The sequence below is a fragment of the Oryctolagus cuniculus genome, chromosome 2 (genome assembly GCF_964237555.1).
Source record: "Oryctolagus cuniculus chromosome 2, mOryCun1.1, whole genome shotgun sequence".
NCBI classification, from domain to species: Eukaryota; Metazoa; Chordata; class Mammalia; order Lagomorpha; family Leporidae; genus Oryctolagus; species Oryctolagus cuniculus.
The window spans coordinates 4,862,881-5,124,249 of record NC_091433.1 but is presented as its reverse complement, the minus strand read 5'-3'; the positions used below and the strand labels follow the sequence as shown (position 1 = coordinate 5,124,249).

The window sequence follows — 261,369 nt, the reverse complement described above, 5'->3', positions numbered from 1 at the left end:
TGTGTGTCTGTGTGTGCATGTGCAAACTGAACAGGAGGATATACTGGCACTGAATCCTTGCTGGGAGGTTTTCATGTTTACCACTACCACTGCGTTAACATAATTGTATTGTTCCTGCAAACCAACCTGTTGTGCTCACACACCCATCTCGTCCTCCTGTATTTTACGGGATGCTCAGCCACGTGAGCACACTGACCTTGGAGGCATGGGGCTGAGGAGCACAGCCCCTGCTCACGCTGTGGTGGGCTCAGCTCTGAGGGAGAGGAGAGCTAGCTGACCTCCACATACATCAGATCCTGATGCACCTTCCTCACATCCTCCCGCTTGCTAAGCTGGGGCTGTTGGGGGCAGATCCGGGAATATAACTCTCCTGACTCCCCACTGTATCCTTGGCTCGCCAGGTGAGTTGTGGTTTTTTTTAATCTATCAGTTGCAAATGTTTCATCTGCATAAACCAAGATGTTCTCAACACTCAGCAACTAACACAAGGTGGAGAAATGTTTCGTCATTGAGATTGACATTAAGCTCCTGAGACCGACAGAAAACTGCAAATGCCGAAGTTTCTGTCCTAATCCGCGGGCTGCACACAGTTTATTTTGATTATGCATCTGAAAGCAAACTCTGTTAAAAAAGGCACAGAGTGCAGACAGAGCTGCTGCCTGATGGTTCACTCCTTCAAATTCTCATAATGGCTGAAGCTGGACAAGGCCAGAACTGGGATCCGGGACTCCAACCGGGATCTCCCACATGGGTTGCAGGGACCCACCAGTTGAGAATTGCAGTGTCTGCATTAGCAGGAAGCTGGGATAGGGAGCAGAGTCAGACCAGAATCCAGACACTGTCAGATGGGAAACAAGTGTACTTCCCTGTTTTTGACTAACAAAATTTGCTTAATACCTTTATAAATTGGGATTTTGTATAAAATTTTATTTGCAAGAATAATTTGAAAAAAAAAATTTTAATAGCTCCTGGATCAGGTCACACTTAAAAAGCAATATTTCTTACGTTTTATAGACTAAAAATAAATTTCACATTTGCCTATAATTAAGTGGGGCCAGAAAGTTTCCATGGAATTAAGTTTTAGTAATTTTTATTGTGTTTGAAAGGCAGAGAAAGATCTTCCATCCACTGGTTCACTCCCCAAAGGCCTGCAACAGCTGGAGTCGGACCAGGGCAAAGCCAGGAGTTCAGAAATCAATGTGTGTGTCCAACATGGGTGGCAGGAGAGTTCTTGAGCTGTCGTCCCTCGCCTCTCAGAGTGTGCATCAACAGGAAATTGGGTCGGAAGCAGAGAAAATGGAGCTCAGACCAGGCATCTTAACTGCTGTGCCAAATGCCTGCCCATCATTTCTTAAAGATCATTTATTTATGTATTTATTTATCTGACAAGAAGAAATAGAGACAGACAGCTCCTCTCTGCTAATTCACTCCACCACATGCCCACAACAGCCAGGACCAGACCAGGACCAAGCTAAAGGCAGAAGCCAGGAAACCGATTCATTTCTTTGATGTGGGTAGCAAGGACCCACAGACATAAGCCACACCTGCTGTCTCCCACAGTGCCTTTTAGGAGGAAGCTGGAATCAGGAGTGGAGCCAGGGCCCACTCAAGACGCTGCTATGGGATGCTGGAGTCTCCAGCAGTGTCTCTCTCTCTTTTTTTTTTTTACAGGCAGAGTTAGACAGTGAGAGAGAGACAGAAAGGTCTTCCTTCCATTGGTTCAGCCCCCAAGTGGCCACTATGTCCAGCACGTTTCAGCCCAAAGCCAGGAGCCAGGTGCTTCCTCCTGGTCTCCCATGCGGGTGCAGGGCCCAAGCACCTGGGCCATCTTCCACCGCCATTCCGGGCCACAGCAGAGAGCTGGACTGGAAGAGGAGTGACCAGGACAGAATCCGGCGCCCCTGCTGGGACTAGAACCCGGTGTGCTGGCGCCGCAGGCGGAGGATTAGCCTAGTGAGCCGCAGCACCGGCCTCCAGCAGTGTCTTAACTAGCCACCAAGTCAAACACCCTCTCAAATTTTTAACTTTAATGATATTTTTTAACTCTAGGTTTAAAAAAGTGCACAAAGAAAAGCAATGCCCCCCTTTTTTTTTTTTTGCTCTAGAACTTAGCTCTAAAGAGTCCATATAGTGCGGCTGTTGTAATTATTTTATTTAAAAATAAGAATATAGGCGCCAGTGCTATGGCATAGCGGGTAAGGCCGCCGCCTGCAGTGCCAGCATACCATATGGCACTGTTTTGAGACTTGGCTCCTCCACTTCTGATTCAGCTCTCTGCTATTGCCTAGGAAAGCAGTGGAAGTCTTTGGGCCCCTGCACCCATATGAGAGACTTGGAGAAGCCCCTGGCTCCTGGCTTCGGATTGGTGCAGCTCCAGCCGTTGTGGCCATCTGCAGAGTGAACGAGCAGATGGAAGACCTCTCTCTACCTCTGCCTCTGCCTCTCTATAACTCTGCCTTTCAAATAAACAAATAAATCTTAAATAAATAAATATATATATATAATTATTGGGCTGGGGGAAAAATAAAGACAGTTGCCAGTGGCTTTGAGAATCCACTCAAAGCCACACTACCTCTTTTTTTTTTTTTTAAGATTTATGTATTTATTTGAAAGAGTTACACAGAGAGAGGAGAGGCAGAGAGAGAGAGAGAGAGAGAGAGAGAGAGAGAGGTCTTCCATCCGATGGTTCACTCCCCAATTGGCCGCAATGGCTAGAGCTGTGCTGAAGCCAGGAGCCAGGAGCTTCTTCTGGGTCTACCACACGGGTGCAGGGGCCCAAGCATTTGAGCCATCTTCTACTGCTTTCCCAGGCCATAGCAGAGAGCTGGATAAGAAGAGGAGCAGCTGGGTCTCGAACAGGCGCCCATATGAGATGCTGGAGCTTCAGGCCAGGTGTTAACCCACTGTGCCACAGCGCCAGCTCCAACACTGCCTCTTTCTTCTGGAAATTTCCTACACTTTGTTCCTGGATTTGGAGGGAATGCTGGGCGAGAAATGAGACCTGAATTCCAGACTCCTTGCCACCTTTCTGCTGAGTGCCTCACTGCAGACCAATCATGCCTCTAGTGAGAAATGGAATGAGTGCCTCACTGCAGACCAATCACGCCTCTAGTTAGAAATGGAATGAGTGCCTCACTGCAGACCAATCACGCCTCTAGTTAGAAATGGAATTTAAAGATAAGTTTAGGGGCTGGCATTGGGGCATAACAGGTTAAATCGCTGCCTGCCTACAATGCCAGCATCCCACGTGGGCACCAATTCATGTCCCAGCTGCTCCACTTCTGATCTAGTTCCTTGCTAATGCACCTGGGAAAGCAGCAGATGATGACCCTGCTTGGGCCCCTGCACCCACGTGGGAGACTTGGAAGAAGCTCCCGACTCCTGACTTCCACCTGGCCTAGCCTTGGCTGCTGTGCCCATCTGGGGAGTGAACCAGGGGATGGAAGGTACTCTCTCTCCCTTTCTCCCTCTCTCTCTCTCTCTCTCTGGAACTCTTTCAAATAAACAAATCTTTTTAAAAATAATAAATTATAAGTTTATTTTGGCATTAAAAACTCGCAGTTCAGGGCTGGTGTTGTGGCACAGCAGGTTAAGCCGCTGCTTATGGTGCCAGGGTCCTATATTGGAGCACTGGTTTGAGCCCCGGCTTCTCTGTTTCCTATCCACATCCCTGCCCCTGTGCCTGGGAAAGAAGCAGAACATGGCTCAGGTGCTTAGGTCGCTGCATCCACATGAGATACCCAGATGCAGTGCCTGGCTCCTGGCTTCCGTTTGGCCCAGCCCCAGCCATTGTGGCCATTTGGGGAGTGAACCAGTGGATAGAAGATCTCTCCACGTCTTTCTCCCACTGTTGCTCTGCCTTCCAAGTAGGCAAATTACAAAATAAAAAATTAAATCCATACATTTTTCATTATTTAAAATTATTCATACATTTTTTCATGAATTTTTGTGACTCCTTGTATACATGTTGTACATAGAACATAATTTTTAGTACAAGTGTATCCCAAATCTTGCCCACACACTAAACACTTAAGAAATCATTGTTTAACTGAATTTCAAATGCACCAAGGCATCCTGTGCTACTTTTGATGCTAAATCTAGCAAGCCCACATACATTGTTACTTCACTTCATTCTCACAACAGTCCTAAGAGATGTGGGTGTTACTCCACTTGGAGCAGGTGCAGAAACAGAATTATCAGCAGGGTAATTTTGAGCAAATGATTGAGCTCCTGCAGGGAATGAAACAACACGGAATTCTCGGTGGGAGTTCCTTGTCGTGCAGAGGGCAGACTCGGGACCAGAGGGTGGAAATCAAGGGGAGAGACGTGCTCCCCAGGAGGATGGCTGCTGCGGGAAGGTGAGAGCCTGCCGCTGTTGGTGTGCAGAACACAGAGGGCAGCTCACAGGGTTAAACCGAAGATAATTGAATGGAGCGACCATTTGGCGAGGTCTGGCTAGGGTTAGAGAAACCAAGAAGGGGATGACAAAGCACCCAGAGGCAGCCCAGCAGGAAGCTGCTACCAACACTGGCCCTGCAGGTTGCCAAGGGAGGGACTTGGCTCAGCACCCAGCAAGAGCAGCAGCAAGAATGGGAGGCCGGGGGAGGCCGGGGGAGGCCGGGGGAGGCCACCGCCTGACAGGAAGCAGGGGCCTGGCTCACTGGGTGCCCCCAGCACCCATGGCTGCCCCCTCAGCAACTGCTGTCAGGTTCACAGCAGAGCAAGGTGACCGCAGTGTGGCTGCTGGTGGGGACTCTGCTGTGCACGGCCCCCACTAAGCTGTCGCCTTTAGTAGCCACATCTGTAAGCTGTGGGGAGCAACTCAGACTAGACTGTTACTGGAATTAAGACTTATTCTATACATCTGCTCTCCCACAATATGGCGCTGGGAGAGGAGGAAACAGCTTCTACGCAGCTGCCTCTCGCCAACTTGAGTGATGACCTGCAGGAGCTGATCCTGCTCCTGATTGGAGGAGAGCAGCGTACTCGGCGTGTGGGTAGCAGAGTTGGGATTGGTGGAAGAGGACTATAAAGGAGGAGAGAGACAACATGCACCAGGAACATCCGGATAACATCTGAGCAGCCCCCAAGAGAGCCGGCTGGCGGTGTGCCCCCCCGCAGAAGTGGGGAAAGTGGCAGGGGGAACTGCCCTTCCACAGAGGTGGAAGGGACGGTAGCCAACCCGGGAAAAACCAGCAGCAAACCCGGGGAGGGCCGAGCAGATAAAAGAACAGCGCAGGGTCCTGTGTCGTTCCTCCACGAAGAGGGGGAGCGACAGTAAGCTGCATCTGCATTCGCTGGCTGCTTCTCTTCCATCCCTTTGGCAGCTCTGCCTGCAACATTGTATCGCAGTTCAGGAAGGAAGCTAAAGAAGGGAGGGAGATGGAGGAGGGGGCGGTGCCCATGTCAGGGGAGCAGAACCTTCCGGAGTGACTGCTGACCTCTGCGTGGGTCTCTTTGTCTGGGGTCAGACCACTGAAGGGTGTTGAGGAAGTTTAGGGAACACAGTGTCCTAGCAGGACAAGCTACTGTGCTCCACAGAACTGGTAGAGCCAGGTGTGCTCACCCAACGTCGCTTAGTCCCCAGATGTCCCAGCCTCTCGCAATGCAGCTGGGACCATGAAGGGCAGCAAGCAGCGGAGGGGGACACTTCTGGACAACGGCACTTTTAACAGCAAGGTGGCTCCTCCATCTCCTGACCTCGGAGGACACGTGTCTGGGCATTGGGATGGAGGAAGGCCACTGGTCTCACAGCAGACTGTGGTGTGAGCGGGACAGAAGCCTCTGCTTCCTCAGCCCTCTGTGATTTCACTGTTTGTGCCCACAGCAGAGCCATCCTCCGCTGACTTACACAGAAAGAGCAAAGAACGGATGCACGCTGTAACCATGTGTGTCCATCTCTGTATTTGCAGAGGAAGAGTATCAAGGGTTCACGTCCCAGAGGGCTGTGGAAAGATTACAACAGGTGCCCCAGGGACAGCCCCGAATCAGTGCTTGGCCCCTGGCAGCCATGCATGTCGGACGTTACTGCTGTTGTTTCTACAGATGCAGAAGGCTCTCCCCACCATCTTTGACCTGGGAGGAGAGCTGCCTTTCTCACTGCCTGGGCCGGAGGCTGCAGCACAGGTCTGGGCTGGGCTGGCTTGTCCTATAGGAAAACACACCCATGTCTTTATGTCCTGCCACACACGTGGACCAATTCTTCTACTTTTGCTGATATGACTTGTAAAACCTTTCCTAAGGGGTTCTCGTTCGTTTCTTTTTTTTTTTTTAATTTTTATTATTTTTGACAGGCAGAGTGGACAGTGAGAGAGAGAGACAGAGAGAAAGGTCTTCCTTTTTGCCGTTGGTTCACCCTCCAATGGCAGCCGCAGCTGGCGCGCTGCCCCCGGCACACCGCACTGATCCGATGGCAGGAGCCAGGTGCTTCTCCTGGTCTCCGATGGGGTGCAGGGCCCAAGCACCTGGGCCATCCTCCACTGCACTCCCTGGCCACAGCAGAGAGCTGGCCTGGAAGAGGAGCAACTGGGACAGAATCCGGCGCCCAGACTGGGACTAGAACCCGGTGTGCCGGTGCCGTTAGGTGGAGGATTATCCTATTAAGCCCTCGTTCATTTCCATTTCTAAATCTGCACTTACCTGGAGCGAATTCTCAGTGGCAGAGTTTGCGGCTGCCAGTCTACAGCCAGCAATGTGGACAGCGGCCCTGTGAGCGCCACTTCTCTGCTGCCGGCTTCCCTGGGCCCCTGTACCGCTGACGTGGGGAGCAGGACGCGTGCTGGCTGCGGTACTGTCCCGGATGCTGCAGGCTGTGTAGCCGCATCCCAGGCCCTGCCCAATGGACACCAGCAGCGCCTGTCAGGTTCTGAGCTCGATTTGGCTCCCCAGACTCGTGCAGATGTTGAAACTCCAGAGTTTACCCTGGATGTTAACGAACGAATGAGGTGAGTGTGCACACTTGATCTGATTATGGCATCTGCCATGGGGGTCGGCGGAGGACTTTGGGTCATGGTAAGCAGCCCTGAGGAGAGGGTTGGACCTATGAGCCGAGCGAGCTTCCTGTGTTCACTGTGTGCCCGTTCCTTCCCACACACTCAGCCACTGCTGGCCTCCATCAGATGCCAGACTCACCCAACCATGGACTGAGGATCTCCCAACTGTGAGGCCAGAGAAACCTTCTTCCCTCCTCAGGGGCTCCTCTCAAGTATTTTCGTTGAAGTCGTGAAATAATAGCACACACTCCCTGCCCCAGCTGTGCCCGCCGCCAACATCTACAGACACTATGAGCTCCGAGAAGGATCCCTTTCTCTCTTCTAAGAGTCGGGGGTTGCTCATGTTGTTAGGTAGAAGAGTTTAGAACGTGGCGGTCCAGCTAGATGAATTTCCTTATTAAAATAATAGTAATAATAATAATAAAGGGCCAGCATTGTGGTGTAGTGGGTAAAACCGCTGCCTGTGATGCCGGCAGCCCTTGTGGGCACCTGTGCCTCTCACATGGGAGACCAGAAGACGCTCCTAGCTCCTGGCTTCAGCCTGGCCCTATCCTGGCCATTATGGTCATCTGGGGCGTGAACCAGCAGATGGAAGATTCATTCTCTCTTTCTCTCTCTCTCTCTCTCTCCTTGTCCCTCTGTAACTCTTTCAAAATAAATATATCTTTAAAATATATTTAATATACTTTATATATATATATTTATATATATAATATATATTATATATATATATATTTAATATACTTGATTGATTTACTGGAAGCTCAGTCAACCCTTGACTCACTCATCTATGCAACTGTAGGGTAGCAGAACCCCCAGCTCTCCTCTCAGGGTTCAGCTGTGATGAAACTGACTTAAAGCAGATCATCCAGCCACTGACTTTCAGCAAGGAGGTCTCTATGAACCCAGGGGAGCCCTGCAGAAGCACCCGGAGGTAGTCACTGAGGCTATGATAAGGAAGCAGCCACTCTCCAGGCCTAAGCGATAAAAGTCACTGTAACAAGATCTGCACCAACTTCTCCCGGTCCTTGAGGATAACCATGCTTCATGGTTCACTAGACAGGAAGATAGAAATTAGCTTATGTGTGTAAAAGGGGCCCACGGATAACAAAACAAAGGAATGTAGCAGGTAGCGGTCTCTGGCAGCCGTGGAAGCAGCGCAGTGTTTTACACTACCAAGTCCTGCCCAGACCCAGTGACTTTATAGGTGGTCCCAGCCATCCCCCCCAAGAAAAGCTCCCCAGACGAATCCTCTGTACCCGGGCCGAGTGCACTACCCGGTCTGATAACACTGATGATAAAATCTTGGGAGGAATGGCACCTGTTTCACACCCAGCAAGCCCTTTGTCCAGGAGAAGAGGGAAGGAGAAACAGGAGGGAAGACCTGGGCCCCTTCCCTTCTAAGCCCCAGGTCTAAGGGCAGACTGCTCTCTCAGCTCCCGGTGCTTTGCTGAGCCGCCCACCTGGCCTGTGAGGTGCGTTCTCCTTCCCACGTTGCCACCTTGCTTACCTGGCTGGGGACTGTTGGAACCATCTGGAGAGGGGCCCATGCGTTCTGACGGATGCCCCTACCCCATTAAACCTTGCTAGCTTGCTGACCACTCATCTCTGTCTCACATCTGAATTCTTTCTGGCTTGAAGACAAGAGCCTCCAGGGCAGCCATGTCTGCTACCACTTCCACCTTCTGCTGCTAAGGAGCCCAAGGGTCACCGCCACCTCTTGACCTCCTTTTCTAAGTTCCGTTAGCGTAAATCATCAAAAGGACAGAAAGGTGCACTTCAACCCCTTCCCCACTGGTCCTGGTGGATCCTCTCCTAGGTACCGGGTTCCTCACTTGCCTTTGGGGGCACACTCAGCTTTGACGTTGGGACCACATGGTGAGCTACAGGGGGCCTTGGACAGGGATTCTTGGCCAGCTGTGTCGTGGTTTAGTGGTACAGACTGCTCAGGGAGCTGTGAATCCCCCAGCAAGGACAAGAGACCCCGCCGGGGAGTGTGGATGGGAGACAGTCACCAGCGTGCATGTTTCAGAGATGCGGGATGTTAACTCGGAGTCTGGCCCAGAGCTGGTTTCATGAGCCCATTTCTCGCTGCCTTCCCGGTCCCATGGTGGGCGTCCCTCTGCCTGCATCCTCTCTGGCTTCTGAGGTCCCCAGATGCAGTGCCCAGCTAGGAACAGCAGAGAGCAGCTTCAGACCGTGTCTGGGCAGAGGGACTGAGACAGGGCAGGCCTTCCCGCCTGCCTCTGCCAACAGGCAGCCCCGTGCCTGGGCCTTCTGCCCTCATGGAAACCAGCCGGATCTGCTGGGAGGTGCCCACCACTGCGGAAAGGGACAGCTTCCCGTTACTGGCACGGGTGTGGAACCTGCAGAGCCTAGGAGGAGAGAGGCTGACCCTTTTGTCTCACCTGCTTTGTTAAGAGCAAGGGCTGGCAGGAAACCGCTTTGTAATTACTTGTTTAGGAGATAGTCGCTCCCTGCAGAGATAACCCAGACTCCCGATGGGTCTCTTCCTATCAGGACAGATGAGCACTGTCCACAGCAGGAGATGAGCCCTGTTCCAGCTCTCAGGCAGGGCCGGAGGGAGCTGGCTGATGTCTCTCAGGGTCCGGCTCCTCACCACGCCAATGCTATCAGAGCTCTCTGCAGGTTTTTTTTTTTTTTTTCCTGATCAAAAGAGACATATTGCAAGGATTTTTTTTTTCCAAAGAGATGCTAATGAATGATACCGAGTTCCTGTGTCATTCTCTCCTCTTCCTCAAATCACCTGCCTGGTATCTCAGTATTTCATTTCAAAAATTTATTTATTTTGAAAGAGTTACACAGAGAGAGGGACCACACATACATACATACACACATACATATATATAGAGAGAGAGACAGAGAGAAATCTTCCATCTGCTGGTTCACTCCCCAGATAGCCACAATGATCAGGGCTGGGCCAGGAGCCAGGAGCTTCATTTGGGTCTCCCATGTGGGTGGCAGGGGACCAGACACTTGGGACACCTTCTGCTGCTTTTCCCAGGCCATTAGCAGGACATTGGATTGGAAGTGGAGCAGCCGGGACATGAATCAGCACAACACTGGCTCCAGTATCTCAGTATTAGCAAGCTCTTCCCCACTTGTACCCCAGAAGCGTAAACTAAAGGAGACATGTTTGCCATCCTAACAGGCTTCTAACCAAGTGGTTTTCCATTGCCCAAGAGCACTCGCTTCAGAAACTCCTTGTAAAAATAGATCCCCATGGCTTGGTTTACTGTGAACCAAGAAATCCCAAACGAGGTTGCAATCCAAGCAAAGACGGCTTTTTGGGGCACAGAACAGATGTAGAAGTCAGGAACCAGGCTCAGAAGTAAGAGTGTTCTGCCGGGGGAACTTGAGGTTGGTTGTCCAAATAAGTTGGCCCTAGCGTATCTCAGCATTCCTTGAGGGTGATGCAGGCTTGAGGCAAATCCAGCATGAAGCAGGTGGGCTGTGTGTTTTGTGTGTCTACTGGAATGTCTGGGTCAGGAGGCAAACCGGTCACTCTGGTATTTCTTTCTTTCTTTTTTTTAAGATTTATTTATTTGAAAGTCAGAGTTACACAGAGAGAGAAAGAGAGGCAGAGAGAGAGAGAGAGAGAGAGAGAGATGTAGGTCTTCCATCTGCTGGTTCATTCCCCAAATGGCCACAATGTTCGGAGCTGCACCGATCCAAAGCCAGGAGCCAGGAGCTTCCTCCAGGTCTCCCATGCAGGTACAGGGGTCCGAGGACTTGAGTCTTCTTCCACTGCTTTCCCAGGCCATAGCAGAGAGCTGGATGGGAAGGGGAGCAGCCAGGACTCAACCGGCACCCACAGGAGACACTGGCGCTGCAGGCGGTGGCTGTATCCATTACGGATTGAGGCACAGCACCAGCCCTAATCATTGGCTTCTTGACCAAGGGCTTGGGCTGCTCCCACTGAGTAAAATGCATCCCTCTGTGGAATGCACAGTGCCTGTTCAGGGCAGTCATTCTCCTTGCTCACGTTTCTGGTGGGAAAACTCCGTTCTTGGCAGAAAGAAGATGATGGGTCACTAGTGGATCATTCAGACGTCTGCAGACTGCTGTCCTCTGGCTGCTGTACCCTTCCCCACTCAGTCTGCACCTCCGGGTCTCACAGCCCTCGCTGTCCCTTTCTTGGCCTCCTGTGCAACCAAGCAGAGGGAAACTCAGGCCCTGTGTTTGGAATGATTCATCTGGCTTTCAGTTGTTTTGTTTTTTAAGTTTTATTTATTTATTTGAGAGAGAGAGAGAAAGAGAGAGAGAGAGACATCTTTTCATTCACTGGCTCACTCCCCAGTTGGCCACAACGGCCAGAGCTGCGCCGATCCAAAGCCAGAGCCAGGAGCTTCTTCTGGGTCTCCCACGTGGGTGCAGGGGCCCAAGTACTCGGGCCATCATCCACTGCTTTCCCAGGCCATTAAAAGAGAGCTGGATCTGGATCAGAAGTGGAGCAGCTGGGACACAAATCGGTGCTTATATGGGATGCCGGCGCCACAGGTGGTGGCTTAACCCAGTACACCACAGTGCTGGCCCCTAGTTTTCAGTTTTATTGAGAAGTCTCAGTGTGTGTCTCACCAATATCCAGGGCCACTCTGTTGAGTTTTTGCCTTAGTGTAGGAAAGTGGACCATTCAGTGTTCCAGTGAGGAACAGGGCACCCAGAGGCTGAGACCCTTGCTATGGTGTGGCTATTTGTCCCCCAACATTCAAACGGAGGTTTATGCCCAAAGTCTATGACAGTGGTACTAAGAGGGTGGGAACTTAATCCAAGTACAGTATTTAAAGGTGGGCCCCGGGAAGTGATTGGATGGGGTTAGGGTGTTAGAGTGGAGCCCCCGTGATCAAATCCCGGATGCTTCAGAGGAGAAGGGAGAGCCCCCTAGGAACAGGCACACATTCGCCGCCTGTGGCCATGCGACACTCTGGTCTGCCCCAGGACTCTGGCAGCAAGAACACCCTTCCCAGACGAGGCCCTTGGGGCTCGCACCTGCAGAACCACGAGCCCAGATCAGCCTGTTCTGTGAAGTTAGGCTGCCTCAGGGATGCAAAGCTAGTGCTCATACACCCTCAAAGCAAGCAAAGATGCTCGGGGCTTCAGGTCCCCAGCACAGGGAAAGGCATGGTGGTAGCAGCTGGGCCCGCGATGCCATGAAGACGACCCTGGGCAGGTGCTGTGTCCTGGGTATGTTGGCTCCCTCTCACTCAAGTCCCTGCCCTCCCCTTTCTCCTCCCCTCCTTCTCTCCCTCCCTCTGCCCCACCTTCCCTCCTCCCCTGCTTTCTAAGTTGAGGCTTGATGTAGCAGCAGTGACGTGCCACTCTCACAGACCACGGCATCCCCCAGCATCCGTGATGGGTGGTTCCAGGGCCCTGAGGGCACCAGCATCTGAGCATGCCCAAGTGCCTTGTCGGAACCGGTGTGGCATTTGTGCCAGCCCTGAGCATGCCCTCCGGCGACGCTAAGCCATCTCCAGATCACTTATGATGCCCAGCACAAGGGAAAGCCAGAGTGACAGAGAGACAGGGAGAGAGAGCTTCCATCTGCTGGTCACTCCCCAAATGGACGCCACAGCCAGGGCTGGGCCAGGCTGAAACCAGGAGCCTGGGACTCCATCTGGATCTCCTGCCTGGGTTCAGGAGCCCAAGCACTTGGGTCTTCCACTGCTTTCCCAGGTGCATTAGCAGTAAAATGGATTGGAAGTGGAGCAGCTGGGAATCAAACCTGCGCACATAGTGGATGCCAGCATCGCGGGCAGTGGCTTTACTCCCTACACCACAACACCAGCCCCTAGAGGCAATTAAAAAAAAATAATCTTTGTTCCTGGTTGGTTGACTCTGTGAGTGCGGAACCCGCAGAGGCAGGAGGCTGACCGTCATGGGCTTTGAGGCAGCCACGGCACTGAGCCTGCTCTAGGATCCCTTCGGGCAAATCCTCACTCCCAGCTCGTGGGGTGGGTTCACTATTGTTCCCATTGTGCAGCTGCAGCAGCTGAGGAATGTTTTGGCTCAGTCGTGGCTCAGGACCCAGCAGCCAGGCGTGAGGCAGAGCCGGGAGACCTCATGTCACCCAGGAGCGGCAGATGCTTCTCCTGGCTAAGAGGGCAAAGGGCCTGGCTCAGAGCCAAGTCGGACAGGGCCCAGGGATCTTGATGACAAAGCAGAAAGGAGGGAGCCTGCGTGCCAGGGACAAGGGTTTGCACGCCAGCTCCCAGGGTTGCTGGGCCTTGGATCTCGGAAATCTGCACAGCGCAGCACTCAGCAGGGCGTGGGACCAAGACGTAAAAAGCAGAGAAGGCAAAAGAGCCTGCCCTGGTTGATTGCTGGCATCCAAGGCTGACTGTGCAGCCCTCGTCCAAGAGATCCCAAGTCCCTCTGGGTCAAAGGTCAGCAGCAGCTTTCAGTTTCTGGTTATGCATTCTGACGGCATAGCCAGGGACAAAGAAACACCTGCCAGCTCAGAGCCAGGGGCCTCCAATACACCCGGATGTCACCGCCTGTTCTTTCTGTGTGACCTCAGGCTGGTAGTTTCACCTCTCTGAGCCCCGAGTCCTCTGCCCATGACTGAGCTCCTGTGGGGCCAAATGCTGGCCTGGGTGCTGTGCACCTGCTGGTTCAGTCCTCACAACACTTTTGAGAGGTTCATGCCCTTGTTCTTACCCTGGTTCCAGCTGAGGAAATGGAAACCCCAAGCCACAGTGAGCAGGGCGTCCCTGGGTTCCTCCCCTATGGCCGAGCTCCAGCTGTCCCTGGGACAAAGATAAGGGTGTGAGGACGAAGGCACCTGCACTGACCAATGACCAGCTCTGGCTGAGCTCCCTCTGGTCACCATCAAAGGCAGCCCCTCCAGAGTCTCCCAGCTTAATCACTGGACACCAGAATCTCTGTGTGCCAGGCTGCGCCAGGCTGACCAAGCAGGAACCTGGCGCCGGCCAGGGCACTTTTGTTTGCGCGGCCTGGGAGTGTCCTTCAAAGGAGCGAAAGCATGAAACTCAACTGTATACTCAACTGACCCCAGGACTTTGGCTCTTCCTGTGAGTCTCCTTGTTTCATGTCATTCCCGAGGGAGTGAGAAAACCCACATAGAAGTCTAGGGTACAGGTCCACGGGGAGATGGGTCTCGGGGGAGAGAGTCGGTAAGAGAAGGAGTCCCTGGGGACAGTAGGAGAGAAGGCAGCAAGAAAAGGAGAATGGGACCAACCCCAAGAGGCCGGAGAGTCCTGTAGGGTGGCCGGGCCTGGGTGACTCGAGCCTCAGCGTGGAGGACAGGGTCTCTGTGCCTTGTCAAGGGGACGCCTCGGATGGATGCCACTCTGATTTCTGACCACCCCGTGTCCCCAGCCCCAGCCCAGGGTTGCCAGGTGTCTGTTGAGTGAGCCAGTGTTGGGTTGTGTAGAGCAGAGATCTTGCCAGTGGAAGTGGGGAATGGCATATCCCGGGGAAAAGATCTCGCCCACCATGGCTTTCACCAGAGGGCCAATCAGCCAACGCCAGCCAGGCTGGGGGTTTCCTGGTCGAGGCTTGCATTTGATGCCCTCTATCTCACTTCCTTTTCCACCCTTTCTGCTATCATCATGGACTCTCCTATGATGAAAAAAGCCAGTGCATAAGGGCTGAGCTTGCCAGTTTAAATCCCCCCGAGTCCCAGGACATCCAGGACTTGGTGCTGGCAGCCTAGGCGCAGGCTCCCAGGGCAGGATGGAGGAATTATTAGTTCTGCCTAAGACACAGTCGAGAAGGAGGCACTGTTTGGGTTAGGCCCAGGGACAGTTGGAGAAGGCAGAGGGAATGGGAGAGGCACTGAGGCTCCCAGGTGTGTGTGCACTTGCTTAGCAGAGAGTTCGAGCAGGTGACACCTGGCTCCCTGGCTCCCACTCCTTGCTTCTGATGCTGTGCTGAGAAAGATGTTGAGGCTGTATCTGGGCTGCATGATAACCGAGAATGTCCCCCATGCGTGTGGGAGAGGAGGGCAATGGTTTAAAAACTCCGACTTTGCTGCTTCTTGATGAATAAGAGCTACAGAGCGAGGCCCACACAAGAGGGATCCCGGTGTATATTCTGCCGAAGATTCTGGACTTGGTCACAGATGCCAAGGGCTTTAAGTGTAGTTCCTCCAGTTCCATCTACCATATCTAGAAGATCTCTTGGTGTGGAGTGGAGAATTCTTGCAAAAGGCAAGACCACAGTTAGGTTTGAAGGGTGGTGTGATCAGGTAAGCCAAGCGGAGGGAGGAGGATGGTCTAGTATTTGCACTGCCGAATAGAGGGGGCAAGCTATTATTATTATTATTTTTATTATTATTATCACCTTGCTGTGCTGGGAGGAAGGAAAGAGAGTGGGAAGATGGGTGAGTTTCTGGTAGAGACAGGGAGGTGGGAGCCCCGGGGTTGTAGAGGGGGGTCAAGGAGATGATGTAACTGACTTAGCAAGACCAGCGATTGTATCTCTTCCCAGTCACATGACCCCACGTGCTACACTCAAGTCAGTTATAATAAAGCCACCAAGAGCAGAAAGGTTGTTTTCATGGAGCCGGCAGGAAATGGAGCTAACAGCGTTGGACATTTGGAGAATCCGGCGTGCAGGGCGTGCAGGAGCAGCACGTGCTACCCAGGGGGGCAGGGAACCAGGGCTTAAGGAGCAGCTCCGCAGCTTGAGACTTTGCCCCCAGCCTGCAGAGAGAAGTTCAAGTTTCCCTTTACACAGAAAGCAACCGTGCCTCAGGTTACACACCTGGTCCTGGTCTAGGGTCAACGCTAAGTCATCAGAACTGGAACCCCGCAGTGTCTCTGAAGCCAAAGTCCACCACCCACTGCGCTAAGCAACCTTGCCTCAAGGCACTTTCGGGAACGTTTGGCCTGCGGTAACCGTTGCTTCTCCAGCTGCACAAGCTGGGTGATGACCAGGGCTAACGCGGGTCTCCAGGGCACCACAGACCAGGCACCACAGGCGCTGGGTTCTAGGCAGTAGTGACCTCTAGAGATTGCGGGAGCCACTGGCCTCAGCCTGGCCCCAGCCTCCATCAGCTCTTGCTTGGACCACGTCAGGCCCTCCTGCTTCCACTTCCTCCCAGCCTAATGAATGACCACGTGGCTGCCACAGCTTCCTCTGTAAGGAGCTGGCCTTACGGTCCTCCAGCCCCCTGCCCGAGTTTAGAAACCACGAAGCCTTCCCACTGCCCCTGGGATATACTCCCACGCAGCAGCCCTGGCCAGCTCTCCCGCTGGCCTCTCGCACCCTCAGACGAGAGCTCCCGGCCCTGGGCCCTTCCTGCTGGCTGCTCCTGCTCTCGTCCTCACACACTCCATGAATTCTCAGCCCTCAGAGCAGTCAGACTCTCCTGCCACCTGCCACCACCTTCTAGACTGTGCCGCTGGTGTCAGCTCAGGTCACGGTTGCTTAGTCTGTGCTGCCCACTGTGTGCGAGGCCAGGAGGGCGGGGACTTCTCCAGCCTTGTCAGCCTCCAGCCCACAGTGCCCAGAAGAAGGTGGACCTGACCCAGAACAGGTGCTCCCTATGCCCTGAGGAGGGAACTAAGGAATGAGTGACTAAACGAAAGCGTGAATGGGTGAGCCTCCTGTCCTGCACCTGTTTTGCCTCTGTTAGTGCAGACAAGAGCGCACCAGGAGGTTCTGCCCGTGTCTGCGACCCCATCACGGTGCATCCCTGGGGGCCGGGAGCTGAGCCCTGCTCTGTGTTCAGAGTGCAGGGCGGAGCCAGCTTCGGGGCACCAAGCCTGTTCCTCCTCTAGCTCCTCCCAGCAGCCACTTTAGCAGGAGTGAGTCCTGCATTGCGGCTTCTCTGGCATTCTAGAACGTCAGATTCAGACAACAGTCACTCTTTCTTTCTTTCTTTCTTTCTTTCTTTCTTTCTTTCTTTCTTTCTTTCTTTCTTTTTAAGATTTATTTTATTATTTGAAAGACAGTTACAGAGAGAGGTAGAGACAGAGAGAGAAATCTTCCATCTGCTAGTTCACTCCCCAGATGGCCAGATTGGCTGGAACTGCGCCGATCCAGAGCCAGGAGCTTCCTCTGGGTCTCCCACGTGGGTGCAGAGGCCCACGGGCTAGGGCCATCTTCTACTGCTTTCCCAGGCTATAGCAGAGAGCTGGATCGGAAGTGGAGCAGCCGGGACTAGAACCGGTGTCCATATGGGATGCCGGTGCTTCAGGCCAGGGCTTTAACCTGCTGTGCCACAGCACCAGCCCCTTGTTTTTTTCTTTAAAAATAAAATACTGTTCCGATACTCTGGCCCACATCTGAGGTTCAGTACCCAGCTGCTCCCGACTCTAGCGTCCTGGGAGGCAGCGGTGGTGGCTCAAGTGACTGGGTCCAGAAAAACTTGGACTGAGTTTCTGGCTCCCGGTTGCTGCCCTGGCCCAGCCCCTGCTGAGTTGGGCTTTGAAGCGTGAACCAGCGAATGGGAGCTCTCCTCTGTCTCCCTCTGTCTTTCTGTCTCTCACACTTAACAAATAATAATAAAATACATCGGGAGAATTTATCATCCTGCTGTGCTTTGAACCCACCTCAGAGTCAGCTTCTAAATACGGAGCTGTCCCCGGCTGCCCGGGAGCAGACCTCCTCGCTCACTCTGGAGAACACACAGTGCGTCTCATTGCCGGTCAGGAAATTTGAAGCCGACTGCACTGGGTCAATCAATAATGCAGCTTGGTTTTGCAAAGTGCTCAGAGCTCTCGTACAATTGGGCTTTGCCGAGAACGAAGGTCATAGGCTAGCCTATTAGCCCTGCAAACAACTGAATAATGAAAACCTGGTCTCCATAATGCTGATTAAAGCTTGGCTCTTCTGATCCTAGTGAGATTTGATGCCGTTTTTTATGATCCTGGGGGAAGCCAGAAGGAGTTTAGGACTGAGTGACAGTGATAAAACCAGGTCAGTTACAGGGTGATACACTCAAGCTTAGCACACTGGGTCCCTGTGGCCGCGCCTTTAGGAAGCCTCTTCTCTGCTGTTGCTAAAACCCAAGGCGCAATGCCCCTCGCCCCCCGCCCGGCTCCTCAATCCAACCCCACTGGAAGGCAGAGCAGCCCCGCTCCTGACCTGGTGGAGAAACACGAGGCTCGGAGCCCAGCCGCTAGGGTTGAGTTCTCTGCAATGAGCTTCCTGGTGTTAGAAAAGACAACCCTCGGAAGTCTGAGCCTCGGTTTCCAGATCTGTAAAAAGGGGATGGTAACGGCCCTGGTGGTGGGTCTTCTGGGGGACCAGGGGACACCCTGGCAAGTGGTCTGCGCGGTGGGTTCCTGGATGAGAGAGGCCTGTTTTCTCCTGGACTCAGACCACAAGGACTGGGAAGACATGCATCCAGCCCAGGCTTTCTCAAAGCATGGAAGCCGGAATGACTTTTGGTTGTTTGCAAATGAGCCATTTTTTTGCTTTTGTTTTTGTTTTTGTGCTTGTTTTTCGAGAAGTTTTAGGTCCACGACGAAGCTGAGAGAGGCAGAGAGAGTCCCCATTTGCTCTCTGCCCTTGCACATGGATGCTCCCTATTATCATTGCCCCCCACCCGAGTGGCACCCGTGTTACAGCAGGCACCCTGTGGGTGTGCACCGACACAGCCCAGTCACCCAGCCACCGTGGGTGTGCCAGAGCTCCCGCTTGGCTTCCCATGCAGCCTGGGAGTTTGGGCAAGTGCACACTGACAGGTGCTGTCATCATAGTGCCACCCAGAGTTTTGACATGTATTTATTTATTTTTGACAAGTAATGGTATGGATATGAAGGTATTTTCAAAAAGGTCATGGAAAATGGAATTTAAAAATCTATTTTTGTGCAAAAAATTTAAATCCATGCATATGAGGGAGTTTTTAAAAAGTTCATGAAAATGCATGTGACTGAAAAACAAGCAGAGGCTACAAATGTTTTGTACAAAATAAATATCTTTTAACTCTATTTCTCCACAAACATTTTTTTAAAGATTCATTTTTATTTGAAAGGCAGAGTACAAAGAGGCAGAGGCAGAGAGAGAGAAAGAGAGAGGTCTTCTATCCGCTGGTTCACTCCCCAGATGGCTTCAACGACTGGATTAAGGCCAATCTGAAGCCAGGAGCCAGGAGCTTTTTCCAGGTCTCCCATGAAGGTGCAGAGACCCACGGACTCGGGCCATCTTCTGCTGTTTTCCCAGGCCACAGCAGAGAGCTGGATCAGAAGTGAAGCAGCAGGGAACTTGAACTGGGGGCCATGTGGGATGCCAGCACTGCAGGCGGCAGCTTCACCTCCACAAACTGGGGCTCCAGCACTTAGAAAATCCTCAGGAAACCTTGGTTGAATGGATGATGGATGGATGGAAGGAAGGACGGATGGGTGGGTGGATGGATGGACAGACGGATGGACAGATGGGTGGATGGACAGATGGATGGACAGATGGGTGGATCGATGAATTTCTTTCCCAGGGGACATCTTGTTTGGCAAAACGCAGCAAGCAGGGGTCAGTTTGCAGTCTCGCCTGCGGCTATTCTTCAGAGGGTTGGAACCCCACACAGGCAGCTGTAACATTTGTGGCACCAGGGGCTCACTAGGGACTATCAGTGGAGCGAGGGGACCAGGTTAGCTGGCCTGGGCAAAGAGGGAGGGCAAGACTTCAGGGGCCACTGAGTCTGCCTCCTTCCCCAACCCCTGGAGGAGGTGCCTTTCTGGCCACCTGCACCTGCTCACTACTCCCAGAGCAGCTGCTCCTCAGGAAACAGGGCAGGAGAGCTCAGCAGCCCCCAGCGCTGGCCCACCCCCAACTCCCAGCCACTTCCTGGTCCCGCCATCCTGGGATTTGCTGCCTTGTTTTCTCTCCCCTGCCCCTTGTCCTGGCCAAGACTTAGCAGGCACGGACAAGCAGCTGCCCACGTTGGAAGGTGAGGGGATTTGGAGGTCTCTCCTCCAGACCCACTATGGATTTTCCACCCTTGGAGCAGCTGTCACTGAGCCACGGCAGTGGCAGCATGAACGAGGCAGTCCAGAGCCGGCAATGGGCAATGCTTGCTCTCGGGTGGTTTTGCTGTTTAGCAGGAAGCTCCTTCTTGCCAGAGAAGCCACTGGCAGGTGTCCCCATCCTGGTGCAGGGGTGGGGGCCCGGGGCTTCTGCCTGTGCAGGCAAAAGAAGGGTCTGCTGCACGGAGGCAGAGAGTATCCCAGACTTCCATGCACAGCCTCAGTGTGCAGCCAGGGAGGGGAGGGGGGGCAGCCACAGGGAGCCCCAAGGCCAAGGGGCCCTCAGAGACCCCGCTGGCCCTGCGAACTTAAGCCCCAAGGAGAGAGCAGGAGACAGGTGAGGACACAGAGCTCTGCCGAGCGTGTGACTTGATGGAGCCCATCACTTCCTCACATCTCCCCCGCTGACTGCCTCCGTGGAAGGGGCTCATGGACTGAAGCCCGTCTTGTCCTCAAACAAGCACAGCGGTCTGCTCCCTTCACTCATCTGTTCATTCCGTTAAGTGGCATATTGGTTTCCACCCCTCTTTCCTCCTGCTAATTAAATGATTTAACATCCAGGCTCTGTTCCAGGCGCTGGATGCAGCAGGGAGCACAGCTTGGCTGGGCTGGGGCTCCAGGAGGAGAGGTTGCACTCCAGATGGTCTGAAACTCGGGCTAGAGGGCTGGGTGGGGGTGAGGGAGCAGTCTAGGGGTAAGCAGAGCCCCAGAGACAGCAAGGGACCAGGACCCCAGCACCAAGGGGCAAAGAGCAGGCAGCGGTGGGAGCCGACTGGGGCTGCTGCTGAGGGCATGCAGCCCTTGCCCGAGCTGCTGAGACGGGACGCTGGGGATGCCCAGGGATGAGGGCAGAGGCAAGAGAGGTGGGGGCAGGGCCTGGGACAAGGGTCAGAGTTCAGAGCCATCAGAGGAGGTCTGGACATAACAGGGACCAGATCTCACACAACCAGGGGCTCGGCAGGTGCAGCTATGGACAACGGTGGTGCTGTTTCCCGGGGAGGGGCTGGCCCTGGACATAGTGAGTCTGAGTGCCTGTCACTCATCGGAACAGAATTGCTGAGCATTCAAAGGGGACGGCGCAGGCCCAACAGAAGACTGTCCTCAAGTCCTGGCTATGCCAGCCCGGCTGAGCCACCTCATCAGCTTCACTTGGTCCCATTAAGTCCGAACTTCCTGATTTAAGTGTCCTAGGGCCAGTGTCACGTGGGCTGGCCAGGAAGGTGGAATACAGGTCTGCGCCAAGATAGAAATGCGGGAGTTGTCAGCAAACGGAATGGGAACAGAGCCACAGACCAGGCAAGCTGCCCGGGCAGTGAGCCCAGAAAGGAGAGGGTGAGGAGGAGGAGGAGTCCCCTAAGGAGGAGGGGGAAGGCAGCCACTGAGGCAGGAGAACAAAGAAGGTTCATGTCCCAGGGGCCACTGCCTGGCAGAGGTGAGCAAGACAATCCTTGGCTTGGCTGGCTGGTGAGAGGGTGCTGGTGACCAATCCTGCCAAGGGGTGAGGGACAAGGAAATCAGACTGGGGACTTCCCAGAGCCTTGCAAGTGTCTGCCTCATCCTCCACCATTCCCATTGGCCAAACTGCCTCCGCCCCCTCCCCCGCAAATGGTAGGAATGCCCTTTCCCCTCCTCCACCAGGAAGCCTGCCTGGATCTGCTTCAGCAGACCCACGTCAAGCCCAGCTCATCACTCACTCATTGTGTGGTCTTGGACAAATTGCCAAGCTCCTTCAGCCTCGGCTCCTCTCCTGGAAGGGAGAGGGGAACAGCAAGGCTCCGAGAGTTGCCGTGGAGACTGGCAGAGGTCAACCCACAGGTGGCCCTGGAGGTGCTGGCTGGATCGGCATGGCCGCTGTCTGCTGACACCAGCACAGCCTGTTTCCCTCCGCAGACGTCACGCCCGACTCCTGCTGCCTGCTCTGCACCTGCTGGGGCCTGTTCAGAAGAGACTCTTCACCCCCGCACTGAACGCAGGTGGGTATCGGGCCCCACTGGGGGCCTGTCCGAGGTTCTTTCCCTACAGGGCTCCATTCCCTGGTTGCCCGGATGTGCCTGTCCAGGTTTCAGGAAAATCCAAGCTGGCCAGCGTCTGCTGCACAGCTGCCCCCTAAGACCCCTGAGCCCCGGGCTGCGTCTCCATGGGAACAGCGAAGTTGTTGAGACCAGCTCCGGCCACTGAAGGCTGCTGGGCTCCCATCAGGCAGACAGGCCTAAGAAAACTCTTGATGAAATGGCTAAGTTTAAATGTTTACCTTATACCCTCTGGATTCGATGAATGATTGACTTACAGCTGTCAAAAAAAGCTATGCCCTGGGAGTCTCTGCTAGGTGCTGGATGTTAAGTCCACATATGTCTACTTAGCCCTGCCCGGGGACAAGTTGTCGTCCTCGTGCTGTAGGTGAGGACACTGAGCTCAGAGAGGTTCATGGAGTTGCCTGAGGTCACACAGCGGCTTGGCAGCAGAGCCAGGGTTTGCAGCTGAGTCCCCATGGGTGCCAAAGCCTTGCCATTCCCACTCCAACCAAACTGAGGAGCAGGGAGGGGCTGAATCCCGGAACACTCAGCTTCACTTTTCAACGGAAAATGCTCGCGGAAGTCTCAGGTGCTGCCTGTGAGTTCGCTGAGTTTTCCCATCACAAAGGATTGGGTGCTTCTTCCTTCTTTCTCTTCCCACCCAAGTCGTCCGATCCCTCCCGGGTTCAAGTCGTGCTGCTATGGGAGGCTGAAAGGAAGAGAAGGCAGCTGAGACCACGGCCACAACAGCTCCCAGGACCACTGGGATCCTGATCAAAGCCACTGGGACCGAGCAGGCTGGGCTCCAGCAGAAAAGGAACCTGGGGCTTGGGTGGTAGGAGGCTCATCGCCAGCCAGGTGGGTCTCTCGTTCCAGGTTTCCAAGGGCAGGAGAGACTGCCTGGGCATTTTGACCTGGCAAGTCAGGCAGTTAGTTGATCAGTAACGAAATCCTCGTGAATTGTGTGCCAGACCCCATTCTGGGCACTGGGGAGGCAGCAGTGGGTACAAGAGACAAGGTCCCAGCCCCCATGGAGTTAAATCCTGTAGAACAGGGCCAGCATTGTGGTGCAGTGGGCTAAGCTCCCTCTTGCAACACTTGCAAGTGTCTGCCTCATCCTCCACCATTCCCATTGGCCAAACAGCCTCCGTCCCCTCCTCCACAAATGGTAGGAATGCCCTTTCCCCTCCTCCACCAGGAAGCCTGCCTGGATCTGCAAGAGGGAGCTTAACCCACTGCACCACCTGCATCCCACAACGAGCACCGATTTGAGCCCTGGCTGCTGTTTCTTATCCAGCTCCCTGCTAATATGCCCGTGAAGGCAGAAAAAGATGGCTCAACTACCAGGACCCCTGCCTCCCACATGGGAGACCCAGAGGCACTTCCAGGCTCCTGGCCTGGTTCTGGCCATTGTGGCCATTTGGGAAGTGAGCCAGTGAATAGAAAATTTCTCCCTCTTTCTCTGTGGAGGACGCGTGGTTGCCTGGGAGACTGCAGGAAGGCTGGGGAGGAGGCGTGGGGGCAAGGGAGAGTGCAGAGAGTGGAGAGGTGGAGTGGTGGATACAGCTCCTCACTGAGGCCTGGGTACCTGCTGTAGGCACACAGCTGGCCAGCACCAGAGCCAAAGTCTTGTTCTTGCGGCTTCTACCACACTGAGGCAGGAGGATGGCACGAACCTGGGCTGTGGCAATCAGACTGGAGTGAGTTCTGGGCCCACTGTCGGGGCTCTAAGCGCAGGGTCACATGGTCTGCCTTTGCTGTAGGGGTCACCCTGGAGACTGCTGGGTGGCGAGTCCTCTAGGGGGCAGTGGGAGTCACCCAGGTGAGAGAAGATGGGCGTGGTCTGCCCCAGGTATAATCGTGAACAGAACTTCTGAGAGCTGCGATGCTTTGGACGAGCAGCAGGAAGCCATGGGAACATAGGAGCCTTGGCTTTTCAGCCTGAGAAACTAGGGGGAGCCCGAGAGAGGAGGAGACTTGAGGAAGAAGGGATTGGGCAGGGACATGGGAAGTGCAGCCTGGGACCTGGTGTGTTTGAGAAGCTTGAAGCCCAGGGCAGGCACTGACCAGGCAGGTGCGCCTGTGGGTCTGGGTGTTGGGGCAAGCCTGAGCAGAGACAGAGTCGGGGCTCAGCAGCACATGGACGGGAGGATGGGGTCACCCTAGAGAGAGGAGGATGGGGTCACCCTAGAGAGAGTGGGCAAAGAGAAAGGGGCTTGGTGCCGAGCCCTGAGTGTTCCACCACGAGAGGTCTGGCAGGCGGGGCAGCAGAGGAACGCCAGCCAACCAGCGAGGCAGCTAGAAGCTGGGAGACAGAAGTTTCTAGAAGGAAGAGGCATGGCCTTTTGCATAGGGAGGTTGCAGGGAACTGACTGTGGATCCTGGCATGAAGGAGGTCACTGGCTTCCTCGGTCACTGTAGCTTCAGGGGTGTAGGGGTCTGGAACCCCACAGGCAGGAGCCAAGAGGAGAGTGGGAGTTGGCAAGTAGGGACAGTGAATTCTCTTGGGGGTCACTTTCCCATAACAGGAAGCTGTGGGTTCAAGGGAAGTTTGTGGTTTTTCTTTTAATCGCCGTGCAATCACATTGCATGGAATTAGCCCTGCTAAAGTGGAAAATTCAATGGCATTTACTGCAGTATCATGTAAACACTACCTCCATCTGGTTCCAGAATGTTCCCATCACCCCAGAGGGCAACTGCTTCTGTACTGAGCAGCTGCGTGATCCCCCCCAGCCCTGAGCACCCACTGATCTAATCTGTGTCTCTGATTCCAGGGATCAGATCACCTGCTGTAGCAGGTGCCAGGACATTATTCCTCTTCATGGCTGAATAATATTCCACTGTACAGGTGGACCACATTTTGTTTATCATCTCTCAGCAACATGGTGTGCATAAAGCAGCAACAATGACAATGGCCATGGCCCAGCATCTCTGGCGACATGGACGGAGCTCACCATCATCCTGTTCATCTAGACCTGGGACTCCACCCACCTACATTTCATCTGCCACTGCTTCAAAAACCTTCTCTACCACTCCACTTGGCCTTCCCCGGGGCCCAGGTGGGTTGGTTCTGTGCTGACCACAGCCTGGTGTTGGGAGGCAGAGCCAAGGTCAGTCCTTTAGTCAGCAGGAGCTTGGCAAAGCCACCTCTGCCCTGGGATTGCCCGTGGGTGTGTTTCTGATAAGCTGAGGCAGGCACGAATCGTGACCTTAATCATTTATCACGTATCAAGATGGGCAGCTGAAAGTGTTGACAGTAGCATCTGGATGCAGAGTAATGATTAACGCTGTTTTCTACCCCAGTTCCCCAGGTTCACATCGGACTCTAACGGGAAGCGATCTATCTGTAAAACGTATTCTGGCTACTCTTTAGGCTGGAGCAGGTGCGGGGAGCTGTGGAGTGCAGGTGAGTGACGTGCACAGGGCTGGGTCTGCTTCAGGGGGATTCAGGAGTGACCAGACTCACAGAGCAGCTGGAACGAGGGGCCTGGAATTCAGCGTTACAGGGTCTTGGTGCAGATGGAGTGAGAACGTGCATGGACATTGTGTAGTGGAGCGTGGGAAAACACCAGTCTAAAAACAGAATCAGCCACGAATGACTGTGGCCGAGACTTATTCCAGTGACAATCTGGGGATGGCTCTCTCTCTGTTCTTCCCTCTCACACCCGTCCTTCTATCCTCACTCTCTCCCCCTCTCCCTCTTCTTCCTCCTGTTCCTATTTCTCTCTCTCCTTCTCTCTCAAAGCTGATCTATTTTTCACATGCACTCACTTTTTTCTAGAGATTTACTTAATTTTTATTTGAAAGTCAGAATGACACACGCGCGTGTACACACACACACACACAGATCTCCCGTGTACTAGGTGACTTCCCAAAATGGCCACAACAGTGAGCCAGGCTGAAGCCGGGAGCCAGGAACTCCAGCTGGGTCTCGCACATGGGTGCAGGGGCCCAAGCACTTGGGCCATCTGCTGCTGCCTTCCCAGGTGCATTAGCAGGGAGATGGATTAGAAGGTGAGCAGCTGGGGCTCAAACCAGCACTCTGACAAGGATGCTGGGGTCGCAAGTGGTGGCTTACCTTGCGGTGGACAGCGCTGGCCCTCAGCTCACTTTCAATGCTGTGCTTTGGGGTTAGATTTAGCTGTCCCCCAACGTAAGATCAAAGAGTCACTGTGAGTCACTGGGGGCCCGGGGTTGTCTGCGGGGTTTCCTGCTCAGGGCTGTTGTTGGCTCCACACAGCCTTGCCTGAGAAGGCCACCCACTGGGGACAATGGTGCACATGCTGTGACTCCAGGCACTCCAAGGGGGGTGCTCTCCAGCTTGCGGGTGCCAGAGTCGGGGGGCCAGCCCTGCGTGCCCTGGGCCGGCCTGTGGTGGCGTGTGGGTGCTGGCCAGTGCCTCTGCTGCTCTGCCCTTCGGCTGGCTGACAAGCCTGCAGGCTGTGCGGGCTCGGATCCAACCTGCATGACAGGTCGGGGGCGGGGAGAGTCATTCTTCCAGCCTTGCCTGCTTTGTTTCTGAGAAGAACCCAGCACAGCTTCGGGCACTGAGTTTTGTTGTTATCACTAGCATCAGTAACGGCAGCAGAGACGCTTTTCTAAATATTCGACCCCAGGGACAGCCTTGGTGGCAGCCGTGCAGATTGTCCAGAGCAGAGTCCTGGTGCCCTGTGCTGCTAGGTGTTGACCTGGGCTGCTGGGTGGTGGGGGCCTCTGTGTGGCAGGGCGTAAGCTGCCCTGGTGGCAGGTGGGCTCTCAGGGGGCTCCGGCACTGGCTGCTCACCAATGGCCCAGCAGTGCTTGCATCCTGTAAGAGCTGGCACGGTCACGCCGGCAGGCGTGTTGGTCTCCGGCAGCACCGGAGCTACTGCAGGCTGGGAAGACGGGAGTTGGCCTTTCCCAGCCTTCACCACACACAGTGCCTGAGCTTATGTCTTATGCATTTTACCTGAGCGCTTACTCTGCTATTTAAGCCTGGGAGCTGTTCTGAGGACGTTAAGGATTCTCTGGACCAACACCTAGTGGGCGAGCGCGAGTTAATCGTCTGAGGCCGCTCTAAGACATCATCCACGCGACGAAGACCTCGCTGACAAGGGTGGCCTGGCGTGTGCTCCTCAAAGGCCTTCCCCGTGCTTGTGGCGACAACGCTGTGAGCTCATGCACGCTTAGTATTTGCTGTGGCATCACACACGTGAACTCATCTACAACTGTGTTACATACATGAACTCATCTATGTGTAACACACACATGACCTCATCTATATGTGTCACAAATGTGAACTCCCTGTGGGCATCACACATGTGAACTCATCCACTATTGTGTTACATACATGAACTCATCTATGTGTAACACACGCATGACCTCATCTATATGTGTCACAAATGTGAGCTCCCTGTGGGCATCACACACATGAACTCATCCACTATTGTGTTACATACATGAACTCATCTATGATTGCATCACACACATGAACTCTTCCATATGTGTTACATATGTGCACTCACTGTGGACATCACACACGTGAACTCATCCACTATTGTGTTGCATACATGAACTAATCTATGTGCACCACATGCATGGACTCATCCATATGTTACATACATGAACTCAGTGTGGGCATCACACATGTGAACTCATCCACGATTGTGTTACATACATGAACTCATCTACAATTGTGTTACACACACGAACTCTTCCATATGTGTTACATATGTGTACTCACTGTGGACATCACACACATGAACTCATCTACAACAGTGTTACATACATGAACTCATCTATGTGTAACACACACATAGCCTCATCTATATGTGTTACATATGTGAACTCACTGTGGACATCACACACATGAACTCATCTACAACAGTGTTACATACATGAACTCATCTTTGTGCATCACGCATCACACATGTGAACACATTGACCATGTGTGTCACACATGTGAGCTCATTTGCTCTGTGCATCAATACATGACCTTGGCTGTCACCGCAGCTCACTAGGCTAATCCTCTGCCTGCAGCGCTGGCACACCGGGTTCTAGTCCCGGTTGGGGCGCCGGATTCTGTTCCAGTTGCTCCTCTTCCAGGCCAGCTCTCTGCTGTGGCCTGGGAGTGCAGTGGAGGATGGCCCAGGTGCTTGGGCCCTGCACCCGCATGGGAGACCAGGAAGAAGCACCTGGCTCCCGGCTTTGGATTGGCACAGCGCACCGGCAGTAGCAGTCATTTGGGGGGTGAACCAACGGAAGGAAGACCTTTCAGTCTCTCTCTCTCTCACTGTCCACTCTGCCTGTCAAAAAAAAAATACATGACCTCATCTGTATGTGTTACATATGTGACCTCCTTGACCATATGTGTCACACAGAGGAACTCATTTACCCTCGCAGCAGCCTGTTGAGACAGCTCCTGCTATCCTCGTTTGAAACCTAAAGAACTGGAAGCACAGCGTAGCTAAGGAACTTCCTGTCACTTGGCCAGCAAACTGTAGAGCTGGGATTTGAAGCCAGGACTCCAGAGTCTGCTGCCTGGGGCCTTGCACTTGCATGGGCAGGCAGCTTCCCGCCTGGGCTGAGACTTCTCAGAGATGCTGGGGGCGTCCTTGGCTCTGCAGTGGTCTCTGCAAAGCTGAGGCCCACAGTCTCACTCCAACGGATTCAGCTTTCACAGGCAGTGGGTCCTTGGTGACTTAGCAACGCTCCCCCTTCTCCTCGCTTGCTAGGGAGTCGGAGATCAGAGTTGGCCTTGACTGAGAAAGAAACACAACCCACCACCCACATCCTCCGGTGCCAGCCACTTTCCCCATCCGCCGCGTGCTTTGCAGGTCCTTGGCTTGCACCTTATCATTTTGGGTCTGCTGAGCCCACTGTGCTCCCACCCCAGACCCACATGCCCTTGCCCTAATGCATGCTCTGATTCACTCATCCTGCCCACGTTCTACCCCCCGTTTCTGTGCCACTCCCTCCACATTCACGGTTGTTCGCCCGCGCTGGCCGTGATTTCTGGGTGTTCCAACTCTGACGAGACATCGTGTATCCCTACAAAAGCCATGCTCTGACTACAGCATGAGCAAACTTTCCTGATGACTCAATTCTAAGCCCACACTGCGAGTTTTGCACATGTACCAGCTTCCCGCCCCACTCCTGAGTCACTCGGGACCTCAGCTCCACCCAGCAACCTGACCAGCCTTGGTGTTGGGGCTTCTCTCTGGACTTCCCTGGAGATGCTGCCTGCCTTCTCTCCCCTCAGTTCATTGCTTCCCCTTATACTTCACGCAGACGCCACGGGACGGGTTCCAGACGTCAGAAGGAGCAGGGATGCTGTTGGAGTAAAGATGGCATTGCGCAGAGGGCCTTCCTTCCTGACTTCCAGATCTGCACTCTCCATCAGGCTTTTGCCCTTGTTGCTGTCTTTGGCCTTTGACCCCACACCTTGCCCCCTCTCCTCCTCCTTGCTCCTCCTCTGTGAGGACACAGGCTCCTCCCCAGACACTGCAATCCAATCACACTTATGAGAGTTACCAGCAGCCCCATGTGGCCACGCGCACGTGACCGCCGATCAGCGTTCCACACAGCGTCTTCTAGAGCGCCTGTCTGGCCATCCCTAACCCCCGCCCCTGTCTTCGCCGACTCAGTCTCCTTCACCCTTTGCCATCCCCATCTCCTCTTTCCAGGTCAGCGTCCCTTGGGAATCTTCTCTCTCCATTCTTCCTACACTTGCCTAATCCCAGGGGTCAGCTACCACTTACTTGGTCTGCAGTCCAGCCACGTCTGGAGCACCGTTCTTACTTCCAGATGTGCAGTCGACTTTTCTGCCTCGAGGCCTCATAAACTTCCTAGAACAGAAATTCTCGATTCCCCACCCACAAATCTGTTGCCTTCTGAGTCCCTCCCAGCTCAGTGAATGAGAGCAAGCAGTCATGAGAGCCCAAGGGTTTGCCAGGCAGCTCCAGAGCCTGGTATATGCAGTATCCCTCCTCCACCAATCGTGAGATGCAGGGATGATCACTCTTTTCAGTGGACTGTTTGCAAGGTAGACTCCCACGTTAAGTCACGTGCCCTGGGCTGTGACTGATTGCATTGGCCTTGCTCTCCCTCCTCAAGCCTTTTCAAGCTGTCTGGAGATCACGTTCACCCCTGGACCCCTGCACAGCCACTGTCTGGTGTGAATCCAGGGGGACATGGACAGTGTCATCCATGTGCATCCTGGAGCTGACATGGTGGCATCTGCTCATGAAAGCTAGGATGAGAATGAACCCCAGAAGGCAGGCTGGGTGGTGCCTATGGCTTCCTGGCCCCATTCCACCCTCTCTGATCCTGCCCTGTGTCATCTCCTCCCCCACTTCCAGCCCACCCCACCCAGTGTGCTTAGGGGGCACCTCTCTGGCCAGGCACCGTCAGACCATGGATGCAGGGAACAATCAGTTATGGACCCCGAGGGTGAGGCAGCTGGGAGGGAGGCAGCCAGGGTTCTCCAGGGAAACAGAACCAGCGGGAAGTGCATGAGGGTGCTTCAGACAATATGTGGAAAAGCGTAATCACTAGATGCTCATTTTGGTGCAAAAACCCCTAAAACCCACGCATAGTTTTTTCCTAATAGACATTGCCCCTGAACTTGTGTACACACACACACTCTATCATCAGCCTGTCCACCTGGACTTATAAGGAACTGGCTCTGCACTTTTGGGGGCCGGCAAGCTGGCCTTGCAGCCTTGGTGCTGGCTGGGAACTCGGGCAGAATTTCCACCCTGCAGTCTGGAGGCTGAATGCCTTCCTCTTCTGGGGACCCCCGCCTTTCTCTTGAGGTCTTTGATGGGCGAGGCCCACACACATCAAGGAGACTTCTCATTGCCGGTGCTTTCATATCCCCCAGACACCTTCACAGCGACCTGTAGACTGCGCTCCAGATGTCTCAGCACACAGCTGGGCACTTCAGACTAGACACGCTGAGAAATCAAAGGAAGGACCCAAGGTAGGTGAGCACAGAAACGAGAGGCAGCCTACGTTCTGATCCCTGCTGGCCTTGGGGGAGGTGCAGCGGCTGCACGGGAGAAGTGGCTCCGGTTCCCAGAGGGAGGAAGTAGACGAACAGGGGGAGCTGAGCCCTGATCTGGAGACACAGGGAGGAGGAGAGGCCCATACAGAGGCCGTGGCAGAGAGGACACAAGACGCGCACAGCTTTAAATGGAGGCCAGTGGACTGCAGTGTTCCTGAGGTGTGGGCTGGGATGAGAAGGGTGGCTGACCCCTCAGGGCAAGGCCCAGAATGTCCCAGGAAAGGTGGCCCATGGCAGCTCCCCAGCCAGCATTCTCACCAGGCCGGCTGAGAGCTACAGCAATGGCTCAGAGTCAGCATCCTATAAAAACCATGTGTTCTGGCTGGCGCCGCGGCTCACTAGGCTAATCCTCTGCCTGCGGCGCTGACACACTGGGTTCTAGTCCCGGTCGGGGCACCAGATCCTGTCCCGGTTGCCCCTCTTCCAGGCCAGCTCTCTGCTGTGGCCAGGGAGTGCAGTGGAGGATGGCCCAAGTGCTTGGGCCCTGCACCCCATGGGAGACCAGGAGAAGCACCTGGCTCCTGCCTTCGGATCAGCGTGGCGTGCTGGCCGCGGCAGCCATTGGAGGGTGAACCAACGGCAAAGGAAGACCTTTCTCTCTGTCTCTCTCTCTCACTGTCCACTCTGCCTGTAAAAAAAAAATGTGTTCTTCCAGAACGGTATTCTCTGCCTTCTCTGCCCTCGGAAGCAGCGCATCCAAACATTGTTCACACTCTACATGGCGACTTAAAGCTCAGGAGCTAAGTTTTTGAGAAAAAAAAATTAAGGAATTAAAAACCTTGTTTTTCTAGTTAAAGAAATAGTTCCTTTTCAGGGTAGAAACTTGGAAAACTATAGGAAAACCAAGAATGAGATACAAATGGGCTCCACTGGGAACGGCTGTTCATGGTGTGTCCTGCATCTCCCCGCTGTGCTCACAACTACGGGCCTGGCCCCGATGGACCCCCGCTGGGCCAGGCCACTCCCCTCAGACGCCCACCAGCGGCCTGTGACATTTCCACCATTGCCTCTCCTCAAACCTGACCCTCACAAGACAAGGCAGGTCCTCTTCCTCCTCTGTAGCCCAGGATACTAGGGGCTTCATAAACGTGTGAGTCAATCATGTCATGTGTCGTCACTGTATTTTAAATTTAAGTAAAAAAGTCCACACAGAGTATCCATACATATGCTTCCATACCGTGGCTCTGTTCATAACACATCTAGGGCCAGCATTGTGGAAAATGGAATTATAAGATATACTTATTTTGGTGCAAAAACATTTTGAAATCCATTCATACAAAATCTTCAAAAAGTTTATGTAAAGCAGATATTATGAAAAAACTATATATGGATTTCAAATTTTATGCCCAAGTAGACTCATCCATGAATTCCATTTTCTATATACTTTTAAGAGTTCTTTTGTATTTTTAATGCTGACAAATGTATATTCATTTATTTTCCTTTTTCAATCAAGAACTGATTTATTATGAGCAGTTACCCCAGCATCAAATGTTCTCATATAATGTAATTTTAAGGACTATATGAATTTTCATCAGATGGATGTACCATCATTTATTGAAACTTTCCCACTAGATGTTTTTCCTACCTATAAACACCATTTCCCTAACATGAAAAATGCTGCAGTGTTTATCTTGAACTTGAATCTTTGTGCAACCTTCCAATTCTGCTTTAGGGTAAGTTTTTGTAAATGGAGTAGCCAGAGTGTTTCCATGGCTCTAGAAACATATTTCCAAACTCCAGAAAAAGCTGTGCGATTTTCCATATCGGTCACGCCAGTGATTCTAAGAATGTTAGTAATCGTTTCCAGTTTGACAGGTGACATGGGCACTTCATTTTAATTTGCACTGATTTTATTTTTGCATCCTGGAAACAGATGGGCTAGTCGTTCCAAAATGTGCCCATCAGAAGAGTCCCCTTCTGAACGAGAATGCTCTGGAGAGCGGCCTGTGGAAGCCAACCCCACTTCTTATACATGGGGAAACTGAGGCCAGCAAAGGGCAGGGAGGTGCCCAGGTCTCCAGGGGCCCCAGGTCCTCGGGAGGCTGCTGCTCTGTGCCTTCCTGGTGCCTTCCCCTGGTGTGCTTCTCAGCAAACCTGAAGGCCACCTGCTCTGACCGCCTCGTCTGTGACAGCAAGCGTCTGATGGCGTCTTCCTTTTTCTCAGGAACAACAAAATCTGCAGATCTGAAAAACAAACCATGAAGTTCAAGGAAAAGGAAGCAGCTGAAAACAGAGACAGCCATGTGGCGAGAAAGAAAGCGGTCAGTCCTGGATTGTCTCTGTCCCCTCTGTGGGCATGCTGGTGGCCCGGGCTGTCCCTCCTCTGGGCAGCAGGGTTTGGGTGAATTGCAGTCTGGCGGGGTGACACTCAGGGACTGATGGTGTCCCTGTCCCTGATCCACGGGGGACTTTCTGGACTGGGGCAGGGGTCTCCACTCCCGAGCTCTCTTCTAACAGGGACATTGGTGTGGAAGATTACGTCATCCTCTATAATGATCACTGAAACCCAGCCCAGTCCACCTGCCCCTTCCTCCAGGAAGTCTCGGGCAGCTAGAAAGACTCTCTCCCTCTTTGGACCTCCACAGGCCCTCTGTTAGAACCAGATCCGTGAACCTTCATCCAGAGGACTCTGTGCTGAACCTACCCCTGTGCCTCCCATGTGGCTCTCCTGCTCATTCCAAGGCACTGTCCCCATTTCACAGATGACGAATGAGGCTCAGAGAAAGGTAAAGGCACTTCTCCAAGGCTATGCAGCTAGGACAAGGTGGCCCATGTGTGACCCATCTGTGATGGGTGTGAAGACCACCATGCCTCGGAAGTAAATGTGTCCACACTTGTCATAAGTCTGGTGGTAGAACAGTCCTGTTCACCACATATGAGCCTGGGGTGGGCTCATACATATGAGGGCTCCCACATATGAGCCTGGGGTGCACAGTCCCCACCCTCGCTGAGCTCCTGTACACAGGGGCAGGTGTGTGCGAGCCCAGAGGCAGGGTGGTGAGAGGCCTGGGGAGGCTTCTGGGAAGGAGTGGCAAGGATGAGCGAGGCCGGGGTAGTCAGGAGGAAGGGCCTGAGCGAGGGCCAGGAGAACTAGAAGGAGCAAGAGCTCAATAAATACTTGTGGGTGGACGTAAGTGAGGCAAAAGTGCGTGTCAGAGCAGCCTGGACATGCCCGGCCCTGCCACATGCAGGACAGGAGGTCGCTTTCTCGGGATCTGCCCGAGAGCACAGGGCCACGGGCCAGGTGGGATGTGAAGTGGTGCAGGATTTGGAGGCAGACTGCTTCACCCTCTCTCTGAACTTCACTTCTCCCTCGCCGTCTGGTCAGGCCCGGCAGCTCCTCTGAGGGCTGAGGGAGGCTGGGTGATCCCTGGGATGTGAGCACGCTTGGGAAAGCAGTGTAGACTATGAAATGGGATGGGGCTGGGGGGCTGGTCGCCCTCCGTCTGACCTGATGCCCAGCTGGGCTGCACGTTGCATTGGCCACCTGACTCCTGGTGCCTCTTGGGTTTCCATTGCTGATGGGGAACCATGGATTGAATGCCAGTGTGGGAGGGCTTACCTGATCCACTGAAACAGATGAGCACAGTCCCCACAGGATGGCACAGGAGGTGGGAGGGTCCTCCACGACCAAGGGTGTGGCTGTCCCCACCTCTCCTCTGGCCCCTCCTGAGCCTAGGCCCTGACCACACCCAACCATTTCACTCCCTGCCCCCACCCAGCACCCCTGCCTGCTGGCCTCGGTGCCATGCCCCCTCTGCCTGCATCCACTCCCAGGCTCACCCACCCTGTATGGGCTAGCCTGAGAACCACCTCCCCTAGGACATCTCCAGGATCCAACTGAGATCCTCTGGTGGCTCCTCCACACTGCCCCGTGCAGTGCCCCACGCCTGCCTGTCCTGTCGTAACTCAGTATCTCCGTGTTCCAATCCCACTCTGAGCCTGCAAGCTCAGCAGAAGCAGCAGAATAAGTAGCCGAAAACCAACTCAAGAAGCAGCCAAACCTCCCAGGGGCGTTCCCAACCGACGGCTCCGCAGAATGACTCCCGGGGGCTGGTTTTCCTCTCTGGACGCCTTGGCTGCCTGTTGGCCTGTGCAGCACCAGGCCGGGCATTTTCACTCCCATTTGTTGCATTTGGGCAAAAGTGGCAGCTCAGCGTTCAGTGCCTTGCCTAAGGACAGGTGGTTGCAAAGCAGGAGGCAGAGCCATGACCTGTCTGTCCTGCCCTGGTCGTTCAGGAGGAGCCTGGGCCAGTGCCAGGTGCCCCCGCCTGCACCCCAGGAGTGCAGACTTTATAGGTACGATAGAAACCTAAAACCTTGAAAATCGACACCTTGGTGGAGATCCTGGAGAGGAGTCCCGGGCCTCCTGATTGCTGTAATGACAGGGAGCGGAGAAAAAAAGTGTTGGCTAGTGTCCCATGTAGGCAGGTCCATCACCGCATTTCCTATTGGGTGCCCCCCCGCCCCGCCTCCCCGTGGACTTTGCCACCTCATTCCTGGAGATGCCCTGCAGAGGCCCCACCCAGGCCTCCGTCCCACCAGGGCCTGGCATCAGGGACAAGGCATGGACTCCAGGGAACTGAGCTTCGCTCCCCGGAGGCACCACAGGAGCCGCCTCGGGAGGAGGAGGAGGAGGAGCCAGGTGCCAGCTGGGCGGAGAGTGCAGGTAAAGAACACTGGGCCTCTGAGTGCTGTAGGCCAGCGGGGAGGCGGGTGGGGGAGGGGAGTGGCCTCCACTGGACAGCAGTCAGCTCAGCCTGGCAGCTGTTGGGGCTTTGAGGCAGGGAGCCATGTGCTTGGGTCATACATGCTGCACATGTGGCCTTAGCATGGCTCTCCAGCTCCCCCAGCCTCGGGTTGCTGGTGGTGCCCTCCTCCTCTCTCCCTGGGCATAGCTGTCACAGTGCCCCCTGCCCTGCCCTGCCCTGCCCAGGTGGGAGCTCAGGTCAGCAGGGGAGGTGGGAGGAGACGGTTCCCGCCTGCCCTCCTCGCTCCCCTCTGATGGGCACAGACAAGGGAGGAGTCCAGGTCCTTTAGGGTGGTCAGGCTGGGAGCCCGGGGCCCAGAAGGGGAGCCCAGGGACGCAGAGGAAGTGGCATCTGAGCTGAGACCCAGGGGGCGGGTTTAAAGGGACCCTTCCAGCAATGAACCCAGTCAGCTCCAGCACCTGGCACCGCAGTGACACATTCTGGCCGCACCTGTACCTGGCAGCAATGAACCTTCCCTCTGATCACAGGCACCCCCAGAGTGCCAGGGCAGAGAGCAAGAAGCAAGACCCTGGGGCCACAAAGAGTAGGGGCCCCACTACTGGGGCTGGCACTCGTGGCACCCCCCCACCCCACGGGCCGGGTCGGGCTACCTCCTGAGGACCGGACTGCTTTTCTCCTCTCTGAATAATCACCCATGGCAGGGGGGGGGGGGTCCTGTTACCACCCCACTCCACAGGTAAGGAGCCAGTTCCAGCAGCCACGTAGCTGGCCCAAGGTTACACACAGTCACAAGTGGCAGGGCTGAGGGTCAGACAAGCCAAAGAGATCCAGGTGAAAACGGGGAGGGGAGCCTTTGAAGGCGACTTGTCCGGGGAGGAGACGTTGGCCACAGGACGCAAGGATGAGCTTCCAGGTGCACGTCGTAGAAGGGACTTGGCGTGTTATCTGGGCCACAGCTGGAGCTGAGGGAGCCCTGGCGAACGCTCACCTTTCTGACTGCCCGCTGTGTGGAACCCTACACGGCTACCTCCGGCAACACACAGATGATGCAATGGACCTGTGCAGCAGGCCAGGATGCAAACCTCATTTCCTGGGGCGGGGGCTAGGGGGGCAAGCTGAGACCCAGGACGGTTGCAGCAACTTGCTCAGGCTCCCACAGCTGAAAGGTGGAGCGAGCCCAGCTATAGAAGAACAAGATGGGCGGAGCAGAGAATTGGCTATCAGGTATCTGCTTTCCTTTTCAAGCAGTATTTGGCCAATTTCAGGTCCCTGAACTGTGGACTTTGCCTTGTTCCCCTCTGTAATGCCAAAGCTTTGTCCTGGCATCTAGACCACACACACACACACACACACACACACACACAGGCGTGCAGTTACAGGGAAGGTACCTGCTGCTCTCCATCGTCCACCCCACAGTCTCCTAACCAGTCTAGGATGGCAGCACCATCTACTCCTGGCTCCAGCCAACTGGCCAGCCTGTGCCAAGGGGCGCAGGTGTTTCTGTTCCATGGCCCTGTGCTGGCCGTGGCCATTCTTGGATGGAGGTGCAGGGCAGGACTCTGGGGGGCAGCACCTTGTTCTCAGCACCCAGACCGGCATCCCCTTGTCTGCAGCTCCTCGTCCTGGGATGCTTGCACCAGCCTGTAGACTGATGTCTCAGCCAGGACCGTGTGTGGGTGCACATATGTATGTGTGTCTGTGGGGGCTGTGGGCAGCCTCAGGCCCTGCATGACCCAGTTGAAGGGTCAGTAGTGGAATGGCAGTGTGGTGTCGTGTGACCACCTGAGCTCCAGACCCCAGCCCAGACAGCACAGGGACAGCTTCCCACACCTGCAAACGGTACGATCCAGGGATTCTGCTTAGAGATACTGCTCGGAACAACACCCAGCTGGGCTTAACGAGCGCCAGCTGCTGCGGACACCAGGGCCTCGACTTGCTTTCTGCTCTGGCCAAATTCAGCTAAAACAGCAGCACGCAGCCGCTTGAGGGCACCTACTAAGGACGCAGGGCTGCGTTTCTGGGATCCTCCACGCAGCCTGCTGAAGCCGGCGGGCCCACGCTGCACGTGGCCTTGGAGGACGAGCCGGCTGCCCCGCAGAGTGCCGGGGGCCTTGGAGGGCACCCGCCTGCGCACCACTCTCCCTGCTGCGGGTTCCGCACCAACGTGCTGTCTCTTCCTTCGCAGAGATGGACCTGCTCGCTCGTGGGGGCCTCGCTCGTGGGTGCCTTCGGCTCCTCCTTCCTCTATGGCTACAACCTTTCGGTGGTCAACGCCCCCGCCCCGGTGAGTGCCCGCGCGCGGGGTCTGCCCGGCAGAGGGCGCTGCGGCCACGCGGAACAGCCGCGCGTCATCTGCCTGGGGGCCTTTGTAGGAGACCCCTGTCCACACTGGTACTGGACACCGTGGGCAGGCGGGACCAAGTGAGCGAGGCCAGCCTGTCCCCGGAGAGACGGGCGTGCTGGAACCAGACGGAGATGAAATGTGGTTGGTGCCTGGGGGTTGCAGTGTGGGTGTCCTGGGGGAATGTTGGGAGGGGACAGGGGGCTTCGGAGGTCCCTGGGACCCTCAGGGTTCCTGGTGCAAGAAAGGTGCGTGACGGGCCTTCGCATCAAGTCTCTGCTCCCGATTTGTCCTTTGTGTTGGCCCTGCTGGCAGGGGCCTGTTGAGGGTTTGCTGGGTAGGACCCGTCCTTGGCACTGCTTTTGGTCTGAAATCAGATCCACTTGCAGTTCTCCCAGGTGTCTTCACGCCGAGATGCTGGCGTGCAGGTGACGTTGGGGTCCCCCTACCTGGGCTGCTGGGTTTGGGACAGGGTGCAGGTGTGGGGGGGAGGTGGAGAGGTGTGCAGAGGCCTGAGGTCCAAGGAACCTTTGGAAAGTGCAGGTAGCTCCCGGCGGCGGAAGCCAGGCTAGGGCAGCTCTGGCGGCACAGGCGCCCCGGGTAGGAAATGCAGGGCAGCGGCGGTGGAAGGGGTCTTTTCCAAGAGTTCTCACGAGCTTTGGGTTCTGCACGGACAGGGCAGGGACTTGGACTGCATTTGTACCAGGGCAACTCTGTTTGTGGCTTGTTAGTTTTGCTTTTTAATTCTGTTAATTTGCTATTTGGGGGTTGTATACAAGTTGATGTGAAAAGTTGATTCTGATGTTAACAGCATGAAGACATGGGGGCCTGGATGGCTGCTCCAGGCGCTTATAGCAATCCATGGTCTTTGATTTTTTTTTTTAAATTTATTTATTTGAATGGCAGAGTGACTGGGTGGGACATGGGGGCAGAGATATCTTCCAACCACTAGTTTACTGCCCAAAATGGCCACAATGTCTGGGGTTAGCCCAGGTTGAAGCCAGGAGCCCAGAGCTCCATCCACGTCTCCCACATGGGTACAGGGGCCCAAGCACTTGGGCCATCTTCTGCTGCCTTCCCAGGTGCATTAGCAGGGAGCTGGATTGGAAGCGGAGCAGCAGGGACTCGAATCACACTCTGCTATGGCACACCCATACTGCAGGAGTTAGCATAAAGCTCACTGTGGCACAATGCCAGCCTCGGAGTCTTTGATCTAGTCATGTGATGTCATCCAGAGGTGGGGCACGGACACGTCCACCTTGGCCTCTGAAGAGGACAGGAATGTGGATTCTGCTTCATGTCGTAAGCTCAGCAGAACGTGCAGCCGAGCTGGGGGAGACCTTTGTACCCATAGCTGTGGAGCAGAGACAAGTGGAACTTGAACTTGGAGCGGAATGATGTGGGTGCTTGCAGTGGCTGCAGGAACACGAAGAAGGAACAGTTCAGCCGTTGACTTGGCACGGGGTTGTTGAGTGCCTACTATGTGTCCAACACTGGGAAGCGGGGAAGGCAGCCTGGAGGAGGCAGTGTTTGAGCTGAGTCTGGAAGGACGGGCAGCATATCCATAGGCTGGGGCAGAGCAGGCACTGGAGCACAGGGAAGGCCTGGCTGTGCCAGAGCTGTGGTGCGCTGGGAACAGGTGCTAGTGCCCGGGAGCGGGCGATGGGATGCAAGAAGAGGTGGAACAGCTGGGTGAAGGGCGAAGGAGACCTTGGACATTAAGGTGAGGAGCCAGGATGTAGCCTGAGGGCACCGGGGAGCCATGGCAGGTCTATGAGGTGGGCAGGGTGACACACTCATCATCTTCTAGAAAAACAACGTTGATGTCGGTGGGCAGGAGAGGAGGGCCAGAGCTAAGTGTTCCATCGGACAGATGATGAGCTGAAAAGAGTGTGTAACCTGCCAGGCGTCCATTTGTGGAGAGGGGGGATTTCTGAGGACCTGCGTGGCCAGGGGGCCCTTTAGACTCCTTACTGTGAGTTCCACCTGTTCGGCAGCGACACACGTGGAAAGAGCACGTGTTAGGTGCCAGCCCTTCCTGCAGGCACTTTCCATGAGGTCCCCATTATACAGATGGAAAAACTGAGGCACTCACCCACTCTCACACCATGAGTGCCAGCCAGGGTATGACCCAGACAGGTTCTGGTTTCCTGGTCATCAGACTCCGTTCCAGTCATTGTTAATGAAGTTGTAGAGGCTGGGAGGATAGCGTGCTCCAGTACCACCCAGGCTGGGGCTGAGCTCACCCTGGGAAGCCCTCCCAGGGCGGGGGCTCAGGCTGGGGCTGCCTGGGAATCCCAGCTTCCTCATGTGCAGTGCAGCCCTCGCTAACCCGTGTTTCGACAGTGAAATGACAGGAGCTGAGGTGCTGGGGGAGAGCAGCCTGGGTGCAGTTGTCGCTCTGATTCTGCTGTGGGACTTGGGGGGCAGGGCCACCCCGGCGTCAGGGAGGCCAGGGACAGAGCAGAGACTCCGAGGGATGGACTCTGGTGCCCGGTGGGAGCCAGGCTGCACCTGGGCTCTCCAGAAGGAGAGGCCCTGGAACAGAGGAGGTGTAGATATTGGGGTGTCCACCTGCAGAGGTGACTGCGGGGGCACTGTTGAAGCTCCGGCAAAGTCACTGGCTGCCAGTGGTGGCCTGGCACAGGGGCCAGGGGAGGCCAGGCCATGGCTGGACAGCGACAGGGCAGGGAGTCCTTCACTGCGGGGGCAGCCCACGCCCAGCTGACCCGGCCCTGGCTGCCACCCAGCCACACCCCCCTTTCTTTTTAGGATATGTTTATTGACTTGAAAGAGAGACACAGGGAGATGTCTTCTATCCGCTGGTTCACTCCCCAAATGGCCACAACAGCCAGGGCTGGGCCAGGCTGAAGCCAGGAGCCTGGGTCTCCCATGTGGCTGGCAGGGGCCTAGGCTCTCCCAGGCACATTAGCAGGGAGCTTGATCGGAAGTGGAGTAGCTGGGACACAAATCGGCACCCATATGGGATGTCGGTGTCACAGGCAGTAGCTTTTCCTGCTACGCCCGACACCAACCCCTGTGCTTCTGTTTAAAACCTGCCATGGCCGTTGGCAGTGACCCAGAGCAAGGCCTCAGCCAACCTGGGCAGTGTGCCAAGCAAGAGATTAAAGATGCAGTACGCTACGGGGCTGCTGCTTAAGTTCCAGATCTGTGTTTCCTGAAGGTATAGGCGGGTGTTTGAGGAGTACATGTGGGCTATTAGCCAGCGGTACCCAGACAGCCGAATTGAAGGAGAGAATTACCTCCCTCAACCAATATATAGACACATAGCATCTTTCCTGTCAGTCTTCAAACTATTAATAGGCTGAATAATTGTTGGCAAAGATCCTTTTGCTTTCTTTGGCATGCAAGCTCCTAGCATCTGGTTTGGGGCCAGGAAAATAAGGTCTATGCATGTGTGATGGTTTTCTTGAGCAACATGATTGAGAACCAGTGTATGTCGACAGGTGCACTTGAGAGAACTTTAAATGATGTACCTGTGTGGTCTAAACTGGAATCTGGTCACCTTCCATCCATGCAACAACTTGTTCACATTCTTGACAGTGAAATGAAACTCAGTGTGCATATGGATTCAATCCCACACCGTCAGTCATCGCCCCACCTATCAGCCCTTTACATTAAGGGATTTTGCAGGAGCAGCATGACTGGCATTATGAAGGCCTGCACTGAAGACAGCAAGCTGTTAGTACAGACCAGACGCTTTTTTGGCAAGCTCTTTGTACCTCTTGGAAAACCTCAATGCATGATGGTTTTCAGTGCTGGCACATTTTGGAATTCTGCACATTTTGTGGAGTGCAATAACACCGTATAGTTTTCCTCCCCCTCCCAAATTCACCCAGTTAATAGTTTTTTTTTTTTAATGTAGACATTACTTGCAACTTTCTTAGACATATTTGAAAAAGTAGAAAATTGAGTTACAATTTGATTTATTTTAAAGATGTCTGTTAAATCTGTTATGCTTTTATATGAATTTTCATTTTTTATGGTTTAAAATCAGTCTTCTTGGGAATGTAGCCAAAGTTACCAAATACTTTATAAGAGTTCAATCAGACATCTCTAATTTGGCCATGTCCAATTTGTGTAGTTTTCAAGACACTGCAAGTTGTGAACAGTGCATTATACAAGATTGTAGGGGGAAATCTAACATCCAGAGTACTCTACCAAATTGTGTGTGTGTGTGTGTGTGTGCGTATGTGTGTGTGGTTATCAGAGAACTACTGTAACACCAACTGCTTTTTAAGTCCTATTATGTAGTTCCAGTGTCTTGCCTTGACCAGTCTGATGAGTTAATTTAACTGGGCCTTTATACTTAACTACATAAACAACTAAGCAGGTGTCAGTTAAATAAGAAAGTTTCAATTTATTGTTCAGTTAAAAAAAAAAAAAAAACACCTGCCATGGCTCCCTGTGCACCTAGAAGACAGTGTAGCCATCTGTGGCCTGAGTGCCCAGGGCTCCTGGTGACCCCTGTTCTCATCACTCAGCACCTCTCCCCCCTCCCTTTTCTCTATCCACCTGGCCCTTCTCCAACTGCCACCCCTCAAACATGCTGCATGCTGGCACCACAGGGCCTTTGCACTTGCCGCTCCCACTGGCTGAAATGCTCTTCCCAATATTCTGTGCTCCTTCCTCTGGTGACTTCTGCTCAAGGGCCCCTGCTCAGGGATGTCCTCCCTGGCCAGCCCATCCAAAAGTGCCCCTCTGCAACCCCCAGGCCCTCACCCCATTTGTTTTTTTAAAGATTTATTTATTTATTTATTTGAAAGTCAGAGTTACACAGAGAGGGAGAAGGAGAGGCAGAAAGAGAGAGGTCTTTCATCCACTGGTTCACTCCCCAGTTGGCTGCAATGGCTGGAGCTGTGCCAATCTGAAGCCAGGAGCCAGGAGCTTCTTCTGGGTCTCCCATGTAGATGCAGGGGCCCAAGGACCTGGGCCATCTTCTACTGCTTTCCCAGGCCATAGCAGAGAGCTGGATCAGAAGTGAGCAGCCGGGACTTGAACCGGTGCCCATATGGGATGCCGGCACCGCAGGCTTCACCCACTATGCCACAGCGCAAGCCCCCCCATTTGTTTTCCCTTGTGGTGCTTCACCCCACCCTGTCTCCATGTCCACCCTCCCCATTGTAGAACCAAAGGTTCATGGAGACACAGGCCTTCTGCTTCTCCTGCTTCTACAGGGCGAGGTCTAGGCCAGGTCTTGCACAGAGTTAGCATTTAGAGTAAATATTTGCTAAGTGAGTAAACGGCTAAATTTAATGTTTTCTTAAAAAGTTTCTTTGTTCTTTCCCAAGGCAAGTTTCCAAGACCTCCTCACTCTACCTCCCACTGCCAGCTCTGAGTCTGTCCCGGGTGAGACTGCTGGCGCTGGGGCGGCCACGTCCCACACTGCAGTGCCTCGGTGCGATACTGGCCTCTGGCTCCTGACTCCAGCTTCCTGCTAACACAGCAGCGCTGGCTCCTGCCACTCACACAGGAGACCTGGACTGAGTTTCCGTGTCCTTGACCCAGCCCTAGCTGCTGCAGGACTTTAGGGAGGGAAGCAGCTGAGTATACTGCTCTTGCTGTTGTGTGCACGTGCACTCGCTGTCTCTCCCGCAGCCCCCAGATACGTAAGTTAAACTTTCAAAAACGTGCTGGCGCCGCCTCAGCCACATCCAGACAGGAGGGGATCTGGACCCAGGTCCGGCGTCTTCTCGAGTGGCCCTTCCTTCCGTCCCCCTGAGGGGATTTGGACAGCAGGGATGTCCAGCCTTTTCTGCAGAGGTTCAAATGCGGTTTTTCACTTTGCTGCTGTGTGGTCTTTGCTGCAACTCCTCAACTCCATCTTTGCAGTGAAACAGCAGCTGCCAATGATATGCCAGTGATGGGAGAGGCCGCGTGCCCCGAAAACTTCAGCAGCAGCGGGCTGGGGGTTATCGGCCAACTGCTGTGCTCCAGGTTCTAGGAAAGCAGGGAGCTCCTGGAGGTGCCCTGTGCAGCAGACCTCCGGGCAGAAGCCTGGCTGGCTGATGGTGCCGGCCGTGCCTTCCTGCAGGTGGATTCTCCCAGTGTCTTCCTCTTCTGTCTATTACTGGTTGTCTCGCCTTTGACTTCTGATGAGGACTAATTCAAACTGGTGTGGTCCTACCTAGCTACCCCTATCGTCCATCCGCCCAGCTGTCTGTCTTTGCCTTATCTGTCTCTCACATCTATCTCTACTAGCTCCATCGTGTCTATACCATCATCTGTCCAGCCCTGTTATCTCCCTAACATCTATCTATCTCTATTATCTATCTCTGTCTATGCCTATCATTCATCTTTCTATCTATCCCTGCGGTCCATTTATCTCTATATCTATCTCCTACCTGTCTATCTTTGTCATCTGTCTACCTATCCATCTATATATTTACACATCTGTCTAAAGCACTTTTTATGCCCTCGTAAAACACTTTGCAAAGTCTGTGGCTAATGTGCACATCAACCAAATCAAACATGATCATTGCCTGCATCTTCAAGCAATCATGCATGCAGGCTCAAGATGCTAATCCAAAACCTGGCAAGTTGCCTCTGATTTGTGCCATTTATAGACGTGACCTTCAGTAGGAGAATGTTGCTCTGCCCTGGACCTGCTTTGTTATTGCTGCTATGGTAAACGGGGATTATCAGAGTTGCCGTGGGAGACGTCCCCCTGAACCCTGTGGGCCCCCAGAGGTCATTGAAGGGTGAAGGATGGCGTTACAGCTGGACTGGGGGCATCTGAGCTCCAAGCCTTTCTCTGGGAGAGGAGGTGGGTTCCTATCCTTGGATGGGCAGGGCTGACGCAGGCCTGGGTGGGGTGATGGTGACCAGGCAGAGCATGAGCCGGGACTCCTCTCGCTCATCAGCATCATCCTACAGCAAGGTGCTGGGAGCAGGAAGAAACGCAAGGTCTACACCAAGTGGGCAATGTGGAGCTCAGACTGCGGCCCAAGGGGGCCAGATAAAGATGAGAACCAAGCCAAGGGGGCGGGGGTCCATGGGTAGCCCACCCATGGAGTGGTGGACCTGCAGTGGGGATCCTGCCCTGGGCCCCGGGTGGTCCCATGGCTGTAGATGGGGTCGGTCACAGTGCCAGGAGCTGGAGAGCTTGGGCAGCAGGTGCACTGCAGGTAGCCATCAGGCAGAGGCACCAGAAGGGAACTGAGCCCAGTGGGTTGAACAGGAAGCGTGAGCAAAACCAGGACCTCAGGAGTGAATGGGGGTTGAAGAGCAGACAGGAAGTTGGGGAGGGCGCGGCGCAGGCGTGCCGTTTGGGAAGTGCCAGCTGACTCGGCAAACAGAGGCAGACGGAATTCTGCAGATGCAGGCTTTCCTCCTGCCATGCTTGTCATCTCTGGCTCCCTGATGTCTCAGCGTGCACAGGAGGCTCGCTCTGGGGCCAGGCGCTCACTTCACAGGCTTCCAAGAATCAGCCCTCCATCAGATCCCTACTCCGACTTTGGGGCTTCCCAAGGCCACCTGCACTTCTGAACATCTGGTTTCCAGCTTCAGGACTCCCACTACAACCCAGCTCTGGCCAATTTGCAATAACAACTCACAGAACTCAAGAAAGTGCTGTTTTTGCAGGTTTGTTTTTTTTTTTAAATAGAGTTGGTTTTTCTTGACATCCAAATCTTTTTTTTTTTTTTTTAAGATTTATTTATTTGAAAGGCAGAGTTGTAGACAGGGAGAGACAGACAGAGGGATCTTCCGTCCTCTGGTTAACTCCCCAAATGGTTTCAACAGCCAGAACTGGGCTGGTCCTAAGCCAGGAGCTCTTCCAGGTCTTGCACATGGATGCAGGGGTCCAAGCACTGGGGCCATCTTCCACTGCTTTCCCAGGTGCATTTGCAGTGAGCTGGAGCAGAAGAGGTGGAGCCAGGACTTGAACTAGCACCCATGTGGGATGTGGGTGCCACAGGAGGAGGCTTAGTCTACGCCACAGCACCTGCCCTGTATTTAGTTTTATTGCAGCACAGGGATGCCCATCAGAATGGACCAAAAGAAGAGCTGCATGGTGAGGTCTGAGAGGGGTGCGGAGGTGGGGCCTGGGCCACATGTCCTGGTGGGACTCTACCAGGAGACCCTCCTGGGCTTCACGGTCCAGAGATTTTATTGAGCAGCTCCGTCTGTGTCTTCTGCAGCAACCAAATGCTGCCGAGTAGGTGATTTATAAGAACAGAGGTTTGCTTGGCCCATAGTTCTGGGGTCTGGGCCATCCAAGAGTGAGGCGCTGACACCTGCTGAGGGCGTCCCACGCCAAGACAGAGCCTGCTCAGGTCTCTCCTGTTGTTCTGAAGTCACCGATGCCATCATGGGGCCCCACCTCTTGATCTCATCCCATCTTACCTCCCAGCACCACTACACCCGACTCGGGTTAAGTGCCTGACGCAGGGACTGTGGAGACACAGTCAGGTCATGGCATTGTGGCTTCATTGTAGGTGGCCACCAGGTTGGACTCAGCCTCCAGTCCCCCTGTCCTCCCTGGAAGGAGGGCTGGCGTCACCGGCAAAGTCCCCGACTCTGCGTTCTCATGGTGAGTCTTCCTGGCATGGCCAGCCCCATCCTGAGTTATCAGGTGGGATCCCAGAGGCCCCTGTGCAGAGCAAAGACACTCTTGTCACTCAAGAAATCCCCAGGATTGAGAGGCAGCCTTTTAAGAACCAGAGTGGAGGGCAGTGCCGTGACGCAGCAGAGTTAAGCCACCACCTGTGACGCCGGCATCCCATATGGGCGCCTCTTTGTGTCCGAGATGATCCACTTCCATTCTGCCTCCCTGTTGATGAGCCTAGGAAAGCAGTGGAAGACGCCCCAAGTGCTTGGCCCCTGCACCACATGGAAGACCTGGATGAAGCCCCTGGCTTTGGCCAGTCCTAGTTGCTGAGGCCATTTGGAGAGTGAACCAGCAGATGGAAGCGTGCGCTCTCTCTCTCCCTCTCACTCTCTCACTTCCTCACTGGAGCCTGTGAGTCGGGATGGAAATGCTCTCCCTCCCCCTCTCCCCTCCTCCCCCCTCAATCTCCCTCTCTCCCCCTCTCTCCCCCCCCCTCCTCCCCGCTTCTCTCCCCCTTCTCTCCTCCTCTCCCCCTCACTTCCTCACCGGAACCTGTCAGTCGTGTTTGGTTTGGTTTGCTCTGAATCAGAGCCTGCAGAACCACTGCCTGCCGGGAGGACAGGGCCTTCCCAGACCTGGGCCCTGGTGTCTGGGTGTCCAGGCAGTGGGTGTCAACCCCCTGCTGCAGCCCCGGGAGGCCCCAGGCCATTAGACCTGGACACCTTGCTCTTAGACTCGGAATATTCTTGTTTCATAAAGTTCCTCTGTGGAAACTGCCTTTGTGGGGAAGAACCACAGGCCCGTCAGGGGCTGAGGGAGGCTCCCCTTATGGGGGTGGGGGCAGGGGTGCTGCGGCAGACCCAGCAAGGGAGGAGGTGCAGAGAGAGTGGGACTGTGGGTGTGAACACACGCATTCGAACAAAACTAGAAGCATCCTGATTCTGACTCGGGAGAAAAGCACTAAGATTGGTTGAGCCCCTGTTCCACGTGGATGTCAGGCTGGGGCCTCCACGAACCCTGTTGCCACCTCCCAGCAGCCCCAGCGACACACTGCACGTGAGTCAGTCCCCACCAAGGCTCGGAACCGCCCCCTGCGCTTGTGTTAGATCAGGTGCCCCTGAGAGTGGAGGCTGAAAGCCCCCACTCCTGGAGCCTGATTTTCAGCAGCTTCGAGCAATTTGCGCAGTGATGAGCACTCGCCTTTGTCATTGCACCAACCAGAGGGCGCGGAAAGGAGGCGGAAGTGGCAGCTTCCATCTGCTAGAACAGGAAAGCAGGCTGTGCCCTGCAAACAGCGGGTGCAGCCTCTCAACGTTCCAGCGGCAGAGGCTCGGGACTCAGTGGGGGTTCAGTGAGGAGGATGTCGGGAGCTCAGTGAGCCCTCTGCTCCTGCCTGGGGCCAAAGAGAAAGCAAAGCTTTCGTCCAGTTCTGTCTCAGGCTGCCCCCCTCCCCTGCAGGGGCCTTGAGGGGGAACTGGGGAGGCTCCGGAGGCTGCATGCAATGCTGTGCCCTCTCTCGTCATGTCCAGTTTGCATTCTGTTGGCGCTTGTGGGAGCAGAATATTTCCCGGTGTCTAGAAGTACAGGGGCTTCTTCCCACCTGGTCAGCCAGCCAGACTCCCCGGGGAATGGCACCCAGGGGAGAGGACCAAGCACCCACACACCTGCACACTGATTATCATGCCAAGTCCCTCAGGGGCATGAGCATGGCCTTAGGATGGGGAGAGGCGGCTTGCTGATTCACCGGGAGGACCCACAGGCCTCGGTGCGGGCACATGGCTGTGTGCCCAGCTGTGATTTATCCCAGGGCAGGGACACAGTGCACACCCCGCATGAGAAAGCGCACAGGAGCCAAGTCCCTGTCCCAGAGTCCTCTCCCTGTCACACAGGAGGCACCTAATGGCCCCCATCCCACAACAGCTTGGTGACAACGCACGTGAAACTTACCTACCAGGGGAACTCATCCCTCAAAACCCAGGGTTTCTACTGGGGGCCAGTCAAAGAGCAGCCTCCAGTTGACGCATAGGACGGTCCCGACTCCCAGACAGCGAGCAGCTGCAAACCACACGGAGCCAGCATACGCCACTCATTCACATGAGCACTCAGGTGCAGTGAAACACTCTGATTCTGGGAGCGGTGGCCACCTCCTGATGTCCAAGTTCCCTGATACCTGCCCAGGGCCGGCCCTGGAAGGGGGCGTTTCTGAGACAGCAGCCTCAGGCCTGCTGTGGGAGCTCCTCCCTGCATGGGAGGCCTTGGTGTGGGCACCAGGTGCCATTCAGGGGCACTGCTGGGCTTGGGGAACTATGACCGTGGATGCCTGGACGTCAGAGTGTGCCTGGTTGGGCTGTGGGCACTCCGGTCAGGACTTCTGTACCGTGGTGCTGTCTACAAATGCCGCAAGCAGGTGCTTGGTCTCACCTTGCTCCATTAGGCAACACCGTGCGTACTCTGCACCCAGTCCCCAGAACGTTCTATCTGTGTGTGCGTTATAGCACCTCGGAGACATCTTAGAGGAATTCACATCAGGCTTTTGGGGGGCCAGTGGGGGACATGAATATCGTACAAGCGGGCTCCCAAGCAATCTGCCTGTGATGTCTGCAATTTCTTGTCATCTCAGGGATGCGAACTGCAGGTTCAATTTGCCACCGGAAGGTTGGCCCTTGAGTTCCGTGTGCTGGGAGATAATGGCAAATGATTCACGGGTTCTCAGGCCTGGGAACCAAATGAGTGTCAGCCCCTTATTTTACAAACACAGAAATAGTGATGCCAGCACCCACCCTCCCTCCCAGGCCCCTGCTGCGTTATCTCTAGTGCACCCTTCTCAGAGCCCAGCTCTGCACTCACGGTCACCCAGCTGCACAGCGGAGGCACCTGTGGCTCGGAGACTCAGGAACACCCAGCAGAGAAGTAGCAGAGCTGAGGGTGAAACAAAGCAGACTGTGGGGCCCCGACGGTTGGGAACACCGCCCAGACGGGCAGAGCCACTTGCTGGAGGTGACAGATAGCCACAGAAGGACTCCAGGGTGTGAGCTGCTCTTGAGCCCCACTCTGTCCAGCCTCCTTCCTGTAACCATACAGCACATCACCACACTGCGTAGGCTCCCCTTAGTGCTGCCCATAGTGGGAATACGCCTTGAACTCACTGGAAAGCTCTGTCTGGCAGCTCACCTTGTCCCAACTGCGGGAGGCTTCTGGCTGGCCCAGTGCTTTCCTCTGTGAAACTGCTTGCCTACTTCACCGACCATGAACGTTCTAAATCCATTGGAACTGCCAGCTGTGTGCTCAGACCCGCTGGCCGCTCCCTCACGGGGTACGTGTGGACCGCCCTGGCTGGCAGGCACAGCCGGGCATCCCCAGCCCTCGCCTCAGTCTCCAGCCTTCCTCCTGCTGCCCGGCCACCTCCCTGAGTCAGTGCTCTGAGCGGTCTGTTCCCTCTGCCTGCTGCCGTGTAGCCCCAGCCTGCTCACCTGCCCTTCTGCCCACCTGATCAGGTTACGTGGCTGGGGTCCCGTGGGCTTTCTCAGGTTCCGCTAAGGCAGTGCGTTGCACCTCGTGCTCCCGCTGGGTGTTTACTCAGGGCAGTCCCGACCAGACGGTGCGCTCCTTGAAGGCAGCGACAGTGGAACCTGTATCTGCAAGGCGGGTGGGATCCTGAGCCCCTTGCACAGAGCCTGAGTCAGGTAGAAAGGCACAAGCATGGGTGTCTTGGGTGTAGACTCCATGAAAACACAAAAATGGAATCCATGAACGAGGTGGTCCAGAGTGGGTCATGCTGGTCTTCAAACGTGCTTTTATTGAAGAATATTTCTTTCAGCTGGAGTTGTGAGTGGAGATGGGTGGGGTAGGTTCTTGTCTTTGTGCAAGAAAGAATTCAGATGTGAGTCAGGAGCGGTAAGCAAGGCAGTGAGGTTTTTGGGCTAGGGCATCATCCATCACAATGAACGGGCACCTCTCCAGACAGAATCCGAAAGAGAGTGCCCAGCCAGAAGACTGGGAAAAGTTACGTGACTTAATGGAGAGAATACACCAGGCAGGCCAGGCGGGCGGCTCAGGAGGGAGCTGAGAGCTGAGCACGCAGCCTGTGTTCAGACTGGGGCTTACAAGGGAACGGGGTCCCGTTTCTCCTGCTGTTTCTCCCCCCTCCCCTAGGACAAAGGGTTTGCTGAGTGTGAATTGGGTGAAATTCCTCCCCAGGTTTCACCTCTCAGGGCTGTCATACTGGGGGGCCCACCAGCACCGGGCAGAGGAGCTGCCCCTGGGGAAAGCCAGGGAAGGTTTTATCGCTCAGTGGCATCGGGCCAGGCAGTCCACTGGGTGCTGAGCAGAGAGGGCTCTCCTGGGCAGCTTCCCTTGGGGGAGGGCTGAGACCACCAGTGAAGTCAATGGGGTCTGGGCAGGACTTTGTGGTGTAAAACGCTGAGCTGAGCTGTTTGCAAGGTGTGCTTTGGTGGCTGTTGCATTCTTCTCAGAAGAAGCTTCTCTTTTGCTAGCCCCACCCACCCGAGCTGATTTTCCTCCAAACACAAAAGGAAAGCTCTGGGTAAGCGCCTTCTACCAGGCTGTCCAGCATTCACGATTTGGCCTCCCTCCATCTCCCCTCCTTCCTGGGGACCTGTGCCACTGGGCTGTTGCCACTGTGTGGACACTGGAGTCCAGTTCACTATGTCAGGGTCCACTAGCTGCTATGAGAGGCAAGCTCCGTCTCAGTGACTTAATTCAATGACAGTTCCTCTCTCGGGTCACCTCCACAGCAGGCGAGCCGGGGTGCACTGCTCCCTGTTCCATTCAGGGACCCAGGCTGCTCCTGTGGACTGAGCCCTCTGCTGGGCCCTCTGTGCATGGACAGGAACAGGAAGTGAGCATGAGGAAGGCATGCGAACTCGTCATGCCCCAGTGAAGGTGAACCGTGTGTCCCTTCTGCCCACAGTCCTTGAGTGAAAAGTCCTGTGGCCACACCTCGATGCCAGGGTCTGGGTAATGTGGCCTGTAGTGTGGGCAGGGAGAGGAGAAAAGCACAAATTCTGTGAGGTCTTACGGGCTCTGTGGGTCCCAGGACCCATGTGGCTAAGGGGGTGGGCTCCCCAGCCCCAGGGGTCTCTGCGGTGAGTGACATTGCCCGGGATGACCACAGGGTTGCATGGGGTGAGACCTGCAGGTGCCCCACACTCACTCAGCAGTTAACCAAGATGCAGGCACTTTTCTAGAAGTGGATTAGCTGGACTGTAGGCCATGGGCATCCTCAGCTTGCCCAGAGGCTGTCGGATGGTTTTCCAAGTGGGCTGCACGGATCAGTCTTCCACCAGCAGAGAACTGTGCAGCTCATCACTACGTGGTCTTGGGAGACTTTTTCATTTCCAGCCTGTGCAGGGGTTGTGAAAACTGCACCCTGCTCTAGGTTCTCATGTGGCTCTCACAACTGCTCTAAGGGCCAGTGACCAGTTCCCAGCTTTTAGAGGAAAAAACAAGGTCCACTGGATTTAAATCATTAGCAAGTGACAGTGCTGGGATTTAAGGCCAGCTCTGCATGACATCATATCCCGGCTCTGCTGAGATTCACGGGCCCATTTCATATAGCAGCAGACACCTGTGAGTCTCTTGAGGACTGAACCCTTTTGGGGGAGCCAACTGTCATGACCTCAGTCTTTGGTGCCTCTCAGAATCACCCAGATTCCATCTAAAACCTCCTGGGCCGGAGCTGAGAGCCATGGGAACCGAGTGGGTGTGAGGCAGTATCTCACTGTGGATTTGATGTACATTTCCCTAGTGACTGATGACGCTGGGTGTCCTGTCGTTACCTCATTGGTGGTTTATATTTTCTTTAGCATCTGTTCAAGTGATTTGCTCACTTATATTGTCTTCCTATTGAATCCGCTGGAGTTCTTCATGTATTGTGGATACAAGTTCTTTGTAGCTGTTTGTGTTGCGCTTAGGTTATCTCAGTGTAGTGCTGTCTTTTCCTGTTTGATGGTACCTGGAAGAACGGAAGAGTTTGATTTTGATGAAGTCTGAATGAGAACTTCCTTTCTTTTATGGTTGGTGTTTTCTTCTGTCTTGTATCTTTGCTCAAGGTAACTCTTTGGTGCGGTGTGTACACTTTCAACACACTAGCAGGGTGGTGCTGCTATGGATTCAAGTTGGAGAAGCCTGGGTACAAAGGTTATCTTTGGGGTCAGGCTTGCAGTCAGATCTGAGTTCAGCTCTCTGGTTTTCCACTTGTAGAGGAAATCACTGTCTCTCTGATCCTTGGTTTTCTTATGTGGAAAATGAGGTAAAAAGGAAAGGGGCCGTTCCCCACATTTGTTAACAGAATCCAGTGCGTAGAGCCTCAGAGCCTTGTGCGGGACCCAGAGGAAGCACTGTGGATAGGGGCTTGTTGCAGGCAGCGGGATGGAATGGAAGAAATAATGTGCCTTGTTGTTTGCTTTCAGTACATCAAGGCCTTTTACAATGCCTCGTGGCAGAGAAGACACGGACAGCCAATAGGCGCGGACACGCTGACGCTGCTCTGGTCTCTGACTGTGTCCATATTCGCCATCGGAGGACTTGTGGGGACGTTCGTGGTGAAGGGGATCGGAAAGTTCCTTGGGAGGTCAGTAAGGGGCCGTCTAAGTATTGTGCCTCATAGCTCTGGTCATGTTCAGGGCCCCCACAGTGGGCAATGGGATTCCACCCAGACAGCTCTGCTGGGGACATTTTAATGCTAGAGAGGTGGGGCGGGGGGGGGGGGGGTGGGAATGGTGCCATAGCCCAAGGAGAGCGGAAGCTCTGGATGGCGACTGGTGCCGGGAGGCGGGGCTGTGGAGGGCGTGGGCTGTGTCAGGATGACAGCACCCAGAGAGGCAGGAGCCGGGGAGAGATACCCGGACCTCCCCTTTCCTCCCTGCCCCCAAGTCTGCTCAAGCACTTCTCACTGGCCACACCAAAGCAGAAGCCAGAACCCAGGGAGCGTGTTGATGCCGTCCAGGAGGGCCAGCTGCCAGGGCACAGCGCAGCGTGGATGTCCGGGGTGTCAGGGCGGATGGAGAGCACACAGCATGCTCACTCACCGGCTGTTCCGCCTACATGCACACAGGTTGGCTTCTTAATGAAATCAACAGCTTACACAGTGTCCCCGTATATGACTGGCCGGTCACTTCTGTCCCCACTCCCTGGTTCATAGCTACTCAGGCTATGTCGAGTCTTTTATGTTACAAATAAGGCTGCAGGGACTATCAAAAACCCCATATTGAAATTTCCCACAGAGGCCCTTTCCCTTCCACTTTGGCTTGTGAAGCTTAATCCTCAGTTATCGTCAACAGAAAAGATTAAGATATCAATACGTTTCTCCCAAATAAAATTTCCGTGTTTCCTTGCTCGTAACAACAGCTTCCTGAGAGCTACTGGGGAGTGCATGCCACGAAAATAGAGTGTCTGGTGCATTCGTGTCTGATCATGACCTGTGTCTTCTACTTCCTAGCTCTGCGGCCTTGGCCATGTCATTTAATTGACTTGAGCCTCCATTTTCTCATCTGTGAAATGGGGACGATAGGTCTTGTTTTCAAGAGTTGTCACAAGAAAATGAGTGGAGGGTGGATGCCATTAGCAGCTGCTCACCGAGCAGAAGCTGCTGTAGAAGCTGCTATTACCGTCACGTTCAGCCTCGCCGCTCTGTGGCCGTCTCGCCTGGATGCGACTTGGAGAGGAGATTCATCAGAGCCCAGGAATCTCCGCAGACCCGGGGGTGCAGAAGCACTGTTGGGAAGAGGCTGGCCAGTTCTCTGAGACTCAGCCTCCCTTCCCTAACAAGGAGCGTGTGAGAGCTGATGGTACTGCAGAGGCGGCTTTGCCAAGGCTGGGGCAGGAGGCCCCTTGAAAGCATCCACGTGGTCTCACCAGGGTCTGCTCCTTCCCAAGGCCACGTCCAAGGTGGTAGCTAACAGGACTCGGTGCTGGAGAAGAACGGCCATCACGTAAGGTAGTGGGGGGCGCCACGTTGGAGGACCCCCACATTCCAGGCACTCATGTGCACTCGTGTTTAATAGCTGGGCTCTGTGGGGTCTGTAGATGGGGACTGGGAGGTCAGAGAGGGTCTGGCATCTATTTCCAGCTTAGCTGGGTCACATAGTACAGCCAGCACCTGATAGCCCCCAGTCCTGTGAACTTTCTGCTGAGCCAAGTGGGTCTTATTAGGGTCCTGCTGGCAATGGTACCAACAACTGGCAACTGGCCGGCTAGGATCTCTGAGGTGTGGTTGCCAATCCTCTGGCGAGGGTCCTCTTGCCCATCCCAGTTAGATTGGGCGACCCTGCCCCTACCCAGGCTCTGGGACCTGTGCTGGCCACCTGCCTTGTACCTGGCCATAGCATTTATTCCCCAGTATTGCAGCTCCAGGAGTCTCTGAATCCTAGCAGGTGCAATAGGAGAAAGAACACTGAATCAGAGGCAGGGTGCTGTGGCCCACCTCATCCTGACTCCTTCGTGTCCCAGTGAGTGATGGGAGAAGTTGCCACCTCTCCTCTCGGCCAGCAGTTTTCTCCTCTGCAGAACAAGGGCAGCTTTCCTGCCCTGAACCGTGTGACAGCAAGAGGAAAACAAAAGAGAGTTGAAAACACACCTTAGATCTCTAAGTGATGGAAGGATTTTCCCATCAACCCAGCGGGGCTGGGGGAAGGGAGAGAGAAGATCAAACAATGTTGACTGTTACATCCCAAGCAGCTGCCAGCCCTGTCCATCCTCACTGTAGGAATTGGGCTGAAGTTTCAGATTAAATTCTCACAGTGCTGCGAGGGAAAGGAGCAAACACAGACAAAGGCGGCTACCGTTTATTTATATCGTGCTGCGTGTCAGTGCTTGTCACCCAACAGATCTGCTAGTTCCTGAAACTCTGCTTGCGTCTTTGCTTTACCAGTGGCCAATCTGACACCGGGAAGGTAGAGAAACTTGCCCAAGCTTACAAAGAATGGTGTTTGGCTGAATTCCAACCCAGTGTGCTTGAGCCCAGGCCAACACTGTCCCTGCGGGTGCTGCTATTGGAGAGGCCTGAGGAGTCTGTTTCTCTCCCATGGTGACTGTCAGGGAGGCGGAGGAGGCTGGGGAACCTGCAGTGGCAGCCTGGAAGGTTCTTTGGGAGATGTTCAGCCCTGTGCTGAGAGCAAAGATCCGGTGGAACTGGAGTCCTCAGGGCTCAGAGGGGCCTGGCTGCTGCACTCGTCCTAGCAAAGGTGCATTGAGCTCACCTGTGATTTGGGAGCAAAACGAGGAAAGGCAAACACCAGGGCTGGAGCCCAGCCTCTGAAGACCAAGGCACTTGGGGCTACCTGGGTCTCGGGGGGCCTGTGGAGGGAGCCCTCTGGGCGAACCTCAGGCCTTCTTTTGGGGTCTCCCACCCACTGCTTGTGTGGCTATAGACAGAGCCCTCTTCCCTCGTGAGCACAGACAGTGACTATGTGAGATGCCTGGACATTGGCCATGAGCCAGCTGCAAACCTGGCCTCTGAGGCGCAAAACCCAGAGACCCGTACACGAGCGTCTTGAATTCTCTGAGCTTCAGTTAGTTCATGGTGACAGGCAAATACAGTAAGGGCTGTGTCTGGAGGGGGGTGTTGTGAGCAGGAAGTGACAGGTGCATATGAAGTGTGCATCCCTGCCCCTGCAGTGGACACGCGGGCAGCACCTGGCTCGTGCCTGCCAGTGCCACCACCACCATCGGCTCTGCCCAAGAGGGCTCCTCCATCACGTGTCAGAGGTGACTGTGAACACACTCCTCAAAGTGCACTGAAATCGTTGTCCTCATGCGGTCCATTGGATCTAGCTCTTGACTGTGCAGCAAAGCAGAGAACACGTGTAAGAACCATAAGAAAACTCACTTGGGCTTTGACATCAGGTCCTGGTCTTGGACAAGTCAGGAGACACACCACAGCTGCGGCCTGGGGCTGATGCTGGGCTGGGGGAGGCAGGCCCTGAGCCGTGCATTATGCAAGCCGTTAGGGTGCCAGAAGGGGCGATGTATGGGTAAGAGAGATACAAGAGGATGCTGCTCACATGCTCCTAAATTTTCAATCTGCAAAGTGCAGATAAGCAATTCCTTGGTGAGGAGCAGCCAGGAGTTAGAATTTACAGAGCATCTCCTGTCACTCAGGAAGCTTTCGGAACACTTGCGACAGGAGCCCAAGTCAAGCTGGTGTAAGCTCCAGAGGGAATCAGTTGGCCCCCACAAGTGAAGTATGACTTGGTTGAACCTGGTAGCTCATAAAGACCAAGCTGCCTCTTTCCTCTGTGTCTGGCTTAGCCTTTCTCTGTGCTGGCCTCACTCCCCTCCACAGGCAGACCCCACTGTGGGCAGGCAGGATGGCCCCAGTGCTATGAAACTCCTCAGAGCCATAGTTGTGGAGGAAGTCCCAGGCATGAATTTCATTGACCTGATGAGGTCACATGTCTCCAAAAGTTCTCAATGGGGTGGGAGACATGTGACAGCATTGGAGACATTTCTGGTTGTCACAACCAAGGCATGCTACTGGCATTTAGGGTATGCAATGCCCTGCAATGCACAGGACCGCTCCACACAACAAAGAATTCTCCAGCCCCGAAGGCTACTAGTGCCAAAGTTGAGAAATCCTGGCATATCACCTTCTACTGCACTGGATCCAAAACCTTAAAAGAAAAATGTCCTGTGTTTCAAAAAGATCGACAATTGTGCTGTTGGCTGGCCAGCCCTGTACTGTGCACCCATTCCTGGAGCCACAGTGGGCTGCAGATGTGAGCGATGGCAGCCCAAGGCTGAGAGTGTGGGCAGCAACTTTCTTTGGCGGAAGCTTGAGGGACTCCTCCCAGAAGGGTGGTTCTTGGGCCAGCACTGACAGCGGCCCCCATACATCACCTCCAGCAAGCAGTGGCTCTCAGAAGTGCTCTTTCTCTTGTCATCTTTTCCTACTTCAGCCTTGCAAGATGCGTCTTCATTGTATACTAGAAAATAGCTTCAGCTCTCTAGATGCCTGCTGGAGGAGCCTGCAATGCGTGTGGCAAGTATGTGCAGTTTGCTGGGGCTGCCATACTGGAAAGCCATAGACCAGGTGCCTGAAACAGCTGAAGTCCAAGATCAAGGTCCCGGCAGGTCTGGTTCTCTGTGCCTCTCTCCTTGGTTCGCAGATGGCTGCGAACACACTGTGTCCACGCGTGGTCTTTCCTCTGGTGCATATCCATGGTGTCTCGTCCTCTTGTCATAAGGCCATCAGTCCTGTTGGATTATGGCCCATCCTTGGGACCTCAGTCTACCTTAATTACCTCCTTGAAGATCTGGTCTCTAGATAGAGTCACCCTGGTGTTAGGGCTTCAGTGTGGGCAAACACGGTTTGGTGTGCAGGAGAGCACACGTGCCATGCTGCTGGCTATTTCTTCTCTCAAGCTGGCGTCATCCCAGGAAAACAGTTCCCCAGGAGCAGAGCCTGATCTGGGATACTGGGGTTGGGATGCACATGTTCTCTAGAGGGAGGGCTCTTTTTTTTTTTTTTTTTTTTTTTTTTTTTTTTTGACAGAGTGGACAGTGAGAGAGAGAGAGGCAGAGAGAAAGGTCTTCCTTTGCCGTTGGTTCACCCTCCAATGGCCGCCGCAGCCAGTGCACTGCGGTCGGTGCACTGCGCTGATCTGAAGGCAGGAGCCAGGTGCTCCTCCTGGTCTCCCATGGGGTGCAGGGCCCAAGCACTTGGGCCATCCTCCACTGCACTCCCGGGCCACAGCAGAGAGCTGGCCTGGAAGAGGGGCAACCGGGACAAAATCCGGCGCCCCGACTGGAACTAGAACCCGGTGTGCTGGCGCCTCAAGGCAGAGGATTAGCCTAGTGAGCCGCGGCACCAGCCTGAGGGAGAGCTCTTGAGAAGTAACCTTTACTGTGAGGGAAGCAGAACAGACCAGGGAAGGAGGCAAGCAAGGCTGCATTCTCAGGTCAAGTTCGGCTCTACCTGACCCACGTGGGTTCCAGAGCATAAGTCGCACCACAGAGTTATCCCACTCACAGCAAGGGGGTGGTACCTACCCCACCACTAGTCTGTCTTGACCACAGACTGTCCTGGTAGAAGAGGATCCATCTTCTGAGCCAATGTCAGCCTTCCAGAGAAGGGTCGACTACAAGACTTTAGCAGCCATCACTCACCAAGCTTGGGATGGGAACAGAGATTTGAGCAGGTGCAGAGATACCAGCGAGGGAACCTGGCACTTGGCCCCTGAGCCTATCAGCCTTGGGAAGCTTGCTCGGCATAATGAGCATGGCGAGAACTCTGCAAGAGAAAACCATCTTGGGCTCACCATGGATCATAAGGAGAAAGCCTGGGTGTATCAGATAAGAACCGAGGAGCCCAGGAAGACAGGGCTCCAAAGCTGAACACAGAGAGAGCCAGCAAACCCCAAACGTGAAGCTTCTTTGGAACAAGTTGTCACTGCATCGCTGATCTGTTTTATTATGGCCATGGCCCACGTGGTGGTGTAGATTTCTAACTGCTGAAAAGGCAGAAGTTGCCCTCAGTCTTTACCCCTGCTGTGATTTGGCTGGGGTTTGAGTGTCCTGCCGAGGTTCACCTGTTGGAGACTGGGTCCCCACGGTGGTGGTGTGGAAAGGTGGTGGGACATCGCAGAGGTGCACAGGTAATTAGGTCCTCAGGGGCCCTGCCCTCAGAAGGGATCAATGCAGTTGTCATGGAGCTCTGGCTAGTTCCCGAGAGAGTCTGGCCCATGAGTCTCTTCACACATACTCTGTGCTGATGCTATTGGCCACGGGGCCCTCACCAGAGGCTGAGTCAGTGGGACCACTCCATCTTGGACTTTCAGCCTCCAAAACTGGGAGCTAAACAAACCCTTTTTCAAAAATAAAGTGCTCAACATCAGCAACAGAAAATTGATCATTGTAGATTGACTGATTTAATTATTTTGAAATTAAAAGGCAGAATTAATGTGACCCCTGTCTCCCACTGCCTACCCCATAACTATCAGAACCTTCTCTGAGCTTGCTAGGGTGTGCCATTTCTCTGTCTCATCACTTAGGATTTTATGTTGTTACTAGTTTGCTACATTTGTATCACTTCCCTGAGAAGGGAGCTGCTCCCCCTAAGAACCATGTCTGCACAGGTCCCCGCGTGTAACACAGCAGCACTGAGCGTTTGCTGGATGAATCAAAGGGTAGGTGGAAGGACTCTTGGAGCTTTTCCACCCCAACTCCCCAAAGTGGCCACCTGTCCTAGTCTGTTCTCTGCAGCTGTAACAACATCCCAGACTGGGTGACTGATAAACAACAGAGTTTATTGGGCTCACGGTTCTGGAGGTTGGGATGTCTGGGGTCAAGTGGCTGCCTCTGGGAAGGGTCTTCCTGTTGCATCATAATGTGGCCGAGGCGTCACCTGCTGCGAGACTGTGTGCACGAGAGCAAGAGCCGGCAGGAGCCAGCCAGAGAGACAGGGGGCCAAGCTCTCCCTTTTATCAGTAACCCGCTCCAGAACGACTGCATACATCCATGAAGCATGGACTTTAGGACTAAACGCCTCCCATTACTGTTGCACTGGGGCTGAGGGTTGCAGCCACTCAGTTTTGGAAGAGGGCACTGCCCCGCAGCACCAGCCTTGCAGCTCAGCTTCCTCTCATACCCTTCACTCCCCGGCACAACGATTCACTCAACAAACACCGAAAACCTTCTATGTGAAGAGAATGAGGAAAAAGGGTTTGAAGGGAGAAGTAGCAAGTTGTCCTCTAAAAGAGCCAGGCACTGAATGGACCGGAAACTTTAGGGTCATTACTGGGGAAGCCCTGAGAGCACTTGAGGTCTGGCGATGAATTTCAGGCAAGATCCGTCCACAAGCTGAGCTTTGTGGGTGCTTGACCAGTTGGAGTTTTGCCAGGGACATATATTGAAAGGGGGTGGATCTGAGGTTACAGATGTTACGGATGTTTAAAATGCTAGACTGTGGAGTTCAGCTGAGTGAACAGCAATGGGTGGACGTGAGGAGGGGGAAGGATGTGGAAGCAAGGTATTGTCTTGGCTTGTCGGCTTCGTGAGTCTAAAGACTTCTCGGAAGGTAAAGTGGCCACGGCCAGTGCTGTGTCTCCAGCTAAGACTTGATGAGAAGCTTTTTTTTTGTTTATTTAAGATTTTTTTTTTATTTGAAAGAGTTAGAAGGAGAGGGAGAGAGAGAGGGGTCTTCCATCTGCTGGTTCATTCCCCAGTTGGCCACAATGGCTGGAGTGGCACTGATGTGAAGCCAGGAGCTTCTTCTGGGTCTTCCCACACAGGTGCAGGGGCCCAAGCACTTGAGCCATCTTCTACTGCTTTCCCAGGCCATAGCAGAGAGCTGGACCAGAAGTGGAGCAGCCGGGACTAGAACCAGCACCCATATGGGATGCCGGCACTGCAGACAGTGGCTTTACCCACTATGCCACAGCACTTTTCAAATATACTCTGAAACGGTGTTCCCTGGGCCTGCCCCTGCATATCCACTGAAGATAAGACCTACATGGACGACGCCACTCATGCTTCCTCTGACCTCCTGTCCAGGCCAAATATCCCCAGCCCCTTTGGGCGGTTCTCAGGGGACAGGGCCCCAGCTCCTCATCACTCTATCATGGTTCCCTTCCACCTGGTGGCTGTTGACCTGGTTTGCACAGGGAGGATCCTACCCGGTTGGAAAAGCTGGAAACAGTGAATCAGGTACCCTGAGTGGAATTCCAGGGGGAGCTGGATTTCTGCTCTCAGAATCCAGCTCCCTCGCTTCTTTTGCTGTGTTCATCCCTGGTGGTGGGGGGGGGGGGGGGATGGAAATACAGTGATTAAAGTCCCCGTATCTGAAACCCAGTGAGTCAACTTTGTGCGCTATTTGCAAATAAGGTTTCCATTCTCTCTGGGATGCTGTCAGGCCGGGAGTTATTTCGGGAAGGAATATATTAAAATGAGGAATTTGGTTAAAGGTGTGCAGTCCTATTTGCAAACGTTTCAAGTAAGAATTTAATGTGATTTTAACATTCATTGCATAGCACAAAATGCACTGCTGTGTTTCATGCAAGAGTTGGGCCAAAGATGTGGGCGGCATCCTTGGCTGCTCCATCTCCCCACCTCTGTCCAGCCCATCAGCAAATTCCACCAACCTTTTTCTGAATTATACCAGGATCAGAGAATAGGAGAAACTTTTTCTAAAAGATTTATTTATTTGATAGGCAAATGGAGAGACAGACAGAGAGAGAGAGAGAGACCTTCCATTTGCTGGCTCACTCCCCAAATGACTGCAATGGCTGGAGCTGGGCTGGTCTGAAGCCAGGAGCCAGGAGCTCCATCCAGGGGCCCAAGCACTTGGGCCATCTTCCACTGCTTTCCCAGGCCATAACAGAGAGCTGGATTGGAAGAGGAGCAGCAGGGACACAAACTAGTGCCCATATGGGATGCTGGTGCTACAGGTGGAGGCTTAACCTACTACACCACAACACTGGCCCCAGAAGAAACTTTCCCGGGGGCCTGTGTTGTGGCCTAGTGGGCTAAGCTGCACCTGCATGGTTGGCATCCCACATGAACATTAGTTGAGTCCCAGTTGCTCTGTTTCTGATCCTGCTCCCTGCTAATGTGCCTGGGAAAGCAGCAGATGATGGCTCCTTACCAGGGTCTCACGTGGTGTCTGGGCACCCCTGTATCTGTCAGAGCTGTTGTTCATCACTGGTGTCTTCTAGTACCCCGTAGCCCCTGCACCTGCACAGGGCACTGGAGAGGGTGTCAGGAGCAAGAGTTGAGTTTGGGTTTCTGCGGCTGCCTGGTTCTCTGTGTCCACAGAGAGCGCTGAACCCCATGGGATCAGCCTTTCTCAAGCTTATCTTAAACATTACACAGCAGGGATTTGTCCCACAAGGCACAGAGAGGGTATGGTTTGCTCCCCAAGCATCAACACAAGGTGGGAAGCTGGAGTAAGGAGCTGGACCTGGAACTGCATCCAGGCCCTCTGCTGTGGGATGCAGGTGTCTTTAACTGCTAGGTTAATGCCCTCTGCCAACTTTTTTTCTTTAAGTAGTCAAACTGCTTCTGCCCCGGGGTGAAAGGTCAGAGGAAGAGATGCATTGCTGAGGTCTAAAAGCCAGGGCCTTGTGGTGGAGGAGGGCAGGCTGTTTCCCACGCAAACAGAAGGGGCCCCCAGAGGAGACTCCTGCCGCTGTGAGGGCAGAGGAGAGATGGCCAGGGCCTGCTGCTGCTGCCCGGTGGTCACAGGGCACCAGAGGGCCCAGAGCATGCGGTTCCTGATGAAATGGGTCAGAACAGAGAAAGGAGAGGGCCAAGGGACAGGCAGCTTCCCAGGGACCCGCAGCAGCCCTGCTTATCCCTGGACTCACTTTACTTTTTTTTTTTTTTTAAGATTTATTTATTTGCTTGGAAGTCAGAGTGACAGCAATAGAGGGAGAGACAGAGACGGAGAGAGAGCTCTTCCATCTGCTGGTTCCCTCCCTAGATGGCTGCAATGGCCAGCACTGGGCCAGGCCAAATCCAGGAGCTTCTTCCAGGTCTCCCTTGTGGGTGCCTCCAGGCGGACCCCTGTTGCCCGGAACCTGGGACCTGCCTTGTCAGAATCAGGGAGCTGGGTCTGGAGTGGATCCTTTGTTTTAAGCATTTGCTCAGTCCTCACAGTTTTTTCTGTCATGAGGTCCATTTGGATCAATTTCTCAGAAATGAAATCACATTTTTCCTGAGTGATAAACAGTCATGTGGCTTTACTATGAAAAGGATCAGATGGATATAAAGGGAAGAGTCTCCCTTTCCGCTCTACCCTCAGGCACTCTGGTCCCTCCCTGGAGGGAAACAGTTATCAGTGTTACCTGTTTTGGGTGTCTTTTCCAAGGTTTGTGACACACACACAGATGCACACACATATACACACACATTTCTTTTTCACACAGGTTGTTAAAGGTCCTGAGCCTTATCCTTTAAACTTATTATCTTGGAGATTTTTCCTATAGAATATAGACAACTGACCTCTGTTTTAACATCTGTAGCCTATTCCACTATGTGGATGTGCCATAATCTATCTAGGTAGTGCCTTGTTCGTGGTCTCCTGGATTGTTTCAACCACCTGCTATCATGGAGAATGTTGTACTGAGCAACTTTCGTACCATGTCATTGAGCAAAGCCCCTGACCACAGGAATCTCCAGAAAGATGCAGAAAGGAGAGAGAACTGAATGCTAAGTTTGAGACAAGTCAGAAATAGCATGTACGGCTCTGGCTTGGAAGTCAAGAGATTAAACTCCTACAAGTAATACCAAAGTCCCCTTTCAAATCCCTAACTCCTTGAAATTTGTGCAAAACAATTTAATATCTCAACTAGCTGATTTTTTTAGGTGCAAAAAGGAAGCTGTGAGGGGCCAAGGTGTTTCCTCAACCCTTCAACTCACCAACTGTCTGACCCCAAACAAGATTCGGATTTGCTGTCCTAGCTCACTTGTCCCAAAGCTGGGGATGGCAAGGGAACAGACCCCATCGTGTTGTCTTGAGGGTTAAAGGGACGACTCACATAAAGGGTTTACAACAGGGTCTCACATAGTAAGAGATAAAAGACTGTGTGCTGAGGGAGTCTGTTTGCAAGCGAGAGGATGAAGTGCAAAGTTTCCGGCCGCTGGGGGCTGGAGCAGGAGTCCGGGTCCCAGGACTCCCAACCTGAGGGTGGAGGGAAAGCCTGACATGCAGATATTAGTGATGGTGATGGCCATGGGACTTTGGCTGGCCTGTCGGAGTGGATTCGTCCAGCCTTGCACCGGCTACAGCAGTTTAGCAAACCCAAGATGCCTTTGGGTGTAAGAAGTATTGTAATTTTATGGGTCACCTAGATGGGAAAGAAGGAAGGCAGAGAGGTGGGGCGGGGGAAGGGAAGAAAACTACCCCCTGCCATTGCAGGAAGCTGGGCAGGTGGTTGAACTGTCATTCACCCCACCCACCCACACCCTTCTTTGTTCTGCGCATGTGCACACATGGACACACTGGGGTAGGAAGGAGAGGGGATTTGCTCTTTGTTCATTTGCCTGAACTTCCTGCCAATCCCAGTGATGACCTTGGCAGTTGATTCCAGCTTCTGGCTTTCCTCCACTCCCATTTCCCCTCAGAGGAAGCAGTGCCAGCAGGCAGTGTCCCCCCGCCAAGTTCCGAGCCAGCTCTTCAGCACCCCTTCCCAAGCCCCAGAGGTATTGGCACCTGGCCAGCAACACCCTGCCTTTACAGGTCCCCTTTTTTTGACATCTCTGTCCTCTGATGCCTGCTTAGCCAAGTCCCTGTATTAAATCCTCTCCATTAAAGCAACTAGACCAGGGGCTGGTGCTGTGGCATAGAATGCTAAGCTTCTGTTTGCAGGGCTGGTATTCCACATGGACATCAGTTTAAGTCCCGGCAGCTCCACTTCCGATCCAGCTCCCTGCTGATGTGCCTGGGAAAGCAGTGCTTGGGCCCATGCACCCATGTGGGAGACCTGGAAGAAGCTCCTGGCTCCTGGCTCCTGGCTCCTGGCTTTGTATTGGCCCAGCTCCAGCCATTGTGGCCATTTGGGGAGTGAACCAGCAGGTGAAAGAGTCTCCTCTCTCCTCTCTCCTCTCTCCTCTCTCCTCTCTCCCTCTCTCTCTCTCTCTCTGTACCTTCTTCTCTCTGTGTAACTCAGACTTTCAAATAAATAATAAATCTTTAAAAAAAAATAAAGTAACTAGACTATTTCCCTACCTGCACCTGACTTGTGGATTAAATCGCACCTTCAGAAATATTCAGTGAGCATCTCTGAGTCTACAAAACCAAACATTGCAACATGGGAGTCATAGATGCCAGGGCCCTGGTGCTTCTGGAAGTGACCGAGCTGACTAATGGTGAGCCCGGTGGGAAGAAGAGGCCCAAGGCCACACAGCTCCTGACCACTGTCCAGAGCTCTGTCCTCTGTGTCTCATTGTTGCTCTGCTCAAGGGCCTGGGAGGGACAGGGCAGGGAGCTTCCTCATGAGGTAGGGGTCCTCACCAAGACCCTCTCTTCCTTCCAGGAAGTCCACTTTGCTGGTCAACAATGGGTTTGCTGTCGCCGCGGCATTGCTGATGGCCTGCGCTCTGCAGGCAGGAGCCTTCGAGATGATGATTGTGGGCCGCTTCATCATGGGTGTGGATGGAGGTGAGACCCGTTGTGATGGGGGCAGGGGCATTAACCCGTTCCCCAGGGGTGTTTCAGACATGAGAGGCATTTGGGGCTGTCGCATAGCAGCCTGGGTTGGCAGGGCCCGTGGACTGAACAGTTCCAAGCAGGATGCTCTAGCTCCCAAACTGACAACCACCACGCAGGGGAGACCCACGCCAGCCCCAACAGACCTGGGTGGCCGTCTGCTTGTCATTGCCACCCTTCAGGTCTTCCCAGGGTTGTCTGGTTTCCTGGGAGCTTTCGTGAGGATGATGTTTTCAGTCTGGGCTCCGGCTCCTTCATTCTTTCATATGTACACCCAGCATTTACAATGCACCTGCCGTGCTGTCTGGGGATGTAACAGTTGCTAAGACCCTACCCCTCTGCCGCATACGTTCTACGAGGGCCAACTGAGATACGTTAGGTGGGGAACAGCAGGTCCCAGGAGAAAAATGAGGCCTGGCAGGGGGACAGTGAGGGCTGTTTTAGAAAAACAGTCAGGGAAGACTGCCTGGAAGAGGCAACAAGAGGAGAGATGAGATTGAACCAAAGATGAGAACTTGGGGAATCTCTGGGGAGCTGGGTTCCCAGCAGAGAGGAGCGTGCAATGATGCTGAGGCAAAAGGGCACTGGGTGTGTCCAGGGAAGAGTGAGGAGCGGAGTGTCCCTGGAGCCCGGTGAGCGAGGGGGAGCTGGGGCCAGATGATGTGGGTCCCTGTGGGCCATGGTGAGGACTGTGGGGTTGTGCTGAGGGTGAAGGAAGCCCTGGGTGGGTTGAGGGGAGTGGTCTCTGTTTCAGTACCTTTCCTCCTGCTCGTGTGTAGAGAGGAGTGGAAAGGCAGGCCAGGAGTGGAGCCAAGGGCACGTAGGGGGTGGAGCCAGGTGTCCCCGGCACCTGGGTGGTGGCTGGGACAGCAGGGGAGGAGGGGAGGAGACACAGACACTGGCTGTGGGTGTGTGAGTGGAAGACTCAAAGTGTCTTGTCAAGATAAATTCAGCTTCCTCCCTCGATATGCGAATCTGGGAAGGATGGCTCTCAGGCATTTGTGGAGAGATGCTGTTACTGAAAACTCCTCAAGAAAAACTCATGCAGATGAGGTGTGAGAATAAAGAAAAGAGGAAATTTAAGGTAGCAAGAGAGGAGGGGTGGCAGCCTTGGGTCTCCAGACTGGGGGTGCTTGGGAGTTTGTAAGGAGGCTGCGAGGAGGGAGAGTGGAGAATGAGGGGGAAATGCATAGGGACAGGTGCTGCGGGGCTGGCTGGAGTCAGGGGTCACAGGTTCAGCTGTGTCCAGGATCCTGACTGTCTTCGCGGAATTGTTTTGATGGGCACGTGAGCCTCCGTACCTTCTGCCTTGGGCCTGCAATTCCCCTAAACCAAGCCCCTCGGGTCAGTGCTGGTCATCAAGATGCTATTGTTGGGGAAGCGAATGACCTCCTGGGTCCAGTGGTTACAACTTCAGTGAGTTGGGTTTTGTGCAGTTGAAAGGCGGGGCAAGGGCACTTTAAGCCGGAAGGGGAAGGCTGGGAGGCTGGGGCCCGAGGGCGTCCAGCTCTGCACTGGGGGCGCTGTCAGTGACAGCATTAGGCTGGGAAATCCCTGTGTTCCCATACCAGTTCTGTCGCTCTCCAATTCCTGGCTCTTGGTGCTGGCTTCGTGGCTCTGAGCCTTGGTTTCACCATTTGTGTGGCTGCAGTAACGGCCTCACACTGCCTGGAACCTGGCATGGGCTCGGGAAGGTTCGTTCCCTTCTCTGTTGAGGATTTGTGCGTGAGCCGAACAACAGACGTGCATCTCTGGGGCTGAGCAGAGGGGTGAGGGACCTGACGGAGCCTGGGGCACTGCTCCCTCTCCTCCATTGCCCTGCTCAGGGACAGTGAGCCAGGACTTTGGAAGAATCCTGTCTCAGGATGAGATTACCCCATGGGGTGCATGCTTTTGGCCTAGAGGTTAAGACCCTGGTAAGACACCTGTATCCCATATCAGAGCGCCTGGGTTTGAGTCCTGCCTCTGGCTCCTGACCCCAGACTCCCACCAACGCAGCCCCTGGGAGGTTAACGGAGGTGATTGGGTTCCTGGCACCCAGGCTGGATTGAGGCCCCAACTCCCAGCTTCTGCATGGCTATTGTGGCATTTGGGGGGGGGGGGAGGGTAAATCAGGAGGTGGGAGCACTATCTCTCTTTCTCTGTCTTTCAAGTAAGTAACCTTTTTTATGCTGAAGAACAGAGAGATTACTCGTGGACCTTCTGCATAAACAGGAGAGAGATGGCTATAGAATGCATGAGAAGAATAATGGCTGGAGTGTCTGTAGTGTTTTACAATCGACCACTTGTGCCATGTGTTCCATCTCCATTGATCTCCTAGTGACCCTAAAAGGGGGGTTTTTTCATTTTCATTTTATGTTGAGGACCCTGAGGCTCAGAAAGGTAGGGTGGGGAGGTGGTTAGGGGTGAAGGCTGTGTGTTCAGACTGCTGGATCCGCCACGTACCTGTGGCAGCTTCAGCAACTACAATGGTCTCTCAGTATCTGTGGGACATTGGTTCTAGAATTCTCCATGGATACCAAAATCCCACAGGTGCTCACATCCCTTTTAGAAAGTGATGTGTTATTTGCATATAGGCTACATACATTCTCTTTCTATATTTTAAATCTCCGGGTTACTTATGAATGGAAATGCTACATAAATAGTTGTTACATTGTTTGTAAAGAAAAAGAAGTCTGTGGTGCTCAGTACAGATGCAATTTGTTCAGCGATTTATTTATTTGAAAGGAAGAGCAGGAGGGAGGGAGGGAGGGAGGGATAGAGAGAGAGAGAGATCCATTTTCCATCTGGTGGTTTACTCCCCAAATGGCCACAACAGTGAGGTCTAGACCGGGCTGAAGCCAGGAGCCTGGAGCTTCATCCTGGTCTCCCATGTTGGGGACAGAGACCCAAGCACTTGGGCCATCTCCTGTTGCCTTCCCAGGTGCATTAGCAGGGAGCTGGATCAGAAGCAGAGCCACTGGGACTTGAGCCGCACTCCAGTATGGGATGCCGCCGTCAGAGGTGGTAGCTTGACATGCAGCACCACAACGCCTGCCCCAGATGTATTTTTTGGGAGTATTTTTGGTTCACACTTGGTGGAATTGGTGGATGAAGAACCTGTGGAAACAGAGGGCTGGGCATTCCTGCATCAGATTTTGTGACATTAAAAGGCAATCATCGGAGCCCTGATGGGCACATTGTTCTTTTCCTGGCAACAAGCATAATAAGCCCGGGGTGGGGGTGGAGTGCTGGGGGCAAAATTCACGCAGATCCTGAGGTCAAAATAGGTGATGGCTGGGGCTGTGGCTCACTAGGCTAATCCTCCGCCTGCAGCTCTGGCACCCTGGGTTCTAGTCCTAGTTGGGGCACCGGGTTCTGTCCCAGTTGCTCCTCTTCCAGTCCAGCTCTCTGCTGTGCCCCGGGAGTACAGTGGAGGATGGCCCAGGTGCTTTGGCCCTGCACCTGCATGGGAGACCAGGAGAAGCACCTGGCTCCTGGCTTCGGATCAGCGCAGTGTGCTGGCCGCAACGCGCCGGCCATGGAGGCCATTTTGGGGGTGAACCAACAGAAAAGGACGATCTTTCTCTCTGTCTCTCTCTCTCTCTCTCTCTCTCACTGTCTAACTCTGCCTGTCAAAAAAAATAAATAGGTGATGGCAGAGGTATCCTGTCCTGCTGGAGGATCCTGCCGTAACCTTCCCAGGCTCCCTTATCTCGAAGGTCACGCGTGTCCCCACCTACTGTGTGTGTGTGTGTGTCCATGTCCATCCGTCCATCCCTATCCATCCCTGCCATGGCACAGCCATTCCAGGGTCTCACCTCTTACCTGCGCTGACCTGGGAAGTGGTGGGTGCCTACCCCACCACTTGCCTGGCTGCATGGCTGAGGGGAGGTGGGAGAGGAGGTGGATTGGGCGCCCTGGGCCTCAGACACGTGTTCTGCACCTGATTCGGGATGCATCTATTTCCCTATTTGTTACTTTTCTTTAAATGTACTCATTTTTCAAAAGTTCCATATTTACAAAGGTACTATGTGGAAATGGAATGAAAAGTTAAGTTTACTTTGCTCACAAAACTTTGAAATCCACACATAGTTTTTTTTTATAATACATATTTTCCACATAATTTGTGAAGACCCGGGTGTATATGTACATGAATAAAACTGTGTTTACGCACACACACATATAACCACGTTGAAACTAATGATGTCTGTTCATCTGAAAAAAACCATTGTTAATGAGAAGGCAAAACGCACAGAACAAGAAAACATTTGCAGGAAATGAAATTGACCAAGAGCTCATATTCTGAATACGTTAAGAACTCTCATAAGACCATGAGAAAAGGACAGAAAACCTATCACAGAAATGACCAAGAGTGTGCAGGCCTCCTCATGGCATGGCCAGTAGACGGGTAAAATCCCCTGAGTACTTGCGGAGAGGCACATTTGCAGCACGGTGGCTGACAGCGCCAGACACTGGGGAGCACGTGCGTCCCTCCTGAAGCCGTAAGTTGATGGGATTCCTGGGGGCGTTGGCCCGTTCTGCTGATGCTGAAGATAGATGCCTGCTGAGCCAGCATCATGTATGTGCATCTACTGCATGTATGTTCCCAGAGATGTGCACGGGACTGCCTTCTGTAGCTGTGAAAATGAGTAAAGTGCAGCTACACAGGTGCCCGTCACACACAACCCCATACAGGAGAAGAGCTTCAGAGAGAGGGGGAGAGACAGAAGACGCCTGTCTTCCATCTGCTGGTTCACTCCCTAGATGGCCACAATGGCCAGCCCTGGGCCAAGTCGAAGCTAGGGAGCCAGGAGCTTCATCCGGGTCTCTCATATGGGTGACAGGAACCCAAACACCTGGACCATCCTCTGCTGCCCTTACCAGGCCACCAGCAGGGAGCTGGATTTGTGCAGGACGTGAATGGGTGCTGGTATGGGATGCCGGTGCTGCAGGAGGCAGGTTTACCCACTACACCACAGTGCTGGCCCCTGTGCTATAATTTTCACAGGTTAAATTTATAGTCAGTAAAATGCTGGATTCAGATAAGAGACAAAGCAGGAGGCTTTCTGCTCACTTCTCAAAGTCTGCAGCCCTGTGAGCCCCCCCCCCCCCGCTGGGCTCTAGGCCCCTCCAGCAAACCACAGTCCTACCTGAGTCCCAGTCTGCTGGGGTCTGAACTGCCCATCACTGCCCAACCCGTGTGCACCTGTCTGTCTGGCGGTAGAGCAATCGTGCTTCAGGGAATCCCTCCACAGAGGTGAGGTGGACGCCTGCTCTGGGCCTGGGGCCGGGCTCTCATGGAGCTTTGTTGTGGGTGGAAGTGGGGTGTAGACGCTGCACAGGTGAGTAACGAGCAGGATGCTTCCAAATAGCTAAGAGCTACAGGGCTCTCGAGAAGGAACGGAGTGCAGGAGTGAGGCTCGGGGGCTGGCTTGGATGCAGCCCCAGGGCAGGGCCTCCGTGAGGCCCTGGTGGCTGCAGGTGTCCTGGGCTTTCACAGCTTGTCGCGACATCGCTCCAGTCTCTGCCTCCTCCCCACAGAGCCATCTCCTCCTGGGCCCGCGGGTCTGAGCCCACGCACGGCCCCTTTATAAGGAAGCCGGGTACTGGATTTAGCGCTGGGGGCAGAGTGCCGCGCCCCGGGGGCAGACGGCGCTCTCACTGCTGCCCTGCTTGCTCCACAGGCATTGCCCTCAGCGCGCTCCCCATGTACCTGAGCGAGATCTCGCCCAAGGAGAAGCGCGGCTCCCTGGGGCAGGTGACTGCCGTCTTCATCTGCATCGGCGTGCTCACTGGGCAGCTGCTGGGCCTGCCGCAGCTCCTGGGGAAGGTAAGCAGGCTCCCGGGCTCGCCACGCCCAGCCACGCCCGGCCACGCCCAGCCACGCTCGCCACGCCCAACCACACCCGGCCACGCCCGCCACGCCCGGCCACGCCTGGCCACACCCAGTCACACCTAGCCACACCCAGCCACGCCCGGCCACACCCGGCCACACCCAGCCACACCCAGCCACGCCCAGCCACAACCGGTCACGCCCAGCCACACTCGGCCATGCCTAGCCACACCTGGCCATGCCCAGTCACACCCGGCCACGCCCAGCCACACCCAGCCACACCCAGGCACGCCCGGCCACACTCGCTGTTACCACTTTCGGGCTGTGTGGGGGGAGCCCTTTCTCTAAAACGTGTCCTTTGGTGTGGAGGTCCCAGTTCTGTTCTTCCGTGGTGTTGGAGAAGAGTTGCTGGATCCATTTGATCGGCTTTGATGCGCTTTTTAAGGGCAGGCAGCATATGTCACAGGTTCAAACCTTCCAGTGCTGTTAACAGCTTGGCTCCTCTCCATGCAGCCTTGATTCCGCACGGTAAGCCCTGCATAAGCACAGATGGTTTGTTGTGTGTTTTCCTTCCTGAGCAGTCATACCATCACGTTGTGCTGCAACTCGCTATGTCATCTAGCATTCGTGGGCACCTTTCCAAGTTGTTCACTCAATTCAACCTCACCCTGGAGTATTTTTTTTTCCTAAACAAACACATAATTACATAACCTTCTATTTTCGGCCTTTTGTTGTGGGAACAGGAAGACCTGGGTTTGAACCCCCGCTCAACAGTTTGCTTGCTGGATGGCTTTGGCAAAGAGGAGTGTCTTCTTCAGGGTGGAATGGGGTGGGATGCAATCAAGGCAGGCTTCCAAGAAGAGGCGGCCTCTAAAGTAAGCAACGCAAGGTGAGCAGGTGTTAGGCAGGTGATGATGGGGGTTGGGAGAGAGAATATTCTGGCGAAAGGGAACAGGTAGAGGAAAGCCCTGAGCGAGGCACAGCCTCGGAAGCTGAGGAACGTGAGGCAGAGTGCATGGGTGGGTGAGAGCAAGGCCCCTGTTCACTGAGCTGCAGCAGACCGTCGTGGGGAATGGGGAGCCCTGGGCGGTACCAGAGCAGGGGAGTAACTCATCCACAGCAGAAGGGGCTCTGCAGTGAAGGGGTGGGGGAGACAGGGCTGGGGAGGGTGACAAGCAGGGAGAGGCCAGGCAGGGGGCTGCTGTTGATGGTGTGCGCGACGGCCGGGGGTGAGGCCAGGACTGAGCCCGTGGCCATGGTGGTGGAGAGGAGCAGGTGGATTCAGGACCAGCGAGGAAACGCAGGCCACAGGACCTGCTGCCCGAGTATCCAGTGAGGATGAGGGACGTGGCTGGCCAGGATGCTGCCCAGGGCTGCAGGGGGAGGTGGGAGATGACCCCACTGGTGGCGGGTGACATCCCAGGCTCGTGCTGCGCATAGCTCCTGCAGGGAACAGCGGGAGGGGCACACCTGGGGAGCACGTGAAACACTCTGTTGGCCTTCAAACCCTCACAGCGGCTCCAGGAGCAGGTCAGACGCCAGATGTCGAGGGGTCAGCACAGAACTGAGGACCAACCCATCCTGGGGCTGATACCAGAACCCGGCCTGTGTGCTCTCAGACCCACATGGGGTGCGGCCCCCTGGGCCTGGGGGCATGCAGATGAGCAGGGCTGAGCCGGCACACAGGCCTTCCTCACTCAGCGTAGGCCCCCTCACCAAGTGGTCAAGTGCAGGGAGCCACGGGACGGTGGGCGCTCACCCCATTTTGAAGGTCTTTTTGAAGGTGTCAGTGGCTTTCTGTTGTGGTAAAGCGCATCCAGAATGAACCTCAGCATCGCGGCCGCTTTTCAGAATGTGGTTTTGTGACGCTGTGCATAAAGCCCCCGGCCCCCTCAGAGGCTCCGGCTTCTCATCTTTCTCTAGGGGCCCCTGTGGGTTCTGAGGGCTGATTTGGTTTTCCTTTTGCAACATGGGAAGAGCACCCTCCCTGCTTTGCATGGCAGGTGCCGCGGGCCTGATGGCGTCTGAGTCGCAGGGGCCAAGGTGGTGTTTCACGCTGCAGACTGTCCTGTCTTCCCCTTTGAAAGACATTTTTAAACATAAAACACGAGCATCTCGTGTGTGACAAGAAAAACTGTAGTGCTTACAGACTCGGCTCTCGAAACAGAATGCGTTTTAAAACCACCCAACAAGTTCAGGTGTCCTCTGGGAACCAAAAAATGGAGGCATTTCTGCCTCAAAAGTGGCTCAGCCTCCCCGGGCGAAGATGGTTTCTCAATTCCCTGGCATTCTTCAGACCGTGATGCTGTCAATCAACACCAGGTTCTTTCTTCTGCTCAGGTACCCAAGGCTTCCATGACCTCTCTTCTCGTCATTCATTCACTTACCACATTGTTAAGCATCAGTTTGCAAGCAGGTGGCGCTGTAGCTTTGAGCATGACACCTACAGGCTGTATCTTTAGGATGCTCAGAGCTGGCACCCCACCTCTCTGAGCTGGTGTGCTAGTAGTGGCCACAAGTCCCAAACCTCCAAGCCCAGGAAAAATGTTGCTGGAATATCCGTTCAAGGTGTTCTCAGCACACCCTGCCCACATGCCTCTTTCTCCCATACCGTGATCTTTCCTCCCCAAACAGATAACGCCTCACTGCTGTGTGTGTTTACTGGTCCAGCGGTGTCCAGTTCACCTGCTCATCAGAAAGCCTCCACTAGGTGCCACGTGTTGGGCTGGCGCTGATGATGGAGCAGGGACCGACTCAGAAAAGTGCCCCAGTGGTGCCCAAGACTATTAACCAAGGTCGCCAGGTGATGGAGGGAGGGCTTGGGGTGGTTTTCCTGCTGAAGGGGCCGGGACACACGTTTGCACTTGAGGAGGATTTGTCTGGGGCAGGACTGGAGAGAGGGGCGGAAGGGGCAGGGGTGTTCCAGGTTAGGGAGCTGCCCTGGGGAGGTAGGCGGGGCCAGCTCCCTGGGGTGGGGGGCCCTACCCCCGCGTTGTGAAGGAGTCCAGGGAAGAAGTGTGGGCGAGATGAGGGGTTCTGGGACCCGTGGCCACTGGGAGACAAGGATACTGCCCGCTGAGGGCTGCACAGACTTTGTCCTGATTGCCTGATTTTCTAAGAAAGTCATAAATTCAGATTTAGCGTCATATTTCATGATTTTACTATTGACCTTTAGAAAACTAAAAAGCTTCCTGACTGCAGGTTGGTTCCAGCCAGGGATCCTGGGTGGGTTTATCTGGATTCAGGAGCAGAGAGAAAGCATTGAAGGGTTGAGGTGGACAGTGACAGGACAAAAATGGCACTTCCTTTAGGCTTTGTGCGGACAAACAGCCTGGTGCATGTCCCTGGGGTATAGCACGGTACTTTGACGTGGGTGTATAATGGGTAATGGTTGTCTCAAATATGTCTCTTCTCTGTGTGTTATGTCCAGAAGCTTCAGACCCTTCTGGTTATTTTGTTAAACATATGTCACATTGGTTTTATTTATTTATTTTTATTTATCTATTTGAGAGGTAGAGTTACAGACAGTGAGAGAGAGAGACAGAGAGAAAGGTCTTCCTTCCATTGGTTCACTCCCCAAATGGCCACAACGGCCAGTGCTGCGCTGATCTGAAGCCAGGAGCCAGGAGCTTCCTCCTGTTTTCCCATGTGGGTGCAGGGGCCCAAGCACTTGGGCCATCCTCCACTGCCCTCCCAGGCCACAGCAGAGAGCTGGACTGGAAGAGGAGCAACCAGGACTAGAACTGACGTGTCAAATTTTTACAGACTGTAGTTACTCTGCTGTGCTATGAAACATTAAAACGAACTCCTCTTATGTAAGAAGATATTTTGGTGAGCAATTATTAAAAATCATTATGCATATATTTTATATATATATAATGTGTTCAGCCCAAAGTTTTGATTAGAGCTATACATAGTAAAATGTTTAATTAAGCAGATTAACATATCCATCTCACATACTTACCCCCTTCTTCTTGTATGTGGCATAGGCATCTGAAAATCTACTCTTTCAGCAAAAATCCCATATGCTAAACGTCTTGTGTTGTACATCAGATCCTTAGGCATCTTCTGGGTTACATCTCTGTTTTCTTTCCTCCACCATTTTATTGTCTATCTCTGTGTATTTGCCTTTTGTTTTTTAAGAAAAAGATTTTCCATATCAGTGAGACCATGAAGCATTTGTCTTCCTGTGACTGTCTTGTTTCACTGGGCCTCATGACCTCTAGAGCCGTCCATGTTGTATCAGATGGCAGGGTCTCCTCTTTAAAGGCTGGGTACTATTCCATTATATAGAGCTAGATGCAGATTCAGATATAGACATAGGCATTGATATGGATATAGGACTAGATATGGAGGTGGCTGTATGTATAGACATAGCTCTATATAGATAGAGGTATAGACACAGATACGGAGCTAGATGTGGGTATAGATGTAGGTATGAATATAGGCTAGATGGAAATACAGAACTAGGTTTGGATGGATATAGACACCTTGCAGTTCGTTATCCGTTATTCCAGCAGTGGCACCTGTATGGTTTCCACATCTTGGCCATTGTGAGCAGTGCTGTGGAGAACGTGGCTGTCTTTAGGGAGACCCGGATGTGCCCTCATGTCCTCTGAGGGTACAGTCAGAAGGGGACTTTCTGGGTTGCAAGGTAGTTCCCTTTTTCATTTCTTTAGAAACTCCTGTGTGGGGAGCAGCCCGGACTGGACTGAGTTACTGGAATTAAGACTTATTCTATGCATCTGCTCTCCCACAATATGGCGCTGGGAGAGAAGTAAACAGCTTCCGCACAGCTGCCTCCAGTTCAGCTAATAAACTGTAGGACTTGCTCCTGATTGGAGGAGAGCAGCGTACTCGGCGTGTGGGCAGCCGAGTTGGGATTGGCAGAGGAGGACTATAAAGGAGGAGAGAGACGGCATGCACCGGGAACATCTATGGGGAACATCTAAGGGGAACATCTAGCTGAAGGAACACCTGTGCAGCCCCCGAGAGAGCCGGCCGGCGGTGTGCCGCTCCCCTGCGGAAGTGGGGAATGTGGCCAGGGGGAACTGCCCTTCCACGGAGGTGGAAGGGATAGTAGCCAACCCGGGAAGAACCAGCAGCAAACCCGGGGAGGGCCGAGCAGACGAAAGAACAGCGCAGGGTCCTGTGTCGTTCCTCCACGAAGAGGGGGAGCGACACTCCTGTACTGTTTTTGTTCTCCGCAGTGGCCAGCTTGCGTTACACCAACAGTGTACAAAGTTCCTTTTATGCACACCTCCCCGGTCCTTCTGGTAGTAGCCATCCTGGTTGTCTCATAATGCTTGCGATTGGCGTTTCCCTGGTGGTCACTTGAACACTTTTTCATGTACTTGTTGCTGTGTTTATGTCTTCTTTGGAGAAATATCTGTTCAAGTCCTCTTCAATTTAAAAATCAGATTGTTTGTATTTCTGACACTGACTTGAGTGAGCGCTCTCTCTGTTTGGGATGTAAGCCCCTTACTGGATATATGTTTTGCAAATACACTTTTGACAGGCAGAGTTAGACAGTGAGAGAGAGAGAGAGAGAGAAAGGTCTTCCTTCCGTTGGTTCACCCTCCAATGGCCGCTGCGGCAGGTGCACTGCGCTGATCCGAAGCCAGGAGCCAGGTGCTTCTCCTGGTCTCCCATGTGGGTGCAGGGCCTAAGCACTTGGGCCATCCTCCACTGCACTCCCAGGCCACAACAGAGAACTGGACTGGAAGAGGAGCAACTGGGACAGAATCTGGCGCCCCGACCGGGACTAGAACCTGGTGTGCCGGCGCCACAGGCTGAAGATTAGCCAAGTGAGCTGCGGCGCCAGCCCGCAAATATACTTTGCTAATCCTTTCACTTTGCTGGTTGTTTCCTTTGCCATGCAGAAGTTGTTCATTTGATGTGGCCCCATTTCTTTATTTTTGCTTTTGTAGCTGGAGCGTTTGTGGCATCCAGAAAGATTATCATCACAACCCCTGGCAAGGGGCTGTTCCCTGTGCTTCTTTCTAGGGGTGCTATGGTTCCAGGTCTTAGACTGAGGTCCCTTATCAGATTTGAGTTGATTTTCGAGTATGTTCCCGTTGTATTCTTTTGCATGTGGGAGGCTTGTCTTTTTGGCACCATTTATTGAAGAGTCTGTTCTTTCACCAGCGTGATGGCTTGGTGCTCATGCTGATCATGGATGCTTGCATTTATTTCTGGACTCTATTCTTTCATTAGCCCATGTGTCTCTTCCTATAGCTGTGCCATACTATTGTGTTATGTATTTACTTTTTATTTATTTGAAAGGCAGTGAGACAATAAGGGTGGAGAGAGAGAGAGAGAGAAAGAGACAGCAAGAGAGATCTTAAATGTACCAGTTAATTCACCAAATGCTTGCAGCAGCCAGGGCTGGGCCAGACCAAAGCCTGAAGTCCAGAACCCGGTGCAGATCTCCCATGTGGATGGCAGGGACTCAAGTACTCCAGCTCTCACCTGCTACTCCCCAGGGTGCACATGGCAGGAAGCTGGACTCAGAGGTAGCGATGAGACTCAAACCCAGGCGCTCGGATGTGGGATGTGGGTGTCCCAGGTGGCGTGGAGGGAGCAGTGAGGAGGCGGCTCCTAGAACAGGCCGCCAGAAGGCAGGGAAGGGAACAAATGCAGAAATTAGTGCTGGGTCTGAGAATCTGATCAAAGACGCATCGCACAACATTGTGGTGTCTGAACATTGATGTGACATTTTATGCTTTCAGAGGATATCTTCAAAAATCATAATAATTAGCTCTTTCTCTTGCCAAGATAAAGCAGAAAAGAACTTCTATGAAGATTGTAGGCAGAAGTACCAGAAGGAAGACACAGGGCCAGAAATGAATGATTTGGGGCTGGCACAGTGGCATAGCGAGTTAAGCCATTGCCCAAGATGCTGGCGTCCTGTATGGGTACCGGTTTGAATCCCAGCTTCTCCACTTCTGATCCAGCTCCCTGCTAGTGTGCCTGGGAAAGCAGCTGAGGATGGCCCAGGTCCTTGGGCCCCTCCACCCATGTGGGAGACCCAGATGAGGCTCCTGGCTCCTGGCTTTGGCCTGGCCCAGTGTTGGCCTTGGTGGCCATTTGGGGAGTGAACCACTGGATGAAAGATCTCCCCCTCCCCCTCCCCCTCTCCCTTCCTCTCCCCCTCCCCCCCCAACTCTGCCATTCAAATAAATAAAATAATAAAAAAGGAAGGAAGTGAATGATTTCCTGTGCTCAACACGCATCTGCTGTGGGTGAGGTGTGGACACGGAAATGCATGTGGGAATTCAGAGTTGATCACTGTTGCTTCATACACAGCTTCAGTGCGTTTTGTTCCGGTGTGAAAGACTGTGTTCACGTCACAATGTTAAGATGAAAGGGGCGTGTTTTCCGTGTTAGAGAAGGCAGCTACATCTAACACACATGCAGGCACAGATACACACACATACATACATGCACACATATAGGCACACACATACACACATGCACTCACACATACTTTACAACTGAGATAATAATGTGCTGTATGTTTTCTTTTTTAAAAATCACTTTTGTTTCAGAATAATTCTCCAGATCCCTAAAGAATCTCTGTAACACACACACATATTTTTAAAGGTTGTCAATGCATGTTCAGTGTTAGCATCATATCCCATCACGAAGGTGTGCAACTCTTGTCCAGTACTGAATGCTTCTGCTGTTTCTGCATGTTCACTGACAGGAATAATATGGAATAAACATACACATCCTTCCAAAAGTTAATGGAAAAAATGGAATGAAAAGAGAAGTTTATTTTGAAGGAAAAAAATTTGATATCATGTAGTTTTTCCATAATACATGTTTTCATAAACTTTTTGAAGAACCTCTCATAGCCATGGACTTAAGAATTTTTTGCACCAAAATTATCTTCTTTTCCTTGTTTTATTTATTTATATATTTATTTGATTGAGTGACAGAGACAGATAGGGGAGAAAGAGAGAGAGAGAGAGAGAGAGAATCTTCCATCTACTGGTTCACTCCCCAAATGGCCACAACTGCTGGGACTGGGCCAATCCAAAAGCAGGAGCCAGGAACTTCTTCTGGGCCTCCCACATGGGGGCAGGGGCTCAAGAACTCAGGCCACCCTCGGCTGCTTTCCCAGGTGCATTAGCAGGGAGCTGGATCAGAAGTGGAGCAGCTGGGACTCGAACTGATGCCCATATGCAATGCCAGTGTCACAGGTGGCGGCTTTACCCATTATGCCACAGTGCGGGCCTGAGAACATAAGTTCTGGGGCCATGATTCTCTGCCTTAGAGGACTGTGACTGGGAGCTGGATCAGAGGTAGGGCAGGACTCAGTCACACTCTGAAACAGGATACAGGTGTCCTTGTTGGCAGCTTTATCCACAGGCCACAATGCCTGCCCCTAAACGTATCTCTTAATTCCACTTTCCACCAACATTTTTTTTAATATAAAGGTTTTATTTATTTGAGAGTCAGGAAGAGAAAGGGAGAGGGAGAAATAGAAAAGTCTTCCATCTGCTGGTTCACTCCCCAAATGGCTGCACCGGCCAGAGCTGAGCTGAACCGGAGCCAGGAGCCAGGAGCTTCTTCTGGGTCTCCTGCACAGGTTCGGGGCCCAAGGACTTGGGCCATCTTCCACTGCTTTCCCAGGCCATAGCAGAGAGCTGGATTGGAAGAGGAGCAGCTGGGAAGCGAACAGGCACCCATATGGGATGCTGGCACTGCAGGTAGAGGCTTAGCTCACTAAGCCACAGCACTGGCCCCTTCCACAAACTTTTTGAAGTACCCTCCCATCTTTCATAAATCTTGTAACTCTTGTTTAATCTTGTTTACTGATAGTTTCAGTTTTGAAGGTTATGAAGCATCGATACTCACTGTACCTGACAGAAAGAAGCTGAAAATTAAACATTAAAATGTCTATATCTCAGCCGGCGCTGTGGCTCAATAGGCTAATCCTCTGCCTTGCGGCGCCAGCACACCAGGTTCTAGTCCCGGTCGGGGTTCCGGATTCTGTCCCGGTTGCCCCTCTTCCAGGCCAGTTCTCTGCTGTAGCCAGGGAGTGCAGTGGAGGATGGCCCAAGTGCTTGGGCCCTGCACCCCATGGGAGACCAGGAGAAGCACCTGGCTCCTGCCTTCGGATCAGCGCGGAGCACCGGCCGCAAGCTCACCAGCTGTGGCCGCCATTGGAGGGTGAACCAAATGGCAAAGGAAGACCTTTCTCACTGTCTACTCTGCCTGTCAAAAAAAAAAAAAAAAAAAAAGAAAATGTCTATATCTCATTCAGAATAAATAACAACTTTTAAATTTCTTCCTACTTGTTTTTGTACATATAACATGCTCTTACAAACACATGACACACAGACACAGACACACGATTGCATTGATTCCACTGATGATTTTCTACGGCCGATTATTTTGTAGCACGGTGTTGCAAGTCATGGCGGTTGTTTGCTGTGAGAATTCTAATTGTACCACCCACAGATGCACGAGGTACTCTGATTGCATCACTGCTCCCTTGTTTGCTGGACACGTGGCTCTTCTGCAGTGTTTAAGATTGAAACTCTGCAGTTGGCAAGCTTGGTGCGAATGATCTTCTACATAAACCATTCCTCGACTCTGACTATTCGCATAATTTAGTCACCCCAAAATGGAAACAATGGAGCAAAGGATATGAATTCATCTAAGACTTTGCATGTATTGTCAGGTTTGTCTTCCAAGAGGCTGCCTCCATCCCCATCCTCACCCACCCTGTCCAGGTGTGCACCTGTCTCCCTGGGCCTGTGTCACCCAGAAGCACCTAAATAACTCGCTGGTATCTGATAGACAAAAGATACTCTCTCCTTACCACGTTATCGCGCATTTCTTTGCCTGGTAGCAGGATTGCAATTCCTGGTTTAGTTCCTGTTGTTGCTGGGACCAGTGACTGCCACGGAGTTCAGAGTCAGCCTCACTGGGGGAATCAAGGGGTGCCGTGCCGTGTCGGAGGTGCTGAGCGCCCTCTGGAGGCCCTGGGGGAGAAGCGGTCCTGCCTGTGCCGGCTTCTGGCGGCTGCTGGGGTTCCCTGTTCCTATCACGCCAAGCTATGGCTAGGCTTCCTCTCTCCCTCTCTACAGAAAGACTGGACAATGTGTATAAAAGCCAAAACTACATGTATAAGGACACTTGTGACTGCACTGGGCTCCACTTGAGTAATCCAGGATAGTCACCCCATCTCAAGAGCCTTCTATGGGGCCAGGGATTCAGTCCAGTGGTTAAGACACCACTTGGGACACCTGCACCCCATATCCAAGTGCCTGAGTTCCAGTCCTCGCTCCACTCTCAATCCCAGCTTCCTGCTAATGTGCACTCTAGGAGTCAGCAGATGATGGCTCAAGTGTTTGGGTCCCTGTACCTACAAGGGAGACCTGCTGCTGGGGGCGTTTTGATAATTAGCTAGCAGATTTAAGATTGTCTCTCTCTGTCTCTCTTTCTCTCTCCCTCTCAAATAAGATTTAGAAGGAGCCTTCATTCCCTGTGAAGCCCTTTTAGCTTATAAATTAATACTCACAGGTTCCGGGGGTAGGATGTGGATAGCATTAGGGAGGCCATTAATAAGCCCATCACAGTACATTTATTAAACTGTTTCTTCTGTATTGACCTAACTATTCATATATGTTGTGTCTATTAGTTAATTAATCCATCATTAATTTTTGCAAGCTCTTTTTGCTATTAATCATATCAATCTTCTGATACACATGTGGCAAATGTTTTACTGGTTCACTTTTATTTTCAATGAGTAGATTTATAAATAAATTACATAAATAAATTACATACTTTTTATATAATGAAGTCTTCATTTAAGATTTCTTCCTCAGGCTTTTGGCTGAGAAATTTTTTCCCCATTCAGAAATTTAATAAATCTTTATCTGTATTTACTTTTCTTTTGTCTATGGTGTCAGGTTTTAAATTTGGTTCTTTTTTTAAAAAAAAAATTTATTTATTTGAGAGGTAGTTACAGACAGAAAGAGAGAAAGAGAGAGAGAAAGGTCTTTCATCTGCTGGTTCACTCCCCAAATGGCCACAATGGTTGAAGATGAGCTAATCCGAAGCCAGGAGTTTCCTCTGGGTCTCCCACATGGGTGCAGGGGCTCAAGGATTTGGGTCATCTTCTACTGCTTTCCTAGGCCACAGCAGAGAGCAGGATTGGAAGAGGAGCTGCTGGGACTAGAATCAGAGTCCATATGGGATGCCTGCACTGCAGGCAGAGGATTAACCTACTGCGCCATGGCGCTGGTCCCTACATTTGATTCTTAAAATAATTTGAGGTATTTTGAATTGGAGTGTGACAAACATTTGAATTTGTCTCTTCTCCCCTTGCTACTGTTATCAGAGAACATAGCATTTAGGGTTCTTGCCTCTAGCTTAGAGAAGAATCCAAGCTCAGGCACCAAGGAGACAGGCAATGTGGTCAAGTTCAGGATTTATTTGGGAAAATGAGAGAAATACACAGGAACATGAGGGCTTTGAATGGGAGAGGGGCCCAAGAATGGTAAACAGGGAGCTCTGTACCAGCCGTACCAGGGCACACGGGCAGGAGAGAGCGACCACTGCGGGCGGTAGCTGGAGAGCAGCATGAGAATCCACGAGGCACAGGGGACAACAGGGGCAGGCCCAGGGGGCCACAGCTCTAATCCACTCCCCAAAGGGGCGTGGTTGTGTAGTCTGATTGACAGGTGGGTGGATACAGGTGAGATCACACTGGGGAAGGGGTGTGTGGCTTCCAGCTCCTGAGCCTAATCTCATCTCCCTGATTGGAGCCCATATCACTGCTTTTTCCTAAGCTATCCCTCAACCCAACACAACATTTCCTTGTTGAGTATTTTCCTGCCTCTCCCTACATTCATGTGAAAATGACGGCTTCTGCTTTTGTGCCACCCACTTTGTTCCTGCGCCCACACTGCGTTCACTTTGTTATGTATTTAATTTCCAAAACTGTGTGGGCAGCATTCCCTTTTCTCTTGTGGCTTCTTCAGAATGCTGTCCTCACTCTCTCCCAAGAGCAGCAGTGCCACTGAGCTTCTGGTTGGAGCGGTGTGGCCTTTGTTTCAGAACCACGGACAGCGGCATCCCTCACAGCCTGGTCCTCTTCTCTATCACTCCCTGGTTGGAGAGCTGCTGCTGTATTTTTTAACTTTTTGTTTGAAGGGCTCAGAGACACATTTCCCAGCCATTGGGTCACTCCTCAAATATCCACATTAGCTGGGGTTGAGCCAGGCTGGCGCCAGGGGCCCAGAACTCCACCCAGGTCTCCACGTGGGTGGCAGGAAGCCTGGTAGTTGAGCCGTCGCCGCTGCCTCCTGGGCTCTGCTTTGGCAGGGAGCTGGGATCCAGAGGGGAGCAAGCACTCAACCCCAGGGCTCTCATAAGCAATGCAGGAGTTCCAGGTGCTGTCGTAGAGGCTCTGCTGAATGCCTGTTCCTGCTGTTGTATTTTTCACAGAAAAAAAAAAAAGTGACTTTTCTCAGTTTCTCAGATAGTTTCTGTTTTGTTGCGGCTATTAGGGTTTTTATCTACTATTTTCCAATTGGTTGTTAGCAAACTGTAGGCAAGGTACTGATTGGTGTGCATTAATCTGGAACTCCTGATTTCTACTAGTTTTCCTTTGTTATTATTTTTTTGCTTGCTTCCCTACAGGATTCAAATGAGTGATTATTGATAGTGTCTGCAAACAGTGATCATCTCTCCCTCCTGTCTTTGTCATTCCTCTTATTGACATCCTGGTCTTACTGTGTTTTCCAAAGTAATGTTAACGACTGGACGTCTTTATTTTTCCTGATTTATTAGCTACATCTACTGTGTTTCACTGTTAAATATGACAATTTTTATTCATTTGAAATTGATATTATTTTACAGTTATCAAATATATGATCCAGTAGATTTGACTTGATGGGTTGATATTATTATGTTGAGACAGAATTATCTGTCTCATGTTAGTTTTCACAGACAGTAGTGAAGAAGGGAGTCTTCCATATTTGTTGAGCTTTGATGCTTTTATGTTATCTGGCAACTAACTATTGAAGATGGTATCTTATTCAGGTGTCCTGCATTAAGCCATCTTTACTTTCTTGCAATACGTATTTACTGTCATGGTGGGCTTTTATATGTTGTTAAAACTGACCAGGATAAGCACCTGGCTTCTGCCTTCAGATCAGTGCAGTGTGCCAGCCGCAGCAGCCATTGGAGGGTGAACCAACAGCAAAGGAAGACCTTTCTCTCTGTCTCTCTCTCTCTCACTGTCCACTCTGCCTGTAAAAAAAAAAAAATGATTTGTTGGCTTTTGCTTAGAGCTCGGGTACTTGCGTCCATCCATAGATGGGGTTTGTCTGGAGTTCTTACTGCTTAACTCACATCTGAATCTTTTCATTTTTTATCCCCTCTAGAAATGATTATTTAACATCAGTTGGTAATTAAACTATTCAAAGACTTCATTAGTAAAACTACCTCAACCTGGAGTCTTTTAGGAGAAAAAAATTCTTTGAAAACATTTTATCACTTTCTTCTTTCATTAACAATCTGTTTCTATGTTCTTTTGAGTCAGTTTTGTTCATTTCTATCTTTCCAATAAAGTTGTTTTATTGCATGAAAATTTCAATTTGTTAACATACAGCTTCATGAATGTTAATGCTCTCTGTCCATATTTAAAATATTTATGAATGTTAATGCTCTCTGTTCATATTTTAAATATTCTTGTCCATATTTAAAATATTTATTTTTCTCTTTAAATGAAATTTCCAGTCACTCCAATTTTTTTAAAGACTCAATTCTGAATTGTCATTTTTTTTGCTTTCCAACTTTATTATTTTCCACTTTGCTATTATTATTCGTACATTTTGGATCAATTTCCCAACACTGCAGAAACTGTAACCTGCCACATTTGCTATGTTATTGTTTCCTAAATAATTTGTCACTTTGATTCCATCTTCATAGTTAATTATTTATAACACCATTTCCAATTCTCATGTAGATGTGACTTTGTTCTTGTCAGTTTGTTTTGTTGCATAAAACAAACACTGAATCATGTGTCTGTCCTGTGGGCAGCATGGGAGGTTTATTCTGGGGTTGCTTTGTTACTGGTACCTGTCTGCTGAGGGATGGGGCACTTTCCCATCACAGTCACAACACACAGACCCAGCAGTGCAACATGACTTTATTTATTGCAATGGTTATCATTTAGCTATAAAATGCAAAGAGTCTCATATCAGAAAAATCCCTATGTGATTAAAAAGGTGCTAACATGTGATCTGTGACAGAAGAATGCAATTCTGGGGCAAAGGCAGCAAGGAGTCCCCAGGAGCAGCTGCAGCGCAGTGTAGAAGGCCTACACAGGTCACAGGCACGCACAGGGTAGCAGCTGTGTGCAGGGCAGCAGGTGTCTGTAGGGTAGCAGGTGTGTGCAGGGTAGGAGATGTGTGAAGTGTAGCAGGTGTGTGTAGGGCAATGGGCATGTGCATTGTAGCCAGTTGTGCAGTGCAGCAGGTGTGTGCAGGGTGCCAGGTGTGTGCAAGGTTGCAGGTGTGTGTAGCGTAGTGGGCATATGCAGTATAGCAGGCATGCACAGGGTAGCAGCTGTGTGTGCAGGGTTGCAGGTATGTGCAGGGTAGCAGGTGTGTGCAGGGTTGCAGGTATGTGCAGGGTAGCAGCTGTGTGCAGGGTAGCAGGTGTGTGCAGGGTAGCAGCTGTGTGCAGGGTTGCAGGTATGTGCAGGGTAGCAGGTGTGTGTAGTGTAGCGGGCATATGCAGTATAGCAGGCATGCACAGGGTAGCAGCTGTGTGTGCAGGGTTGCAGGTATGTGCAGGGTAGCAGGTGTGTGCAGGGTAGGAGGTGTGTGAAGTGTAGCGGGTGTGTGTAGCGTAGCAGGCATATGCAGTATAGCAGGTGTGCACACTGTAGCAGGTGTGTGCAGTACAGCAGGTGTGTGCAGGGTAGCGTGTGTACATGGGATTGCATGTGCAGTGTAGCAGGTGTGGGTGGTACAGAGGGCGTGTGCTGTGTCATGGCCGTGTGTGCTCTGGTGCCAACTGCTCAGTTCTGCATCCCAGCCTGGTTTCTTACCTGTACAGTGGGATTAATCAAGGCACCTCTTTGTGACTTAAGAGAAGAAATGTGTGTCAAGCACTTGGCACAGCACTCAGACTCAGTGCTAAATTGATGTTGGCCATCATTTCATTGAATCCCACAGAGGTGCTTAGGAATGAGTTTCAATTACCCTTGTGCAGGCTCAGAGCTCAGTCCAGGGAGGGCTGATCACTTCTCAGTCCGTAGCCATGGACCCCGAGCTTCCTGGCTTCGAAGCCTGGTGACTCAAGACAGGCCCAAGGCCCTGGCTTGCTGTGGGGGCAGGGCCAGGGCTGGCAGCAGCAGGTGCACTGCAAACCCTCCTCTCTGCGAGGACCATCTGCTGGGTGGGAGAAAACACTCATCTTCTATAGGTTTGTTGACTTAGGACCCTCTAGGCTTCACTCAAGCCCAAGCAGAAAAGCACTCTGGGCTTTGTCAAGGGTCTAGAACAGGTAAAAGTTACTGGAAGCCCCAGTGCTCTGCTGGTGGAGCTGTCCCTGCCCCTCCCAGGGCGTGCAGCCAGTGGCTTCACTCTTGGGAATGAAGGCTGTGGTTTGGGACATGACCCAGACACCATCTGCAGAGGGCTGGATCCATCCCATGGGGCATTTCCCTTCGAGGAAAGTGGGAGAGAGAGAGAATGAGAGGCCATCACCTTTGCATCCTTCCTGCCACTGCAGAGTCCCTCACGGGTCGACATCTCAACCCTAGAAGTGACACGCGGAGCCCTGACTCCCCTCTTTGAGATAATGTAGGGTTTTCAGATAGGCAGAAGCGTCCTACTGCCTCCCTGGGTCTCCTATGGCTCACAGCTGGCCTGTCTCACACTGGGAGACAGCAGCATCTTTGGTGAGGGTGGTCTCTGCCATCAGCCAGTGTCTGCACAGAGGGCCCGGGTTGTGTGCAGGGCTGGCTCCTCCACACCCTCACTCCTGCCCTGCCCACTTCCTGCAGCATTGAGACACCAGGATCTGGGAGGCATGGACACTTCAAACCCGGTACATCAGGGTTGGCTTTAATAAACCCTCAGTGGCCGGCACCCTGGCTCAAGAGGCTAATCCTCTGCCTAGCGGCACCGGCACACCAGGTTCTAGTCCCGGTCGGGGCACCAGATTCTGTCCCAGTTGCCCCTCTTCCAGGCCAGCTCTCTGCTGTGGCCAGGGAGTGCAGTGGAGGATGGCCCAGTTACTTGGGCCCTGCACCCCATGGGAGACCAGGAGAAGCATCTGGCTCTTGCCTTCAGATCAGCGCGGTGCACTGGCCGCTGCACACTGGCCACGGCGGCCATTGGAGGGTGAACCAACGGCAAAAACGAAGACCTTTCTCTCTATCTCTCTCTCTCACTGTCCACTCTGCCTGTCAAAAATAAAGAAAAATAAACCCTCAGCAACACTTCTGTAGATAAAACATGAACAGGTGTCATTGCCCAGCTCTCCTGGGAGAACTGTAGAGACGTTGCTGGCAGGGACCTGTGACCTGGCACCTGTGTCACAGACCAGCTTTGCTCTGTGTCCTCATCAGCGGGGGGTCATGCACCTGTCGGGCTTTCCCGGGACCGAGGTCAGAGGTCTCCCCCACAGCAGGATCTGGACACTGAGCTGCCCCTCAGGGGGAGGGGCACACACAGTTCTCCTGACCTTGGGACCGTGCTTATGCTCCTAGCATCCCCTGCTCACCTGCTGAGATGTGTGTGGGGCTCAGAGCTATGACCCTGGGTGGGTGAGGCTTCTGACCTTGAACTCGTTATGGATAAAAGGAGGGGCTGAGTTAAAGCAACCCCCAGGCCCATCTGCCCCTCCTGCTGACTTGCTGGCTTACGCCTTGAGGGCATGCCTGCCTCAGGGCCAGGGCCGCTTGGAGCCCTGGCTGGACTCAGCTGGTGTCTCCATCTGCAAGCTAGGGAGGCTGGAGGGAGCAGAGATGGATTTAATAGCTCTTGAAGCCTTGTCATCTGGAATTTTAGAGGGAGCTTTGAAGATTTGCTGTTGCCTCTGAGGCAGCCTCAGGGAGCACGGTTAATTCAGCTGCCCTTTGTGGAGGTGGCCTCGAGGTGGCCTGGAGTGGGTGTTGGGGGAGAGAGTTTCCCAGGCTCTGTGGAGGGGGGCAGTTCTGGCTTCTGGCCACCACCCCCAGCACTCACTTGGAAACTGGATCCGAGTCGTCTGTTTCCCAGCTGTGGTCCTCCATCTTATGGTCCCTGCCACAGCTGGGGTAGAGGTGTCCATTACAAGTGAGAGGACTCAGGCCCAAGGTGGGCTGGTGGTGGTGGAGGCCTGGCCCTGGGGAGCCTCCTCCAGCAGGCTGTGGCCCCAGGCCCCCAGACCAGGATTCAGACAGTCCAGCCCAGACCCTTGCTCGTGACCACCTTGCCTGTCTAGAACCAGCGCAGTCTGGCTCAGGAGTCACACCTTACAGGGGACTAGGGGGCCTCTGCCAGACCCAGGGGTGGTGGCTTCCAGTGGCAGCCTGGGGTAAGGCGCCCCCTAGTGTTTACAGCAGGTACATGCCCTAACCTATTTGTCCCTCTGGTGATGGAACAAGCACATATGGAGCACCCACTGTGTACCTGGTGATGGAACAAGCCCATATGGAGCACCCACTGTGTAGCTGGCACTGGTCGAGGCTGTGTGTAGCAGTGAACAAAACATGGAGACGAGGACCCCTGCCCTCATCAGCCCTGCAGAACAGAACAAAGCAGGAGGGATGTGGAGGGCAGGGAGGGCAGCTGCATGGCCACTGTGTGTGTGGAGCGGGCAGGGGAGGCCTCCAGGGCTGACCAGGGTGGGGCCACCTCGGATCCCTGGGGGAGCACCCCAGCTGTTCCCCAGCACAGCTCCAAGCCTGGCCCTGTCACTCTCCCCCCCCCGTCTCCATCTCCTGTGTCCCCCCTTGCCCTCCCCTCAAACTGCTCCTAAATTCAGGCCCTCTTCACCCCTCCTCTCACACCTGCAGTCTCTGCTACCCGTCACTGTGGCATTCCCACCTGTTCCTTCAGCTGGTGTTTAGTGGGAATCTGCAGCTACCACAGCCCCCGGGAAGTGAGTCAGGGCAGGACGCTAGAGGGAACAGCCAGGGCAGGAGCAAGCAAGAAGGAGAGAGCTTGGCACAACTAGAAGCTCAGAGGTTCAGTAGGATTGCCAGGGAGGCGGTGTGAGATGAGGGCAGGTCAGCGGGGTGCTTCCTGCCCCTCTCTGCACCTGCCATCTCAGCCACACACCCCAGGACCACCCTCCTGCCCCAGGCTTTGGCTCCCTCCACACCCTGTAGCAGGTGTGGGCGTGGCATGGCAGAAGGCGTTCTGACTTGGAAGCTAGGAAGTTGTGGGCTGGAATCCTATCTCTGCCACTCTTTAGCTTTGCCTGGATAAGTTGCTTCAGTTCTCTGAGGCTCAATTTCTGTATCTGTCAACTGGGGACAGTGAGGCACACTCCATGGGCTGAGTGTAGGGAGAAAGCAACAGCGTGTGCAAGACGCTTAGCGCTGTGTTGGGGCATGCTAGCTGGCAGCTGGTGTCCATCAAAGGGACACTGAATGCCTCCGCTGGCAGTCAGGGCCCCAGAGTCTGGGTCCAGTTGCCAATTCTGACCCATGCCACCCTCCAGGACTTTGCACACACCTACATACCCTCTGCTCTTCCACCTTCCCATAATCCTCAGTCCCTCCTTCTGCCTGGGGCCACCTCTCTCTACCTCTCTGTGTGTTAGCAGCAGCGGATGCAATAGGTTCTTGTCTTTGCACAAGAGTTCAGACGTGAGACAGAGAGCAGCGGTCAGCAAGGTAGCAAGGTTTAGTGGGGTTGGGCATCCCTGAGAACAGATGGGAAGAATCCAAGAGAGAGTGCCCAGGCACGCAGACTGGGGACAGCAAGGTCACGTGGTTACATGGAGCGCATGCAGCCGGCAGGCCAGGCAGGTGGCTCAGCAGAGTGGAGAGCTGAGCGTGCAGCCAGGGGCTTCTAAGGGGACGGGTCCAGTCCTTCCCACCATTTTTGCTCCCCTCCCTTCTTCCTCCAGGTGGTGAAATTCCTCCCAAGGTTGCACTGAGGAGCTTCTCCTAGGGTACCTGCTGTGGAGGAAGAATGTAAGGGTTTTTTGCTCAGTGTTATCAAGCCAGGTAACCCATTTGGTGCTGAGCAGAGAGGATTGTCCTGGGGAGCTCTCCTTGGGGGAGGGCTGAGACCACCTGTCAAGTAATGGGGGGGGGTGTGGGTGGGACTTTGAAGTGTAAAATCCTGGGTGCTTCCAAGCTGAGCTTCTGCAGGCCCCTCTCACACACATAGGCTGATTTCTAACTTCTCCCTAACAAATGCACATCACTCAACCTTCCAGAAAGACCCAGCTCACACAGCAGGGAGGGGACAGAAGTGTCCTCTGTTGACCCCTCCTAGTCAACACTGTAGGTCCTTTGCGCTGGGAGGCGCCCACCTTCTCACTGTCTGACTTAGCCGTGACTGTGGTTCTTTAAAAAATATGCAGGGTTACAGAGAGACAGAGACAGACAAACAGATCTTCTATCTGCTGGTTCACTCCCCAAATGGCCACAGTGGTCCAGGGCTGGGCCGGGCTGAAGCCAGGAGGCTCTTCAGGTCTCCCATGGGGTGCAGGGGCCCAAGCACTTGGGCCATCCTCCACTGCTTTCCCAGGCACATCAGTGGGGAGCTGGATAAGAAGTGGAGCTGCCGGCATATGGGATGCCAGCGTTGCAGGTGGCGGTGTTCACCCACTATGCCACAGCGCTGGTCCCAGTGTGATTGTGGCTCCTGGGGGCCGGGCCACTCTCGTATGGATTTCCCTTTCTCCCACCCCTATTGGGGCTAGTGGAGAAGGGGAGCTGGTTTCTGGGCACAAGGACTTGTTTCATTTCTTCAGCACTGATCTGTGCAGTTGTAACAGAATCTGAGAGACTTGGGCAGGCGCAGGGCCCTGGGGAGGTGCAAACCCAAACATTGCGCTTCGGTAATTAAACGAGGCAGATGTTGCTTGTGGCAGTTCCAAGCCCTGCTGTTTACAGCAATGACATGCCCGTCGTATGTAACTTCCTTGACCCCCAAGCCTCCCAAACATTGCCCGCTGAGAGCGGTGGGGGAGAGTGTCACCCGGTTAGCCTGGTCCCTGCCCACGAGGGTGTGGGGTTGAAACTGGGTAATGATCTGAAAGAACTCCCTTCCCTACCCCTGGCCTTAAACACTCATCCAGCTGTCAAGTCAATGCCAGGTGCCGCTCAGCCCCTCCCTGAGAGCAGAACCTTTGGTTTCTCAGGCCCACGCTACGGTCCTGGCAGAATCATGGGGTGGAGTCTGGGAGGAACCACCCAGAGGGAGTCTCAAAGGGGTGCAGGGAACTCAAATAAACGTTATCTACATGGCAACTTCATATTTGTCTTAAATCTGATTTCAGTCAAAATAATGCATGCAAATGGTTACAAAGTTTATCGTGAAGAACAGAAACCCGTTGTTTGCTTCCCTCAAGCCCCCTTCTCCAGCACCAACCTCTTACAACTCTTGCTTTTGTTGGTTGCTAATTCCCCCACATTTAAAAATAATTGATTGGGGGCAGTGCTGTGGTGTAGTGGGTTAAGCCGTCGCCTGCAGTGCCGGCATCCCATATGGCACCGGTTCCAGTCCTGACCACTCCACTTCTGATCCAGCTCTCTGCTATAGCCTGGGAAAGCAGTGGAAGATGGCCCAAGTCCTTGGGCCCCTACACCCACGTGGGAGACCCAGAGGAAGCTCCTGGCTCCTGGCTTCAGATCAGGCCAGTTCTGGCCATTGCAGCCACTTGGAAAGTGAACCCGTGGATAGAAGACCTCTCTCTCTGCCTCTCAAATAAATAAATACATCTTTTATTTTTATTTATTTTTTAAAAGATTTTATTTATTCATTTATTTGAAAGCTAGAGTTAGAGAGATAGAGAGACAGAGAGAAAGATCTTTCTTCTGCTGATTCATTTCCCAAATGGCCACAATGGCCAGAGCTGCACTAATCCTAAGCCAAGAGCCAGGAGCTTCTTCCTGTACTCCCACACAGGTGCAGGGGCCCAAGGACTTGGGTCATCTTCCACTGCTTTCTCAGGCCATCAGCAGAGAGCTGGATCGGAAGAGGGGCAGCCGGGACTAGAACTGGTGCCCATATAGGATGTTGGTGCCACAGGCAGAGGATTAACCTACTATGCCACAGCACTGGCCCCATAAATAAATCTTTTACAAAAATAATTGGCTACAGCACTGCTTCCAGATTCACTCACTTTGGACATCCACCGATGGCTCATTATAGCAGGTGAAGTCTGAACGTCTTACGTCACCATCCCTCCTCTGCCGTCCTGTGTGCTGCCCACTCAGTTATGGCTACCACGCATGTCATTGTAGCTACCTACCTAGTACTCTCCTTTCTTGTGCGACCTTTGGTTTTCCTGGAGTTAGTTATTTCTCAGGTTGTTATTTTCTCATTTGCTTGGTTATTTTTTAAATGTACTCACAGTTGATCTTTTCCAAATGCCCCAGCACGAATCCCCTGGTGATAAACAGCTCGACACGGCACAGATGGTCTGGGACTCTGCTTCCATGCCTCATCCCCTGGCCTGTTACTTCCATCTACCTGAGCTGTCTCTGGTCCTGGTGCAGGGTGGTCCTCCAGGGTTCTTTGCATTTCTGTCCTGCGTGGGAGCCACTGTCTCTGGACCCTGTGTTTTTCTTTTCTTGGTTTATTTACCTCCTTGTCTGGATGAACCATTTCCTCTCCAAGAAAACGTGCGGGGAAGGCAAGCTTGGGGGACCTTCCATGTGCGCACGTAGACCCACCAGACAGTGTGGCTGAGGGTAGGGCCCTTGGGTGATTATGACTGTGGTGGGCACTGCTCCTCACCTCTCCTCTCGCATCTGACATTGCTGATGAGAAGTCCCTGCCTTTGTCACCTGTGGTCACCGGTGCGGGAACGGTGCCTCCTCTCTGGGAGCTTTCAGAATCTTCTTTTAATTTCTTGTTTTGAAATTTTACAGTTGCATCCTTTTTTTAAAACTTTTATTTAATGAATATAAATTTCCAAAGTATAGCTTTTGGATTACAGTGGCTTCCCCCCCCACCATAACTTCCTTTCCACCCACAACCCTCCCCTCTCCCGCTCCCTCTCCCATCCCATTCACATCAAGATTCATTTTCAATTCTCTTTATATACAGAAGATCAGTTTAGTATATATTAAGTAAAGATTGCAACAGTTTGCACCCACACAGAAACACGAAGTGAAAAATACTGTTTGAGTACTAGTTATAGCACTAATTCACATTGGACAACACATTAAGGACAGAGATCCTACATGAGGAGTAAGTGCACAGTGACTCCTGTTGTTGACTTAACAAATTGACACTCTTGTTTATGGCATCAGTAATCACCCTAGGCTCTTGTCATGAGTTGCAAAGGCTATGGAAGCCTTTTGAGTTTGCTAACTCTGATCATATTTAGACAAGGTCACAGTCAAAGTGGAAGTTCTCTCCTCCCTTCAGAGAAAGGTACCTCCTTCTTTGATGGCCCATTCTTTCTACTGGGATCTCACTCAGAGATCTTTCATTTAGGTCATTTTTTTTTTTTTTTTTTTTTGCCAGAGTGTCTTGACTTTCCATGCCTAAAATACTCTCATGGCTTTTCAGCCATATCCGAATGCCTTAAGGGCTGATTCTGAGGCCAGAGTGCTGTTTAGGACATCTGCCATTCTATGAATCTGCTGTGTATCCCGCTTCCCATGTTGGATCATTCTCTCCCTTTTTTTATTCTATCGGTTAGTATTTGCAGACACTAGCTTTGTTTATGTGATCCCTTTGGTTCTTAGTCCTATCATTATGATCAATTGTGAACTGAAGTTGATCACTTGGACTAGTGAGATGGCATTGGTACATGCCACCTTGATGGGATTGAATTGGAATCCCCTGATATGTTTCTAACTCCACCATTTGGGGCAAGTCCGATTGAGCATGTCCCAAACTGTACATCTCTTCCCTCTCTTATTCCCACTCTCATATTTAACAGGGATCACTTTTCAGTTAAGTTTCAACACTTAAGAATAACTGTGTATTAATTATAGAATTCAACCAATAGTATTAAGTAGAAAAGCAAACAAAAATACTAAAAGAGATAAAGTATTAAGTTGTTCATCAACAGTCAGGGCAAGGGCTGATCAAGTCACTGTTTCTCATAGTGTCCATTTCACTTCAACAGGTTTCCTTTTTGGTGCTCGGTTAGTTGTCACCGATCAGGGAGAACATATGATATTTGTCCCTTTGGGACTGGCTTAATTCACTCAGCATGATGTTTTCCAGATTCCTCCATTTTGTTGCAAATGACTGGATTTCATTGTTTTTGACTGCTGTATAGTATTCTATAGAGTACATATTCCATAATTTCTTTATCCAGTCTACTGTTGATGGGCATTTAGGTTGATTCCAGGTCTTAGCTATTGTGAATTGAGCTGCAATAAACATTAAGGTGCAGACATCTTGTTTGTTTGCCAATTTCATTTCCTCTGGGTGAGTTCCCAGGAGTGGGATGGCTGGGTCGTATGGTAGGGTTATATTCAGGTTTCTGAGGAATCTCCAGACTGACTTCCATAGTGGCTTAATCAGTTTGCATTCCCACCAACAGTGGGTTAGTGTCCCTTTTTCCCCACATCCTCACCAGCATTTATTGTTGGTAGGTTTCTATATGTGAGCCATTCTAACCAGGGTGAGGTGAAACCTCATTGTGGTTTTGATTTGCATTTCCCTGATTGCTAGTGATCTTGAACATTTTTTCATGTGCCTGTTGGCCATTTGGATTTCCTCTTTTGAAAAATGTCTATTGAGGTCCTTGGCCCGTCTCTTAAGTGGGTTGTTTGTTTTGTTGTTGTGGAGTTTCTTGATCTCTTTGTAGATTTTGGTTACTAATCCTTTATCTGTAGCATAGTTGGCAAATATTTTTTCTCATTCTGTTGGTTGCCTCTTCACTTGCCTGTTTCTTTTGCAGTAAAGAAACTTCTCAATTTGAAGTTGCATTCTTTTTTCAAAAAAGATTTATTTATTTATTTGAAAGGCAGAGTCACAGAGAGGCAGAGGCAGTGAGAGAGAGAGAGAGAGGTCTTCCATCCACTGGGTCATTCCCCAAAATGACCGCAGTGGCCAGAGCTAGGCTGAACCAAAGCCAGGAGCCAAAAGCTTCTTCCAGGACTCCCACACAGGTGTAGGGGCCCAAGTCCTTGGGCCATCTTCTACTTCTACTACTATGGCTTTCCCAGGCCATAGCAGAGAACTGGATCATAAGTGGAGCATCCAGGACTTGAACCAGTACCCATATGGGGATGCCGGCACTGCAGGTGGCAGCTTTACCCACTACACCACAGCACTGGCCCCCAGTTGCATCTTTTGGTGTGAGTGTGTTGTGGCTTGATTGCCTCGTAGGTGACTGCACTGTGGGGAAGCACCTGAGCCAGCAGGAGGCCAGGGCTCAGTAGCAAAGAGCGTAGCCCAGAGCGATGAGAGCAAGTGTCGCCCCCTTTCCCGTCCAATCCGGCTCCAAGCAGACGTAAATTCAAAGAGGTTCTGGTGCAGTGGCCTTATTGCACTGCCAAGCCCACGGTGGGCTCTTTGGGCTGCCAGCAATGGCAGCAGTGCCCGGGGTCAACTGCGTGTGACTGAGACCATGAGTTGGGGGAGCACTCTCCTTCATGCTCACAACAGCCGGCAGTATGGGCTTTGGGATCCTTGCTCATGGAGAAGGAAAGCAAGGCTCGCAAAGTGTGACTGTTGGATCCACAGTTACCACAGGAGCAGGCAGTATGGTGATGCCCAAATGCCCCTCCTGGGCTCCCCCCAACCCTTGGTGGTGGGGTGTGGCTGAGCGTAGAGACAGGCTGGGTGGCAGTGCTACCTTGGGTACGCACTTTGCCTGCCTGGGCTGTGGTCATCCTTCTTTCCCATGACCATGGGGCAGACTGCACTCAGGGGGCTTCTGTGGACCAGCATGATCCAGCCAGCTCCGCTTCACCGAGATCCTGGGCAGGAATAAGCGACGTGTGGCCTGAGTCCCTGGAAGCTCACACTTTTACAGTCTTAGCCCTTGAATTCACAGAACTCGTGAATCGCAGACGCTTCTTTGTGAGGCATTCAGGCCCCCAGCGTGGGAGTCCTGGGCTTCTGCCAGGAGGCCAGCAGCACAGGAAGTGCGGCTTCCAGGTCCCAGAATCCGTGAGTACACATTGGCCTTGGCAGGAACGGACCCACCCCCTTTCTGGAATACGGCCCAATGCCAGCGTCTTCTGCTGTCCATCAGACAGGGACAGAGAGTGCTGCCTGCCTGGGGGTCTCCCTGGGCACTCAGCACCATGGATGAGCAGGATGTGGGACAGAGAGCTCAGGGGGTTCCCCTATGGTCTCCCTGCCAGCGGGCAGCAGGCAGCCTGCAGGACCCACCCGGAGGCCCTGTCCTCACTCTCAGCTCTCCTGCACTGGGGATGCCAGGTTGGAATGTGGGTTGCTCCTCTGAGTTCCTACAGGAGTTTAATCCCCGCTCCTACGTTAACGGCTTTAAAGAGGTGGGAAGTGACTCGGTTAGGTTGTTTGGATGGGGTTCCTTGGTGGCTTCAGGGAGAGGGACACAGATGCGCAGGTGCTCCTGGCGTTGTGTGGTGCAGCTGAGGGCCCGCACCAGTGCCTGCCTCACACTGTTGGACTTTGATCCTCCAGATCAAAGTCAACCTTTTCTTCTTTATAAAGTGACTTGCCTCAGGTATTTCATTATAGTAACAAAAAGCTGGGCCACCGTGACCAAGCGCTTAAGCTGCTGCTTGCAGTACTGGCATCCCATACGGAAGCGGCGGTTTGAGTCACAGCTTCTCCACTTCCGATCCAGCTCCCTGCTAATGCACCTGGGAAAGCAGCAGAAGATGCCCAGGTGCTTGGGCCCCTGCACCCACGTGAGAGACCAGGATGGAGCTCCTGGCTCCTGGCTGCTGGCTGCTGGCTTTGGCCTGACCTAGACCTGACTGTCGTAGCCATTGGGGAGTAAACTAGCAGATGGGAGATCTCTCCCTCCCCCTCTCCCTCTGTCACTGCCTTTCAAATAAAATAAGTATATAAATGCTTAAAATGAAATAAATACATAAATGCTTAAAATGAAAAGGCCTTGTGAGTTGGGGAGTGCAGTGCCGCCTGCCTCTCCATTGCTTTATTGTTTTGCAGCTGCTCTGATTCTGCAGCCTTCACCCAAATGTTAAGTGAATCCATTGTAAATTTCCCACCTCCTGACGCTTTTTAAAATGCCGTGTCAAATGCCTTCATATTCCTCTTTTCACCGTGGATAATGAGAAACATTTACAAAATTTGCTTTCTTAGATTTGAGCTTATTCTACAATGTCTTTTAGACACGATGTCTTTTAGACAGAAAGGACTGTTCCTGAAAAACCCAAACCCCCAAAGACCATTATTTCTTCTAAAAAACAAACGTTTCTGAGTATGTAATTGCATTGTGACATTCACCTCTCAAATCCACGTGTGCGCAGCATGGCCGAGATAATTCTTGAAATACAAGGTACACCAAGGGAGAGCTTTGCTTTACCTGCTCTGTGTCTTGAGACTGATAAAGGATGTTTCTTTTAAAAAAGAAAGAAAAGAGACAGTTTCCTAATCAGGTAATTCAGAGAGCAAAACAGACGGGCTCCTCCGTGGTTCGTGGTTCAGACCCTGACAGTTGAGACAGCAGAGACGAGGAAGTCAGCAAGCTGGGAGCCAGAGGCAGGAGAGGCTGTGACCCTCAGGGCTGACTTTGGGCTTGGCTCACTGTCCATCAGCACTGCCTGCAAGGGCGGGGTTGGGGTGTAGGGGGAGGGAGCAGACGTGCCAGCGGCCACGGCCCCCGGAGCTGGTCTGGGAGGAGTGTGGTGGCAGAGTCCGTTGGGGAGGGACAGCTGCAGAAGCTGGGGAGCTGGGGGAGCTTGGTGCTCTGCAAGGCCCCACCCCGTCCTCCTCCCCCTCTTCTCTTTAACTCTGCCTTTCTTTTTTTTTTTTTTTTTTTTTCCTGATCAAGGCTCGTTTATTGAATAAATGCAGTAGTATTTAAACATGACCAGTTGTTTACAAGAAGGAGCACAAAAGATTTACATATCAAAAAGGCTCTTAAGGTTACAAAGAGTTCCCAATAAGGTTCTTAATTATTGATTACAAGGGTACAATAAAACACTTAGGTGATAAATGCAGGTTTCAGGTGTGACTGATTATCTGTATCATCTCTTGTGAAAGGTTTAGGTTCTTCCTGCCTCTTCCCGGAATCTCCCTAGCCCAATTGTCTGTGCCCGCGAAGTCTCCATTCATATGTTTAAGTGTAAACAAAGGGAGTGACTACCTGTGGCTGCCCACATTTCCCCCTTTTTTATTTTTTGAGGCACTGTTCCTGTCCTAGGTTGCCCGTGTCTCTTCTTGTCCTTACCCATCATTGGACACCCCAGACATTCTCTGAGGCTCCTGTCTTAGGTTGGTACAAGGAGACCGAGTCTTACCCGTCATTGGAATTCAATGCCATCCTTTTTGGCTCGGGGGTGAAGCTGTGAATGCAACTTTAAAATCTCAGACCAAACGGTACCAAATGGCACAGAGAGGCCTTGGAATATACAGGGGAGGCACAGACAAAAAGGCAGGAGCAGCAATAAAGGACCCAGCAACATCAAAAGCCAGTGGGTCCATTGAGATCCACCAACAGAAAAGACATTAGTTAGAAACATATGCTGAAGTTCACCTTTTAGCTGCTGTACCAGATATTTTATGTGAGGAACATTATTTGAGATATTAAAGCAGCAACTTCCAGGAATCAAGTCACAGCTTACACGATCTTTCAGTAGTAAGTAGTTAATGGCAGCTAAATGTAGCCAGAAATTGCTACTTTCTACAGAGAAGGAGGAATTGACCATAAGAGTTACTTCAACAGTTTTGACCAATACATCAACCAGGCTTCTTTTCTAGAAATGACAAAGGTATACTGGTCAATGTGACCAGTTTTGATATGCTAAAATCAGTTTTCTCCCTTTTCGATTGATCAGTCACATTAAGCCATTGGTTTTCAACTATAACCCTCCCAGTACGGAACAAGGTTTGATTGTTCCTTACCCATTGTACAAATTCTGCTGTTTTAATTCCATTATCATAAGTGCATGAACAATTTTGAACTACTGGTGCGCACCAACAGAGGTGGTAACATAGGTTTGGCTTGATGTGAGCCAGCAAGCTTCATTCATCTTCAGGGGGATTCCGATCAGCAATGTTATCATAATGAAGATCGAGGGGTTGCTTCGAGACATTGTTTGCCGCACCAGTCGCTCAGGTAACCATCATACTTCATTGTCTTTTTGCGAGAGTATAGAAACATGTCCACATCCCGATATTAAAACAGGGTCAGGTCCATACCATTGAGCAGTTAGAGGGTCTTTCTACTTCACGTAGACTTGTTGTCTTTCGGTTTCAGGATGCCTGTGACGATCAGCTGCAGATTTCCCTTGATTATCCAGTATTAAAAAAATTTAAAATGAAAAGAGCATGTGATAGCCATTTTTGTGGGGAATATGCCATGGTCCTGTATTCCCCCTTTTTTATTTTTTATAAATAATTTTTAATGTGGCATGTGCTCGTTCCACAATACCTTGTCCCTGGGGATTATAAGGAATCCCGGTGATGAGATGTGGAAGTTAGTACAGAAGTGCTTAAAAGAGTTGGAAGTATACGCTGGGCCATTATCAGTTTTTATCTGTATAGGGCTTCCTAGAACAGCAAAGGCCTGAAGGCAATGAGAGATGTTTGGCAGCCTCGCCAGATTGCGGGGTGGCAAAAACAAAACCTGAACATGTATCTAAAGAGACATGTATGTATTTTAGTTTACCAAATTCAGAAAAATGGGTGACATCCATCTGCCAAAGCTGATTAGGCATAAAACCTCTAGGATTTACACCATGATGAGGGATTGGGAGAAATGTGACACAGGAAGGGCAGGATTTTACAATTTGCCTTGCCTGTTCCCGGGTGATTCCCTATCTTACTGGTAAGATCTGGGCATTGAGGTGATGCAAATCATGACCACGGGACGCTTTTTAGACTTTGTCAGTCCCTCTTGAAAGGATCTGGCTAACTCTGCCTTTCAAATAAATAAAAACTAATTTGGGGCCGGTGCCGTGGCTCACTTGGTTAATCCTCTGCCTGCAGTGCCGGCATTCCATTTGGGCGCCGGATTCTGTCCCGGTTGCCCCTCTTCCAGGACAGCTCTCTGCTGTGGCCCGGGAGTACAGTGGAGGATGGCCCAAGTGCTTGGGCCCTGCACCCGCATGGGAGACCAGGAGGAAGCACCTGGCTCCTGGCTTCGGATTGGTGCAGCGCCGGCCATAGTGGCCATTTGGGGAGTGAACCAACGGAAGGAAGATCTTTCTCTCTCTTTCTCTCACTGTATAAAACTCTACCTGTCAAATAAATAAATAAAAATAATTTTAAAAAGTAATGTATATAACTCAGTGGGATTTTTCCAAAATATTGCAAGGAGAAGCTTGGTGGTTTTTAAAATTGATTTGAGAGAGAGAGAGTGAGCTTCCATCTGCTCATTCACTCCCCCAGATGCCCACAACAGCTGGGAAAGCATTGATGCTGAAGCCAGGAGCCAGGAACTTGATCCTGGTCTCCCATGTGGGTGGCAGAAACCCAAAGACTTGAGCCCTCACTGCTGCCTCCTAGGGTCAGCATTAGAGGAAGCTGGAGTCAGGAGCCAGAAGCCAGTATCAAAGCCAAGTACTCAAATGTGGGGTACAGGCATGCCATCCAGTGTCTGAACTGCTAGCCTGCCCGATTCAATGGTTTTTTTAGTGTGTGGATGGCCCCCGACTCACAGTGGTTCACGTTTACGTTGCACAACCACCTCTCATGGCAGTCGTAACCGTGAACAGCTGATGCTCCGCAGGGCACCGTGTTGCCTGGCAGGATGTTTGGCGAGTTAGGTGTGTTCAATGCATTTCAGACTTGGGGTATTTTTGACTTAGGACCACCCCTTCATAAGGCGAGGCGCATCTGTAGTCACAAAGTTCTACAACCCTGACCCCAGAATATGTCCATCGCCCTGAAAGGAAGCCCCGTTCCCACCCGCAGTCTCCCTGCTGTCCCCTCCCTCCGGCCCCTGGCAGCCACCAACCTACTTTTTTATTTATCATTATTTACTTTCATTTTAATTTTAAAATTATTATTTAACAACATTGTATGGTAATAATTCAACCAAATTAAACCTGCAGCCTCCAATCTACTTTTGACTTCTGTAATGGTCTTTGAGCCTGAGCTCTCCCCTGGACCACAGAACCAGTTCTGGCCTTGTGATGCGAGGACCAGAGGAATCCTGTGAATAAACAGTGTTGTGTCTGCAGAATCCCAGGGCCAGCCACTGGGCGAGGGCCCTGGGCAGAGCCCCTTCCCCTCGTCCTGTGCTTTAGGGGTCCCTACTGCTTCTCCTGCATGGGACCCAGAACTTGGTGAGGGTCTCTGCCATCAAGGGTCTCAGAGGGGAGAGCAGAGCACCAGTGCTGGGGAGGGGCCACAGGCTGGGGCTGTGCCGTGTTGGCACCGGAGCCCTCCATGCACACCTTTCCAAGTTCCTACAGGACCGAAGGGAGAAGATGGTGCCTCCCCCATCGTGTGAAGTCTCTTCAGGACTGAACGTGTCTTATTTCCTCCCTAGCTGTCTCTTTGCACTTGCTTACAAAATACAACATGGTGAGAACTTGACATTGAGCACTTGCGTGGCCCCGGAAGGGCTCTGTGCACCTGTTACACTTAAGCTGTACAGTGGATGCATTGCCTGACTCTTCCCTTGCAGTCTTGTGAGGGGGCTGTGCTGAGCCTCTCAGGGTCTCTGTGGTGCCCTGGGAGTGTGGGGTGCAACCTGCCAGCCCCAGCACCCCTGGGTGCCCTGAGCCTGCCTTTCAGAGCCACCCCCACATCACTCACACACGGGGGCCTCTGAGGAGTCCCAGACCTGTGCGTTGAAATCACCATGTACTCGGGGCTGGTGCTCACCTGGGCCAGTTTGTCCCCAGCCTTTGTTCGCAGGGGTCACACAGGCAGGGGGACCTGCATGGAGAGCTGAGGCACCTGGCCTGGTGGCCCTGTCCCCTGGACAAGACTCTTCCAGCAATGTCTTCTCCCTGCAGGAAAGTACCTGGCCATACCTGTTTGGCGTGATCATGGTGCCTGCCTTCACCCAGCTGTTGATCCTGCCGTGCCTCCCCGAGAGCCCGCGCTACCTGCTGTTTGAGAAGCATGACGAGGAGGGAGCTGTGAAAGGTAGGGGTCCTATCCCCTTGTCACGTGTGGGTCATCCCTGCAGGTGCACCAGGACCTGGGCAGATGGGCATGGGAGGGACCACATTGTGATGTCACTCTGCAGGCACTCGGACCCTGGCTGAGCACCCAAGGATGGCTTCTCACTTTGCCTCCCAACAGCCCTGCTGCGGGGGCCGAGCCGGGCACAGGGTCATCCACAGAGTCTGGAAAAGCCAGGATGATCGGGCACCCAGGACCCTCGCTTGCGTGTAGTCTGTTCCGTGCCACTTCTGTGGCTGCCCCAACCCCCGAGAGGAAGCAGACAGATTTCCTAGTGACTCAGAGGTTTATGGGGGGGGGGGGGGACCCTCCTCTCCTGCCTCCACATTCTTACTCGAGGGCACAGTGCAGAATGAGCATCACTGTCTCATTCAGGGCCCAGCCGTGGGCAGATGTGGGCCCATTTTACAGGAGAGAAAGTGAGGCTTGCAATGGGCCTTCAGGCAGATACAGCTTCAGAATCAGGCGCTTCTCCTAGAGCCCCCAAAAGGCAAAATCATTCTGCCTGGAGACAGACACGGTGGGCTTAACATTGCACTTTGTTCCCCTTGTAAAATGGCCCCCAGCAGGTGGCGCCAGGTTAGGCACCAGGGCTAGCGGCTACTCTTACTGCCGCCACCCCATGAGCAATTCTCTTATGCCCCCTGAGCCTGGGGGACATGGAGAGAAGAGGGGACGGTCGGGAGCTTCCCCCAGGCTGTGGTGGGTGGAATTAGATGGTTTGTGTTGCTGTCTGCTCTCATCACTGCTTGGGACTCTGCACAGCCTTTCATGCGTGAGATTGACCTGCCAGAGTGCCCACATGGAGGTGTGTGTGTGTGTATGTGCGCACGCGCGCACGCAGCATCTTTGAGAACTCAAGCCGTGCAAGCATTTTGCAGATTCCAAATGACACAGAATATCCATCACCGCCTGGTTTGTCTAACCATTCACAGCTGAGATCTAGTTTCTGGTTTCTGTGACGGGAAACCAGGGGGCACTGTCCTCGGCTTTGCTTTGCCTGAGAGGAGCCTAAGCTTTCAGAGAAAGTCCCCAGCCCAGGCTGTGGATTGGGTTCATGGAGGGGAACCACAGTTGTGTCGACACGGTGTCTGTGTGCAGTGGTCCCTCCTTCCCTGGACTCCTTTCCCATCCCCCCACCCTCCTACATAGCGGCCAAGGGTGAAGTGCATGGCCTGGCTCTTTTTATTTCTCTATGCCAGCTCGGTGGCTCAAAGTGGGACAGAGAGCCCCAACTTCTGCCTCAAGAAAGGAAGGCAGAGACGAGCTTCTACCCTAAGGGGACTCGACGGGTGCTGCTTCGTGACTGGGGTCCTTTGATTAGGACCCTTTGCCATGGAAGAGGCAGAAACCCTACTCGAGGCAGTGGAAGCGGAGCAAGGGGAATTGCACTCCCACTCTGTCTGCCTGAGCTTCCAGCCAGCTGAGGGCTGGGTGCGGGAACAGAGCAGTGGGGATAAGAATGTCCCTGGGCCAGCGCTGCAGCTCAATAGGCTACTCCTCCACCTGCGGCACCGGCACACCGGGTTCCAGTCCTGGTCGGGGCACTGGATTCTGTCCTGGTTGCCCCTCTTCCCATACAGCTCTCTGCTGTGGTCCGGGAGTGCAGTGGAGGATGGCCCAAGTGCTTGGGCCCTGCACCCGCATGGGACACCAGGAGAAGCACCTGGCTCCTGCCATCGGATCAGCGCGGTGCGCCGGCCGCAGTGGCCATTGGAGGATGAACCAATGGTAAAGGAAGACCTTTCTCTCTGTCTCTCTCACTGTCACTCTGCCTGTCAAAATATAAAAAAAAAAAAAAGAATGTCCCTGGCCATGAGGATGAAGATGGCACCCTGGACAGGTGCGTTGGGTCTTGTGATCAGAGGAATGTCCCAGGAGCACCCTGAACTTGACCATGCTGCCTCCCCAAGGTCGGCCTCTACAGGGCCGGCCCCTGGAAGATTTAGGACACTGCAGGACAGAGAGAGCCTGAGCTCTCCGACCACATAGATCCCAAGAAGGCAGGCAGGCAGCAAACAGGTGTGTTTCCTTCAGGTGTGGCGGGATCCAGCATCCAACCCTCAGCTGCTAAGCTGCTGCCTCTGCACACATCTAGACGTTTTGAGGATGTTGCAGGCTTCTTTCTTAGACAGGCTGTGCGCCCCCCCCAACCCCCCGGCACCGAGACCGCACTGAGCAGCTCCCGTGAGACAACCCCATCCCAGAAGAGGGAGGTTCCCCTTCACCTAGCACAGGTTTCAGTCCCTGGAGAGCTCTGGTGTATATCACGATTCAGCCCACCCACCTTACGATGGAAAGCCCAAAATGTAGTGTCTTACACAAAATAGAACGTGCATTCACTCTCACTTTCACAACTGATCAAGGCGGGCTGTGTAGGGCTGTTGGGTTCTCCATTGTGTCAGAGCCTAGCTCTGACCATGTCTTGCTCTGCCATCCTTAGAAGGTTGCCTTGTGGTCCAAAGTGGCTGCCATCACATCAGCATTCCAGCCAAGAGGAGAAGGAGTGTCTGTGGCCAGTGCCTGTCCTGTCTCCTGCAGAGCTGGGCCCGTGCGACCCTGTGGAAGCTCAGCAGGGCAGGAGCAGGAAGGCCAGCTCTCCTTGCCAGTTCGTCCCTCTCTGCCTCAGTTTCCCCAGCTGTTAAGTGGCCATCAGTGCTGACCTGGGTGGGTGGGTGGGGTCTCATGAGGATGTTGTAGCCTCTGTGTGTCCAGCACCCCTGGCCTCAGCCGTAGTGCCCTCCCTGGAGCAGACACTGGACCTCGTCCTTCCTGTAACAACACAGTGGATGTTTGCAGTCTGCACCCTGCACACAGATGCTCGCTGAAGCTCCAGATTAATGGAAACGATGGAATTTGATTCTATCAGCCTCTCAGCTCTGTGGTTTCTTTTCATCATTCTTTGGAGTTGCATGGAGAGAAACATCACCGATTTCTGCCTGGGTGGTCCTCGGCACGTCTCCTAACCTCCCTGAAGCCCACCAGAGCCAACGACCCTGGTCCTAAGAGCCAGCACGGGGCCTGGCACGTGGGCGGTCACAGGGTCAGGTGAGCCTGAGGCAGGGGGATCTTCATGATGGCGTCCTTTGTGAAAAGAGGAGCTTGTTCACTCGCTTCTGCAAGCCAGGGAGCGTCCCTCGCCAGGGAGCTGGACCCACTGACCTCTGAGCCTGCAGCTTCCGGGGCTGTGAGAACTGCATGGCTGTGCCCTGAGCCCCCCAAGTCTCACTCAGTCTGTCCCCAAGGGCCAAAACCGAATGTTGGGAGTAGGGTCGGAGCCCCCGCCAGGATTAGAAAATCCCTGCTCCTCCTGGCAGTGAAGTGGCTTCCCCGGGGTCCCCATCACACCCTACCTTGGCCTGCTCTGACTTCAGCTCAGCTGTTAGCAAATGGGTCCTCCCTCCAGGGCACTGGGGGTCTCTCCAAACCCTGGCTGTTTGTCCTCTGTGGCCATGTGTCGCCCAGTCCACGTGTGTGTTGGGGGGGCAGGAACTGGGGGGTACGTGCCCCTGACTCCCACCCCTGGTGGACAATCCTGGGGGACAGTGCACCGGGAGCGCTCAGCAGCCCAGGGGCGCCGCCCACCCCACCCACAGAAGGCTCCGAGGCGATGGCTCCATGTGACGTGCCGCATGGCTCGTCCCGCCCTCCCACCCGCAGATGCCCCATACCCAGTCCTTGTCTGGTGCTGTACTTTTAGGGCTGCAGCACCTGCACCTGCTCACCTGCAGAAGGGATGCCCTGACTGCGTGAGCCCCAGGGACTCACGGAGCCTACAGAGAACAGACTCTGGCCCGTGTCAGCCAAGACTTGGTAAAGACTGGCTTCATCATGGCCATGGCTCAGAAGTGCACCTGCCAGCCCAGGGAGCTTCAGGCAGAAGAAGGCAACAAAGTTGGTTGACCCAAACACGTGGCATGGGGCCTGTGCCCCAGCACCGCGAGTGTAGCCAGGAAATTGTCCCTTCCCTAGTGTTAGTCATTGTTCTGGCCAGTTAATCAGAAGGTGTCTTCTTACATCGTAGCAAGAGTAATTTAGCCGAAGTCTGCATTTGGAATATTTTAAATCAGGAATATTTTATACTGTTGGCAAGGGTTTGTTTTTTTTTTCTTTTTATCGTTTTTAATATGCAGATATGAGAGTTTTACTGGTGACCTGTGTATGCGATTTTGGGTACCAAACCCCATGGCTATAGAAACATTTCCAAAGCCTCTTTTTATAGAAGTTTCTGGCTACTGTGCCGGTGCCGCGGCTCACTAGGCTAATCCTCCGCCTTGTGGCGCCAGCACACCGGGTTCTAGTCCCGGCCGGGGCCCCGGATTCTGTCCCGGTTGCCCCTCTTCCAGGCCAGCTCTCTGCTATGGCCTGGGAGTGCAGTGGAGGATGGCCCAAGTGCTTGGGCCCTGCACCCGCATGGGAGACCAGGAAAAGCACCTGGCTCCTGCCATCGGATCAGCGCGATGCGCCGGCCGCAGCACACCGGCCATGTCGGCCATTGGAGGGTGAACCAACGGCAAAAGGAAGCACCTTTCTCTCTGTCTCTCTCTCTCTCACTGTCCACTCTGCCTGTCAAAAAAAAAAAAAAAAGATGCTACTGTAAGCTTGAAGAGGCGGGTGCATTGTGTCTTCAGTCTGAACGTCTCTGGGAGGCAGCGTGCTCTCCGTGGAGGCTGGGGCTAGCACCAAGTGAGCCACCCATAAGCCACCCAGTGCATTTGTCAGGATGGGCTCAATGAAAACCAAACTCCAGTCCCAAAAGCACCAACCAGCGAATGGCACAAGTGAACCACAGTGTGGCACTCCACACGGAAGGCAGAGAAAGACCCAGAGCCCCTGCCCCAGCTCCTCGGCGTGGCACAGTCCCACCGCCTCCCCAAGGCTCTGTCCTCAGTGAGCTGTTAGAGAACCAGCAACAGGACCGCCAGCATCTGCTCCCCACCCCCTCTCCCAAGGGCCCACGTTGGAGCCTGCTGCTGAGGGCTGCAAGACGTGCAAACTGACTCAAAAGCCCAGTGACCTCCTTCCACCACATCCTAGTAGTGGCTGCACATCAGTGCTTTGACGCCACCTCCCATCTGTAGAGGAGGCCGTGAGACATGGGCAGCTGCTGCCAGCCGCGCGCCAGGCCCTCCTGAAAGAGAGGAGAAGCCCAGCTGGCTCCGTGTTGGAAAAGCTCCAGGAGGGTGTCGGGGAGCAGATGAGGCTGTAACAAAACGTCACAGAAGGGGGCTCAGACGACAGGTTTGTTGGCTCTCGGTTCTCAGCCCACGAGGTCACCAGGGCAGAGGTGGGGAAACCCTGCTTCGAAGGAGGTTCCGGGCTTGCCGGCTGCGCCAGTTCAGCTCTGATCAACAATCACTGACGTGGCTCCTGATCCCTGCGGGGCTCTACATGTGTTCCGGGCCAGTGATGAGAAGTCCAGTGACAGTGCTGGGGGAGAGGGCTCAAAGGGCAGGCCGGGGGGTGGGGGTGGGAGGGAGAGTGTCCCAGCCCAGGGAGCTGCGTGGCCGGGTGCACAGGGCCCAGAAAGCAAGATGGGGGTATGAGACGAGTGGAAACCAGCTGGCTTTTGTGAACGCATGAACAGCAGGAAGGTGAAGTTGATGCTTCAAGGCGAAAGTCAAGTGTTTAGGGGAAGTACAGATGTTTGTTCCAGGAAATTTCCCTGCGGGCTGAGCAGTGAACTTGGCAGAGAGCTTCCTGGAAGGCAAGGTGAAGAAGGAAAAAATAGACAAGGAACTTCTTATTTTGTAATGAAAGCTATGTGTGTCAGAGAAGAGAGGAAAATATTCTCCCAAAGCCTTAGAATTGTGTTAGCACAGGGATTTGCTTTTGGAACTTTGAGGAAATGTCAGCAATATGAGTTCATGGGAAAACACAGTTAATTAGAGAAGTTTATTGTGGTGCAAACATTTTGGAAATCTGCGCAGCTTCTTCCTGGTACACGTTTGTCATGAACGGGAAGGAGTCCTCGTACATGGTTTAGTTCATGACTCAGAAACATACTCGATTGGGTGCTTTTCTAATGAATGCTGGGGGAAGCATGGCTCAGGAAAGACTTTGGGAAGCCGTTTTCAGCGCAAGGTGGAAAAACACCCAGAAGCCCACCTGGAGAATCTGGAGTGAGCTTCACAGTGGTTTTGGGGTGTGTGTGAGAGAGATCAGGAGAGTGATTTTGCATGACCCGTGGCTTGAGTGCTGCTCCAAGGCCACCACCCTCGGTGACTGGGAGGGACCGTGCACGGGAGCCACCGTGGAAGCCGCCAGGGGAGCCGCCTCTCCCCGCAGGGCAGACTAGCAGACTAGACTATGAGCACACATCCCAGAAGCACCCCCTCAATCCCATGATGATGCCCTCGGGGGCTCATCGGCCAGCCCACCTGCCAGTGTCCAAAGGGCTGGTAAAATCCCAGAGGCTCTGTGAAACCAGAGTGTGCAGTCTGCTGGGGTAGGATGCATGTGGTCAGGGTGAGGGAATCAGGGAGGCCGCTCCTGGAGACAGTTTCCTCCCCTGGTGTCCATATTCCACGGGGCTGCGTGGACACAGGCTTGAGGATCATGCGACTCATGCTCCTGGAAGTGATGTGGTCAGCTCTGGAGTCTGCAGCCAGGTGGCCGTGAGCCCCGGCTCTGGACACACCCCCCACCCGCAGTGAGAGCGAGCATGTGGGCACAGGCAGCCAGGAGGCGCTCAAAGACTTTCATCCTTGGCTGGCTGGGAGGCTCTGAGCCAGGGCACAGCGGGAGCAACCTCATGTGGTTCCTCCCGCGGCCGTGGGAGCAGGCGTCATCACCGGATATGAACCAGGGCATTCCCACCCCACAGTGGGGACGGATTTGAACCCTGGGCAGTTCTGCCTTGCCAAGCGGCAATGCAGAGATGCAGGTTCCCTCCCAGCCAGCTGGGTGACCCCAGGCAAAGCCCTGCCTCTCTCTGCCTGTGGACTCTGGGGTTCCCAAGGCCCCCGCAGCCCTGTCCCTGACAAGGGTGTTTCTGGGTGGTGGGTCCATCCCCGTGAGGATATCCTGACCCCCTACTGAGAGCCCTGCTTTGTCTACTTGTAGCCTTCCAGACGCTCCTGGGCCGAGAAGACGTCTCACAGGAGGTGGAGGAGGCCCTGGCCGAGAGCCGCGTGCACAGGAACACCCGCCTGGTGTCCGTCCTGGAGTTGCTCAGGTGTCCCTTTGCCCGCTGGCAGGTGGTCACTGTGGTCATCACCATGGCCTGCTACCAGCTCTGTGGCCTCAATGCGGTAAGCACCGGGCCCTGCCGGGCATCCTGCACCTACAGGGAGACCCCCAGTGGCTAGGGGGCAGCTGGGGCTGGATGGTTAAGGGCTTGAACCCTGGATGCCCACGTTCAAATCCCAGCCCTGCCAACCACCATGGATGCTGTGCCATTGAGCAACCACGGAGCCACCTGGCCCTGGGCTTCCCCACCTGGAGGATGGGATAACATGGTGTTGAAAGAGGGACTCCACGGGGAAGGGCCAGTTCAGCAGCCGGCACAGAACTGCCCCATGCCAAATGCTGCCTGTCGCTCTAAGTACTGACCCCCAGGGATACCTGCAAGTCACACTCCCCCAGCAAATGCATAATGGGGAGGTTCTAAGGGAGAGATACTGGGATGATTTGATGGAAGTGCCCTCCCCCAAGCTGGCTCGGGGCCGAGGCTGGGGCTGGAGCTGCATGGACAGGGGAGTCTGAGGAGGCACAGAGGTCCCCACCCCAGGGTGGACTCGGCCAGCTCTTCTCACCTGGAATTCAGAGTGAGGGAGGCAGAGTCTGGGTTGTTATTGTTATCCTGTCTTCTGCAGAATGGAACAGGCTGCCTGGGGGTCGGGGAGGGGCTCCCTGAGTGGGGGGTGCAGGCAGGCTGGCTGCCCGCTAGGCAGGGGTGCATGCAGGGGGGTCCGGCTCTGAGCCTGAAGCTCCCTCTGAGAGTAACTCCCGGCCAGCAGTGGAGAAAGTTGCAAGCACAACCTGCAGCCTCCTGATTGTGTTTTTGGAGGCAGTGGGATGAAGGTCCAGCCTGCTGCTTCCCTGCCCTTGCCTTCTCGGTCAGGTCAGAGGGTCAGCAGCTCCACCTGAATGTGCAGAGCAACCCCAGGCAAGTCCCACCATCTCCTCCCTGCTGTCAAGGTCATAGCATTTGGCCCCAAGGTCATCCCTCTCATCCTGAGACTGCAGAGAGGGAGAATGCTGGTGCACGGGACTCTCACCAGCACGCCTGGGATGGGTATCTCCTGGGGCATTGAGACGGAGACCGCGGTGTTTCTAAGCGGAATTGCCCACCAGAACGCGATCTTTGCATTGGCACAGGCTATGGAACTCTGGAAACCCCACGATGCTGTGTCTGCAAGCTCCCTGCACGTGCGCCCAATGGGAGAGACCCTCATTTCCGCTCCCAGCACCGGCTTCCGCTGTCTTGCCTTCCCCAGGAGGAGTCCCTTCTCTCTTGAGGTCGGGATGAAGGCTTCCAACCCGGCTTGCTGTCCCCGACACCCAGCAGGGAGCTCTGGGCCAGGAGTCAGTGGCCCCCGTTTCCCAGCTCAGAGCGACCACCAACCTGCAGTGAGAGACCTGGCCCCACTGCGTCCCCCTTGCTTGGCTCAGTCTGCTCAGCTGTGGTGATGCTCTAGCCCGCAGGTATTTGGCACAGCGTGGCCAGGAGCTGTCCCCAGGGCAGCCCTGTGAGCTAGCTGCCACTGGTAGGCACAGAGATGTTGGAACACTTTTGCAAGGTCACACATCTGGAGCGGTAGAAAGGAGACCTGAGGACTACAGCTTCAGTCTGTTTAAACACAAAGGGACACAAGCTGGTTAGTGGCAAATGCCAGCCTTGCATTTGCCATGCCTGTGCTTCAGGCTAAGTTCTCCCTTGCACACGCAGCCTTTTAATCCAAACCCATGACCTCATGTGACCCGGAAACTCCCGGTGCCTTTAAAGCCTGCTTTGTCCCCCAAGCCTTACTGGGCATTCTTTCAGAGGACGTGGTTTCAACTTTGAGACATTTGTAAAGGCAGCCGGGCACCTCCCGCCCCAGACAGCCCTGCCATGTGCAGGCGCCATCATCATTTTGTAGAGGAAGTAGCCGTGGCTTACAAGTCAGGCATGCTGCAGGTCCCTACAGTGGCACCTGCCCCGACAGCCGCCCGCTCCTGGGGTCAGGTGCACTGCCCTGGACAGCCCGCCCCAGGACCGGCCAGTCTGTCTCAAGTCCGGTCTAAGCTGGTGCCTCCCAGCTCATCACATCTTGGAGCCGTCAGCAGTGATAACTGGAAATGTCTCCAGGTACCTCCCGCTGTCGAGAACCTTGGTGTGCAGCCAACAGGAACACATTACTCCATGCACTGATGCCGCAGAGTGGATGGATGGCTTTCACATACTTCAGAAATCAAGTGAGCGTTGGACTTAACAACATGGAGTTGTCCCGAAATTCCTCATTGCTGTTGGATTCCCACCCCACCACAGGGCTGTGTCTCAGAGTGGCTTTCAAATTCCCATCTCTAAAATTAGACCTGCCAGGGAAAATTGCTTGTGCCGGGCAGCTGCTGTCCTCCGGAGCCATTCGTGCCCTGCGAGGAAGCCAGCCTCTGACAGGAGCGGCGGTCTCCTGCCCGTGTGCGGGAGATCCGGGCTGCTGAGCCCAGCCTCTTATCTGGGGTGGCCGCTGCCGCTCGCCCACCTCCAAGGCATCCCCCCCTTGCCCTGACCTGAGTCAGCACTTGGTCTCTGTCCCTGTGTGACCTGAAATCTGGGGAAGAAAGGGAGTAGGAGGTGAGAACAGGGGCTCGGAGGGACACTGCCTCTACCAAGTCTTTGGGTTGGAAATCGGACCGATCCCAGCTGTCGAGCCCGGGCCCAAGAGTCTTGGGTTTCTGGAACCTTCCTGAATCTCTGGAAGACCCAGAGCTAGGGTGGTTCTTTGTGCTGCCCTGGTGGCCCGTCCTTCCTTCTTACACACAGGAAGCTCCTCCTGCTAACTTCCCGGGTCAGCTTCCTCTCCTGTAGCGTGGGATGGTAACACTCAGCTTGCACAGCTGCTGGGAGGATTGTGTGAAATGGCGCTTGGAAAGCACTTGGCTTGGATTCCTGCCCCCACCCCCAGCCCTGCAGGGACCACCGGGACTCTTCCTAGCTCTGTTTCCTTCTCTCGCAAGGCCACATGTTTTCAAAATTTGCTGCCTGCAATGTGTAGCTCTTGGTGGGGACCCGAGGGCCTGTTCAGGCAGCTGTGAGTGAGCCCCCTGCCCCCACTAGGTGCTCAGGGCGCGTGCTGCTGCCTGGGTCTGCACCCTCAGTGGGACGCGCAAGCCCCCTGTAACTCAGTGCCTGGCACAATGCCAGACACCCTCCCCTCTGGCTCAGTGACTGAGTGGGACAGAGGGAAGGCAGGGGATGAGAAAACCTGAGATGTGTTTACAGCAAAATGCATAGCTCCAGCCTTTCCTGGCGGGGAGCCACTGGAGAGTCCCCCTGACGTGTCATCGGGAGCCCAGGTGTTTTTGCAAAAGAACCTCTGAATCGTAATTACAGAAGCTTTTATCAATAGCTTTTGTTTTGCGAAGGTTCATCTGCAACTACTCTCCCACACAAACTAGAATTTTTTAAATATCTAGTTATTTATTTGACAGAATGAAAGAGAGGGAGGGAGGAAGGGAGGGGGAGAGAGAAGGAGAGAGAGAGAGAGGGGAGGGGGAGGGGAGAGGGGAGAAGGGAGAGGGAGAGGGAGAAATCTTCCATCTGCTGGTTCACTCCCTAAATGGCCGCAATGACCAGGGCTGGGCCAGGCTGAAGCCAGGGGCCAGGAATTCCATGCAGGTCTCCTGCATGGGTGACAGGGGCCCAAGCACATGGGTCATCTTCCGCTGCTTTCCCAGGCAGGTTGGCAGAGAGCTGGATCGTGAGTGGAGCAGCCGGGAGTCGCCGGGACTCTGATGGGGGACGCCCGTGTCACAGTGATGGCTTAATCTGCCCTTTATTTATGAACTCCAGCCCTTTATTTACTTTTTTTACATTATAAGAATTAGAAACATTCTCACCACTACCACCGAGACCACCCTACTGAAGGGATTTGCTATGTCCCAGCGGGGACTGTGGAAGCTAAAAAGAAGCCTGGGTCCTCACATCCTCCAGCTTCCCAGCGCTGTCACCCTGGGTTCACCCCGTGAGTCCCGGTGTCTCAGTGTCAGAGCTGGCAGGAGAACAGGCCAGGGAGCTGGTGACCGTGAGCAAGGGCTGGGTGGGTGCGAAGGTCTGTTTTTGCTGGTAGGCTAAGGAACAAGACTGGGCGATCCAGCACTCAGGACTTTGGTGAACGCTGTTTTCTGGCACTCTTAAAAACCAAGTTTTCCTTTGCTTCTTCCTGGGTTTTCACAATGAAAAAGAGTAGGAGACAGAGGCAGGAGCCCCTTTACACACCGCACGTGAGCCATCCAGGTACAGCGCACAGTTGAAATCTCACCTCCCTCAACAGCTGCAGAGCAGGGCAGGGCAGGGCAGACCTGTGTGTAGGTTCTCGCCTTCAACGAGACTGCCGGGAGCTAGACCCACCCGTGCAGCTCCCAGCCTCCCGTCTGTCCCACCAGAACCCTCAGAGGACTTTTGGCTTTGAGTCGTCCTGAGCTTGGAGCTCTGCCACCCTGAGCCTGGCCAGCCCTAGAGAGGGCCTTGGCGCCACGTGGGTGCTGTTTCCCCGAGTGTGAGGCGTGCAGCCAGCACCACAGACAGAGGCCAGCAGAGCCAGCTCGCTCCTCCAAACCGAGGGGCGAAGACAACACCTGCCTGGGGCCTCCGGCAGCGTCCAGCAGGACACAGAGCCCCTTCTCTTTGAGGCAGCCCACTGCGATGGCTGGGCCCCCTTTCCCCCTCACACCACCTGTGCAGGGAAGGCAGGGCCGTCTCGTCCACACACGGTGAAGGCAGTGGAAAGGTGTGGGATGACGCGTTCGGATCCTGGCTCTGCCACTCATGGCCCAGTGGTCCTCACCTGGCTAAACCTCAGTTTTCTCATGTGTTACATGGAGGCAGGGGATGGACCAAACTGGGTTGTGATGAGGACGTGGATAGTCGTGCAGGTGATACGTTTAGGGGAGGGGAGAACAGGTGTGGGAATCCGGTGATCAAACTGTGAGCTGCGGGTCTTTCTCTGCCCCCGGCTTCCAGGTGCTGACCCAGCCCCAGCCCCAGCCGGAGCAGGTCCCCTGCAGGCAGGTTTCTCCCTGTGTGCAGACAGCAAGCAGGTAGCATGCAGGAGGCGGGCACACAAAGCTCCAAGGGGGACTTGCTGTGTGGAGTGAGAGTGAGACCGGCTGGTGGGGTGTGATGTCCAGGCCTCCCGCAGGGCACAGGAAAGGCCCAGCCCACTTCTGCCATGTTGCCAGTTACTGACTTTTTATATTTTCTTTGTTTCTTTCTGTTTCTCCCTCATCTTTGTGCTTTGGCAACCTTCTGTCACCTTAAGTCTTGATTCTCTTTCTCTGGCAGTGAATGTTGTGTTCTTGTCTATATTCATGATGGCTGTTGTGATTATAACTTCATTCTTTTTTAAAAAGATTTGTTTATTATTCGAAAGGCAGAGTTAGAGAGGGACAGAGAGAGAGAGAGGTCTTCCATCCGCTGGTTCACTCCCCAGGTAGCCACAATGGATGGAGCTGCGCCAATCTGAAACCAGAAGCCAGGAGCTTCTTCCAGGTCTCCCACATGGATGCAGGGGCCCAAGGACTTGGGCCATTTTCCACTGCTTTCCCAGGCCACAGCAGAGAGCTGGGTTGGAAGTGGAGCAGCTGGGACTAGAACTGGCGCCCATATGGGACACTGGCGCTGCAGGCGGTGGCTTTATTCCCTACACCACAGCACTGAGCCCTGTTATGCTTTTATTTCCAATGTAGGACTTCCTTAATCATTCTCATAGTGCCAGTCTGGTGGTGGTGAATTCCCTCAGATTTTGCTTGTCTGGAAAAAGACTTTATTCTTTTTTTTGCAAAGATTTATTTATTTATTTAAAAGGCAGAAATACAGAGAGAGAGAAAGAGAGAGAGAGAGGTCTTCCATCTGCTGGTTCACTCCCCAAATGGCTGCAACAGCCAGAACTGGGCCTATCTGAAGCCAGGAGCCAGGAGCTTCTTCCAGGTCTCCCATGTGGGTGCAGGATCCTGAGCACTTGGGCCATCTTCTACTGCTTTCCCAGGTGCATTAGCAGGGAGCTGGATTGGAAGTGGAGCAGCCGGGGCTGGAACTGGCACCCAGATGGGATGCTGGCGTTGCAGGTGGAGGCTTAACCTTATACACCTGTGTACCAGGCCCGAAACTTTATTTTGTGCTCTCTCCTCAAGGATAGCTTTTCTGGGCATTCTTGGTTGTCAGTTTCTTCTTTCAAGACCTGCAACATCATCCTGGGTGTGTACCAGTCTGATTGGTTTTCTGTTATGTGTATCTGGATGCTTTTGTCCCGCTTTCTGTAGTAGCGTCTCTCTGTCTGGCTTCTGAGAGTTTGACTGGAGGTGGGAGGTGGTCTTTTTGGACTGAATCTGGTCGTGGTCCCTTGGGCTTCCTAGATCCAGATGTTTCGTGTCTCTCATGACCTGGGAAGTTTCTGGCTATCATTACATAGCCTAGGTTTTCAAAGCCTTCTTCCTTTCTTCTCCTTCAGATATTCCAGTAATGTTAATATCTGTTCACTTATGGTGTCCCATGTGTCTCATAGCTGTCTTCATTATTTTTAATTTTCTTTATTTTCATCTGACTGGGCATTTCGGCTGGGTCTATTCGTTGTTGAAGCTCTTGACTGCAGTTTTTATTTCAGCGATTGCAGTTCTCATCTCCAGAATTTCTGTTTGCTTTTTTACAAATTTCAATGTCTTGGGGCCAGTGTTGTGGCGCAGCAGATTAACACCCTGGCCTGAAGCGCTGGTATCCCATATGGGCGCCAGTTCTAGTCCCAGCTGCTCCACTTCTGATCCAGCTCTCTGCTATGGCCTGGGATAGCAGTAGAAGATGGCCCAAGTCCTTGGGCCCCTGCACCTGCGTGGGAGACCCAGAAGAAGCTTCTGGCTCCTGGCTTCAGATTGGCGCAGCTCCGGTCATTGCGGCCATCTGGGGAGTGAACCAGCAGATGGAAGACCTCTCTCTCTCTGTCTCTACCTCTCTCTGTAACTCTGACTTTCAAATAAATAAATCTTTAAAAAAAAATTCCAATCTCTCTGTTGACTTTATCATTCCTGTCTTGCATTGTTTTCCCCATTTCTTTGAATTGCCTGTTTGTATCATCTGACGTCTCACTGAGGTTCCTTCGGGGCTCTTCTGCAGGATGTCACAGATCCCCTTCAACTCGGGCTCTGTTTCTGGAGCACTGTTGTTTTCTTCTGGGAGTGCCACGCATACTTGCCTCTTTGTGTTTCTTGTGTCTATGTTGGTGTCTGAACCACTGGCGTAATCACTGCTTCTTTATGGAGTAGCTTTCTTTAGAAAAGACTTCTCATTGACACGGATGTGTGTTGTCAGTTGGGTAGCTGCTCTGGCTTTGGTTCCAGATGGAAGCACACGTTTAGCCTCCCTGGGATTGCTTCAGCTGTAGTCAGCAGCGGTGTCTGTGGTACTGCGATGCTATGCATGGTAGCAGTTTATAGAGTGTGACTTTTCAGTGGACACAGGGTTCAAAGGTGCATGTCCTCCAGCCCCAGAGTTAAGTGCCAGCCACTGTGGAGTGCGCAGTGGCAGTGGCCATGGTCTAGGTGCTGCAGGACACAGAAGGGACCATGCCCAAGTGCACAGGTGATGCCAGGGCTTGTGACACGTTTCGCCATGGCCTTGGAGCTGTGGGATGTGGATGGGACCCTCTCCAGGTTTTTGATGCACAAGTGTAGGTGACACCAGGACTTGTAGCACCAACAGCTGCAGTCCCAGCGCTGGGGGATGTGACGGGGCCCTCACCCAAGCCCCACTGAGTGAGTGTTTTATTCCAATCATTATGCATTGGTGTTCACGGAGCTAGACCTGTGGAATTCAGGTCTCATGGGGGTAATGTGGGTGACTCTGGGGAATTTAGTACTGAGGGTCATAGTCCCAGCACTGCAGGATGGTGAGAATCTTGCCCAGATCCCACAGGACAAACACAGATTATGCTGGGTTTTGGCACTGGCTGCTGTAGGGTTTGAGCTGTGGGACTTGGAACCTTCCTTTGGCTCAATGGGACAAGTGGGGATAACTCCAGGGATTGAAGCACTACCAGCCACTGTCCCAGAGCTGCCACCTGCAGGAGGGGCCACCCCAGGTCCCAAGGGCAAGCAAGGGTGATGCCAGGGCTTGTGCTCTGGCCACCAAGAGCCCTGAGCCACGAGACCTGGAGGAGAAGAAGTCAGACCCAAGCCCTCTCCCTGACCTCTCCTCCTTTCCGCTTCAGATCTGGTTCTACACGAACAGCATCTTTGGGGCAGCTGGGATCCCTGCAGAGAAGATCCCGTACGTCACCCTGAGCACGGGCGGCATCGAGACCCTGGCTGCCATCTTCTCTGTAAGTCCGCTGAGGGCGACTCCCAGGAAGCTGGGGGTCAGACAGCACCGTGGGGAGCCCCAGCACCTCACAGGAACACACTCCTTGTCCCGCAGAGGGGTTTGGCGCCTGCCCCTCTGGAGAAGGTGCCTTTCCACACTTTGCTGCTGCTCCCTCCCTTGCGCCCCGCCCATCACAGAGGCCAGACAAGGAATCCCCAGGGGAAAGGGCCACATCATCCCCAGGACCTCAGAGTCCCTGTGACTCCCTGATCTCTCAGAACCGTGAGCTGTCATCTCTGCATCCCCAAGCACGCATGTGTTTGCAAGGCAAAGAGGAGGAGAAGGGGCCTTCCAGTCGGTCAGAGAGCGGAGCGACTTTGATAGAGACATGTAGAGCTCATCACTCCTGCTCAACATCTGGGGGCAGGGGAGAAGCTGGGAGACTCCCGAGGCAGTCACTGGTGTCCTAGTGATGTAGACAGACATGGAGGATAAAATTGATTAGGTGTGTGAGCTGGAAGACCACGCCTTCACCACGCCAGGTTTCAGAGTGAGACCAGATTGGACGTGGGCTGGGCTGTGTGAGGCTCAGCAGTGCACTCTGCTTCTCTGAGCTTTGCTTTCCCTCTTCCTGCAAGGGCTGTGTCTGCCCTGCCTTGCAGGTGTGTGGTCTGCGCTCACGTGGTGCAGCGGGGTTCTTGTCCAAAGGCATGGAGGTGGGGGGGGGGGTGGTGCCTCCCATCAGAGTGCTGGATCTGATTTGGATGGAGCAGCTCCCTCAGCCACACACCCAGACAGAAGGGATTAATGCTGGTGCACAGCCCAGAGGCTCCCCAGGACACGCTCGACAGAATGCTTGCTCCTGTACCTTGATGGGTCATTCCAACAGGATGCTCTTTAAAAACAAGGCACAAAGCAGAGGGGTGGCCTCTGGGCTCCTTCCTTTTCGCCTCATGGCCTCTTTGCTAGAGGAGACGAGTTCTGTGTTTCACAGTCTGGGGGTTTCACAAAGTCCCCGTCTCGAGTTAGAAACTGCTCCCAGCTCTTATTATTTTTCTCTTTGATCAGTGGAAAAGCCACAGGCAGTCTGGGATGAAAATGATGAGGGGAAGTGCAGGGTTTCGTTTTCTGTTAAAGACTCTCACTAGAAAAAAAATCACCTGCTCATTAGGATAAATTTGTAAAATGCAGGAAAATAGGAACAAAGGAGAAATGGCCCGCAGCCACCCTCTCCCAGGGAACTTGGCACACCCGCTCCTGTCTGTGTTCCGGGGTAGACGTGGGTTTGGAGCTCACACAGTGGTGGTCCTACCCTGTGTATCACACAGTCATGTCAGAATGTTTTTCCCATTTGTTGTCTGAATGATAAGCCAAAACAGAGAAACACTGACAGACAGCAAGAGTGCTCCCACACTCTGGTTTATTTTCCCAAATGCCAGGGAGCCAAGAACTCAGTCCACTTCTCCCACAGGGGTAGCAGGGACCCACCTTGTGCCATCACCTGCTGCCTTCCGGGGTGCACCGGAAGCTGGGATTTGGAGGAGAGCAGAGCCGGGACTGCGATCCAAGCCCTCCAAATGGGGTGTGAGCACCCAGCCAGTGTCGTAAGCACTGCTCCAGCACCTGCCCCTGAAAAATTTTTACTGACGCATGCCTCATACGGGCACTGCAAAAAATTTGTGGGAAAAAAAAGTGGAATTAAATGATAAGTTTATTTCCATGAACAAAAACCTTGGAAATTCAGGCAATGTCTTCTGCATGTGTTCCATGAACATTTCAGAAGTCGCTCGCACGTATGAAATGTGTGTAGCTCACCACCTACTCGCAAACACTGATACTGAAAACTGTCAGTGACCAAAAATTAGGGGCCTGGAGGTTTCCTTAGCCCCTGTCTGGGGCGTGGGGCTTGGGAGTCTCTCTGCTCAGAACCTGGGTGACAGAGCTGTAGGCCTGGACCCTGATCCTAGCTCTGGTCCTTTTGAGCCACATGACACCAAATGAGTCATTCAACAGCTCTGTGACTCGGTTTCCCCAAATGACTGCAACAGCCAGGGCTGGGCCAAGCCAAAGCCAGGAGCCCAGAACTCCATCTGGGTCTCCCACATGGATGACAGGGACCCAAGCACTTGGGCCATCTTCTGCTGCTTTCTCAGGTGCATTGGCAAGGAGCTGGATTGGAAGTGGAGCAGCCAGGACTTGAACCAGCACCCATATCGGATACTGGGGTCGCAGGCAGTGGCTTAACTCACTGTGCCACAGCGCTGATCCCAGTCTCCCCATTTCTGTGAGGACACTGTCCTGCCTCATAGGGCCGGGCTGAGATTAAGCAGAAGAGTGGACGCTGAGAGGTTCAGGCAGAGCCCTGATGTGCACTCAGGGCGTCAGCTCCTCTTGTCTGGCTCAGGCAGCTCCCCAAGCTGCCCTGGTAAACCGGGCTGTGCTGACCCCCAAGCAGAGAGCAGGGTCCCCTGGGACGCTTGCCGAGCATCCAAGACCAGACCAAGTGACTCCTGTGGGGCCACACAGCCGCTTGGGACTGAGCTGGGAGGTGGGCAGCCCCCTGCCCCAGGACCATGAAGAGCACACCCACCTCACTCCTGAAGTGCAGTAGCTGCCCCGTCTGAGCGAGGAGCAAGCCCAGCCGGGGATGTGCTGCCCCCGTCTCGGTCTCCATGGCTCCAGAAACCACTGCTTGCGACCTCTACTCTCTGGCTGGCACATCAGCTTCGTTCAAAGCCAGCAGTACTTGGTGAAGGTTACCTGGGAAGTGCTGGTTCCAGAAGAGGGTAAGTGATGGTGGCTTCCTGGAAGAGGAGGAGGGGACCTCGCCAAACCCAGGACCTGGGGACACGGCCTCTGCTGAGTGCTCCTGCTGCCGCCTTCCGGCGTGGCCCATGGTAGAGCTAGGTCACGTGGCCCATGGCCGGGCAGTGTGGTGCTCTCCGGTAAGCTCTCACCAGCTGCTCCTGACGCCGCCTGTTGAGCCTGTGCTGGGCTTACAGAGGGCTGTTCCCATGATGCCTGCCTGCAGGAGCACAGTCCGATGGAGGAGGCTGTGACCGTGGCTGAACTCTGGCTGTGTCCTAGAGCCCCATGATGCCCTGTGGTGGGGGGAGGGTGATGCTCCATGGGGCCGCCACTTGCTCCTGGCTCATCCATCCACAGACACCCAAGGAGACCTCTATGGTGCTATAGGCCACTGTGACGTTGTGATGGCCTCCAGAGGAAACCAGACGCAGACACAGTTAGCATGTGTTGTACTGAGACGAGCTCTCCTGTCCAGGGCTCTCAGAGGGCCTCCTGGAAGAGGACACTAGGAAGCCAAGAACTACAGGGCCAGCAGGAGTTAGCTCAGCAGAGGAGATGTCCACTGGGCCGTGGGCCGGAAGCTTATGCTGGTTCACTTTAGGTCTGGGCAACTTGGAATTCAAATCCTCGCAGCCAGAGTTTACCACCAGATACCAGCCAAATCAATCTCTGGGTTTATTTGCTCATCTGTGAAGTGGACTTCACCATGCTCACCTGTGGTGTGCAAAACACTGGACATCGCTGAGACGTCCACAGGAGCTGTGGTTGCGTCAGGTTGCGTGGCAGAAAGGGACTTTGCAGGTGTGGGTGTGCCAAGGAGCTTGAGACCAGGAGGTCTGGGTGGGCTCAGGGTCTCCCCAGGGTCTTCATAAGTGAAGGAGGAAGGCAGGAGAGTCAGAGAGGGGAGGTGATGGCAGAAGCAGGAGCAGGGGTGATGCAGTTGCTGGCTTCGAGGATGAGGAAGGAGCCACCGGCCAAGGAAGCTGAGCAAAGCAGGGAACACACCGCGCAGGCTCCAGGGGGAAGCTGCCCTGCTGATCCTCTGATGTGCGCCCGAGATCTGCTTGTCTTCGGAACCAGACTCAGACACGTGAGCACCCTGGTCTGAAAATCTGAAACCTGGAAAGCCCCAACTTCGAAAACTCCGTGGGCAGCCCAAGCAGAGAATCCCACACCTGACATCCACACCTGATGTGTCAGTCAAAACGCAGGGTCAACGTGAGCTGAAGATGGCGCAGAAAACCCCCTTCAGGCTGTGTGCTTCTGATGGACGGGAAACAGGAGTGAATTTCATGATTAGATTCAGGTCCCATCCCCAGAACATCTCATATGCAAAAGCTGGAAAACACGCCAAATCTAAAACATGTCTGGCCCAGGTGTTCCAGATACAGGTGCCTGATCTGTTGTGGACGACACTGTGGTGCTGTCCCAGCGACAGGAAGCTAACAGGATGCTCACTGACACCCCAGAGGATGCAGCGGCTGTGCCTTCGTCCCGGAAGGAGCCAGGTCCCTGGCCCAGCCCCATTTCCATGAGCAGAGTTTCCAGATGCATCTTCTGTACTGCTTTGTCCAAGCCTGGAAGGCAGTTGCCTATCCCAGAGGACTTCTAAGTTCTTGCTGAGATGTTGGCAGTCGATTAAAATGACTCTGGAGCATAGTAACGTTGAGAAGGACCAGGCGTTTTTGTTCATTCGGCCTACAATTAATTTGAACTCCAACTGTCCCTCATCAGTGATCAATAATTGCCGGCTTGCAAGAACACCTGGTTTTCCAAATGGATTTTCTTGACAGCATTGACTTTCTACTGAGTGAGCGTTTTTATAAAGATTTGTTATCTATTTGAAAGCGAGAGAGAGGAGAGGGGAGAGGGGAGAGGGGAGAGAGGCATCAGACTGAAACATCCTGTGTGGCAGGAGCTTCCTGGGGGACCTCTCCATCCCCCCAGTGTGAGAGTCAGGGCACAGCCATGTGGGGACCTGGGTGCTGGCCCGTATCTGCTGCCAGATCTCACCTTGGTGTTCACATTCCTGCTGTAGATTTCCAGCTGTTTCCACCACTGTGCCTGTACTCCTGGGGACACCCTGCTAGGGTTATTTTTCAATGTAAAATCTTTTAAGTGTGTGTGTGTTGGTCAGCCTCTTGTTATTGTAATTAAGTTCCTGAGCAGGCTACCTTATTAAATAAAACAAGAGTGTTGTTTGGGCTCACAATTCAGGAGGTGCAAGGTTGTGGGGGCCCCCTCCGTGGCGGTCTTCTGGCTGGCAGAGTCTGGAGGTGGCACGGGGCATCCCGTGGTGAGAGACAGGGAGCCCACGGTCTCCATGGCTGTGTATTAGCTCCCCCTCCTCAGGAAGTCCCCCGGATTCAGTCATGGGACTCTGCCCTGCTGTGTCGTCACTTCCCAGAGAGCCCATGGCATGGTCGGATTGGGGGTGGTGTATGGCGCAGCACCTGCCTCCCATATCAGAGTGTCTGGGTTCAGGCCCTGGCTCTGCTCCCAATTCCGGCTTCCTGCTAATGCGCACGCTGGGCGGCAGCTGAGTTGGCTCAAGTGCTTGGGTCCTGGCCACCCACGTGGGAGACCTGCACTGAGTTCTGGGCTCCTGTCTTCAGGCTGCTCCAGACCAGGCTGTTGCAAGCACTGGGGGTGTGAATTAGCAGATGGGAGATCTCTCTCTCTCTTTCACTGGCTTTCTGCCTTTCAAATAAAATGAAAATGTGTGAGGATGCTAAGCCCTGTACCCTAAGCCACAGGCTTCATTCTTCCTCTGGCACCCGTACCCTGACTGGTAAGGTATCAGAACCGTGTAAACTGTATCTTTGCTGCAATCCCAGGACCTTTAGCCAATCTTGTGGCTAACAGGGTGAGGCCCAGCCCAAGTTAAACCTGCACTAGAAGTGAAGACTGCCCATAACTGGAATCGGTGGGATTTGTATCTCGGGGGAGTTGGGTCAGAGTAGGCAGTGGCGTGGTGCTGAGATGCCTACAGAAATAACCAGGATGAGTGCTGCCGCAGTCACCCCGCGATCAGTACATTGGGCTGTCACACAGATTAATACGTATTACGTCGTCACACCAAGAGCAACCTATGTTCAACTTACGCTGAGGTTAACGCCCGCTGTGCTGAAATGCACTGATGCCGCCTACTGACTGCAGGGTCTTGAGAGCTGATTTTTTTTAAAGTGTCTCCAAGTGCACCACCCACAATTTCAGTGCTGGAGAGTGTGCCCCAAACACACACCAGCTGAGAGCCATTATCTGACACCGTGAGTTGCCGGGATTTCGGGTGCCCTGGGTGAGGTGCGGATCTGGCTGGTTTTCATCCCCCTGAAGTCTGTGGGGGAAGCAGGAACTGGAAGCCGGTGTAGCTGGAAGCAGCACCTGATCTACAGACGATAAGCTTAGTCCAGCGAGACCCTGAGGAAGCAGCCTGGAAAGAGAGAGGAGGGTGGAAATGCTTGCTCGGGTCGGGAAACTGACCAGGCTGCAGCCTCCCTCCCTCCCTCCCTCCCTCCACTCCAGGGGCACCTGTAGCAGGCGCTCAGAGTGAATGTGGCCCTTCACCTGGTGGTGACATTATTAGTGCAGACGTTGGCTCAGGGTGAACAGCAGGCGCTGAAGGTTACTGGTGCCAGCTGGGCACTGATGGTTCTCCTTGTTATGCTCTCAGGGGACGCCTGAGACTCATCCAGGGAGCGGCCATCCACCCGGTGGCCCACTGCCTCTCCCTCCGCAGGGGACGCCTGGTGGGATGGTATTTATTGATAAGCTTTTTTGTTCTGGATAGGAGTTTGGAAACCACTTTCACTGAGACCTGGTTTTCTCTGAATGAACTGTGCTCATCTTAACGGGGCCGTTCGGTATGTGTGACAGATTTATGTAGCAGATCAGCACAGCTGTAATCAGGATAGCATTTCTGTCACTCCAAAAAAATGTCCTTGTGTCCCTTCCCCCCTGCCCCACTTCCTTTCCCCCAGAACAGCCAGCTCTGTGTGGCCTTGGACAAGTACCGTAGTCACACAGGCCTCTGATCTTGACCTCCCATCACCTCCCCAGGGGTCCCCTTGCCACTGGAGTCCAGCTGCCCTGTCCATGGTGCCCTGGCCCTGGCTGCTGCATCCGAGCTCCGCCGGTGGGACCCGGCTCATCGCATGCTCGCTTGCTCTCGCTCTCTCCACCAGCTGCTGGTTTTTGCTTCCTCCCTGCCTTGCCCTGGGCTGGACTTCCCTCCCGGCTTCTCGCTGTGTGACGCTGTGTCCCTTTGCCCCTTCGGTCCTCGCCATTTTGCTCTGCCACGGGTGAGCCTCGCATCTGCCTTGCAAAGGCGGACCCTCACTCTGTCAGCAAACGCTGGCCCCGTGTCTGCCAGGCATTCGCCAGCTGCTGGGGGACCAAGGATGGAGGCCCCTGGTCTTCAAGTGAGGAGAGCGGGCAGGGGAGCAGGGTATTCAGGAGTCGGACGTCCAGGTGGGACAGTGAGCTCCTACGAGGTGGCGGCTCTGCCCATGTCCAGCTTGGAGATGTTAATGTCTCAAGGAAGACCTCACTGCACCCTGCAAAGCTGGTGCTATCAGTCCCATTCCAGGTGGGGAGCCAGGGGCCTGGAGAAGCTGAGTCACCTGTCCTGGATGCCATGCAGCCTGCGTGGCAGAGCCGGGGCTGGGGCCGGTCCCCGCGCCTCTGGGTGCCCCCTGTGCTCATTGTGTGTCTCTGCCTGCTGTCGCCTCCTCCCAGGAGTCTTGCTGATTGCCCAGTTGAGGAAATCCATGGACTGTGCTGCAGACGCCCTGAGTTCAGTTCCTGGCTCCCTCTCCCTTGCTTGCTGTGTGATGTCTGCTGAGTTACTTCACCTCTCTGGTCCTCAGTGTCCTATCTTTGTAAAGTGGTGGGGGAGGCACCAGGCAGAATCAGATTTCCAGGGGTGTGTGTGTGTGTGTGTGTGTTGTGTGCAGCCTCTTAGCTAACCAGCCACCCACTCTGGGGTGTCCTCTAGCATATTCTGATTCTCTTGTCACAGACAAAGGCCCTGGGGCTTTGGGAAGTGGAACCCAAGGCAAGTTCATGCCCCTGCCAAGTGAGAGATGCTGACACTTGGCCCCAAGCACCATTGTTCCGGGTGTTCAGCCTTGTGAGGAGTTCAATGAAGGGCCCTTGCCCAACCGAGGGTGGACACAGGGGCCAGCCAGATGAGGTCAGCGGCAGTTGGAAGACACTGCTTCAGGGGCTGCATCAAGTAGGTCTCCTGGCATTGCATATCCTAGCATGAAGCTGACCCTCCAGAGAAAGCACAGAACCTTTCTCTATCCCCTCCTGCCCGAGCTGCCCGGGGCGCCTGCCCCCATGAAATCTAGGACATGGAGGTGCAGCAGAATTGCCTTCATGGCCGGCTGGCTTTGCAGGAGGGGACAAGGCTGTGGCGACCACATGCTTCCGGCTCCTCCTTCCAGAGCCCCCAGAGGAGGAGCCCACCCTTCCAAGGAAGATGGGGAGGAAAGGTGGATGCATGGCACACAGCAGGTGCCCGAGAAGGATCGCTTCCCCTGGCCCTCTTTCCCACAATGATGGTTGCTTTTCTGACCATGGCCTTGGAGAGAGTGGCTGGGCTGTCTCAGGGTCAAAGTCACAAAGCCCCTCTTGAGCCGTGACCCCCATTGCTGTTCCTTTTTGCTCATTGCTAGAATAACAAGCGTATTTTCTCTCTCTCACCCTCTCTCGCCCCCTGCACTAGGGCTTGGTCATTGAGCGCCTGGGACGGAGACCCCTGCTCATCGGTGGCTTTGGGCTCATGGCCCTCTTCTTTGGGACCCTCACCATCGCACTGACGTTGCAGGTGAGGGCCAGGCCTGTCACACCCTGCACAAGGTGGGCCCGTGCTGGTTCCGGCTCCGTCACTCTGGGGCCTTTGGTGCATGGGGTTTGTCCCATCCACAAATGGCATTAGAAGTGCGGCTCTCCCAAAGGGGTCTCACTTGGAGCTGAGAGGAGAGGTGGTTTGATGATGGGTTTGCCTCGATTCCCCTAAGATCCTCCCACACCCAGTGCTGAGCCAGCCCGCTGCAGGCAGGGGACCGTCTCCCCCTGCGGACACACCTCATGCAGTGGGTCAGCCCCCGTCACGCCTTGTGGAGTGGCAGGGGACCAAACACATTATGCTTTACACAATGACAACATGTGCAGTGCCTGTAAGAGCTCATCACACCTGCTTCAGACCAAACTGTCCATCAGTGTGGGTTCTGCTTCCCCGTGGGGACCCCTTCCCCCTGCCAGGGCCACACTGAGCCCTGCTCAGCTGTGACCCTGCATCTCCCATGCATGAAGTGAGCAGGTGCAATGGCCAGGCTCTTAGAGAGGTTACTATTCCCCCATGTTCTGGGAAACCAACCCTGAACCGGAGATGGGAAGTGGCCTGTGCAAGGTCACACAGATGGGCAGACAAGGTGCTGGGCGGGGAGCCAGGCCCTCAGGACGCCTGCTCCCTCCTCACCTGCCCACGCCTGTGCTGTTCTCTTGCAGGACCGCGCCCCCTGGGTCCCTTACCTGAGCATTGTGTGTGTCCTGGCCGTCATCGCTTCCTTCTGCAGTGGGCCAGGTAAGGCGCTGTCTTCCTCCCTGCACTGCCAGGGTGCGGTCATTGGGAAAGTCCTGTCCTCTTCTTGGGACTCAGTCTGCAGACTGGCAAGGGTGGCATAGATCGAAGGCCCTGCTGTTCCCAGGGCCCATGTCTGCATCCAGCAGGGGCCGAGCTGGGGCTGAGGAGCCGGGTTCAGGGCAGGCTCTGGCATGGCCCGGTGCCCTCTCCGTGGGGGGATGATTGTGGCTGATTCGGGTTGGATGTCTGCGGTGATGAAAGCAGCAGGAAGCTTCTATCACAACAAGTGGAGCAAGCCTGTCTGATGTTCATGGGCCAGCAGATTCCAGCTTCCAGCACATTTGAGGGGCTGGAAAGTGAGTGTCCCCCTGTGACCTCAGAGTGGTACGGTGCGATGCAGGTTGGGCCATGGGAGGGTAGGGGACGGCATCGGGTGCATCCTGCGGGGAAGATGGGCAGAACAGTGCGGGGGGGGGGGGGGGGGCGGCGAAGGTGCCAGCAGCAAGGCTGCGTGTTAGCAGGAAGAGGAGCCAAGGGCACCCACTGTGGCTGGCTGTGGGTTCTGGGAGTCAATGTGCTTGGTCCCACAAGGTGCCTGCATCACTAGCTCCGGGGGAAGCAGTCACATCAGTGCCTTTGTGATGTCACCCAGTGTGGCCCTGTGCTACCCTGGGGACCAGTTAGCATGGCAACAGGGACATTCCAGAATGCAGCTATATGCTGGCAGAGCGTCAGAGAGGGTGACCTGCTCAGAGAGGCCTTAATCTAAAGCAGGTGCACACACACACACGCGCTCCCCTCATCGTCCTGTTCACTTCTTTTCGCTGGCTGGTCTATTCCCTGCATAGCTGTGTGCCTTTGCTGTAAGGGACAGGCAGCAAATACCCCCACCTTACAGCACGTGCAGTGTGGGTTGCAGCTCGCCGCCTCTGTGTGGTGCTGGGAATGTGAGCGAATGGGAGGTATGGCTGTGTTTCAGTAAAGCTTCATTTACAAAAGCAGGCAGGGGGCTGCTGGGGCCCCCCTCCTCTCTCCCTCCCTCCTTCTCTCTCCATTGAATTTTTTTTAATTAAATATAAATGGCCTCCTAACTTTTAACCGAATCTCCCAACTCCAACAGTTCCAAAACCACTGGCTAGGAAAAGTCATCCTTTAGCAGCCATGTATCAGTCAGTGACCTTCTGGCTGCCTAACAAATACACCTCCAAAAGTCAGAGGAAATTCACTTCCCCCAGGTACCCAACCATGGCTGGTGACCCTGGTAGCTGGGGCAGGGGCTGTGCCAGCCCCGGGTCTCACCATCAGTCACCTCTGATGGGCAGAAGGAGGAAGGAGTGTGGAGAGAGCGGCATAAGAGCCTCGACCCAGGTAACGCCTCTCTCCCACTCCTGCTGTGACGCTGAGACAGGTGAGACGGCCAGGCTGGACACAGGCCTGAGCTTTGCACACCAGTCTCCCCAAGAGTCCAGCACTGCCCGAGGTCTGGAAGGTTCCCAGCAGGACTCATGGATGATTTGATCATGATCAGGGGCCTTAGAAGTATGGGGCAGGCGCTGTCAGAGACAGAGCTCCAAGGTGTGCACAGAGATGGTGCAGAACCCCAGAGTGGTTCGTGAAACCCAGAGGCGGTGGCTTGGGGCTGCCCCGGCCCCATCCTGCTGTTTGCCTGGTGCTTGCCACACTCACTCAGTTTCTGCTCACAGCAGCATCTGGCAGGAACCTGCCTTCACATCTCCCGGATGTGGATACGCAGCTGGACGTTACATACTTGGTCCTACTCTCAGAACAGTCTCGTACATTGGGATGAACCACGGCCATCTTCCAGACAGGAATCTGAAGCCAGAGACGAGATGAGACATGAAGCAGCTGGTGGAGGGTGGCGTCGGGATTTGAACCCAGGTCCTTAAGACCATGCTCGGATTCACATCACTGCAGCACTCTGAGCTCGCCACAGCACATTCACACCTCTCCATGTTACTCTGTTTTCTGGGCAGCCTGTGAAGATGAAGAGGTGACTCCATTCATGCCTCGGGTGTCTGGGGGTCTCAACGCATGCCAGTGCACCTGGGGTACTGAGGGTGGATTGGTGCCTGCAGCACCACATGGCAGATGGCATCACGTGGCAGAGAGCATGCCAAGGAGACGGAGAGAGGCAGGGGAGGGACAGCCTTGTTCTTATATGGCCACCTGCTCGTGTGGGAACTGACCCATCCTGGGCAACCCAACCCAGCCTAAGAGACCAGCAGTGGTCCCTGTGCGAGGGTAATCAACTCCTTGCTTCTCCTGGGGGCCCCACCTGTTTTTAATACCATGGCGTAGGGGACCAGGCTTTGAGCCCAGCAGCCTCTGGGGGCAAACCACATCCAAACCTCACCAGCTCCCTAACCCGATTCCTCGTAATGACTGGCATTTTTGATCACGTACTGGATGCCCAGTCCTGTTGTTGGCACGTAGCTAGTGCTTGGTGTGAACTCAAGCAGGGCTTCACAGTAAACGGAGGCACAAAGGCAGGGACCACGTCAGAGCCGGGGGGACCTCGGGGATCATTCGAGAATGAAGGAACTCCCCAGGGGCTTGGGATGGACTAGGGCAGCCCCAGCTCAGAAAAGACCATGAAGTTTTCCTCGTCCGGCCACTCAGTGGAAGTTCAGCCTCAAGTATGGTTTCCTCGTGCTTGGTTGCTTCTATTGATGGGGAGCTCACTGCCTCACAGACGGGGAACTCTGTAGTCCACAGGTCATATCTGGACCACAGCCCGTTTTGTATGAGCAAAGAATGGCTTTTCCATTTTAAAGGTAAAAAAGAAAGGGGGTGGGGGAAGAGACTGCTTTTGGCCTAAAAATCCGAATATATTTGCTGTGTGACCTTTACAGAGAGAGTGCAGGGGCTCCGGGGTGACGTAGGAGGAAGGGAAAGGCAGCAAGCTGAGGAGGCAGATGGGGGGATCCCTGGGGAGCAGGAGCAGCCAGGGGCGCAGCCTGAAGGTAACCAGGAGGTAGCATCAAAGGAGCCACAAGCGACCCCCGAGTGCAGCCTCCCGGGAAGCTGTCAAAGCCCTGGAACCCAGGCTCCACCGCAGGCCACCAGGCCGCCGTCCCCGGGACCAGGGGCACGTGCAGCTGCACTCCACACCCTCTCGGCCAGAGCAGTGCTTCAGCCCTGGCTGGGGCGGGACAATCACTGTTCCCCTGGTTTGAGCAATGGCAGCAGTCACTGGACATCCAGGCCCCAGCAGCAAGAGCCAGCACCCAGGGCACAGGGTGAAGCTGGGCGTGGAGGAGATGAGTGACCGCAGATCCCAGAGGCCATGGGTGTTAAACTAAGGACTTGGGATTTCATCCTGAGCTCCAGAGAGGCCTGGGAGTGCTGGCGCACAGTGGGTGAGGTGGGGGTGATCTTTGGACACGAACTTCACAGGGCAGATTTGCAGCAAAGAGGAGTCAGCTGGGGTAGAGGGTACAAAGCAGAGGCAGAGCCACACTGGCCGGAGTAGCTGAGCAGGGCCGGGCAGCTCTGGGAAGGGTTCTGTGGTCAGGGTAGGTCCCAGGTCAGGAGCCCCTGTGGTGTGGTTCTAGTGCTTCTTGGGTTTCCTCTGTCCCCGGGGAGAGCAGTCAGTACTGAGTCTCAAGGCATAGGCTGACTTCCCTCTGTTTGCACAAATAAACCAGGCTGAACTCGTTCACACCCCTGACTGCAAGCATGAAGCTCCGCCTCCTGTGTTCCCCAGCCCGCTCCCTCTCACATCCACCAGCGGAATTTGCCAGGTGGTTTTCTTGTGACAGTGGAGCCGCTGCGTTGCCAGGGCCTTGAATGCCGAGATCCCCGTCAGCAACCAGGGGAGGCACCTGCACCCCCAGTCATGGCACCACTGTCAGCCCTCACCCGACTCTTCCCAGCTGCCTTCCCTGACCCCCGCTGTGTTCACCCAGGAGCTGGGCCTCGCCAACTAGCCACAGCTTTAGCCACAAGGTTGGTCAGGGTTTGGAAGCATCACTTAAGCAGGCAATGAGGGTGCACAGCTGGAGGCTTCGGGACGTCACCTGTGTGAGGGAGCTGTCACCTGAGTTGTGACATCATCTTCATCCTCCAAGTGGCCAGAGAGGAACCAGTCCCTAGAAGAGCCCTGTGGAAAGAGGCACGGAGATGGGACGAGAGGAGTGGCTCAGGGGCTTCCCCCTCCGGGGTTGTCCTCCATGAAGCGGAGCCAGGAGTCTGCCCGAGGCAGCTTCTGGGGCGAGCACGTGCCTTGGAGCAGACCTGATAGGGAGCTGAGATGAGGCAAAAGGAAAGAGAGAGAACAGGGCAGGCAGCTTCCTGCTGAGATTTTATTTGTGTGCGTGGCCCCAAGGCAGCAGAGGAAGCTCGCAGATGAGACAGGATCACGGAGCTAGGGAGCTCCTTGCCTGCCCGCAGCAGCTCCGGTTAGGAAAGTCTCACCGTGCCCAGGCTGCGGCCCCAGCCCCAGGTCAGGCCCGCGAAGCAGCGCTTGCGTCCAGGAAGGAAGGGCATGTGCCAATGAGATGGACTTGGGGTCACGGCCAGGATTAAGGTGCCGATTTGGCCCGAGGGCCCCGGAAGAGGAGGGAGCAACCTGTGGGATGCTGTGCCCAGGAGCTACTGAGCACGTGTGGCTCCAGCTCTCCCGTTGATTTCATCCAGAAAGGCTGCCTGCGCCTTCCAGCATCAGGGGTCCTTCCTGGGTTCCTCCGCCTACCCCTTCTCCCCGTCCCCGCACACTCTCTCTAAGCTCCCATCGGCTCTTCCTGGCTGCGTCCACCTCCTGTTGGCTGCGTGCCCGGCTCCAGCGTCTCCCTCCCTGACCACGCAGCCTCTGCCCTGTATCTGCTCTGTCTTTAGATCTCTCTCCTTAGAAGGATGCCGCTTTGGGGCCATAATTCATCATGGCTACCTCTTAGCCTGCCACGGGTGCCAGGAGTTAGGACTTCCCTGTAGCCCTGGGGGACGCGGGTCACCACCAAAGGAGGAAGCTTTAAAACCACCATGCAATAGGAGGAAAATAATGTCCCTGTCGTGACAAACGTTTCAGTACAATGCTGCTAAGATTTGTTTTTCATAGGGGACCACTGAGAGCCCTTTATGTGGACGATCTCAAGTTTTCTTCAAAACATCTTATGAAGCAGAGCTTGTTATCATGCCCATCTCATAGATGGCAAGACTGAGGCTGCAGGCGGTTGCACAACTTGTGACAGAGTGGTCTCTCTCAAAGGCTAGATGCTCCATTGCCAGGCTACCCTCCTGGACTGCTGGAAGGGACGAGGAAAGGGAGGGAGGAGGAGATAAGGCTCTAGTCCTTAAACAGCACGTGCCTACAGATAGGGAAGCAAACAGACAGGCGTGATAGACAATGGATAGGGAACATTGTTTTTCAGGCCTTTTTGAATTATTATTCCCTTTATCTTTAAAGATATATTTATTTCTTTATTTATTTGAAGAGAGAGTGAAGGAGAGGTGGGGTAGGGGGGAGGTCCTCCATCTGCTGGTTCACTTCCTAACTGATTGCAACAGCTGGAGCTACGCTGATCTGAAGCCAGGAGCCAGGAGCTTTTTCCGGGTCTCCCACATGGGTGCAGGGGCCCCAGGACTTGGGCCATCTTCCACTGCTTTCCCAGGCCATAGCAGAGAGCTGGATCAGAAGTAGAGCAGCCAGGACTTGAACTGGTGTCCATGTGGGATGCTGGCACTGTAGGCAGTGGCTTTACCTGCTACGCCACAGTACCAGCACCAGCCCCAAATTATTATTCCCTTAAGTATAAACTTTATTTTAAATATAACCCAAGACCAATGTAAAGCAATCTTGAACTAACAAATTTAATTAATGAGGTTATTTTGATTGGTTCATAATTTTAAATTTTTGCAAGGCTTAATTTCTCCATGATTTAATAAGAAATAAGATTTGTGTCAGAGAGAACTGAGCTTGGGCACTCCACAGGCCGCTATGATGGTTGACTTCTTGCTCTCCCCACCGAAACACAATGTTTACATCCATTGAGAATGCACAGTGTAGACAAAGAGACAGGCACCGGCTCAACTAAAGTGACCCAGATGGTCTGGCAGTGGGAGGGGTAACGTGGCTGTTGTCTGTCCTCATCTAGCAGGCCGGCCCAGCTGTGGTCACATGACAGCAGCAAGGTTGCAAGCAGGGGAAGGGTGCAAAATGGCCTGAGCCCAGGCCTGGTCCTGGCATCCTGCTGCCGCCTTCTCTCAGCCACAGCAAGTCACCAGGCCACCTGGGAGCGAGGGCTGTGGGGAGCAACCCGGACTAGACTAAGTTACTGGAATTAAGACTTATTCTATGCATCTGCTCTCCCACAATATGGCGCTGGGAGAGGAGGAAACAGCTTCTACGCAGCTGCCTCTTGCCAACTTGAGTGCTGACCTCCAGGAGCTGATCCTGCTCCTGATTGGAGGAGAGCAGCGTACTCGGCGTGTGGGCAGCCGAGTTGGGATTGGCGGAAGAGGACTATAAAGGAGGAGAGAGACAACATGCACCAGGAACATCTAAGGGGAACATCTGAGGGAACACCTGTGCAGCTCCCGAGAGAGCCGGCCGGCGGTGTGCTGGCCCCCGCGGAAGTGGGGAAAGTGGCCAGGGGGAACCGCCCTTCCACAGAGGTGGAAGGGTCGGTAGCCAACCCAGGAAGAACCAGCAGCAAACCCGGGAAGGGCCGAGCAGACAAAAGAACAGCGCAGGGTCCTGTGTCGTTCCTCCATGAAGAGGGGGAGCGACAGAGGGCTGGCAGGAACTCCTTGACCTCCCATGGGCAGAGCTGCAAAGAACTGTGGCCACTTACAGTGGCCCCCCAGAAGTTGCTACCATAGAATGGGCAGCAGTTAGGACAATCGCAGGCTCTCAGAAATCGGAATACAGGTCACGAATTCTTTACCCATTCCATAGGTTGCTCCTGAGCACCTGCTGTGGACCAGGTGTCGCTCCCCCTCTTCGTGGAGGAACGACACAGGACCCTGCGCTGTTCTTTTGTCTGCTCGGCCCTCCCCGGGTTTACTGCTGGTTCTTCCCGGGTTGGCTACTATCCCTTCCACCTCCGTGGAAGGGCGGTTCCCCCTGGCCACTTTCCCCACTTCCGCAGGGGAGCGGCACACCGCCGGCCGGCTCTCTGGGGGCTGCACAGGTGTTCCTTCAGATAGATGTTCCTGGTGCATGTTGTCTCTCTCCTCCTTTATAGTCCTCTTCCACCAATCCCAACTCTGCTACCCACACGCCGAGTATGCTGCTCTCCTCCAATCAGGAGCAAGATCAGCTCCTGCAGCTCAGTCAATCAAATTGGCGAGAGGCAGCTGCGTAGAAGCTACTACTCCCTTCTCAGCGCCATATTGTGGGAGAGCAGATGCATAGAATAAGTCTTAATTCCAGTAACTCAGTCCAGTCCGGGTTGCTCCCCACACCAGGCTTCCTTTTAGATCCAAGGATACAAAGGTGAACAAAACCGCACACATGAAAACAGATGTGTACACATGTGCACACACATGCACTCATGATTTCTGCCCTCAGGGAGCTGGTTTTACATAACAGGAGTACGGGGCCCTGCTGGGAATGTGAGTGCATTGCACACTCAAACTGGGATAATTTTTTTTGAGGATTTATTTATTTATTTGGCAGAGTTAGGGGGCAGGGGTCTTCCATCTGCTGGTTCACTCCCCAAATGGCTGCAATGGCAGGAGCTGGGCTGATCCAAAGCCAGGAGCTTCCTCCAGGTCACCCATGCAGATGCAGGGGCCCAAGCACCAGGGCCATCTTGCACTGCTTTCAAACTGGGATAATTTGAGGAGTGTTTGGTAAAGTAATAAATTGCAGTGTGGTCCAAAAGCCACAGGGAAATGTCCAAGGCCTCAAGTATTTTGACTGTCTCAGCATATGCTAATTTCCAAGGGCCCGCCCCTCCACCTACTAACTGCGCAGGAAGCAAAGCAATTTTCCAAAGGTTAATTCATCAAGAGCCGGTACACAAGTGGTCAGATTGCCAACAGCTAAATCATAGAGAAAACAATATGCTGATGTTACCTTAGTTCTTCCAACTATTTATCAAGAATGTGTGGAATTGTATAAGGAATAGAATGGTCTCAACAGCTTTGATAGATGTGTGGGAAATTATTTTGTCTGCATGGTGAGTTCTGCGTTTTTTCCTCCTGCTTTATCTCCCTGTTGTTATGGTCAAGGGTTGCTGGGTAGCGAGAAGGCATAGCCAAGAGGATAAAAGCATGTTTGTATCCACAGTAAAAAGATGTGTGTCCTTCCCTAGCCAAACCCATGTGGTTCCAGAGTCTCACACATGTAACAAGAACCAGGACTGGGGCAGCAAGCGGGGGTGGGCATCTTTATCTGCGATGTCTGAGTCCTGTGTTTAGACCAAGAGTTCAGGATGAACTTGAGTGGCAGCGGTTCAGGATGGGGTGAGGAGTCCCTGCAGGGGAAGGGGTCTTGGGAATGAGACATTTCCACCGTCTGGCCCTTCTGACCCAGCAGAGATGGGTGGACAGGCTGCTGGCCAAAGCGGGGGAGGGGGGTGCCCGTCCATTCCACTGCGTGAGGCAGAGTGGAACTTCTTGATCAATTATCTCCCTTAAGCTGAGTACCCATTCGGCACTAAGTACTCAGCCACGTTGTCCCTAATCTTCACGACATCCGCAGAAAATGCCCTCTTAGCCCAGAGGGGGCATTGTGGCCCCCGGGACTTGAACCCCATCTCATCTTTTCCTCCCAGTCTCCCCCCAGTTTTCCTGACGCTCACTGTCTCTCCTTATCCCTTCCCCGCAGCTGAAGGCAGAGCTCATTAGGGAGCCCCTAGCCTGAAACCTGAATGTGAAAACTTGGCAGTGTTCCTGTCGGGTTTTCTGCCAGGTTCCCCCCAGAAAAGCTTGTCTTTCAGAAGCCACCCCAAGCAGACACTGTTCTGAGAAAGACTTGGGCCCCTGAAAGATTCCGTGCACAAGACTGAATTTTCAACAGAAATGGAGAAAGTTTCCTAACCTGGTTAGGGGCGGGGGTGGGGAGGGGGAGACGGGCATTGAGCCTCGCAGTTAAGAGACCGGTTAAGATACCCACAGATCGCTAGCTCCATCTCCGAACTCAGGTTCCTGCCAACGCCAACCCTGGGGGCAACAGTGATGGCTCAAATAGTTGGGTTCCTGCCACCCATGTGGGAGACCTGGATGGGGTTCCTGGCTCCTGGCTTCTGCACAGCCCAGTGCCAACTCTTGTGGGCATTTAGGGGGGAAACCTGGGAATAGGAATGTGTCCTCTCCCTCTCCCTCTCCCTCTCTCTCTCCCTCTCTCTCTTTCTCTCTCTCTCAAAATGACAGCATCCCAACTCCCAGGCCTTTCCTGGGGTCTCCAACAGCAGCTCCCTTCCTCCTAACTGTGACTTGGGCAGCCCTGGAGATTCAGGGAAGGAAGGCGTCACCTCATTCTTGCAGGCGACCGCTGAGCTGGTGACAGTAGGGCTCTGTGTCCCAGTGCATTTGTTTCCTGTGGCCGCTGTCTCAGTCACATGACCAGGTGCTGAGGTAGGGGCCTTCCAGAGCAAAGAGCAACATGGCCTAATCCACGACTATATGTGCATGTGCCGCCCTTTAGCAACCCTGTAGCCATAAAGTACCCAGTTGGAATGTATGTAACCATATAAGGGAGACAAAGAAACTAAGATTGTCTGTAAGGCAGTGCCCCATTTTGTTTCTGGCTGTCTTTTGGATATGAATCCACTGGATCTCATGCCTGCATGAATAGCATTGCTTCCTGCTAAAAGTCTGTCACATCCCTCTGCCCAAGACTCCCCCTCCAGTGCCTTCAAACTGCCGAAGTTCTTCTCTCACATTCCAAGTGCAAGGTCATGGTGCCGGCAGAGCCACACTGCTGTGGTAGAGAATCTGTCCCATGTCCCCCTCCTGGCTTGCAGTGGCTGCTGGCGCATGCTTGGTCTCATGCTATGGTTGGATAGTGTAACTCCTGGGGCTTCCTGTGACGCATTTAATCACCGTGATGCAGTATTGAGAGGAAGGAAGCTGACTGGGGTATTCGGAGGCGGGGCCAATGGCAGGTGATCAGAATTAGATGAGATCGGGAGCGTGGTGCAGGTGCTCTTGTGTAAGTTCGAGAAAGACATGGAAAGGAGTAATAAGTCCGCTCTTCTGCCGGGAGGAGCTCCCAAGGGAAGTCAGAAAAGGTTGCAAAGCCCAGGATGGCTTCAGGGTCATGGAGTACTTGCACCCCTGCTCCAGCACCCTCTGGGTCTCCTGCTCTAATTATCTGAATGTGGACTCTGATCTCTGGCCTTGGAGCCGGTGCAGTAGGAAAGCCATGTGTCAGGGCTTCTCTCTGCCATGAATTGAGTGAATGACCTGTAGAGGTTCACCTCTCTGGGGGGCGCAGCGTTTGGCACAGTGATTCAGCTACCGCTGGAGGCACCTGTGTCCTGGATCAGGATGCCTGAGTTCAAATTCTGGTTCTGCTTCTGATTCCAGCTCCCTGCTAATGTGCACCCTGGGAGGCAGCAGGTGATGGCTCAAGTGCTTGGTCCCCGCCACCCATGGGGAAGACCCAGCTGGAGATTCCAGCCTGCGGCTTCAGCGTGGCCCAGCTCCAGTTGTTGCAGACATTTAGGGTGAACCAGGCGATAGAAATCACCTCTGCGTGTGTGTGTGTGTGTATCTGTCTGTCTATTTCTATCTCAATCTCTGTCTCCCTATCTCTGAATATCACTCTTTCTTCCTCCCACCCTCCCTCTCTTTCTCTCTCCATCTCTGTCTTTCAAGCAAATTAAAAATAAATTTATAGTAAATAAATTGAGAGTGACATCGCCTGCTGGGAAGAGAGTCAGGCACCTTTGTTGCTTTAGCTCTGCAGTGGGAGGCCCGCCGTGGGCAGTCACTGCATGGTGGATGGTATTTGGCACATACATTCACCTGCACTGAGAGGGCATTGTGGCAAAGCCAGGGCACCAGGAGTCAAGTCCCGGGTCTGCCCCTACCTGCCCTACTGAGGACCTCAGCTGAGGGTCTTCATCTTGGACTTCGAGCTGCCCGCCTGAGCTTGCCTGGGACAGTCTCCTTTCCTGACAGGTCATCTCCATGATTAACACCCACCCCCACTCCCACCCCCACCCCCAGATACTCTCAAAAGGCCCCAGTTTGGAAACAGTCGGAGTGTTGCCACCCATCAATAAAACAGGATAGCAGTGCCACCCTCCAGGCCTGCCATGAGGGTGAACAAAGGAAACGCAAAGGAACACGCACGAAAGCGCTACCTCCCCTCTCTGTGCCCCAGGCTGGATGCAGTCACAGTTGCAGATATGTCTCCCTTATCCAAAGGAAGGAGCAGTTTAAACTCCGGCGTAGTCAATCAAGAAGATGCAGACGCGTGAATGCGTGCACAGCACACAGCAGAATGTGCCGAAAACGTTGCTCTCTCTCTCTGTGGGTCTCAGCATCTCTAAGGCGTTGAGCTCCCTCCCCGACAGGTGCACCTGGTGCTGCTTCCTCTGTCCATCACTGGTCCCCTTTCTCTCGGTTCTTCCCCGCATACAGAAGCTTAGTGTCTCAGCAAATACTCACATCATGACAGCATCTCTTTCTCCCACCTCACAAGCACTGCGGCCACGTCTCAGCCCTGGGGACACACTGCAGCTGAGATGCCACCCAGCTGGCCAGTGCTGAGGGGTCTCCTGAGACACTCGGTGTCCCTTCTTTTTAATTTGTTCCCCCCCCCCAGAAACCTTTTATTTAAGGAATACAGACATTATGCATTTCGTAAGTACAACTTCAGGAATAGAGTGACTCTTCCAACCATACCCGCCCTCCCACCCAATCTCCCACTGTTCCTCCTCCTCCCCCTTCCTCTCCCCTCCCCAGTTCCTGTCTCCACTAAGATCCATTTTAACCATTTTTGATTAGCTTTATACACAGAAGAGCAACTCTATACTAAGTAGAGTTCAACAGTTTGTGCTGTAAAAAACAAAAACAAAAACAAATAGAAAAAAAACTATTCCTCAAAAGTCGAGACAAGGGCTATTCAAAGTCATTGTATCTTGAAGTTAATTTAAAAAATAAAAATTTAATTAATTTTAATGAAGCACCCAAGAATTATATATCTTTTGGGAGCACTTGGACATAGTTATAATACAACTCTTTGAGGACAGAGGTTCTGCATGAGGAGTTAGTACACAGTGACTTTTGTTGTTAATTAATTTTTAGAAAGCTTTTATTTAATAAATATAAATATCATAGGTACAGCTTTTGGAATATAGGAGTTCTTCCCCCATACCCGCCATCCCACCCCCACTCCCATCCCACTTCCTACTCCCTCTCTCATCCCATTCTTCATTAAGATTCATTTTTAATTATCTTTATACAGATCAACTCTATACTAAGTAAAGATTTCAACAGTTTGCACCCACACAGACACACAAAGTATAAAGTACTGTTTGAAGACAAGTTTTACCATTAATTCTCATAGTAAAACACATTAAGGACAGAGGTTCTTCATGGGGAGCAAGTACACAATTGACACTCTTAATTATGACATCAGTGATCACCCAAGGCTTTTGTCATGAGCTGCCAAGGTTATGGAACCCTTTTCAGTCCACAAACTTCAACATTATTTAGACAGGGCCATAATCAAAGTGAAGTTCTCTCCTCCTTTCAGAGAAAGGTGCCTCCTCCTTTGATGGCCCCTTCTTTCCACTGGGATCTCACAGAGATCTTTTATGCAGGTCATTTTTTGCCACAGTGTCTTGGCTTTCCATGCCTGAAATACTCTCATGGGCTTTTTAGCCAGATCCGAATGACTTAAGGGCTGATTCTAGGTCAGAGTGCTTAGGAAGGGTGTCCACTTCCCATGTTGGATCATTCTCTCCTTTTTAATTCTATCTATTATTATCAGCAGACACTTGGTCTTATTTATGTGATCCCTTTGACACTTATTCCTAGCTTTGGGATCAGTTATGCACTTAAAATGATCACTTTAACTAGTATGCTGGCATTAGTACCTGCCAACTTAATGGGATTTGGAGTCCTATGGCAAGTTTTTAGCTTTACCCTTAGGTGTAAGTCCATGGGAATATGTGCCGAACTGTACATCTCCTCCCTCTCTTATTCCTGCTCTTATTTTTAACAAGGATCAATTTTCAATTGGATTTAAACACCTAAAAATAATTCTGTGTTAGGTAAACTGTTCAACCGATTGTATTAAGTAGAAAAAGAAAATGCTAAAAGGAATAAAATAATAAGCTTTCCCTGGACAGTCAGGACAAGGGCTGATCAAGTCATTGTTTCTCCATAGTGTTAGTTTCACTTCTACAAGTCTGCTTTTAGGTGTTCAGTTAATTGTCACAGACCAGGGAGAACATATGATATTTGTCCCTTTGGGACTGGCTTATTTCACTCAGCATGATGTTTTGCAGGTTCCTCCATTTTTTTTCAAAGACTGGATTCCTTTTTTTTTTTTTTTTTACCAGTGTGTAGAATTCCATAGAGTACATATCCAATAATTCCTTTATCTAGTCTTCCGTTGACAGGAATTTAGGTTGATCCCATGTCTTAGCTATTGTGAATTGAGCTGCAGTAAACATGGAAGTGCAGATAGCTTTTTTATTTTTCAATTTACTTTCCTTTGGGTAAATTCTGAGGAGTGGGATGGCTGGTTCATATGGTAGGACTACATTCAGATTTCTGAGGTATCTCCAGACTGTCTTTCATAGTGACTTTACCAGTTTGCATTCCCACCAACAGTGGATTAATGTACCTTTCCCTCACATCCTTGCCAACATCTGTTAGTTGATTCTGTATGTGAGCCATTATAACCTGGGTGTGGTGAAACCTCACAGTGGTTTTGATTTGCATTTCCCTGATGGCTAGTGATCCTGAACATTTTTTCATGTGTCTGTTGACTGTTTGGATTTCCTCTTTTGAAAAATGTCTGTTTAAGTCCTTGGCCCGTCTCTTAAGTAGGTTGTTTATTTTGTTGTTGTGGAGTTTCTTGATCTTTTTGTAGATTCTGGTTATTAATCCTTTATCAGTTCTAAAGTTTGCAAATAATTTCTCTGATTCTGTCAGTTGCCTCTTCACTCTCCTGACTGTTTCTTTTGTCATACAGAAACTTCTCAATTTGATGTAATCCCACTTGTTAGTTTTGGATTTGGCTGCCTGTGCCTCTGGGGTCTTTTCTAAGAAGTCTTTGCCTGTGTCAATATTTTGCTGGGTTTCTCCAATGTTCTCTAATAAATTGATGGTATCAGGTCATAGATTTAGATCCTTGATACATGTTGAGTGGATTTTTGTGTAAGGTGTAAGGTAGGGGTCTTGCTTCATGCTTCTGCATGTGGAAATCCAGTTTTCCCAGCACCATTTGTTGAATAGACTGTCCTTGCTCCTGGAATTGGTTTTAGCTCCTTGATCAAATATAAGTTGATTGCAGATGTTTGGATTGATTTCTGGTATTTTTATTCTGTTCCATTGGTCTATCCATCTGTTCCTGTACCAGTACCAGGCTGTTTTGATTACAACTGCCCTGTAGTATGTCCTAAAATCTGGTATTGTGATGCCTCCAGCTTTGCTTTTATTGTGTAAGATTGGACTCAGTAGGTGCCCAGACACTGGAGGCTCCTTGGAGGCAGAGGTGGAGTCTGTGGTCTGCTCACCCAGCCTAGTGCCTGGCTCATGTCCATGCTCAGCAAGCACTGAGTGGGGGAGCGACAAGAAGGACCGTGCTGTAACACTGGCAGCAACACTTGGCAGGGATGGAGCGGCTCCTGAATTTTAAGCACATTGCTAAGCATTGCCTCATTTAGCTCCCAAAACACAGCTAAGAGTTTGGAGCAACTGCGCAGTCCTCATTATATACACAAGAAAATTGAGAGGTGGGGACATGATATAACCTGTAGTCACATAGCTAGCAAGTGGAGGGACAGGAATTTAACCCCGGCTGGTCTGGCTCCAAAGCCATGTTCTTGGCCACAGTTCAGCACAGGAATGTTCCAGGTGCCATGTGAATGCCACAGCCAGATGTGCCAAGATTGTAAGCTGCTCCAGTGCTCGAGTTCTAGGTGAGGAAGAGAAACTTCTAGAACTGAATCCCCCTACACCCTGGTTGCCCAACCCAACGGTGCCTACAATGGTCACTTCTTGTTGGTTTGGTCCCTTTATCATTATATGGTGACCCTCTTTGTCTCTTTTTAGTTTTTATCTTAAAGTATTTTTTCTGGTATAAATGTAGTTATTCTTGATCATTTTTGGTTTCCACTTGCATGGAATATCTTTTTCTATTCTTTCCCTTCGGGTTCGTGTGTGTCTTCACTGGTAAAGTGAATTTCTAATAGCAGTATAACATTGGATCTAGTTTTTCATCTTTTAAAATATTTTGTTTTATTTATTTGAGAGGTAGAGTTACAGTCAGAGAGAAGGAGAGACAGAGAAAGGCTTCCATCTGCTGGTTCACTCCCCAAGTGGCCACAATGGCTAGAGCTGAGCCAATCTAAAGCCGGGAGCCAGGAGCTTCTTCCAGGTCTCCCACATGAGTGCAGGGGTCCAAGCACTTGGGCCATCCTCCGCTGCTGTCCCAGGCCACAGAGAGCTGGATCAGAAGTAGAGCAATCAGGTCATGAACCATGAACTGGCACCCATATACGATGCCAGTGCTGCAGGCGGAGGCTGAACCTACTGCACCACAGCACCAGCCCCTGGGTCTTGTTTTTCAATCAGTTCAGCCAGTCTGCACCTTTTGATTGGTGAATTTGACCCATTTACATGCAAAGTTAAGGTTAATAAGTAATTAACTAGTCCTATCATTTAAAAATATTCCATTTATTGTGAATAGCCCTCTGTTCCTTCTAGTGGTTTTATACTTCCACCTGTTCCCTCACCATTGTTTTGCCTGCTTTGTTCCTCTCGCTGGGACTCCCTTCAGCGTCTTTTATAGTGCTGGTCTAGTGGTGACGAATTCCCTCGGCTTTTGCTTGTCCTGGAAAGTGTCTATCTCTTCTTCATTCAGGAAAGATAACTTAGTTGGGTAAAGTGTTCTTGGTTGTCAGTTTACTTGAGAACTCGAATACATCATTCCATTCTCTCCTGTAAGGTTACTGTTAATAATTCTGCCATCAATCTTATGGGGGTGCCCATAAAAAGAACCTGCTGCACTCCTCTTGCACACTGGAGAATTCTATGTGGCGCTTAGGAGACTACAGTGTGTGTGCTGGTGATCTATTCCGGCTGTGTCCATCTGGGGTCCTGGGCCTCCTGTGCTGGGATGTCTGTCTTTCTCCCCGCTGGGGGAGTTTTCATCTATGATGTCATGGAATAGGTTTTCTAAGCCCCTCCTCCTTTCATCACACTCAGGGATCCCCACAATTCAATTCTCTTCCATTTAAGGGTGTTCAGAGGCCATGGGAGATGTCTTCATTTTCTTCTTTCATTCTCTATTTCTGGGGAGTTCTGTCATCAAGTTCATGTCTTCTTCCTTCTCCTTGATCTACTTTGTGGCTAGACTTTCAGTTGCATTTTTTATTTGATTTACTGAGTCCTTTAGTTCTAAGACCTCTGGTTACCTTTCAGAATCTCTCTCTCTGCTGAATTTCTCATTCAGAGGCTGCATTGTTTTCCTGATTTTGAGCTCTCTGCATTCCCCTTGTCTTTTTGAGCTTCATTACAGTCGTTCTCCTGAATTCTTTATCGGGCATTTCACTGATCTCCCACTTCAGAGTCTGTTACTAAAGCCTTAGTGTGTTCCTTGGGGGCATCAGGCTGCTTTTTCATACTCCCTGTGTCCCTGTTTGATTTTCCCACAACTGGCAGACTGGGTGTTGTTATCACTTTTAACGACTGGCTTTCCTGGCAGAAGGCTTTGTCCTGGGGCTGTGTCTTCAGGTATCTGTGTGGGAGGCTATTTTGTACTTATTTTTTAAAATATTTAAGGCCGGCACCGCAGCTCACTGGGCTAATCCTCTGCCTAGCGGCACCGGCACACCAGGTTCTAGTCCCGGTCGGGGCGCCGGATTCTGTCCCGGTTGCCCCTCTTCCAGGCCAGCTCTCTGCTGTGACCAGGGAGTGCAGGAGGATGGCCCAAGTCCTTGGGCCCTGCACCCCATGGGAGACCAGGATAAGCACCTGGCTCCTGCCTTCGGATCAGCGCGGCGCACCGGCCGCGGAGGCCATTGGAGGGTGAACCAACGGCAAAGGAGGACCTTTCTCTCTGTCTCTCTCTCTCACTGTCCACTCTGCCTGTCAAAAAAAAATATTTATTTAAAAGTTAGAGTTACACAGAGAGAGAAGGAGAGGCAGAGAGAGAGAGAGAGAGAGAGAGAGAGAGAGAGAGAGGGGTCTTCCATCTGCTGGTTCACTCCCCAAATGGCTACAATGGCCAGAGCTGAGCTGATCCAAAGCCAGGAGCCAGGAGCTTTTTCCAGGTCTCCCACGTGGGTGCAGGGGCCCAAGGACTTGGGTCATCATCTACTGCTTTCCCGGGCCATACCAGAGAGCTGGATCGGAAGTGGAGCAGCTGGGTCTCAAACCGGCGCCCATATGGGATGCCGGCAATGCAGACGGAGGCTTTACCTGCTACACCACAGCACCAGCCCCAACTATTTTGTCTTTATTTCCAGCTGGATGCTGTAGTGCAGGCTTTCTGTATCTTCTTGCACAGCAATGGATGGCAGTGGCCGTGGGAGAGGGCACCCAGCTCGGGTGTGTGTGTCTCAGCAGCAGATCATGGAGCAGGGGTCTGGGGTCACAGGTGCACTGGCGCTCTGTCCACTCTGGCTGGGGTTGTGGAAGTGCTAGCTGGAAGTCCTGGAGGGATTGCTCGGGTTACTGCGTTAGTGGGGGCATGATCAGGGTTGCTGTGGAACTAAAATATGGCAGGGCTACATGAATCCCTGCAGTGCCGGCCCTGGGTTTCTGTGCAATGTCATGAACCCACCTACCCTTTCTTCTCCCAAGCAGTGACTCCCTCTGGGTTATAGGCCCTGACAGTGAGGGAGAAATGGAGTGAGCAGTCCTGTGCTTACCCACAGTGAGATGCTAGTTCACTCTCCCTCCTTACCCTCCCACTCCTACCCCCAGCCAGAGCTGGAGTCTCGCTCTGTGGACTGCTGGGGGTTGGGGAGAGGTGGTGCAGGGAATCTGTTGGCCACCTGTTTAAAGACGGTCCCTGGAGCCCTGGGCAACTCCAGGTTTCACTGTAGCAGGCCTGCTGCTGGGCTTCAAGGCTGGGGTCTGGTCTTTGTCCTCCCTCCCTCCCTCCCCAAGGCAGGGGGTGTCTGTCCAGGCAGAATTCCCTGGAGCTGGGGGAAGGGTGACGCAGTAGCTCATTCACCACAGTGTCTTCTTACGATGCTAAGCCAGGCCCTGTGGCCCCTCTCCTGGCCTCCTTGTCCTCGTGAGGCTGACTGGATGCATGAATGCCGCTCGTGTTGGTGTCTCTTTGGGGACGACCAGCAGCATCTTACTCGGCTGCCATCTTGTCCCGCCTCCAGCCCGTCTTGTGGAGGCTTTTAAGGGGATTTCTGGGCATGTGCTGGGACTTTAGAAATTGAAGTTGGTGCTTCCACTGGAAGAATTTAAGGTGTATGAATTATAGAAAAGTGTAGACAGTTGCTCTTTATTTTTATTCAAATAAAAATTAAGCTTTTGAGATAAAACAATGAAATAAAAATGGGGCTTTTTCTTTAGTACCTGGGCAGTAGTCAGATAATACACACACACACACACACACACACACACTGGAAAAGTTTCTGGAAGCAGAAGCAGCAGAGCTGCCTGTGGTGCAATGGCACAGGTGCGTCGTCTCGTTTAATTCTCAAAACAGTGCTGAGAGGGAGGGACTGTTGTTATCGCTGTATCGTGGGAGAGAAATTGAGCGCGCAGGTAGCTGTGGCCATGTGTCTTGTAGGTGGAGCTCAGGTTGGTCTGAAGAAGTTGTGGAGACTTGGTATCAGCGAGTTCCTCATGCCGACACTAGGGGCGCTGTGTTCACAGTGCAGTTTGGTTAGATACGCAGGGCTGCCCCGCTGAGACCCAGACCACAGACACTTGGGGGAAAAGGCTGTTTTCAAAAAGTTATTAATTAATATATGAAGAATGCTCATTATTAAATTATTTTCACTTTCACATGACTGAACAGAGTTATTAAAATTTTACCCATGAAGTAGAAGAATATGCCTGCACTTATGAATGTTTATGAGGGAAAAATATTAACATTACAAACTAGGTCAGTAAATTATTGACTTTGTAGATAAATTCTCAAAATCATAAGCAGTGTTTCTATACCATCCACCATGAGTTTGTTTTAAAGATTTATTTATTTACTTAAAAAGCCGGGAAAGAGAGAGAGAGATGGCTACAATGGCTGGAGCTGGGCCCATCCAAAGCCAGGAGCCAGGAGCTTCTTCCAGGTCTCCCACATGGGTGCAGGAGCCCAACACTTGGGCCATCTTCTGCTCCTTTCCCAGGCTCATTAAGCAGGAAGCTGGATCAGAAGTAGTGCAGCCAACACTCAAATCAGCACCTATATGGGATGCCGGCACTGCGGGCAGCAGCTTTGCCCACTACACCATGTTGCCAGGTCCCACTAGGTTTTAACAAGATTCCAAATTAAAGGCAGATGAAGGTGATCTCCCCTCATATAGGACTTTGATGAGAGAACCCCTTCACTGAAATTTTCTGATGGGGGCCTTGTATGTGTGGGATTATCACGTAAGGAACCCCATGCCACATCACTGAGTCCTTCTTCATGACCAAATTTGAGTTGCTGTCATCACAGATTAGGGAACTGAGAGTCCAGGAAATTCCAGGCCCTGCCCGAGTTCCTAGTCCTGCTCCTGAGTACACAGGGTAAGGCCAAAGCTGGGTCTTCTGACCCCACAGCCTGCACTTCTCACTTCAGAAAAACAGGCTACCTCCAGCGGTTACTGCACAGGCTCCTCTCCATGTCACAGTACTCAGCACTGTTGCCTGCTAGGTCAACACAGCTGAAACTTTGCAAATGAGCCCCCGATCGTTATGTCTCTGGGTTGACCCGCATTGGTGTCTGCCTTGCGTCCTATCTGCTGTCTCATTTGGTTATCTTACCCTGTGCTGTTCCCTGACAAGGAAAGACCAGCAGGAACGGGGGAAGTAAAGGAAGTAGGTCAAGGGCATGTTACCGGGGAGCTACCACCGTAAGGCGACCAGTGTCACCCAGCTGAGCTCCTCACAAAGCAGGGCGCTCAAGGGAGTTCTGTCGGTCACTGGTTGAGGGTTCTTATTTGGGAAGTGTGCTGGCCGGCTGCACTGGCGGGCCACACAGGCTGGGGGAGGCCTCGGGCGAAGCAGCTGTCTGTGGGAGCAGTGCCAGGTCTGGCTGGGATGCACAAAAGTGTGTGGATGGGGCATCTGGGGAGAGGCCCCAAGAGTCTGCTCATGCCATGCATTCCTGGCCTTACTGACAGCACCTGGATCAATCTTTATATCTGCAATACCTTAGTACCAAGCTGGGAGCGAGGGCATAGCACCACGTTCTAGAGCCGGACTTAGGAAGTAAGGGCCTGCCACCTCCCATGGATTTTTTTTTTTTTTTGACAGGCAGAGTGGACAGTGAGAGAGAGAGAGAGACAGAAAGGTCTTCCTTTGCCGTTGGTTCACCCTCCAATGGCTGCCGCGCTGCGGCCGGCGCACCGCGCTGGTCCAATAGCAGGAGCCAGGGGCTTCTCCTGGTCTCCCATGGGGTGCAGGGCCCAAGCACTTGGGCCATCCTCCACTGCACTCCCTGGCCACAGCAGAGAGCTGGCCTGGAAGAGGGGCAACCGGGACAGAATCTGGCGCCCCAACCAGGACTAGAACCCGCTGTGCCAGCGCCGCAAGGCAGAGGATTAGCCTAGTGAGCCGCGGTGCCGGCCAGCAATCACTGTTATCATTACCATTAACACCATTATCACCATCATCATCACCATATCATTACCCATCCTCATATCATCACTACCACATCATCTTCACCACCATCACCACCATCAGTAACACCATCACCGCCACCACCATCACCGCCATAATAACACCATCATCACCACCACCACCACCATCATCACAATCACCATCACCACATCACCACCATCACCATCATCACCATCATCACCACCATCACCATCATCACCACCACCATCATTACCACTCCTTGCTGGAACCCCTTCTCTGGGGTTCAGCTAACTTGTTGTAAGGGCAAATAAGGCAGAGAGGTTTTCCATTATGTTTACAGTATCTAATATTTATGAAGTATTTCTCATGTGCAAGACTTAAGTAACACTTGCATTTAATGCTCACAACTGCCCCAGTAGTAAGTCTCTACTGTCATCACTTTACCAGTACGAGAGCTGAGTTCCACACAGGTTGAGTGGGGTCAAGGCTTAAGACTTGCTGAGACCAGAGGCCAAAGTCCAGCCCACAGCACTTGACTGCCTTCTCTGGTTGGAGGGACGAATGCAAATGACAACCCATGAGTACCATGGAGCCTGCAGGATCCTCACGGCTGCTTGTGTTTGTCCCCAGGGTGTAGGGGCCTGCAGGCCGAGTGAGGGATCCAGAGGGGAGGCCCAGGAACTCGACGGTGCCGATCATTTGTTCTTTCATGAATCCTGCAAACACAGAGCACCTAGTACATGCTCAGTGCTGTGCCACAACCAGCAGAAAAGTCCTAAAGAAACAGCGAGCTGTGTGGGAGGCAGCTTCATCCAGGTTCTGCCGCATTGTCAGTGGAGGCACCATGTTCTGGTGGGGTCCACCGAACCCAGACAGGTGCTGCCCAGACCACACCTAGAGATGTCAGAGAAAGCAGACCCCCAGCTCCCAGCCCTGTCAGAACAGCTGTGGACGGATGCCCTGGCAAATGCCGTTGGGCTCCCGGTGGTGTTGCTTGCAGGACCAAGCGAGTATGTGCCATAAACTCTGATAGCAGCGTGATCTGCACTCCACAACCCCGAAGCCTGGTCTACCACATTTCAGTGTGTTAACACCATCCTCACACATCTTAATAGACACGTTGGAGAGAGAGTCCACTTCCCCCGTGGTAAACAGCACACTGAATCTTCCCCACACTCTAGTGGTGAACAGTTAATGCAAGCTGAGTCAGTACCGATGGTGTACCTAGTCCTTGTCAAAGGAGCCAGGCCGATGGAGATGGTGCCTCCACCGGGGACTCACAGCTCAGTGGCGGCTGGGGAGACTGTTCTCAGCCGTGTAGTCCAGGGTTGGCCAGCAGCAGGCTGGGGTGCTGACGGTGGAAGCTCGGGAGAGACAGGCTTGTGTTGGTCCCGCTCTTGGCTGTGACCCTGGGTTGCTTGGTGCGGTCAGCTTGATGATAAGTTGTTGCTGTCAGCAGGGTGGTGCTCACCTGGGGAGCTCTGCCTCCGTTGTGTGGGGGGGAACTCTGAATTCGGCCCCTCCTTCCCACGCCCACTGCCACCATCTGAGTGCTGCTACTCAGCCCTTGCCTCCTCCCTGGACCAGCACGCCCTGTAGGTCACAATCACTCAGCTCTGCGTAGATGCCCACAGTGGTGTCTTTCAGCAAACCCCCTCTCCTTGGGCCACAAGCGGCAGCTGCACCGGCCCTGCTCTCTTCCCCTTCATCCCATTCCTCTCAAGCTCCCTCAGCTGTGCAGACACTGGGACTTGTTCTCAATCTTGACCCAGGCCTTTTCCCTGCAGAGCCTCCACCCAGCACGACGTCCCCTGATCTGCATCAGCTGTGTCTCCTCCTTCATCCAGCACCCTCACCAGCCTCCCCAGAGGGCCCTTCCCCGGCCACTGCTAAAGTCAGACCCCCCACTGCCCTGTGCATCTCCTCCAGCGTGCACGGCACATTCTGTACTAACTCGCTTCCTCCTTGATGAACAAGTTGTCTCCACCGCCGGACAAGGGGGTCCCCCAAAAGGCAGGGACAGGGATGCTCTCAGCTACCATTGCAGGAGCAGCCCCAGCACAGTAAACAGCTGACAGCTGATGGACGGAATGACCCCAGCCTAGGGACTTGCAAGTGGCTGAGGCCTCCCTAGAGGTTGGGAAAGTTGCTCAGGGTTTCCTCTTCCACTACCTGCCCTGTCTTGTTGGAAATGCCAATGTGAAGGTCTGATTAAAAGAGCGAGTGATGACTCCAAATGAGGACAGATGCAAGCAGGCCCCAGTAGCCAGGCTGAGCCCCAGGTCCTGGGTCCAGCCACAAGGCCCAATTCCTCGTCTCACCAAGCAGAACATTCTGGAAGGGGAGGGGGCAGCTCTCAGAAGGGCGTTTGGAAACATGTGCAGGTGGTTTGGGTTGTCGGCATGATGGGGGCACTCCTGGTATCACAAGGTGGGGGGGACAAGCATGCTGCAGCTGCACAGAGCAGTTCTTCAAAAATGTGGAACTGTCCCGCCCAGTGCCATGTCTGCCCTGAGTAACCCGGGGATGCATCTTGCATCCCATCAAGGGCGTAAGGACAGGAAAGCAAGTTCAGCAGGGCCTTCTGGCCTCTCTCAAGCAAAGAGGAGCAGACACACACACACACAAAAAACCACGATTTGGAGGCCAGGGTCTCCAGCCCGATTCTGCCTCTGCTAGACGGCGGGTGGGGATACTGGGGCAATCAAGATACCTGTCTGCACTTGAGCTACGTGGTGGCCGATACCAGGCTGCCTCGGTTCTCCGGGAGGTCACACCAGGAACTTTGCTAATTCTGTGGTCAGTGAGAGAGTAGCAATTCGTGGTGGCTCACAGCTTGACCCACAGGGCACTGGCAGGGCCACAAGGACCAGGAATCCTCATTTGCACCAGCCAACTCAGAGAAACAGTTTCACATGGTTAGGGCTCTCAGGTGAAGGGTCATCTGACCCCAACACCCGCTCCTAAAGCTGTCCCGCATACAGGCGGCGCCGACTCCTGCCTGGTGTGTGGGCGGGGTGGGTGGGGCGGGTGGTCCCGTGGCGTCCGGAGGTGGGTGTGGGCGGCACAACCTTAGACTCCTGGCTGTCCCTTGCAGGCGGCATCCCGTTCATCCTGACTGGCGAGATCTTCCAGCAGTCTCAGCGGCCGGCGGCCTTCATCATCGCGGGCACCGTCAACTGGCTCTCCAACTTTGCGGTCGGGCTCCTCTTCCCGTTCATCCAGGTAGGACTGCTGCAGCGCCTCCTGCCCCTCAGATTCCCACAAAGCCACAGGGGCGGGAGAGGGGGCGGGGGCGAGGGCGAGGGCGAGGGCGAGGGGGAGGGAGGCTGATCTCTCTCAGCTGCACACTAGAGCTGTCGTCCTAAGGAAGGGAGACGCTGCTTTGTCCAAGACCCGTAATCTCCTTTCCCCATGCTTTGCCTTCCAAGAGCTACCCCTCAGCGATACGGGCTGCCTCAGAAGGAGGGGGCTCCCCGTCACTGAGGGTATGCAAGGAACCCTAGGTCAGACTCTGGAACCCACAACCTGCTCTCCAGTTTTGCAATGTGCTTGTCACGGTGTTAGATAAATTCCACGTGATGGTCCCAGTGCACGCTGCTGTGCCGTCACCCATGCAGCATTCTCACTGTTAGCCCGGCTAATTTAATGTCCTTTCAATCAGCACAGCTAACTCTGCCAGGGGTGATGGCGACTGGGAGGAGTGCACCCACATCCTCAGGAATCGGGTCTGGGTTCATTTCGTGTAGGTAAAGAACCTGTTCCTCAACTCTCCCTTTAATCCCACACATGGGAGCCCCTCCGGGTGCCAGGCAGTGTTTCAGGCAGTGGGGATGGAGTGGGGACAAAGCCCGTGTTCCGTGGCCCTGCAGCCACACCAGGGTGGTGGTATTTTGTGGTATTTTAGGCGAGGGGGCCTGTAAGCCCTCTTGAAAGAGGCACCGTGGGTCGAGGTTTGAGTACCATCCATTTCCTGGTTCTTTTTTATAAATCTCGGAAGTGTCTTGGTTTCAGGTGCTCCAAGAGCAACGGTGTTGCCAAAACTACCACACATTCCATAGCGGGAGAAGCCGGTGGGAAGCAGAGCCAGACAGGCTAGAACAGCGGCACGCCCCCTAGCGTTTATCAGGTTACCGACATGGGAAATTTGGAACATGCCATGGTGGCAAAGACACAGGGAAATAAATGGAAGGCCCTGGGCACGGCTGGAGCAGTGGCTGGAAATCAGGCAGACTAAGCGACCCCATACCCTAAGACTCAAAGCTCCACCCCAAGTATATACTGCAGAGACGTTTTCACAAAGTCTCGTAAGAGTGAACGGACAAGAAAGGTAACCAGGGCCTTGTCTGTGGCAGCCAGGAAAGAGAAGTTAGCAGGGTCGCCTTCCTTTGGGGAGAGCACACACAAAGCATGGCAGATGCCCACAGTGATAGAGACTTGCTGCAGAGGGAAGCAGCGTGTGAGATCTTGAACAGCGGCGACAGGCGCCACGTGTGCATCGCGACCCAGCACCAAAACCAGCAGAGCGAAGGATGCAGCCCTTTTACCATTCGTGTCGATTTAAGAGATGGACAGATGATAGGGAAGTGACAGGAGGACCACACATACATGGATGAAGATAGAAGAGGTGGATTCCAGGGCACTCATCAAACACCAAGACATGAGTTTGCGTAGAGCTGGGGGGAGACCATTGCAGGGCAAAAGGGATGAGAGTGGAGAGTCTGGGGTAACATAAATAAAGGAGATCCTGGCACAGTCCAGTGATGATGATGTCCTGGCCTCTTTTGTGTTGCTATACCAACATACCCGAGGCTAGGAAATTGTTAAAGAAATGAGGTGTATTTAGCTGAGAGTCCCTGAAGCTGGAGGCTCACGATAGGGCAGCTGCCACTGAGCAAGAGATTTGGGCTGTATGGTGATGTGTTGGACAGCACCCACAGCAGGGGTGTGTGCAGAGGTGGCCAGCAGGTGCAGGCAGGAGCACCTGCAAGGGAGAGAGCCAGGGAGGCTGCCCTGCTCTGTGACAGCCTACTTGCTCATCACTGATCTTGTCCATAACTCACTCCCATGAGACCTAATCCAATCTCAGGAGAATTAACCGAGTCCTCCCGGTGTTGTGGAGCCGCAGGTGAACTTGCCGCCTGCCATGCCAACATCATGCCAGCACCAGTTTGAGTCCCAGCTGGGCCCAGCTCCTTGCTGATGTGCCTGGGAAAGCAGTGGGGGTGACCCGAGTGCTTGGGCCCCTGGCTCCCACATGGGAGACCCGGATAGAATTCCAGGTTCCTGGCTGTGGCCTGGCCCTGGCTGTGGCCCAGGCTTTGCACTTTGTGGCCATTTAGGGAGTGAATGAGATGATGGAAGATCTCTCTCTCTCTCTCCCTCCATCCCTTTCCCTCTCTCTCTCCCTCTCTCTCCCCCTCCCTCCCTTTCCCCCCTCTCTCACAGTCTGTAACTCTGCCTTTCAAATATATAAATAAATCTTTAAAAAGAAAATGAATTAACCCAATCTTCCCAAAATGACACTAGTTAGGCTCTGCTGCGGGACAGAATTCCCTCTTACAGTTCCCAGCAGTGCCAGGTGGAGGAGCTGAGTCCCAGGGGAGTTTTGCCAGGGACAGATCCGATCCACATATCACAGGGTGTGTCCAGAGACAGGCAGTAACATGCTCTTGGAGTTGGAGCAGGGGCAGGGCAAAAGAAGGGCAGAGAGAGGCAGGTGCTGGGAATGAAGTCCCGGGGACATGAGTGACACGGAGCAGCCGAGGGGCTGGGAAAGCTGGAGGTCCTTGGTGCATCCGCCAGCCCCACCCCAACCTGGGATCACTATAGCCACCCTGCCCCATCCCAGTGATGGCCGTTTCTACCCAGTGTCTTTCTCCACCTAGCACCATGCCCGATGCGTGAGGTACATTTTCTCAGGAATCCTCACTCAGTCCTGGCAGGGTTCGTTGGCTCAGCTGCTGTTTGGGGAAGTGTGAGTGGGTCCCTTTAAGAGCAGAAACAGGGAGCCACTGCCCCTGGGCCTCCGCCTTCCTCTTTCCCTCTCCTCTCCTCTTCCTTTTTCCTATAAAGTTCCCAGGGAATTCTCTGTATGAATAATTCAGCCTCACAATAGAAACGGGGAAAACATAAGGAAGCAAACCCACTGCGTTCATGATTAATGAGGCTGCATTTCCTTCTTCTCTTCTGAACGTATGTGACTTTATAAAAACTGAAGTCCAGGTTTGCTTCTGCTCTGCTGTTCCTACCTGGTGCTTGGCCATGAGCCTTGACTCGCACCTGTGTAGGGACAGAGAGCCAGGGCCTGGGTTTGCAGTGCCACTGGGGGGGTGGGGGTGGGGGGTGGGGACTGCAGGTGCAGGTGCAGGTGTGACCCTCGAGGAGCCTCCAGCAGAGTGGGAGCAGCCCTGCTGGACTTGTGGAGGCACTGGTCAGTGGCCACAGTGGGGGTTCTGACCGGAGCAGGGAAGGCAGCGATGATTCATCTCATCTCTGCGGAGGGGGGAAGTTGCCAGGTCATGGGGGACGGGTCCAGGGGCTGCCATTGGCACTATCAGCAAGTAAGAGAGAGAGAGATACTGACAAGTTCCGACCTCTCATCCCCCAACACCCAGGCCTGCCCAGGGGAGCCCCGTGGCATGCACTCGCCGACAGCGCTGCCTGAGCCGGGTCCGTGCTGGGCAGTTCTAACGCCAGAGCCCCACAGCCCGTGCTCCATGCACAGAAGCTTGGTCCCCACGGTCCCTGGGGCTGGAAGTCTGGCTGGGCCGGTGTCCCCCAGGGCCTCTCTCCTGGGCTCATAGTCGCTTCCTTCTCCCCAAGTCCTCATGTGGTCCCTCCGGGCCTGGTGGCCTGATTTCACCTGGCTGCCCTCCTCAAGGACCCTCCCCCAACTTCTGTCACATTCTGAGTCGTGAAGGTTAGGACTTCAACAACTGAACCTGAGCAGGACGCCGGTCAGCCCACGATGGCCACCAAGTGGCCTGTCCCTCGTCTCACTGCCTCCTAAACGTATCAGGGGCAGTGACCCCACGGCCTGGCCTTCGTCCTCACAGTGAAGCATCTGGGCAGACCCAGCTGTGGACACAGCACAGATCAAACCTCCACTGCCTCCCGTTTATTAGCCGAGGGCCCTGGGCCGCCCTTTTACCTCTGCAGGCCCCCCACTCACCTGCAGAGCAGGGCACACCCTTAGCCCTGGCATCACTGGGGGAGGGGGGGAGGCAGACTGCCGGGGCTGAGTGTGAGCCACACCCCCTGGCCTGCCCCGAGGAGGACTTGTTCCCAGCCTGGGGCAGGAGCAGGAGCAGGCAGCAGTGCTGGGAGGTGCAGCAGGGGCGGTGATGACCTGGACGAAGCCATAATCCCAGCGCCACGCCTCCTGGAGGTGCTGTAATGGAGGACAGACGCAGGGGCTCACACAGCAGACCTGTGTGCTCTGACGGCTCTGCAGGCCAGGAGGGCAAAGTCAAGGAGTTGGCAAGGCCGTTCCCTAGGGAGGACTGTGGAGAAGACTCCGTCCTGTGGGATTCTCCTCAATCCTGGCAGGTGCCGTGTCATGCTAAGTCATGCTAATCTCTGCCTCCATCATCACATGGCGCCCCCTGTCCCCGTGTGTGTGTGTGTATCTGTCTGTCTGCACACACGCACATGACCCCCTCTCTGTGTCTTTTTACAAGGTGCCAGGGATTGGATTTAAGGCCCCCTAATCCAGCACAGCCTCATCCTACTTGGATTCTCTCTGCAAAGACTCATTCTCCAAATCACATCAGGCCTAGGACTTTAATGTGTCTCTTGGGGGAATACCATCAACCCATAACCCCTTTCCTTTCTAGCCAAATCGTGCAAGTTTGTGCAGAACGATCCCTGAACGCCCCCTATCCCAGAAATCCCCTCAATCCTGGGCAAGCCAGGACCTTGGTCAGCTCCCCCGTCCCCATCTCACACCTGCATTCCCTTCCTGGGTGTCCTGTCTGGATTGTCTCTCACTCAAAGCCCTGTCGGTGTCCTGAGGACGCGTGGGTGAAGGCAGAACACAGGGCCCCGTCACAGGCACTTGGGCGACGCAGTGCTTGGTCAGTGGGGCTCCTTGTGCTGGCTGCCGTTCGCATTGCCCTCCTTTGGCAGACTCGCTATGCTGGATCCAGGATGACAGCAGGAGATGTGGGGGTCGGGCAGCCTGAGCTCGAGTCCCTGCTGGGTGCTCCACAGCCGGGTGATGGACGGGGCCGTCCAAAGTGTTTCTGACCTTGGCGGTGCTCTGAGCTGCACTGGCCATGTCTGCAGAACAAGAAACTCCTCCAGTTTTTGCAGGAGGGCTCTCCAGAGAACCAGAGACCGGGCCGAGGCTCCGGCGGCATCTGCACGTGGACCCGCGGCAGCAGTTGCTGTCATTATGATTAGAACTGAAAAGCTGTCTCCTGCCAGGCCATTCCAGGGTCGGAGACATAAACACACAAGACAGGAAAGGACAATTCCTGATACGTGCTGGACGCTCAGTCCACCCCCTTCTGACCGAGCGGTCTCACGTGCCTTCTCACGTGGTTGCTCCAAAGGGATATTCCCTCGTCCCTCTCGCTCCCGTCTACTCCGTCCCCTTCCTTCAGAATGTTCTAGAATGTGGGGTGATGGCACCCTGAGCCTTGGAGAGTTGGTTTCTCTTGCTGATTCTCGTTGCTGCTGGGGCCATGCCTAGCAGGTCCACAGACAACTCGCTCTCTGACGTCAGCACCTGTGGTTTGCAGTTCAGAGAAAATTGCATGCAGATGTATGCCTGCTCAATTCCACTGGAGTCCTACCTATGATTCTGTTTGAGTTCATTGCAATCTGGAGGGAAGAAAAGAACTCTTTGTAACTTGAAAAATATTGGGTCATATCCCAAAGGCCTATGGAAAAGGGGTCAGGAGGAGTAGAGCCGTGTCTGGGAGGGTGAAGGCAAAGGCAGCTGTCCTTGGCTTCCCTGGGCGGGGCAGAAGACAGGCCATGGGGCTGCAATGGCGTTCTCATCATGGAACAATGAACAGCAGGGGCACAATCCCACCCTTGTGTTTCAGAAAACTGCAGGCATGACTCCCACTGGGACAGGAGGGGTCCAGGTTTCACAGGTGCAGGCTAAATGGGAGCCCTAAGGGGCTGGCCAGCATGGGGACTGTCCACGCTGACTCTGAGAACTGAGTGGATGGAGGCTGGGAAGGGAGGCAGAGCCCCAGGCAGGCGGAGCGGCACCCAAGGGCAGAGAGAATTGCAGGCAGTGCCCCGAGGGGAGGCAGGGAGGCCGCGGCTCAGTCCCTCCCGGCTCTGAGAGCTGGGCAGGGATTTGGGGTTTATCCAAAGGCTTCTGGGAAGCCACTGCCTGATTTTGAGACCTGATCCATCTTGTGCAGTGCCAAGTCCTCTAGTGGGGGCCAGATTTGGGGCAGCCACTCACTCTACAAGTAGAGCAGCTCAAGAGATGGGGAAAGCCATGGTGATAGGAACCAGAAGAGCCGTGGAGTCTGTGTGTGCAGGAGGGGAAACCTGGGAGCCAGCTCAGGGAGCCTCCTGGAGTGGGGAATGTCCTGGATCCTGGGTTCAGCACACAGTTGTGTGCTTTGGTCCAAACTCACTGAGCTACGCCCCGTTGCTCTCTGTAACTTTCACCTTGATCTCTAAAGCATGTGCATGTAGAAACAACACAGGCAGGCAAAGAGCAAGTGGTCGAAGGTGATTCCCAAGGATCCATCCTGGGCTGGTGGGAGGAGGGGCCAGCCCTGCTGGGAACAGTGTGGGGACAGGGAGGCAGGCCTGGAGGCAGGAGATGGAGGCAGTGCCACTGAGCGTGGCTTCCAGCAGGGCCTGCGGACGGGAAATGCCACAGGGCGGCCACAGCTCTGCCACCCTCAAGGTTCCTGGGCTGTGCAAGAGTAGTCAGGGTGGTGACCCAGGAGCCCTTGCAGCTTCTGTCCCCCAAACAGACTCAGGGTCCAGGTGTGCTCTGCTCATAAAGTGCAGTAGCTCCGCCTCTTTGCAAGATTGGTACCTCCCACAGGCGAGAGGGTGGGCAGTCCCTGGCTTCCCTCGGTTATTAAATGGCAGCCCAGCCACCGACTCATCCGTGAGCCTGGCTGAGTCACATCCACAGCCCTGGATGCCACGCGTGGCCCTGGCGACCCTGTGAGCAGCTGTTGAGACCCTCGAGGGGTTGCAGGCACCCTGGGTCCCCAGGGAGCTGACTGTGAGGACACGGCAGCAGGTGGCGCTCATGAGCGTGGACGTGGTGTGGGGGTGGGGGAAGAGGGAGGAATATTTCCCATCCATCCTTGCAGCGGGTGTAGGCCACTGTAGGTGCCCTGTGTTGCTGCTGGTGATCCCACAGAGGGGCTCCCTCTGAGTTTAGCCAGGACCATACGAGGTGAAGGTGTTGTTACCTCCAGAGCACACTGATCTGGGGAACAGATTTCCAGACAAAGCCCCTGCTCTGCACCCCCACCCAACAACCCTGGTACACGCAGGCGCCAAGGTGTCGGGGCCAGTTTGCTGGTGCTCACAGCTACCTTCCCAGCAGTGTGTTTCTCCTCCATGTGACTTGTCCACAGAAGCAGCTACATTTTCCCCCAATTCCAACGAAAGGGAGAAAAGGCAAATGCTGAGATGTCGCTTTCATATTAAGGGCCATTTTCAAAAGGTAGCACTTTTCCAAAATTGCCTTGTATTTTTAGCATAATTTGACATTTTGGGGTATTCTGAAAAGCTGGTGTTTTAAATCCAGTTCAGCGAGTATGGAACGTTTTCATGGCCAGGTGTTAACAGCGTGAAAGGTACAGTTGCAGAAGTGATGTGAGGATAGCCAGCCGCTGTTATGTGAGCAGGAAGCGGGGTTAGTACGGAAGTAGTAGCTCTCGGGTGCGGGGAAGGACCAGGTGCCCAGGCCTGGGAAGGCTCTGCTCCTCCAGGTGCCTGGCTCCCAGGCTCTCGGGGCTCAGCGACCTGCGACTCCACTCTGCTCCCACTAAAACACCTGCAGAGGCTGAGGCTGTCACACATGGGATTTTTTTTTCTCTCTTTAATTGAAATTCTTATCTCTCACTCCAGCTTTGTTCTTGGTCACATTGCATTTGCTGCTTGCTTTGCATAAGTTACTTTTATGTTCTTTTATGTATATATATGGTATGTATTTACATAGTGTATATATTGTATATAGTATAAAGTACATATAGTGTATATATATGTATGTATATGTAGTGTATATATAGTATATATAGATTTATGTGTATAAATAGTATTATGTTAAGCAGGCGGCTTTAGGACAATTATGGAATATGTCACATACAAAGAGGAAATGCATCATACATCTACAGAAAACTTAATTGTGGTTATGGGATACACCATATATATAAAACAGTAGGAAAAGAGCCCAGTTGCTTGCTTGCCACCTCACAGAGATCCCAGGGGATCTTATGCTAATCATTCTCTTGGTTTCCTTAATGATCTGGCCCTCCCATCAATGCGTCCCTAACAGTCGAGGCTTCCCTTTTGCCTCCTATTTGCACAAAGAGCAGCATCCTGGAGACGGCTTTCTGTGCCTGGTTCCCTACGCATCGGAAGCTGCTGAGAGGCGTGGCACTGACAGGAGCTGCTGAAGCCCATGGGTTTTTGTGGTTCCTGTCTGTGCATCTACCCTGATTGATGTATGCAGCCCCATTTCCACGAGCATCTGAGTTCATTCTGGTTTACTTGGTCTTCAAGCAGCGTCGTTATGAGCATCCTTGGGCAGGGTGCGGGATCCCGTGCTCACAGCCATCTGAGCTGTGGTATGTGGAAGCCACCTGTCCCTTCTGCCTACTGCAACTATGGCAATGAATTTTGAACTTTCATTGATTTCAATGACACAGCCCCAGAATATGGACATGTATATACAATGTTTTCTCTGTTGGTGTAGGATGCATTTCCTTGTACATGAGGCACTCATATTTATACTAATAAAAATTATTCAATGCAATGCCACATAAATACAAGTGTCTGAGCCCCAGAACACACACATGATCATCTCCGTGCAGTAAAGCCAAGTTGTTTTCTTTCTTTTTTAATTAATTTATTTAATTGAAAGGTAGAGTTACAGAAAGGCAGAGGCAGAGAGAGAGAGAGAGAGAGAGAGAGGTCTTCCATCAGCTGGTTTACTCCACAGATTGCCCGATTTGAAGCCAGGAGCCAAAAGCTTCTTCCAGGTCTACCACTCAGTGCAGCGGCCTCAGGACTTGGGCCATCCTCCACTGCTTTCCCAGGCCATAGCAGAGAGCTGGATCGGAAGTGGAGTGGCTGGGACTCAAACTTGTGTCCATATGGGATGCCGGCATTGCAGGTGGCGGCTTTACCCGCTACGCCACAATGCAGGTCCCATGCCAAATTGTGTTCTGAATAGTTGTAGCTACTCACAGCCTCCCAGGTGGTATGCAAACTCCCATTACCAACCACAGCAGCGTCATTGTTGGACTTTTTACGTTCAGTGATCTGGTGGATGTGAAATGAGAGATCCTTGTGGTCTCAGCTGCTGTTAGAGTTGGAACAGTACGTACCTTTCCGCATGCTGAGCCATTTGTATTCGTGCTGTGAAATGCTCGTTCAGGCACTCAGCCCTTCTTCTCTGTCAGGTCGTCTTTTGCTCACTGACACGGGAGTTTTGGCTCTGTGTGTTTTTCTGCTTTCAGGTGCTTATTCTTTGTTACCTGTGTGTGACTCTCATACCTTGTGGGGTGCTTTTTGATGGAAAGAGTCTCAGAATTTTAAGCAGTCAGGTTTATTGATTGCTTTATTGGGCTAAGCTTTGTGGCTATAAAGAAAGCCGTGGCTGTGGTTGTGCCTGTTTTATTGATGGGGATTGCAAGGCCCAGTGGGTGCGGCACTCGCCAGGGCCATGGGATGGGCTGAGCATGGGTGGAAGCAGGTGGAGGATGGAGGTCTGGCGACTCCAGGGCAGAGTCCTTCCCACCAGGGAAGTGCTCTCTGAAAACTCCCACCTGGGGTCCTGCACAGACCCTCCCACCCAGCAGTGACTTGGAGTGGCCAGCTGAGTGACTTGGACGTAGATGAGCAGACAGGAAGCCTGAGACCCGCACGTCTGCTACACTGGGCACTTTGCCGGCCACACTGATTCACCTGCACAGGGGAGGCAGGCACACAAGTGAAGGTCTGGGTTTTTCTCCCACTGGCCATGGCCAGGCTGCTCCTGTCTCTTCTCTTGTCCTTTCCCTCTGAGCCTGAGCACGGGGTCACAATCCCAGACCCTGTGGTCAGATGGCCATAGGCAGATTTGAGTCAGAACTTTGGCCCACAGCCCAAAACAGCTGGATTCATCCCCTCACCCTTCTTGGCAACCTCAGCTATAACACAGCAGCCGCACTGCAGGGCGGGGTCAGCCTCTGTCAGTCAGCAGTGCCTGCACAGTAAGTCCTCACCCAGCACCTGCTCCTGGAATCATTTGCCCAGCAGGGGGAGCCTCTCACCCCGAGACGCCCAAGGGCAGGCGCACCTGTTCTTTCCCATGATGGCTGCCACAGCCCTGGGCCCTGACTGAATTCTGGGAGTGATCCTAGTGACCCCCATCAGGTCTCTTGGGAAAGGCAGCCAAGCAGAGGAGCACTGCAGGTGGCAGGGATGCCCCAGACATCCCACAGGTGCCCTGGGGTAGGGCAGGGGGCCTCTCTGCGCCTCGGCCCATTTGCTGGGTTTCAGATGCTCTCTCGGTTCTGGGAATAGAATAAAAATGACAATGCCTGCCCTCACTTGCTGGCAGAGGAGGGACTCGGTAAACAGCTCAGTGTTCCCTTATCATTGCCTCATAAGTGGTGAGGGCTTTAGAGGGCCACGAAGCAGGCTGGGAGGATCCAGAGTCAGGGAGAGGCTCTCGGAGAAAGTGGCCTTTCAGCTGGAGTGAAGGGGGTGCGTGTGCAGACTGCGCAGGCACCTGAGAGATTGTTCAGGGAAGCACACGGCACGTGCAAAGGTCCCAAGGCATGGCGTGGAACAAAGTCAGGATGGCCGTGCAGCTGGAGCAGAGAAAGCGAGGAGAGAGTGAGGTCACAGAAGGGAGGGGCCACGCGGTGAGGACTCGGGTCTTCCTCAGTGTGACTAAGGAAGCCATGGTCCTGAGCGAAGGAGTGACCTTTGCCATGTCCTTTGCTTCCCAGGACCACTCGGCCTCTCTCTTGAGAATATTAAGGGGACAAGGTGAGAAGTAGGGAAATCCATCGAGATGCGTCTTTTGAATAATCCAAGCAAAGCGTGATGGTGACTAGCACTAGGATGGCAGCAGTGGAAGTAGCAAGTGTTGATATTTGGGTGCATATCAAGATAGAGACCCCGTAACCTCCTGATGGAGCAGACATGGGCAGGAGAGAGAAAGAGGGGCCCAGCCCACCTGTGGGTGTTTGGTTGACCGAGCACTCCAAAGTTGGGAGCATTGTCAAGTGAGATGAGGAGCCCACAGGCTTGTGCAGCTCAAGTGTTTGCACTTCTGGGCTTTGGGTTTGTCTCTGTTTCCCACTCTACTCTCCCCGCCTCCATACAACCCACAGAGCCTTGAGGCACAGGAAGCTTCATGCCCAGAGCTTGGCAGCCCCAAGTGTGGAAGCTGTACTAGGTGAAGCACTCTGATGGGAATATTTTATCCAAGCCTAGAACAGCCCTCTATGTAGCACTGCCATCTTCACTTTACAGCCGTGGTGCTGAGTCTCGGCTTTAAGATCTGATCCAGACGCCTATCTCCTAAGCTCTGTGCTACACTCTAGAAACAAGCATTGTCAAATCAAAGGGTAAAGTGGAGTTGACTCAAATCCAGATAGTGCTTTGTGGGAGATGAGCATTGAAGGATGTGTCTCCTGGTCGTTGGAGCAATCGACATCTGTTGCATGAAAGGGGACAGCCTCAGCTGCTGGAGCCAAAAGTGTTTTATTCAACAGACATCACCTAGAGCCTCCTACCAGCCACTGTGCCAAGTACAGGAGCTGTAGCGCTGATTGGCTCACAGCCAAGGGCAAGGTCTAGTCCACGAGCGATTAGGACACAGAAGCCAGCATGATTGTGACCAACGCTTCTCTATTTCTAATCTGTACTTGTGCAAGGCTGTCCCTGTGTCATCTTGGCCTAGTCTGTGCTCCACACCTTTCTTACGAACTGGGGCACCTGTCTTCCCCTCCGAAGTCACAGTTGTGTCATGTGACTTATTGGCTAAGTAGGAACCGAAGGCGCTGTTCAATCTGCATCATGTGTTTCTTTCACAGTGATCAACACTTCAATGCCTAACTTAAAAAAATAAAGCTGTCATAGCCACATCTTCACCAGGGTTTAAGGCTGATTTATTCATGCTTCGTGTAAAACTGCCTGAAGGAGGCCAGCATTGTGGCACAGCAGGTAAAGCTGCCGCGTGCAGTGCCAGCATCTGATATGGGCGCCGGTTCATGTCCCGGCTGCTCCACTTCCAATCTAGCTTCTTGCTAATGGCCTGGGGAAAACAGCAGAAGGTGGCCCAAGTGTTTGAGCACTTGCCGCTCACATGGGAGAGCCGGATGAAGCTCTTGGCTCCTGGCTTTGACCTGGCCCAGCCCTGGCTGTTGCGGCCATCTGGGGAATGAACCTTAATACGTGAATGGGGAGCTGTAAAGACAAGCCTGCTCGCGGGGGGTCTGCAGGCAGGTCACTGCATTTTCTTGCTGACTTTGTGTCTGCCTTTCTGCAGAAGAGTCTGGACACCTACTGCTTCCTGGTCTTCGCCACTGTTTGTGTCACAGGAGCCATGTACCTCTATCTTGTCCTGCCTGAGACCAAGAACAGAACCTATACAGAAATCAGCCAGGCATTTGCCAAAAGGAACAAGGCATACCCGCCAGAGGAGAAAATTGGCTCGCTTGTCATGGATGAGAAGTCCAATGGGAGGTCTGGTGCGGATTCCTCTTGCACGCTGAATAATGAGGCCAAAGACGGGATTGTCTAAACTGGCAATGTCACCCCTGCAGAGAACCAAGGGTTGCCCCACTTTTCGGAAGGCTTCGTGCAAGTGTTACATCCTTAACCATTTAAAAGTAAGCCTGTGCTGACCTAGCACACAGCCGAACCTCCCCGGCCCCTCTGGAAGCTGGAAAGGACCGTCCTGTGTTCAGGAGACCCAGCGTTCTCCAGAGTGGCTGGCCCGCTGCTTCACGCCCTCACCCCTGCTTTCACGGGGAGGTCGGGGAGAGCGTGCTTGACTGCTTTCTCAGAGGACAATGCTGGTCTGCTGAGGGACTCGGTGGACTGGGAGTCGCTGCCTGAGGTGCCACCCCAGCTTTACCGTAAGTAGCCTGCCTTCATCTGCCCTCACCCTCGGCCCTGCAGGCGCCCTGGGAACTTGATGTGAGCCGTCAGAATCCAGTGGAAAGACTGAACTCCTAGCAAACCCCTGTTACCCACCTCGGCTCTCCCTGTGGATCTCGGGCGTAGGAGGACCTAACCCCAACCCCTGCTGCAGGTTCCGCCTTTCCCCGGCGTGTCCCCTGGGGCTCCAGCTGTCTTCACCGCAGGCTATTACATTCTGTGTGCGCACAAGGGCACAAAGATCGATGTGCAGAAGGCTTAAAGAGGCAGAAATAACTTGCAGTAACTGGGCAGGGACTGCAAATTGAACTCGTTTCCATTGAAAAAAGGATTGGGAATGATTCTGAGGCTAAGCCTAGACTTGGTGGGAAAGAGCTTTGTGAGTGATTGGTGATGTCTACCATGTGACGGATTGGTGATGTCTATCATGTGATGGATTGGTGGTGTCTGTCATGTGATGGATTGGTGATGTCAATCATTTGATCGATTGGTAATGTCTATCATGTGATGGATTGGTGATGTCTACTATATGATGGATTGGTGATGTCTACCATGAGGACAGGAGTGACAGTGTCACCACGTGTACCTTCTGTTTGCTAGTCTAGGGAAGATTTATCTGAAAATGTGGCAGACTGCCTTGAACAATAGTGAGTTCTCAAAGCACTCAGGGCAGGGTGGGTGCTGGCTTGTCTAGACTGTTGTTGAGGAAAGCTAAGTATAAACTTCGGAGGAAGCTGTTGGGAGTAGCTGTCTTGAAGGGCTCTTCCTGCCTTTCCATGCTAGGTCTTTTGCTTGGAGTGATTTGCAGCCTGCCTATGTAATGTGTGGCTGGTGGCTTGGGTGATTCTCTATGTTTGCCTCAAAAGCAGACAAAATACAAAGTGTCCGTGAGTGAATGAAACACACTTGACGTAGCCCCAGTGTGTTTGAGTTATCTGTCATAGAAGGAGTAGGACCAGAGAGAAAATGCTGTGGACCTAGCAGTACCACTGGAATCCTTTCAGCCAAAATGCCTTCCATCTTCCTGGATCATTTCTGACAAAGTAGCCTTAGCCAAAACCTGCATCTGGTTTGCCTTTCCTGCTGAGTGTTCTTTCATCACGGGACTGCTGACTCAGCACCCCAGGTATCCAGCTTTGGCTTGGCTGGACAGTGTGGACAGTGTCAATTTGGAGAGAAGGCGACACACGGACTTAAGGCATGTCTGAGATCCAAAGAGCCTAATAAAATGTCAATTTGAAGTCTTCGCTTTTCTGTGTTCTGTTTCACTGGGGGCGTTGGGTATGTAGTCAATAAATATGTGCTAGGTACCTGCCATGGGCCAGGTATTAGCCAGGTGCTAAAGATGCATCCTTAGCAAGAAAATGCACCACCCCTGCCTGGACCAGCTCCCGTTTACCTGTCTAAGTGGGAATTCGGAGCACAGACAGTGCAGCGCCGTCAGTCCTGGGGGAGAGGGGACACACTGATACAGGAGCATGGGACAGGAATAGTTGGGGTGAGAGGTGAGAATCAGGAAAGGCTTCCCAAATCGAGGACAGGACCAGGAAGGGGGACAGAGTGACTGTCAGTCAGTACGGCAGGAATTATCGTTACGTGTGACTACATTTGAAAAGATAGACAGCCACAGGAGGGGACGTTTTGCAAAATAAACTAGTAAGACACCCACAATCTCCTAGGCTTCATTTTCTCTAACAGTAGGATTTTAATTGGATACAGCTCTGCACTTCTTGCCTATCTGTTCTCCTGCAGTCAGAAAATACTTAAACCACAATTAGAATCACCTTTTCTCTGGTCTTCCTTTTTTCCCCACTTTCTTTTAAATCACTCACATCATCTCAATCCCAAGGCGTTTTATCCATACTTGGTACCCACCACAGTGCCCTCTTCATGTGTAAAGTTGATTTCAGCTGCTGAAAGATAAAGAGGAGTGGTGAGTCTAAGAGACAGACATCTCCGTGAATTTTCAATGCTTTGATGAAAGGTGCTAACCATCTCTTTCTGTCTGTATTCATTCATGGACCCTAAGAGAATCTCTAGTCAAATTATCAGGCCTCCTTCCCTAATGACCGCCCATGTACTAGGGGTTAGGTCCTTATCTTTTTTTTTTTTAAAGATTCGTTTATTTATTTGAAAGGCAGAGTTACAGTGAGGCAGAGGCAGAGAGAGAGGTCTTCCATCCACTGATTCACTCCCCAAATGGCCACAACAGCCTGAGCTATGCCAATCCAAAGCCAGGAGCCAGGAGCTTCTAAGGGGTTTCCAGGCTCAAGGACTTGGGCCATCTTCCACTGCTTTCCCAGGCCACAGCAGAGAGCTGGATTAGAAGTGGAGCAGCCGGGACTCAAACTGGTGCCCATATGGAATGCCAGCACTGCAAGCAGTGGCTTTACCCATTAGGCCACAGCGCCAGCCCCACAGGTCCTTGTCTTACTGTTTTACATATTCCCTTATCTCCAAGCTGTGGAGGTTGACACTTGGTCTTTCAGGTTCACTGAAAGGAAAACAGCTCTTCCATTTCTGCTTCTGGCTGGGATGGAGTATGCATGCTCTTCCTATTGTGGCTGAAATCAAATTTACATGAGGACTGAAAGAGAAATTATAGCAGGCAGACTGAAGACAGAGATGAAATCAAAACTCAAACAGCTAATATGATGGTGAATTTTCTGAATTTTTCTCTCCCATATCTCATGATTTACATTCCAGGAACCGCTTTCCATAACTGCACAATGGGTATGGACAACGTCGCCTCATTAGAAGCCCTCTTTCTGTCCCTGTCCAGAGTGACAGGAAGGGGTGACCCTATAGGAAAAAGGGGGTGTTGTGCTGTAGCAGCTCAAGCCGCCATCTGCAACATCGGCATTCCATATGGGCATAAGTTTGTATCCCAGCTGCTCCACTTCTGATCCAGCTCCCTGCCAATGTGCCTGGGAAAGCAGCAGAGGATTGCCCGAGTGCTTGGATACCTGCCACTCATGCAGGAGACCCAGATGAAGCTCCTGGCTCCTGGCTTCGGCTTGGCCAAGGCCTGGCCATTGCAGCCATCTGGGGAGTGACCCATCAGACAGAGGGACCCTGGTTTCATCCACATTGTTTTGAATGACAAAATTTCATGGCTGAATTATATTTCATTGTGGAAACACCTAATCAAAGAATGGATTTAAAAATGTGGTTCAATATTTTTTAGGTACTTAAAGAACTGTCAGTCTAGCTTGGAATTTTTAAGACCCACTTACATGCTGTTTGCAAGAAACTCACATGAAATATAATTACATAAATGGCTGAGAGTGAGGAACAATACAAGATGGCAATGAATCAAGGACTAATTAAACATGAATCAAAAGAAAGCTTACATGGCTATACTGATGTTAGAAAATAACAGACCTCAAGACAAGGGGAATGATCAGAGATAAAAAGGGAAATCAGGCAGTCATAAATGGAGCAATTCACCAAAAAGATAGAAATTCTAAATGTGCATGTACCCCAAATCGAGTTTCAGAATACGTGAAGAAAAGCTGGATCAATGCATCACAGTGCATGAAGATCTCAGTGCTCCTGCCTCAGTAATCAGTGGAACAACCAGAAAGCAGCAAGACTTTAGAATACCCAGACAGCATTTTCTACCAATTTGACCTGATATCTGTAGAACATTCCAAATAACAATGGCAAGATATATTCTCTTTAAATGTATTTGGAATGTTGAGCAAGAAGATCATATTCTAGGTCATAAAATGAGCCTCAGCAACTTGAAAAGGATTGAAATAATAAAAAAGTATGTTCTATGACAATACACAAATCAATCACAAAATATACCTAGAAATTTCCCAAATTTTGGAAATTTAAAACATAATTTTTTAAGATTTTATTTCTTTTATTTGAAAGGCAGAGTTAGAGAGGGAGGGAAGGAGGGAGAGAGCGAGGGAGAGAGAGGGCACTTCCATCCACTGCTTCACTCCCCAGATGGTCGCAATGGCCAGTACTAGGCCAGGCTGAAGCCAGGAGCCAAGAGCTTCATCCAGGTCTCCCATGTGTGTGGCAGGGTCTCAAGTACTTGGGCCATGTTCTGCTGCTTTCCCAGGCACATTAGCAGGAAGCGGGATTGGGAGTGGAGTAGCCAAGCCTTAAACCAGTGCCTATGTGGGATGCTGGCATTGCAGGCAGTGGCTTAACTAACTACACCACAATGCTGGCCCCTGAAACACAATTTTAAATAACCTGTAAATCAAAAAGGACATCTCAGAGAAAATAATAAAATATTTTGAACTGATTAAAATTGTAAGTATAATTGATTAAATGTTGGATGCTTTAACTGCACTTAGAGGAAAATTTATATTGTTATATTCTCTAAGTACTAAGAAGCACTCAAATAAATAAACTTCCATCTTAAGAAACTAGAACAGGCTGGCACCGCGGCTCACTAGGTTAATCCTCCACCTGCAGCACTGGCACACCGGGTTCTACTCCTAGTCAGGGCGCGGGATTCTGTCCCGGTCGCTCCTCTTCCTGTCCAGCTCTCTGCTATGGCCCGGGAGTGCAGTGGAGGATGGCCCAAGTCCTTGGGCCCTGCACCCCATGGGAGACCAGGATAAGTACCTGGCTCCGGGCTTCAGATCAGCACGATGCGCCGGCCCCAGCGGCCATTGGGGGATGAACCAATGGAAAAGGAAGACCTTTCTCTCTGTCTCTCTCTCACTGTCCACTCTTCCTATTGAAAGAAAGAAAGAAACTAGAACAATAAGAACAAATTAAACTCAAAACAAGCACAATGAAAAAAAGATAAAAATAAAAAGATCTTTGATATGTGGTACTTAATATTAAGAATCAAAAAAAAGTGTGTAAGATGTAGTAGAACTAAAAATCTTCCCTTTTTTATTGCTTAATGAGATTGAAAGTTAGGGGTGTTTCCCAGGAGAGTTAGAGGCACATTGAAAGTCTACCTCCTTAGCAGAAGCGTGTGTTATGGTCAGTCCACCCTAAGCATTGACAGTGATGAAAACAGATGTACAGATCTTATTACGTGAGTGAATGTGTTTGTGCGTGTGTACAAGGGTACTTCAAAAAGTTCTTGGAAAACTGAATTAAAATATAGTTATTTTTGTGTCAAAAGCTTTGAGGCCCATGAATATTTTTTCATGATATGTACATTCCATTGACTTTTTGAATATCTGGGGGTGAGGTCTTGTATATCTTTGGGGTACAGCATTCTGCCTGACATCCTACCCATTCCTTCACTGAATCCTCCACCCTATGTTTATTGCTCACCCTTTATGTGCCAGGTACTATGTTGGCAGGAAACAGTGAACAAACAGACGAGGCCCCTGCCCTCCTGTCTCAGTTCTTCTTTTTTCCATATGGGCATCAGCTGGTCTGGCTTAGAGCTGGTGGACATTTATGCAAGGAATGCCTCATTTGCTCAATATGAGTGCACTTCAGAAAGTTCGTGGAAAATTTAATTAAAAGATAAGTTTTTTATGGTGCCAAAATATTCAAAAATCCACTCATAAGATAGGTCTTCTTATATGTGGTGAGAACACTTGAGACTATTCTCTTCACAAGGTTTTAGAATACAATGCAGTTTTGTTAACTGTGGTCACTATGCTGTGTGTTGGATCTCCAGAACTTAATCTTAACATAACTGGAACTTTGTGCCCTCTGGCCAACATCTCCCATTTCTCCCTTCCCTTCAGCCCCTGGCCACCACCATTCTACTCTCTGATGAGATGCTAAGTTGTGGCATTTCTTACATCAGCAATAGAAACCTGTTATGGTTAACCTTGAGCCTTTGTCTCCACAGTGGGGAATGGGCAAGCAGTGAACAAGATGCTTCATTGAGAAGTGAGAAGAAAATATTAGAAAGTCTTTTATATTTATTTTTCATCTTGAGGCAAATACCACTGGGCTTAGTTTACATGATACAAATACTAGCCCAACCTAGATTAGCCACTACTTAGATTACACATCTTGGCTGCTTCAGGTATTTTAAAGAGCTGCTCTCTTCTTTCTCTCCATAGAATCCCAAGAGTGCCAACTTTTATCCCACACAATAACATCTTTTTGTCTATTTCTTGCACAAAGTGAGTCCTATAGAAATTTCCTTGTTGGAGGGAGGAACAAATGAAAAAAATGTAGATACAGTGCCAGGAGCACTGGCCACCCACCCGAGACCACCAAATGGCAGGCAGCACCTAAGGGTGTGACACAGGGCACCGCAAGGGTCCTGCTCTATACTTAATGGGGCTGGGGCTGCTATGACAGCCCTAAGCTGCCTGCCTCTTCCCTTTTCTTGTGACAGTCAAAACTTCCATCCTGTTTAAGCCACTCTTACTCATAACCAAACCTCAACACAGTTCATTCAGGTTGTGACAGGAAATAGCCTGGGGGAAAATGAAAATATATGAAGCAAACACAATTCTTTAGACACTTAGCAAGTTGTTTCTCCAAAGACAGCTGCCTGCAGGTTGAAAGTGGGTGGACTCTGGCCTGGAGTCGCTAACCCGGGATTTGCAGGCATGCTGTGCTGTCCATGGTGCTGAACTGGGCTTCCTGCCTGAAGATGCTAATTCCTTTACTTTTCAAGTTGGCAAAAATGCTTGCACGTTGGTGTCAGCATGCTGGAGATATCCTGTAACATAAACATTGTTGGGCTCATTGCAAATGATCCAAAGCCTGTTCTTCCTGACAGCTTTAGTGCTCCTACCACTGCGCTGCAGGATCTCGGCTGCCTTCCCCACGGTGACTGATCCATTTCCCTACGTGGGTGTACCACATCCATACGTTAATCCCTTCTGCTGTGACCACCTGACACTGGATGGCCTTGGTGAGTCATGCCTCCTGGCCTCCCTGCCCTTGTCTAACCTCCTACCACATTGTCTCTAGACTTGGCCATGAAGTTCACCTTTACTGGTGAACAACATCCTGTTGATGTACTTCTCGCTGCTTTAGAAGTATAGTGATTTTTTTCACTTACACAGCTCCCCTGCTGGAACCTGAGATCCTTAAATATATCGTGTTCATCTCAAGACTCCATGTTCCTATCCCTTGTGAGTTCTCATTACACCTTCCCAGAAGAAATGGGTGTCATATGATAAAGTTATAAAGAGGATGTAATAGTTGCCCAGAGGAGGAAGAAATGTGGCATGGATGCTAAGGGCAGGTGCTTTTGAGTGGCAGCAAGTGAGCTACATATCAGGTTCAAATAACAATCTCGTGAGGAACAGAGAGGGAGGAAACCAAAGGCCAAAGACATGGAATGAATGAGCCAATGGCACACTCCAAGGACAGCAAATCACTGGAATAAGCATGGTGGCTGTGAAGGTAAGGGTGGGATGCTGGATGGTGGCTTTGGTCTAGATGTGAAAAACCATGGGTTTTTCCCCATAGACCTCACTTCCTAAATATTCCCAGAACCAATCTTGTCCCACATCTTCCATTTTCAGCTTAACACAGGTCTATGCAGCAGACAACCAAGCCTGACACTGCCCCTCACTTGAATGACAGGACTCTGGAAGGTCAGGCCCGGTAGTCAGCCACCTTCTCCTTGGGCGTCCAGTGATCCTTCACTACCTGGGTGTGAACCTCATAGGAGAGGTTGCACTGAGTGGCAGGAACTCAGCAGCCTCTCACAGTTGCAGACATTTGCTCTAATTTACACTTCGCTGTGGATGTAATTATCCTTATCAGTCTCACTTCCCTGGCAAATGTATACATTAAGTCAAGTAAATTTCCTCTCATTAAGTCACAGCATTTGGGGATTGCAGTTTGTCTCAGCCAAGAACTAGAGCTGGGAGCTAATAAAGGCAAAGAAAAGGAAAGAGAGGGTAGGTTCTCAGCAGGAAGTGTGGGTGGTGAGGACACAGGCAACGTTTCAGAAGTGTGTTGTGAACCTCGTCTTCCATGCATGTGTGACTGTCTGACTTGGAGCAGTCTTAAAAATGTGGCTTGCCACGGCAGCGTTTGGCAAATTGAGAATGTTACATTCCATGGGAGATCTGGGTGCAGACAACTGAAAAAAGGAAGGTATTTTCAGCGATGGGAGCAGATACTTCACAAAGAGACTCATAGTTTCATCCCGTAAGTGAAGAGAAACAAGTCCGTCTTTGCTGGAGCCAGACATGGTCCTCTCTGACTATCACAAGACTGAGGTAGAATGTGCACCCTCCTGTAATGCACATTTCTTGTCCTTCTTGGAATTTAACACAATTCTCTATAAACAACTGGAGTGATAACTAATTAAATAACTTGAATGGGGACACTAGGTCTGCCACACCACCTGCTAAATATCCGAGTTCCCACGCTGTCTCATAAATAGTAAGCACTAAATTAAAAACTGCCAGGTGCATAATCTATGTGAATAAGGTCATTTTTTTAAATAAGGGATCATTGAGAAATATATGCAGTGAGTTTAAAGACATTAGAAGTCACCAGGCCAGTAAAATTTGGCTGAAACCTAGTTGTGTGCAGTAATCCAGCCGGTAAGAAAATAGGAATAGGGACCAGCATTGTGGTGTAGTGGGTAGGGCCACTGCCTGTGATGCTGCCATCCCAAATGGACACTGGTTCAAGTCCCAGCTGCTCCACTTCTGATCCAGCTCCCTGCTAATACACCTGGGAAAAGTAGCAGAAGATGACCCAAGTGGTTGGGCCCCTGTACCCACATAGGAGGCCTGGAAGAAGCTCCTGGCTCCTGGCTTCAGCCTGGCCTAGCCCTATGAAGGATGGAAGATCTGAAAGATCTCTCTCCCTCTCTCTCTGTCTCTCTCTCTCTCTCTCTCCTTTTCAAATAAATAAAATAGATCTATAAATAAATAAATAGGAATCAGAACTCTTTGAATATAACAGAACCCTGAGTCAAAATACTTAAAAGAGGGAAGTTTTCCATTTGCTTACCTAGGAACCCTGCTAAGGATTAGGTCTACTAAGTTTTGTCTTGACTGCATTCATGCACTCAAATATCATTGTTTTGTGTGCCAGCTCTGTCTCTTGCCTTGGTTCTTGTCCCCACTGACTCTGATTCTTCAGGTGGTATCTCAGGATGGCAGCCTCCAGCCCTGCCTCTTCTCACCTTGGCCACCTCGGTGGGGAAAACACTCTCCCCCCCCAACCCCCCATGTGTGTGTTTTGTCTATTCATGAGGAACAAAATATTCCAAAACTTAGTGGCTTCAAAGAACCTTTTTTCTCATAATTGCATGGTTCAGCAATTCAGGCAAAGCTCAGCTTGGCAGTTCTTCAGCCCCGTGTGTCATCCACTGGATTTGGGCAGGCATTTGAGGTCAGGTAGAGACATCCGGGGAGGATGGGTCCTAAAGGGCCCATTCACGTGGCGCGGCTGCAGCTGGGGCGGTGAGCACAGCTGGGATCTCTCTCTCTCTCTCTCTGCAGGTCTCTCTCTCCCTCCCCCGCACCCCCTCCCCTCCCTCCCTCCCTCCCTCCCTCCCTCTCTCTCTCTCTCTGCAGGTCTCTCTCTCTCTCTCTCCCCCTCTCCCCCTCTCCCCCTCCCTCCCTCCCTCCTCCCTCTCCCTCCCTCCCCCATCCCCTCCCTCCCTACCTACACCCTACTCCCTCCCCCCCACTCCCTCCCTCTCTCTCTCTCTCTCCCTCCCTCCCTCCCTCCCCCCTACTCACTCCCTCCCTCTCTCTCTCTCCCTCTCCCCCCGCATGGGGCGTTGCCAACTGTAAGGCCCCAGCCCAAACCGTTCACAGGGCAGCCATGTCCCAAGAGCATGAGAATGGAATCTGCCAGGCGTCTCCAGACTGAAGCTCAGAGCTCCACGATGCCTCCTCAATTGATTCAACCAAGACATGGACCAGCCCAGGTTCAAGAGGCTGGGAAACACACTCCAGGTCTACTGGGAGGCACCTGTGGTCACAGCACGAAGGGGCATGCAGAGGGAGGAGCTGTCACAGGCAGACTTGTAAATGACCTGCCACCCTGCCACCCGCAGTGTCCAGAGATCAACCTCACAAAGCCTGCCGGCCCCTCTCAGCTCTGTGTGCATCCCTCGGCGCAGTCACAGTGCAGTAGAGGATGGTTGCTGTGCCTGGCCAGCCTGGGCATGTGCTCGTCCCAGGAGTGGTGGGCAGGGCAGAGGACAAGGAGGGGGGTAAGCTAACGGGCTACTTGGTCAGAGCTACCCAAGAGCAAGGAGGGAACCCCTGGTGTAGTAGTAGAGGATGGAAAAGCATGGTCAGAAGACAAAAGGAAACCTAGCACGGTGCAAGGCAGGCTCTGTCTGTCCCAAGGGGATGACGAGAAGCTGTGGAGACTTGAGATAAAGCTCACAGGCAGAGGGCACTGCCCATGGTGCCCCCCAGAGTTGAGGATGCCCTGATGTGCAGGCTGACCCCGGCTTATCTCTCCTTGGCAGTGAGTGCACGCTGTCTCCCAGCCAAGTGCCAGAACGGCCAAAAATCTACCTCAATTAGCTCATGTCACTTTCCCTCATCCCTAAACTGCCTGGCAGCCTTCTGATTGTAATGTGGCTCCCAGCGAACTGCTCAAACCAATTTAAACACTAGCTTCCCCTAATAACTCTACCTTCCGTAGCACATAGAGCAGGTCCCCATGCCCGGCTGTGTCTTGGTCTCGTCTGAGACTGGCAGGTGTGTGTCATCCAGGCTAACTGGTTTTCAGATGCTTAGAAGGTTTCATCTTGAAGGCAGAAAGCCAGGCGTGGTGAATGTGCCAGGATCTTAGCCCTCAAGGGGTCTCCTGGGCCTCGTTGGAGATGCCATGTTCACACTGCCCTTATCGCCAGGGGTCACCACCTGGACTTTATCCTGGAAGAAACAAAGGCTCAGTAAAATGACTTGCCCAGGGCACAGGACGGCAACCACGATCCAGAAAACGGCTCCTCACTGTTCATGATTTGCGATCTGTTCATTCTCAGAACTCTGTGCCCACTATGGGCTTGGAAGTGCTGAGATGAAATCAGAAAATGTCCTGCTTTCTCTCCGGAAGCTGAGTCTGAAGCAGAGAGCCATGGGAAATATGTCGTCAAACAAACGAGGGGTCGCAAACATCGACTGGCGATCAATGCAGTGCAAATACAAGATAGTGGTGGCATGCCAGCTAGTGTCTGGGCTGTGGCTTTAGATTGGGTATCCAGGAAATTATGATGTACAAACAGCACCAAGTGTTACCCGCAGGCCCTCCATGGAACCATCCATAGCACAGGTTCGCTGGACAAAATGACCTCTTCTGCATAAGTGTAGCCGGGAGGCCTGGCTTAATTCATCGTGCAGATGTAGGACTTGCTGGGGGGTGGGTTTGCACTAGGAGATCAGCACAAAAAAATAAAATTGCTCATAGCAGCAGCATCCACACTTTCTCAAATGTTCTGTTGAGTGCCTAAAATGAATCCCCTTCCATCCTCTATCCTGTCAAACATCATTGTTGCTGCTTAACTGACCGCCCGCAGTGCTGCCTCTATCTCACTATCTAACTAGTGGAGAACTGGGATCGGCTGAGGCTAAATAGCTCCTCCCCAGAAGGCAGGTCATGGCGAGCCTTGCAGGCCAGCCCCACGGGCTGTTTGGAACTCAATCTGCTGCCTGCTTCCTCTCTCCGGTCTTTCCCCAGTTCTTCCCCTCTGCCCGAGCCACTCTTCTCTCCTCTGCCACAGCACACATGAGACAGCCACGCCCAGGCTCCCAGGGGTTTCTGTGGGAGGGGAAAAGGCATTGGGCTACCCAGAGCCACCCCCATTCTCTCCAACCCTGACCAAGCAGGCACCTCCCCAGCCCCAGGGCCCAACACCAATGCCCCCTGCAGGGTGCCATGGCAGCCAGGACACCCAGGCCAGGGACAGCAAGACGTGACGATACCCCAGGACACAGCACCACCAGGGAACTCTACAGCAGGGATTATTTGCCCAGTTGTAGAATGCAGAATGGGAGCCTGAAGTCTGTGGCTTGCTCAAGAGTCTCAGGCTGGAGTTCAGATTGGAGCCTGATTGGAGCCACACTGTGTCAAGAAAAATGAATGGATTTTCCCAAGCAGGCCACATGTGAGACTTTCTCAGCCCGAGCCGTGCACACGTGGCCTTGCTTCTTTTCATTTGTGTTGTGGGCCTCCCCAGAAGGGCCAGTTGGCCCAAACACAAAGGTTTCCCACTTCCAAGGGGTCAGCGAAAACCTCGGTGTCGGACCAAGAAGCGACTGATGCCTCGCAGGGTTGGTCTGAGCCAAGCCGCTGTGCTGCACCTATTTCGTGTGCATGGCGCCTCCTGGGCTTGTGCAGGGCAGCCTGGACCCCGAGACTGAATCAGACAGAAGGAGGGATTTCTAAGCCAAAGGAGAGTGTTCCCTCCAGGACTCACACAGCACCCTGCCGAGGGGACAGAGCCAGCCCGGGCAGTCTGTCGCTAATTGTGACGCTGGCGGAAGATTCCAAAGTCTTCCTTTAAACACAGGACCCTAACTTGTGATCTTGGAACGTGAGGGGCTGTCTGAGAAAGTGCCTTGTGGATGGGATGCAATTCCAGAATGTACGGGCTTGCCAAGGAATGCCGTTCCAGCAGAAATGCTACCACAAGCTCTGTCTCTGCCTCTCTCCATCTTCCCGGTAACTCAGAAGCTACGACTGGGAGCGTACAAAGGTGAATCCAACAGGCTCCCTGCCCTGCATGTAGCAAAGGCTGGGGGAGGGGCGTGACCCGAGCACAAGGGCATCAGTGCTGGCATGGACAGAAGTGTGGGGCATCATAGAAGTAAGGCCGGGCTCCCAAGAATCAGAGACGGCTTCCTGGACGAGGTGGACTTATCCTGCAGGAGCCCCAGATAGGGGGGAAAAGGTCTCTCAAGCAAAGGGGGAAAAGCCGCAGCTCAGAGGCCTGACGACACATGACGATGTGGCAGTGGGGAGTGCACATAGGTTGTTTCCAGGGTAGGAAGGTGGAGGGAGATTCCAGACTCAGGAAGCAGACAGGACCTTGCATTCCATCTTGAGGACCTGTGGCCGTGTGCTGAAGGCCAGCAGTCCCAAAAGGGCACTTCCCGGACAACAGTAGGGGCTTAAGTAGTTGTGTTCCTGCCCCCACTCAAGAGACCTGGATTGAGTTCCTGGCCCGGTCCCCACCAGTGGATGTGAGCTCCGTATCGTCTCCTTTCCTTTCTCCCTCCCTCATCCAGCTAGCCAGCCAGCTATCGTCCATCTGTCCATCCACATATTGTCTATCTGTTTTACAGCTCCCAAACAAAAATTGATTGATTTTAAAACTTTCTAGTGTTCGGAGCAGGCCCGCATTGAAGGAGCCTGTTCCCCTCTGTCCTCCTGGCTCCTTCCAAGCCTGTCTGTCCAGGGGGAGTGGAATTGCTCGTCCTGTGAGCAGTGAGACTCCACCAGGCCTCTGGAGAGAGCCCGAATGCCGTGTTCAGAGCCAGGGTGGCTGGACAGGCGGCTGTCTTGGGAACTGGACCGGGGGAATGTCACCAGGGTCCTACGTGCCCGTGGCTTCTTGGTGCTCCCAGGATCCCTCTTTCCTCCCCACTGCAGGGTCATTTTTCAAGTTTCCGTTCCTGTCCTGTCCCGCCGCCTCCAGAAAGGCTTCCTGGTCCCCCAGGGAGGCTTGGGGTCCCCACCACACCCCAGGGAACTGGGCTCCTTCCTCTCTGGCATTTCTCAGGATTCCTCCGCTGGCTCTAGCTGCTCCTACTCTCCCAGGGCCCCGGCTTCAATCTGTTTTTGCAAAAACCCCACTTCGTGCACACCCTCCGGGGATTTAAAATTGCATGGCTGTCTGTTGTCTGTTCGCACTCCCCTTGCAAACTTCCAGGGAAGAAGAGTGGATGAGACATCTCCACATTGCTTCACAAAGCACCCATGGTGACAAAGTGCCAGACACACATTTTGTTGGAAGAGAAGAGGGAGAGAAACGAACAGATGATATAAACTTCAGATAATTGATCCCAAGCTGTATCACGACACAGAAATGCAGTCTACCTTGGTGCCTGTCCTAGTCACGGCCTCTAACAGGCTCCCCAGCACCCAGGAGGTGTGTCATTAACGATATCACTCACTGACACACCGACCCTTTACTGAACATCTACTATGTCTCAGCTGGGTACTAAGCACTGAGACCAGGATTGTAATTTCATATCAAGTAATTCAAGTGCTATTAAGAATATTTAGGCGCAGTAAGAGTTAAAACAGTGATAGTGCTTCAAAAAGTATTCCCTGTCTCAGGGCCAGAGTTGTGGTGCAGTGGGTTAAGCCACCACTTTCCATGACAGCGCCCCCTAGGGAAGCGCTGGTTCAAGTCCTCGCTGTTCCACTTCTGATCCAGCTCCCTGCTAACGCACCTGAGAAAGCAGCAGAGGATGGCCCAAGTGCTTGGACACCTGCCACCCAAATGGAGACCTGGATGGAGTTCCAGGCCTTTGGCTTTGGACTGCACAGGTCCAAGCTGTTGTGACCATTTGGGAAGTGAACCAGCAGATAGAAGATCTCTCTGTCTCTCCCTCCCTCTCTGTCTCTCTCTGTCGCTCTGCTTTCAAATACATAAATAACCCACTGGCTGCAACGAGCGATCAGGCTGGGATTGGATCTCGGTTCTGCTTCTGGAGAACTTTGATTAAGTCACAGCTTTTCATCGCACAGCATCTCAGCATTAGAACAGCCACAGGACACTGCCTGTGTAAAGAACTGCTGTCGATACTTAAACCATAATAGATATGATGAGTTGGGGGCAGGTGTGGAGGCACAGCAGGTTAAGCCTCCAGCCCACGTCCGAGGACGAGGTCCAGGCTACTCTGCTTCCAGTCCAGCTTCCTGCTGGTGCATCCTGGAGGCAGCAGCGGCAGCTCCAGCACCTGAGTCCAAGTTCCCCATGGGGGAACCCGGATGGAGTTCTGGGCTCTGGGCTCCAGACTGGCCCAGCCCCCTAGCTGTGGGTGGCATCTGGGGAGTGGATCAGTGGATGGGAAATCCACCCCCACACACACACACTGCCCCCATCACTCCACCTTTCAAATTGATGAAAACAAATAAACATTTTAAAAAGAAAAGTATTCAGCCCCATCTATGATGATACATAGCCAAAAAGGACCAGGTGAGTGATGTTAGTGGCTGATACAGTGACTTCATGGCACAAAGCCTGGCTGTCGTCACCATCAGAGTCGTCACCGCCCTGGCACCCTGCAGCCCAGGGGACGTGGGAATTCCCCTGAACTCACACTTAACCCTCAAACACCCCAACTACTGTTAGCCCCATTTGACGATGGGGGAACAGAGCAGACTGGACAGTGGAAGCCCACAGAGGACAGGTGGCCTGCCAAGATGGAATAATGGCACCAACAGCACAAGACAGTCCCACATTCCAAACCCTCTGCTCCCTGAACAGCACCCCTCCTGTCATCACCACGGAGCACACACCTGACCATCAAGAAAATGGGCAGGGCCGACACTGTGGCATATCAGGTAAGGCCACTGCCTGCGGTGCCAGTTCGAGTCCCGGCTGCTCCACTTCTGATCCAGCTCTCTGCTATGGCCTGGGAAAGCAGTAGAAGATGGCCCAAGTCCTTGGGCCCCTGCACCTGTGTGGGAGACCTGGAAGAAGCTCCTGGCTCCTGGCTTCAGATCTGCCCAGCTCCGGCTGTTGCGGACCTCTGGGGAGTGAACCAGCAGATGGAAGACCTCTCTCTCTCTCTCTCTCTCTCTCTCTCTCTCTCTCTCTCTCTCTCTCTCTCCCCTTCTCTGCCTCGGTAACTCTGCCTTTCAAATACATAAATAAATATTTTAAAAAAATAGGCATGTCATCCAGTCCCAAAGCCCAGTGCCCTCCAGGGATTCCTGGGAAGCCAACTGGGGTCTTCCAGGTAGGGGTCCAGGATTAGAATGCATGGGAAACCTGGACCAGGCCAGGTGCAGGGACAGCTCCCAGACTGCCTGTCTTCTGGGGTAGGTGGACACACTAATGGGCGTCCAGGCTAAAAGAGGAAGGTTCTGTCCCATCCCCCACATTGGCCCTGGAGCCTTCTCTCCAAGGCCTGGCCCTGGTTGCGCCCTGAACACCCTGGGGAAGTGGGGCTGGGGGCAGCCTGCTTGTGGCATCCATTGCCCCCTGCACCAGCCGCAGGCCTCCCCCTCATCTCTACAATTCACTACTTTTCATTATAAGCTCCAATTAGAAGAAAAAATAAAAGACCCTTGCAGGAAGCACTTCTTCCATTCTTCTGTGAATCCTGTGTCTCTAATCAAGTCCTTGGCTCCAGGGGCCACTTAAAAGACTCACCCCGGCTGAGGGAGGCTGGCTGAGGAGCCCTCGTCCCCCGCGGGTCCTTGTCCTCAGAGAGGCGGACGCAAGGCCACACTTAGCAACACACGGCAGGCGTCCTCCAGGGGGGCAGAGAGGAGCCTGCAGCACCAGCCAAGCCAGCTTCCCGTCAGTCCGCTGGGGTCTGCCTTTGCTCCCCCTGGCTTAAAGTGCTCCCTGTCAGAGTGAGCCTGGGTGTCAGGAGGCACGACCAGTGAGGACCGTCTGGCAGCGCTCAGTGCCTCTGCAACCTTCCTCTGTCCCCCATCCCGCACCTGCCCTGCCCTTGTGACTTCCCTGACTTCAGTGCTGCAGGCGCCCAGACACTTCTCATTGGGAGGGCGCTCTGAGTCCCAGCTTTGCCACCCGGCAGCTTTCCTTAGTTCACACGGCTTCCAGGGGCGGGCTAGGCTGGCCCCGGCTGGAGCTCCTTGTGCACCTGCAGCCAGATGGGGGGTATAGAGAGAGATGGTCCGTCTCCGGCAGCCTCCCTCCTGCTGTGCGGTTGGCTGGCTGTCGCCTGGGCTCACTCAAGGTCTTACTCCTGTAGCAGAAGCCAAATGCCCAAAAGCAGCAAGTGGGCAGCCTGCAGTCAGCATGTCCCTTCCCGGCCCCTGCCTGCGTCTCGTTGGCAGACATGGGGGTGGGGGGCGAGCCGGCGCCCACGGAGTTCCCACGGCAGGAACCGTAGCTGGATTGGGTTGGTGGGGAACCGGATGTACCACAGAAGTGTCTTGTCCTCTGGTGCCGCAGGCTGGGAGTGCGAGAGCAGGATGTTTCTCAGAGCAGCCAGAGAGGACTCTTCCCTCCTTTGCTGTACATGGCCATCTTCTCGTCCTTCCCCCTCTTCCAGTGTCTCTGTCCAGACTTGACCTTGTGAGACAGTGGGCACACTGGAGTAGGGGCCCATCCTAGTCCCACGGGGCTCATCCTAGCAATAACCCTATTCCCAAACCAGGCTGCATTCTGAGATGAGGGCTTGGGAGTGGGCACTGAGCCCCTAACCGTGACCCAGGGTCCAGCTCTGCCCTCCGCTCATGCTCCCCACCAGCGGCTCCCAGCTGTGCCTGAGCTTGGCAGGGGTCCTGGAGGCATTGGACTCCTTTGACAGCTGCTCGAGCCCCCCACCCCCCCACCCCCACCCCGAGCTTCTGTAACTGCAGTGGCTCGGGACAGCCAGCCTCCAGCCCTCTGTCCTTGAAGCCAGGGTCCTCCTGCTCTGCCTCCCTCCCCGTTTTCTCCATTTATTCAAATCCCCTCTCAGGACCGGCATGCTCTTTGAATCCTATCATGGCATCCACTTCTCGGAAGACCTAGGCAGGTGCAAACAATGTCTCCTTGGCCGAAGAAAATCACATGGCCCAGCCTAGAATCAGGACACAGGGAGAGGGGCTCCTTCCCTTTCCTGGAGGAGGGAACAATTGAGGGTGTTTCACAACCACCCCACCCCCTCCTGCTCTGCCTCCCTCCCTCTCTCCTCCCCTGCTTCCTGGGATCACCTCCATCTATATTCCTGCCTGATTCTGTGCCTCCATCTGGGCCCAAAGACAGCGTCTTGCCCCACCCTTTCCACTCATCCCTGCTTTTCCATCCGGGACCTTGGTCACACCTCAGTGACAACTGTGCCCAGCACTGAGAGAGGAGTCGGGTGGCTCCCTCCTGGTGGAGACAGAGTGCTCAGGCCAGTAAGGAATTAGATAGATTAGTGGATGGGTAAAAAGAATGGATAAATATGATATGTGACAAAGCAGGGATAGTAGCCAAGGTCAAGGTCAAGCAACAACTCTTCTAAGTAACAATGACTATTCACCATACCTTAAGAACACTAAGATTCCAATTTTGTTACTGCAGGTAAACACCACATTTCATTGATCCGGCCACGCATCAGTGGACACTTGAGCTGCTTCAACTTTTGGATGCCTTCCTTTTCTAACAAATTGTTGTGGCCATTTTCCCACATTGCACATGAAATACTGGGAGACAGGCGAGGAGAGGGGGCTAGGGATGACTCCCATGCAGCCAAGCCATGGTGTCTTCTTAGTATTGAAAGGAGAATAAGGAGAGGAGGCAGGGAGAGGCATTCTAGGTAAAGTGCATATCCTCATAATTAAATAGACGAGTGAAAGGAAAGCTTGTACATACAGATTTCTTACTTGCTGCTTCCCCTGGCTAAAAATGCTTTGACATAATGGAAGAGGCAGTGGGGAAGGCATAGGTGAAGCTGCACAGTGCAGATGGAAGCCAATGCGAATTTACTCTCCAAGCCGCATGCCAGAGACCCCTGCTGGCCAGCTCTGTGGGCACCAGGGAGCTGTCCCCTGTTGGCCACCTGCAAATTCAGGGAGCTGCCCTGCAAGGGCCTGAGTCTGGAGGGAGGCCACTCACTCTCAGGAACCAGCCAGCAGGGGCAACACTCTTTGAGGTGATTTCTTTTTATTCCTGAGTTCTCATGTTTATTGTTTGACTTGTTACACTAGACTCTGATCTGCTCTAATAAAGCAAGGCTTGAGGTGAGGTCTGTGAGGACAGAGAAGCAATCCTCTCATCACACCAGATGCACACAGCTATTCTGGTCACACAGCATGTAGCAGGGGACAAGCAGGGAGTCGGGGGCCAGCACTCAGCCCCTGGCACTGTGTGTGACTGTAATTTACTAACAAGGCATTAACAGCTGCCTAGAAGAGACAGTGCAAGGATCACATGAGGGAATGTGGAGAAATGGCAAAGCACAGAGCCTGAGTACACCAAGTGATCCACAGTGATTAAGAGCATTGTGGCCACCATCTCATTCTCATCACCATCACCACCGTCATCATCACCATCACCATCATCACAATCCATCATCACCATTACCATTACCATCACCACCATCATCACCACTGTCATCATCACCATCACCATCATCACAATCCATCATCACCATTACCATCACCATCACCATCATCACAATCCATCACCATCATCATCATCACAATCCATTCATCACCATTACCATCCCCATCATCACCATCCCCATCATCACCACCATCACCATCATCACCACTATCACCATCATCACTAACACTGTCTTCATCATCACCATCACCATCATCACCATTACCATCACCATCACCATCACCATCATCACTATCACCATCACCATCACCATCATCACCATCATCATCACCATCATCATCACCATCACCACCATCACCATCATCACCAACACTGTCTTCATCACCATCATCACCATCTCCATCACCATCATCACCATCACCATCATCACCATCACCATCACCATCATCACCAACACTGTCTTCATCATCACCATCATCACTATCACCATCACCATCACCATCATCACTATCATCACTATCACCATCACCATCATCATCATCACCAACACTGTCTTCATCATCACTACCATCACCATCACCATCATCACCATCACCATCACCATCATCACCATCATCATCACCATCACCATCATCACCATCATCATCATCACCATCACTGTCTTCATCATCACTATCATCACTATCATCACCATCACCATCATTACCATTACCACCATCATCACTATCACCATCACCATCATCACCATCACCATCATCATCATCACCAACACTGTCTTCACCATCACCATCATCACCATCATCATCACCATCATCACCATCACCATCATCACCATCACCATCACCATTACCATCATCACCATCACCATTACCATCATCATCATCATCACCATCATCACCATCACCATCACCATCATCATCATCATCACCATCACCATCATCATCTCCATCACCATCATCACTATCATCACTATCACCATCATCACCATTACCATCATCATCACCATCACCATCATCACCATTACCACCATCATCACCATCACCATCATCGCCATCACCATCATCACTATCACCATCACCATCATCACCATCATCATCACCATCATCATCATCACCAACACTGTCTTCATCATCACTACCATCACCATCACCATCATCGCCATCACCATCACCATCATCATCATCACCAACACTGTCTTCATCATCACTATCATCACTATCATCACCATCACCATCATCACCATTACCACCATCATCACTATCACCATCACCGTCATCACCATCATCATCTCCATCACCATCATCACCATGATCACCCTCACATCCCCACAGGAGCTAGCATTTATTCGTCATCTGGAAATGACAGCCTCATGACTCTTTGAATAGAGCATGAATCAGCGTCCCCAAATCCCTGCACATCTGTGTTTAATCCGGGAAGAGCCACTGCTCCGGCTGAACAGGGAACATGGTGGGGACAGCGTAAATGTCATCAGCTTCCTTTGCAAGCAATGAACAGTTGTGGGCTTTGCTGTGCTCCTGAGCTCCTTCAGAAATGCATTCCCAGGGGCCAGGCGTGATTCTCCCCTCTCCAGGTTGCCCCAGACAAAGCAGAGAGACATGGGGGTCCTGACGCCTGGATTCAACTTCACAGCACCTTGCTGGGGGGCTTAGGAAAAACCCTCCCCGTCTCTGGGCCTGTTTCTACAGCTGTGCAATGACAAGAGTGGACAAGATGGTTTCTGAAGTCTCTAGTCAGATTTCAAATTGGAGTAAAGTCCTTGAGAATGGCTAAAGGAAAAAAAATTATACTGGCCATTTCTATGCAGGCTAGCACCTTATGGAATGTCTTACAGCACTTTTTTGTAGAAAGTGAGGTGGAGACAGTTGTTTGTCATGGTGCATATGTGTGCATGTGTGTGCTCATGTGTGCTTGTGTGTGCTTGTGCGCTGGTGAATGCAGTCAAGCTGTGTGGATTGTGTGGGCATCTGTGCTCCTGTGGAGTGTGTGTGCATATTGCCATGGCGGGTGTTGGCTGGGGGTGTGTGGGACACTGATGGCAACTCATTTCATGCAATTACTCATTCTGTTGCTGGCTTTGGGGGCACAGAAATGTCTCTGGTAACTTCCTGTAACTGAGGAATGAGCACAAGGTTTCAAAGCAAGCAGCCCTGGCTTCCAGGCGAGGCACTCACCGGGCGCCTCTGAACCCCGGCGTTTCCTCCTGGTTGACTTGAGGGTTGTGTTAGCTATGTGACTACCACGGAATCCCTGAGAAGGCTCGTTCCACTCACTGTTTTGGAAGTTCAAGTCCAAGAGCAGGTGGCCCCCTTGGGTTGGCCTCTGGTGAGGGTGGGAGGGCAGAGCGTGTGCAATGGGAAGATGGCATGGAGGCCAGGAGGCAGAGTGAGTGGCCAGGCCCATCTCAGGCTTCTCCAACCACCCTGTCCTGAGCACTGCCCCCAAGGGTGGCCCACCAGTGGCCTAAGGGTCTCCCGTTATGCCCACTTCCTGAACACCATGATTGGACTGAGTTTCCTCCCTCTTGGTAACATCAACTTTGGGGCTTAAGCATCTGCATGAGTTCAGGGACCAAACTGTGTTCAAACCAAAGCAAGGGCTGAATGGAGGTGAGTCTACAAAGCAATGGAAGCACAGCAGAGGGCTCAGCCAATGCTCCTCTCTCCCTGCGCATCAGTTAGTGATCTATTGCTCAGGATCAAATCAACCCTAGACTTTGCTGCTTAAAACAGCAAACATGTACTAATGAACAGTGTCTGCAGGGCAGGAGCCCAGCAGTGCTTCTCTGGCTCAAGGTCCCCCAAAGGCTGCAGTCAGGGTGCTAGCCAAGGCTATGGTCTCATCTGAAGGAGGCCTCGCTCCCAAGGTCACTCTGTGACCTTCACTTTCAAGGCCATGCCAGCTATTGGCAGGCCTCAGGTCTTTGCTGGCTCTTGGCTACAGCCCCCGCCCCAACCACTCCCTTTCCCCCAGTTTCTTGCTGTTGGGCCTCTCTGTGGGTCAGTTCATATCCTGGCTCCTGGCTTCCATCAGACCAAGAAAGCTACAGAGCGAGATGGAAACAAGTCTTTCTGTAGCCTGGTCTCAGCAGTCCCGCCCCTCACTTTTGTCCTGTTGTGCTCATTAGAAGCAAGGCATGAGGTTCTGCCCACACTCAGGAAACTGAGGAGGACTGTACAAGGGTGTGAGTCCTGGGGGTGCAGGCCCCCCACCTGGTGATCCACACATGCAAAGATCCCGCCCACCAATCCGAAAAGTCTCCTCCCCCTCCATCCCTACTCACAGTCCAAGGTCTCATCAGATCAGGCCCAGGGGTGGAGGACGCCCATGGGGGTAATTCCTCTTGCAGAGCTCCTGGAGTCTGCTTCCTCTCCAGCTGTGGGCCCATGAGCCTGCAAGACGCGCTGTCTTCCCCACGCGTGTAGCACACAGGGCATCACAGGCATGGGATGGCTGTGCCAGGCCTCCTTTCTCCCACGTCGTTAACAAACACTGCCATTTTGCACTGCACTAATTGACTCATTCGCACTGGGTGCATTCCCGTCTTACCAAGGAGGAACTGGAGAATCAAAGACCAAATACTACAGCTTTGCCTACTGGATTATTTTCCCAAAGGTTCTCTGTCAGTGAGGATGCTCCAGCCACATCTACAGAAAAGCTTGAGTTGGTGGAACTATTTAGATCATCAGCCACTAAGACCGGTCGTCCAAATTCTTCTGTGTGGTACAATGTCTAAGAAAAATTCAAGCTAATAACGAGATCTAGAGGATTGTTAGTTGTAGTCCAGTTAACACTGTAGCAAAAGCAGAATTCCTGAAGCCAGGCAGGATCCTGGCAGATAAATTCCTAACATGTTTAATAGCCGTGTTTCTCAATTGTGACTACACATTCAAACACTCACATTTTTAAAAATGTCACAACTTGGGCCCTAACCCTCAGAACTTGGGATTCCATTGTTTGGGAGTGGGCCCCAGACATCAATTGTTGAACCATCAGGTAGCTGAATGGATCAGGCAGGTTGGGGACCACTGATAGGCCTCGAACAGCAAACAGGACATTTCACACATCGTCCACCTCCCAAGCCCACGAGAGATATCACCTGTCCATCAGGCTTCTCAGAACGAACCAGGGTTTGTGAGACTAATCAGACAAACCCATGTCAAGGACATGTCAAGGACATTCTAGCAAAGGGCTGACGAGGTACCCATCACAGCAGAGGTCAAGGCCAGAGAGGACAAAATGGCCAGGACTGTTTCTGGTTGAAGGAGACTTGACACTTTGAATGCAACACCCGTCTTGGGCTGTCTCGCTCTAAAAGACCTTATCCTGAAATCTGAACGTGGTCTATAGCTGAGATAAGGGAGTCTCTGGAGACTTGAAACCTGCACTCAAGTGCCGGACTGGTCTTCCTGTCTTAGATGCTTCAGGAGAGAGGGTGTGAAATGAGTCAAATTTCAATGTGTGGAGGACCTGGCCAAGCAGCGTGTAGGAATTCTTCATGTCATTTGACAACCTTTCAGTGAAAGGCTTAAATCATGTCAGAACACATGTCCTAGAGGAAAACAAGATGGGAAACATCTCTCCGGCAAATCCTTGGGTGTTCTTCCCAGCACAGAGCTGAAATCTAACCGCCTCCCCGTGGATGTAGTCAGGGAGTGACCCCCTGCTATTGTGTGATACTGTGGCTCCTGTGGGGCTCTGTGAACTAGGAGCTTCCCCAAACCGAGGGGCAAGGCTGTTCCGTTGTCACAGAGGGCCAGGGTGAGGCAGCAAGGCGGTGGAGAGGGTGCAGGAGTCAAGGCCGCAAGTCACCACCTGCGATGCTGGGATCCCACTTGAGCACCAGTTTTTGTCCGGCTGCTCCACTTCTGATGCCGGGACTGGGGCCTAGAAGGTTAAGCCGCCAAGTGCAGTGCCATATGGGTGCCAGCTTGAGTCCCGGCTGCTCTGCTTCCTATCCAGCTCCCTGCTAATGCACCTGGGAAAGCAGCAGAAGACGGCCCAAGTGCTTGGGCCCCTGCACCCACATGGGACACCCAGTTGAAGCTCCTGGCTTCAACCTGGCCCAGCCCTAGTCATTGCGGCCATTTGGGGAATGAACCAGTGGATAGATGATGATGATGGTGTGTGTGTGTGTGTGTGTACCTCTGCCCTTCAAATAAATACATCTTAAAAATATTTATGTATTTATTGAAAGGCAGAGGTAAAGGTGTATATATATATACACATATATATGTATATGTAGGTGTATATATATATATATATATATAGAGAGAGAGAGAGAGAGAGAGAGAGAGAGAGAGAATCTTCCATTCTCTGGTTCACTCCCCAAATGTCAGTAATTCGGGGAGTGAAATGGCCAGAGCTGCACCAAACCAAAGCTAAGATCCAGGAGCTTCCTCCAGGTCTCCCACGCAGGTGCAGGGGCCCGAGCACTTGGGCCATCCTTTGCTGCTTTCCCAGGCCACAGCAGGGAGCTGGATTGGAGGTGGAACACAGGACTCAGATTGGTGCCCATATGGGATGCCAGCACCGTAGGTGGCAGCTTTACCACAGTACCAGCCCCATAAACAAATCTTAAAAAAAAAAAAAAAAAAAGACCACCGTCAGGTTCACTCTGAGTCTCTCTGGCTGGGTGACCCGAGGGGGTCCCTGCACAACTGCCCCGTGTGTTTAATGGGCAGCTGCTGTCCCCTCACCTGGTGTCAGGGGGCTGCAGGGAACACCGAGGAGAGTTTGTTGGTTGTAAGAAGCATTCGGTTGTGCTGTGGGGTGACAGCACTTCCTGTGGGGCTGTCAGTCCTGCAGAGCTCACCACCCCCAGGCCAGTGTCAGTATCAGGCCACTCCCAACACAGCCCAGGGACTCCCCGTGGGAATGCTGAGTTACTCCGTGCTGGCACCTACAACGCAGGCAGGGTGCTCCTGCCATCTGGGGTGATGGTGAGCAGCCTCCAGGGTCCAGGACAGCTCCTGCCCCAACCAGCTGACCCCAAATGCCCACAGGGCCATGGTTGAGTGGCCCTGGCCCAGGCCAATGGTCTGCCAGCAAAGCTGCCCTGGCTGGGCTTGGAAGCACCACCGTCTAGCCGCCGTCTGCACTGGGCACCTCTCTGAACCTCAGCCTCATCTGGGTCCGTGGAACCCGCCGGTACATTGTGGCATTCTTTTTCCATTCCTTTGCTCTTCTCTTAGAGAACTCTGTGGCTTCGTACACCATCTGAGGAGGACATCGAGGTTCTGAGCATGGGTGCAGCTACATCACCCGAGAAGTGGGGGGTGACAAGAGCTGAGATTGTCTGACCCACCACTGCCTTCACAGCCTAGGCAGCACGCAGCACAGAGTGGGAGTGCAGTGAATGGCCACACTCCCCCCGCCCTGCCCTGTGTGTCCCCATGCATTGCCATTTAGCCCCAGGGGCTGGGAGGCAACACCTGCCCCAGTTGAGAACCTTGGGCCTGGATGTAAGCCCTGGTTCCATGCCCTCCTTGCCTCGTGACCTTGGGCAAACCATGTAACCTTCCTCTACCTGGGTCCTCCTCTGTAACAACAAGGGAAGTCCATGGGAGGCTGGGATAAGAGGCCAGGAAACACCTGGCTATTCGTCCACTACTTCACGGTCCTTGCCTTCAGACACGAATCCGTGCATGGGGCAGGCTGACATGCATACAGGAAGGAATCTGTTAACCAGATCATTAACTCATAGCAAAGAACTGAATATTCTGACCTATACATCCATGTGTTTGCTGACTGGGGATTCTTTTTGATTTTTATTTATTTTCATTTGACTTGAAAGGCAGAGACACAGAGAGAGACAGGGGCAGAGAAAGATGTCCCATCTGCAGGTTCACTCCCTAAATGCCTACAACAGGCAGGACTGGGCCAGGATGAAGCCAGGCACCCAGAACAGAATGGCAGGGATTCACCACCTGGGCCATCACTGCTGTCCCCCAGGGTGTGCATTAGCAGGTGGCTGGATGAGAAGTGGAGCAGGGACTCAAACCCAGGCACTCCGATATGGGATGGCAGCACCTCAGTCACTGTGCCAAAGGCCAGCCTCTGACTGGCAATGGGCTGCAGCCCTCCAGCCACATTGGGCACCTTTCTCTTCTCTCTGGCCATACCAAGCACAACCCCGCCTCCAAACCTGTGCACTTGGCTTCCCTCGGCCTGGATCCCTCTCCCTGCTAGATACTGCATCACTCCAGCCCTTATATCACCCAGTCCGAGAGCCCCCCACCCCATGCCCAACCCAAAGCAAGACAGCAGCTTCACCAAGCCTGTCACTCTGGTTTATTTTGCATCACAGCAAGGTGGACGGCCCAACATCATGGTGTGTATAGCATAGCACAGTGCTGTGCACGACAGTATGATGGGGTTCTTGGCTCATCTCTCTACCACGGAGCTCCAGCCTGGCAGAGGACTGGATCAATGACTGTATTCCCAGCACCAAGGACAGGGCCTGGGACGTGGGAGATGTGAATCATTGCAATGTGTGCTGAGTGATATTTCACAGAGACAGTTCCCCAGTGCTCCCATCCCACATCTGGCAGAACACAGAAAGTATTTCAGGTGGGGCTCATGGCAGAGTTTGCCAGGAACGGCTCTGCTGAGGACAGCTTGTCCTTTAGACCAGAACAGCTGGGTTCTGGAACCTTCTGGAAGACTTCTGGACAGTCAGATTCGAGTTTTCCCAGGCTGTTTCTCTGTGACTGTGATCTCCAGAGTGACAGCAAAAGGAAGTACAGAAACAAGCATTCTCAAGGCCAAGGGCAGCTGCCCCATTTGGGGGCCTCCTACCACAGAAGAAGCCCCCAAGAAGCCTGTACAGGAGTCAGCTGTCCGCCCTGGCTTTGCTGATTTTCCTTCCCCATGGACTCTGCCCATTAACAGAACAACTGGGTCAAAGCAATGCAGCAGAAGTCTGAGTTCAGAGGTGCAGACAGAAAGTGAGGCTCAGAGGGGCTGATGGGCCCACCGGAGTTCACACAGCCACCCCCTGAGTCCCGGAGCTTCCTCCACTGCCTCCGACGCCGCCCTCGTGGTCTGTGTGGCTGTCGGTTCCCGGTTCATGAGAGCACAAGCACTGAACACAGACCTCCGATTCCAGCCATCCATTTGACCAAACCATATAACGAGAATGAATGCACTGAATAAGATTTGCTTTCAATCTCGCTGTTCCAAAAATAGTCATTCATTCAACAAATATTCATTAGGCATTCTGTCCCAGGCACTGCGCGGATCGCAATGAGCAAGCCATGGTACAGAAGACTGACAATAACATGATCCTTAAAGAGGGCGCACCTGATTGAACTGCCCTTGACACGAGCGCTTCAGAGCAGGGAGTTGTTAGCGACTGCACACCCACATCTCCCTGGCTTCCATTAACAGGGTTTGCGTTCAGACCTAAGGGTAACCGGACGCTCTCAACTCGAATGGCACTGGAATAAAACGCTCCCATCACTGCACACACTGCAGAGCTTAAAAGCAGCCCCGGCTGGACCAATGCCTTACAGGTTTCCCAGTCTCAGCTGCACTCAGGTTTCATCTCTGGCTCCCACATTTGGTTACATTGTATCCGCCTACCCACTCTTGTCTACAAATAGTCACGCCCGTTTAAAAGTGGGGTTTCTTTTCCAAAGCATATGGATGCTTCTGTTTCAAACCCACGTCACTGTAAAACATCCCAAGGTCGTGCCATTATTCTAGAAGGCCTTTTCCATGAACCAACAGCATCTCTAGGAATCGGAAGGGTGGTCTCCTGCTACATTATTTTTACAGGAAGCCCTGGTTCCATCCCCTCCTTGCCTCGTGACCTTGGGCAAACGATGTAACCTTCCTATACCTGGGTCCTCCTCTGTGAGAGGAGGTCTCACCTCCAGTGGGAGGCTTGAGAAAATCATTTCCATCACAGTGGCCTCAAAACCAGCTTCCAGCGTCCACTCCAGATGTGTGTGTCCAAGAAAAATCCCAAGGCCCTACACGCTGCGTGATCCTTTAAGGTCAAACAGTGAAGGAAACAAAAGTGTGCGTTCAGGTCCAGCAAACGTCTCCTCTGCTTCTTAAGGGTGCACTGGCCGTTTCTGCAGGAGCAGCCTTGAACCCCAGTGCAGCAAAGCAAAGATCTTGCCCATCCTCGCATAACTGTGCTTGGTAGAAGCCCAGCGAATCAGGATGACCTGCTCCAGGAGCGTAGACATCCAGCAGCACAGAGCGGACAGCGGCACAAGCCCGGGGCACCACACAGCTGCCCCACCCCTCCATCACCCTCCCACCCGGCTTTTCGTTCAGTCAGCCCAGACACAGAAAAGTCCCCACCCATCCAGACGCTGCTTGAAAGAGGAGGCCAGGGGTTTTCTCTTTCTTAAGAAAAGGGGATCACATTTTTAAAAATCCAAGCGCAGCTTTCTCTTTGATAGAACCCCGGGTCCATCTTTGCCAGGCTGGGGTGTATTTGACAGCATTTATTCCACTGCCTCCGCAAATGTCCAACCAGGAATTCACAGGGGAAGGTCTCCCAGCACGTGGACTACTACGCAGGACACGGAAACGCGGGATGAGCCGAGCAGCACTGGAGGTGTGTGTGTGCATGTGTGCGCACACGCGCGTGTGGACTTAGTGCAGATGCGCGAGCACATTTCTGGGCAGTTCAGTGGAATCCATTGGGGGTGCAAGGCGTTATTTTGCCTAAGGAAATCTCCCCCTCACAGTCCAGCTCCCACACTGACTCGGCAGCCGGGTCTCCATCTGGGGACCTCTGGGAGGTCTGGGACACACGGTCGAAGGGGCGTTCCTCCCCCTCCTCCTCCTCCTCCTCTTCCTCCTCGTCGCCCCCCGCAGCCCCAGGGCTCACCGCGTTGGGGATCGCGTGGACAGAGGCAGCCGCCACCTCCTGCGGGAAGGCCGTGTCTTGGTTGTAGGACAGGAGCTGGTTGCTGATGTTCAGCGTCTCCACCGCGGTGCGCGAGCAGAGGTGGCCACACCCCAGCAGCTGCGCAAATACCCTCCGGAAGTCGGCGTTGAAGGCGTAGATGACCGGGTTCAGCGAGGAGTTGGCCCAGCCCAACCACACGAAGACGTCGAAGGCGGTCTCGCTGACGCACGGGAAGCTGGCGCGCCGGCCCTCGGGGTCACCGGCGCAGAACGGAACCGTGCAGTTGAGGATGAAAAAGGGCAACCAGCAGCACACGAAGACCCCCATGATCACCGACAGGGTCTTGAGCACCTGGGTCTCCTTCCGGATGGACGCCCGCAGGCTGGTGTCCCGCGCGCAGGCCGCGCGGCCCTGACAGCTCTGCGCGTGCTCGGCCGCGCGTTCCAGCGAGGCGATCCGGCGGATCTGCACCTGCGCGATGCGGTAGATGCGCGTGTAGGTCACGACCATGATGGCCACCGGGATGTAGAAGCTGATGAGCGAGGAGGAGATGGCGTAAGTCCGGTTCAGGCTGGAGTCGCACTTCTCCGCCCTCGCCTCCAGCTCCCCTGCCTCCTCCCAGGGTGTCGTGTTGGCCGCGCTGGACGGCAGGTGCGCCCTGGCCCAGGAGCCCACCTTGTCCCGGTGCCAGTTGAGCTGCACTGGGAGGAAGGAGATGACGACGGACAAGGTCCACACCAGGCCCACCATGACCAGGGCCAGGCGCTGCGTCATCTTGCGCTCATAGCGGAAGGGCCTGGAGATGGCCCAGTAGCGGTCTACGCTGATGACGCACAGATGCAGGATGGAGGCGGTGGAGCACATGATGTCGAAGGCCACCCAGACGTCACAGAATGCCCCGAAGGGCCAATAACCGGCCACCTCGGCGACCGCCTTCCACGGCATGACCAGCAGCGCCACAAGGAGGTCGGACACGGCCAGAGACACGATGAAGACGTTGGTCATCTTGGCGCGCAAGTGGCGGCTGCGCATGATGGCTGCGCACACCAGCACGTTGCCCAGCAGGGTCCAGACGATGAGCAGGGTCAGGAGGCTGGCGGTGACCACCTGCGTGGGCCCCCTAGGCGCCGCCCCCGCCGAGCCCCCCACTGTGCCCGCTTGCGCCAGCTGCTGCTGCCGCCCGAACCGCGCGGGGTGCACGGAGCCGTTGCGCCCTGGAGGCAGCATGTCAGGCTCGGCGGCAGCGGGCGGCTACGCCTGGACCCAACTCCAGCCCTGCGCCCCCCAGGCGGCCCCATCGGGCACCCCGGGGGTGCGCCGGTTCCCGCGCCTAAGGGGCCCCCTCTCCCCGAACCTAAGGGGCGCTCACCGTGCGCTGTGCCGGGCCCCAGAGGGCGCCTCCGGGTCGGTGGCCGCTTTGCAGCCCCTCCAGTCCCAACGCAGGAAACGGCCGGTGCCCGTGGCCGGCCCGGGCTGTCCCTGAGAGCCGGCAGCGCGCGGGGTGGCGGCGGCGGCTGTGTCTGGTTCGGAGCCGGGGAAGGGGAGAGCGAGCCGAAACCGAGGGCTCCGGGGGCCGGGAGCTGAGGGCGCCGGGTGAGCGCTGCCGCCGCTCCCGGCCTCTGCTGGGTCCCGCGCCACCTCCCCCCCCCCCCCCCCCCGCGCCTCCGCGCTCGGCTCTCCAGCGCACCCGCCCCACCTGTGCCTGGGCACCCTCTCCGCGCTCGGTCCGCCAGAGTCCTGGGGGCCAACTCACGGGGTCAAGAGGCGCCCCAGCACCAGACCCGGGTAGAATGCGTCCAGGAAGACGAAAAGGTGTCTGATCTGCCACGTTTGAGAAACGGGTAGAGGAGGAACAGGCACGCCCTGGTGGCCAGGTGGGCGGGCGTCCGCGGTGTCGGGGCAAGAAGCAGCCTTGGAAGTCTCTATGACCCGAGCCCCATCCCGACTTCGTTCCCCACCGCGCGTGTGGCACGGCAGGGAGAAGCTGCACCCTACAACCCTGGCATCCCATATCGTAGCGCCAATTCGAGTCCCAGCAGCTCCTCTTCCTACCAAGTTCCTGGGAAAGCAGCAGAAGATGAACCACGTATCTGGGTCCTGCCACCCTTGTGGGAGACCGGGCTGGAGTTCCAGGCTCCTGACTTTGGCTTGGACCAGCCCCGGCCCCGGCCCCGGCCCCGGCCGTTGTGGCCATTTGGGGAGTGAACCTGCATATGGAAGATCTGTCTAACCCTCCCTCTTTCTGTCATTCTGCCTTTCAAATAAATAAAAATAAATCTCTAAAAACAAGTAGGGGAGATTTACCAAGACAAACTGGGTGGGGGAGGCTTTCCTGGGCAAGTTTCTCTGTGGGTTGAAATCACATTTAAGTAGGCCAAGGAGCAGGCTGAGAGAAGACGAGAATGTATGCAGGAGTAACGGGCACCTGCTAGCTTGGGGATCGAGGGCAGGTTGATCCCTGCACCTCGATTTCCTCATCTGGAAAGCGGGTTAATACTGGGACTTTAAAAGGTGAGCATGGTGAGGCCAGACTAATGAGAGCTTTAAGTTCCCCCACCGTCCCTTCTTCCTCTGGCAGTTGCTGTTCTCAGCCCCAGGGCTGCTCTGCACAGAGGCCCCAGCCCCGGTGCAGAGGGCAGGTGTTGTACCTGGGAAGTGGGCAGGGGGAGCAACGGTCCCCATAGGAAGAGACTGTCTGTCTTCACAGTGAAGATCGGAGGGAGTGGGCGGCGCTGTGGCACAGAAGGTTAAGCTGCTGTGAGTAGTCCCACATGGGCATTGGTTCGGGTCCCCGGCTGCTCTGCTTCTCATCCAGTGCCCTGCTAATACTCTTGGAAAGAAGCAGAAGATGGCCGGCGCCGCGGCTCACTAGGCTAATCCTCCGCCCTGCGGTGCCAGCACACCAGGTTCTAGTTCCGGTCGGGGCGCCGGATTCTGTCCCGGTTGCCCCTCTTCCAGGCCAGCTCTCTGCTGTAGCCAGGGAGTGCAGTGGAGGATGGCCCAGGTACCTGGGCCCTGCACCCCATGGGAGACGAGGATAAGTACCTGGCTCCTGCCATTGGATCAGTGCGGTGCGCCGGCCACAGCACCCCGGCCCCAGTGGCCATTGGAGGGTGAACCAACGGCAAAGGAAGACCTTTCTCTCTGTCTCTCTCTCTCACTGTCCACTCTGCCTGTCAAAAAATTTAAAAAAAGAAGAAGAAGCAGAAGATGGCCCAAGTGTTTGGACCCCTGCACCATGTGGGAGACCTGGAGGAAGCTCCTGGGTTCAGCTTGGCCCAGCTCCAGCTGTTGTGGCCATTTGGGGAGTGAAACAGCAAATGGAAGAGCTCCTCTCTCTCTCTCTCTCTCTCTCTCTCTCTCTCTCTCTCTCTCTGTATCTCTGTCTCTGTCTCTGTCTCTGTCTCTGCCTCCCCTTCTCTGTCATGGAGGGAGTGAAGTGGAGAGAGGATCTGTGGACTGAGGTAGAATTTTGCAGGGAAGAGGATATGGAAAGGGTGAGGGAACAAGGGGAGACAGTGCATGGGGCAGGAAGCGGGAGTTGAGAGATGGAGTCTCAGTCCACTTTGGAGAGCTTGTTTGGAAATCACCCTATGGGGAGTCAGGGCTGGAGGGCTGGGACCCACGGAGCAGGGCTCTGGGAGCTGCAGGGGGCACTCACGCCGCCAGCCCCATCCTCCTCCTGCCTTGAACCGGAGTTCAAGTTCTCTCCAGGAAGTGCCCTGGACTCCCTGGCCCCAGCAGGTGCTCATGCTGGTCCCCGAGCCCCGGGTTGGCGATTATGACAGGGACACTGAGCGGGTCCGGTGTGTTCATTCACACGGTTGCCGCTCCTGTAGGCTCTCAGTTCCGCCAGCCAGGGAGCTGCGGCCCTCCCTGTGGGATTCCCCAAGCCAGCAGCATGAGGGGGTGCATCAGGAATCCAGAATCTGTGCCAGGGAGGGCTTGGGGCCCCACACTGGGAAAAGGCAGATGATGCAGTCAACCAAGATACAAGTGGATACTCCCAATCTGCGAATTCCATCCATCCATTCTTTCATCCAGCAAGCATTTGGGGTTTCTTAGTTTTTATTTATAGATTTTATTTACTAGAAAGGCAAAGAGACTGAGAGATCTTCCATTCACTGGTTCACTCCCCAAACACCCCCAACAGCCAGCGCTGGGCCAGATCAGAGCCAGGAGGAGCCTGGAGCTCAGTCCGGGTCTTCTACATGGGTGGCAGGGACCCTAACACCCTGCTGCCTCTCGGGGTGCACATCAGCAGGGAGCTGGAACTGGGGGCAGACCCAGAACTCAGACCCAGACCTCCAGTGTGGGAAGAGTGCTGTAGGAAATGCTCTCGGCACAGTGGGCATCTCCTGCCGGCACTGAGGGACACGCAAGGTGTGAGTCATCGTAGGGTGGCCTTATGTGGCAGGACGAAAAACGCCCGGTGGAAGGCAGTAAAAAACGAAGTTCAAAATTGCCATTGCAAAGGGAACTGAAAGATAAGTTTATTTTGGAACAAAAACATTTCAAATCCATGCCTATGAGGATCCTCGTTAAGTTCATGGAAGTGCATATTTTGAGAAACTATGCATGGACTTCAAGGTTTTTACACCAAAATAACTTACCTTTTAATTCCATTTTCTGGGGCTGGTGCTGTGATGTAGCAGATAAAGCCGCCACCTGCGGTGCTGGCATTCCATATGGGCGCTGGTTCTAGTCCCGGCTGCTCCACTTCCAATCCAGCTCTCTGCTGTGGCCTGGGAAAGCAATAGAAGATGGCCCAAGTCCTTGGGCCCCTGCAACCGCATCTGAGACCCAGAAGAAGCTCCTGGCTCCTGGCTCCTGGCTTTGGATTGGCACAGCTCCAGCCACTGTGGCCATTTGGGGAGTGAACCGGCGGATGGAAGACTTCCTCTCTCTCTCTCTTTCTCTCTCTCTCTCTCTCTCCCCCCTCTCTCTCTGCCTCTGCCTCTCTGTAACTCTGCCTTTCAAATAAATAAGTAAACATTTTTTAAGAAATTCCACTTCCCATGACCTCTTTGAAATACGCTCACATTGGTAGTCTTCTTTTCCCATGTAGTACAAAGTTGCTATCTGAGACTGAGCTACCACCAGTTCCTAGATCCTGTTCTAGGCCATGGGTATCCAAATATATATTCTACAGGGCAATAATAAACAGTTTCAAAAATAACATAATTGCATGGTAAGTGCTGTGGAACAAATCAAGCGGAGAAACAAGACAGAGGCTAGAGGGACCAGCTGCTTCCAAGAAGAGGTCAAGAATGCCTTAGGGCAATCAGAAAGCTGAGAAGGCTTTGGTCAGGCAAATGTCAGAGGCAGATCATTCTAGAAGAGGAAAGAAAGCCAGTGCAAAGGCCCTGGGGCAGAGTGAGCTTACTTGCAAAAATGTCAAGGGTCAAGATAGCTGCAGCATCGTAGCCAAGGGAGATGGGAGATGGAGAGGGAGAGGGAGGTGAGCCCTGTTGCCATAGTGAGGAGATTAGATCTTACGCCAAGTTCCTGATGCCTGGTGTTAAGACCCCCTGAACTGGATGGCAGCCGATAGCCCACACACCTCTCCAAGGACACAGTCTGTGGGCCCCTGTGGCAAGGGCTCAGAGACCACAGAGATGACAGAGAAAACTGAAAGAGTATAGCCACTGCCTTCTCACACTGACCCTCTCCCTGGATCCAAACCCTCAAAACACACAACACGTGCTGCGTGCACCTGCACAGTGTGGGGAGGGCTCCAGTGCCCCTGCACAGTGTGGGGAGGACTCCAGTGCCCCTGCACAGTGTGGGGAGGGCTCCAGTGCCCCTGCACAGTGTGGGGAGGGCTCCAGGGCACATGCACAGTGTGGGGAGGGCTCCAGTGCCCCTGCACAGTGTGAGGAGGGCTCCAGGGCACCTGCACAGTGTGGGGAGGGCTCCAGGGCACCTGCACAGTGTGGGGAGGGCTCCAGGGCACCTGCACAGTGTGGGGAGGGCTCCAGTGTACATGCACAGTGTGGGGAGGGCTCCAGGGCACCTGCACAGTGTGGGGAGGGCTCCAGTGCACCTGCACAGTGTGAGGAGGGCTCCAGGGCACATGCACAGTGTGGGGAGGACTCCAGTGCCCCTGCACAGTGTGGGGAGGGCTCCAGGGCACCTGCACAGTGTGGGGAGGGCTCCAGTGTACATGCACAGTGTGGGGAGGGCTCCAGTGCACCTGCACAGTGTGGGGAGGGCTCCAGGGCACCTGCACAGTGTGGGGAGGGCTCCAGTGCACCTGCACAGTGTGGGGAGGACTCCAGTGCCCCTGCACAGTGTGGGGAGGGCTCCAGTGCCCCTGCACAGTGTGGGGAGGGCTCCAGGGCACCTGCACAGTGTGGGGAGGGCTCCAGGGCACCTGCACAGTGTGGGGAGGGCTCCAGGGCACCTGCACAGTGTGGGGAGGGCTCCAGGGCACCTGCACAGTGTGGGGAGGGCTCCAGTGCACCTGCACAGTGTGGGGAGGGCTCCAGGGCACCTGCACAGTGTGGGGAGGGCTCCAGTGCCCCTGCACAGTGTGGGGAGGGCTCCAGTGCACATGCACAGTGTGGGGAGGGCTCCAGTGTACATGCACAGTGTGGGGAGGGCTCCAGGGCACCTGCACAGTGTGGGGAGGGCTCCAGTGCCCCTGCACAGTGTGGGGAGGGCTCCAGGGCACATGCACAGTGTGGGGAGGGCTCCAGGGCACCTGCACAGTGTGGGGAGGGCTCCAGGGCACCTGCACAGTGTGGGGAGGGCTCCAGGGCACATGCACAGTGTGGGGAGGGCTCCAGGGCACCTGCACAGTGTGGGGAGGGCTCCAGGGCACCTGCACAGTGTGGGGAGGGCTCCAGGGCACCTGCACAGTGTGGGGAGGGCTCCAGGGCACATGCACAGTGTGGGGAGGGCTCCAGTGCCCCTGCACAGTGTGAGGAGGGCTCCAGGGCACCTGCACAGTGTGGGGAGGGCTCCAGGGCACCTGCACAGTGTGGGGAGGGCTCCAGGGCACCTGCACAGTGTGGGGAGGGCTCCAGGGCACCTGCACAGTGTGGGGAGGGCTCCAGTGCCCCTGCACAGTGTGGGGAGGGCTCCAGTGCACCTGCAGATGATTATCAGGGACAAGGAGGAGCATGGGGAGGCCCTGAGAGCTGGAGGTGCAACTGTTGAGTGACTTCCCTGCCCCCGCTGTGGTCACCCACATCACTCCTTGGGGGGCACCTGGCCTTCTCCATCAGCACCCCTACACCTGAACCTGCCGCCACCCCCTTCTTACTCACCCCTCCCCCTGCTCCCATGGCAGCAATGGCCCCACAGACGTCCTCATGCTCCCTCTCCCGTGGTTCCACTCCCTCTCTCTCTGTGGAGGCTGCAGGAGCCAGCAGTGACAGGACCCCAGAGTTGAACCCCACAAGCACCCATGGGACTCTTGAGCCCTTCTTCCGGCTCTGCACTGGCCAGAGAAGCCATGTGTTCTAGAAGCAGAGCCCCAGATGGCCAAGGCCTGCAGATGACCCCAGTGGCCCTGTCCCTCTGGTCTGCACTATGCTGTGGGGGCAGCGAGACCACTGAGGCAGGGCTGTGAGCAGGCTCACGGGCTCCATGTTGGCCTTCTAGTGCTTTTCTCAGGGCACGCTCTCGGGACACGCCCCCACCACCACCACCACCACCAGGCTGTGAGACATGGGAGCCACACAGACAGGAGGGTCTCTGGTGGACAGCACGGCTGAGCCCCCAGGGAGGGAGCTGGCTCGGACACTGCAGGCCAGGCTGTCCTACAGGGGTGGCCTGGGACCCGGCAGTGCCTTCCTGGAGCTGAGCTTCCGGCCTCGGTGGTCGTCTATCCCTGACAGTCTCACATGGAGCTCTTGCCAGGTTTCTGGTGCTTGTTTGCAGTGAGAGAGAATGAGGCCCATACGGAGTGCAGAGGAAACCAGGGAGAAAGAGACAGAGACCTATGGAGAAGCAGAGACAGAGACAGAAAGAACAACTGGAGATGAGGAGGAGAAGGAGGGAAAGGCAACGAGGCCGAGGAGGAGGAGGAGGAGGGGAGAGGCAGGGAGGAGGGCGCGGGAAGGGAGGGGACAGTGACATCTCGGAGCGTCTACCTCCAGTAACAGCCTGCTCGAAAGTTATGAAAGCCAGTGAATCTCCCTTTCGGCAACCGTCTGAGTTGTACCGCTGAACCCACTGCTGGGAACAAGGAGTGAGACTAGAGTTGGGGATGGCGGAAGGGTCGGGGGAGGGGGAAGAGGGGAGGAGAGGGGAGGGGCTGCCTGCTGGGGTGGGCAGGGCTGCACGGGCTGGGGACACTGCAGCTAGAGAGAGGCAGGGCGGACCTGGCAGAGGGATCAGCGTAGGCAGAGGCTCAGAGGCACGAAGATCCATGAGGAAAAGGACGAGTTTTCAGAGCTCTGCCCTGGTACCCAAAAGACCCCGGCTCTCCTCCTGGCGTTAGGTGCAGGGCTGTCTGTCTGTCTGCCTCAGGTGTGCAGAGCAGCCTGGTTATCTCTGCACAGGTCTCTCCAGGCTGCCCTAGGAGGAGCCCTGAGCGGCTGCCAGGCTGATTCTCACCTTTTCCCAAAGAGTTGGGCAGAGATCAAAACACCGTCAGCCTGGGCATCTCCTGGAGTCAGCTCAGAAGCTCCTGCCTTGTTTCTCCCAGCGGGAGCCCCGAGCCCTTCCCCGGACCCGCCACACAGGGGAAGGCAGCCAGGAAGTGGGGAAGGAGGAAGAGGATCGCCACCCCACATTGCAGCACGCAGGGCATGATCCTAATCTGCTCAGCAAATACCCTTCTGCTGGACACCTTGATCCTCCGTTTCCTGAAGATGGACTTCATATCAGATTTGCTTCACTGAGACCAACAGGAAAACGGCCAGGACTTTGCTGCTGCTGCCGCCAACTCCGGTTACACCAAGACAAGCTTGGCTGGCTACTTGGCCACAGGGCACTCCCTGAGCTCCCGGCCACCAGCTCTGCCTCCCTCCTCGGCTTACCCTGGCAGAGGCAGGCCCCCAGTGGTGGTCCTAAGGCGTCCTCTGCAAAGCTGCAGGCTGGCCCTGGCTCCTTCCTCTCGCCAGCTCTGGAACCAGGAGTGGGAGTGGCCCCCTAGAAGTCCGGCACATTCTGTGCGCACTAGGGAGCAGGAGGGGTTTACAAGCCCTCCGTCAAGTCCCTCTCCTCTCACTTAGGAGCTGTGCCACCTTGAGCAAGTTGTGAGCCACAGCTGGCCCATCTTCAGGGTGGCGCCTCCCCAGGGACCTACACACCTTCCACTTCTCACAGGCTCCACCCTCAACACTGCCACACTGGGGCCCAAGCTCCCAGCGCGGTGACCTGTGGGGAACACACTCAAGCCCCGTGCCAGCCACAGCCATGCTGTACCCTCACGAATGGATTAGTGCCAGTCACACAACGCAAGGGCTCGGGGCTGTGAGTGCCACCTGTTGCTCTCTCTCTGCCCCCTCTGCCACAGGCTCATGTGGCACCAAGACCCCTGCGAGACCCCAGCACCAGGCTCTCAGACTGCCCTGCCCCCAGAACCGGAACCAGCAGCCAGGACATTTCTGGAAGTTGTCCTGCCTGGGTGCTGGCGCTGTAAGTGAACTGGGACACCTGCGCGGGGGCGGGGTGTGTGTGTGTGTGGAATCTGTTGGTTTGTTGCTGCCCTGCCTTCCTCCCCAGCTGCCTCTGGGAGCTGCTGTGGGGAACAGGATCCCTGCTGGTTGATTCCAAGCTCTTGCCACACACACGCACGCAGGGAAGAGTTCGAGGCAGAGACTTAGGTAGAGGTGCAGGGAGAGGAGATGTATTTAAAAGGATAATGCACATTCGGACGTGAGGAAGGAACAGCTGCTGCCCCCACCAAAGTTGGGGTTGACCCCTTTATAGGGTAGGGGGTGGTGCCCTAATTGAATATTCAAATGAGGTGGGGCTTGGGGTGGGGGCTTGAGGACCACTGGCTTCCAGGTCCCCTTGTTGGGACGGTTGGCAGTTTCATGGTATTGGGAGCCTGACGTGGACCTGCGGCAACTGGCCTGGCGCTTCCTAAGTACCCACGCCACACCAGAGAGAGGATGGGCAGGGACAGTGCCAGGCAGCTGCAGGGGTCTCTGGACACAAGACAGAGACTGCGTTTCCTCTCTCGCTCGCTCTCTCTCTTGGCCCTCTGTGGTCACAGGAAGGCCACACGAGGACCCCAAAGAGTACAGTCGGGGCCCCTGCAAACTGGACAGCCAAACTCTGGGTAAGGAGCCCTGTTCTCAAGAGGCCCAGAGGCAAAGCCAACCCAGCAGGGCGTGTCCTGAGAGGGGCCGGGGCGGAGCCAACCCAGTGGGGCGTGTCCTGAGGGGCCCAGGGCGGAGCCAACCCAGAGGGGCGTGTCCTGAGAGGGGCCGGGGCGGAGCCAAGCCAGTGGGGCGTGTCCTGAGGGGCCCAGGGGTGGAGCCAAACCAGTGGGGCGTGTCCTGAGGGGCCCAGGGGTGGAGCCAAACCAGTGGGGCGTGTCCTGAAGAAGAGTGGGGCGGGGCCAACCCCAATGAAGGCGTGTCCCAAAGAGGACCAGGGCAGAGCCAACCCAGCGGGGCGTGTCCTGAGGAGGGGCCGGGGCAGAGCCAACCCCAGTGAGGGTTTTCTCTCCCTGAGTCCCGTCCCCGCAGTCACCCTGCCTCTGCAGACCCTAGCCGTAGACCCTGGGTGCGACCTGGGCGCGACCTGGGCAGCTGAGAGCGCTGTCTCCAGCACTCGGTGGCCATCTCACTGCACCTCCTGCCTGCCCGCCTCGCTCGAGACAGGGGTGCGCTGAGCCTGTGCCGAAGTCCACGACCACCTCCCCACCTCCAGGGCTCTCCCTCTTGTCCCCAAGGTCCCCTTAGCCACGGGCAGCCCCTTGCCCAGGTCCTGGGATTGGGATGTGGCTGCCTTTAGGGCTGGCACTGGAGGTGGTCAGAGGTGCTGGGATGAGAGTGGGAACCTGAGCAGGGATTCACTGGTCTGCACCCGTGCAGCTCTGGGGGAAAGGGCTGGCAAGAACACCCGGTGTGCAGGGAACAGCTGGCCCAGCCTCACAAGCGTCAGCTCTCCCAGGGACCCCCTGACATGGTCTCCCCGCCTCCAGCACACACTGGAGGGAACCGAGGGGCAGAAGCCGGGGCTCATTCACAGCCCGCCTCTCTCCCAGCACTGCACCTGCTAGGGTTCACCAGGCGCTCAGGACAGAGGCAGCCACAGCTTCCTGTGCCCCAGCAGAGGACAAACCGGGCCCCTCTCCCAGAAGACCCCAACCCCCACTCCTGCTGGACCCCTGCCTTCCTGCAGGGGCCCAAGTACTTGTGCTGCCCCTCCTCCCGTGTGTGTCACTATTGCTGCTGCTCGCAGGGCTCCCTGAAGTCCGCCTCCTCTCAGCAGTGCCTGCGGGGCCAAACCCAGAGCCAGAGTAGGGGGCTGCACGTGGGCCGATGGAGGGGGCGGAGAAAGCACCAGGCATGGCTCTGGCTTTGTCTGCGCCTGCCCAGTCCAGTCTCCTCTGGGATCCCGCATGGCCTCGCAATATCTTGTGGACCCATCACCGTAACCAAAGTGGCTGGGGCACGGCTGGGAGCCCCTGCTTCCCTCCACACCCAGCTCTTCACCCCCCAACTGGGGAGGGATCACCCCGGGCAAGGCCCAGGCAGATGAGGGTGGAGGGACGGGGCAGCGCCACCTCTGTGAAGAGCACAGCTTCCCCAGGGGGAGCCAGGCCGCCGTGGTCACCCAGCGAGCTGCATGGGAAGTGGAGCAGCCAGGAATCCACTGGCCCTCTAATATGGGGCGACAGCATCGCAAGCAATAGCTTAACCTGTGCCCCCCCCCAAGCCAGCCCCAGCACCTGTTTAATGGACAGTTCTATCAGAACACAACCACACCCATTCATGTACAGGCTGTCACCACTACTTGCATGCCAGGAGGCAACAGAGACCGGACAACCCACAAAAAGCCTTAAACATTTCCAATCTAGCTCTTTGCTGAAAACTGTTGCCTGCTCCTGCATTTTATTATGTCCTGTTACCAGGAGTCCACAGGGCGCAGCTCCTGGGCCCCATGGAGGCTCAGCCATGTCTTTAAGGCCCCAATCTTCTGTCTCCTTCCTGGCCAGGTGGGCCTGGCCTCCCTGGGCTGGCTGCCTCATGGTTACAAACTGGCTGCCACAGCCCCAAGCATAACTCCCTCCCAGAACCATATTCCAGGCAGGAACAAGAGTGGGCCTCCTCCTTGTCCTTTTTGCACTTAGGGGATCAAAATCCTAGAGAGGCGCCTTCCCTAAAGATCCCTTCCCTCTCGCTGACAGCAGGTGTTTGCTGCCAAGGCACCGACGGTAAATATTCCACGCTTGGGAGACAGGGGAGGTAGGACAGCACGTTCTCTGCTCCTGTGTGCGCGCGCGCCCGGTTGCGTGTGCTCTGGCGATCCTTGGAAACCGGAAAAATCCATCCGGAGCTCGCGAGCCTTCCCACACCCGTCCTCCACTCGCCTCCCGCGCGGCAGAGCGGCTGGGGTCCCTGGGGAACCTGCACGCAGCCCACCGAGGCACGGGCGCGGAGAGCCAGGGCGCGCCCCACGTGCCGCTCGCGGGAAGAAGCGGCCGCCCGCTGGCTGCTGGCTGTCCCCGGAGCCCGCCCACCCTCCGCCGTCCCCCCCGCCCGCGGCTGCATGGCCAGCAGAGCGAGCCGTGGCCGCCTCCTTGACCACCAGGCTTCGAGCGCCATCTGGTGCCCGGCGGATGAGTGTGGCTTGGGCGAGCGCGGGTTGCGGCCCAGAACGCGTGGCCATGCGGAGTGGGGACAGCCTCGGTGTCCCCGCAGCCGGGTCAGGAACGTCCGAGCTCGCAGCAGCCGAAGGCAGTGCCGGGCCTCCGGACGCGGGAGCCCCTGCGCGTGGCCACTGCTGGGCGCTCCGGAGCGGGCAGCGCGCACAGAGGCCCCGAGGGGCTGGAGGGGCGCGGGAGATCCGGGGAGGCCTCGCCGTGAGGGTCCCGGTGGACCCCTGGCTTGTACTTCCTCCTCCAAGCCCCGGGGTCCAGCGGTGATTGCTGTGCGTCTTAGAGCGTCGCTGTCAGCCACTGTCAATCGATGACTGTCACGCTGCTGCAGAGGGGGTGGCCGAGCCGGCCACAGCCCCCCACCCCTCGCTGGCTAAAACCCTGCGTCTCTCCCCTTCTCGTCCCCTCCCCAAGCAGCGGATGTCCCACTAGGTCCCCCTGGCCCAAGGGAAATGCCCTTGGCCGCTGTCCCAGCGCCGGCCCCGACCTGCTTCCCCACGGAAGCCCCCTCGCAAGCCCACGGGCGCCGACGCTGGCTCGGGCCAGGGCAGGGAAAGTCCTAGCTGACCTGTGGCTGGCTCTCGGACCCTGCCACCTGCCACAGGAATCCACAGCGGGCCACGGCAGGCAGTCGGTCACTTGCACCCCTTGTCGCGGTTACGCTGGAGGCCACTGCCCTCCTACCCGCGGACGCGGCGGGAAGCGCGCTGGCGCCCCCTGCTGGTCCTTCTCTTGCACAGCAGGGCTCGCTTCCCCGCTGTCCATCCCCGAGGTAGGACAAGTGCCCCATTCTGCCCTTGGCTAACAAGTGAGTGACCGGCCTGTTCTGGGGGTAAATACCCGAGCAGCTTCTGGACCAATACTTTCACCGAGTTGCCTTTCTTCTTGAGCCGATGGGGCTTTAGAGACTGGCTCCAGCGTCCCCGGCTATGCAGGCGAGCGCAAGAACTCCCTAAATCGCAGCGAGGTGGCAATGCGTCCCTCACCAGGTGGGCTCTGAGCTGTGGCCCAGGGACGCAGGCACGGGTCGAGGGGGACCCTGGAAGTGCTCCGTGTGCATGCAGGTTGCCCCGCCACTGCCAAGGGCCAAGCCAGCATTACTGAAGCTGGGCTTCCTTGTTCTTGGTGGGGACACAAAGGAGTCACATGACCCCCCCCCCCCCCCCGGACAAGAGCTGCTGGGGAATGCGCACAGGGTCTGGGTCAATGCTTTGGAGACTGCACTGAGGGAGGGGTGTCTTCTAGTGGCGGGGGTGCTGCACGGTCCGGCTCTTAACTTTGCTCCCAGACTCTCCAGCCTGGATTCGTGGGCTCAGGGCAGAGCTCAGGCCCCCAGGCATGGACACCCCAGGTACAAACAGCTAAGTGCCAGTTAGCTCCAACCTCCACAATGACATGCCTCCAGCGGGGCAGCCCAGCCACGGCCGCCACTCACCCCTCGCGGTTCAGAGGCAGAAGCCCACGAGTGGGATGTTAGCATGGATGGGCCATGGCAACTGGGTGGCAGAGAGAGGGTCCCCACCTCGTGACCTCATGACAGCCCACGGCCTCACCTGCAGTACCATCAGTGGGTGCCTTTGGGGGTTCAGTCTCTAACACATGAACTCTGGGGGACTCAGCAGAGCCTAGGCATCAGGATTGTTCAGCCGGTTTCAAAGCATCATATTAACGGCCCCACCAGCCACACCCCGTGCTGCCCCGTCTCCCACGCAGCTCTGTTCTCGGGGCCTGTCCACTCAGAGACACGCAGTCCTGGCCCTGTCCCCTTCACTCGTGGGAAGTGCCCCGATGGGAGACTGGGGTGTACTCCCTCTCCTCGGCAGACATGATGCCGCTGCCCAATGCTGCAGGGACCATCCCTGGACACATGAGAGTTCTCCAAGGAGCAGAACCAGCAGCTCTGGGGAAGGGGAGTCCCTGGCCCCATGCCATCACCGGCCGGTCCCCAGTCTGGGTTGACCAGCTGACTCTCCCATCGCGTCCCCGGGTCCTGTGCCTTTGGGTCAGACCAACAGGAAGCTGTGTCTCATTACCGCTTTCAAATCTGCTTCCAGATTCAAAAGGCTCAGCAGTGCCTGGGTCTGCGCTGGGGGAGGCCGGACGCTCAGGGCTGGCGGGTGACAGCCGCTCGCTGAAACGCCGACCTGAGACCACGGGTCTGCTCCAGGCTGCGTCTTGGGCTCACCCCTGGGACACTCTGAGCCCCGCCAGACTGAGCTGACTTTTCCAAGCTGGGACTGGTGGTGCCATGCATGTGTCCACACAACATCATCGCAGCCTCGACCCATAGTGTCCAGCATTCTTATGGTGATGGCAGAGCCCTGGGCCCGCAGGCTGCACTGGTGTGTGGGGGTGAGATGAGCATCAGCCAAAAAGGAGGAAGCAGCAGCCCCCCAGCCACAGCACAACACACTCCAGAGGGCAATGATCGGTGGGCACAGAGATGTTCATCGCGGTGTTGTTTATAAGGGCCACCCAAGTGACCAGTATCAGGGCCTGGCACAGCCATCCCCACGTGTCGTTGAGGGATGCACGCTGTGGGTCACGTGGGCTCGTGTGTTCTGCAGAAGCTTCTAGAAGGGATTCGGCCTGAGAAACCTGCTGAGGTGTAGTTCCCTGGACCTTGCTGTAGACTGAGCAGGACCCCCGGGAGGGCCGGAAGGGTGGGCCTAGGACATCAGTGAGGACTCTGGGGTGTGAAGACAGAGAGCAAGCCACAGGCAAATTCAGGACTGGGGGAACCGCCCCAGTGTGTGTGCAGGGAGGGGTTCCCCAAACTGCAGCGATTCCCTGGGGCAGAAGGTTCGCCAGCCCACGAGGGCCAGGGCGCCCCCTAGTGGCGAACGTCAAGAAGGTCGGCACACACCCCGGGTTCCTCCACGAGGACAAGACCCCACCTTGAGAGCCCACAGAACACACGGTTTTCCTTCATTTTGGGTCCAGGGGGCCATTTAAAGGTGTTTTTTTTTTTCAAAATAACATGAAGCATTTTATGCTATGTGAAATAAAATAAATAAAATTTAAAAAATAGAATAATAAAAAATAAAAATAAATAAATAAAATAATAAAATAAAATAAGCTTCTTGTCCCTCTGCCTGTTTACAATTGGAATCATTCCACAAAAAACAAACACAGATGAGCCTGAGAGAGGAAGGGGGCCGTCATCTCGCGTGTCCTCAGAACACTCGATCCCATCGCCTGCACCGGCAGTATTTAGACTCTGATGTAAAATGTTCACAGCAAGAAAACCAATTTTATTATGATTTTAAAATAGCTATGGAAGAACTTGGGCGTGCTGACTTTGATCATATGTCTTAAAGAATCAACTCCAAATGTAGGAAATATTTTACAGAAGTGGTTGATTTTACAGTCAAAAGTTACAAACATTCAAAACCCAGTAATAGGAAAGTAAGTTAATTATGATGCGTGCACGTGATGGACTACAACAAAGCTAGAAGATGCTATCGATAAAGGTTGAGAGTGTGTGGGCCATATTGCTAAGCGGGAGAAAATGGATGCAACATTGAATTTATTGCGACCCGTCTCGTGTGTCGATCACAATGCAAAGAATCCATGCACCAACGTGATCAAAGGTAAAACCTGCCCGATTCCCAGGTAGGGAAGATGTCTTCGCACAAATCTCCATCCCGATGAGAACAGTGACACCGTTCAAAGCCGGGTCCACTCGGAAACTAAGTGTAAGCCACCAAGACTGTGTCCGCGTGCACTGGCCCTGTGGAGGTGACATTCAGGACGGGTGGCCATGCAGGCGATCGGGAAAGGCTGTGTCACACGGTGAATTACAAACAGGAGAAGCTTTTGATGAAAGACAGACTGGATTTTTTTTTTCCAACCCAGCACCCCATGCTTCTAAACCAGCGGGTCTCGCTGAGATGGAGAAAAAACAGTTTGATTAGAATGAACTGGCCAGGGACACAGCCGCACCCCAGTCTGGCTCTGCCCTGCCCACACTCCCCGTGCCACCCAGAGGAGACAGGGCCAGTGCAGACAAAAGGGGCTTTTGTCGGGTGCTGTTTGCCTGACCCGGCCACTCCCAGGTGGCTCCCATGATGCTGTCTCGTTGGCTCACCCTCGGGTCTCACGTCCACCCCGGCTATATCTTACAATAGACCTCAAAGAGGGAGGCAGCCGCGTGCATGCGGTAGAAGATGGAAAAGGGCATGGCCAGGTTCACCACAATGATCCAGGGCTCGAAGCCAAAGACGGTTTCCTCCAAGCCGTTGTCGTACTCGGGCCGGCAGCCAAAGGCAGGAGGGATCCAGAGCTGCGGGAAAGAAGAAGGCGCCGTCACCCCGAGCAGCTTCCTGGCGCCTCCTGGAGGCCCCACGCCAATGCCAGGCACTGCCAGGGTGGACGCGGATTCCCCCACCAACCAAGCTGCACCTGTCGGGGTGGTGGGAGGCTGCACAGCACTCCCCCTCTCCACGGACGCCATGGAACCCAGGAGCCCTCCGTGAGCCTCTCTCTGCCCCGCCACCTCTCCTTGCAGTCAGTCCTGAGTCCATGCGCCCCCACAGCCCTGAGCAGACTCAGTCTTCTCATCTGTGAGATGGGAACACTAACACCCGAGATGAAGACCAAACAGAGCTCAGCTTGCAAAGCCTGGAGCAATAGCCTATTATGTTGGTCGTTCAGGGAACCTAAGAAACTTTGCGCTCCATTCTCACTCCCTCCCCTGCCACCGTTCCTTCCGCTGTCCACATTCTCCTGGGCTCTCTTCCCACTGCACGCATCCACACCTCCCCACCGTCCTGTCCGGTGGCAGGCAGCCTCTCTGGGACAACCTCAGTGATGCCAGCACCTGGAACCATGCCCTTGTGCAGTCCCCTCCCTGGGCCATGAGCCACGCTCCATGACGCACTTCTAACAGCAGAATAAGGCAAAGCCACGCCCTCTCAGAGTAGCTGGACATGGCACGTGGCGTCCCGAGGCCCCGCAGCCAGCCTTCCAAGTCACTGGACGTGAAAGCTACCAGGCTGCTACAGCCCAGACTTGGAGATTGCCTCGGGTCATTTCTGCCATGTCTGAGCCCACCAGATTCGAGGATGGGGTCGAGGAGGGAGAATTCACAGCCCCCTTAGCACATGGGGGTCTAGATCTCAGGGCAGGGGCCCCACCTTCCCCTCCTCCCTCCCATGCCTGGGGGAGTCGCGGAACACGGGGAGGGAAAGACAGAGCGTCCTTTGCCAGGGCCCAGACCCTGGGCCTGGCTTCCGTTCCCAACACAGCACCAGACGCCCCTGGAGTCCAGGGTTTCCCATGGAGCTGTTTGTGTGCAAGCCGGTCCAAAACCACAAACCATGGGCTTCATGTGGCCATCAAAAAAAAAAAAAAAAGCAAAGGAAAAGTGGGGATTTTCAGATGTTGCTGAAGAGGTCTGTTGAAATCAGGGGTGTGGACAAAAGGCATGGGCTTGAGGGACTTGTAGAAGTCACTCCCAAGCCAGTGCCATGGCTCACGTGGTTAATCCTCCGCCTGCAGCACCGGCATCCCACACGGGCACCGGTTCGAGTCCTGGCTGCTCCACTTCCGACCCAGCTCCCTGCTAATGGCCTGGGAAAGCAGTGGAGAATGGCCTAAGTGCTTGGGCCCCTGCACCCACGTGAGAGACTCAGATGGAGGGCCTGGCTCCTGGCTTCAGTCTGGCCCAGCCCTGGCCATTGCCGCTATTTGGGGAATGAACCAACAGATAGAAGATTCTCTATCTATCTATCTATCTATCTATCTATCTATCTATCTATCTCCCTCTCTCTCCAGGTTTCCTCTGTAACTGCAGGGGCTCAGTGCAGAGGAGGGTCTGTCTGGGGCCAGATTCCGCCAGTTCTCCTCCCTGCAGAGCGCCCCCTACCGCCCAGGAGACCTACAGCAAGGGTCAGATATGCTGGGCCGACCCAAGGCGCTTCTGACTGCAGATGGCCCTGCCCAGTCATTTGGCCTTAGGGAGGCCTAGAGAGAGGCCCCAGGTCGTCCTCCGTGAGTGGCTCTGCGGAACACACAAGGGTGCTTCAAAAAGCCCGTGGAACATGGAAGGAGGGGCGAAGCAGTTTTGAAACCCACGCATAGCTGCTTCGTCGTCTGCATCCTCCACGAGTTTTCTGAATGCCCAGCCTCATCCTCCGAGGCTTTGTGACAGCTGCCTCCATTCCCTATCTGCAAAGGGCGCGGAACGCAGTTTTGAAAGCGCTCAGGAGCGCGAGATGTGGGTTACCGCGATGTTGCAGAGGAACAGGAAGGCGGCGATGTTTCTCAGCGCTCTCCTCTTGGATTCGCCCTGCAGGCAGAGGGGGCTGCAGGCCGCCCGGCTCCCCTCTCCCTCTGCTTTGCCGCCGGCTTCTCGCAGGCACGCGCTGCCATTGGCCGCAGGTGGCCTGTCCCCGTCCTGGGGAGCCGCGTCCCCGGCCACACCTCCGCTGCCCTGGAGACCGGAAGGAGGGAGAGTGGTGGTGTCGCCGCCGCACACGGTGACCACGCGAAGCGTCTGGATGTTCTCGGAGAGCGTCTCGGGCTCCCGGTGGATGGATTCGATGATGAAGAGGTTCTGGATATACTTCTCGGCGATCACCAGGATGGAGTAGGGCAGGTTGTACCAGGTGTAGGGGGGGCAGGTGTCGGCACAGACGATGGCCAGGATGGAGCCCCAGGAGATGAGCCAGGAGCCAGAGGCGGTGCCCACCAGGAGGTCCGCGTCCAGTTTGCGGGCCGGGTTTTTGGACTCATCCAGCGACGTCTCATCTGTCCTGTACAGCCAGATGCCCACCAGCCCGGCAGCCCCCATGAACAGGAGCAGGGTGATGGCATAGAGGTAGAACATGATGAGCGCCGACTCGCTCTTGGTTTTGGAGCGCCCGATGCGGACCAGATACACCACCACCACCCCGATGGTGGCGGCCAGCGCCGTGAGGCCCAGGGCGGAGCCCACCACGACCCCGTGAAACCTGAACCGTATCTGCGGGGGCTGGTGGCTGTCGACTCTGCGGCCGACGTTCTTCCAGAGGACGTAGAGCACGGTGGAGGCCAGGATCTGGTACTCGATGTTGAAGGGGTACAGATAGTAGATCCCGGAGGAGACGGCCGAGCAGAAGGCCTGGGGGGTGCAGTTGCACTGCGGGGTGTGGTCGTCTAGAACTAGGGGAGAGCAGAGCCCCGCCGGGGGGGAGAGGGTGTTAGTGCATGGAGGGGAGAGGTGGGGGAGCTCAGAGAAGTGTGTCCCGGGGTGCAGGCTGGGGTCTTCCCACCACACTGAGGCTGTGCCGGGGCTCATTCTCGTGTATCCAATGATGCTCGGCCAGACGGACCCCTCCATGTCCCCAAGCCCATCTAATCCACACACTGAGTGGTCAAGGGGAAAACTACTTGGCAACACATCGGTGTTCACACGAGACTGTGCAACACGAGAGAAGAGAGGATGGCTCCGTTTCTGTAAAACATCCATGCATGGCGACAGGCAGGTAGACAGGGAAGAGTCTGGAAGGGCATCAACCTAAGACGCGGACGATGGTTCTCCCTGGGCAGCAAAGCCCACGTGACTTCGATTGTCTTCTACACCTCCTTCCCCTGTTCCTTCTCATTTTCTCTGTGAGAATGATTTGTGTGTGTGAGTTTTTAATGATTCTTTCAAAAAAATACTCTGTGCGGGAAATGCCTCCTGTAGTTAGCAGGAAAGCATCGTCACAGCACCCGGCTCGGGCCCCGGCCTCTGTACCTGAGCAAGGGAGGCCCAGAGACGTTGGCTGGCTCCCAGGGTCACACAGCTGGTGGGTGCCAGGGACAAGGCCAACCCTGGAGGCATCCACTTTGCCCTGCCCCAACGTGGCCCTCAGCCCCAGTGTTCTGAGCAACACGGGGTTGATTCTAAATGCTAAAGAACTCAGAAGGAAATACAAAGATGAGCGGTACAAGGCCAGCGCCACAGCTCACTAGGCTAATCCTCCACCTAGTGGTGCCGGCACACCGGGTTCTAGTCCCGGTCGGGACGCTGGATTCTGTCCCGGTTGCCCCTCTTCCAGGCCAGCTCTCTGCTGTGGCCCCGGAAGGTAGTGGAGGATGGCCCAAGTGCTTAGGCCCTGCACCCCATGGGAGACCAGGAGAAGCACCTGGCTCCTGCCTTCGGATCAGCGTGGTGCACTGGCCGCCGCGGCAGCCATTGGAGGGTGAACCAACGGCAAAGGAAGACCTTTCTCTCTGTCTCTCTCTCTCACTATCCACTCTGCCTGTCAAAAAAAAAAAAAAAAAAAAAAAAAAAAAAAAAAAAAAAAAAAAAAAAGATGAGTGGTACAGGCTCTCGAACAGGAGCAAGGGGCAAGAAAAGTGGGCCAAAACGGTGAGCCAAGTACAGAGAAACAAAGCCTTCCAGTGAGCCGCAACTCACCACCACCTACCATTTGGATTTCTCTGGATTGTTCCAAAGTCACGCTCTTAGCAGAAGGCACTGGGGCTGTGGGGGCTTCATTAAAAACACAAACAGAAGCAACCACCAAGCTCCCATCGTTGGAAACAATGACATTTCTTTTTCTGGCAAACTGGACTCTGAGAACCAGCCCCCAAGTGCCAAGCCGGGGGTCACACGGGGCCCTGAACCCTGCCATTAAGCTCACACAGCCTGCTCTCGCGGGCAGGAGGCGGGCCAGAGGCGGGCGCGGGCAGGTGTGGCAGCTTTGCAACAACAGAGGCTTGTCTGCTGGGTGGACTCGGGGGCACCCGCAGGCCTCTGGCTCCTGCCCCCGCGTCTCGGAACATTCTGGTATAGGCAGGGTCCCCAGAGTGTCCCGAGTGGCGGGAGAGCGCCTGGCGCCACTCACCCATGGTCACGTTCCCGAAGCCCAGAGTGATGAGCCGCTCCTTGTGCTGGTTCAGCTGGTGCTTGGACTCGGTCAGCACGCTGTTGGCCCAGAGCAGCAGGTTGGTGCATACTGAGTGGATGACCCCAAACCTGGAAGCAAGAGACCCGGCTCCAGGGGGGCCCTGGGAAAGCCCCAAGCCCCAGGCAGTGGGACAGACAGGTCTCACACACACACGCACATATGCATGCGCACATACATGCACACACGCACATACATACACACATGTGCCTGCACACACATGCGTGCACACGCACACACGCACATACATGCACACACGCAGCTACATGCACACACGCACGTGCATGCACACATGTGCACATACATGCACACGCACACGTGCATGCACACGCCTCCTTCTCAGCTGCCATCCTGGCTCCACCGGGCAGCTCCGGTGCTGGCTGGGTGTGACCCTGAGAGGCAGCTCCTTGCGACCTCCCAAAACCGCAGAGCCTGGCCCTTCTGCCTTCACCGTGCACCTGCTCGAACCCAACCCACGCCCAACAGGACTTTGAAGAGGCTGACCTTGGAAACAGGGCTACAGGGATGAGAACTGGCTGGCGGAAAGCGAGCAACCAACCCCACCCCCCACCCCCTACTTCCTAGGGCGAAGGCAGAGACTAGTGAGGGGAGGGGGGAATGAAAGAGCAATGTCGAGGGGCACACCCAGCTCTCCGCTCTCTGCCTCGCCGCCAAAACTAAAACTGGCCGGAGACTGTGCAGCTCAGCATGGCCACGCAGTCCAGTCAGGTGCAGCATATGGGGCATGCCCAAAAAGCCCTTGCTTTCTGAATGAAAGAGATGAGAATGAGGGAAGTCTGTGAGGAGCGAGGCTGCCATAGGATCGCTGTCTGTTCCAAGTTCTCCACGGCCTCCCTGCACCTGTGGGCCGCGGGCGGCGTCAGGGCATCAGCTGTGAGCCTTGCAGGTAGCAGTGCAGTAAATATCAGTGATGTGGGAGACGCACTACTTAGAGCTGTCTGAGGAGGCGGCCCCTCCGACCCTGGAGTGCGGAAGCCCAGGGGGAGCCCGCTCCCTCTCTGTCTCACCAAGAGGCTGCTTGTCCTCGCGTCCTGCCTACAGGGAAATGGTGCAGCTGCGGCCTTAGCCCTGACCACGCCCCCCTGAGTCCAACTGCAGCTGGCCCCTGTGGAGCTCCCGTGAGCCACCCCGTGCAAGACCTTTCCTCGTTGGAACCCCGGCCGCCGGAGGCCGCTGTGCGGGCGCGACTGGGAAGGACAGAGAACCCCGGGCGGGGCGTCTGTGCCTGGGGCTCTGCCCACCTGCTGCCCCTCGTGCTGCCTGCCCCGCGGCACCGGCCGCCCTCTATAGAACCGCTCACAAAGCAGACAGTGCTGTTTGCCTCCCACCGGCTGGCTTTTCTCTGACTCATAATGCGCTCGGGTCCCCTTTATCCTCTCCTTTCTCCCGGCCCAAAAGGCATTGTCGCACTCCCGGCCTCGCCCACAGCTGCAAACCGCTCTCCCTGCCGGCTGGCGATCTCCTGTCCCCGTGGTCTGGACACGGCCCTGCACGCCACGGGCAGGCTTCCCTCCCCACGCCAGGAACATTCTCATGCCCGTAAACCCAGACCACGAGGAAGGCACGGCTTCCTGAGCTGCTCCTGGTCTCGAGACGTTAGAGCCTGTGTCTCTCTCAACTCAACCTTTGGGGAAAGAAAAGCACTCAACCACCGAGGGGCAGTACTCAGAAGAGAGCAGTTACGCCTGTGGGTGGCAAGTTTGCAAGCCTTAGGAGAGCCTGGTGGGAGGGCAGGGTAGCGATAGGGAGTGGTGGGGACGGCAGAAAACGGAGGGACCAGACCCAGCTAGAGAGAGCAACCCCGACTCAGCTCCAGTTCCCTGTGGCCACGCATGTTTGGGGTTGCCTAATATTCCACTTTTTCTAGAGCAATCAAAGTCTAAAATCTAAAGGTGGTAATTCAAAAATGTTGTACAGTTTTCCCCCAGAAGCAAAGCAGGGGGAATGGAGATAAATCGGTATCTAGCTCAAGTCGCTCCCCCTCCCGCCTCGTCTCGCATGTCAGCCAGCAAGGCCAGGGCGTGACCAGGTGCTCAGATAACAGCTTCTGGAGATAAACGCCCGGATGTGCGGCCCAGGGCCCCGCAGCCTGATGAAAAGAGAGCGCAGCGTGCAGATGGGAGCCACCTGTGTGATTTCACATTCTCTAGTGGCCACATCAAAAATGACAGTAAAAAAGGAAGAGGTGACAACAGTTCTAGTAATATTTTGTGAAGCCCCAAATATCTAATTGTTACGTCAACAAAGAATCAACACCAAAAACAAAAATTCATAGAATATTTTCTATTTTGTTTGGGGCACCAACAGCAGCCGTCAGTTGGAACTGATCACGTGCTCTGTAGCCACGTGTGCCCGGGGGGCTGCAGGACTGGGTAGCACAGAGCTGCAGGCAAAGGCAGCTACCCGTCTGCTCAGAAGGAATTAGCCCGAAGGGTCCTGAGGCCGCGACCGAAGAAGCGACCGAAGCAGACCCTTCCGGCGCTGCAGTGGCCGTCAGTGTCAGGGTCCCACAGAGCTGCGCCCAAGCAAGCTTCCTAACCCCGGGCACTTGCTAGCCTGCTCCGTGCCTCGGCTAAACGGGGCTCACAGTCCTGCTACTGTCCCCAGCCCCAGGGGGCTGTCAGGAGAGGGACCTGCATAAGCAGCCCGTGTGCCAGGAAGTGCTTTGTAAGTCAGCACCGGCACCGGCACCGGCACCGGGCAGCCGGGAGTGCTCGCTCGGTGATGCACGCCCCGCTCCGTGCCCGTTTGCTGAGAACGGCAAAGCCTTTATCCCACCAGAGCCACTCTCGGGAGTTCAACCCAAGAAAACAACCGGAGACGTTCATCACCGGACAGCAGACGTTCAGAACAGCAGCAGAGACGGTCAGGCAAATCAGGTGCCTGACAAGTGGATGTGAGAGACCCAGGTGTGTCCCGTGCCCCCAGCTCCGTCCCCAGTGTGGCTGAATCTGGAGAGTCAAGGAGGACATGGGGGTCACGCAGGTCACGTGGGCGGGGCTCGGAGCCCCCAGAACAGGTGTCCTTCCAGGAAAAGGAAGGGACCCAGATCTGTGCGTGCCGGGTGGGGACACAGCCACGCACAGGCCAGGAGGACAGCCCTCCCCAGCCACCAGTCTGATCTTGGACTGAGAGCCTCAATTTCCCCATCTCTAGTCGCTCTTCCTCCTCTTATAAAGGCGCAAATCCCCCATGGGGCCCACCCTCCTGACCCAGCTAAACCCAAGCACTTCCTGTAGGCCTTGCCCCCAAACACATCCCACTGGGGCTCGGCCTCACGTGGGAGCCTGGGGGAGGGGCATCAACACTGGGGCCGTCCCAGTGCAGCCTGGTGACGCGTAACCCCCACCCTGGGCCGACCCGCTTCGTCCCGGGAAAGAACGATTCCTAAGGAGTAGCACTGTGGAGCGAGCGAAGGGGAGCCTGCAGCCTGGAGCGAAACCCACAGGCCTTGGCCTGGAGCGGCGAGCAGAGCCAGGCTCCCAGGCGGAGGAGGAGCGGGCAACCCGCACGCACACACGCCGCTCACACCCAGCGCCCGTGGGGACAGGGCTGGACTGAGAACCGGGCTCCTCGCTGGCGCGCTGGCAACCTGGGGCAGGCTCACACTGCTGGAGCCTGCAGCCTCGGCCATGTAGTGCAGGGGGAATCACCCCCCACACCCCCACCCCCGCCCCGGCTGGTGTGCGGGGTGGAAGTTACCAGCTTCGGTGTCTGGGGTCGGGGACCTCACGTGTCCCCTCCCCCAATCCTGGAAAGGACAGCCCCTTCCCCTCTCAGCAAGAGGGGGGGCTCTTGTATAAGTAAGTCTGGGGTTAAAGATCACTGCCAAGGGGCCAGCGCTGTGGTGAAGCAGGTAAAGCCACTGCCTGCAGTGCTGGCATCCCATGTGGGCACCTGTTCAAGTCCTGGCTGCTCCACTTCCAATCCAGCTCCCTTTTAATGGCCTGGGATCTTAAAAAAAAAAAAAATTGCCAAGGCCACCACTGGGACCTCACAGAGGACAGCACAGGTGGCCCAGGGCCAGCTCCAGGACGCCAGCCACACAGCGCGGGATACCTTGGCCTCATCCCCGCCTGTCTCCAGCAGTGTGGGAACTCAGCAGGCCCTCGAGAGATGCCCGAGTGCCTACTGATGAGGCTGCTTCCTGCACCATCAAGTTGATGAGACCCATTTCTAATTAAGTAGGCTCTTGGGCGAGTTCTAAGCAGTGCCATGGATAAACCAATCTTTAAATATCAGCTGTCACCTTGAATGGTGCTGGAAGCTTCCGGTTGCTCATGGGGAACTGATGTGATGGGGGATTTTTTTCTCTCAAAGCAAGCAGTGACACCTGACTTGTGCGTCTGTGCACACCGTGCCTTCCCACGCCTTGCATTTGGGCTGCACATCCCGTCATCCACGGATTCTGTCCCACGGTGCTCACCATCGCCGAGACAGCAGTGGACAGAGATAACAATGGAGCCGGCTGGTACGAAGGCCTTACCATGCTCCAGGCACAAGCTGCAGGCTCTACGGCAGTTGCCTCGTCCAGTCCTCGGAGGCAGGCTACATCAGTACCCCCATTCTACGGGTGAGAAAACTGAGGTTGGGAAGGCAAAGTGCCTAACACGGCAGAGTGAAAGCTTCCAGCCTGCCCCATCGTGCTTCCCTGGCTTTCTCCAGGAAGGGGCTGAGAGCGGGAGGTCTCCCTGGCACGAGTGACATCTTTGAGGACTGGAGGGGCTCAGGTCTTATAACTCAAGCAGCATGGCAGTGGTGCACTTTGTGTGTTCAAACAAACTCCAGATTCGACACAGAAAGCCACCGTCCCCAGTGTTTTACCTTTCCAGTGTTTTGAAAGACTGGATAATATCCTTTGCATGCCCCCAGAGAAAATAGACCTAGACAGAAATAAAGGAAGAAAAGAAACGTGCATCAGTGGGAAGCCCAGCATTGCACCTGCACACTTGAGAAGCTGTAAAACTTGAAAGTGAAGGGAAACACTGGGACCTCAGTGACTCCACTGAGAAGCAAGTGGTTGGCTGTCCTCACCCTGAGCGGCACTGCCCCTCCCCACTGGGCCGCGATCCAGAAGCAGATGGTGAGAAACAGCGAGTTCTCCCTGTTCCGAAGGAAGCAGTGCTGTGATTGATTGAGGAGGTCTGCTGAAGGATGGGGTGCTGTGATCGATTGAGGATGTCTGCTACAGGATCGGGTGTAGGGGTGATAGCCTGCCTGGCATGAAACCCTGTAACCTGTTTATATCACATATGCATCCAAAGACTATTCATGGATAAATTAAGCCAAATGTTGATTGCTTTAAATGCAGAATAGAATTAATTCTATCTGATCTTTTCTTTCACTCTTTTGTGTCAGAGGGAGCCCCAGAAAAATCATGGAAAATGCACATTATCTTGAGATTCCATTTCTCTGTGAACATTCGGAGATCCTTGGGCGTGTTCCCAGACCCCTGGCCAATGGTCACGAGCAGCCACACAGGGAAGGGGTAGAGGGCACAGACGCTGGTGACAGGTCCGTGTGCAAACCCTGGCTCCGTAAGGCGATGGAGAAGTCGGAGCCTGTCTGCTTCTGCTCTGCTGTCTGTGAGCTGGGGGTGGTACAGGCGCCTCCCCAGGGAAGGCTCTGGGAGCAGTGAAATGAGCTGATGCGCGAACAGGACCTGGTGCCTGTGACGTCCTGCACCGTCAGCTCGCCCGCCGACTCTGCCAAGCACTCTGTGCGCCAGGCGGCACTGGAGCTACAGAAACTTTCCGGATTTTGTTTTGGACAAGAACGCGGACTGAGCGTCCCGCATTGCCGAATGCCTCTGGAAGCTTTACAAGCGTGTCCTATTTAACCTTTATTCTGCACATGAGTTAGAAAAAGCAAACCAGACAAAGCAAGGCACACATATTACCATCTCCATGTTGTTTTGCCTAATATTTACTATCTTGCCCAGGAGAGACTTTTAGGGCATAACTCTCCCAGAAACCTTCCACAATTAAAAAATGGCCTGGGAGGCCAGCCCTCTGCTGTGGCCAGGGAGTGCAGTGGAGGATGGCCCAGGTGCTTGGGCCCTGCACCCCATGGGAGACCAGGAAAAGCACCTGGCTCCTGGCTCCTGCCATCGGATCAGCGAGTTGCGCCAGCCGCAGCGCGCTGGCCGCGGCGGCCATTGGAGGGTGAACCAACGGCAAAGGAAGACCTTTCTCTCTGTCTCTCTCTCTCACTGTCCACTCTGCCTGTCAAAAATTTACCCAAAGGAATTTAAATTGGCAAACAAAAAAGCGGTCTGCACCCTAATGTTTATTGCAGCTCAATTCACAATAGCTAAGACCTGGAACCAACCTAAATGCCCATCAACGATAGACTGGATAAAGAAATTATGGGATATGTACTCTTTAGAATACTATACCGCAGTAAGAAACAACGAAATCCAGTCATTTGCAACAAAATGGAGGAATCTGGAACACATCATGCTGAGTGAAATAAGCCAGTCCCAAAGGGACAAATACCATATGTTCTCCCTGATCGGTGACGACTGACTGAACACCAAGAGGGAAACCTGTTGGAGTGAGGTGGACACTATGGGAAATGGTGGCTTGATCAGCATAGCCCTGACTGTTAATGAACAACTTAATACATTATCCCTCTTAGTAGTTTTTTTTATCTGTTCTACTTAATATGACTGGTTTAGATCTGTAATTGATGCACAGTTATTCTTAAGTGTTGAAAATTAACTGAAATGTGATCCCTGTTGAACATGGTGGTGGGAATGGGAGAGGGAAGAGATGTATAATTTGGGACATGCTCAGGCTGACTTGCCCCAAGTGGTGGAGTTGGAAGCATACCAGGGGATTCCAATTCAATCCCATCGAGGTGGCATGTACCAATGCCATCTCACTGTTCCAGGTGATCAGTTTCAGTTCACAGTTGGTCATGGTGAAGGGACTGGGAGTCAAAGGGAACACATAGACAAGTCTAGTACCTGCTAACGCTAACCGATGGAGTAAATAAAGGGGAGATTGATCCAACATGGGAAGTGAGATACTCAGCAGACTCATAGAATGGCAGATGTCCTAAATAGCACTCTGGCCTCAGAATCAGCCCTAAAGGCATTCGGAGCTGGCTGAAAAGCTCATGAGAGTATTTCAGGCATGGAAAGCCAAGACACTCTGGCAAAAGATCTCTGCGAGTGAGATCCCAGTGGAAAGAACAGGTCATCAAAGAAGGAGGTACCTTTCTCCGAAGGGAGGAGAGAACCTCCACTTTGACTATGACCTTGTCTAAACAAGATAAGAGTCGGAGAACTCAGAGGGCTTCCATAGCCTTGGAAACTCATGACTGGAGCATAGGGAGATTACTGATGCCATAGACAGGAGTGTCAATTGGTAAAGTCAACAACAGGAGTCACTGTGCACTTACTCCTCATGTAGGATCTCTATCCTTAATGTGCTGTACATTGAGATTTAATGCTATAACGAGTACTCAAACAATATATTTCACTTTGTGTTTCTATGGGGGTGCAAACTGTTGAAATCCTTACTTAATGCATACTAAACTGATCCTCTGTAAAAAAAAAAAAAAAAAGAAAAGAAAAAAAAAAGAAAAGAAAAAAAAAAAAAAAAGAAATTATCAATTCCCAACTTGACTCTCACTGGGATTAAACATGACAATAGGTCTGCTCTGATTTCATCATCATTTAAAAAAATCATCTATTATTTTTCACTTTATGTTTCTGTGTGGGAGCAAACTGTTGAAAACCATACTTAATGTATACTAAGCTGATCTTCTGTATATTAAGATAATCGAAAATGAATCATGATGTGAATGGAAGGGGAGAGGGAGTGGGAAAGGGGAGGGTTGTGGGTGGGAGGGACGGTATGGGGGGGAAGCCATTGTAATCCATAAGTCGTACTTTGGAAAATTATATGCATTAAATAAAAGTTTAAAAAAAAAAAAAAAAAAAAAAGAGATAAAAAATGGCCTGGGAAAAGCAGCAAAAGATGACCCAAATGTCTGGGCCCCTGCCACCTGCATGGGAGACCTGGATGAAGCTCCTGGCTCCTGGCTCCTGGCTCCTGGCTCCTGGCTCCTGACTTCAGCTTGGCCCGGCCCTGGCCAGTGCAGCCATGTGGGGAGTGAACCAGCAGATGGAAGACCTCTATCTATCTATGTCTCTCCCTCTCTCTGCAACTCTACCTTTTCAAATAAATAAATTTTTTTTAAAAAGCAGACAGCAGTGACCCTTGCAAACAGTGATGTTCAGCCCAACAGTAGAACAGTCGAGGAAATTAGTATTTACCCATGAGTTGTAAATTAGGCAGCCATGTAATGGTGCTTTTTATACAGACTATACAGCAGCACAAAAGGTTTAGGATTCTTTAAATAAAAAACTTGGAATAGAAAATCCTGCATCTTCTGTGTAAAACATCGACAAGAATAGGGGGAATACAGAAGGACCAAAAAAATGCCGATTTGCACTAAAAGGTGTATTTTTCTCCCCTCCCACTTTTTTTCAGGCGTGTTATACTGTGTGTGTGTGTGTGTGTGCATGTGTGTTAGAATTACCGTGTGCAATACCACTTCTGGGTATGCACCCAAAACAACCACAAGCAGGTTAGATGCTGGGCACCCTGCTCACCGCAGCACCGTTCCCCAGAGGCAGGAAGTGGCAGAGACCCCCGTGCCCACTGACGGATGAGCGGATGGACAGAGGTGGCGTGCACCTGCAGGGGAACAGTGCCCAGCCTTGAAAAGGAAGGGAATTCTCACACAGTTACGAAGCTTGGACATCAAACCTTGTGACCCAAGTCAATCGGAGAAGGATGGTTCTGCATGTTTCCACGTGTATGAGACACCTGGGTCAAGTTCGTAGTGACAGCAAGCAGCATGGTGGTTGCCAGAGGGTGGGACAGAGGGAAATGCAGAGCTGTGGTTGACTGGGCAGAGTTTCGGTCTTGCAAGGTGAAGAATTTGTGGGGATTGGTTGCACAACAAAGCCTGTACACTGTACACGTAAAACGGCTCAGATGACAACTTTACGTTGTGTGTTTACCAACAGGACGGGGGTTTGGCCCCACAGTTAAGAAGCCTGCATTCCATATGGCAGTGCCTGGGTTCAATTCCCCACTCCAGCTCCTGACTCCAGCTTCCAGCTGGTGTAGACCTGGCAGGCACGGGTGAGGGCACACCTGGCTGAGCTCCTGCCACCCACATGGGATACCTGCATCAAGTTCCTAGCTCCCAACTCCAGCTCCAGCCCAGCCCTGGCCATTGTAGGCATTGGGAAAGTAAGCCAGGTGGCTCGCTCTTGTTCTCACTCTCGTAAATAACTAGAATGTTTAAATACTCCATTTTTAAAAAATATCTTTTCCATTCTGCACCTCATAGATGAGACGCGAGAGACCCAGAAATGTTAAGTAATTTGCCTGAAATCGCAGTGTCAGGCCAAGCTAGGGGCTGACCAAACGGGGGCTCCGGTGTGTGCCAGTGCCCCAAGCCCAGCTCAGCTCTGCAGCCACACATCTACCCCAACCCCATCCCAGGGCAAGACGCCACCACCAAGGACATCCCAAAGACACCCCACCACCCCATGCTCTCCCCTCGCCCCCACCAGCTCTGGGATGCTCCCCCATAGACCCAAGCTGGCCACGTACCCCCTGTGCTGCCCTTTTCGCTCAGGGACTCTCTGGCCCCCGGCAGGTGGACAGCCACTAGGCAGCTCCGCCCTGGATCCCCAGTACCGACAGCAGCGTCTGCCCCAGCCTTAGGCGTGGAGTGAATGAATAAAACTCTTCTCCCCTGGTCGCTGGCATCACTGTAAGGACATCACCAAGGGATACGGCTCCCCGGAACCGAGTGGGCACTTGACCCTCCCTGTGTTGGTTTGCTGGCACTGGGTGGTTTGGATAACAGAAATCTATCCTCTCACAGTCCTGGAGGCTGGGAGCCCAAGTTCAAGGTGTCAGTGCCTTCTGAAGGCTTTCTACTTGTTTATAAATGGATGTCATCCCTCCTGTCTCCGTCCTGGCGTCCTCATCTCAGAAGGGCACTGTCACATGACCTTACATGTGCTGAGCCAGTGAGGGCTGGGTTTCAGCTGTGAACTTGGGGGACTCAATGCATCACAGCTTTGGGTGCAAGACGGCCCCGCTAGGAGGCCCCTCTCGAGCCCCCCCCCCCCGAGCTGCAGTGCATTTGAGCTCCCTGGGCCCCTCGCAGCAGAGAGCTTCACCGCCGGAGAAGGCATTTGATCCCAAGGAACAGCAGCCTAGGGCTCACCGGAACCATCTGGTGAGTCAGCCGCGTGTACACCTGCAGACCCCTTGGAACTGTTGAAGACGGAGTTGTTAGAATGGCATCGCTGGACCCAGAAAGAGCAAGTCCCCGCTGTCCCAGCACTATTTTGCTGGGGAGGAATAATCAGGGGCTCTGGGCGGTGACTTTGAGAAGCTCAGGCATGTCCTCCGACCTCCAGCTTCTGCCCTCGGGCGGATCCTGCCCTTGACAGCAACCATGGACAAACCCGGAGACCCTATGCAAAGGGAAATCACCCAGAAACAAGAAGACGGGCACCATGCATGAACCCATTCATGTGTGTAAGCTAGCAAACGAAAATAAACATAAAGACACAGGTACAGAGGGCAGAGGGGTGGCTCCCGGGGAAGGGATGGGAAGTGTGATGGGGGCAGAGTTGCAGGCACACAGTGCAGATCAGAAAACCTAGTGAGATCTGACACACAGCACAAGCATGGTGGGTGGTCGGCCTGCCTCCAATGCTGAGAGACTAGATCTTAAGTGCTCTTACCACCAAAAAAGGAAAGACAGGTACCTGCGTGAGACGACAGACCTTTAATTTGCTTGACTGCAGTGATCACTTCCTTATGTGTCTCTATATCCAAGTATCCTGTTTTACACCTCAAATGTACTCGATAAGAAAGAAGAGATGGCAGGGCCAGTGTATGGCACAGTGGGTTAAGCTGCCCCCATGCAACGCCAGCATCCCATAAGGACACAAGTTTGAGTCCTGGCTCCTCCACTTAGGATCCAGCTCCCTGCTCATGTACCTGGGAAAGCAGCAGACAATGGCCCAAGCACTTGGGCCCCTGCCACCCATAGAGGAGACCTGGATGAAGTTTCTGGCTCCTGGCTTAAGCCTGGTCCAGCCCTGCCTGCTGCAGCCATATAGGGAGTGAGGCCGGCGCCGCGGCTCACTAGGCTAATCCTCCGCCTAGCGGCGCCGGCACACCGGGTTCTAATCCCGGTCGGGGCGCCGGATTCTGTCCCGGTTGCCCTTCTTCCAGGCCAGCCGTCTGCTGTGGCCAGGGAGTGCAGTGGAGGATGGCCCAGGTGCTTGGGCCCTGCACCCCATGGGAGACCAGGAAAAGCACCTGGCTCCTGGCTCCTGCCATCGGATCAGCGCGGTGCGCCGGCCGCAGCGTGCCGGCCACAGCGGCCATTGGAGGGTGAACCAACGGCAAAAGGAAGACCTTTCTCTCTGTCTCTCTCTCTCACTGTCTGTGGGGAGCAGCCCGGACTGGACTGAGTTACTGGAATTAAGACTTATTCTATGCATCTGCTCTCCCACAATATGGCGCTGGGAGAGAAGTAAACAGCTTCCGCACAGCTGCCTCCAGTTCAACTAATAAACTGTAGGACTTGCTCCTGATTGGAGGAGAGCAGCGTACTCGGCGTGTGGGCAGCCGAGTTAGGATTGGCGGAGGAGGACTATAAAGGAGGAGAGAGACGGCATGCACCAGGAACATCTATGGGGAACATCTAAGGGGAACACCTGTGCAGCCCCCGAGAAGAGCCGGCCGGCGGTGTGCCGCTCCCCTGCGGAAGTGGGGAATGTGGCCAGGGGGAACCGCCCTTCCACGGAGGTGGAAGGGACAGTAGCCAACCCGGGAAGAACCAGCAGCAAACCCGGGGAGGGCCGAGCAGCAGAAGAAAGAACAGCGCAGGGTCCTGTGTTGCTCCTCCACGAAGAGGGGGAGCGACATAATGGTGCCGTGACTCGGATATGAAGCCTAGGCAGGGTTTAGTGTCGTTCCTCCACAAAGAGGGGGAGCGACACTGTCCACTCTGCCTGTAAAAAAAAAAAAAAAAAAACAACCAACATATAGGGAGTGAACCAAAGGATGGAAGATCTGTGTGTGTGTGTGTCCTCCCTCTCTCTCTGTAAGTAACTCTGACTGTCAGACAAATAAATCTTAAAAAAAAAAAAGTAAAGAAAAAAACAATGGTGACAATCCCACACCTGTTCTCATGGAGTTGCTAAAGGGGCTACACAGATACCAATGAAAAATACTTTGCATGCTGGAAAGTTGGCCATGGCAGTGGCCTTAACTCTCATAGCCATGACCAGGGATGGAGCCAAGGATGAACCCACACTGAAAGCCCACCCAGAATTATTTTCATGAGATCTTTCTGACTCTAAGCTATACATTTAAACTATATCTGTGAAAATCCACTCTTCTGAGCCACACCAAGCCCACCAATGTGAAGAAAAAGAACCTCATATATTTCTAAAAGATTTTAATCCACATGGAGCTAATGAAAAAGTGTTTTAGGGACCTGAGGGGTGGTTGTCCTGGCACAAGGCTTCTCTGCTTCTCTTTTTTTTTTTTTTTTTTTTTTTTTTTGACAGGTAGAGTTAGACAGTGAGAGAGAGAGAGAGAGAAAGGTCTTCCTTCCGTTGGTTCACTCCCCAAGTGGCCGCAACGGCCAGAGCTACGCCGATCCAGAGCCAGGAGCTTCCTTCTGGTCTTCCATGTGGGTGTAGGGGCCCAAGCACTTGGGCCATCCTCCACTGCCTTCCCGGGCCACAGCAGAGAGCTGGACTGGAAGAGGAGCAGCCAGGACTAGAACTGGCACCCATATGGGATGCCAGCGCCACAGGCGGAGGATTAACCAAGTGAGCCACGGCGCCGGCCCCCTGGCACAAGGCTTCTTTTGAGGGTGATAAAAATGTTCTAAAAAGGATCGTGGTGAAGGTCACACAACTTTAAAAGTACACCAAACCACTGAATTGTACAATAATATGGGGGAGTTGTATTCTATGTGAATCTTCATAAAACTGTTAGGCCCATTCCCAGAAAATAAGATCTCCCCCCCCCCAACCTTTTCTGGTGGGCTCTGGCTTGGCAGGATTTCCTGCCCCATAGGATTCTCACAAAAATGTCCCAGCCCCGCCCTACAGTGGAAGCAGCCAAAGCGCTGAGGCTCAGAGATGGGTTCAGGTGCACCTTGGGGCTCACTGAGCAAGTCTACAGCAGCTCACACTGCCTGCACCTGCCAAATGTCTTATTTATTCATTCACGTTCATTTTATTTGAAAGGCAGAGAAATGGAGAGACAGACAGAGAGATCTTCCACCCACTGGTTCACTCCACAAATGCCTGCAATGGCCGGGACTGAACTAGACTGAAGCCAGGAGCCTGGAACTCAATCCAGGTGTCAGGGACCCAAATCCTTGGGCCATCACCTGCTGGCTCCATGGTGAGATTAGCAGCAACCCGGATCAGAAGTGGAGTAGCCGGGACTCAAGCCAGGCAGTCTGGTGTGGGACACAGGCATCCCAAGCAGCAGCCCTGCCAGACTTCTTGGTGATGTGGGTTTCAGGAATCCAGGGATACACTTCCCAGGGGCACAGCACAACCAAACCCCAGGGACTTACCTGCAGGAGGGTGTGCACTGCGTGCGTGACAGGGAAAACTCCTTCAGTGGCTGACAAGCATTCAGAAAATCCAACGAAGTACCCAATTTTAAGGCATCCCAGGATGACTGTAATGACTGCAAACAAGGTGATACTGCCTAAATTTGGGGGAGGGATACACACATGCGTGTTAATATGCACTCGTGTCTTTTCCAAGTAAATTACAGTAAACACTCACATACTGGCCAACAGATTGTTGACAAGGATACCAAGACCAATCAATGAGAATAAAAGTTTTCTTAATGAATGGTGCTGAGAAAACTGGATATCTACATGCAAAATGTTAAAGTTGAGCCCTTTCCTGAGACCATATGTGATATTATCTCAAAATGAGCCAAAGACCTAAATATCAAGCAAAAAGTAGAAAACTCTTAGAAGAAAACATAGAAGAAAATCTTCGTGACATTGGACTTGGCAATGATGATTTGGCTATGACAAAAGAACAAACACCAAAAGTAAAAATAGGTGAACTACATTAAAATGAGAAACTTTGTGCATCACAGGACGCTATCAACATAGTTAAAAGGCAACCATAGAAAGGCAGAAAATATTGACAGATTCTATATCTGTGAAGTCACTCATAGCCACAATATGAAAGCACTTCCATGATTCGACAACAGAAACAAAGAAAAACCAGCTTTGTTAAGAATGGGCAAAGGACGTGGATAGACATTTCTTCAAAGAAGATATAAAAATGCCCAACATCACCAATTTTTAGGGGAAGGAAAATCAAAGCTGTGAGGCGCCACCTCACTCCCACTAGGATGGCTACTACAGAAACAGCAACAAAAAGAAACAAAATGACAAGTGCTGGCCAGGGTGCCGAAAATCTGAACCCCTGTGCAACCAGTGCTGGGAAGGCAAAATGCTGCACCTGTTGTGGACGGCCATAGGGAGGAGCCTCTAGACGCAGGAAAACCGCAATTGCCTCGTGAGCCAGGAATTCTGGGTACACACCCGAAAGAGCTGAAAGCAGGTGCACAAAAGGCTCTTGACACACCCGTGTCCACACCCGTGTCCATACCGAAACAGCATTCACAGCAGCCCGAAGGCGGAAGCAGCCCGGTGCCTGCTGAGTGGATAAACAGAATGTGGAAAACACCTACAATGGAACAGGCTTTGAAAGGAAAGGAAACGCTGACGTGTGCAACAGCATCAGTGACGCTACACTAAGTGAAGTAAGGCCGAGGCAAACAGCTACAAGAAGCCCCCGAGTGGCCACGTTCAGAGACAGAGTAGGATGGTGGCTGCCTGGGGTGGGGGGAGGCGACTGAGGAGTTACGGATGGAACGGGAACAAGTCTGCATCTTGCAAAAGGAATTGTGAGAGACCACAAATGTCAATGTGCCTAACGCTACTTGAAAACAGTTATGGTAAATTTTACATTTCACATACCTATTGCAGCAAGTAAAAAATAAGTATTTTAATACAAGTAATGGCACCATTGGGCTGATAAGCTGAATCCAGAAAGCAGGTATTGTGTCCCGTTCAGCACTGTACCCGCCCCAGGCATAGGTGAGGGTGTGACAAATGCCCTCTGCACCTGTCCCTTGCTATCTGTGTGGGATTGGTTCCAGGGCCTCTCGTGGGTGCCCAGATCCACAGGTGTTCGCGTCCCTTACATGAAGTGGGACCTGTGCACATCCTGCCCCGTACTGCGGATCATGACTTAGGTTGTTTGCAGATGTAAGGCAGCATAGAAGCTGCTGTACTGTGCTATTTATGGAATACCGACAAGGAGGGAGCCTGCCGTGCTGAGTACAGACCAGTGGCTTTCTTCCAGGCTTTTCCATCAGCACTTGCTCGAATCCTGCGGGTGGAGAGGGCTGACAACATTCACCAAAGGGGTCTGGGGTCGACAGAAAGCCCTTGGGGCCTTTTGCAAAAATGCATCCATCTAAGTGGCACTGTTCTACTCCAACCCTCTGTTCTCTGATCCTAAAACCCAGCTCTGCAAAGAACAAAGGTGCAGGCACACAGGTGCACAAGCACTGTCCTGTGCGGACAACCTCTGTAAGCTAAACCTCGCCTCAAATGGAGCATTCCTCTTTAAAGAATCTGACAGGTGCAGCGTCTCCGGGGGTGATCCGGAAAGGTCCTAGCTAGGCAAGGTCTTTGTTGCAATCAGCACAGCTTTGACCAAAAGAAATACACACAAATATATGCACATGAGGAAAACACTGGGAAGGGACGGGAAGCCGCTGTGCCCAATGAACACACCGGTGAGGGAAGCGCGTGATCGCGGGGAATTGTCAGGGTCCAAGTTCCCGAGCCAACACCGGTTGCCCCTCACGTGTTCCCCACCCCCCACACCCAGGAGGACCCTGGACCATGAGTGCCACGCGTGAAGACCTGAGCTCAGAGCAGAGCAGCCGGCGACACTGTGCCAGCCCTGCCGGAGACCTGCAGGGACGGCAGATACAGTGGCCCGGCCCCACCCTGCGTGCACGCCTTGTAGAAACAGCTCCGAGGGACGCTGCGGGAAAGAAAGCCAGGGAGGCAGCCGCTGTGTGGTGCTGGGAATCCAGCCCAGTGCTCGGAATGGGCTCATTCTGATTGCACGAGGCAACAGCTGGAGGCAGCCTCGCTGAGCAGCAAGAACCCAGGCCTGAGGCCACAGGACCGGGGCGCCAGTCCTGGCCGTGCGGCCGTGCAAAGTGTGAATTCTGCCAGGTCGCGTCCCGCTCCAGGCTTCAGTATCCCTGGGCGTTAAATGAGGACGGTCCACAGCGGCCGTTCTCCTGTCTGAACTTGCATCAGAACTCCCGGCAAGACTCACGAAAACCCAGATTGCTGGCTCCACCCCCAGAGCGGCTGATATAGGAGGTCAGGCTGGAACCCAGACTGTGCGTCTCTACCAAGCTCCCGGAGTCAAGGCACCGCTGCGAGTGGTCTGGGAGCCTGGAGCCACTGGTCTGGAGCCTCTCTCGGGGTGACACTTCAGGGGCTCTGCCATGAATGGCTCCTCCCGCTCCTACAGTCCATCACCCGTCTATGTCTGCCTCAGATACCCTGAGCGGTCCTGCTGCTGTGGATTGTGGTGATCTGTGTGTGTCCCTCAAATGTTCACGTGCTGGAAGCTTGGTCCCCAGCGCAGGGATGTTGAGGTGGTGGAAGTTCTAGGGGGTGGAGCCAACGGAAGGGATTAATGTAGTTCTCCCAGACCCCAGTTAGTTCTCCTAAGAGTGGGTTGTTTGGGGGCTGGCACTGGGGCATAGCAGGTTAAGCCACCACCTGGGGCACCAACATCCCATGTGGGCACGGGTTCTAGTGCAGCTGCTCCACTTCTGATCCAGCCCCCTGCTAATGCGCCTGGGAAAGCAACAGAAGAGAGCCCAAGTAGTTGGGCCCCTTCAAGCACAGGGGAGATCCAGACGGAAGTCCTGGCTCCTGGCTGCAGCCTGGCCCAGTGCTGGCCACTGCAGCCATTTGGGGAGTGACCAGTGGATGGAGGGTCTCTCTCTCTCTCTCTCACTCTCTCTCTCTCTCTCTCACTCTCTCTCCTTCTATCTCGGTAACTCTGCATTTCGAGTAAATAATTCTTAAAAAAAAAAAAAATGAGGCCGGCGCCGCAGCTCACTAGGCTAATCCTCCGCCTGCGGCGCCGGCACACCAGGTTCTAGTCCCGGTCGGGGCACCAGATTCTGTCCCGGTTGTCCCTCTTCCAGGCCAGCTCTCTGCTGTGGCCCGGGAGTGCAGTGGAGGATGGCCCAAGTGCTGGGCCCTGCACCCCATGGGAGACCAGGATAAGTACCTGGCTCCTGCCATCGGATCAGCGCAGTGCGCCGGCCGCGGCGGCCACTGGAGGGTGAACCAACGGCAAAAGGAAGACCTTTCTCTCTGTCTCTCTCTCTCACTGTCCACTCTGCCTGTCAAAAAAAAAAAAAAAAAATGAACGGAGGGTTGTCAGCTGGTTCTCTTTCGGCTTCTCTGCTACATTGTGGCACATCCCCGAATTGAGGTGTGTGCACAAAACACAAAGGGGTGAGCTGGCCCCAGACCTTCCATGTGCATCCCGGAAAACCGGAAGACAGTGACAGAGTCAACGAGGACGCACGGTAAGGAAAGGCTGCAGCTCCAGCTCTGTTCCCAGCTCGGATGCTGCCCGCACGCAGGGCGCGAGACAGAGTACAGGTGCATGCGGACGCTCGCGATGTAATTCTATCAGCCGCTGTTTGTCGAACCCCTGCTTCCGGCCAGGCACTGCCCAGTGGCTACAATACAGTGGCTGCCTTTGGGAGTTCAACGTGCTAGTGAGGGTGACAGGAAATAAACAACAAACGCACAAAGAGCATGAGGGTGTGCCAAGTGGAGCAGGGAGAGGGCGGAAGCTGAAGGTGGGAGGGCACACTCCCGGGTGAGAGCCGAGCAGAGAACCTGCTCAGAAAACAATATCGCCCAGGCCATGCTCTGCCGGGGCTTCAACCTCACAGCCGTGAACTGGAGAGGCTCTGTCCTCCTGCGCCTTTCTACTGCTGCATCAAAAATACCTGAGGCCCGGGTTTTATAAAGAAATGAAAGTTTGTTAGTGGGGCCGATGCTGTGGTGTAGCAGGTAAAGTCACTGCCTGTAGTGCTGCCATCCCATATGGGCGCTGGTTCGAGTCCTGGCTCCTCTACTTCTGAACCAGCTCTCTGCTACGGCCTGGGAAAGCAGCAGAAGATGGCCCAAGTGCTTGGGCCCCTGCAACTGTGTGAGAAGAAGCTCCTGGCTCCTGGCTTTGGATCAGCTCAGCTCTGGCCATTGTGGCCATTTGGGGAGTGAACCAGTGGAATGGAAGACCTCTCTGTCTCCAGCTCTACCTCTCTCTGTAACTGTCCTTCAAATAAAATAAAAAGTTGGCTAGCATGCTTACTGCTAAAAATAAGACACAAAATCTACATATATAAACACATAAAAGTAGTGTGTGTGTGTGTACAACCTCGCATGCTTCAGGAAGAGAGTATACAATTCTGGATGCCATGGAACATTGACAAAAATCAGTCCCATGCTACAAGACAGCCAGATGTACAAAGATGGACCAGTGATGATGAGGATGGACCAGCAGCCCAGCTTCAAATCCTGATTCCCTGATGACCTTGGGCAGTTACTGAACTTACCTGTGCCTGAGTTCCCATGTCTGTAAAATGCGGGTGAGAAAAATCCCCTCGGGGTACTGAGAAAATTAAAGAAGCCATTATGTAGAAGTCACCCAGAACAATACACCACAGCTAGAGAGTTCCATCAACGGGATGCTGTTGTCACCATAAACTCACTAGTCAACCAGAAAGAAAAACGTAATGAACCAGAACAATCAGAAAGTTTATCAGCCACACGACTTGAGAATCCAGCAGTCCTTTGCCTTATGCAAGGTTTTTTTTTAAATTTATTTTATTTTATTTTATTGACAGGCAGAGTGGACAGTGAGAGAGAGAGAGACAGAGAGAAAGGTCTTCCTTTGCCGTTGGTTCACCCTCCAATGGCCGCCGCGGCCGGCGCACCAGGCTGATCCGATGGCAGGAGCCAGGTGCTTCTCCTGGTCTCCCATGGGGTGCAGGGCCCAAGCACTTGGGCCATCCTCCACTGCACTCCCGGGCCACAGCAGAGAGCTGGCCTGGAAGAGGGGCAACCGGGACAGAATCCGGTGCCCCGACAGGGACTAGAACCCGGTGTGCCGGCGCCGCAAGGCGGAGGATTAGCCTAGTAAGCCGTGGCGCCGGCTTTATGCAAGGTTTTGATTTTCACGATTTCAGTTAACCCTGGTCTGCAAATACGAATGGAGAACTCCAGAAACAAATGACTCCTACTTTTTAAATTGTGATAAAATCTTGTGCCACCTCACTCCCTCCTGCCCAAACTGAACCATCCTAGTCCTTGTCCACCGCCTGCTTGCTAGCCTCCTAGCAGCCATCTTAGTTATCAGTGCAGTGTAGCTGTGTCACAGTGCCCATGTTCCAGTAACCTCGTGTCGTAGCCTAACACCATGTCAGAGTGCCTGTGCCACTCACCTCACACCACCACGAGGGGAGAAAGGGAGAGCAAGGTGTCTGCAGGGACATGGAGAGAGATTACACCTGCATAACTTTCATTATAATTTTTGTTATAATTGTTCTATTTTAGAATTGCTAATGTTATACAGTGCCTAAAAAGCAAGCAAAACATTTTCATATATATACTTAAGTGCACATATTATTAGCGTATTATATGTACCCAATATCTAATGAAATATATGTATATATATATATATATATATGCTCAGTACTATTTGGGGATTCCACTGCAGGTCTTAGAACACACCCCCATGCATAAGGGAGACTGCTGTAACACCCAAACTGCCCAGGGTGCCTGCCTCGTGTTGGCAGGAGGAAGACCCTTCCTCTGTGCTCAGCTCCCAAGTCCTTCTTCAGCACCTATAGGTGGGAGGACCCCCACCTAAGTCAACCCATACCTCCATCCCATGCAAGGATGCTCCCCACTGAAGCATGACCACGGCCATCCGGCCTCCCCCTGGACACAGCCGAGGCTGAGAGGGTCCCTGTCTCTCAGGGTGTGTCCTTTCATGGCCCTGGTGCTTTCCATTCAAATGTCTTCCTTAACTGAGCTGCAGGTGGCATCCCAGAACCACCCTCCTCTTCCCTGGAGCTTCCGCCATCACCCACTCATCCATTCATCGTGCGTTCATTGATTCTATTATTGAGCAGACACCGACTGGCACTCGCTGCACGCCAGGCATCTCGCCAGGAGCTCAGGCACAATGGTAGGTGCTTGCAACAATGTGTCTGCCTTCCGGAGCGAGCGCTCTGGCTGGCCCAGCAAGCAGTAGCTGGATAACGCAGTCTCCCGCCAGGAAGAAAAGGACAGGGAGTCACGATGACACACAGCCGGGGGCTGCACCTGGACAGCAGGGATCCGGAAAGGCTCCTGGGGGAGGTGACTCTTGGCAGCTGAGAGGATAACTCAGAACTGACAGGTGCAAGACTGCACCACTTTCTACCCTGTGGCCTCTGCACCCTTCTCTCTTCCGGACTGAATGCCCCACGTGACTGCTGTCCTGCAGTGGCCCACCCAGCGCCGGGGGGACAAGACTGTCCTCATACGGTCAGACTTCCTCTCAGGGAGTGCTGAATCAGCATCTGCTCACGATGTCCCTCCTGAGTGGGCCGCGGAAAGGACAGCCGCTGTCTCCTGTCAGTGCTGAAATCCTGACACTGTTTTCCGTTAAACCAGAAGTCCTAGCCAGAACCACTGCATCTGTAAGAAAATGCACGCATCTAGACACAGCCTCCTCGTGGCAGCCCCAGAGGGGCCGTGGGGAGCCCTGCCCCTTCCCCGAGGGAGTTGCCCCTGCAGGTGGGGTTGCCCCTGAACTTCTCTGGATGTCACTGCCCCAGTTGACTCTCTATGTCCTGCATGCTGTTTGCATTGTTTCTAAAATGCAGGGCAGGAGCTGGCGCTGTGGTGCCTGCAGAGCCGGCATCCCGCGATGCCGGTTAGAGTTCTGGCTGCTCCACTTCTGATCCAGCTCCCTGCTATGTGCCTGGGAAGGCAGTGGAAAATGGTCCAAGTGCTTGGGCCCCTGCACCCACGTGGGAGACCAGAGGAGGCTCCGGGTTCCAGGCTTTGACAGCCCATCACTGGTCATTATGGCCATTTAGGGAGTGAACGAGTGGGTAGAAAGTATTCTCTCTCTCTCTCTCTCTCTCTCTCTCTCTCTCTCCCCCTCCCTCTCCCTCTTCCTCTTCCTCTCTTCCTCCCTCCCTCTCTCCCTCTCCTTTTTTCTCTGTAACTCTGCCTTTCAAATAAACAAATAAACTCTTCAAAACAAAGTAAAAGTAAATAAATAAAATGCAGGGAAGCCTCCGAGCCCTCATCTCTCGCTGGTCCCCTTGTTTGACTGACAGCCAGCCTGCAGGGACCTCTCAAACCCAGGGTCCTCCCTGTAGACAGAGAACTCATTCTGAAATGCAAATAGAATCACTTCTCTTCCTTCAAAACCTTCCATGGCTCCCTGTGACCGCCAGACGACGCCAAGGTCTGAAGCCTGCCGGGTAGGGCCCTGCAGAACACAGACCTGGCCAGCATGCCTGAACCCACCCCCAGACTCCAGCAGGAACGGAAAGCCTTCCTCCAGGACCCCTTCCCTGAGCCCCCAAATCCTCGTCTCTAGGGAACTCCCATGCGTCCCTTGCTAAGGAACCAACTCACTGATTCTCACAAACAGCCCAGGTGGCAGGCAGTGGCATTGCCCCCATTTCACAGATGGGGAGACTGAGGCAGAGCCCCACAGCACAGGCAGAACAGAACCAAGGCTCTCCCAGGCCAGGGGCATGGCTCCCTCCTCTGCTACTTTTTTTAAAGATTTATTTATTTATTTGGAAGCAGAGTTAAGAGAGGCAGAGGCAGAGGGATGGTGGGGAGGATCTTCCATCTGTTAGTTCACTCCCCAAATGGCCATATCAGCTGGAGCTGGGTCTATCCAAAGCCAGAAGCCAGGAGCTTCTTCCAGGTCTCCCACTCTGGTTCAGGGACCCAAGCACTTGGGCCATCCTGCTCTGTTTTCCCAGGCCATCAGCAGGGAGCTGGATTGGAAGTAGAGCAGCCAGATTCAAACCGGCACCCATGTGGGATGCCGGCACAGCAGGCAGTGGCTTTACCTGCTATACCACAGCGCCAGCCCCTCCTCCACTACTTTCTATGAGTGTCAAAGACCCCTCTGCCCCACAGAGAAGATAAAAGACCAAGGGGAAGGGCAGGGCTTGACCTCGTGTGCCACCTGCTAAGGCCGGACCACCTGCCCCAAAGCGAGGTCCTCATTTCTGTTCCCTCCTCACTCCATCGGAATATTTCCAGGGGTGGGGAGCTCCCCTTCCTCCTGCAGCCCTTTCGGCTGTGTGGCCAGCCAACCGGGGGCTGACACACACACCCCAAGAACTCTGACATGGAAAACATGATGCACAGTGACAGAAGCCAGCCCTGAAATGCCACACGCTGTAACTCTGGCTAGGAAACGCCCAGGACAGGCAAATCCACGGAGCCAGGAAGAAGACTGGCGGTTGGGGCCGGCATCGTGCCCAGCAGGTTAAGCCACTGCTTGCGATGCCGGCATCCCATATTGGAGAGCTGGTTCGGGTCCCGGCCGATCTGCTTCCCATCCAGCTCCCTGCTAATGCGCCTGGGGAAGCAGTGGAAAAAAGGCCCAAGGACTTGGACCCCTGCCACCCACATGGGAGACCTGGATGGAGTTTAGATCTGGCCCAGCCCTGCCTGTTGTGGCCATTTAGGGAGAGAACCAGCAGAAGGTAGCGCTCTCTCTCTCTCTCTCTCTCTTGCTCTCTCTTTTTCTCTCTCTCTCTCTCTCTTAGCATCTCATCCACTCTCTTTCATTCTGCCTCTCAAATACCAAATCTTAAAATACAACAAAACATACACCAGGTTTGCAACCTCCTGGGTCAGACTGTGCGCCCCTGGGTTCCAGTACCTTCTGTGTTCTCCAACCTTGCTACCTGTGCTCCTCTGCTGTGTTTCACTCCTCTCCTCCCCCGACTGCTCTCTGCCACCATCCCTGATGGCACCCGCCCCCCCCCACACACACACACTCAGCCCCTTCACCTCCTCCCAGGGGCACAGGCACACTGCTGGCCTTCGTCTCCATAGCCTGAAATCCTGGGCTGGGCGCCCATAGCCAGCTCACGCCTGCCCCTTTACTGCGGGTTCCTTGTATTTGCAAGGGATGGTGTGCAGTTACCATGCTGAACAAAGAACGTGTTGTAGATAAGGTTTGTCCAGTTTTCAGGAAAAAAAAAAAAAACACTATGTGAGACTCTGAACTCACGAAAGCAGTAAGTTTGAGACACTCATTCATCCAAAAACAGAACCGCCATGACAAACAGCTGGACGGTGCTTACATGGGACTCAGCATTCAAAACGCACTCAACAAATGGAGCTATTACTCATTGTTGCCACTCCCAGAAGCTGTCTCTATGCCCGAGACAGGACAGGAAGAAAGGGAAGGCTCCCGGTGTACCACGCTGTCTCTTAAGGAGGATAGAAACAGAAAAGAAACAGGACCTGGCGCTTCACGGCAGGGCAAGGCGCTGGCCGGGTTTCCATGCTCACTGCACACACGGGGCAGGGAGCTGCTGCCATTTCTTGTAGAAGAAACCAACCCCTTTGTTTGGGAAACAGGTGCTGGATCAGTGACCCTCATTGCTGCCGGTGCTTTAAGGACACTAGCCTTTGTTCCAAAGAAAGCGTTCACTTTCTCACACACCTGGGGGCAGCAAGCGCACTGCCCACAGCGCACCCCAAGGCTTTCCCTGGAAAACCTTGGTGCCCAGACGTCCACCAAGGGACGCCTTCTCAGAACATTCCACTTCTCAGCTCTGTCCCCAGCACCAGGGCAGAGCTGACTTCCGGACCCAGGCCTCTCTTTCCAGCTAAGGTTCTGGAAGAGAACACACTCCTCCCGGGGCCGAAGCCACCGCCCTGGGCACCGAGGGCTCCCCACGCTCCTGACTGCTTCTTGCTTCCGTTGTGACGGGCCAGGCTTGGTTGGCAGCTGCTTCCTCTCATCTCCCAGCTCCTCCTCAAGAGGTCACCGGGACTCCTACTGATGAGAAAATGGCACTCAGCTGAGGCTTCCAGGCCAGCCCGGTCTCCATGGTTCCCAGCCTTGTCTAAATGGCTGTTCATATGGGACAACCTGCCAAGCGTCTCAATGCCACCACTTACTGAACACCTACTGTGCGCTTGCTCTATTCTGCATCATTTATTCGGTCCCTACTCGAGGTCTAAGACCTCTCAAGTGGGACACGTGCACAAGAGGAGGCTGTTCCTGTGTCCCCACTGCAGCTCCTCCCTCTGGCTTCCCAGCTTGGGCAGTGGCACAACCACTCATCCACAGATGTAGGCGCCAGTGCTCAGAGCCATCCTGGAAGGAGGGAAGTCAGAGAGGAGGAAGAATGGGGGACAGAGGAAGGCAGAGAAAGAGAGAAGAGGGATGGAGGGAGAGAGAAAGGAGGAAGTGGGGAGGGGAGGGGAAAAGGAGGGGTGAGTGAGGAGGGAGGAGGAGAGGAAGGTGGAGGGAGGAGGAGAGGAAGGTGGAGGGAGGGAGGAAGCAAGGCAGGGGTGAAGGCAAGGAGCTTCCACTCCAGGGAAGCAGAGGTGAAAGGGTGTGTGCGTCATGTGGGGGCTGTGTTGGTTTTCCATGGCACAGGAATCGCTGTCATCCACAACCATAAAACCACGAACCTCCCCCAAAACAACCATTTTCAGAGCAGGAATTCTGGCCACCTGGAATGGAGTCCAGTTTCCCCGACGGCAAGACCAACCAGGACACAGTCCTCTCTGTCACAGTACGAGGCAGAAATAAACACCAACTGCGCGAGCCTGAGTACTTCCTGCCAGGCACACGGACCACAAGAGGCACCTGGGCCAGACTGGGGAAGGGACCATGGTGCGCCCACAGCCATCGCAGCCTACCCAGCGTGGGATCCCCAGCTACTAGGAACTAGGGCTCGGTGCAGGGAGGTGACAAGTCACTCAGGTGCAAGGAGGGCAGAGCCCCACTCTTAGGGAGGTTCACCCGCAGGTCAGGGTGGGGAGGTGCCTTGTGCCCAGACAACCTGGTGTGAAATGCCTGTGGCCCCTCAGTGCCCTGGCTTTCTCTCCTCACTCTGGCCTCCTCCCTCTGACCTGCGTGGGCTCTGTCTCCTCTCGGAGAGCAGCAGCCCCTCCCCTGCAGGAGGGGACAGCTCCCTTCCCTACTAGCAAGTGCCTCTGTGCCCCAGGGCCCCAAATCACATCCACCCATTCATTGTTTCCCCATACCCGAGCCTCAGGTGGCTCTGGGAGATCTTGGGGCTGCCCCGGAGGCTGGAGCTGCCAGGAGCAGCCGTGGCCTGGGCATCCAGGGCAGAGCGCAAGTGGAGGGGTGTGATCAGACCCACGGAGTGGGGGCGAGCAAAGCTTCCCTGGGCTTCGCAGCTCGGGCAGTGGCACAACCACTCATCCACAGATGTAGGCGCCAGTGCTCAGAGCCATCCTGGAAGGAGGAAGAATGAGGGACAGAGGAAGGCAGAGAAGAGAGAAGAGGGATGGAGGGAGAGAGAAAGGAGGAAGTGGGGAGAAGAGGGGCTCATGGCCCTCGCTTGGAAAGCAGACGGCACGGGGAAGGGGCACAAGGCATTCCGGGAGTAGGGAACCGAATAGGCAAAGGCGTGGAAACAGAGTTTTTGTGAATGATGGGGGTGCGAGCAGGAGAGCTAACCGTGGGGGAGGGGAGAACACAAGAGGCCCCTGGGGCCAGAACTAGGTAGCCTTGAGCTCCAGGATAAAGGAAGGGGTCAGTAGGGCCATTGCGGGCATTAGGCAGAGTGTGGACAGGCGCGTTCTCCAGGGCAGGCGCCAGGCAGGAGCCCGGCTGAGAAGCACAAGGAGGGGAAGGGAGGCCAGGAAGGGGGAGGCCGCGGGGCGCCCCACTCACCGCGGAGCCAGCGCGCGCCGGCGTGCGCGTCCTTGGGGCGGATGAGGCGGCGCTGCGCGGCGCTGCGGCCCACGTACCACAGCATCCAGAGCAGCTGCAGCAGCATGAGCGCCGTCAGGAAGCCCAGCAGGTCGCCCTTGCCCACGCGCGACGCGTGCACGGCCCAGGCCAGCAGCAGCAGCAGCCCCGCCACGAACACCATGAGCCCGTACTGGCTGCTCAGCGCCTCGGCCAGCTTCTGCGGGACGCTGGCGCGCACCGCCGCCGCGCGCTCGGGGGCCCGAGGCTGGCCGGCCAGCATCTCCGAAAGCGTGGCGTCTCTCGTCCTGGGGACCGCCGCACCGGAGCCCGTCCGAGCCCCCACGCCCTCAGTCAGCCTGGCCCGGCCTCCCACGCCTTCCCACACCTGTCCTCCCCTGTGAGCCCTTTGGCCCTCGGTGAAGGAATCCACCCCGCTAGGGACCTGGGTATCCACGAGCACCGCGCAGACCCCACGCCCACCTCCCTCATCCCAGGAGGACCAGCAGCCCCCCGCCCACCCGGGACCCACGCGGACCGACCCCTGCTCCCCGTCCCCAGCCCCGGAGCCAGCTCTACCCGACGCCCGCTCGCCCTCCTGCACCTCGGCCCCCAACGCCGCCCGCTGCCCGCCGCAGCGCCCACGCCCCGGGCGCCCGGAAGCGCTGGGTGGCCAGGGGTGCGGCCCGCAAGCCGGCTGCTGCCGCAGGGAGGGGGAGGAAGTCGAGGGGTTCACCTGCAGCTGCCTGAGGGGCTGCCCGGGGGCGTGGCCGGGGCAGAGCCAAGGATCAGGCAGGCAGGCCCCGGGCCGTGCGCTCTCCGGGGCTGTCCCCGGGACCCCCGCGTGTGCCCGTCGGTCGTTTTGCCCTGGCCCCTGTGTGTTTCTGAAATCGGGTTTCTTTGTGCGGGCCTATGCCTGGGAGTGTCTGGCTAGGGGTGGGGGCGCCCAGCCCTGGAATAGAGCAGGGGGTATCCCAGGTGTGGTCTCTCTCCGTCTGGTGTGCCACTGCGTCCGCGGTGAGACGCGGAATCAGACCTCAGTCTTGAGTGCAAGGAGCTGGGGACCCGCTGCCGGGAGGCAGAGGAGCGGGGTCGCCGGTGGTGTCCGGGACCCAAGTGCTTCCTCCCGCCCCCAGCTCACGGGGCTCCCCTTTCACAGCGCCAGGATGCCCGCCTGGCACGGTGTCCACCGCCCCCCACCCCCACCCCCATCCCGTCCGGCTGCTGTGCGGCTCAGAGGGGGCTGGGGGGCTTCTCCAAAAAAGTGTCCCCAGGTCTGGCAGGGGCCGGGACCTCCGATGCACGGGGCGTGGCGCGGGCCTGGGGAGCGGGAGCCCCCTGGAGGGCAAGGGCGGTCCTGGTGCACAGTGCCCTGGGAGCGGCAGGCCGCCCCTGGAGACCCCCTCGCCTTCTGATTAACGCTCGGCTGCAGCGGTCTCTGAAGGAGAGACCCACACGTTGGCCTTGCTGGGCCCCCACGAAGGGGCGATGGGTGCTCAAGGAGGGGCCGGGAGCCCTGGGCTTGGAGGGAGTCAGTCTCGGGGCTTTGCTTTCCGATCCATCCCGGTCCCCTTCCCCTTCCCCATCCCCTTCCCCTTCCCCTTCCCATTCCCCTTCCCGCCTCCCTCCTCCCTTCCTCCCCCTTCTTTCCACACTGGATCCTCTGCCAGCACCCGCTCTGGGTGCTGGAGATTCAGCCGTGAAAAGACGCTGCCCTGGTGGAGCTGAGTTTCAGGCGGGCACGCGGGTAGACGGGAACCTTGTGAGTGCTGGCCTGGAACAGGAACCCGGAAGGGGTGAGGAGGGCTGGGAGGGGCCGGGAGGAGGCTGTGTGACACCTGAGAGATGCAGCTGGCGGGTTGGGAGGGCTGAGACCGGCAGCGGTGAGACCGGATCCAGGGAACTTAGAGAAAGGAGTGTGGCCCACAGCTCTGCCCGAGTGCCAGACTGGAAAGGAGGCTCCCCGGAGGCTGCAGGGCTGACGGCCGCCCCCCTTCCCTTCAGTGCCCTGTCCCCTCGCCTGGGACACACTGCCCGTATGGTGTCGACATCTGCTGCCTGCCTCTCCCGCAGCAGCCCAAAGCACCGTGGGGATCTTGTCTGTCTTGCCCACTGTGGATTCTCCAGTATGCAGAGCAGTGGTGCCTCGTGTGTAGGTGTGCGGCAGTGTGCTCAGTGGAGGGATGAGGGGTAGATGGACGGAGGGAGGGAGGGAGGAATGGAGGAGAGAGATAGATGAAGGGATAGATGGATGGATGGATGGATGAGTGATTGGATGGATGAATGGACCGATTGGCAGGTAGGTGAGGGATGGATGTATGGGGGATAGAGAGATGGGTAGGGGATGGATGGAGGGAGGGAGATGGATGTATGGGGGATAGAGAGATGGGTAGGGGATGGAGGGAGGGAGGGAGATGGAGGTATGGCGGATTGAGGGATTGGTAGGGGATGGAGGGAGGGAGATGGATGTATGGGGGATTGAGGGATGGGTAGGGGATGGAGGGAGGGAGGGAGATGGATGGAGGGATGAGGGATTGAAGGATGGATAGACAGATGGGTGAGGGGTGGGTGAATAACATGGAAAAGCTCTGTCCCCCTTGCAATCCCCTTTACTTCTCACACATCACAGGAATCATTTTTAAACTTTCTTTCCAATTATGAGGTCCCTGAAGGCAGAACTCTGTGTGGCTCCTTCTTCTCTCCGACATCAGCATCTGGGCTTTTAAAAATCCATTGAGAACTGTAGGCTGAGTACCTACCACCTGTGTCCCCGGGATGTGCCAGGCCTGGGGACAGGAAAATGAAGCCCACAGTTCGTGCCAAATGCCACAAGAAGCCGGGAGAGAGAACTCGATGCCTGGCAGATGGCAGGGATCCCATGAGTGTCCCAGGCCCCATAAAAACCAAACTGCTTCTCCTTCATTTGACCGCTTTACAAAGCATCTTCCCATCCATGCTCTGCTTTTCATACATCAGCTCAATTCGACATGAATCGGAGGGAAAAGGCAGTGTCCAGTGGCGACTGGGCGGGCGGGTTCCAAAGTTAGGCTGCAGGGTTTGACTGCGAATCCATCGCTTACTACTGCGCTAACCCTCTGTGTGTCTCGGGCTTCTCATCTGTAAAATGAAGTCCTTGGAAAGAACCACGCTTACACACTTGTTCGAAAATGAGCTGCTACTCACAAAGCACTTTGGAAAATGCTTGCAATCCTAAGTCACTTTTCCCATTCGCTGAGCACCTGCTGAGTGTCGGGCACAGAGCTGAGGCTGTGTGGGAGGGGAATTCAGCTGCCTCTCCAACAGGTGCTCCCCTCCACCTTGGAGAGGTGTTACTGGGCAGTGGCTGCCCAGCCATGGACTCCAATTTCAGGCACTCACTGCATCTAGGTGGGGCCGTGTGACTAAGCTGTGGTCAGGGAGTGCATTTAGATCCAGACCATGAAAATTCCCTATGGAATCCTCTCCCTGGACACCCACATCCATAGCAACCCTGGAGCCCTCTGCTGACCATGGCAGAGCCCGCCATCCCGAGGCCCCACAGTGGAGGGTGAAGTGGAGTCCCCTGAGGAAGCTGGGCCTTACCCGAGTGAGAAGTGTGCCAAGCCACTGCAAGTTGGAGATGTAAGGACACAAAACTTCAGTTATGGTGGAGGCATAAGCCAGCAGATTACAGCGTGGTACCTATAGTGAATGACAAGTCTTAACCAGACATTTTCATGGTATTGAAGACTGCTAGGATAGATTTTTCTCACCAGAATAATAATGTTGAAGTCTGTGAAATAATGCGTCCATTAATTAACTCGAGTCATTCCACAATATATATTTCAAAATCTGTTGTACATACTTATGTACTTTTTTCAATAAAAATTCCTTTAAAAAGCGTTGCTAAAGAAAGACGATTTGATCTATATAACCGACAAATCTCGAGGAAGGGTAAACAGTTCCTCAACCTGAGTCAGACTTGCCCGCGTTCTTGAACGGGCAGGGACTGATTTTCAGAGATAAATCCTGCAACACTGCCACAAACAGATCACGTGAGCCCGTGGCTAAGCCTCCCCCAGGGTCTTCAGCACCACATCATGGTGATCTTTCACTCGGCAAGGGTCGCTGCAAGGTCTTTTTTCTTGGGTTGGAATGTTAGATTTACAGACATCTCACGAAGATAGCATAGAGCGCCCTGTTTACCTTCCGCCCAGCTCCTCTAACGTAGACACCACGTGCATTTCTCAAAACCAGGAAATTAACATGGATAGAATACTTCAGAGACTTTATCCACATGAGGTTACTTTTTCCATTGTTTTTTTTTTTTTTTTCTATGTAGGCCTTTTGGAAAAGTTTTATTGCAACAAAAACAAAGAAACAAACCTACCCCGCTTAGCAGTACGTAGCAGTACCCATTTTATGTAGCAGTACCCATTTTATCGGGCTCCTGGGCCCTGTGGGTCAGGATTTGAAGACTGCTTTTTCTCTGCTTTACAATGCCTAGGCCTTAGCGAAGACTTGGTGCTTTGGTCTGAACGTTGGTGACGCCACCCCCGCCACCACTCCCACATGTTGAATGCGTATGTTGAGTCGTGATTACAGAGGTGCCAGTATTAGGGAGATGGGAGCTCTGGGGAGGCTCCTATCCAGTCACGAGGGGATTAGTGTCCTTCTAAGACAGGCCCCAGAGCTCACACAGCGCTTCCACCATGCGGGGACACAGGAGGCACGACCCATGAAGATCAGGCCTCGCCATCCGCTGAGCGCCGGCACCCTCTCGGCACCCTCTCCTCGGAGCGCCCACCTCCAGAACCGTGAAGAGGGCGTTTCTGTGGTTTCCGTCCCACCCAATCCATGGTACTGTGCTTAGCAGCCCGAGGGGGCTGAGACGGGGGTTTCTCAAAGCCACGCTTCTTCTCTCACAGTCTGGGGCCTGGGAGAAGATAAGCCAAAAGCTGGGCCCAGCTGGGACGGTCAAGCAGAGCGTGGACACAGGGCAGCCGGGCCCCTGGGCTTTGAGAACTTCCATCCGCTTTGAGAGGGAGAATTCCAGGAGGGAATCTGTGGGGAGCAAGCATTCCGGAGAACCCGGCAGAGGCCGCATGGCCTTTGTGACCTGGCTTAGACGCCACTTCCAGCATGTTCTATCAGGAAGGCAGTCCTAGCCCTCTCCATGTCAAGAGAAGGGACTACAGAGCTCCTAAGCGGGAACAGGGAGCAGGTGTTGTAGAGCAGCAGGTTAGGCTGCCGCCACAGAGGCTATGCTCCGCCTGCAGTGTCGGCATCCCATATGGGTTCAAGTCCCAGCTGCTCCACTTCCGCGGAAGATGGCCCAAGGACTTGGGCCCCTGCACCCATGTGGAAGACCCAGCTGAAGAAGCTTCTGGCTCCTGGGCCAGCTCCAGCGATGGCAGCCATCTGGGGAGTGAACCAGCGGATGGAAGATCACTTGTCTCTTTCCTTCCTTTTTAATAAACAGACCTTACCAAAAAAAAAAAAAAAAAAAAAAAAAAAAAGGCTACCACCTGCGATGCCAACATCCCATTTGGGCACTGGTTCGTGTCCTGGCTGCTCCACTTCCAATCCAGCTCCCTGCTAACATGCCTGGGAAAGCAGCGGAAATGACCCAAGAAGCACTTGGGCCCCTGCACCCACGTGGGAGACCTGGATGAAGCTCCTGGCTTTGGCCTGGCCCAGCCCTGGCCATTGTGGCCACTTGGGGAGTGAAACGATGGATGGAATATCTCTGTCTCTCCCTCTCTTTATCTTCACAAATAAATCCGTATGAGCACAGCAGATCCTGCACTCCTGGCTCAGGTTCAGCAAGCTCCGCCTTGGTGGGAGACTTCAGACTCACAGCCCCCATCCCTGTCCTCTTTCCTACTTCTCTTGGTTCCTAGCAAGTCACTGACGTTGCGCCCAAACTGGTGGCCTTTGAGCACGCAGACTGGTATTCCAGACATCTCTTCACCTAAAGCGGACAACCGACTGCACCATTCAACACTCCTCTGGGTGGACTCTGCTCCACCACGGTCCCTGACGGCCACTGCTGGGTGACGCCGCACACTGGAGCTCCCCATCTTGGGCTGGTGCCACCCTATCATGCAGAAGCACCTTTAACATCAGCCCGAGCTTCTTCTCAGCCATAAGAAGTTACCCATATGGGCCCAAGTTCAAGTCTTGGCTGCTCTACTTCCAGCCCAGCTGCTATGGCCTGGGAAGGCAGAAGATGGCCCAAGTCCTTGGGAGAACCAGAAGCAGCTCCTGGCTCCTGGCTTCAGATCAGCCCAGCTCCAGCTGCTGCGGCCATTTGGGGAGTGAACGAATGGATGGAAGACTTCTCTCTCTCTGCCTCTCAAATAAATAAATAAATAAATAAATAAATAAATAAATAAATAAATAAAACCTGCCCATGAGACCACAGAGATAAGTCATCAGGAGCTGGTCTCAAAGGAATATGGAATATGCCTGCATGTTGTGCAACTCCTGAACTCTGGCTTCCAAACCTGCTCAAGTTCAATGTCCTATACAGGACAACATGTTACAGCTGTGCAGGCCCAACCCCGTGGCTCAGCGGATAACATCCAGTTCCTGAGGCGCTCCGATCCTGCGTTATAATGAAGTGTGTAGTCCCTACCAAGGGCTGCTGGCAGTAAGCAATTGCTTCTCAAAAAGGAAATAATTCTGCAGAAGAGTATGGATCTGCCCTCAGGTCCCGAGGCACCTCTCTGTGCTGCTCCCATCGGCCCATCGGCCCGCCGGTCTCCACACGGCACAGTTTGCACAGACATCGAATGCCCTTGGCTCTGCTGGGTTATGAGACTGAGCAGTCGAGCACTTTGTGCCACAGCCTGTCAATGTCTCCTCTCACTCTGAACCCCACTCAGAACCCGCCTGGCAAAGCAGAGGAGGGCGGCCCAGGTACCTGCGTCCCCGTACTCACCTGGGAGACCCAGATGGAGCTCCAGCCTCCTGGCTTCAGCTTGGCCCAGCCCCAGCCGTTGGCGGCCATTTGTGAACCCACAGAGGGAAGGCCTCTGTGTCTCTCTCCCTCTTTCAAATAAATAAAAGAAACATATACTAATGAATGGATAGATGGATGTGTAGGCGGGGGACCTGATGTGGTATTCGTGATCCTAGATTCTGCTATCTGTCCCTCTGCACTATATTTGAGTACCTACTATGTGCTGGCACATAGTGGTGCCCTGCACATATTACTACTGTCTACCAGCTCTAAGAGATCATTCTCCTTTCACAGCTGAGAAAGACTACTTAGCAGCCAGTGCACGGCAGAGTGTGGCTAAGCCAGGCGCGAGAGGTGACTAAGTCCCTTTGCCGGGAAAGCCGTCAGCATCCGCTGTGCTGTGTCACCGTGCGCGCAGTGCCTGGGTTTCATGAGAACGTTCTTGATCTCAACGTGCAAACTCCGTCTCACGGGGCCTCTTATGAGCAGGCGGCCCTTCTCTGAAGAGAAGCCTCTGCTATTTCTTATTTATTTTACTTACTTTTTGCAAGGCAGGCATCAGAGAGCGAGCGAGCGAGCGAGCGAGCTTACATCTGCTATCTCACAAATGGCCACAAGAACCAGGGCTGCGATACACGGAAGCCGGGAGCCTGGAACACCATCCAGGTCTCCACGTGGGTGGCGGGACCCCCAGCACTTGGGCCATCTGCTGCTGCTTTCCCATGCACATCAGCAGAGAGCCGGATCTCAGCCTCTATTATTTCACAGCTAATCCAAGTGCTCAGAGCTTCAAATGGAAGCTATTCCAAAGTGTAGATAAACAAAACACACAAGGAAGTTATAAAAATACTTTTATTTAAATGCTGCAGAAAAAATTATACACTGAGAAATGATCAACAGTTCATATTTTAAAAAATGTTAAAAAATCCTGTGATTTACACAAAGATAAAATCTGATAAATGATAGGAAAACAAAATACAAGGGCACTTCAAAAAGTTTGGAAAAACTGAATTCAAAGATAAACTTATTTGGGTGCAGAAACATTCGGAATCATGCATAGTTTTTTCTAACATATTTCCACTAGCTTTTTGAAGACCCCTCATACTTTCAGTTGCTCCCCTCCCCTCTAGAAACCATTATGGAAGTAAGATGTACAGTATTATGGAAGGGGGGTAAAGGCACATGACAACGCAACCCCGTTCCACACACTCCACTCCTTCATACAGTGACCTGCCATCCGGAAGTGGGAGACGGAACCACTTACTTGGGTATTAGGATGCACTAAGAACCTGGGGTGAAACTACTCTCTCCTCTGAATATTAACAGATTAACGCTGTCCAACAGTGACCTCCACGTAACACTGACTTCTGAGAAACTCAATCACTTGAGTTTGAGAATATCCAAATGAAATATAATTTATTCTGATTCCAACAACACATTTGCAAAGTCCCAATTCTTCCAAGAAAAGCTCTCCGTGGGTGCAAAAACACTGTGGCTTTCCCTCTCTCCGTCTGTAACGCCTTCTGTGGGCGGCCCCGACAGCTGAAAGAAAACCAGCATTTACGTGCGAGAAGAACACCCCCTCTGTAGTTCTGAGTTTAGCGTTACAAAGCGCAGTGCAGTCCACGGCCACAGCACCACCTGCCTCTGGGTTACAATGAGCCCAGGTCAGCAGGAGTCGGCGGGTCCGTCAAAGCTCACAACTGAGAGGCCGCAGAGGAGCTAACAAGAAGGGGAGGGGGGGCCAGGGCCACACGAGGGACGTGTCCCAGCAGCCACCTGGAGACTGGCCACAAGATTGCGTCCACACACTCTGTGTGGTGATGGAGACATTCCGGGAGGACCCCACAGGGAGAACACGCTGTTTGCTGGCGGCAATCTGCCTGCCCGAACACCCTGAGAACGGAGTCTGTGAGCCCCTACTGCTCGGGTCTCGGTCTCCGTCCTGTACACTGTGTCGGGAGTCGCCTTCCTCCAGGGCCTCGTGTATGGGACTTGAGGGGAGGGACGACTTCATCCCCTGCACACAGAGTAACCAGCACCCTCACTCATGTACTCAGAAACAGACCTCCCGTGCAAGGCAGCAGGCCGGGGATGGGGCAGGGGAGTCCCTGGGGAGGCAGGAATTTTACAAACAAGGAAGACAAAGGCCGACAGGGCAACTAGCAGGCTTTGATGAGGCAGCCAGGGCAGAGAAAAGGGAAGAATGCATTTTCCTAGTTAGGTAAAACTGCCCTTTCCCCGTGCTCACGGCCTTAAGGAAAATCTAGCCAGCGTCGCAGTGTGTGTGCTGAGGGAAGCTCACTTCCCTCCCAAACGGTCCAGTGCATATGCATGCGGTCTTGGAAAGGCAGGTGCCTTCTATAACAAGTGCCACTCAGAACCGAACTGTACCACAGGGAAGATGCTCGGTGCCTTCTGAGTCCACGGACGAGCAGCGCTGGTGCAACCACGACTGGGAGCAACTCGCAGCCGGCCGCTCGCTGCCTGTGTAATGACTGGGAGTAACTCACAGCCGGCCGGTCGCTGCCTGTGTAATGACTGGGAGTAACTCGCAGCCGGCCGCTCGCTGCCTGTGTAATGACTGGGAGTAACTCACAGCCGGCCGCTCGCTGCCTGTGTAATGACTGGGAGTAACTCGCAGCCGGCCGCTTGCTGCCTGTGTAATGACTGGGAGTAACTCGCAGCCGGCCGCTCGCTGCCTGTGTAATGACTGGGAGTAACTCGCAGCCGGCCAGGAGCTGCTGTGTAATCACTGGGAGTAACTCGCAGCCGGCCAGGAGCTGCCTGTGTAATCACTGGGAGTAACTCGCAGCCGGCCAGGAGCTGCCTGTGTAATGACTGGGAGTAACTCACAGCCAGCCGCTCGCTGCCTGTGTAATGACTGGGAGTAACTCACAGCCGGCCGGTCGCTGCCTGTGTAATGACTGGGAGTAACTCACAGCCGGCCAGGAGCTGCTGTGTCCAGCGGGAATGGCCACAAAAGATATTTTCAAAGTGAGTTCATATTCAGAAATAGCACTCCAGCTATCTTACCTCCAGAAATCATCCAAGGAGGGAGATCAACATTATAACTCCCATAAATTGCGTAAATAACAACAGCGGCGTTAAAAACGACCACACGTGCCATAAAGCAATGTTGAAGCTGAAAAGAACAACAAAAAAAATTAAATAGTTGTTATTCCTAACTGTAATGCACACAATCTATTTTGTTCTAGAATCAGACTTAAAGAACTTAATTTGGGAAAGTTTGTCCAGCCAATAGCTTCCCATGTATCATACTTCTCAAATACGTGATCAGCCAACGCTGGAACTTCCAGTCTACCCGACGGTGCCCTAGCTTGAGTCTGGCTCTGCTCCACAGCCCAGCTTCCCACCGATGTGCATCCAAGGAGGCAGCAGAGGAAGGCTCAAGCACTTGGGTCCCTGTCACTCACACCAGACTCGGATTCAGTTTCCTGCTTCTGACTGGCCTGGTCCAACTCTGGCTGTGGCAGGCATCTGGGGGGTGAACCAGGGGGTGAAGATCCCTCTACCTGTGTCTCTGCCTTTCAAGTAAACAAAAACAAGTGTCTTACAAAGTGCTTGGAACTGGGGTCAATGGGAGTCAGCACGGCTTAACAGAACAGGCTTCAGTCCCTTAAATCAGCGACTGCAATGGAGCATAAGCTAAAATGGGTATGGTGTGCTTTTACAACCTCACACACTATCAAATCACCATGGAAATAAAGACAAAACTTCTCTCCTAAAACCAGAATGAGGGGCTGGCGTTGTGGGGTAGCAGGTAAAGCTGCCACCTGTAATGTCAGCATCCCATATGGGCAGCGGTTCATGTCCTGGCTGCTCCACTTCTAACCCATCTCCCTGCTAATGGCCTGGGGAAAAGCAGCAGAAGATGGCCCAGGGGCTGGGGTTCTGACACCCACAGGGGACACCTGGAAGAAGCTCCTGGCTCCTGGCTTTGGCCTGGCTCTGTCCTGGCTGTTGCGGCCACTTTGGGAATGAACCAGTGGATACAAGATCTCTCTGTCTCTCCCTCTATAACTCTTTCAACTCAATAAATATTAAGAAAAGGAAAAAAAAAAAAAAAAAAAAAACAGAACGAAGGGGTATTTGGCAGAGTGGTCAAGCCACCACTTGGGCCACTGCGCCTGGTTCAGGTCCCAGCTCCTCCTTTCTGCTAAGGCACACCCAGGGAGGCTCCCGGCCGTCCGTGTGCAAGACCTGGATGGAGTTCAGGCCCCTGGCTTCACCTGGCCGAGCCCTGGCTGTTGCAGGCATGTGACCTGTCTCCCTGCCTTCCAAATAAAATGAAAATAAATAAAACTTTAGAGTTAAAAATAATCAAAAAGTAGTAACTCATAAGCTGCTAGTAGTTTTTTTTTTTTTTTTTTTTTTTGACAGGCAGAGTGGACAGTGAGAGAGAGAGACAGAGAGAGAAAGGTCTTCCTTTGCCGTTGGTTCACCCTCCAATGGCCGCCGCTGCAGCCGGCGCACCGCGCTGATCCGATGGCAGGAGCCAGGATCCAGGTGCTTTTTCCTGGTCTCCCATGGGGTGCAGGGCCCAAGCACCTGGGCCATCCTCCACTGCACTCCCTGGCCACAGCAGAGAGCTGGCCTGGAAGAGGGGCAACCGGGACAGAATCCGGGGCCCCGACCGGGACTAGAACCTGGTGTGCCGGCGCCGCAAGGTGGAGGATTAGCCTATTGAGCCACGGCGCCGGCCAACTAGTAGTTTTTTTCAATGAGAAAGAACAGTATTCCTGTCACCAAAGTGAAAACTGTTCAAAAAATGGGAAGCCCCCACATGGAGTATTATGGAAGAATTCCACACCATGTGGGTCCACTGACAAGGAAGAAAAGAAAAGTATCACCCCTCTGGAAAACGCAGGGTGCAACTCACCGCAGCTGGAGGCATGCACGTCTGTGCTCAGGCACCTCCTCTCCGACAGGGCTACACACTTAGACCCGCCCGCAGAGCTGTGTGCCACGTGCAGCACGAAACAAGGAAACGTGCCCATGGAGTCCTGAGTCGTGTCTTTCCCGACTTCAAACTGGAGAACCACCAAATGGCATCAACAAAAGAAACAAACTGGGGCTCAGTCACACGGACTGCTGAGCAGCGACAAACACCAGCCACGCCAGGTGCGGTGCTGTGGACGGGTTTGTACCTAATGCTGCGCACGAGCAGCCAAACACAAGACAAGACAGCACGCACAAATCCACCTCAAGGAAGGGGCTGGTGTGGTGCTGCAGCGGGTAAAGCCATCGCCTAAAATGCCAGCATCCCATAAGGGTGCCGGCTTGTGTCCCCACTGCTCCACTTCCGATCCAGCTCCCTGCTAACATCCTGGGAAAAGCAGTGGAAGGCTAACCCTCTGCCTACAGCACCGGCACCCCAGGCTCTAGTCCCAGTCAGGGCGCCGGATTCTGTCCCAGTTGCTCCTCTTCCAGGCCAGCTCTCTCCTGTGGCCCGGGAGTGCAGTGGAGGATGGCCCAAGTCCTTGGGCCCTGCACCCACATGGGAGACCAGGAAAAGCACCTGGCTCCTGCCATCGGATCAGTGCAGTGTGCCAGCCGCAGTGGCCACTGTGGGTGAACCAACAGTAAAGGAAGACCTTTCTCTCTGTCTCTCTCTCTCACTGTCCATTCTGCCTGTCAAAAAAAAAAAAAAAAAAAAAAAAGGCAGTGGAAGGTGGCCCAAGTGTCTGGACCCTGGCACCCATGTGGGAGGCCCAGATGAAACTCTTGGCTCCTGGCTTCAGCCTGGCTTCCTTCCAGCTGTGGCAGCCATCTGGGGAGTGAATCAGTGGGTGGAAGATTCTAACTCTGATTTTCAAAATAAATAAATAAATTAAATCTTCATTTAAAAAAAAAAAAAGAATCCATCTCTACACAGCTCAAACAGAAGACTAAACAAAAATAAGGTATCTAAGGGATGCAAAAGACAGTGCCAACCACAAAGCTCAGGGCAGGGCTACGGGGCAGGATGGGCTGCACTGACTGGACGGACAGCGGGCGACGCTGGGTGCTGGCTCAGCTCTCTCCACGTGGTGCGGTTTACACCAGTGTGTGTTTGGTGACCGTTCATTTCCGTGTACGTTTCAGTTTCGTCTGCTTTTCTGTGTTGTATTGTGCATAACAACGAAACAGATTTAACCATCAAGATGCAGACTACGTGTGGGACGTTACCCACACGTAGCATTTCAGTGACTTGGTACATACGCAGAGGAAGAGACGCTGGGAAGAACAGGAATGACTGGAGACCACCGTTCTGTTACACCCTCTAATTCTTCTGCCTTTTACACCAGGTACGTAATTTCCTCCTTCAATTAACTCACCATATTCCTGCCGCGATGAAGGCAGCGGTCGTGATGGGGATCAGGGCCGGGTATCTGACGTCATACTCCTCAATCCCACGATACCACTCCAGATAGACGATGCAGTACAGTGCAATCGACAGACTGACGAGCAACAAGGCACTGCCAGACAGGAACCAACTGTGGACGCAGAAACAGCCCATGAAGCCTTGACAGCACTTAGCCAATCGGCAGACATCTCACACATTTCATGACAGCCTAGCACTCTCCTTCTAGAACAGCAACTGCAGAAGGCTGCAGAGGGACTCGGTTACTCAACCTTGGCTTTCACGGCCTCAGTGGGAGGGACACGGGGCTGAGACACGACCAGACGCACGACAGGATTAAGAGCGCTGTACTGCGTGCAAACCGACATCGAGCAGGAACCCTGGGGACACCGACGCCCTGGTCTGAAAACAGACGAGACAGCAGCTCTCTGGCTGTTCTGAAGTTTTCAGTGCAGGTCCCGCCAACTCCTCGTGAGGCAGAGCTCCTTGGAGCACTGCAGACCAACGGGAAGACGTTCACTCAAATCCTCTCAGAACTCCAGAGGAAAACCTCCCATTTGCAAGATATTTCTTAGCCTCTCCTGGCGGACAATGTCTTTACACTCCCTTCCAATTCCACCTAAAACCTGTCTCAGTGTGTGAGGCAACTCTGACAGCCCTTAATTCCAGCCCCAGCTAGTCATGGAAGAGGCAGACTGGGGAATAAAGTCCCTCCCATCCCTCCCGACACAACCCAGTACCCCCATCATGTTTTGCTTCTCTATGGCGATCCTGTGGGAGGCAGAGGACCGCTGGCGTGGCAGCTGTTACGCGGCCCTGAGCGGGATTCCGGCAACAGCAGGGTCCGAGATTCCAGCACGGGCTCCTGTGGCGAAGCGGGGCTGCGGACGAGAATCCCAGAGGCGTCTGCAGCACCGGGCGGGGGCCCAGCCCTGAAATCTAGGCTCAGCCCCGACCCGCTCTAGACTGCACAGATCACCTAAGCCGACGTGCCCAGAGATACTGACCGTACTTAACTCTCAGAGCCGCTCCGAGAATCCCACGAGGTGCCTGCCAGCCCAGCGGACCCTCAGCGGCAGTGGTCATGACTCCACCGAGCTCACCTACAGACAAGTATCTCCGTTCTCCTGGGGGGTCCTGAGAGACCCTCTTCTGCTCAAGTGCGCATTCTCAACAGGGCATTCTTAAAGCTGCCCGGACAAAACCTGGCAAGGCAGCGCTAAGCTTCCGCGGCCTGCAGCACAAGGCCTCTTAGCTTGTCTGCTGCAGGCCAGGACAAGCCGGCAGAGGGCTCATTCATCCCTGGATCCACAGCCACGCAGTCTCGGGCTCACGTGACCATCTGGTGAATGAAGGGGCAGCTGCGGCCAGCGGTGGTTAGAGTGCCCACTCCCTGTTTCCCAGCCCGAGTTCTAAGCCGAGAGAGAGAGATGGAGGAATCGGGCTGACGACGCTCAAAGGCCCGTACCACTGCTGGAGCTGTGGGAAGACATTACTGGGGAGAGAGACGGAGGCCTCCTGATACCGAAACCCAGAGAGACACAGGTTCACCCCTGGGCTCCAGACATAGGGAAACCCAGAGAGAGACAGGCTCACCCCCTGGGCTCCAGACATAGGGAAACCCAGAGAGAGACAGGCTCACCCCTGGGCTCCAGACATAGGGAAACCCAGAGAGACAGGCTCACCCCCTGGGCTCCAGACATAGGGAAACCCAGAGAGACAGGCTCACCCCCTGGGCTCCAGACATAGGGAAACCCAGAGAGAGACAGGCTCACCCCCTGGGCTCCAGACATAGGGAAACCCAGAGAGAGACAGGCTCACCCCCTGGGCTCCAGACATAGGGAAACCCAGAGAGAGACAGGCTCACCCCCTGGGCTCTAGGCGCAGGGAAACCCAGAGAGAGACAAGCTCACCCCCTGGGCTCCAGGCACAGGGAAACCCAGAGAGAGACAAGCTCACCCCCTGGGCTCCAGGCACAGGGAAACCCAGAGAGAGACAGGCTCACCCCCTGGGCTCCAGGCGCAGGGAAACCCAGAGAGAGACAGGCTCACCCCCTGGGCTCCAGACACAGGGAAACCCAGAGAGAGATAGGCTCACCCCCTGGGCTCCAGGCACAGGGAAACCCAGAGGCCTCTCCTGCCGAGGCTGCACGGAAACGCAGGCTGCAATCTGCGCCTCCTACGGGCGGTCATGCTGAGCTCTCGAGTTCTTCACCTCGAACCCTACCAGCGAGGTCCACCACCTCCCAGGGAAGGAGAGAGAGGTGGGAGAGCAGGAAGCCGGCGGCATGCGGGCGGAGTTCGGCACGAGAGGAACAGGCCATCTCCCCGCCACAGCTCTGAGAGCTCGCCGGTGCCTAGCCCTGACTGCTTGCTCCCTCCGCTCCTCCAGCCCCCACCCCCCACCCCCGAAGTCGCCTGGAGGACAAGCGTGTGCCCACCATGACCCAAAGCCCCCGGTCTGTCTGCATCTCTCCAGGGCCCCTGGTACTTCCAGATGACGACTCCCAGCCCTCAGCAAAGTAGCCCTCCCCAAGCCCGCTCTGCCCTGTCTCGGGGCCCCCACACCGTTCTCCGGGGTTCAGCGAGGGGCCCGGCACATGGTTCACAACCTTCTCCTCCACTCAGCTCCTGGGGTCACATTACAGGGCGCTGGGTCCTCATGAACCAGGGATTACCAACACCAGGCCCACCCTCCTGGAACCCTGCCCGTTCACCTGCTCTCCGAAACAAACCCTGGGAGCTGTCCTCACCAGCCGGCTCTCGGCCCCTCCTCCCAGCTGTCCTGCACTTGGTCGTCAAGAGACCGTCAGACTTTCTCTCGCCATTTCCCCCAGTGCGTTACACCCTTACACTCACCAGCACCCCCCCCCCCCCACAACACATCTGTACTGAAAAGACACTGACACAACTTCCAGTTCTCGCCACTGCTGTGCGCGCCCATGGCACACGCCCTCAGCTCGGCCTTGTTTCACTGCCTCTATGTGAGGGGATGATGTGATGATGTGATGATGTGATATGTGCACGCACGCATCCGTCACTTCCCAGAGCTCCCGCTGTGGCTTGTGTACGGGATGTGTGGGCGGAGGACTCACGAGAACACTCTCCTGGCAAAGTTCAAGTACACAGTACCTTACTGTTAACAATACAGTTAGGGGCCGGCGCTGTGGCACAGTGGGTTAAAGCCCTGGCCTGAAGTGCCAGCATCCTATACGGGCACCGGTTCTAGTCCCGGTTGCTCCTCTTCTGATCCCGCTCTCTGCTATGGCCTGGGACAGCAGAAGAAGATGGCCCCAGTCCTGGGGCCCCTGCACCCTTGTGGGAGACCCAGAAGAAGCTCCTGGTTTCAGATTGGCACAGCTCCGGCTGTTGCAGCCATCTGCAGAGTGAACCAGCGGATGGAAGACCTCTCTGTCTCTACCTCTCTCTGTAACTCTTTCAAATAAATAAAATAAATCTTTAAAACGTGTGCCCTTTAACCAACACTGCTCACTCATCTCTGCCCCCAGCACCAGCACGGTGCCCGGCACACAGGAGGTGTTTTCTTAATTTCTGAAAAACCCACCTGAAAAAATGGAACGCGAGAAGTAAGACGAGGGCGTCCAAGTTTTCTTACCTGCTAGTGTGAAAGTTCTCTCTCAGGGTTTTAAAGAAATCAACATAGTAGGTCACAGCAATGGAGGCCAAAATCCAGAACCCGGAATGGAGGTTCAGTCTCGGGAGGGGTTTCTCCTTCTTCTCGGCAGCTGTGGAAGCGCCTGCAAATAAAATCCCAACTAAGTTCCCAGAACTTCCGGGGAGATCACACCTACTTTAAGTCAATTTCCCTGCTCTTTCTAAACAGCAGAGTCTCTCCCTTTACAGCACCAAATCGCTCTGTAAAATCATTATGCCATCGCATAATGCAGAAAAAATATAGATGCAGAACAAACCAATAGGAGGCTGCATAAAACATGTTCAATGCAGGTAACGTCCACATTGTCAGTCTTTTGGAAATAACGATGCTATTCACAGTGTACAGCTCTTCAAACTAGGTTTCACCTGAGTGAAAGTTAAGAAGTCATGAGTCTTAAGAAAAAAAAAAAAAGCAGAGATAAACATCAGAGCACAAAATGGACTTGTCACATCTAAATTATTATTATTTTTTTTTTTTTTTTACAGGCAGAGTGGACAGTGAGAGAGAGAGACACAGAGAAAGGTCTTCCTTTTGCCGTTGGTTCACCCTCCAATGGCCGCCGCGGCCGGCGCGCTGCGGCCGGCGCACCGCGCTGATCCGATGGCAGGAGCCAGGAGCCAGGTGCTTCTCCTGGTCTCCCATGGGGTGCAGGGCCCAAGCACCTGGGCCATCCTCCACTGCACTCCCGGGCCACAGCAGAGAGCTGGCCTGGAAGAGGGGCAACCGGGACAGAATCCGGCGCCCCGACTGGGACTAGAACCCGGTGTGCTGGCGCCGCAAGGCGGAGGATTAGCCTAGTGAGCCGCGGTGGCGGCCTCTAAATTATTTTTAAACACACGTAATCTCTTGAGTCAGCTCAAACATGGGAAAGGCACGCCACATCTCTCAGGCCGGCGCAGGGCGGTCCAGACAGGTGCCAACAAGTCCCTTCTTCCACCTGGGACTTCCTCGGCAAGACTGGGGGGCTGGGCCGGGTCAGATGGCGATTAACAAGCTGCCCTTTTTCACTGCGAGGAAGAACCGCAGGTGCCCATCGCAGGGCCTGGGCCTTTAGCAGACCCATCAGATGCCCGCAAACGCAAACTGATCTTAACAGAGACCCTGGGGACACACCCAGAATGCAGAAACCAAAGCTGCCGTGGACCCAGCTCACAACGTACGGGCCAAAAGATCTAAAACGAAATGCCCCGACCTTCACCCCAATTCCCCAGCCAGCCCGGGGCAACCTCCACTGTCACTTGTACTGCGTTCTAGCACATCCCGTGGCCTCCCGGTGAACGCAGCACACGCAACTCTGCATCTCCCTGAGGAAATCGGCCACAGCCGGCACACGGACGCCTGCCCGCGTGCCCCGGACGGACAGGGGCGGTCTCATTTCACCAGTTTCGCACCGACGGCAAATCGGGTGTCCCCAGTCGTTTGCTACTAAGAGATGCTGGGGTGGACACCTTCACTCCGAATTTTTCTTAAAAAAAGACTTTTAACGGCTATCTCCTCACAGGCGCTCCCAGAAATGCTGAAGCGGGACTAAGAAGTGCAAGGCTGCGTGAGCCTCCCGTTCGTGACATTAAATACCCGACTTGCAAAAACTACTTTGTAGCCGAGAAATGAAACCCGGCCCCTCCGGGAGGCCCGTGGAGCCGGCCGCTTCCGGGGGAACCTCGGCGCGGCTCGGAGCGCGCCTCACCCGGCCTGGCGTCGCCCTCGCCGTCCCGCGGGACCGCGGAGTCCGACGACAGCAGGTACCGCCGCCGGAGCTGCTCCCGGGCCCACGGAGCGTCCATCTTGGCGCCGCCCAGAAACGCGACGGAAGTGACGTCGGCGCACAGCACTTCCGGCGCCGGCGTCGGGGGCGGGGTAAGCGGTGGTCGCCGTGGGGAGGCGGCGGGGTGGCGTTAGTGGGTGCGAGGCTCGTATCCCACGCGTGATTTGAAGTTTTGGGTACTGCTAGCCTTCCCGGGTCCTTAGGGCGCTGATGCGTTTCCGACCTACGGAAGCCCAGAGGAACCAAGATGGCCGACGCCCGTGGGCGCGCGCGGGGCAGCCCGGCTCCCGAGTCTGCCCAGGCCTCCCGGTGTTGGAGCAGGCACGGACGTTCGCCCCGGCCTCTTTCCTACTCCTGCCTCTGGGGAGTCGCCCAGCCGGACTGGAAAGGGCTGAAGGCAGCCCCAGGAGGGAGAGGGGGCCCCGAACCGGGCCTCTGACCCCGTGGGGGACAGGAATGACCCTCTCTGGGCCTTTTGCTCTCAGGCCCGCTAGGCTGGACCTGCCTGCGCTCAGGTGGTTCGTGGGAGAGCTCCTTGTCCCGCCTGGGGGAACGTGTCCCCTCCGGACCGTGGGCACTAAGG

The 261,369-nt window shown here is 53.9% G+C and overlaps 4 protein-coding genes, 1 long non-coding RNA gene and 1 pseudogene across 12 annotated transcripts; 2 read left to right on the top strand and 4 right to left on the bottom strand.

The window, feature by feature from the left end:
- Nucleotides 1–21,604: 21,604 nt before the first annotated feature.
- On the top strand, nucleotides 21,605–166,420 carry SLC2A9 (solute carrier family 2 member 9). 6 transcript variants are annotated; one of them, XM_051829851.2, is made up of 16 exons: nucleotides 21,605–21,918; nucleotides 24,806–25,016; nucleotides 25,261–25,363; nucleotides 30,821–30,919; nucleotides 33,168–33,264; nucleotides 37,901–37,999; nucleotides 53,060–53,220; nucleotides 65,621–65,745; nucleotides 71,460–71,605; nucleotides 102,876–103,008; nucleotides 110,113–110,300; nucleotides 118,452–118,562; nucleotides 127,083–127,184; nucleotides 127,868–127,943; nucleotides 151,951–152,078; nucleotides 164,566–166,420. In XM_051829851.2, exons 4-16 carry the CDS (start codon nucleotides 30,855–30,857, stop codon nucleotides 164,818–164,820), a joined length of 1,686 nt encoding a protein of 561 aa, XP_051685811.2. In that variant the 5' UTR covers nucleotides 21,605–21,918; nucleotides 24,806–25,016; nucleotides 25,261–25,363; nucleotides 30,821–30,854; the 3' UTR covers nucleotides 164,821–166,420. The 6 variants fall into 6 exon arrangements, with proteins under 6 accessions (XP_051685811.2, XP_051685807.2, XP_051685817.2 ...); XM_051829847.2 differs by having other exon boundaries at nucleotides 24,732–25,016; XM_051829857.2 differs by lacking the exon at nucleotides 30,821–30,919 and adding an exon at nucleotides 33,589–33,729 and having other exon boundaries at nucleotides 21,606–21,918; nucleotides 24,732–25,016.
- Nucleotides 40,165–41,888, top strand: LOC138848844 (thioredoxin reductase-like selenoprotein T pseudogene; annotated as a pseudogene).
- On the bottom strand, nucleotides 119,270–128,565 carry LOC138848769 (uncharacterized). 2 transcript variants are annotated; one of them, XR_011386832.1, is made up of 3 exons: nucleotides 127,892–128,565; nucleotides 124,456–124,784; nucleotides 119,270–124,047 (listed from the first exon to the last, which is right to left on the bottom strand). It is a non-coding gene; the product is annotated as an uncharacterized lncRNA (long non-coding RNA). The 2 variants fall into 2 exon arrangements; XR_011386831.1 differs by having other exon boundaries at nucleotides 119,270–123,188.
- A 25,148-nt stretch (nucleotides 166,421–191,568) lies between the features above and the next one.
- Nucleotides 191,569–195,808, bottom strand: DRD5 (dopamine receptor D5). Its single transcript, XM_008274145.4, has one exon. It carries the CDS (start codon nucleotides 195,383–195,385, stop codon nucleotides 193,934–193,936), a length of 1,452 nt encoding a protein of 483 aa, XP_008272367.2. The 5' UTR covers nucleotides 195,386–195,808; the 3' UTR covers nucleotides 191,569–193,933.
- A 14,391-nt stretch (nucleotides 195,809–210,199) lies between these two features.
- OTOP1 (otopetrin 1) lies at nucleotides 210,200–242,661 on the bottom strand. Its single transcript, XM_051829829.2, has 6 exons — nucleotides 242,016–242,661; nucleotides 229,514–229,650; nucleotides 220,676–220,734; nucleotides 215,771–215,901; nucleotides 213,181–214,097; nucleotides 210,200–211,236 (listed from the first exon to the last, which is right to left on the bottom strand). Exons 1-6 carry the CDS (start codon nucleotides 242,314–242,316, stop codon nucleotides 211,066–211,068), a joined length of 1,716 nt encoding a protein of 571 aa, XP_051685789.2. The 5' UTR covers nucleotides 242,317–242,661; the 3' UTR covers nucleotides 210,200–211,065.
- A 7,152-nt stretch (nucleotides 242,662–249,813) lies between these two features.
- TMEM128 (transmembrane protein 128) lies at nucleotides 249,814–260,947 on the bottom strand. Of its 2 annotated transcripts, none has more exons than XM_002709352.5 (5): nucleotides 260,709–260,947; nucleotides 258,962–259,103; nucleotides 255,321–255,479; nucleotides 252,016–252,124; nucleotides 249,814–250,521 (listed from the first exon to the last, which is right to left on the bottom strand). In XM_002709352.5, exons 1-4 carry the CDS (start codon nucleotides 260,803–260,805, stop codon nucleotides 252,025–252,027), a joined length of 498 nt encoding a protein of 165 aa, XP_002709398.2. In that variant the 5' UTR covers nucleotides 260,806–260,947; the 3' UTR covers nucleotides 249,814–250,521; nucleotides 252,016–252,024. The 2 variants fall into 2 exon arrangements, with proteins under 2 accessions (XP_002709398.2, XP_051685777.2); XM_051829817.2 differs by lacking the exon at nucleotides 260,709–260,947 and adding an exon at nucleotides 259,278–259,404.
- Nucleotides 260,948–261,369: the final 422 nt, after the last annotated feature.

Bases quoted from the DNA above. Each gene is read 5' to 3' on its own strand.
- SLC2A9 (XM_051829851.2), top strand. From the start codon at position 30,855: ATGTCTCAGCACACAGCTGGGCACTTCAGACTAGACACGCTGAGAAAT. The intron at 38,000-53,059 runs GTGAGTGCCCGC...GTTTGCTTTCAG, and splicing joins TGGTCAACGCCCCCGCCCCG to TACATCAAGGCCTTTTACAA. The intron at 152,079-164,565 runs GTAGGACTGCTG...GCCTTTCTGCAG, and splicing joins TCCTCTTCCCGTTCATCCAG to AAGAGTCTGGACACCTACTG.
- DRD5 (XM_008274145.4), bottom strand. From the start codon at position 195,385: ATGCTGCCTCCAGGGCGCAACGGCTCCGTGCACCCCGCGCGGTTCGGG.
- OTOP1 (XM_051829829.2), bottom strand. From the start codon at position 242,316: ATGCTGGCCGGCCAGCCTCGGGCCCCCGAGCGCGCGGCGGCGGTGCGC. The intron at 229,651-242,015 runs GTGAGTGGGGCG...CCCCAAATTTAG, and splicing joins CGGCGCGCGCTGGCTCCGCG to GCAGTATCACCTTGTTTGCA. The intron at 211,237-213,180 runs GTAACCCACATC...TCTTTCCCGCAG, and splicing joins TGTTCCTCTGCAACATCGCG to CTCTGGATCCCTCCTGCCTT.
- TMEM128 (XM_002709352.5), bottom strand. From the start codon at position 260,805: ATGGACGCTCCGTGGGCCCGGGAGCAGCTCCGGCGGCGGTACCTGCTG. The intron at 255,480-258,961 runs GTAAGAAAACTT...CTGCGTCCACAG, and splicing joins GAGAACTTTCACACTAGCAG to TTGGTTCCTGTCTGGCAGTG. The intron at 252,125-255,320 runs GTGAGTTAATTG...TGTTCTTTTCAG, and splicing joins TTCATCGCGGCAGGAATATG to CTTCAACATTGCTTTATGGC.